General features: G+C 42.0%; 1 protein-coding gene across 4 annotated transcripts; it reads left to right on the top strand.

Annotated features, from left to right (window-relative positions):
• The first annotated feature begins 65,289 nt into the window (after nt 1-65,289).
• Nucleotides 65,290-266,309, top strand: GLCE (glucuronic acid epimerase). Of its 4 annotated transcripts, XM_059912899.1 has the most exons (5): nt 122,689-122,869; nt 184,066-184,246; nt 247,685-248,280; nt 251,528-251,773; nt 262,305-266,309. In XM_059912899.1, exons 3-5 carry the CDS (start codon nt 247,698-247,700, stop codon nt 263,327-263,329), a joined length of 1,854 nt encoding a protein of 617 aa, XP_059768882.1. In that variant the 5' UTR covers nt 122,689-122,869; nt 184,066-184,246; nt 247,685-247,697; the 3' UTR covers nt 263,330-266,309. The 4 variants fall into 4 exon arrangements, with proteins under 4 accessions (XP_059768885.1, XP_059768883.1, XP_059768882.1 ...); XM_059912902.1 differs by lacking the exons at nt 122,689-122,869; nt 184,066-184,246 and adding an exon at nt 65,290-65,295; XM_059912900.1 differs by lacking the exons at nt 122,689-122,869; nt 184,066-184,246 and adding an exon at nt 86,927-87,120.
• Nucleotides 266,310-288,358: the final 22,049 nt, after the last annotated feature.

Raw genomic sequence — 288,358 nt, 5'->3', positions numbered from 1 at the left:
CCAGGTTGGTCCAGAAAGGCTGCCTCGGGTGCACTGTCTCTGCTAAACAAATACTCATATTAACCAGTCTTCCTGACAGACTGATGCGTCTTTTTATGATCTGTCTTTACAATATGATGACTTTCTCCTTTTAAAAATAAGATTAATTCAGACAAGACATTTATTTTATGGGGAAATCCATCCCAGGGGGAAGAAGACTCCAGCTGAAAGGCAGAGATGGCTAGAGAAAGACTCGACTCTCCAGGAAGCTTCCCGCTCCCAACCTCAGCCACGTGGCAGTGGCCCCAAGGGAGCTGCCTTGATCCTACCCTGGGACAAATGGGGCCACCTGGAATCATCCCAGTTGTGTGAGTGTCACCTCCTGGAGAAAACAAAATAAAATAGGGAGGGAGTTTCAGTGTGGTGGAGGGGAAAGGGTGCATTATTCTTCTGGTAAAAGAAAAAAGTTCTGAGATTCCCCCAAACTTGGTTGGATGTCTGTGTATACAGATTAAGCTTGTCTTTAAAAAACCGTGAAGTACGTCCAAGGGACATGAATTATTTGTCTCTGTGTCTCTGTGCCTGGAATAGCGCTACCATCTAATAGGTGCTTGGCAGTTGTTCGTGAATGTTTCTGTGCTATGATCCCTGTTTCAGCTGGTGGCCTATGAGGTACCCTTGACTCCTCTATCTCCCCATCCTCAGCCTTCAGCCAGCCACCAAGCACTGTCAACATGTTTCTCAAATCCATTCCCTCCTGCATCGGCCCGGCCTTGGTTCAGTCCTTCAATCGCCTCTCGCCTGGACTGTTACATCCACCTCCTGGCTGTCTTCCTTTCTCCAGTCTCTCCGGGTCTGGTCCATCCTCTGCACTGTTGCAGATCTGATTACACCCCTTCCTGTTGGATAACTGTCCTATCGCAGTCATAGAACTCCTGAGACCGGCACACGGGCCTCCCCGCGTGAGCACTCGATTAAGATCTGCAGCCGGTATCGTTACTGGCCCTTCCTCCTGTGTCTTGCCAACATCCCTCTCACCTTCATACTCTAAAAACGCCATATAACTCAGGGTTTCCCCGACCACCGTGCAATTTCACACCTTTAAGCCTTCGCTTCTGCGGCGCCTAACATTTGGAGCCTGCTTCCCCGCCTTCAGATTGAGATCCCAGAACACTTTATCAGCTCATCTGTGAAGACTTCCTTGCTGGTCCCTCTCAGCGCAGAAGAATAGCCTCCTCTGTGTGATTGCATGGGACCTACTTCCACGAGAGCATCTGTCGCGGGCCTTGGCTTCACCTATGCATGTCTGTGAACTCCTTGAGAGCAGGAACAGGGTTTATGCATCTTTGCATCACACCCGTGCCTAGCACCTAGTAGGCGATCGAGCGTTGGTGTTGGTGAGCTGACATAACTCACTTGAACGAACCCCCGTGTCTCCTTCCTTTCCCTACCTGCTCTGCCTGTGCCCCCTCAAGGATGAGCAAACTGCAATATCCCTGCAGGCAGACTGGACCAGCCTTACATGTGGATAGAGTGGGCAGCTGCCTTCAAGGTGCAACTTCAGGGGCCCTAGAAAGATCCCTGCCTCCCCCACCTCCCATCCCTCCCACACTTGCTTCTCTTCTACAAGCGGAGGTCAGGATTAATATAGAAATCCTAACGGCAGAGGTGGGCTCCACCTCCAGCTCCCCCTGTAGAATGAGGAGGTGGGGCTCAGGGTCCCTTGTGCCTCTGGGACACGTCCTTCTCTTCCTCATTCTTCTTTCTTCCTCTAACTCAAAAGAGATGAATGACTTAGAGCCGATGAATCAGAAATAGGGAAAGAAAAAAAAAAAGAGAGAGAGAGAGAGAGAGAGAGAGAGTAATTTTGCCAAGTTATTATTCAAAGGAGCTCTCTGGGACCAGGAGCAGAGTAGCCCCATCAATCACCCCGCAGAGCTCTGGGGGCCGGCGGGGAGAGATGGCCGCGCTGCGTGTGGATGGCTCAGTGCATGAGTGAGTGGCCCAGCCGGGAGCCTGAGGCCCTCTGCCAGGCACCACGGGAGGGAGGGAGGGAGGCCAGAGGGACACTGAAAGGGGACAGTCAGCCCGAAGCCTGGGGACAAGTCTTACTGACCTGCTTTTCTCGACAGGCCACAGCCCTGGAGCCTGCACTCTGGGCTGGGCCAGCTCTGGGGAAAGCGCCCCTTGGAGCAGAGCAGAGATAGATGGAGGGGGCAGACCTCAAGCCTGGAGCCTGCTCTCCTCAGCTGCTCTCCCCAAGCCTTTGCTTCCCTGAGGGAGGCAGCCACGACCTCACCCACCAGAAGGGGGACCTACATCACATTCATCCCTGCATCCCAGGGCTTAGCTCAATGCATGCTCCTTGGATAAGTGAATGGATGGATGGATGGATGGATGGATGGATGGATGACAAACTTGTTACAGCACATTGTTTGCTTCTCTTTGTGTTTTTTATTACTTTACTGGAATTTTTCTGCGTAGGTTATTGCTGCTTATTACACTGTAATTATAACCCTCTTGGGGGCAGAAGGGAAATCTGATTCCTCTCTGTGCACATGTTCTACATATAGGAAGCCCTTGAAAAATAAGTTTAGAAGGAAAGAGGGCAGGAGGGAGGGGCAGAGCCTCTTGAATGGCATCAGAGCCTCCGTGCATCTCCAAGGTCCCACTACCTCATCATCTGGGAGATTGTTGGCCCCCAGGCTCCACATTAGAGCGCACTTTGGTGCTGTTTAGTGGATGAGTTTGTTGAATTCCTGCCGTTCTGGGTGCTGGAGTTGAACGGTGGACAAAAGAGTCAAAGTCCCTGCTCTCGGTTTCCTCATCTGTAAAATGGGAACACCAAGAATAATGGTACCTATTAGATAGAGAAATGGTAACATGATTAAATAAATAAATGTGCACGAGGTGCTTAAGACAGTGCTCGGCAGGTAGTAAGTTTTAACAGATGCTGGTTATTTCTGTCTTAGTCCGTTGGGACTACTATAGCATGATACCATAGAATGGGGGGCTCATAAACAACAGGATTTACTTCTCACAGTTCAGGAGGCTGCAGTCTGAGATCGGGGGGCCAGTGTGGTCGGGTCCTAGTGAGGACTCTCTTCCAAGTTGCCCCTCTGCCATCAGAAGGGGTCTGCAGCCCTTCGTCTTCAGGTCCTTTATGACCAGACATATGTGGGGGCCTGATAAATGCCCTCCCCTCCCAGGAAGGACCACCCGGCTCCCAGGAGTCCCCACACATCGCCCTGACACGTCCCCGGGGAAGCCCTGGCTAGCTGTGTAGACATCACTGCATCCTTTCCCAAACTGGCTAATCCTGGGCTGCAGGAGACACGGGAAAGATGGGAAGATCAAATCACAGGCGCTCCAGCTTGTTAGGGCTGCATTGTGAACTCAGGGGATAATGTAGGTTCTTTTCTCCCCTGATTGCTTCTGACATCTCCTGCCTGTTTCTCAGATCTGAGTGCTTCGTCGCACTCTGCTCTTGGGCTCTGTCTGTGTGCCTCTTCTCCAGAAGAGGAAAACAGAGAAGTGCTCCTGGGGAATTTCTGTTCAGTGTTGAGGTCAAGAAGGCCAGTTTCAGTGAGGCTGTCCCCGTATCACCAGGGGAGCAGGCAGGTGGGGTGGTCTTTAAGGGCAGGAGGCAGGAGGGCCTCAAGAAACAACCTGACTCCCTCGTCCAGGCTAGACCAAGGCTGATCTCCCAGGAAGGAAAGCCCCCTCCTCACACCCAAATCTCCCAACAAAATCCTATCAAGTCGGCTGAGGTTTATTATTAGAGAATCACTCACTCATTCATTCATTCATTCATTCATCCACCCCACAAGCACAGTGCCAGGTGACAAGGACACAAAGTGTGGTGCTAACACAATGAAGTAGATGCCTGCACAGGGTCTCATGAACTGCTGTCATGGCCAAAGGAGAGGGGAATCAAGGTCAGGGTGGGGGTGAGATGCCCCCTGACCTTGACCTTGGAGGAGACATGGGAAGCAGGGGTGGAGGGTTTATTTGTACGCACAAGTCTGGGCATGTGCAAAGGCACAGAGGTGTGACTGTCTAATCTCAGGGTGGCTGGAGGGCAGGTCAGGAACCTAGCCAGGGAGGGAGTGCCCGGTGGAGACAGGCCTGGAGGCTGAGCTATGAGGGGCCAAAGATGTAAAGCAAGGGCATGGCAGGGTCATGTTGGAAAGACCACTGTCCACAGTGTGGACAGTGAAATGAAGGGGAGAGCAAACGCAGGGGGAGCACCTGGTGGAAGGGCACCTGGACTAAGGCAGAGGCGGGGGATGGATTGGGGAACGGGTAAGAGGGGGAGGCAGGGATGAGGGGGTGAGGACAAAGCCTTCCCACACCGTACCATTCAAGCCGAGAAGCAAAACCTGTTCAAAGCAGCCCTAGTAAAAGGAATGTTGATGGTCAGGATGGACCCAAGTCAGGAGTGAGGCTGCCCTTTCCTTTTTTTTTTTTTTTAACTTTTTTTGACGTGAACCATTTTTTAAAAGTCTTTATTGAATTTGTTACAATATTGCTTCTGTTTTATGTTTTGGTCACGAGGCATGTGGGATCTTAGCTCCCCGACCAGGGATCAAACCCACACCCACTGCATTGGAAGGTGAAGTCTTTTTTTTTTTTTTTTAATTAATAGCTACTTTATTTATTTATTTATTTTTTTAGCTGTGTTGGGTCTTCGTTTCATGCGAGGGCTTTCTCTAGTTGCGGCAAGCGGGGGCCACTCTTCATGGCGGTGCGCGGGCCTCTCACTATCGCAGCCCCTCCTGTTGCGGGGCAGAGGCTCCAGACGCGCAGGCTCAGCAGTTGTGGCTCACGGGCCCAGTTGCTCCGCGGCATGTGGGATCTTCCCAGACCAGGGCTCGAACCCGTGTCCCCTGCATTGGCAGGCAGACTCTCAACCACTGCGCCACCAGGGAAGCCCCCGGAAGGTGAAGTCTTAACCACTGGACCACCAGGGAAGTCCCTGCCCTTCCCTTCTTGAGGTCCTTTGTGGTCTCTTGACACGTCCTGCTGGGTGTCAGGACTTCTCACCCTGGGCAGTAATCTCTGCATCTCTTACTTCAGATTCTCAAGAGGGAACATCTGAGTGGCTCAGCTCACATGTCCCTGCTGCCAGGCAGTGGATTGGCTGCCTTGGGCTCAGGGTCCACGTCTGGTCCCATCAGCCATGGCTGGGGTTGGGGAAGGGCCTGGACATCATAGGACTACACGATTAGGAGCTGTGACAGGTTCCCCAGAAGGGGTGTGGGCAGGGCAGGCAGTGATCGTGCTTCCTACCGTGACAGCATTTACTTGTGCCTCTATTCGGTACTGTGCATTCAGATCCAACCAAAGCCTTTTCACTCTCTTGTGGTCCCAGGTTGTTTCGTCTGTGTGGTTGTCATCTCCAGCTAGCCTGAAAGCTCCCTAAGGCTGGATCCTTTCTCTCCCACCCCTCCCATTTCCTACAGAGCACTTGGAAAAGAGCTTAGTAAACAGCAGTAAATAAAGACTTTTTGCCTGATCTTGGATTGCATCCAATGTCATTTTTAATGGTTTTACTATTTACTTAAGATTTGCAATAGGATATTTGTCCCTTTGTCAGGGCCTCGCCCTGTGGACAGCAAGGAACAAGACAACCTGACCCCGACATCCTTCCCTCTTCTCTGCAGACTGACCCCTGATGTTGTTCTGGGCAAGCCCAGGTGAAAATAATGACCAGATTAATTAGTCCTGAGGACTCATGTAGCCGTGTGCCTGTTCTCCCCACTGATGATGAGAATCTGCTGGGGGTTTGGGGAAAGTTTTCATTTTCCTGATAAAAGGAACAGGAGAGGCTGGTGCCCCCTCTCTCTCCTGCTTCCTGTCTTGGCCGAGGTTCCTGGACATCCGAGGGGTCCTATGACCGGAGGCAGAAAGCAATACACAGGGTGAATGGAGGACAAAGGTAGAGAGCCCTGGGCACTCCAAGCAGTGTCGAGCCTCTGCCCTCACCCACTGCCTTCTTGCTCTAGGACAGGAAGTTTGCTTTCCCCTGCTGTGTCCCCAACTCCTAGAACAGTGCTGGGCGTGAGGTCACCTCTCAATAGTTCTCTGTGGATTGAGGGAATGTCTTTATTTTTATAGGCCACTGTTAGGAGTTGTGTAACTTACAACTAAACATAGTCCTAACTGGTTCAGTATCTGTAAAAATCTGTGTATGCTAAGATTATCAATGGAGTAGGCTGGGTGGACCCACAATCTCAGGTGGCACCCTAAAATTTGAAAAAAGATGCTGTGATGAGCCAGCTGCCTCCCTGGCCCTCAACCTTTCTCTGCCTAGAGTGGGGACCACTTACCCCTCTCCCCCCCTGCAACCTGCACTTGCACCCCTCCTTTTCTTCAAGGGAAGGGCAGTCACTCATTTTTTTGTGAGTCAGTGTCTTGGTGCTACACATCACCTTCTGGCCTTGTCCTGACCCCCAGAGCTGAGGAGGCAGACAGGACCCAGCCCTTCCCAGGCAGGAGACCTCAAAGCCCCACCAAACATTAGAGTGGAGGGAAGCAAAGTGGGGGGAGACTTTAAAGTCATTTCCTGCCCCATGGCTCCAGCCTTGCATTATCCCCGATGTGAGCCATTAACCTGCTAATTACCAACCAATTAGCTCTGGTGACGTTGCTGCTTCCACAGTCTTTATACTCGCCTATGTGCCATCTTCTTGCCCAAACTAAGTTCCTGAGGGTGGTTTCTCCGTATCTCTCACAGTGAGACACCGTGGTGTAGTACAGAGTGAAGGTTCAAAAATATCGCTGATTGCTTCAATCATCTATTGCTGTGTGATTCACTGCTCCAAAAGTTAATGGCTTAGACAACCATTTTATTGTCTCATGAGTTTGTAGGTTGATTGGGATCGCAGGGTAGTTCCGTTGCCTATGATATCGGCTGGGACTGCAGCCATCTGGGGGCTGGACTGGGCTGGGGCATCCAAGATGGGTCACTCACGTGGCTGGTGCCTTGGAGGTGAGAAATGGAATGTTGCCTGCCACATCAGTAAAGAAAGGATGTTACAGTCATCAGAGATTGCATGAGCTTGTGAGCCCTGAGGGAACTCAGGAAGGAAACAAAGAATACCTGCCATCTAGCAGCCATCAAACTGCAGTCACTCCCCACGGTGAGCCTTGAGGAAACTCAGGATATGAAAACACAGGACACTGGCCCCAGATAGCTGAGGTGCATATCAAAGGAATGATTTCCACGAGCCCAGACTCTTGCATCTTCCCATGCATAGAAAAGTGCTAAATTTCTTACCTTGAGATATCTGGTTTTCTTTAATTAACAATAATCTTTTGATATTCAGACTACCTGCCTTTTGTTGCCAAACTCCTATATAACCTGGCTCCCCCCTCACCTCCTCGGAGCAGTTCTCTCAGGGTTATTTCAGATGCCGCCTATGTGGCTCGAAGTCCTAAAAATTTCCTCCAAGTAAAACATAACTCTCAACTTTTATGTTGTGCATATTTTTTCAGTTGACAGAGGGGTGGCTGGAAGGCTGGCCTCAGTTGGGACCGCTGGGCCTCTCTCTCTCTCTCTCTCTCTCTTCCTCTCTTTCTTTCTCTCCTCCCATAGATTCTCAGGGTCTCTCCTTTTCCACCAGCTCTCTCTATACTGTCTCTGTAATGGAGCAGGACCCAATGGGGCCTTCCCGGGACAGGCCTTCCCCCATATCCTCTGCTTTAGCTCCTCTCCAGGTACTTCAGTACCTAGATAACAGTATTGAATGTACATTTCCTGAGTTGTTTTACAGATGTGAAGAACGCCCACTAAATGGAAAATGTTAACTACTTGATGGCCCAGGCCTCCTGGAACCTAAGGATTGATAATGTTAACCCCTGTGACAGCGCCCTGTTACCTCACCATCAACCAATCAGAGAATTGTGCATGAGCTGATCACATACCTTGCAACGCCCCTCCCTCACCTGGCCTTTAAAAATGCTTTGCCGGAACCCCTTAGGGGAGCCTCTTTTGGGAGCTTGGGGTTTTTGGGGGCCTGAGCTGCCCGGAGCATGAGCCACCCATCTCCTTGCATGGCCCTGCAATAAACCTTTCTCTGCTCCAAATTGCAGCATTTTGGTTTGTTTGGCCTAACATCTCTACAGTAGAGAGAGACCAAATTTCTTATACATTGGCTCAAGGCCTCCTCCAGAGCACAAAGGTGGAAGCTTCCAGTGCTTCTTAAGGCTTAGGCCCAGTGTCACTTCCACCATATTTTATTGTTCAAAGCAAGTCACAGACCAGCCCAGATCCAATGTGGAAGGACACCACACAGGGCGTGACCATGGGGAGGCCTGGTTCACCGGGAGGTGTCTTCTACACTCTGCCTGCTGACGGAATGCCCAATGGCATTTCATCGAGGCGGGGTTCTGGTTTTCTAAAGCACCAAGATTGCTACAAAAGACTCAGCTCTCTCTCCCTCAGACTGTCTTTTTATCCAGAATAAGAAACACACGCACACACACAGAGCTCTGGGAACATTGCCATCCTAACCTGTAAAGATAAAAATCTCTAAGAGGGTGAAGTTGTATGTTATGAAGGAGAGATTAAACACTATCATTTTTAGCTGCCTATTTATGAGGTGTCTTAAATATATTATTTCATTCGATCCTGATCTTCATCCCCATTTTAGAGATGAAGAAACTGAGGCTCAGAAGTGTTAGGTCATCTGGTCACAGTGGTGGAGCTACGCCTGTCTAACCCCAAGACCCTTCCATCATACCAAACAGAATCATTAGAGAATGATGTAATGCTTCTAGTCTGCAGAAACAAGACCCTGAAAGGTGAAATTGGCCAGGGTCCCTCAACCAGGATCCTGATCCCCCCCTTGGAAGAAAACAGATGCAAAAGCAAGCACAGAGCCTGGTACATAGTAGTTGTCAAGTAAACGCAGGGGCTGGCACACAGTATGTTTTCAGTAACATGTGAGTGCCACCTCTCCACCCCAAACCTATTTCTTCCACAGCTCGCCATCATGGGTCCCCAGCAGCAGCCACGATGCTGAGTTGTTGGCATAATTGCAGGCATAACTGATTCACTCTCTGATTAGATGTGAAGTCGGATGGCCGGCTCGGAAGGGCTCTGTCCACTCCACCTCACTCCTTTCCCCGCTCGCATTTCACCCAACAGTCCTGTGCTTTTTGAGCAGTCTGTCCCTGGAAAGCAGAGAAAAGTAACAGATTGACTGTGTGTGGCCAAGTGATTTATTTTTAATGTGACTAAACAAGACCTCTGCGAGCCTCGGTCTCCCCATCCCTTAAATGGGGGCGATAATGTGTGCCCTGCTAACAGCAGGGTGGTTACACCAGGGCCCTGGGGATCACAGATATGAGTGAATGAGGTAGGCCCCCCTCTGAACTGGGCCCTTCTCCATAGGTGGACTTCATCTGGATAAACCGAGGCTAGCGGTCTTTCGAGTGGTTTGTGAGCCTGCTGACCAGACTGGAGATGGACCAGGCCGGGGAGACTCAGGAGGGTAGGAGAGGGGCGGGGCCTGAGGATGACGGAGGTGCGGCAGCGGGGTTCAGGGGCTCTTTAAGAAAGTGTTTAGATTATTCTATTTCTATCAAAAATGTGGGGGAGAGGGGGCTGCTTTTTTCCCCCAACAAAATGTAAAATTTTGTGAAACTTAAAAGAGAGAAGAGAAAAAAAATTCATAATCCCATCTAGGTATCCAGGCATTTTAAAGGATTTCCTTCTGATATTTTTTCTTATTCACATTTTATAAAAATGTATAGCCTCCCCCACCCCATTTCTCTTTTTTATGACATTTCTTCTTATTCAAAATGAGCACTTAAAAAGTTAGATTACCAGACCTCATTCCAGACCTTCCAAGTCAGATTATCTGGGAGTAGGGCCCGGGAAGGTACATTTTTTTTTTTTGATTTGTATGTGTGTGTGTTTTATTATATATTAGTCTCTTAAATCAAACAGAAAACAAAAAGTGGAGCTACAAACCAAAGTTACAATAGTACTAGCTTTTCTCATCGCCCGTCTATCTACTTTTACCAGAGGTCTTTATTTCTTCATAAGGCTTTGAGTTACTGCCTAGGGTCCTTGACTCCAACCTGAAGAACTCCCTGTGGCAGGCAGATCTGGTGGTTAAGCACTCTCTCAACTCTTGATTAACTGGGAATGTCTTCATTTCTCCCTCATTTTCGAAGGAAAGTTTTGCTAGATCTAGGATTCTTGGTTGACGGTTTCTTTCCTTCAACACTTCAAGTACATTGAGCCATGCCATCTGGCCTCTGAGGCTCCTGATGAGAAATCTGCTCATGACCTACCTTCCTGGGAAATCTTCTCTCAGCTTCATAGACTTTCATAATGTACCTTATCGTGTCTTACGCAACAGAACATTTTGTAGAGTATCATGAAGTCAGTTAAGTTGTAACATTATTTTGAGACCAGAATTTAAGGAAAAGGAATTGAATATTTCAAGTGTAGACATTATGAGGTCTTTAAAATTATTACACATTTTCAAACTAGAAATAAAAAGGCCGCTGAAGTATCCTATAGATTTTAATTTATAACAAAGTGAATACCAATATCTAATAACACACGTAAAGAAAAATTTCTTTGGGATCCTTTTTCCTAAGTGTAAAGGGGCCTTGAACTCAAAAAGTGAGAAAACCACTGTGGTTTATCCCCAGCTGTGATGGGTCCATTTCTTGCTCTGACCTCATAGTGCACCACTGTGATGTACTTCACAAAGCCCTATAAAAGAGAAAGCTGGGCCCAGGTTTTTGGTCCTTAGAGCCCAGGAAGCTGCTTTTGGTGACCTGACGGCCTTGGACCTACAGTTAGCTTGTTTTTTCCTTGTTTCTGCCATTTTGTTGATTTTGTTTTCTCTTTTCTCTACTCTTTTTTATTTGTCTCATTTTTCTCTCTACAGTTAGCATAGTCAGTATTGTTGGTATAGTTAGCACAGCTGGTAGAGTTAATAGTTTATTAGCATAGTTAGTGTAGTTAGTACTAGTTAGCGCTGTTGGCATAGTGAGTATTGTTGGTAGAGTTAATAGTTTATTAGCATAGTTAGTGTAGTTAGTACTAGTTAGCGCTGTTGGTACAGTTAGCATTGTTAGTTAGTGTTGCTAGGTAGTGCTGTCAGTCAGTGTAGTTAGCAGATCACCATGATGCCGGGCCTCACAGCCAACTCTGCTGACGAGCAGATTCATATTGATGACTTCGAGATCCTCCGCACCATTGGTGAAGGCACCTTCGGTAAAGTGAAGTTGGCCTGGCACATTCTGACCGGGACACAGGTGGCTCTCAAGGTCGTTAAAAAACGGTATCAGAGCTTCTCAAGTGCCCAGGCACTTTTCCGGGACGTGTACGGTATGAAGGCTCTCGATCACCCCAATATTGTCAAACTGCTGGGGGTGATTGACACAGAGAAGACATTTTTCGTGGTGATGGAGTACCTCAGGGGGGGGAACATGTACCGCTATTTGAAGACCCATGGCCGTATGACAGAGTTGGAGGCCCGAGGCCTGTTCCGGCAGCTGCTCTCCGCCCTGCAGCACTGCCACCAGAGGGGCATCGTGCACCGGGACCTGAAGCCAATGAACCTCCTCTTTGATTCCCACATGAATATCAAACTTACAGACTTTGGCCTCAGCAAAAAGTGTGATGACACTGGCCAACCGGACATGAGCTGCGGCACAGCCCCTTATGCTGCCCCGGAACTCTTGCTGGGGCAGAGGTACAGCGGCCCTGCGATGGACGTGTGGAGCCTGGGAGTAGTGCTCTACGCCATGGTAACTGGGTCCCAGCCCTTTGTGGGAAAAGACTTGCAGGAGCTGCTGAAGCAAATCCTACGAGGGCAATACCCCATCCCACCTTATCTGTCTTTGGAGATAAGGGATCTATTACAAAAAATGATTGTCCTCAACCCCAGTGACAGAGGCACCTTGCCTGACCTCATGAGGCATCCATGGGTCAACATGGGCCAGAAGGAGCCACTCCAGCCACCCTGTGCAGAGGAGCGGGAGGTGACAACGGTGAGGACTCCGGGCTTGACTTGCGACCAGATGATCCAGGACACTGGGACAGGCAGTGTGAGCTCCAAGAAACCCAAGGTGGAGGTCTCCATCATAACTCTGAAGCCCTTCTCTTGCGGGGACCTCTGTGGCAGTGAACGTGAGCCTTCTCCAGGCCCTGTGGTGTCCTCCCTGCAAACCAGGTGGCTCTACCACGGAAAAAATGTGCAGCTGCAGGAAGACCAGCAGGCAGGGCAGAAGACCGGTGAGTCTGCCTGTCCCCCACCCAGCCTGGAGTCGAGGACTGCCACCCCCAGCCCAGCCCCCCAGTGTGGCACTGGGACATCCACCTCCAGCAGCAGCAGGATTGGAGCCCCAGAGGGAACCAGCTGCCCCCTGGGTGTGTCCAACACTGGAAGGTCCTCCCACACTGGGCAGCCTGAGAGTGTGTCCTCATCCACTCTCTCTGGCCACAGCCAGAACAAGCAAGGGGTGGCTGGGAGAATCTGGAACTTTATTTTGAAACATCTTTGTTGCAAGCTGCCCAGCATGAGGCGTCATAATAAAGTGAGCCCATGTGAACCCCATGGATGACCGAGGCAGGAAGGTCAGGCCGCCGCGCTCCCTGGGGCCCAGTCCAGTGGAAGATGAGTGTGTTCTCTGCACGGCCTTCAGAAGCATCGTATCCAAGACCCTGGCCAGCTCAGAGGATGGTCCGGAGCAGCCCGGGCGACCGAAAGCGAGGCCACCGTGGCTGCAGGTCTGCCCCTCAACCCCCACCTGGGTGAAACTTCAGAGACTGGACTGTCATTCCCGGGGCACGTCTCCCCTCCCCTACTCTTCTGTCTTCCGTGTTGGTGGGGGAGGGGGATAGTTCTTGTTCCAAGGACTCCTTGGTTCTTCCAATTCTAGTTAATAAATTTGATGCTCCAGAAAGATGTATCACACTCTGCTTTGCGTCGTCCCTGCACAGAATTGGGGCTGTGCATTTTCCAGTTAGACAAGTGTGTAGCCATGTAGTGCCTGGAGTTAATCAGAACAACTGGTTCCCTGGTTCAATAAGCCCTTGAACACACGGGTGACTGTAGGGCCCGGGAAGGTACATTTTAACCTGATTCTAAGATGATTTGTAGTCACACTTTTTTTTTTTAAGTTTTTTTGAGGGATAATTTACATACAATAAAATTCATCAATTTAAGTGTCCAATAAATACAATGGCATTTTGACAAGTGTGTCCAGTTGTATAACCATCACCATAATCAAAACATGGGACATTTCTATTACCCCCAAAATCTCCCTCATCTCACTTTGCGTCAATACCCTCTCTCCACTTGCAGCTCCTGGCAACCACTGATCTGCTTTCGATCACTATAGTTTTTCCTTTTCTAGAATTTCATAAAAATGGAATCATATAATATGTATGTAGTCTTTTCTAACTTCTTTTACTAAACATAATACCTTTGAGATTTATCCATGCTGTTGCATGTTTCAGTTAAGTACTTAATTCCTTTTTGTTGCTGAGAAGTGTTCCATTTTCTGGATATACCAAATCTGTTTTTCCACTCAGTTGCTGATGGATGTTAGAGTTATTTCCACTTTTTAGCCGTTTTTGACTATGAAAGTCTCTGTGTGGACATATGTTTCCTCTTCTCTTGGGTAAAGACTTAGAATTGGGATTGCTGGGTAGTATGGTATGTGCTAAGTTTTATAAACTGTCGAATTATTTTTCCCAAATGACTGTACCACTTTGTATTTCCATCAGCAGTGGAGTTCCAGTTGCTCCACAACCTCATCAACGTTTTTTTCTTTACATCTTTATTGGAGTATAATTGCTTTACAATGTTGTATTCGTTTCTGCTGCATAACAAAGTGAATCAGCTATACATATACATATATCCCCATATTCCCTCCCTCTTGAGCCTCCCTCCCACCCTCCCTATCCCATCCCTCTGGGTGGTCACAAAGCACCAAGTCATCAACACTTGATGTTGGCAGTCTTTTTAATTTTAACCATTCTAGTGGGTGTATAGGGATATCTCAATATGCTCTTAATTTGCAGTTCCCTAATTAATTATGATGTTGAAGATATTTTCATGGTCTTATTTGCTGTTTGTATGTATGCCTTCTTTGTAAAGTGTCTGTTCACATATTTTGTCTGCTCTTTAAATCCAGATATTTTTCTTCTTTTTATTAAATTATAAGAGTTCTTCATATATTCTGGAAACAGGTCCATTACCAGGTGTACATTTTATAAATATATTCTCCCAGTCTGTGGTTTGTCTTTTCATTTACTTCACCTGTCTGTTGAAGAACAAAATTTTGAAATTTTAATGATGTCCAATTTATCAGATTTCTTTCTCTTATTCTTCATGCTTTTTGTGTCCTAACTAAAACCTTTGCCTCACCTAAAGTCATGAGTATTTACTCGTATGTTTTCTCCCGGAAGTTTTATAGTTCTAGCTCTTTATTTAGATCAGTCTCATGGTGAGTTCAACAAGGTCCAGGTTATAAGGTCAATATGCAAAAGTCAATTCTATTTCTATTTACAAACAACAAATAATTAGTATTTGAAAACCTTTAAATAGAATTTTAAGAACCATGAAATACTTAAGGATAAATTTAGCAAAATGTGGGCAAGATCTGTATACTAAAAACTACAAAACATTTCTGAGAAACAGTTTTTTTATATTTCTTGTACTTGAAGTTCATCAAACTTCTTGGACATCTGGGCTTATAGTTACCATCAAATTTGGATAAACTTCAGCCATTCTCTCTTTACATATTTTTTTTCTGTCTCCACTTCTCCTTCCTGTCACTTCAGTTACACAGATCTTGGACTGTTTGATATCTCACAGGTTATTGTGAGTATGGTTGTTGTTGGTTTTTCCTCTCAATCTGTGCCTCATTTCAGATAGTTTCTATTGCTATGTCTTCAAGTTCACTCATCTTTTCTTCTGCAGTAACTTATCTATCCTTCCCATCCTAATAAAAGTCCCAGCAGGTTTTTAAAAATAGATATCAAGAAGCTTATTCTAAAATGTGTAGGGAAAAACCAAAGGACCTAGAATAGCTATTAATCCTATCCATTGTATTTTTCATTTCTCTTATTGTGTTGTTCTTCTCTAGAAGTTCCATTTGGGTATCTTTTATGTCTTCCATTCCTCTTCTCATCATAGCTGCTTTGTTTTGTTTTTACATTCTCAAGCACATTTATAATGTTTGCTGTAACATCTTTGTCTAAGTCCATCATCTCTGTCATTTCTGGGTCTGTTTCTAATTACTAATTTTCTCCTAGGTATGAATCATATGTTCCTGTTTCTTTACATGCTTGATAATCTTTTACTGGGTGGCAGGTACTGTGAATTGCATGTTGTGTTCTGGATTTTGTGGTATTTCTTTAAATAGTACTGTACTTTGCTCTGGTGCACAGTGACATTGTTTAGGATGATTTGGATACTTGCAAGACTTGCTTTTAACTTCTGTTAGGGTGAGTCCAGAGCAGCCTTTATTGTGGGGCTAATTCAGCCCCAGGGCTAAGGTGCTGCACCTCTGAGGACTCATCCTACTGCCTTGTATATTAGAAGGTCTCTGCACTCTTGATGGTGGAACACAAACGATTGCCAGCTCTGTTTGAGCTCCAGGTACTGTGAAGCCTCATGTTTTCTGGTAATTTTCTTTCACATGTGTACAGATTAACACTCAGCCAAAGACTGAGGGGGAACTTTATGCAGATTTCCAGAGCTAGTGAGCCCTCATCCTCCCTTCCTCTTTCTCTTCTTCCTTCAGTCTCTCTTCCTCTCTGCAGTTGCCCTTTTTCTAGTTTTGTGCCTGGCACGTTCTAGCTGTCCTGGCTCCCTGATCTCCAATTCCCATCTCCTCAATTCAGTGAGGCTGACACCAGGCAATTGTAAGGCTCACATCAGTGTTTCCTCCCTCAGTAATGACAGTCCTACATGACCTGTTGACCAATGTCTGGAAACCATTGTTTGATATATCTTGCTTATATTTCTAGTTGTTCAAGGTGAGAGAGTAATATGGTTCCTTTTACTCAAGCATAGATTTTTAATAGACGTAATCTGTAAGTAGAAACGAACATGTGAACAAACATATATATTAATTGGGGGGGTGTGTGCTCAATATGTTTCCTGATGAGGCAGCAATCAAAAAGTTTAGAAAGTGGTCTAAGATAAAGATTATACAGCTTGGCATGTATGAATTCTTTTGCGGATGGTCCCTTCTTTTATGCGTTCATTAAATTGGAATGTTTAAACATCCTCCCCCCAGTCCCTGCAGTCTCCCCTCCCCACCCAGCAAGTGTTGTATCCTACATTTTTTACTAAGCATTGCATGATAACATGTTTCTCTGGGTTATTTACTAGTCCTCATGGGACATCTCTGTGGAATACTGAGGTTTTGTACTATGTTTAAAGTTAATCTGTTAGTCATTATTTTGTTTTGTTATGTTTTACTTGCGGAAGATCTTATATAAGGAGGAATACCTCTAGATATGTTTCTAACTTCAAGAGAATTGGTGAGGTTTTTTTATACTGTTGAGTTCACTGGAACTAGATCTTATTTGGCTGGTTAATTATCACAAGGTTGCCATGAGTAAATTCAAATTCCTATGCTAAACGTAGTTTATAAGTTCAAGTAATCAGACACAGTTTTCTACAAAAAACATTCAAACACATATAGTTTACTATAAGAAACATCCAAAGCCTTGAAGCACCAGTCAACAGTCTTTGGAAGAGAACAATTAAACCCTAGAATGTTGTAGTAAAGCTTCTTGCCCTTTCTTGTAAATAACAATTAAAGCAAATATTTATATAGCATTGACTTTGTTCTAAATGCTTTTAAGTATATTAATTCATAAGAAACTTGCTTTTATGATGACAGCCTAAGGGAAAAGTTTAGATTTAATTTAAAGTTTCCAGTTACTGGTATATAAATATTTGCTGTTTGCTTCTTCCTAATCTGTGTAAGCAAAGGGTAACAGCTAACCCACTGCTTTGCATTCTCAAAGCCACTTGAGTCAACAACTTTGTTACCTCAAATTTCTTCCAAGGTTTCTCATTGCAGCTGAAGCACACGGCCTCTGATTTCAACTTTAATCGTATACCGAGGTTTGAGTTAAAGAATTTGTGGTTTATACTTTTTAATTTCTATAGCTTAAGCTTCAATTGTGCTGTTTGAGTTGAGTCTTTTACTCTATCCCATAATAGCTATAGAACCTTGGGCACATTGCTTTGCTTCTATCTCCTCATCTGAAAAATATGGATACTACTAAGTGCCTACCTCATAGGATTGTTGTGAGGATTGGGTGAGAGATCATCTGTACAGCACTTAGAACAAGGGCTGGAGCTTAATAACTGCTCAGTAAATTTAGCAGTAGTAGAAGTCGTACTAATAGTAGTAGAGGTGGTAGTAGTGGTAGTAGTAGTAACTGCTCAATAAATTTAATAGTAGTAGCAGAAGTAGTAATAGTAGTAGTAGTAATTGCACCATAAATTGAATAGTAGTAGTAGTACCAGTACTAGTAGTATTTAATGGCTACGTAATGAATGATACAGTGGTTTGCCGTAAATTATTTAACCATGCCCCTACTACCGGACATTTTGTTTATTCCCAATTCTCCACTATCATAAGTAAAGCCGCAATTAATATGCATGAGCACATAGTTTTGTTTTCCCCTTCCTTTGGATGATTTCCTTAAGAGAGTGTCCCAGAAATGGGAGGACTGTCTGGAACACGCTGTCTTGGAGAGAGCGAAAACCTCCACAGTGCCTCCTTCTCCCTCCCACTCTGATGTCCCATTCTCTCCTTTCTTACCCCTGTGTGGGGGAAGGCGGGGGGGGCAGTGACTCTGAGGAAGAAGGGCCAGGGCTCTCTCAGGTGGGCATCCCTTACGGAACCTCTCCTTCCCTCCTGCACCACCACACTACTCAAGTTCAGTGATGTGTGAAATAAAATGTGGTGTCTCTCCTAGGGCCATTTGCATTTTAACAGTGGCTGAGATCTTGAGCCAAAGGAAAAGTGGGCTAATTGTGGCATATGAAACAATAGAGAACAAGCTGGGATGGCCTGAATCCTTTAGGGACAGAGAATCCTTTAAGGATAAAGGATTGTCAGCTCATGAATCCAACATGGTAGATCAGGCCCCGCCGTTTCTGGCCTGCATTGTGGCAGGGGTGTGGGGCAGAACTGGCCAGTCTTCTCCCCATCACGGCACACCGGGAAAATGACAACATTTTTTTGCCACCTCTGGGAGAATGGAGGAAACTTCTTGAGCACAGAGGTGCCCACCTGGATGTACCAATTGCCCTAGAGCTGGCGGGATCAGTATCTCACAAACCTGTCCCATTGCAGGCACAGAGCTGTGGACGCTCAGGCCTCATGGGTCTCCTAGATGCCAGTCTCTGCCCTGTCCCTTCAGTCCTCTGACTCCCCTCCCTGAAATGCTCTTTTCATCTCATCATGCCCTGCTCCAGTACCCTCTCCCTGCCCCCATTCCCTAGCTGGGCATTCCAGAGTCTTCACGTCCTGGCCTCAGTGCGTATCCAGTCCTACCCGCTGTTGCACCCATTCAAGGATGCTCTGCTCCAGCCGGGCAGTCACATCGTGCCCCACAAACTCCAGCCTCCCACCTTTGTCTCATGCTACTCCCTTCTTAGGGTGACTTCCTTCACCTCCCCTTTGAGTCTCACCCCTCTTCCAAGACCTCGCCCAAGCCCCACCGTCCCAGGAAGTGGCTCCGTGTGCTCCAGCCTTCCCTGTATATCAGTAGCATTTGCCATCTGATCCACTCACTCAACCCTTGACTCTTTGGTCTCAGTGGTCTTGCCATGTGTGCATGGCTTGTGTCCCCAACTAGGCTGAGCAGACACCGTGAGGCACAGAAGGGCGTGAGTTCAGAGACCAAGGACAGCCATGCTGCCCTGGGATTCATTGACCTTCTGTAAATATAAGGTCCAGCTCCTGGGGTGGTTGTGAGACTTCCATTAGACGATGGCTATACGATAACTCGTCTATGCCGTGCACAGGGCCTACCCAGCTCGAGCAGCTCAAGATAGCCATCTTTCCTGTCTACGGCGCTGGTCAGATGGAGGTACTGGGTGAATACGGCTGGCTGACAGTGTGAGTGCCCCTTCAAGCCCCAGGACAAGGTGGCTGGCACCCTGCCCTGTCCCCATCGTGGGCGCTGGCCCCTCAACCCTGCCCTCTCCTCTGCTCGAGTCTGGGATTGTAGATTGCACCTTTCTTTTCTGTGGGTTGGAAGTCCTTGGCGTAGAACAAGGTAAAGAAGCTGGTGACAACCATGATGGTGACACCCGTTATAAAGGGCTGGGCATCCAAGGGGGAGGGCGGCTGGGATGCAGCCGGTGAGGGGAGTGCAGAGGACGAGCAGAGAGGGCCCTTGGAGTCATCTTGCGGATGACAATGAAACAAAGTCGGTGGCAGAAGTTCTCTTCAAAAAGAAGCAGCAAGCAAAGGGGATGGTGGATGAGGATGTTGAAGTGCATCTTGGGGCAGAGGGTGCAACGCAGAGTGAGGACTGAGACAGAGAAAAGACGGGACACAGGACGTCGTATTCAAGATGTGGGAGGAGCAGGGGGAAGAATACAAGAGGAAGAGTGGGACCCAGCTGTCAGCTCTGGGGTGAAGGAGGCAACCACGTGCCGTATGGAGGGCAGGAGGACGGAGAACTGGGCTCAGGGAGCCTCTCCTGGGGCTGGGAGCCAGCATATCTGGGAGGCCTTGGGTTGGGGCACTTGTGCATGATCGCGTTTAATTTCCAACCAGCCTGGGATAGGCGCCCAACTCACGTGGAGAAACTCAGACCAAGAGAAGTTGTTCCCAGCTTAACTGGCAACACTCTTGGAACCCATTTCCTCCTGTTGAGTGTGTGTTTTCCCCTCGTAATCAGACTTGGGAAGGCTTGGAAAAACAAAAACAAGAACAAGAACAAAAAACAACTGTCACTCTATGGAGGGTAGAGAGAGGTAAGCTAAGGGGTCCTGATGGGCTGGGGTATCTAAAGAGGATATAGCAAAGTCACGGGGGGAGTTGGCAGGGCAGAGTCTGTTTAGCACAGGACTTCACACACACACACACACACACACACACACACACACGAGTCACCATTATTTCACATTTCGCCCCGTCTCTGTCCACACTGCCCTAAAACACTGGTGCCCCCGTCCTCAGTCCCTCGCTCTCTCTTTACAGGCTTCTACCGGTCTCCCACTCCTCTATACAAACAGCCAACTGTTCATTTAGAACCTTACCTTCCAAAGGGCATGCAAGCACGTGGAGGAACTTGAACCTCGATTCTAAAATGCCTGAAGGATCCACACGTGTGACTTGTAACCACGTGTGGCGAAGGCTTTCTCTCCAGACATATTCTGCTTGCCCACTGGAGGGCACTGCGGAACCAGCGATCTCGGGAGGTTTTGTTTTGCTGGGAGGGACACTGGTTGCTGAATGGTAGTGAATCAGGAAGAGCCAGGGAAGACCGTGCCCCACCCCAAAGCTCCCGGCCCCAGGCAACATCTCCAGCCCCAGACTCAAGCAGCACCGTGAAGTCCAGAGACTTCGTTTTCTAGATCAGAGTTTCTCTAGCCGCCAGCCCCTTACCCCAACACACAAATGCACGCACAACCCTTGCCTCCCAACCCCCTGCCCCTATACACACACACACACACACACACACACACACACCCCTCCCATCCCTGTACCCAGTGTCCGGGTTCTGGGCTTCCCTCTTTTCTGTCTGCAAGGTCAGAACAGGCCTGGCTTGGCTGGAGGGATGGAGTTTGTTGGTCCAGGCTCTGCCACCTCACATTATCATAGGTGGCAGGATCAAATATGTGGGTATACAGATTACGCAGGCCGTCCGTCTGGATCTTTCCTAGATGCCCAGATGGGGGCCATCCTGCCATCAACCAGAAACAAACGCATCCCGATGGCTGGCTGACTTTTCTCCTTCCACCCAGATGTTGGCAATGCTGTAGGCACATCTGGGCCCAAGATGGCCAAGGTCGACACACACACACACACACACACACACACACACACACACACACAGAACAGAGAGGGAACACAGGCGAACTGCAGATCAGCGGTGGGGCTATCAGCGGTGGGGCTATCAGGGTGTGTGCCGCCCTCCTCCACCAAGCTGTGAGCTCCTGGGGGTCAGGCCTGTGGCCCCATAGCCTCCTGTAGAGGGAGGGGCAAGAGTCCTAACCGGCTACCAGCTCCCACCAGGGCAAGGAGTTACTTAAATGGAATCATCCTCGGGAAGGGTCTTCTGCCTGTAACTGTCACTTGTAATCTGGGGAACAAAAGCGCAGGCACAAGCCCACTGAACGAATCGCTTTGCCAGGAGGCTCCACGACGCTGTTCTGCTGTGACGACAGCTCTGGCAGAGACAGCAGTGTTAGTGAAACAAACCGTTAGGCCCCGCCCCGGCCAAGCTGCACAAGTGCAGTCCCTTAATACACTGCGAGGCAGCAGCGCTGTGGGGACGGGGACGGGGCAGGGGGCGGGGGGGGGGAACGTGGGCGGGATGGAGAAGTGTCACCGCCTGGCAGACAAGGTGGAGGTTAGGGAGGGATTAGCCACACCGGCTGAGACTGGCTCTGGGCAAACTCCCTGGAGATGTGCCGTGGAAAGGCCTTTGCCCTCTGAAGGTGGGGCTCCCGGCTCTGCATTTGCTTCTGCCCCAGTCAGCTGTGTGACCTTGGATCTGCCCTGTGACCTCTCCGAGCTCTCACTTCCTCAATGAACAGATAAAGGATGTGTGTTTAAACGCCTGTACATGCAGAGTCATTTCCAGAAAGATACACAAAAATATATTTTATCTGTTTGCTCTGGGGAGTGGGAATGAAGAGAAAGGAAGGACAGGCTTTTCTTTTTTGGGTTTTAGGGTTCTTTCTTACTTTTTATTTTCTACTCCTCTATCGATTTTGAAGTTTCTATGATAAACATATATTAGTTTTATAGCTTTATTTTTAAAAAGAAACCCAAAGTAGAATGTTAGTTTAAAAAAAAATTCAAGTACCAAGTTTTGATATGTTTCTATTCCATCTAACAAAACCCAAACAGTGTATGTGTATCATGCGGGAGACAAATAGATAGAAATGTATTGGAAGACATTGAGAAGGATGGACACCAAACAGTTCACAGTGGTCAAGTGTGGAGAAGGCAAAAGCACTTTTGTGGTGTTCTCTGTTCTGTTTCATGTGTTTATGTGTTACCCATGTAATGTTTCACAGCATAGAATTTTTATACCATGCACTTCATATATTCCTCGTTTTTTATCTACATGCTTATGGCCTATGTCATTTTTTAAAGAATGAAACAAAATGGAGAGATTGTCTGAGGTGTCTTCTAAAGATCCCTCATATTGATTAGTTCTCGAATGGAAGTGTTTGGGGCATGGCTGGGACTGAGGGAGCCGTCCCTCCAGCCTGGGGGGGCCTCTCCCGGCCTCTTCTGCAGAGTGTGACTGCTACAGTGCCCGTATTCAGAATGCAAAGCTGCCGGCCCTAGATGCTCTAAGTATTCAAATAAAAGGCCCCTTCCAGGCCCCAGGTTGGTCCAGAAAGGCTGCCTCGGGTGCACTGTCTCTGCTAAACAAATACTCATATTAACCAGTCTTCCTGACAGACTGATGCGTCTTTTTATGATCTGTCTTTACAATATGATGACTTTCTCCTTTTAAAAATAAGATTAATTCAGACAAGACATTTATTTTATGGGGAAATCCATCCCAGGGGGAAGAAGACTCCAGCTGAAAGGCAGAGATGGCTAGAGAAAGACTCGACTCTCCAGGAAGCTTCCCGCTCCCAACCTCAGCCACGTGGCAGTGGCCCCAAGGGAGCTGCCCTGATCCTACCCCGGGACAAATGGGGCCACCTGGAATCATCCCAGTTGTGTGAGTGTCACCTCCTGGAGAAAACAAAATAAAATAGGGAGGGAGTTTCAGTGTGGTGGAGGGGAAAGGGTGCATTATTCTTCTGGTAAAAGAAAAAAGTTCTGAGATTCCCCCAAACTTGGTTGGATGTCTGTGTATACAGATTAAGCTTGTCTTTAAAAAACCGTGAAGTACGTCCAAGGGACATGAATTATTTGTCTCTGTGTCTCTGTGCCTGGAATAGCGCTACCATCTAATAGGTGCTTGGCAGTTGTTCGTGAATGTTTCTGTGCTATGATCCCTGTTTCAGCTGGTGGCCTATGAGGTACCCTTGACTCCTCTATCTCCCCATCCTCAGCCTTCAGCCAGCCACCAAGCACTGTCAACATGTTTCTCAAATCCATTCCCTCCTGCATCGGCCCGGCCTTGGTTCAGTCCTTCAATCGCCTCTCGCCTGGACTGTTACATCCACCTCCTGGCTGTCTTCCTTTCTCCAGTCTCTCCGGGTCTGGTCCATCCTCTGCACTGTTGCAGATCTGATTACACCCCTTCCTGTTGGATAACTGTCCTATCGCAGTCATAGAACTCCTGAGACCGGCACACGGGCCTCCCCGCGTGAGCACTCGATTAAGATCTGCAGCCGGTATCGTTACTGGCCCTTCCTCCTGTGTCTTGCCAACATCCCTCTCACCTTCATACTCTAAAAACGCCATATAACTCAGGGTTTCCCCGACCACCGTGCAATTTCACACCTTTAAGCCTTCGCTTCTGCGGCGCCTAACATTTGGAGCCTGCTTCCCCGCCTTCAGATTGAGATCCCAGAACACTTTATCAGCTCATCTGTGAAGACTTCCTTGCTGGTCCCTCTCAGCGCAGAAGAATAGCCTCCTCTGTGTGATTGCATGGGACCTACTTCCACGAGAGCATCTGTCGCGGGCCTTGGCTTCACCTATGCATGTCTGTGAACTCCTTGAGAGCAGGAACAGGGTTTATGCATCTTTGCATCACACCCGTGCCTAGCACCTAGTAGGCGATCGAGCGTTGGTGTTGGTGAGCTGACATAACTCACTTGAACGAACCCCCGTGTCTCCTTCCTTTCCCTACCTGCTCTGCCTGTGCCCCCTCAAGGATGAGCAAACTGCAATATCCCTGCAGGCAGACTGGACCAGCCTTACATGTGGATAGAGTGGGCAGCTGCCTTCAAGGTGCAACTTCAGGGGCCCTAGAAAGATCCCTGCCTCCCCCACCTCCCATCCCTCCCACACTTGCTTCTCTTCTACAAGCGGAGGTCAGGATTAATATAGAAATCCTAACGGCAGAGGTGGGCTCCACCTCCAGCTCCCCCTGTAGAATGAGGAGGTGGGGCTCAGGGTCCCTTGTGCCTCTGGGGCACGTCCTTCTCTTCCTCATTCTTCTTTCTTCCTCTAACTCAAAAGAGATGAATGACTTAGAGCCGATGAATCAGAAATAGGGAAAGAAAAAAAAAAAGAGAGAGAGAGAGAGAGAGAGAGAGAGTAATTTTGCCAAGTTATTATTCAAAGGAGCTCTCTGGGACCAGGAGCAGAGTAGCCCCATCAATCACCCCGCAGAGCTCTGGGGGCCGGCGGGGAGAGATGGCCGCGCTGCGTGTGGATGGCTCAGTGCATGAGTGAGTGGCCCAGCCGGGAGCCTGAGGCCCTCTGCCAGGCACCACGGGAGGGAGGGAGGGAGGCCAGAGGGACACTGAAAGGGGACAGTCAGCCCGAAGCCTGGGGACAAGTCTTACTGACCTGCTTTTCTCGACAGGCCACAGCCCTGGAGCCTGCACTCTGGGCTGGGCCAGCTCTGGGGAAAGCGCCCCTTGGAGCAGAGCAGAGATAGATGGAGGGGGCAGACCTCAAGCCTGGAGCCTGCTCTCCTCAGCTGCTCTCCCCAAGCCTTTGCTTCCCTGAGGGAGGCAGCCACGACCTCACCCACCAGAAGGGGGACCTACATCACATTCATCCCTGCATCCCAGGGCTTAGCTCAATGCATGCTCCTTGGATAAGTGAATGGATGGATGGATGGATGGATGGATGGATGGATGACAAACTTGTTACAGCACATTGTTTGCTTCTCTTTGTGTTTTTTATTACTTTACTGGAATTTTTCTGCGTAGGTTATTGCTGCTTATTACACTGTAATTATAACCCTCTTGGGGGCAGAAGGGAAATCTGATTCCTCTCTGTGCACATGTTCTACATATAGGAAGCCCTTGAAAAATAAGTTTAGAAGGAAAGAGGGCAGGAGGGAGGGGCAGAGCCTCTTGAATGGCATCAGAGCCTCCGTGCATCTCCAAGGTCCCACTACCTCATCATCTGGGAGATTGTTGGCCCCCAGGCTCCACATTAGAGCGCACTTTGGTGCTGTTTAGTGGATGAGTTTGTTGAATTCCTGCCGTTCTGGGTGCTGGAGTTGAACGGTGGACAAAAGAGTCAAAGTCCCTGCTCTCGGTTTCCTCATCTGTAAAATGGGAACACCAAGAATAATGGTACCTATTAGATAGAGAAATGGTAACATGATTAAATAAATAAATGTGCACGAGGTGCTTAAGACAGTGCTCGGCAGGTAGTAAGTTTTAACAGATGCTGGTTATTTCTGTCTTAGTCCGTTGGGACTACTATAGCATGATACCATAGAATGGGGGGCTCATAAACAACAGGATTTACTTCTCACAGTTCAGGAGGCTGCAGTCTGAGATCGGGGGGCCAGTGTGGTCGGGTCCTAGTGAGGACTCTCTTCCAAGTTGCCCCTCTGCCATCAGAAGGGGTCTGCAGCCCTTCGTCTTCAGGTCCTTTATGACCAGACATATGTGGGGGCCTGATAAATGCCCTCCCCTCCCAGGAAGGACCACCCGGCTCCCAGGAGTCCCCACACATCGCCCTGACACGTCCCCGGGGAAGCCCTGGCTAGCTGTGTAGACATCACTGCATCCTTTCCCAAACTGGCTAATCCTGGGCTGCAGGAGACACGGGAAAGATGGGAAGATCAAATCACAGGCGCTCCAGCTTGTTAGGGCTGCATTGTGAACTCAGGGGATAATGTAGGTTCTTTTCTCCCCTGATTGCTTCTGACATCTCCTGCCTGTTTCTCAGATCTGAGTGCTTCGTCGCACTCTGCTCTTGGGCTCTGTCTGTGTGCCTCTTCTCCAGAAGAGGAAAACAGAGAAGTGCTCCTGGGGAATTTCTGTTCAGTGTTGAGGTCAAGAAGGCCAGTTTCAGTGAGGCTGTCCCCGTATCACCAGGGGAGCAGGCAGGTGGGGTGGTCTTTAAGGGCAGGAGGCAGGAGGGCCTCAAGAAACAACCTGACTCCCTCGTCCAGGCTAGACCAAGGCTGATCTCCCAGGAAGGAAAGCCCCCTCCTCACACCCAAATCTCCCAACAAAATCCTATCAAGTCGGCTGAGGTTTATTATTAGAGAATCACTCACTCATTCATTCATTCATTCATTCATCCACCCCACAAGCACAGTGCCAGGTGACAAGGACACAAAGTGTGGTGCTAACACAATGAAGTAGATGCCTGCACAGGGTCTCATGAACTGCTGTCATGGCCAAAGGAGAGGGGAATCAAGGTCAGGGTGGGGGTGAGATGTCCCCTGACCTTGACCTTGGAGGAGACATGGGAAGCAGGGGTGGAGGGTTTATTTGTACGCACAAGTCTGGGCATGTGCAAAGGCACAGAGGTGTGACTGTCTAATCTCAGGGTGGCTGGAGGGCAGGTCAGGAACCTAGCCAGGGAGGGAGTGCCCGGTGGAGACAGGCCTGGAGGCTGAGCTATGAGGGGCCAAAGATGTAAAGCAAGGGCATGGCAGGGTCATGTTGGAAAGACCACTGTCCACAGTGTGGACAGTGAAATGAAGGGGAGAGCAAACGCAGGGGGAGCACCTGGTGGAAGGGCACCTGGACTAAGGCAGAGGCGGGGGATGGATTGGGGAACGGGTAAGAGGGGGAGGCAGGGATGAGGGGTGAGGACAAAGCCTTCCCACACCGTACCATTCAAGCCGAGACGCAAAACCTGTTCAAAGCAGCCCTAGTAAAAGGAATGTTGATGGTCAGGATGGACCCAAGTCAGGAGTGAGGCTGCCCTTTCCTTTTTTTTTTTTTTTAACTTTTTTTGACGTGAACCATTTTTTAAAAGTCTTTATTGAATTTGTTACAATATTGCTTCTGTTTTATGTTTTGGTCACGAGGCATGTGGGATCTTAGCTCCCCGACCAGGGATCAAACCCACACCCACTGCATTGGAAGGTGAAGTCTTTTTTTTTTTTTTTTTTTAATTAATAGCTACTTTATTTATTTATTTATTTTTTTAGCTGTGTTGGGTCTTCGTTTCATGCGAGGGCTTTCTCTAGTTGCGGCAAGCGGGGGCCACTCTTTATGGCGGTGCGCGGGCCTCTCACTATCGCAGCCCCTCCTGTTGCGGGGCAGAGGCTCCAGACGCGCAGGCTCAGCAGTTGTGGCTCACGGGCCCAGTTGCTCCGCGGCATGTGGGATCTTCCCAGACCAGGGCTCGAACCCGTGTCCCCTGCATTGGCAGGCAGACTCTCAACCACTGCGCCACCAGGGAAGCCCCCGGAAGGTGAAGTCTTAACCACTGGACCGCCAGGGAAGTCCCTGCCCTTCCCTTCTTGAGGTCCTTTGTGGTCTCTTGACACGTCCTGCTGGGTGTCAGGACTTCTCACCCTGGGCAGTAATCTCTGCATCTCTTACTTCAGATTCTCAAGAGGGAACATCTGAGTGGCTCAGCTCACATGTCCCTGCTGCCAGGCAGTGGATTGGCTGCCTTGGGCTCAGGGTCCACGTCTGGTCCCATCAGCCATGGCTGGGGTTGGGGAAGGGCCTGGACATCATAGGACTACACGATTAGGAGCTGTGACAGGTTCCCCAGAAGGGGTGTGGGCAGGGCAGGCAGTGATCGTGCTTCCTACCGTGACAGCATTTACTTGTGCCTCTATTCGGTACTGTGCATTCAGATCCAACCAAAGCCTTTTCACTCTCTTGTGGTCCCAGGTTGTTTCGTCTGTGTGGTTGTCATCTCCAGCTAGCCTGAAAGCTCCCTGAGGCTGGATCCTTTCTCTCCCACCCCTCCCATTTCCTACAGAGCACTTGGAAAAGAGCTTAGTAAACAGCAGTAAATAAAGACTTTTTGCCTGATCTTGGATTGCATCCAATGTCATTTTTAATGGTTTTACTATTTACTTAAGATTTGCAATAGGATATTTGTCCCTTTGTCAGGGCCTCGCCCTGTGGACAGCAAGGAACAAGACAACCTGACCCCGACATCCTTCCCTCTTCTCTGCAGACTGACCCCTGATGTTGTTCTGGGCAAGCCCAGGTGAAAATAATGACCAGATTAATTAGTCCTGAGGACTCATGTAGCCGTGTGCCTGTTCTCCCCACTGATGATGAGAATCTGCTGGGGGTTTGGGGAAAGTTTTCATTTTCCTGATAAAAGGAACAGGAGAGGCTGGTGCCCCCTCTCTCTCCTGCTTCCTGTCTTGGCCGAGGTTCCTGGACATCCGAGGGGTCCTATGACCGGAGGCAGAAAGCAATACACAGGGTGAATGGAGGACAAAGGTAGAGAGCCCTGGGCACTCCAAGCAGTGTCGAGCCTCTGCCCTCACCCACTGCCTTCTTGCTCTAGGACAGGAAGTTTGCTTTCCCCTGCTGTGTCCCCAACTCCTAGAACAGTGCTGGGCGTGAGGTCACCTCTCAATAGTTCTCTGTGGATTGAGGGAATGTCTTTATTTTTATAGGCCACTGTTAGGAGTTGTGTAACTTACAACTAAACATAGTCCTAACTGGTTCAGTATCTGTAAAAATCTGTGTATGCTAAGATTATCAATGGAGTAGGCTGGGTGGACCCACAATCTCAGGTGGCACCCTAAAATTTGAAAAAAGATGCTGTGATGAGCCAGCTGCCTCCCTGGCCCTCAACCTTTCTCTGCCTAGAGTGGGGACCACTTACCCCTCTCCCCCCCTGCAACCTGCACTTGCACCCCTCCTTTTCTTCAAGGGAAGGGCAGTCACTCATTTTTTTGTGAGTCAGTGTCTTGGTGCTACACATCACCTTCTGGCCTTGTCCTGACCCCCAGAGCTGAGGAGGCAGACAGGACCCAGCCCTTCCCAGGCAGGAGACCTCAAAGCCCCACCAAACATTAGAGTGGAGGGAAGCAAAGTGGGGGGAGACTTTAAAGTCATTTCCTGCCCCATGGCTCCAGCCTTGCATTATCCCCGATGTGAGCCATTAACCTGCTAATTACCAACCAATTAGCTCTGGTGACGTTGCTGCTTCCACAGTCTTTATACTCGCCTATGTGCCATCTTCTTGCCCAAACTAAGTTCCTGAGGGTGGTTTCTCCGTATCTCTCACAGTGAGACACCGTGGTGTAGTACAGAGTGAAGGTTCAAAAATATCGCTGATTGCTTCAATCATCTATTGCTGTGTGATTCACTGCTCCAAAAGTTAATGGCTTAGACAACCATTTTATTGTCTCATGAGTTTGTAGGTTGATTGGGATCGCAGGGTAGTTCCGTTGCCTATGATATCGGCTGGGACTGCAGCCATCTGGGGGCTGGACTGGGCTGGGGCATCCAAGATGGGTCACTCACGTGGCTGGTGCCTTGGAGGTGAGAAATGGAATGTTGCCTGCCACATCAGTAAAGAAAGGATGTTACAGTCATCAGAGATTGCATGAGCTTGTGAGCCCTGAGGGAACTCAGGAAGGAAACAAAGAATACCTGCCATCTAGCAGCCATCAAACTGCAGTCACTCCCCACGGTGAGCCTTGAGGAAACTCAGGATATGAAAACACAGGACACTGGCCCCAGATAGCTGAGGTGCATATCAAAGGAATGATTTCCACGAGCCCAGACTCTTGCATCTTCCCATGCATAGAAAAGTGCTAAATTTCTTACCTTGAGATATCTGGTTTTCTTTAATTAACAATAATCTTTTGATATTCAGACTACCTGCCTTTTGTTGCCAAACTCCTATATAACCTGGCTCCCCCCTCACCTCCTCGGAGCAGTTCTCTCAGGGTTATTTCAGATGCCGCCTATGTGGCTCGAAGTCCTAAAAATTTCCTCCAAGTAAAACATAACTCTCAACTTTTATGTTGTGCATATTTTTTCAGTTGACAGAGGGGTGGCTGGAAGGCTGGCCTCAGTTGGGACCGCTGGGCCTCTCTCTCTCTCTCTCTCTCTCTTCCTCTCTTTCTTTCTCTCCTCCCATAGATTCTCAGGGTCTCTCCTTTTCCACCAGCTCTCTCTATACTGTCTCTGTAATGGAGCAGGACCCAATGGGGCCTTCCCGGGACAGGCCTTCCCCCATATCCTCTGCTTTAGCTCCTCTCCAGGTACTTCAGTACCTAGATAACAGTATTGAATGTACATTTCCTGAGTTGTTTTACAGATGTGAAGAACGCCCACTAAATGGAAAATGTTAACTACTTGATGGCCCAGGCCTCCTGGAACCTAAGGATTGATAATGTTAACCCCTGTGACAGCGCCCTGTTACCTCACCATCAACCAATCAGAGAATTGTGCATGAGCTGATCACATACCTTGCAACGCCCCTCCCTCACCTGGCCTTTAAAAATGCTTTGCCGGAACCCCTTAGGGGAGCCTCTTTTGGGAGCTTGGGGTTTTTGGGGGCCTGAGCTGCCCGGAGCATGAGCCACCCATCTCCTTGCATGGCCCTGCAATAAACCTTTCTCTGCTCCAAATTGCAGCATTTTGGTTTGTTTGGCCTAACATCTCTACAGTAGAGAGAGACCAAATTTCTTATACATTGGCTCAAGGCCTCCCCCAGAGCACAAAGGTGGAAGCTTCCAGTGCTTCTTAAGGCTTAGGCCCAGTGTCACTTCCACCATATTTTATTGTTCAAAGCAAGTCACAGACCAGCCCAGATCCAATGTGGAAGGACACCACACAGGGCGTGACCATGGGGAGGCCTGGTTCACCGGGAGGTGTCTTCTACACTCTGCCTGCTGACGGAATGCCCAATGGCATTTCATCGAGGCGGGGTTCTGGTTTTCTAAAGCACCAAGATTGCTACAAAAGACTCAGCTCTCTCTCCCTCAGACTGTCTTTTTATCCAGAATAAGAAACACACGCACACACACAGAGCTCTGGGAACATTGCCATCCTAACCTGTAAAGATAAAAATCTCTAAGAGGGTGAAGTTGTATGTTATGAAGGAGAGATTAAACACTATCATTTTTAGCTGCCTATTTATGAGGTGTCTTAAATATATTATTTCATTCGATCCTGATCTTCATCCCCATTTTAGAGATGAAGAAACTGAGGCTCAGAAGTGTTAGGTCATCTGGTCACAGTGGTGGAGCTACGCCTGTCTAATCCCAAGACCTTTCCATCATACCAAACAGAATCATTAGAGAATGATGTAATGCTTCTAGTCTGCAGAAACAAGACCCTGAAAGGTGAAATTGGCCAGGGTCCCTCAACCAGGATCCTGATCCCCGCCTTGGAAGAAAACAGATGCAAAAGCAAGCACAGAGCCTGGTACATAGTAGTTGTCAAGTAAACGCAGGGGCTGGCACACAGTATGTTTTCAGTAACATGTGAGTGCCACCTCTCCACCCCAAACCTATTTCTTCCACAGCTCGCCATCATGGGTCCCCAGCAGCAGCCACGATGCTGAGTTGTTGGCATAATTGCAGGCATAACTGATTCACTCTCTGATTAGATGTGAAGTCGGATGGCCGGCTCGGAAGGGCTCTGTCCACTCCACCTCACTCCTTTCCCCGCTCGCATTTCACCCAACAGTCCTGTGCTTTTTGAGCAGTCTGTCCCTGGAAAGCAGAGAAAAGTAACAGATTGACTGTGTGTGGCCAAGTGATTTATTTTTAATGTGACTAAACAAGACACACACCTGCCTATGGAAACGCAATCACACTGAATCATCAGATTCTCAGATGGCCATTTAGGCAAGAAAAAGACAGGAGACAGAGGAGAGAAGGAGAGAGGGGAGCAGAAGAGAGAGGAGGGGAGGAGAGGAGAGGAGAGGAGGTCGGGGCCATCTCCTAAAAGTTATGATTTCAACAGCATCAGTGAAGCACGTCCAATTGGGCCAGGTGTCCCCATTAACTTGACTGATGCCAAAACTTTCATAATTAGACTTTCATTCCTCTGGTTTAATCAAACACAGGATGTCCCCCACTGAAGTGTAAATGTAACAGGATCAGTGCATAAAACCACACCAACTATTTCTCAGTGAGAAAGATCTTTTACGAAAGCAGGGCTGTTGTTTTTTTGGGTTTTTTTCCTAGGCGGGGATGGGCATTAATGCAAAGTTTACGGGAGTCACCAGTGAGGGAACGAAAGGTCACAGAGAGGAAATTTGGGGGTCCTGGAGACTTCATGGAAGGGTTCTCTCCTTCATGGCTTTTAAAAAAAATTGAAGTATAGTTGATTTACAATGTTGTGTTAGCTTCAGGGGTACAGCAAAGTGATTCAGATATATATATGTATAGATATACATATATATTCTTTTGCAGATTCTTTTCCCTTATAGGTTATTACAAAATATTGAGTATAGTTCCCTGTGCTATACAGTAGGTCCTTGCTGGTTATCTATTTTATATATAATAGTGTGTATATATTAACCCCAAACTCCTAATTTATCCCTCCCCCTGATTCCCCCTTTGGTAACCATAAGTTTGTTTGCTATGTCTGTGAGTCTATTTCTGTTTTGTAAATAAGTTCATTTGTATAATTTTTTTAGATTCGACATATAAGTGATATCATATGATCTTTCACGGCTTTTCTTAATTGTAGCAGCTGCCCGTACCGAGCCTTTGCTACGCAGGTGCCGTGGGCACAATCTCACACACGTGTTATTTCATTCAGTCTTCCCAGCAGCTCTCTCACTCTGCAGGCGAGGGATCCGTGGCCCAGCCTGGCTTGTCCATCTCAGCACTCTAAAGGTAAGCTCTGGATACGGCGGAGTTTCTCATGGGACTCCCAGCACCGCCGACAGTGCCTGGCTCTCAGGAGGCACTCAGTGCGTCCCTATCCACAGAGTGAAGGGCCAGGCATGGGACGTGATGCAGGCACTCTAAATCCAGAGCCCATGCTCTTCGCCATTTGCCGTAACTTTCCCCCAGGTAACCCACTCCCTCCTCCCCACTTCTGGCCAGAGTAGCATGAGAAATTCGTGAACCACGGCCCAGGGGAGGCTAATGTCCTCCATCATAGCTCCCTCCCCGAGGTCCCTGGGTCAGCCCCGGTAACTGGACAGCCAGACCCTTCCACTTGGCACAGCTAGTTGTCTCTTTCCGGGTGCTTCCTCTCCCCAGTTCGGCTGTAATGCCTTTGAGGGCAGGCACAGCATCTCCGCGGAGACTTTTTTGGTGATGGATGTGTACTTTTAGAGTTGTATGAGGAGAGCAACATTGTATCTTTGTGTTTTCTGTTAACCCAGATTGTGGTGGGTTGTCTGATCAGTACGCCTCCTCTTGTTTCTGGCATTGGGTCCAGCAGCAAAGGAGGGAGCTGATAAAGTCGTAAGAAAAGGGGGGGAGTCCATCAGATTGGTAAATTTTTAAAGATTGATAATACTGTGTGTGGGCAAGGATGGGGGAATGGATACTCATATACTGTTGGTGAGGCCTTTTTAGAAGGCAAATCATCAGTAAACAACAGTGGCTTAAACAAGACAGAAGTTTTATTTTTCTCTCAAAAATCTAAGCTGGTAGGAAGTCCTGAGAAGAAGGGTGGCTTCGCTGCATGGGGTTATCCAGACGCCCAGGTTCTTTCTATACATCACCCCACCATCCCCCAAAGTACTGTCTTCATCACCTGGTGGAAGCTGGTTCTCACTGCCACCACCTCTGATCTCCAAACAGCCTTCTCCATGGAGAAAGAGGAAGCAGGCCAGCAGCTTCTTTTAAGAGCGTGACCCAGAAATTTCACACAATACTTCCCATTGGCCAGAACTTAGTTACCTGTCCCCATGCAGCAAGGGAGCCTGGGAAATCCATTCTCAAGCTGTGCCCAGCTAAAACTCAGGAGATTCATTGCTAAAGGAAGAAGCGAGAAAATATTTACTGGGGGAAAATAAGCAGTTTTGACACATACAGGAATTACCCAAATTAAAAGTCTACGTATCACCTGATCTGGCAATTCTAGTTCAAAAAAATCTGTTCTAAGGAAATATTCACACAAGTACATAAAGATTATGTATAAGGATAGGACTGAGGGCTTTCAAATATGTTTGCAAACTCTTTGACACTCCTCCCTTCAAAAGGGCTGGACTTGGTGACTCACTTCTGATGAACAGAATGTGGCAGAGGTAACAGTGTGTGACTTCTGAGGCTAGGTCCTAAAGGGCATTGCTGCTTCTGCTTGCTCCCTCTTGAATAACTCACTCTGGGGGAAACCTGCCACCATGTTGTGAGGACACTCAATCAGCCTCATGGAGAGGGCTTCATGGGGAACTAGGAACTAGGGCTCTGCACCATCAGCTATCATCTGCTTGCCAGCCCTGGAGCGAGTACACCCTCCAGCCTAGTCAAACCTCAGTGACTGTAGCCCTAGCCAACCTTCTGACTGCAACCCAATGAAAAACACTGAGCCGGAAGCCATTCAGCCAAGCAGTGCCCAAATTCCTGTCTGGCAAAAACTGTGAGCCATATTAAATATTTATTATAGTTTTAACCCACAAAGTTTTGGGGTAATGTGTTAGGCAGCAGTAAATAACTAATACAATAGACATTGTTTCCTTGCTTGTAACAGCAAAAAAAAGTTAGAAATACCAGAAATGTCTATGATGAGAGGTCAGGGAGGGTGCTTGGAGGCCCCAGATGCACTCCCTGTGGTACACAGTTGTGTATATGTATTGTGTACCCAAAATTCCTTTGTGGAAACATAGTATGTACACAGTTGTGTATATGCATTGTGTACCCAAAGTGCCTTTTGTGGACACTTAGTATATACACAGTTGTATATATGTTGAGTACCCATAGTTCCTTTGTGGACACATATTATACACACAGTTGTGTACATAGGTGCTGTCCTCCTTGGGAGGGTGCCTGGGCTGATTCAATCAGCCCCTTGGATCATGTGACTCCTATTGTTAAATCAGTCCCCGTAAATCAGGTGACTCCCCATTGATTCAATCAGCATGCTTGTATCACGTGACACCCATATATTAAACTGGCCCCCTAAATCACATGACTCCCCTTGATTAAATCAGCCCTGTTAAATATCCTGACCCCCATTAAATCAATCATCCTTCTTAAATCTCCTGACACCCATTATACCAATCAAGCCCCTTACTTTTCCTGATCCCCATTAAATCAATCTGCCTTCTTAACTCTCCAGACACCCATTAAGTCATTCTACCTTCGTTTTTTTTTTTTTGGTTGCATTGGGTCTCTGTTGCTGCACGCGGGCTTTCTTCTGGTTGTGGCGGGGGGGGGGGCTACTCTTCCTCGTGGTACGCAGGCTTCTCATTGCAGTGGCTTCTCTTGTTGTGGAGCATGGGCTCTAGGCGCATAGGCTTCAGTAGTTGTGGCATGTGGGCTCAGTAGTTGTGGCTCGTGGGCTTAGTTGCTCCACGGCATGTGGGATCTTCCCAGACCAGGGCTCCAACCCGTGTCCCCTGCATTGGCAGGGAGATTCTTAACCACTGACCCACCAGGGAAGTCCCCATTCTGCCTTCTTAATTCTCCTGTACCCCATTAAATCAATGGTCCTTCTTAATCTCCTGACCACCCTTAAAACAATAAGCTCCCTTAAATCACATGATTGCCTTTGATTCAATCAGTCCCCTTAAATCAGCCCGGTAAGGGTGCCGTCCCCCGTCCCGGGTGCTTGGGTGGAGTATAGTTGATTAACAATGTCATGTTAGTTTCAGCTGTACAGCAAAGTGATTCAGTGATACATATACATGTATCTGTTCTTTTTCAAATTCTTTTCCCATTTAGGTTATTACAGAATAGTGAGCAGAGTTCCCTGTGCTGTACAGTAGGTCCTTGTTGGTAATCTGTTTTAAATATTGTAGTGTGTATATGTCAATCCCAAACTCCCAATTTATCTTTCCCTTTGGTTAACCTTTGGTAACCATATGTTTGTTTTTGGAGTCTGTGGGTCTGAGTCTGTTTCTGTTTTGTAAATAGGTTCACTTGTATCATTTTTTTTTTGATTTCCCATGTAAGTGCTATCATATGATATTTGTCTTTCTCTGTCTGACTTACTTCACTTAGTATGCCAATTTCTAGGTCCATCCATGTTGCTGCAAATGGCATTATTTCATTCTTTTTAATGGCTGAGTAATATTCCATTTTATGTATGTACCACATCTTCTTTATCCATTCACCTGTCAATGGACATTTAGGTTGCTTCCATGTCTTGGCTATTGTAAACAGCACTGCAATGAACATTGGGTGCATGTATCCTATCAAACCATGGTTTTCTCTGGATATATGCCCAGGCATGGGATTGCTGCATCCTATGGTAGCTCTATTTTTAGTTTTTTTTAAGGAACCTCCATACTGTTCTCCATAGTGGCTGTACCAATTAACATTCCCACCAACAGTGTAGGAGGGTTCCCTTTTCTCCACACCCTCTCCAGCATTTACTGTTTGTAGACTGAGGGCTATTCTGACCAGTGCAAGGTGATATCTCATTGTAATTTTGATTTGCATTTCTCTAATAACTAGCAATGTTAAGAATCTTTTCACGTGCCTCTTGGCCATTTGTATGCCTTCTTTGGAGACGTATTTATGCCTTCTGCCCATTTTTTTTAAAAATAAATTTATTTATTTTATTTATTTATTTTTGGCTGCACTGGGTCTTCATTGCTGCTCGCGGGCTTTCTCTAATTGCAGCAAGCGGGAGCTACTCTTTGTTGTGGTGCGTGGGCTTCTCATTGCGGTGGCTTCTCTTGTTGCAGAGCACGGGCTCTAGGCACGCGGGCTTCTGTAGTTGTGGCACGTGGGCTCAGTAGTTGTGGCTCGCAGGCTTCAGAGTGCAGGCTCAGCAGCTGTGGTGCACGGGCCCAGCTTCTCCGCAGCATGTGGGATCTTCCCGGACCAGGGCTCAAACCCACGTCCCCTGCATTGGCAGGCGGGCTCTCAATCACTGCGCCACCAGGGAAGTGGTGGTGCAGTGATTGAGAGCCCGCCTGCCAATCACCCTAACCCTAACCCTAATTTCCACCAGGAAATGCGCCCTGCCCATTTTTTGATTGGTTTGTTTTTTGTTGTTGAGTTGTATGAGCTGTTTTTATATTTTGGAAATTAAGCCCTTGTTGGTCGCATCATTTGCAAATATTTCCCCCCATTCTGTGGGTTGTCTTTTCATTTTGTTTATGGTTTCCTTTGATGTGCAAAAGCTTTTCAGTTTAATTAGGCCGCATTTGTTTATTTTTGTTGTTTTTTCCATTACTCTAGGAGAGTAAAGATATTGCTGCAATTTATGTCAAAATGTGTTCTGCTTATGTTTTCCTCTAAGAGTTTTATAGTATCAGGTCTTACATGTAGGTCTTTAATCCATTTTGAGTTTGTTTTTGTGAGTGGTGTAAGATAGGAATCCAATTTCATTCCTCTACACGTGTTTATCCAGTTTTTCCCAACACCATTTATTGAAGAAACTATCTTTTCCACATTGAGTGCTCTTGGCTCTCTTGTTGAATATAAGTTGACAGTATAAGCTGGGGTTAATTCTGGGCTCTTTATTCTGTTCTTGGTCTATGCGTCTATTTTTGTGCCAGTACCGTACTGTTTTTATTACTGTAGCTTTGTAGTACAGTTTGAAATCAGGAAGTGTGTGACACCTCCAGCTTTGTTCTTTTTCCTCAGGATTACTTTGGCTATTTGGGGGGTCTTCTGTGGTTCCATATAAATTTTAGGATTTTTTTTTCTATTTCTGTGAAGAATACTATTGATGTTTTGATGGTGATTGCATTGAATCTATAGATGGTCTTGAGTATTACAGACATTTTAGCAATATTAATTCTTCTGATCCATGAGCACAGATATTTTTCCATTTGTTTTGTCTTGTTTGATTTCTTTCAGAAGTCTTATAGTTTTTGTTGTACAGATCTTTCACTTCCTTGGTTAAATTTATTCCTAAGCATTTTATTGTTTTGATGCTGTTGTGAATGGGATATTTTTATTTCTTTTTCATATGTTTTTTCCTTAGTGTATAGAAATGCAACTAATTTCTGTATGTTGATATTGTATCCTGCAACTTTACTGACATCACTGATTAGTTCCAACAGTTTTTTGGTAGAGTCTTTGGGATGTTCTATATACAGGATCATATCACCTGCATTTCTATATACAGGAAGAATAAGTTTTACTTACTCTTCCCCAATTTGGATGCCTATTATTTCTTTGTCTTGCCTAATTACTCTAACTAGGGCTTCCAATACTATATTGAATAAAAATGGTGAGAGTGGAAATCCTTGTCTTATTTCTGATCTTAAAAGAAAAGCTTTCAATCTTTCTCCATTGAGTATAATGTTAGCTGTGCATTTGTTATACATGACGTTTATCATGTTTAGGTATGTTCCTTCTATACCCAATCTGCTAAGGGTTTTTATCATGAAACGATGTTGTATGTTGTCAAATGGTTTTTCTGCATCTATTGAGATGATCATGTGATTTTTATCTTTCATTTTGTTAATATGTACTGCATTTATTGATTTGCATATGTTGAACCATCCTTGCATACAAGGTATAAATCCCACTTGGTCGTGGTGTATAATCCTTCTTAAGTGTTCTTGAATTCAGTTTGCTGCTACTTTGTTGAGACTTTTTGTTCCTATATTCATCAGGGATATTGATCTATAGTTTTCATTTCTTGTGGTGTCCTTACGTGGCTTTGGTTTCAGGGTAACCCTGGCCTCATAGAATGAGTTTGGAAGTATTCCCTTCTCCTCAAATTTTTGTAAGAGTTTGAGGAGGATTGATGTTGAGACATCAGAGAACTCTCTCTTTTGCACACATTGAGGAAAGGCCATAGCGAGGAGGACATAGCGACAAGGCAGCCATCTGCAAGCCAGGAAGAGAGTGCTCACTAGAAACCAAATTGGCTGAACCTTGATCTTGGACTTTCAGCTTCCATAACTATGGGAAAATAAGTGTCTGTTGTTCAACTTGCCCAGTCTATGGTATTTTGTTATGGCAGCCCCAGAAGACTATTATAGGTAATACTCGCATTTCTTCTCTGTCACCCTCTCTGCACTGAGAGGTCTCAGAAGGCAGAGAGACTTGGTTTTGCTTTAAGTTATGTCCCCAGAACCTAGGGCAGGGCCTGACACACCACTGTGCCCAAATAAATATATAAACATTTGAAATTAGCTATTCATACCTAGCAAAACATACAGTACAAAGTAAAACTGCATAGTTTATTCTGGCCTGTGCAATTAATTCATTTATTGCTTCACATTATTCAGCTTGTCAATGTTTACTGAACTCCTCCCATGTGCCAGACAGATAACGGTCAATATATGTTAAGTTTCCTCATGCTAAAATGGACTTGGTGTCCACCTAACTTTGCTGGAACCCTAAAGGAAACCAATTATCCTGCCCTCTGCCCAGGTGTCTGATTGAACTCAGCGTGTCCGTCATAGCCATAGAAATATCACTAGCAGGCAATGCCAGCAGGATTAGATCTGCAAAGTGTTTAAAGTTTAGCAAGAAAGCTTTCCGCAAATGTCAACACTACCACTCTGTTCCCAGCAAACCGGCCTCCCAATCAGCAGGGCCGCCATTTCCGGCTCATTGAGCAATGCTGTAGAAAAGTCCCAACACAATCAAGTTCTCTAGACAAGAAACACCAGAAGGCAGAAGGGAGGGAAGAGCCATCACAGCTGCCTACTATGTGCAATGTGCGGGACGTGTGGCTTCAGTTATGTCGCCTCCGATCCTCACGATGATACTGACGGATGGAGAGCTGAGGCTCACAGGGGTCACACAGCTCCAGCTGAGGCAGTTGGGGGTCTTCCCTTCAACTTCTTTGAGCAGGAGGGGGTTCAGAGGCCAGTCACAGGAAAAGAGGAGAGCCGTGCTCCTCGTGCCCAGGTGTCCTAGGACCCTAATCTTCTCTTCTCCCTCTTCAATTCTCCTGAGTCCACATGTAGGGATGTAACGATTTGGGAAATTTTGAGCTGAAGGAGGACAATCTTTTCTTTTCTTTTAAAGGGGGAGCCGTTAGGGTGTTTGCCTATTGGGATGCTGGGATAGCACCTGGTAACTTGATGGGATTTCAAAATGAAGTTACTAATAGAAATTACACACTGGGAATGACACAATTTCCAGAGAAATTGCTAATAGAGAGTGGCTTGTGCTGGGAGATTGGAAATGTTGTTCCAGATTGTCACAGCTGTGTGCAGAAGGTATTGAGGCCAGGCACGGCGAAATGGTACAGGAGGGGTCCCCTTGCAGACTTGGCTCTGCACAGGAAGTAGAGGCAAGGAGAAGCCAAAGTAAAAGTATAAAACCAGATGCAAAAGACACCGTCCCCGCGCTAGCTATCAGACTGTCCCTGGGTGGAGATCCGAAGACATTTCATCTTGGACACAGGCAGGCAGCCGTACGCTAGAGCCCAATTCCTGATTCCTGGGCAGGGGGGGATAGCCTGAGGGCAGCAAGTTCCTAATTTTGATCTCCACACATCCCTCCCTGAGACAGTGTGGAGGATTGCAGGAGAGACACTACCGCAGAGGGAGCGGCATGTGCGGGGAGGTCTGGAGTATGGCTGGGGTGAGAGCCCACGTGCTGGAAGGTGGGAGGTGAGGCTAGAGCGGGCAGCAAGCGCCACATTGTGACCCGCCTTCTAAGTGACCTTAGTCTCGGGTTACATCTGTCCCACCTCCTTTCAACCTCAGAAGTGCCCTGTTGGGCAGTAGGTTCTATTGTTGCCCTATTAATAAGCCATTTTGAGACGCTCTTTATCCTGACAGCGGTGAGAATGATGGCAGGGTTTTAAATGAGGAGAGTAACACAATCAGATTTGTGAATGTGTGCGTGTGTGTGTTGGGGGGTTGTGAGGATTGCTTAATGATAATTTTTTTGAAGAGCTGACATGTTCATACAGGTCAAAATGTTAAAAGACTGAGAATTCTCCCTTCCACCCCTGCCCTCCTCCCATCCACCCACCCACTGGCCCCTACGACCTAATTTCCCTCCCTAGAAGCAAACCATGTTACCAATTTCTTGTGTGTCTTTTCAGAGATATTTAATGCACATACAAATAGATCTTCTTTGTCTTTTGTTTCTATCATTTTCTCTCTAATCTTTTTTTTATTTTCATTTAATTTTCTGACTTCCCTTATTTCTCTTGCTTTCTCCTTCTGAATTTCTATTTCTTCTCCTTCAGATTTTAGACTTCATTTTAAGAATGAAGGTTAAACAGTTCTCTTTTTTTCTTCCACTTCTTCCCTGAGCCCTGCCAACTCAGGATTCATTTCCTCCTATTATTTCACGACCTCTTCCCTGAGGTCTCTTCACTATGTTTTCTTAATTTTCTGGTTAGAATTTTCATATGTTCCGTGGCAACGTTTTTTTGATGCGCCTTTGCCTGCTGTTGCTTTTTTTTTTCCCCTCCTTTTTTCTTGTCAAACCTCTGTATAGATGATTCATCATTGAAGCTGGTGATTTATTTTTTTCCTTGCCCATGAACCTCCTGTATGAGAGTGGCCAAGGTTGCCTTCCAGGTGGTCTAAATTTTCCTTATGACCCAGGGTTAATAAAAGCTCACTTAGCCTTGAATTGTCTCCAGCCATTGGTGATGCTTTTTCCAGTGCAAAGTCTCTCCTCCCCTGTTGCCACAGAGACAGACCACTTCCTACAAATACGGCTTGTCTGGGTGATGCCTCATTTAGTCCTGGTCCAGCAGAACTCATGCCACCAGCATGTGTGCCTGCTTCCTGCTGTTGTAAACAAGGGCTTTCTGTATTGCACCTCCAGGTGTGCCCCTCACCCTGTGGTGAGCGTTTTGCAGGTTGTCCCTGAGACTCTACAGTAAATTGTCCTCACTCCACCTTCCTCCTATGAGTGCCTCTGCTTTTTTTTTTTTTTTCTCCCTGCGGTGCTTGGCTTGTAGGATCCCAGTTCCCCAACCAGGGATTGAATCCACTGAAAGCATAGAGTCCTAACCACTGGACTGCCAGGGAATTCCCTGAGTGCCTCTGCTTTGGAGGCAACTCTTCTACCTATTTTGTGTTTTAAGCATCTCCTACTTTCACTAAAAATGGAGTTTTTAATGACTCAATTCCTTTTCAGTTTTAGATTATTTCCAGTAAAAGAAAAGGGGATTGCTAACTTTACGCCATCTTCAAATGAGAAGTTCTCAGCTTAGAAAGACCATGTTGGCTGTGGCAATGAGACAGACTGAGCCAGAAAGATGGCAGGCTGGTAGACCAGAGAGGAGATTGCTCCTGCATTGGGAGTTGATGTTGGGGAGGAAGAGAAAGTGGACCCAAGACAGACTTCGGAGGTGCGTTGATAACTTTGACTGGCTGATTAGATGTTTGAGTGAGGGTAGGGGGTGTGTATCAGGAGGAGGTGGACTATTTTAGGGCAGGCTGCTGGAAGCTGCTTGTGATGTAACATGGAGCTGGGCTTCCTCTTCTGCAGCTTCCTGCCGAGTTCCAAGCCAACTCTGTTTAGGCTGGGCCCTCTGGGAAGAGAGTAGGAGAGTCCTAATGGGACAATGAGCTTCCCACCCGTTCCCTGGAAGGTCCCCTGCAGATATCTGTATGAAACTCTGATGGAGACCTCCGAGAAGACCTGAGGCAATCAGAAGCAGAGTTCCTTGCCATTCCAAAATTTCTGTCCTATTAACCCAGTCTCCCTGATGATGAGACCTGAAAATAGGGTTTGCAAGATTTTAAAAATACCTGGGCATAAAATGCTCTGTAAAATTATTGATATCCCAGTGTTTCCGGCCAAGCTCTGACTAAGGAATATAGGTTCCTAACTTCCGGTGGGTGAGGGTGGGAGCCAATTAGAGGTCCTATAGCCCACCCCGTCTCCTGCCTCCAGAAATGCTTTCTCGGTTATCGAAACTGGAAAACATGAACAGAGAGCATTGTCTTTCTCTAGGATTCTCCAGAGCAAAAAGATCAGATTTTTTTCTTTAATCAGAATGTGATAAGTCCTGAGAATTTCCTTTGTTTTTTTCCCTTCATGTGGTCAGGGTTGAGAACCAAGAGCTACACAGTCTCAGAGATGGTCAGAGTTCATTCAAAGTTAGGAATTTGCTGGCCCCAGGCCTGTCCACTCCTATCCAGTAACACAGCTTTCTGCCTGTGTCCGAGATGAAATGTCTCCAGTTCTACTCCCTGGGGACAGATTGATGGCTGTTGACACAATCACCCAGGTAATGTGTCTTTTGTATCTGTTTTTGTTTTTGTGTTTTAGGCTTTTACCTTGGCTCCACCTAGGGTATGTTTCTTGACCTGGCTCACGTGTTACAGCAGGGCTGGCGTCAACACTTTCTGCACACAGTTCAATAACTTAGAGCCTCATTCCCAACCTAAAAAGGCTGTTGCCTGTTAGCAATTTCTTTGGAAAGTCTTCAGCAGTTCCTAAGCTAGTTATTAAGCCTCATAAGGATTTACTTTAGCAAGAATAATCCTGGAACATTGACTTTCTGCCCCTAAAAATCCCAGGCTGTGCTCTGCTCTACAATGGAATGTTATACAATTATTTAAAATGGGGCTTATATAAGACAAGGTGTTTAGGGAGGGTTTTAAAACTTGAGAGAATGCTTACCATATTGTGAAAAAAAGCAGGCTACAAAATTGTATAATTTCAAGTACATTAAAAACTATGTGTGATAGGGTGAAAAGAGGCTTCTCACCCTGCCCTCCCCGCTACCCCACACCCACCCCTATTTCCTTTCCAAGCAATTAAAGCCATATGCTTTTTTGTCGAGTTAATGAAGGATATCTTGTCATCTAACCTTGATAGAGAGGGGGTAAATGTTCTTTCCACCAATAAGGTCAGGGTGTTTGCTCACAGGAAATAGAGTTACAAGTACAGTAGTAGGAAGAATATTAATTTCTTATGTGGGTCAAATATTATTTGTATGGTTGTGGGGTTTTTTTTCCCCCTGGAAGAAATTACTCTTGGGGTAGCAAGGTAGGTTCTGTTTTAGATGCGCTGTTGGGTGAAGCAGCTGCCATTTACGTGGAAGACACCCCCCATTCCCCGCCTCCCACATCTGTACCCCAGAGCACAGTGCTTCCCCTTCCTCCCCTGCACCCCACCTCCGCAGAAAAGCTGCTTCTCCTCCGCTGGAGCAGGGGCAGCCGGCAGCATAGGAAAAAGACATGGCCATTCAAAGCCAGAGACTGGGAGTGCAGGAGGTATAGGAGTCGTTTCAAGAATTCCTCATTTAAAGTGAGAGAGTGGCATGGACATATATACACTACCAAACGTAAACTAGATAGCTAGTGGGAAGCAACCGCGTAGCACAGGGAGATCAGCTTGGTGCTTTGTGACCACCTAGAGGGGTGGGATAGGGAGGGAGACGCAAGAGGGAAGAGATATGGGGACATATGTATATGTATAACTGATTCACTTGTTATAAAGCAGAAACTAACACACCATTGTAAAACAATTATACTCCAATAAAGATGTTAAAAAAAAAAAAAAAAAAAGAATTCCTCATCTGTTTGAGGGAGAGAGGTCGTTCCCAGAAGGGGGTGAGCTGGATTTCTGAGCAGAAAGAGGTGAAGAGTCAGAGGGGCAACTGGAAGAGAGGAGACGGGGCAAGAGATCCCAGTAGGAGACCTTGGGGAAGTTCACGCAACAGCCTACTCCACCTTCCCTCCCATCCCCGCCAAATAGGACCACAGATCTGTTCTCCTTCAGTGCAGAACTGAAATCTTTCTTCAGGTCCCAGGGGCACCTCGGAGAAAGGTTGTCCAAGCCCCTGCCAGGTCGGGGGGCTGAAGCAGCATGGGTAATGCACAGCATACGCCCACTGGGGACACGCAGAGGTAGCAAGTCGGTCTCTTGACACCCTCTCCCCAGAAGACCCCAGAAAGAAGGCTTTCACAGGAGTCACAATTACACAAAAGGAAATAGGCTTAAATGCTAACCATGGTTCCCTCTGAATATCTGGATTATGGCTAGCATATCTTCCTGTTTATTTAAGCTTTTCTGAATTTGTCTTTTTTTTTTTTTTGGTAATAAGAGATAAATGCTATTTTTACAATCAGGAGGGAAAAAATGTCATGGCCATTTGCCCAGGGAGGTCTCAAGGCTGGAAGTTTCAGAGTAAGAGGCCTGAGGCAGCTTTGCAGGGGTGGGGATATGGCGGTTATGACCATGTTAGACTGGAAAGAATATTGAGAAGTCATCCAGTCCATTCCCCTGCCTCTGAAATGAAGTTCCTGAACAAGACACAATAGCTGAACCTCTTCCCCATGTCAGAAACTGCCCCTTGCCCCCCTCATCCTTCCGCTCCAGCAGAACACCCAAAGAGGTTCAACTTCATGGTAAATGTCTTTATCACTCTCACGTTTCCAGCGTTCTCCTAGATAGAAAATAGGGCATGATCTTCCTGCAGAGTCTTTGCTCCCACGTGGCTCTAGGACCTGCCTGTGGGCAGTGTCCTCTGAGAAGACCCAGTCACCTGAGGGGCAAGTGGAGTCAAGCTGGGCCCCAGGGCAGGGGGAGCTCAGGTGAGGAGGGAGGGAGCACGGTTTGCCCAGGACTCAGCAAGGAGAGCTGCTGGGCCTGGGCGAAGCAGCTGCTTCCCTCTCTTCCTTTTTTACTTCCTTCCTTCCTTTTCTCTGCAATCGCATGAGGTGCTGTGCCAGGCATGTTGAATGGACTCCAACAACAACGGAAGCCTGGGTCTTGGCCCCTGGCTTCCAGGAGGTTATAACCTGGTTAGGAGGGAAGACCCACGTGGGAGTGTTAATTTCCTAGCACAGGTGCCTGATTTCCATAAGCTGTTCCTGGGCCCTATGGCGGGGAGGCGAATACGAAACACACATGGCGATGTGACAGGCCTTGAAGAGCAAGGATGTCGCCTTTTAGGTGGGGTTGCAAGAAGAGGTCTGTGATGAGGCTTAGGTCACACGAAGTGTAGAGCGTTCCAGAGTTCCAGAGATGGAGGGATGGCTATGCTTTTTCTTTGGAGCCATACTATTGCCCCTCCCTCCCACCCCCTCCTCCGATTCTTCCCTGAATAATGCACCCCTCACACACACCCCACACACACACACAGATTCCCTGTCCTAATGCCTGGAATTTGTGAATATGTGATTAAATTAAAGATTTTGAGATGGGGAGATTATCCTGGATGATCTGGATAGGCCCAATGCAAGGATAGGGATCCTTATAAGAGGGAATCAGGAGGCTCAGACAGAGAAAAGATGTGAGGGTGGAAGCAGAGGCCAGAGAGGGAAGAAGATGCTGCACTGCTGTGTTTGAAGGTGGAGGAAGGGACCATGAGCCAAGGTGATCCCTGGAAGCTGGAAGAGGTGAGGGAGTGGATTCTCCGCACCACCCCCAAAGCCTCAGGGAGGAATGCAGCCCCGCCAACCCGCCTTAGACGACCAACCTCCTGAACTGTAAGATAGTACATTTGATTTGTTTTAAGCCACTAAGTTTGTTTGTTTAAGCCACTAAGTGGAGGTTTGTTACTGCAGCAATAGAAAACCAACACAGCCCCTGCAGTCCCTGTGAGGCAATCGTTTGACCTACCTCTAGAAACAAGAAATGCCAGCATATATTTGAAATTAAACAGTAAAAAACAAGGAAAACATATTTGGAACCCATAAAGTTGACCAAGAACTGATTAATATATAAGGAGTTTGATAAGAAAAAGATCCTAAACCAGATTTCTCAAAGAGCAAAGAATATGATGAATGCTATGTGTTCAAGGAAAAGGAAGGTAGATGGCTTTGTGCTGAAATGGAAAGATTCTCTCAAATGTGTTATTGGGTGAAAAAGAATAAGCTGCAGGACTATCATACGACCCCATTTGTGTGAAAAACAAAACTGAGTCATCCATATCATATTACATATGTTCTTTTTTACTGGAAGGAATCCCAAGGAAATGTTAGAAAGATTGCCTTTAGGAGAGGAATAGAGGAGAGTGGCACTTAATTTTTTAAATTTCCTGCTGTTTGAATTTTCTAAATTTAAATTATTTTCCAGTTTTATTGAGATATAATTTACATATAACATTGTATTCATTTTAGGTATATAACATGATGATTTGATACATGTATATATTATAAAATGATGAAATAAGTATAGTTAATAATTTTTTTTAATGTCAACAAAGGCTAATTTGACCAAGGAGATTATAACTCATGTTTGGTTTGTTTCTTGGTACCTCTTTGCACTTAAAAAAAAAAATCCAGCATAGGAGAGGGTGTGGAGAAAAGGGAACCCTCTTGCACTGTTGGTGGGAATGTAAATTTATACAGCCACTATGGAGAACAGTATGGAGGTTCCTTAAAAAACTAAAAATAGAACTACCATACCACCCAGCAATCCCACTAGTGGGCATATACCCTGAGAAAACCATAATTCAAAAAGTGTCATGTACCACAATGTTCATTGAAACACTATTTACAATAGCCAGGACATGGAAGCAACCTAAGTGTCCATCAACAGATGACTGGATAAAGAAGATGTGGCACATATATACAATGGAATATTACTCAGCCATAAAAAGAAATGAAATTGAATTTTTTGTAGTGAGGTGGATGGACCTAGAGTCTGTCATACAGAGTGAAGTAAGTCAGAAAGAGAAAAACAAATACCGTATGCTAACACATATATATGGAATCTAAAAAAATAAAATGGTTCTGAAGAACCTAGGAGCAGGACAGGAATAAAGATGCAGACGTAGAGAATAGACTTGAGGACATGGGGAGGGGGAAGGGTAAACTGGGACGAAGTGAGAGAGTGGCATGGGCATATATACACTACCAAATGTAAAATAGATAGCTAGTGGGAAGCAGCCGCATAGCACAGGGAGATCAGCTTGGTGCTGTGTGACCACCTAGAGGGGTGGGATGGGGAGGGTGGGAGGCAGACGCAAGAGGGAGGGGATATAGGGATATATGTATACGTATAGTTGCTTCACTTTGTTATACAGCAGAAACTAACAGAACATTGTAAAGCAATTAAACCCCAATAAAGATGTTAAAAAAAAAAACAAACCCAGCACAATAAAAGGTGGACCACATAGGGAGAAATCTGACAGAGAATCTAGTATGGTATATACTGGGTTGGCCAAAATGTTCGTTTGGGTTTTTCCATAACAGCTTACAGAAAAACCCAAACGAACTTTTTGTTTTTGGCCAACCCAATATGTATTACTTTCTTACAAACAGGAAGCACTGGGCTGTTCTATAAGGTTTGCTACTCAGGCTTTTCCTTGTGGGACAGTCAAAAGAAGTGTGATAAATCCCCAGGACCTGGGTTACCAAGGCCCTCAGATCTAAACATGATTGTGTTGTCAGCCTGGTGCCTCTAGAGCTGTGGGGAAAACAGATTTGCATTCATGTCCCGGTGTTGCCACTCCCTAATCCTTCAACCTCTGGGTAAGTCAGAGGTCTTCTCTGGGCCTTTGTCTCTTCATCTGTAAAATCAGGATGACGAGGATGTTCATTTTCGGGGTTTCTATGAGGCTTAAATAAGACAATGTTTGGGAGAGCCCAGCACAGCGACCAGCCCAGGCAGGAACAGAAGAAAACCAAGTTTTCTTCTCCTTCCTTACCTTTCTTTCCAAGCCTGTCGAGGGCTGAAGGACGCCTTGTTTAACAAGAGAGGTAAGAGCAAGTCTCTGCCTATAAAAGTACAGCAACCTCATAGAGAAAACCAAGTCACGAAGCCACATACCTATTTCCACATTTGTGTGTCCGCCACCAGCTCGCCGTCTTTGCCAAGTCTCAGAAGGTTAATAAACTTTGTGAGTTGTTTAGAGCCAAGCAGGCACATTTTGCCTCCTCCCTGACACAACTTTAACGTTGCTGCAGCAGCTGAAATCCCAGGTGTCGTTGGCCCACATGCCCACCACCCGTGACTAGGGTGGGACCGAAACAAGCACACTTAGTTCCCAGGGCCCCTGTAGAGATGCTAGTTTTCTGGTGAATTTGAACAAGAAATGGAGAAATTCAACTTACAGCTGCTCCAAGAGGTAACTGGGACCAACTGTACTGAGCTGATGGGAAAAGCTGAACTCTTGGAATCCCAGGATCTGGAGATTTGAAGGGTCTTCAGGAATCCTCTGCTTGGGTGGCCACCTCTCACCAGAGGCCTCTCTGCAACGCCCTGCCCATGGGGGGCAACCCTCCGCATGATGAGCATGGGTAAGGGGTGTCCAAACGCTGGAGGCTGCACAGCTTGTCGGTCAGAATCCCCTCCTGTTGTCCAGGCCTACAGGGAGGTTGATTCTTTCTCCTAAGAAGAGTTCCCTCACCTTTTTCTCTATCATTCATCCATTTATTTGTTCTATCCACACATTTTGGTGGAAATCTTTAAGTCCTGGGCTCTGGTCAGTTCAGCAGTGACCATGACACAGACCCTGCCCTCAGGACAAAGTCACAAGGTGTCAACTGAAAGAAAAATGCACAACGTAAGAGTTGAGGGTTATGTTTTATTCAGTAGACAAAACTGAGGACTTAAGCCTGGGACACAGCATCTCAGATAATTCTGAGGGACGGCTCTGAAGAGGCAAGCAGCGAGCCAGGATACATAGGGGTTTTTGCAACAGGGACCAAGTAGTCAGAACATCAAAGAATGACTGTTAATTAAGAGAAACCAGATATCTCAAGTTAAGGAATTTAGCGCTTTTCTATGTACGGGAAGATGCAAGAGTCTGGGCTCACTGACATCATTCCTCTAATGTGCACCTCAGCTATCTGGGGCCAGTATCCTGTGCTTTCTCATCCTGAGTCTCCTCAGGGTGCACCGTCAGGGCAGCTGTAATGTGATGGCTTGATGGCTGCAACATCCTTTGTTTACTGATATGGTAGACAATATTTTTCATTCACAAAGGGGACGGAGGGAGCAGTGAGAAGGTCCTGCAGCATGGGGGATGGCGCCTTGGCTAAAATAGAGACCAGTGGTCACCCAGGACTTCCTGAGCACCAAACATGAGCAAGGCGGTAGGGCTAGAAAGAAGGAGGTGGAGTCCAGAGAGATTTATGGCCGGGCGCTTGATTAAATTTGGGGCGTGAGGGAGGGAAGGAGTCAGGGATGATCCAGCTCAGTGGAGATGGTGAGAACGAGGCAGGAGATAGATGGGCCCCAGGCTGAACAGCTGGAGTCTGTCCCCTGTGGACAGATACTCCAAGATGAAGAGGAGGAAGAGCTAAGCCCTGCCCAGATAAGAGACCACATATTTCTCATTCTCAAGGTCAAGGAGACCCTCCCGACTACACATGCACAGAAAGGCTCCTTGGAGGTCAAAAGGGAGGGGGCATCACCTCACAGTAAGTGATGTCAACCTACCCATAGGCCTCTTCGCTGGAATCCATCTTGGCTAAGATTTGCGTGTGCAAACATGGGAGGACCCCGAGATATACCAAATACAGACTCAGAACCAGGCAAAGCAAGATGATTGGCCAAAGGAAACCCAGAAGAAATGCCCCGTATAAATGATTCAAACTACCATGAGGCCAAGACTCTCTCTGAGCCGCCCCCCCCTTGTGTCTATCCACACGTACTCTTTTTCCTCCTAATAAACACTGTGCTTGTTTCACTACTTTCCATCTTTGTGGGAATTCATTTCTGCAAAGCTGACGGGCCAGGGCCTTGTCACCGGCCACTGGTCTAGTGACCAGGACTCAGTGCTCTCATTGCTGCAGCCTGACTTCAGTCTCTGGCTGGGAACAGAAATCCTGCTTCAAACCGCTGTAGGCAGAGGCCACCCGAGATGAAGCACACAAACAGGGAATCAGGTTGGGGGCCGCGGGGCTGGGGGAAGTGAGAATGAGTTGGGTTTTAGACATGTGGGGTTCTGGGCCACCTCCAAGTGGACAGGCCCAGAAGCAGCTGGAGCTACGGTTTCATGGCACAGGAGTGACATCTGGACTGGCCATGGGGATTCAGTAGTCATCAATAAATGGTTGGTCAGGGAAGGCGGAAGAGACAGCTTGGGAGAGAGAAGACCTAAGACAGCACTGTGAGGCCCCTATCCTTGAAGGATGGGAGCCCCAGAGTCTGAGAGGAGGGGGCATGGAAAGTAAGGAGGACACACGGAGGAGGTGATATCATGGTGGCCCCATGTCCATACCCCACTTCTTGAGGGCAGTTTCCTTTGAGAAGCTGCCCTTCCTCCTTTGTCTTTCATGTGGTTTGAGTGATTGGGGTGGAAGGGGCTTGGTCCTTAGGCAACTGTGTATCCCAGCCCCGCCCCCTTTGATTGGTTTAGGGATGGTGTATAAGCTCTCAGTGCCAACAGCAAGGAGGCATGGGGGAAAGGCAGGCTTTGGGGGAAAGAGGAATTCTTCTACCAGAAGAGAGACTCCTCCTTGGCTTGGAAAGAGTAGGGTAAGGATGTGAAGTCAGGCCCCAATGCAGCCATTTAAAATTGTGAGGGGAAAGCCTGGAGCTGCTGGAGGACCTCTAAGTGAGGCCTGAGTTTGAAGCCTAAATTGTAGGTGGCAGGACAGAGAAAGACCAGGTCTTAGATGACATTTTTTGAGCCACTAGATCAAGCTTCATCTGAAGCTAGCCTACTTCTAGGCTTTTCAGTTATGCAAGTCAATCACTTCCCTTTACTGTTTAAGTCAGTTTGAGCAGAGTTTTGTTTCTTTTGCTGCTTGCAAAGCAGAGTCCTAATTAATACACAAGCTGAGGAATAGACCTCCTCAGGTCAGCGGGTGGATCATGGGATGGGAGGGGAGGTGTCAGGATTTCAGAAATTTTGACACTTCTGTGTCCTTGAATCAGTATCACCTACAGAGCCACATCAGTGGATTTTCTATTTTGCAATCTCTTTACGGTTTTTTTCCCCTCTCCTGCTGTATCACCTCCCTGACAGTACAATTAACATGATTCTAAAGTTGCTTACTCACTAAAATGAGGTGTTGTTGGAAAATAGGTTAGACTCCCCTTCTCTGTATGTTGCCTGCCCAGATACTGAAGTGCCATCCTCATCAACCAGGGTCAATGGTGTGCAATGGCACGTCCTTGAGTCTCTCCCCAGTCACATCCATCCTCCACACTGTGGCCGAGTGGGCTCTCTAAAATACACATCCCTGCCTAAAAGACACCAGTACCTCCCATGGCCTGCTGGAATAAATTGCAAACCCCTTAGCATGGTGCATGTGGTCATGTACATGGTCTAGATGGTAGGTCCCTTCCTTCTTTGGCTACCTTCACGTGATTCCAGCACTGCACCCACTGTTTGTCATCAAACTGTTTGAACATGCCATGCCTTTCCACGCCTGTGCGCCTGCATGCCCGTTTCCCTCTGCCTGGAGAGATCGTTAATAACACTAGTTCACGTTTGGGGGGCACTTTCCATGGACCAGGCACAGCACGAAATGCTGCACATGGATTGTCTCATTGAATCCTCACAACTTCCCAACGTATAGTGCTATTATCACACCCCCATCGCTCCCAGAGTGTCACCCCTGTCTCCGTGATTCAGACATGGGGGAAGATGCTGGAAAAGCAGACATGGATTCTGGACTGAGGTCAACCCTGGAGTTAGGGAATGGGTGGAGGGTCAATGAGGAAGGTTAGACAAAATATGACTGTCCAGAGGCCAGGTAAGAGTTTGAACATGAAGTGGGGAGAAACAGGTGAGGAGCCAGGGGTGATCTCGGGTGCGAGAAACTCCATCTCATTGGACACTGGGGCTCCTCCCCACTCAAGCAAGTGTCTCAAGGGACCTAGAGAATCTATATTGGTCAGGCTAGGTCCTCTGGTCTATGTTCTACCCTGGAAGCCACAGGTAATGGCTGTGTCCAGATTTCCTAGACCCTGAAGACTGGAATCTCTAGGATGTCCCTGCCAAGCATGTGTGTGTCTGTGTGTGTGTGTGTGTGTGTGTGTGTGTGTGTGTGTGTGTGTGTGTAGGGGACTATTTGCATCTTTGCGAAGGTTGGGAGCCTGCGTGACAAGTAGGGTGCCCGAAGGCCACTCCTGTCCAAGGTCCCCCCAAGGCACAGTCCCCACCTCCCAAACCTGCCCCCTTTTCTGGTTGGGAGAAGCTCCCCAATTCTCTACTCCAGCTGCTTCCATCTTGCCCCCTCCCAGCCCTCCCTCTCTCAGACAATGCAGCATAATTCCTCCGAAAATGTGTTTTCACAAAACAAAAGCCAGGAAGGGGAGGGGTGTCTTCTGGGTGCTTGGCAACAGCAGCCTGCAGCTCAGGTTCACCCAGCAACACAAAGGCCTCTGGGAACAGAACTCGCCAACGCTGGGCTTCCTCCTGTGCTGGGGGCAGTGTCTGCCGCGGGGAGAGCAAGCTCGTGTGAATATCTCCACCATCCCTTCCATTCCTGATTACGTAGTCACTTGATTAATGACCGTCTCCCGTGTTCACCACTTGAGCCTAACCTGCGTGAAGGCAGGATTTTTGTGTCTATTGTGTTCACTTTGGTCCTAGCGCAGGGCCTGGCACACAGTAGGTGCTCAGTAAGTGTGGCAGAAAGGGAGGGAGGGAGGGAGGAAGGTGCTGATGTAGAGCCTGAGGGAGGTCATAGGCAGGATAAGAGGAATAGTGCCTGTGATTTCACCTTTATCCCCCCCTTTACTCAGAGCCCCTCTGATTTGGTGTCTGTAATCCGTCACCTGGAAGGGAGAGCGTGGGTTTCCTGCATGTGGAAGACCTTGGACAGCTGCCCTCTCTGGCTCCCCTAATGAGAAGCTGCCTGGCTTAGGGGGAAAGTGCACGGGGCAGTCCGGCAGGCTGGCTGTGGATTCCAGCTTAGTGACCTTGGGCAAGTTAAGTAACCGGAAACTACTTACTGTATTAAATGAGCTGCTAGTATGTAAATGTGCCTGACTCCTGCTAGAGGCTCAAGAAATGGAGCTATTATTATTTACATGGCATTTTGAACTTCATTCATTCAACTCATTCTAATGAGCACCTACAGGCCCTCCTCTCACAGAGCTTACTTTCAGGAAGTTCTACATGTCTCTTACTTTCTGCTGGGCAAATCTGGGGCACTTCCTTTGCTAAGGGCCAGGGATGTGGGAATGAAGAAGATGGAGTCCTGGCCACTGAGGGGATCACATCGTCCCCCAAGACATTCTGGCCCCTGGTTTTTCCTTCTCATCTCCTTCTCCAGTGCCCCCCTGGGCGCAGTACACTGTCCCTCTGGAAAGAAAAGTGCTTCAGTCTCCCCCAGTCCCCTGCCAGGTGTCCTGAGCCTGGAAGCTCCTGCTGTCCTCCCACATCTCCTCACTCAGAGGCAGATGCTCACCACTTTTGTTGTTTGTTTGTTTTGTTTTGTTTGTTTCTTTGGCCGTGTGTGGCAAGAGATGCCCCCTGCTGTGCCCCCTGCTGTGGAAGCGCAGAGTCTTAACCACTGGACCTCTAGGGAAGTCCCTCTTTTGTTTGTTTGGTTTTTGTTTTTTGATGCTCACCACATATTAGTACCCAGAAGGCGGAGGGAGAGGTCAAACTCTTCCCCGGGGTTCCTCTCCCCTGCTGTGGAAACTCCAGATCCTCGCTCCTGACTCCTCTCTGTGTACCCTCTTTTGTATTTCAGTTTCTCCCAGCTGAGAGAAGGCTGAGAAGAGCAAGGGAAATGCAGCCTCACTGAGGAGGCCTCTTTCTGGAAGGGCTTCCCAAACCCAGACAGGAGAAAGCAATTTGGTACCACACAGGTATTGGTGATGCTGGGCCCCATCCCTCCTCACCCCCACCTTTCCCCCACCCCTCCTTTGAGGGTATTTGAATCTCAAAAAAAAAAAAAAGGAGCAATGGGATCTGACAAAAGACTTGTATACAGAATATATAAAGAGCTCCTACAAATCAATAAGGCAAAAAAACCCAGTAAATATATAGGTAAAAAACTTAGAGTAGCCACTTCACAAAGGAGGATCTCCAAATGGTTAATAAGCATGAAAAGACACTCAGCCTCATTAGCCATCAGGGAAATTCCAATTAGAACTGCACCCAAATGGCGAAAATTAAAAAGAATGATAATGTCAGGTGTTGGTAAGGATGTGGAGCAACTGGAACTCTCCTATGCTGCTGGTGAAAGGGTAAATTAGTACAGCCCGTTTGGAAAACAGTTCAGAAGTGTCACTAAAGATGGACATATTCATAGTTACCCCAGAAATCCAGAGCCTAGATATGTATCTAACAGAAATTTGTTTATAAATCACCAAAAGTCATGCACAAGAATGTTTATTGTAGAGCTATTTGTGACAGTCGCAAACTTGAAACTACCCAAACTACCCTTAGCAGTGAATGGATAAATTAAATGTAGTAATGTAGACAGTGGACGTGTATGGAACAATGAGAATGAATGAACTCCTGTTACCTGTAACAACGTATGTGAATCTCACAAACACAAGGTTGAGTGAAAGAAGCCAGACACATAAGAGTATGTACTATATGATTCCATTAATTTAAAGTTCAGAAACAAGCAAGCCTTAAGTCTATGGTGTCAGAAGTCAGGACAGTGGTTCCCTTTGGGAAGGAGTGGAAGACAAAGGGAGTCTGGGGGTGCTGGTAAAATTGTTTCCTGATCTGGGTGACAGTTATAAGCTAGGTGCACTTTGCAAAGATTTGAGTTGTACATACTTCATCAAGTTTTGCACCTTTTGGCAAAAGAGTTTACTCGAAAAAAAGGTGGGAGTGAGGGAAGAGAAGTATGGAAAGACAACATGCCGCCCAAGGTGGTGAGCAGTGGACGCTGAGATGGAGTTGAGTGGTGTTGGTGAGCAGAGCCTTCCCTGGGGAGGGTCCTTGGGCTCCACGCCAGTGGGAGGGAGTGAAGGAAGGGGACAGGGGAAAGGTCAGGCTGAGGTTCAGCCCACGACGGCCTCAGCTGACCCCTCGGAGAAGCCCTGGAGCTTTGATCCACCCCTCAGCGTTTTCCTGACTTGGACTGCAATGGCCAGATCTTTACACTCTGTCAGTAGCTGGATGTGGGCCATGGGGGGAAAGGAGGGATCTTGGGCAGGTTTCCCTCTGCAGCTGAGGCTCTCCTGAAGGGGCTGAGCGCTGGGGCTGCTACAACCCTCCCGGCAGGTCCCTCACCGAAGGGGTATCTGGGCAGCCTCCACAGGCGGCCTGCTGCCTGGGTCGAAAGGATCTTTCGGCCTAGAAAGATTTTCTGAGGCTCTTCAGCTCCAGCACGCCCAGTTTGGTTGAATTCTTCCAGGGCTGCTGCTCGCTCACAGGACGTGCCTGGCACTGCAGCCCGAGGCAGGCTTCCCACACAAGCCCCGAGGCCTGGAGGCACTGCAGGGTCTTTGCAGTTCCCCTCTCACACCTCTGTAAAATCCTCTCCTTGGCCTGGATGCCCTCACCCCGGACTCACTTGGTGAAATTCAGCTGTCCTTTAAGACGCAGGAGTCACCTCTTCCAGGAAGCTCTCTGGGATCCCACCCCTTTTCTAGGAAGAGTGGGCCCTTGCCCTTCTGAGCCCCCTCCAAGCATCCTGCCTTTTGTAAACCTCTGATGTGGAGGAAGGTGTTTGAGATGGGGAGATGCCTTATTGATGGCTGTACAGCGGTGACAGTAGTTCTGATGGCTGCCGTTGGCCAGTTCCTCTGATGGGCCTGGCATGGCGCTGTGCTCTCACACAGCTGGATTTACTTCATCCAAACAACCCTGTGAGGGAAGAGTAGCTGCCCTGTAAAACAGAGGCCACCATGCCCACAATCACATAATTGCTAAAAATCAGAGTTGGTACACAGACGGGAGTCAGTTTCAAGCCTTGGAGTCCTCTGGAAATGGCAGTTAGGGAAGGAGAAGGGAAGGGAAGGGTGGAGGAAGGAGAGAAGAGGAGAGATAGGAAGGGAGGGAGGGAAGGAAGGAAAGGAGGGGGGTCCTCTGTCTATGCCCCTGGGGGCAGGCCCACTGGCTGCCTGCTTCCCCGAGCTGTGGAGTCCCCACCCACTCCCGCAAGCCCTTCCCAGAACGCTCTCAGCCCCCGGGATCCCGGCCTGGGGAAAATGCAGTCGGCGGAGTTCACTGGGCCAGGGCTGGAGCAGGAGCGGAGTGAGTGCACAGGTTTCATCCTGATGTTTACTTTCTTGCTGTCCATGCCCAGTTGCTTCCTTTGAAGAACTGCCTTGGGGTTCGTGTTGCAGCATCAAACAGGGATGGAAGATGCAGCTCGCATTAGCAGTTGGGAGCCTCTAAAGCAGCTTAAGTCCCTGGGGGTGCCTGGCACACAGAATCCTGCACTAAGCCTGGAGCACAACAAGGGGAGAGGGGAGGCACTCACAGCCAGACTGGGAGCAGCAGACAGACAGACAGACCACAGGCACAGACACACAGGCCACAGGCACAGACACACAGATACGGTCGTGCAGATGTGCCTGAGCGCACACCGCTGCTCACACACACGGGCGCGTACATGGCCCCCAAAGTGCATCCAGACAGCATCCTCACATGCAGGCGTGCATGTATGTGACAGACATGTCGATAGACACACACGTGCACATGCAATCACTACAGAGACACACTCGGAGGTTTCTGGCAAGGAACATAATTTTGTCCTTAGCCTCCTGCCAATGAGAGTCTACTGATTCCATCTCCGAAATGTCTCTCCTAATTGTCCCTCTTTCCCACCCTGCCACAGCCCTAGTCCTTTTAACCCCATCCTGGCTGGATCCCTGCCCCTATTCTGGTCCAGCCTTCAGTCCATCCTACACACAAGAGCAGGGGTGGCCTGGGTATCAGGCAAATCTGTCCACATCACTCCCTGCTTAAAACCCTTCAGAGGGCTCCCCTTTCCTACCAGATATAATTCAAATCATTTGGCATCTCATATAAGGCCCTTTGCAATCTAGCTTCAGCTCTTGGCTTGGTGTCCCAGGCACTCAGGCTCCAGCCAGGGAACTCCTGGGAGAAGCTGCCCGTGCCGGCTCTCCACGTGAGAGCTACAGTATGCACTGTAGCTTCTCTGAGCTCAGCCTCCATGGGGGTGAAAGGACCCACGAACGCCTCTGGGCAGAGCTGACAGTATTGGCTGCAGAGATGCGTGGAGAGAACTTTGCAGAGTGGCTAATACGCGGTGGGTGCTCCACAAATGATAACTGTGGCTGCCGTTTTTAATTTCTATTTTTATTTTCACTGACGTCCTTCCACTAGTGTTTTCTGATTTTCCATCCCTCTCACTGCCTACCCAGTTTGGTGCTGGGCTCCCAGAAGTGACTCACTGAAGGTTTGTCGTTGGATTGATCGACTACATGGCTTCTGAAGGCTTGTTTCCAGTCTGAGAATTCAGAGCTGAGGGACGGTCTTCCTCCCTGCCAGCCTTCCCTGAGCCCGGAAACCAAGAGCTGTACAAAGTAGGTTCCTCTGCCTGTCTTCCCAAGCTGCACAGATGCTCTGTTTGCAGTTCTGTGAATTGAGCTGAGTCGGGACCTGGTGGGAGGGGAAGAGCTGGGCCTTTCTGCTCCAAAAGGCAGAATCATTGCAGCCAACCCCTCAGCATCTGCAGGCACCCCCAGGATATTGCACAAGTAGCTGGACTTCCCATAGCAACCTCTGTGGGGGCCTGCTGTCCCTACTTCACCACAGGTCCTCCTGGACTTGTGGGAGAGGTTAGGAAGAGGATGGGGGATGAGGGCCAGACTGCCAGGGAGGTGGCATCACTTTGACATGCAAACACTTCAAGTCCTTTAATCCTCAAAATAACCCTGAGAGGAGCATGCTATTATTGTTCTCATTTTACTGACATGGAAGTAGAGGTCCAGGTTCACCCACCAACAAACAAGAGAACTGGTCTGCAGTTGTATCAGTTTGTACTGATGCACTCAGCATGGGTCAGCACAAGTCAGGATCTCTGGCTGCAAGCAACAGAAACTTTTGTAAACAGAAAAGAATGTATGGAGGGACTGTGGTGCGGTGTCAGAAAAAAGGAAAAGTGAGACACGTGATTGGAAAGAACAGGAAGCAGGGCAGCTTCAAGGGTCTGGGTGGGGGGAATGAACAGTCATTTCATCAGAATGAATAAACTTCTGTTTTTAAATCTTTTTGGCTCTCCATTTAGGACTCAGGTTCAGAAGGCCCTGGGTCCAGTGCCACCTGTTGACTGGGAGAGGGCAGGGGCTGTGATTGACAGGCCTACCAAGCCTATATCCAGTGGGGTAGGGAGAGGTCCCCCAAAAAACTTGGGATGCTGTTTCCAGAAGAAAGGGTAATGAATGATGCCAGGCAGGCCAAAACCCAAACTCACCTGACTGTACTACACCATGCTGGGGCAAACAATGTTATCCACGCTGTTAAGTGACCTTCCACACCCAATACACACACACACACACACACCCCACACACTCCTATTCTCCTTAGCTTTTAGCCTTGGTTGTTAGAAAGAGCCCTAGTAAACTTCTAACATTCTATATGATTTCCTTATTATGTTTTTATGTTAGTTGTTTATTGCCTGCCTCTCCTGTCCCCTCTAGTGTATAAGACCCAGGAGAGCAGCAATTTTCTCCTATTTGTTCACTGCTGTGTCCTCAGTGCATAAAAGAGTGCCTGGCACATAGTAGGTGCTCAGTAAATGCTGAATGAGTGTGGAAGTACCAAGCATTCCAATAGGCACTCGGGGTGCAGTAGTGAACTGAAAGCAGGATCCTGACCTCACAGAGCTTTAGTCTAGTAACACAGAAACAACAATGCAAATATATAGCAAAAGAATAAAACTAAACTAATGAAAAATTGTAATACATGCTTTAGAGTAAACACATAGTGTTAAAAAAAAAAGAAGGTGGAAAATTACTTAAGATATGGCAGTCATGGAAGGACAGAAGGCCTCTCTCAAGCAACATTTAAACAGAAGGCTTCCCTGGTGGCACAGTGCTTGAGAATCTTCCTGCCAATACAGGGGACACGGGTTCGAGCCCTGGTCCAGGAAGACCCCACATGCCGTGGAGCAACTAAGCCCATGTGCCATGACTACTGAGCCTGAGCTCTAGAGCCTGCAAGCCACAACTACTGAGCCCACATACCACAACTACTGGAGCCCGTGCACCTGGAGCCCGTGCTCCGCAACAGGAGAAGCCACCGCAATGAGAGGCCCGTGCACCGCAACGAAGAGTAGCCCCCACTCGCCGCAACTAGAGAAAGCCCATGCACAGCAATGAAGAGCCAATGCAGCCAAAAAAAACAAAAAAAAAACCCATTTAAACAGAGACCTGAAGGGTGAGAAGGGGCTGATGGTGAAAAGTGTGAAGGCAAATTCTTCCAAGCAATGGAAAGAGCACATGCAAAGGCCCTGAGGCTGGAAAGAATTTGGTATGTTTGGGGCACTGGAATGATAAGACCAGTGTGGCTGGAGCTTAGTAAGCAAGGGCTAGGGGGGATACAGTTTGATGCCGGGGTATGTGCCAGGCACCAGGCCCCCTGGGGCCTCGTGGGACATGACAAGGATTACCCATTGCATTCTGGGGAATCAGTGCTTGACCCCATTTATGATTCAAAGTGATCCCTCTGGCTGCCGGGTGAAGAACACACTAAATCAGGGAGCAACGGACCCGTCAGTAGGCGATGTGGTGGTCCAGACTGGGGCTGAATACAGGTGGCCAAGGACAGAGGACGGTGGGACAGCTTTAAGCCACCTCGCAGTTAAATTGGGTGCTACAGTCAGTCTATATGTCACCCTCCGGGACCCATGCAGTCACCACCCACCCACAGTTCACTCCCAGTCTGTGGGCGATGGATGGTTCCACTGACGATCTGGCTGGGTCCCATGCCTAAGTGACGGGTGACGGATGGGGTTGGAACTGAGTGTTCTGAGCCATGTGGCCAAAGCACTGTGCCAAGGAGGGCTTCGGAGCCAGGAGTTAATTTAAAGAAAGGAGTGGGGGAGCTCAATAACGCTTCCTCCACTGCTCAATTAACGGAGAGGGCTGTAGGGAGCTGGAGTTTTCAAGATCCCCTTAATCATCTTCTTTCTGCCTGGCAGTGTGCAGGAGTGTGGCAGGGATAATTGCACCTACCCATTAACAAATGCAATTAAGGCTCTGGGGACTCTAGCACCCCCTTCTCCAATTAAACAGCAGATGAGGGGTCCATGGGGGTGGCCTTTGAGATGAATCACTTGCAGCTGAAAACTTAAGAGGCTGGAAGTCTGGACAGAGAGGTGATTAGAGTCGATAAAATGATGATGGGGAAGGAGAGACCCTTGTCCAGTCCCCGCCTGCCCCCGCTTGAAGCCCTCCCTGCAGTTGGATGGATAGACTTTAGGACAAATTAGAAGTTCTGCTTTACCCATAGGAGAGTCCATATTTGGAACCCACCGACCACCACCTCCAGCCAGCTGCTTCCTCTTTGCCAAAGACATACCCACAGAGTGTTTAGATTCTGGTGAATTCCTGGATAATTAATTTTGTGGGAAACAAGGCTGTCTGGCATGTCATTGGCTGTGGAGGCGACGGGGTGGGGAGGGGGCGGCGTGCTTCGGGGGCGGGGTGCTGGAAGGGCGTGCTGCTATCCTGTGAAGGGGGTGGGGTGGAGGGAAGGGAACTTCCTTTCCCGGCCTCTGCAATATGCCAGGTCTTGTGCTCCCTCCTGTCCTGTAGGCCATCTCCTTTAATTTAATCCAAATCCCACAGCCTCAGAGGGAGGCCATGTTCTCTCTGTTACAGAAGATGGAACAGAAGCTCGGGGAGTTCAAGTGCTTTGTCTAAGATCACAGAACTCGTAGGCGCTGGAGCTGGGATTTGAACCCTGGCCTACCTGACTTCCAAGTCTTCGCTCCTGCGACTATGCCAGGCCACTTTGAAATCTCGACCGCCAAGATCTTGCCCCTGTGTCCCTTCGTGCCCCATGGGATGGACTCAGGGGGACATTTCAGATGTTATTCCCAACTCTCTCCCCCTTCCCCCACCCCGGTGAATCCGCTGAGCCTCTGTGGTTCCTGACGGGGCCGAGGTAGGACTTGACAGGTGATGAGTCCTGAGGCTGACCACCAAGCTCATTTCAAGCTGAAAAAAAACAAAAGAAATCCCCCCCCACCCCCCGCCTGAACTGCCTCTCCCAATTCTCTTTATGTGCCTCACCAATTACAACTGCTCTGAATCGTTATGCATGTGCCGATGGCCATTTTCATTTAGCGTCTCCACTGAAGCTCTGGGGCCGAGGGCATAATTGAAAAGCTCCACATTTGAGTTTGCACAGAGGAGGCTCTGCTCCGCTTGACCATCCTGGTGTAAGGGTCCCCTCTGCAGGGGCCCAGATGAAGGCCAGGAGGGGACAGCCTGCATCTGCCCAGGGAGCCAGCCGCCCCAGGTGAGTGCTGCCATAGTTCTGCTTCTGCCCAGGGGAGCTCAGGGGGTGAGTGATGTTTCCTAATCCCCAACTGCCCCATCTTATTTCCCTGGGAACTTTCCTTTAGTTTCTGGTTTGCTTTGGATTTTCTCTGTGGCTTCGGTGAGGAGCTGATTCTAGACAGCAACCAAAGTCACTGGGTTGAAATAGTCACCAGGCTGTGTCAACAGGGAAGCCACCTGCCAGTCGCCCTTCCTTTGAGAACTTCCCGAATAACGCCAAGACACCTGCTGCTTTCTGGGGCCTCGAGTCTTCCTGAGCTTAGCACTCTCCCAGGTCTGCCTCATTCACTCCTGACTCAAGGGCAGGGGCCCCAGCTGCAGCCTGGCCCACGTGAGCAGCCCGTTGCCCTTTTCAGCAGCATCCGGGCACGGGCTGACTGCTCTGCAGAGGGAGGGCTTTTGCAGCTCTCGCCCCGCCTAGGACATTGCTGCGGGTTTAGAAGGGCAACCCGATCCTCTCCCCTCCCCTCCCTTTACCTTCCCAAACGTCTACCAAATGTCCACCATGAGTCTGGCCGAGTTCCAGGAGCTGAGGACCAAGTGATAAATAAGCCAGTTCTTTGTCCCACTGGAGGGACACGCAGGTAAGCAACATATAATAAGAAGTAGAGTGTAAGCAGAAGCAGGGGGCAAAGGCCTCCCTCTGAGAGCAGAGGCAGGGATAATTGATTCCGCTGGGGGAGGTTGGCATTTGCATTCAGTCTTTTTTTTTTTTTTTAACATCTTTATTGGAGTATAATTGCTTTACAATGGTGTGTTAGTTTCTGCTTTATAACAAAGTGAATCAGTTATACATACACATGTGTCCCCATATCTCTTCCCTCTTGCATCTCCCTCCCTATCCCACCGCTCTAGGTGGTCACAATGCACCGAGCTGATCTCCCTGTGCTATGTGGCTGCTTCCCACTAGCTATCTCTTTTACATTTGGTAGTGTATATATGTCCATGCCACTCTCACTTTGTCACAAGGCTGACTAGGGCAGGGTAGCACAGGTTTTCCAGAAAGAGGGGAAGCCTGCGCCAAGGCAAGAAAGACACAAAAGATGGCCTGTTGCTGCCATTCTGACTCCTGCTGCCTCCAAGGCCCCGGAATCATCCGGGTTTCACAGAGCCAGCCCCAAAGTGGAGGAATGGCCAGGCCTCTCAGACGGCAGCCCCCAAGCCAGGTGGGCCCGGTGTGTTGTGCCCCCACCTCCTCTCCATAAATTGGAGCTGGGTGGGGAGGTCCCAGACACCTGTGCTGGGTCCAGACTCCAGATTCAGGGAGAGCCCTCAGTCCACACACCTTGGGTAGGAATAGTCTGGCCAAGATTTCTCTAAGCCAGAGGGAGCACACACATGCATGCACAAACACACACACACACACACAATGCTGCGTGGGCCTGGCTCCCTGGATCCTCTCACTGCTCACCCTCCTCCCCTTCCATGAGCAGATTCCCCTTCACACCAAGCTGAGCATCACCAATCGCCTGATGCCAAACAGATGGCGGGAAAGAGCGCTTGTTTCAAGGGGGGATGGGCAGCAAGGTCACTGCTGACAGTGAGGGCTGGGCTACAGGGCAGTGGAAAGATACCGAGTGGCTTCCCTGTCATCCTGGTGGCTCAGGGCCCTCCTGCCCTGCCACATATGTTCAGCTGGGAAGCAGAACCCACACGGTTTAGTCTCCCCACACCCACCTTCACAGTTTCCTTCTCTTTCCTCTTTTCACTTTCTTAAATTTGAACCTTCTGCATGCTTCCTTCTCCCCGCTACTCTGTCTTCTTTTTCCTTTGCGGGTGGTGGTGGAGGAGGATGGGGGATGGGGAGTGGCAAGAAGGCACGGGCAACGAGAAAGGAAAAACCCGGCAGCCCTGACATTTCAGAAGCTGGCCTGATGCTCACAGCTAAGCCGGGTTTTACTCCTGTTAGGTTTAAATGATTTCACAGAACGCCAACCTCAGACAAGCTTACTCTGAGACCAAGATAAAATGACGTGAAGCAAGGCCACTTCACAATGTTGTCTAAGACAAAAACAGTCGCTCAGCCACCCACCAGATACCTCCTGTCTTGGCCAAAATGAGTGACTGCTACTTCTTTCCCAAGTTCAACTTTCTTTATTCTAGTCTCCCCTCCCCATAGGTGAGATTTACTGAAATAGTCATAGACGTGCCCCACTTTCTGAAGCCATCCGATCTAGAGCAACCTCATTTCCTGAGACCCTCCGCCAAGTCACCCCATCAAAGCTCAGTGCCGTGATGGGTTCTTTCTAAGACCCTCTAGTCGGCAGAACACCCCCAGGATTCCCCACGGGGACGCTCTCCCTCTCCACAGTGAAGAACGAATTCAGCTGGTTTAACTATAGATGTCTTCCTGGTGGTCTTTGGCTGAAGGGCATCGACAGAATTGGAGGTTCCACCAAGATCCAGTTGAGACCCTCACCACCTTAGACCAGGACCGTCACTCAATGCAGTAACAGTGCACAAATCTTTAGGGGGGTGGGAGGGCCTCCAGGTCCTGGTATTTTTTAAAGCTCCCCAGGTGATTATAATGTGCGTCCTGGATTTTGAGCAACTGGGTGACAAGTCACTTCAGGGGGCCATAGTGGGCTCAGAAAAGCAATGTCTGTAAAGCAGTGAGCTCAGGCCTTGCACTTGGTACTCAGTTCCCGTGAGCTTCATGTGTTTGCTTCTGTGCCTTATTCATTTTGCTGTCCCTCTCAAGCTTTTTAACTTCCCTGAGCCTCAATTTCTTCCCGTGCATAATGGGGATAATCTCATAGAGTTATGGTGAGGATGAAATGAGATCGTCACACATGTAGAATGCCTCACACAGGACCTGGCAGAAACAATTGATATTATCTTTGTAATAACAACTGTTTTTATTACTAGGTCGAAATCTCCCAGAGCAGGCGTCTCAATTGCAGTGTGCACGCAGCTCACCTGGGCATCTTGTTAAAATCCAGGTATGATTCAGGAGGTCTGGGGGTGGGGGGCTGAGAGCCTGCATTTCTGACAAGCTCCCAGATGGTACGTTGCTGCTGGTCCTGGGACCACACTTGGAATAGCAACGTTCTAGAGGGCAGGGCTTGTGTCTTGGATAACAATATCTCTCTCGCAGAATCTGGCATGGTTTCCTGCACAGCATAGGGGCCTCATCACTTTTTAAAATGAATGCATCCTCAAGGTGGTGGTAGAAAAGATACTGCGCATAACAGCCTTCCTTGCTCAGAAGATTACACACACACCCACCCCACGCCAGTGAACCTAACCTGGCGTAGGACTGAGATTTCCCAGGGGCCCAGCTGCTGTGTTTCAGAAATCAGTGCTCTGAGATGGAACGGCTGTGTGCTAACCTTATAGCCCTGATTAATTCCCTCCCTTTGTTTGCCTCATTATCGTGATTAGGTTCTGCCCGTAGCATAGCAACAGCTAATTGTAGGCTGGTTGCAGAGTGCATAATTCCCCGCTATTAAAATTTTATCGAGGCTTAATTGTGCTCCTTTTTGCCGCAGCGAAGCTTCAAAATTTCAGAAAAGAGGGGATGTGGTTAGTGGGAGCTGATGATTTTTTAATCTTAGCAAGCTCTGTGAAGCCCTGCTCTGAACTAGCATTGACCTTGAGATGGTTTCCCGTGGCCAGAAAGAAGCCCATCATTTATTTATTAACCCTCCAGAAGGTCTGCAAACAATCCCCTGTGGCCAGGCAGAAAGCATATTATGGGTCAAATGCCATTACAGAAAGCCCCAAAGTGTGGGCCGACCGAATGGTTTGGCCACGTCGGCAGTTGGGTGGGAGAGCAGAAGTTTGCATGTGCAAGTGGTACAACGTGTCGCTCTGCAAATGCTGCGCGACCACCCAGCGGCCTTCCAAAGCCAGCGGCAGAACCGAGAGGCTCTGAAAGCAGTTTTTCCAGGAATTCAAGTGCCAAACTGCCCCAGCCTGTGTGTAGTGGGAGGTGGAAAGAGGTGACCCCGTTAGCAGGTACTTTCTACAAAGGGTTTTCAAACCCACGTGGTCACCAGCATCACCGGGAGCTCCTTAGAGCTGCACACTTCTGGGCTCCAGCCCAGATGTATTGATTGGGAATGGGGAGGCGGGCTGGAAATCACTCCACAGGTAGTGCCCATGCTGAGTCACTTTGGGAATCACTTGCCTGCAGCTACAAGGGACTTTGGAAAATGTAAAAAAAAAAGCAGCAGAACCAGCTGCCACTTGCGTGGGGGGGTGGGTCCACTTACTCTACTTAGCTCAGACTGGAACCATGAAGTCTAATGGTGTGGCATGGCTCTAAGTCAGCGGTTCTGCGACTACAGCATGTATCAGAGCTACCTGGAAGGCTGTTTAAAACACAGATTGCTGGGCCCTGCATCCTAGAGTGTATGATCCGTCAGGTCAGGGGTGGGACCGAGCCTTTGCATTTTTAACAAGCTTGGTGGTGAAGCTGCTCTAAGGACTGCACTTTGAGAACCACTAGCCTCAGTGATTCTCCAAGTTTGGACCCAATGGGTCTCTGAAAAGGACTCAGTTGTGTTTCTTGGTCCTAATGTTATAGACTGTAGCTTTACATGATGACCGTGCTTGTGTCTTGGACATCTATCTATAACCCAGAAACAGTGGTATTTGTAATCAAGCTTTGGCCTGAGGCATTATGAAGGAGGAGTTGAATCCAGGGTCCTGGATTTAAACACGTGGAATCCAGATGAATCCATACTGTTCTACCATTATTAAGTCAAGCAAGGCTTTTAAAAGGAGGTGAGATTTTTGACACTGCTTAAACGGAAGGCAAGGAATTATTTGATGAGCTGACTTCAATCTGGGAAAGGCTTTCCATAGGGTGCAAGAATGGAATTGTGGTGAATGAGTGAAAAATAACAATGTGCACGTTTTACAGAGGGGAGATAAATGGGGGGAGGGGCAGTGGTAATGGTAAAAAAGAGTAGGTTTAAAGCAGGGGTTGTGGGACTTCCCTGGTGGTCCAGTGGTATAGAATCCGCCTTCCAGTGCAGGGGATGCAGGTTCGATCCTTGGTCAGGGAACTAAGATCCCACGTGTCGTGGGGCAACTAAGCCCGTGTGCCACAACTACTGAGCTCGTGTGCCTCAACAAGAGAGCCCATGTGCTGCAATGAAAGATCCCGCATGCCACAACTAAGACACGATGCAGCCAAAAATAAATAAAATAAATAAATAATAAAGCAGGGGTTGCAACTCAAAAACCTTCAGAGGCCAGACGGATAACAGAAATGAGTGAGGCAGACAAGTCAAATTAGAATCTGTGATTCCGATTTGAATAAGAACATGGAGTGGCAGGGGGACATGGTGAACTGGGAAGACCTGGCCCTTCTAGAAGGGGAGCCTGTTGTTCCCCTTCAGCTCTGCTCTTGCTGTTGTTGCCAGGGAAGAATGTAGGCCCAGGAATGGTTTGCTGTTTTGAATTTCAAGAGAAGCTGGGAGTCTGAATTCTAATACGAAATTTCCCAACTTTAAAAAACTGAGCCCCAGTCAAAACACGTCTGTGGGCTATCAATTTATAACACTAGTTTAAAGAGTTCAGATTCTACTTCCTAGATCCCAATTCATTGGAATGCTTCTGCAGGAACTTGGCACATTTTTTGCTTTTTTAGGGTGAGGGTTAGCTATAAGAAGAGGAAAAGGAAAAGAGTAAGAAGGGGAAGAAAGATGAAAATCAGGGAAAACATTGTAAAAAGAAGGAATCTACTATTAGAAGTGACCTGGGGGTTTATATGGTCCTATCCTCTACATAAAGAATATATCACTTCTACAACATCCCTGGTGTGGTAGACTGTTAATTTGGTGGCCCTTGTGGAGTCCCCTCCCATAGTGACTCTGGGCTTGGCCAATGGGTCATTAGCGAGCATGACGCCGCAAAGCCTTGATAAGTCCTTGCACAGTGGAATGATTATTCTTGGGATCCAGCTGCCATGTGAAGGCTAGCCATATGGAAAGACCATGTAGGGAGAAAAAGAGGTCCCCACCCTTCAGCCGTCCCTGCCAAGGTGCCAGGCATGTGAATGAAGCCATCTTGGACTGTCTGACTGCAACCACATGAGACCCCAAGAGAGACCAACAGATGGGCTCAACCATCCAGCTGAGCCCCAGGCAACCCAGAGTCATGAGAAATAATAAAATGGTGGTTGTTCTAAGCCACTAAGTTTATGAGTAAAGATCTTCCTTGACTTACGATGGATTAAGCATCCTGATAAACCCATCATAAATTGAGAAGATCATAAATTGAAAATGTGTTTTAAATATATCTAACCTACAAACATCATAGCTTAACCTAGCCTACCTTAAAATTGCTCCGAACACTCACATTAGCCAACAGTTGGGCAAAATCATCTAACACAAAGCCTATTTATAAGAGTGTTGAATATCTCATGTAGTTCGTTGAATACTGTTCTGAGAGTGAAAAACGGAATGGTTGTCTGGGTACAGAATGGTTGTAAGTGTACTGGTTGTTTACCCTCGGGATCTTGGGGCTCACTGGGAGCTGTGGCTCACTGCCACTGCCCAGCTTCACCAGAGAATATCCTACCGTATATCACTAGCCCTGAAAATGATCAGAATTCAAAATGCTAATTAGGTTTCTACTGAATGCGTATCACTCTCCCACCATGGTAAAAGTCGAACCATCATAAGTCAGGGACCATCTGTACTTTGTTATTCAGTGAAAATTAATGGAGACACCTAGTGAGTAGTTGGCCTATGAATCAGATATGATTCTGTGGTAGAATAAAAAATAAATATTTAGTTTTTGTCCCTGGTTCATAGTATAGAACTCCTAAAACCCTTGGAATCCCCTGAATGATAATGTCTTTTGTATGCTAATGAGATGACTGGTAGCTGGGGTCTCAGCATAGCTTCAGGTTGGAAGCTGCTCACCAGGAAGACCAAGGCATGATTAGAAGGTTGGAACTTAGAACCCTAACCCACCCAGCCTCCAAGGAAGGGAGAGGGGCTGGAGACTGAGTTTAATCACCAATGGCCAATGATTTTAGTCAGTTGTGTCTACACACACACCCATACCTAACCCCACGCATCTCTTCCACTTGGCAGTTCCTGAATTCTGTCTTTTCTGATAAACCGGTAAGCATTAAGTAAAGTGTTTTCCTGAGTTCTGTGAGGTGTTCTAGCAAATCATCAAAGCTGAGGAGGGGGTCGTGAGAACCCCCAGTAGCTCATTGGTCAGAAGTACAGGTGGCCCAGGACTCATGATTGGCATCTAAAGTGGGCACAGTCACGTGGGACTGAGCCCTTAACTCGTGGGGTCTGACGCTAACTCCAAGTAAGAGTGTCAGACTTGAACTGTTGGACACCCAGTTGAGGATTTGAGAATTGTAGAGATTCCGTTTGGCTGGAAGTAGCAGAACATCTGATAAACAGTGGCCTAAGCAAGTAAGAGATTTATCATGCTCATGTCAGGAGAAATAACCTGTTAATCATTGGTCAGAATCAGCTGCACCAAGGGGGACTAGGGAAGTGCAATTAGCTAGGCGCATTCACATCCCCAGTGAAATGGGGTTTCGACTAGTAAGGAGGAAGGAGGAACGGGTATATATTTTGCAGTGTTGGCCGCAGCCAGCTTCTGCTGGAAAAAGAAATGTGTATTTCACGATTTTCCCCTTCTCTACCAAATGTAGCCATTAAACCAGCCCAGCAGCCTGTACACCCACCACACATCTATCCCATGCTCCAAGGATGAGGTCTCTATTAATTTAATGGCTCAGCATTTCATATTTGTCTGTCTGTGTTTTGTTTGGGGAGTGGCAAATTAAGCTTAGGGACTGGTTTGTCTTTCCCGGCAATTTATTTAACACAGGTTCACTGTGGGAATTATAGTAATTTCACAAGCCGATAGCATCCAGGATAATGTCTCTTAATAAGCCAACAAAGAAATAACACATTCCGGGCTTCCCTGGTGGCACAGTGGTTGAGAATCTGCCTGCCAATGCAGGGCACACGGGTTCGAGCCCTGGTCTGGGAAGATCCCACATGCCGTGGAGCAACTGGGCCCGTGAGCCACAACTACTGAGCCTGCGCGTCTGGAGCCTGTGCTCCGCAACAAGAGAGGCCGCGATAGTGAGAGGCCCGCGCACCGCGATGAAGAGTGGCCCCCGCTCGCCGCAACAAGAGAAAGCCCTCGCACAGAAACGAAGACCCAACACAGCCAAAAATAAATAAATAAATTTATAAAAAAAAAAAAAAAAAGAAATAACACATTCCAAACAAATGACAGATTAATCACACTATTGTTCCAGGCAAGGGGAGATGACAGAAAGAAAGTCCAAGTTTAGTTCAAGGTGTACCTTTTCTATGAGCTGTGGTTTCTAGGGAGAGCTGGCTCTGTCAGCTGAGAGCTGACATCCAGCTACCAGGGCAAAAATAAGAGTCTCTTGCTGCTAGAGCACGTTACTAGGGAACGGAGGTGCACCAGCGTTGACGGGCAGGCTAGGCTGCTCCAAGGGTTATCACTCCAGGGACTGTGGCAGGGTTTGCACCACTGCTTAGAAGGAGTACCTCCCTGAGGCAGGAACGGATGTCCCTTCTCTTCCTGAGACTGCCACACGGTTTAACACCTCTGCCGACCAAGAGCAGCCTGGCCACGCAGGAATGAGTGTCTCAAGATCTTTGGAGAGCTAGGTCAGCAAATGGTGGCTTTGCCCAGACTTAAACTCCCCAATACAACACTTGCTATTTATATTCTAAATGTCCCCTTGCCATAGCTGCTTCTCCACTTGTTCTTACTGATAAGCCCCCAGCAGGGCCCCTCAGCAGCTGAGCTACTAAGTGCTTTATCCACTGACAACAGATGAGATGATGACATCCTGATACAGCTTACTTCATTCTTACATCAAAACCATTTTACTTCTAAAACCAACTTTTTTTTGTCTTTGTCATAAATGGATTAAAACAATTTCACTTAAGTCGTAAACAAGTGGATTGGAAATGATATCAAACCAATACACAACAGTCTGGTTCCAGGTTCGTTTGGTAAGAAGCTGATTGATCTTGAACTTGATTCAGTCCATTGACAACATCATTCCTGATAAAAGATCTCAGGGCAGTCAACTTTAGATTTGAAGCAATGGCCATGAGCAGACATTTTCAAATGGGCATACCTTCTGCAAACCTTAGCTGACTTTCAGGATGTGTGGCACAAAAGAAGAGGCCATAGAAGGAGCTAAAAATAAAGTCTGTAGTTCACAAAGTTAGCCTGTGGCCATTTCGTGAGTTAGAAGTGGCTTGGTGGGAGTGGGAGAAAAGCAATAAAAGAAAATGAGATTGGAACTCACTCATTTTCTTTCTTTTCAGCAACTTCTTGGAGGGAGGAAATGGAGATGAATAAGACATAAAAGTCACGGAACTTAGACTTGGCAATGCTCTTAGAAATAAATTATCTAACCTTTCACCCAATTGCAAATAGTAATAGCTAACATTTATTTACTACATGCCAAATGTTATACAAAATAATTTACTTGATTTTTATTTATTACTTTAGTTTTACCCTTACCACGTCTCTAAAAGGTGGCATGATTTTAATGTCTGTCTTCCAGGCATCAAGTTAAGCAACTTATTCAAGGCCACAGTGAATAAATGGCTGGACCAGAATTCCTGAATATGTACTGCCTTCTCCTTAGTTCTTTCTATCCCATCCCCTGACAACTCCAGGCTCTTTTAGCTCTCCACTCCTCCAGAGACTGGTTTGTCTTTGCCGGCATTTCTCCTCATTCCTACTTGGAAAGTTTGGTTTCTCAAACATTCCTCCACATATTAAGCTGACATCTGCTTTTCTGGAACTTGCGTCATCTGTCTGCCCACCAAAGTAACACATAAGCCAGTCTCTCTGTCCTCTGACAGTCCTTCCAATATCTGCAGTTCCAGAATCATGCATCCTCTGAGCCTTTTCTTCTCCAGGCTAAATATCTACAGCTACTGTAACCCTGCCCTGTAAGACCTTCCTACATGCTGTGCTTCTTCCTCTGCGTGTACTGCACTCAGACTGCAAATTCAAACTTCTACAGACACCAGACTAGTAATGAAAATAAATAGAGCAGGCCAGGTACAGTAAAATCACATGGGCTTCTCCTTCTTTTATTTTCCCACTTTTCATAGAGACACGGATCCTGAAAAGTTTGTCTCTGCAAATTCAACCATCAAAGGCAACTAGCCCTCAGTCTCGCTATTTGGGGACGACAGGGGGTGGTGAGCACTGTGGCAAACTGCGAAGCGAGTGCATGACCGAAAGAAAGCAGACAGTGTTCACTTCTAGCTGGTGCCATCATAAAGGTGGTGCCAGAGTTTCTGAACTCTTCAAAAGCTGCCAGAAACCTGGGTTTCTACTGGAAAACTTTTGATTTTTATCAGATCAGTTTTCTCTTTCTTTTTTGTTTTTCCTGCAGCGTGCTATAAGCCAAACAAAGTGTGTCTGCAGGCTGGATCCAGCCCCTGGGCTGCTGGTCTACGACTGCTCTTGAGGACAATGGGACCCTCACTTCGCTTGACCTAAACACCATGCTTCTGGGAATGCAGACTAAATTTGCAGGAGCTTTCCTAGCAGCTGTATCACATTATACTTCATGTACAGGGTTGTCCAGCCTGCCTCTCCAGCCATCTTGTGCAGATTTTTTTTTTTTAATTTATTTATTTTATTTATTTATTTTGGCCGTTTCTGTGCGGGGGCTTTCTCTAGTTGTGGCAAGCGGAGGCCACTCTTCATCGCGGTGCGCGGGCCTCTCACTATCGCGGCCTCTCTTGTTGCGGAGCACAGGCTCCAGACGCGCAGGCTCAGTAGTTGTGGCTCACGGGCTTAGTTGCCCCGCGGCAGGTGGGATCTTCCCAGACCAGGGCTCGAACCCGCGTCCCCTGCATTGGCAGGCAGACTCTCAACCACTGCGCCACCAGGGAAGCCCTGCAATGATATTTTGAACCTCACTGTCTGACTTTGCGTTCCTCCCTGTTGGTCCCCATTCTGTCTTGGAGAGTTTTGTCTATTTCTCCCTGCCTTTGTATGCAGCTTTGACCAATGCTCCTTCCACGAAATCACCAGCTGGACCCAATACCCGGATGAATTCTGACCCATCTTAAGGGCATTAATTAAAATGTCGGCTAGAAATATGGAGCTCCAAGGCACCCCAAGTGTCGCCAATGCGCTAATAACACCCCTTAGCTTCAGAATGGAAGGAAACTAGCCTGTGTTTGGCACCTACTCTGAGCTCAAGCCGGCCAGCTCCCTCCATCCTCACTTCCCACCCACTGTAGAGACCCCTTCTGCAGCTCTGCCCCTGTGGCCAAGGAAGAACCCCCAGGCTTCACCCCATATCACTGAGTCTGAACTCTCAGCTCTGGTCTACAATTCCCAGATTGGTTCCTGATCGAACTGTGTATTTGGCTCTGGGTCTCAGTCTCAGCTCCGGATGTCAGCCCTCGCCTGGCAGCCCAAGGATCAGTGTGGCCCCTGCTCAGCACCCACCCCAGGCACCCAGCCCTTTGCCTGTGCCTGAGACTGAACTCCTGCTTGGCCAGGGGGACACACACTGTGCCAGGCACTGTCCTTGGCACGGCAGCATGCATGATCTCACTTAATGGTGAATCCGCATGCTCCCACTGCCATCTGGCCCACATTTTTCAGTTGGCCCTTTTTGATTATCAGGGAATTTGTATTATTCATGCTCTTCCTGCCTCCTCATTATTGTGAGTAATTGCGAGCAGGGCACCGAGCTGTTCACCAGCCTGCCCAAAGCCAGCAGTACATGCTCCCTCGGATTCCTTCTCTTTTTGTGAAATAGCTCACTATTCTCATCTATAACATGGGGGTGTTTTTGAGGGATCTATTAATTGACGTTAAGCATTTATAACAGAGCCAGGCATGTCGTGGGCACTCATGAATGTTAGCTTGAAGTAGCAGCAGTTGGAGAACTCATGCTGGTCACCTCCTGATCTAGCCCCCAGGCGCCAAAGAGGGGGCACCCCCTTCCCTAAGGAAATGTCACTAATTCCCTTCCGCCACCAAGCTCAGCAGCAGGCACCCCAAGCTGGTTTTCTGATGAAAGGAAAGGATTGGTTCAAGCCATCCACGTGGCCCAGGGGACGGCCTCTGGAAGGCACAGGCCTAACTCCTGCCTCTGCCACTTACTTGTTGGGTAACTCGGGACCAGTAGTTTACTCTCTCTGAGCACAGGTACTCTATCTGTAAAAAGTGGGCACTAATATGTAGCTTACAGCATTATGGCGGGCGATCAAATGAGATTTGTAGTGAAATACTAGGCACATAGTAGGCACTTGATATGGTGATGATGACACAGATACTGAGGCAGACATTGTCTTTGGCCCTTCCCAGCAAGAAAGAGCAGCCTTCCTTTTTTCCTGCCAGGTTTGCAAAAACTGAATTACAAACTTATTGCTTGGTTGTGGTAAAAAAAAAAAAAAAAAAAAAAAAAATCAAACTAACAATACAGGCATTTATAAAATAAAAAGTTGGCGTCTTCTGCACTCCAATTCTACTCTCCTGAGAGAGCCACTGTTAACTGTTTAGGGTATGTCTCTGCTGACATTTTTCTATACACACACACACACACACACACACACGCACATACATTATTTTTAAAGCAACGTCAGGATCATACCATACATGCTCTTCTGCAACCTACTTCTTTCTCTAAGCAGAATTTCATGGCCACTTTTCCAAGTCAGAGTACATGGAGCTAGTCCAGTGTTACAGACTTAATTATATCTCCCAAAATTCATATATTGAAGCCTTAGCCCTCAGTGCCTCAAGATGTGACTGTATTTGGAGATAAGGCCTTTAACGATGTAGTTAAGTTAAAATGGGTCATTAGTGTGGGCCCTAATCCAATACGACTAGTGTCCTTTTAAGAAGAGGAGATTAGGACACAGACAGAGGCATCAGGCACCTGTACACGTAGGGAGAAGGCAGCCGTCTGCAAGCCAAGGAGAGAAGCTTCAGAAGAAACCACCCTGCTGACACCTTAATCTTGGACTGCTAGTCTCCAGAACTTTGAGAAAATAAATTTCTGTGGTTTAAGCCACCCATTCTGTGGCATTTGTTATGGCAGCACTAGCAAACTTATACATCCAGGCTTTCATAAAATACATAGTATTCCATTTTATAGATGGTACAAAAAATGTGTTTGTTGATGGACTTTCAGGTTGTTTACAGTTTTATGGTATTACTAAGAGTGCTTCAGTTAATATCCTAGCAATATGCTTTGTGCACATACGTGAGGATATTTGTAGGCTCTGTTCCCATACGAGGAATGACCAGGTTGGAGAATATGCACATCTCAAGCAACGTACGAATCAGTTGTACCAACTGAAACTCCAATACGTAGGCAAATTACTGCCTTCCTTTTTACCCCCAAAGCATAATTTCAAGGACTTACATTCTGTGGCCATAAAACATAACTAAACTGACAGTCAATAAAATATGACAACTTTGACCTTGGCTTTGCTCGTGCTGACCACTTCTGCCTATGCCAGGACCTTGGCCCCATCAACCACCTGCAGAAACACACAATTTTCCTGAATGGACAAAGTTCTCACCAGACTTTATAGTCTCTTCATTGTGAAGTCAAACTCACTAAGAACAAATGGCCATACTGGAAACAGAAGCATTGATTTTAATTTTTTAAGAGTATAATTAGATTTGAATCACACATGGTATATTGGATTTAGGGAGAAAATATTTCATGACAAGCTGCCAATGTATTTGTTTCTCATCTTTCACCAAATAGAACTGGGGGTTGAAGGCTGCAGAAATAGACACAGGTTGGCTAATGCCATTCCGATAGGCAGTAATTTCGATCTGAGTTGATGTGTCTGACTGGCCTTTTGTTTGGAAAAAAATAAAAAATGGGAACCATCTTCTGTAGTGAAGATGAACTTGGAGGTGTGACGGTCCAGGTCCTTTTTGGAGAGTGTATTGGAATTTACTCAAATTGCAGGGGGTTTGCCTTCCCTCTTTTTGCTCTTACTTTTCCATACAAGCGGATGTGCAAAAGAACTGAGCATTAAAAGAACATTTGTTTTGTGAATGAGTAAATAAATAGCTGTTAGTATACTTTTTCTATTTCTAATTATTATTAATTTTCTCAATATGTCATGCATACATATTGTTCAAAATTCTGGGCTGGCCATCTCGTTGTCCGTGCTCCCTGCTTCTTTTGGTCTCGTTCTGGGCAGGGCTTGTGTTCAGAGCCAACTAAGAGTAACAGCTGCAGTTCACTGGATGCTTACTGGGCACTAGGCATTATATCTAGTACCTAATCCCACTTAATCCTCTTTTGGGGGGGGATTAATAGTGCATTTACAGTTGAAGAAACTGAGGTCAGAGTGGTTAAGTAATTTACTTGCCCAAGGTTACACAGTAAGAATCAAAAGCAAGATTCTTTTCCTGGTCTGTTACCAGAATCTGGACTTTTAATCACTGTACACTTAACCTCTCTGTGCCTCAGTTTCCTCAATCATAGCCTAGAGATAATAATAGGGATTATTTCATAAAGTTGTTTTGAGGGTGGGAGGGGAGGCAGTAAGGAGTAGAATGGATCCAAAACCGTTGGGAAAAGAATTTGAGGCAGGTCACGGTGAATGTTTAGGGATGAATAGTGTTTCTCAAAGTGTCATCAAGAGCCACCCAGATTAGCATCACTTCAGGTGCTTATTTCACATGCAGATTTTAGGGCCCCTTCCTAGATGTCTTCAAGAGTAGAGTCTGGGAATCTACATTTTTAAACTAGTATCCAGATTATTCTGATGCACATTGAGATTTGAGAATTTCAGGCCCTAGGCTGTGTGTGTGTGTGTGTGTGTGTGTGTGTTGTTACTTGTAGCTCCATCCAGATAGCACTATTGTAGCTCTATACTAAACCCCTCCTCACCTTGCCTCTGTACTCCCCATGTACAAGTCATGTTTTTCTCATCACCAGCATAGTCAGTAATCCATCCAAAAGAGATTCTGAGATTCCAAACCCAGAAATCTGTGTGTGTTTCTGACTTCTTTTTGCTGTAAAAAAAAAAAAAAAAAAAAAAATTTGTGATAGATGGCCCATGAATGATGTGAATCTGTGGTCGGGTGTCTTAAATGTATAGGAACCCATCTAGCCCCTGGTGTGAAGATCACTCCAATGCCCTGTGTTCCTACAGTCATTCTGGTCCCCTGAATTTTGGGGCTAGCTCTGATGAGCCAATACCTTCTACAGACTAAGTTAGGTGATGAAAATTTAAGTAAACAATACTCATTAACGTTATGATCATGTGTGGCATCTTCTATTACTAAATGATCCCGGTACACAGATATTATTCACTTAAATAGTCAATCACTGTCAACAAATTGCAAGATGCAGAGAATGAAATTAGCAAAATGAACTATGGATGTAAAGTTCATTTGAAATTCAATTTAGTGACAGCATTAGCTTTCAACAAGTCTGCCCAACTGTTTGAACACCTTCCTTTCGCACAGAGTTTTTTAGTAATAAATGCAATTAACCTTTTTACTGTTCAATTGCTGTTGGCCGCAACAATATTATTACATGGCACCTACGGTCTGGGAGTGAAATAATTAAACGATGATGTGGGATGAGGACATCAGGGCAGTTCTAGGGCTTTTTCTGGAGCTTCTACTCATGACTTAGGGGTGGGGCAAAAAGAGGGGTCCAGGAGGCGGGGATGGGTGTGCATTTGCACTGAGCCTTCCCCAGGGAGCATCTGATATTGATGCATTGTGTCTGGAGTCGAAGAGAAACCTTCTCAAGACCCATCTCACCCATCTCCAGATTCCTCATTCCCTATTCCACACACAGCAGTGTGCATTCTGCATTTCCGGCCAATTGCCCTGAAAAGCCAGCCCCTCCCCCACTACCTCATTGCCTTTCATGATTCTATGACTCCTTTTATCCAGTCACTCTAGCTGGAGAGTAGGAGTCACCTCGGACTCCTGTCTCCCCCTCCGCTCCCACAGGGCAGTGAGTCACGTCACCCCTTCAAGCCTTCTTCCCTTGGAAGCTGCCTCTATCTACTGCTGTCTGTGCCTGCGGCTGCCACAAGCAATCTGGGTCCCCATCTCCACTCGGTTCTCACCTCTGCATGGCTACATCCTGGCCGCCACCCCACAGTCCACCTTGCATGCCTCTCTCTGCCAAGGTGAACAGACAAGCCCCGACTCAAGATCCTGCAACCACTTCCCACTGCCCCCATGATCAAGCCCGAGCCTCCCGTCCGTCAGTCCTCGGCCGCCCTCACCACCCGCGATGGCCTGGTGGGCACGGCTTCCCCTACTTCCCCTGCGTCTGCTCCCCGCCGGTACCCAGATTGCCCTTCAAATTGCCTCTTCCTCACCTCCTAACATGCTCTGCGCTTTCCTGCCCTCACACCTTGCTCCTACCAGCCACTCCATCCGAAAGAAAACAAAAACCTTTTCCATTTCTCTCTCTCAGTAAAATCCTTCTTTCCCAAGGCCCAGCCCAAACCCCACATCTGCCATTAAGCCTTCCCATCTGCACCCCACCCTCCAGAGATCAGTCTCCTTCAAACAGCTCAAGTGCTTATTGTATGGGGCGCGCCTTTTGATCCTTAATAACTTGCTTTGTGATGTCTCTCCACGCTCTCAGCTGTGTAGTACATTCCCTTGAAAGCAAGGACATGCCTTGTGGTCCCTGCTTCTTGCTTAATGAATGAAGCCATTTCTAAGCCTTCCCTGAAAAAGGATGACACCTGTTTCTTTTGTGTCCTGTTTTCAGGGCTGTCTTGAGGTGGACAATTCAGGTGTGCTGAGAGCAGGAAGCCCTGCCCTGGAGCGGCGTGTGGTAGGCAGGCTAATGGGATTTCGGGGATGCAGGCAGAGGACGTGCCCATCTGTGGGGACGGTGCTTGGCCTGGAAAGCTGTCTCTTGTCAACTGTGCCTGAGATATTCTTAGTTCTGAACCACATCCCTGGCTGTTCCAGATCACCTCGTTATTACTCCAGAGCTGCCCCACTGCTGGGGTAGGTGAGGTGTGGGCAGTGGCTCCTCCCATCCTCCCTTCACAAGGAGCTGCGGGGAAATAAGTCACATTTAGACATTAGGAAACCTCTGTCCTCTAGCAACTGAGAGCAAAATTCTGCAGGAATCTATGGAGAATCTCCATGAATTCTTAGGATTCTTCTCCAAGAATCCTGAAGGAGGTGGCCCAGATGCTGAGCTTGTCCTTTCTCAGGTCTGAGGGTAGAAAGAAACAGTCTCACTTATCTCTGAGCTATGGCTTTCCTCCCCTTGCTTCCAAAAGCCAAACCGATTGTCTCTCTATTAGCTGGCTGCCACTCATGAAGTTACCATTTATGTGCCCAGCGCTCCGCAGTTTACCCCACCAAAGTCTCATGGCAAATCGCTGAAGAAAGTTTGTTCCCATTTTAGAGATGGTAAGTCTGAGGCTGGGAGAAGTTAGCCAACACAGCTGGTAAGCAGAGCCAGGTTAGAAACCAAGCTGAGTCCAAATCCCCCTTTCCAAGCACTACCCTGACCTGACTCCCAACCCAGCATTTCTGAAACCCTTTTTCCTCTGGGAAGCCCCCCCGCCCCCAGCCAAGCTGCCTAAATCATGAGATTGCCCCAATTATCCCTCACTTGTCTCTTTACAGCCTGTTTGAAATGATGGCATCTGGGGCTCCTCCTGACATGTATGGTTATGAATTGTGTGGATTTGGTGATCACAGAGCCATGTTCCCTGTGAGCTGGCCCAGCATCTGGGCTGGAGTCAGGTTGTTTACCTCCCAAGGATGAGGCATGAAATGACAGTCTAAGTGGGTTTCAGGTCACTTTGGCCACTGAGCTACCTTCTCCCCCAGCCCGCAAATTTTGGGGGATACTCTTTGAGATAAAGCCAGCAAGGCAGGTTCCTCCTGGGCCCTTTCTTGGTTTGAAGTTTTAGCTTAACACGTGCTGGGTGCCTCGGTCAAGGAGTTTAATCTCTCATGCCTTGGTTTCCTCCTCTGTAAAATGAAGACATCCTTCCCTACGACATTGTTTGATGCGTAAATGAAATCAAGTATGTTCAACACTTAGCAAAGTATCTAGGACATTGCAGGGTTTCTGCAAATGTTGGTTTCCTTCAGATCCCAAAGAAATAACCTGGGAGCCTCAGACTTCCCATCTCTAAAATGGGAACAAACTTTCTTCAGCGATTTGCCGTGGGAGTTAGTTGAGTTATAACTGTGCTTGGGAGAATATGGTCTGAATAATGACCACATCTCAGGCAGCTCTGGCCTGACCTCTGATGAGCAGGATCTCGGCTCTGATCTCAGCTCTTAGCCTCCGTTCCCTACTGCCCCCACCCTGTCTGACCATCCGCACCCCTCATCTGCCCCAGCCTCGACACAGCTTTTCCTGGGAGGCAGAGAGAGAAATGGGAAAAGGAAGCCAGGATTAGCCTCCCCAACAGCACCTTGAAGGACACAAAGCCCCCCAGTCCAGAGGATGCCCCCAAACCTCCCTTCCCAGCTCATCTCGCACACTTCTGCTCACACCGATGCAAACAACTTTGTGCTTTGCAGAGAAATGGAGCAGTAATCGGGGAGGCGGGGGCAGTGGGGTCAAGGGAGGGCTTTTTACAAGATGGGAGGTACGATTTTACATTCACTGATGGAAATGGTCAAATAGAGAAAAATTGATGGAGGAGAGTCTTCCACTGAGTCTGGTTTCGCAGTATTATCTGGTTTCCTTCACTCCCCTTCAATTTTAGATTAAAGTTCCCTTTTTCATGTCAGTGACTCCCTTATACTCAATAGAGATGACATGGTCCAGTGGGAAGAGCTTTGGAATTTGGGTTCAAATCTCACTTCTACCACTTATTGGCTGGGTGGCCTCTCTAGGCCTCCACTTCCTCCTTTCTAAAATGGGAAGAAGAATAATACTTACCTCTCGAATTTGGTGTAAGGATTAAAGGAATAGTGTTTGGCCTGGAGCAGTGTTTAGTAAGAACTCAAAAATGGCCATTGCTGTTGTTACCATTCTCTTACCAAAAAGGCTCTTCCATGTCTTCCTGAGATGCACTGAGTCCCTTGCTATGAGGTAACCATTTCTTTGGCATCAGTCATGGGTCAAAGTACCAGATCCCGAGATCTGACTGTGTAATTGGAGAGAGAGCTAAAGATAAATCTAGATCTGGAGTTACATTCTCACTCTACGTATTTATCCAGCGGTTCCCTTCTCACAACCACTTTTCTGAAGTTTCAACCTTCAGCTGGAAGAAGTCACAAAAGCATAACTGGTGTTCCCAGGCCTTTAGATCACCTCTGCTTGAAACTCCAGACTCACCAAGGGCCCACTTTAGTTTTCCTTGAACCCTGGCTCATTTGATGGGCAACAGGAGCAAGCAATGGGTGAACGCCTGCAAAGCTCTATCGGAGCGCCCATGGTCCATCTAGAACAGTGGCTCTCAAACTCTGCTACATACTGGCACCACCTGGGGAGTCCCTACCCCAGAATTCTGATTGACTGGCAGGGGCCAGGGCATAGGGACTTTTAGAACCTCTCCAGATGATTCCATTGTGCAACAGAGTTGAGAACCACTGGACTAGGAAGCTCACAAGCCTCCTAAATGGGATGATCTGCCGTCACCTGTGCCACATCCAGACTAAGCCAGCCCTTCACTGGGGGTCAGGAGACTGGCTTCTTCATTCATTTATTCAAGTATTACCACCTCTGACGATGCATCCAGGGCTCTGTCCCTGCCCACGTGGGTGAGCTGCCCTCATCTAACACCCCTAGTCCTTGCACTCTTGTACTTGCCCTTCATGGCATTTATCCCTCTGTGAATCACTTGTTTTTCTTCTCCACATCTGTGAATTTCTTGAGTGTAAAGACTAGGTCTTCCTTTCTTACTCCCAGTGCCTAAAATGTTTAAGTGAAGGAATGCATGTAGGAATGAATGAATGAGTGAATGAATAAATGAACAATGGGAATCCAACCTTAGTAGGGAGGCATTATAAGAGAGAGCATGGCATCTGGAGAAGATAGATTTCAACTCAGATCCCAGCTCTGCTACTTAGTAGCTGTGCTGCTTTAGGCAGTTTCCTCAATCTCTCTGAACCCCACTTTCCTTATCAGGGGATAAGGATAGTAAATGAGGATAGTAAATTTCTGATAGCGCTGTTGTAAGGAGTAAATTATGTAATCCATCTAATGTGCTTTGCCTGGAACATAGTAAAAGCCCAATAAATGTGAGCTCTTATTAGAATGGGGGCACGGGGCTGCTATTTGCACCTTCATGGGCATTTGGATGCTGCCTTCATTACCTAATTTCTCTTGATCCTGGGTTTCCTACCCCGTTAAGGAGAGTGTTCCTGGGACAGCCTGGGTGAGCAGGAAGCTCCTTCCTCCGCCCTCTGTGTGTCAGCTTCCCCAGCCTTGGGTGGGGAGCCCCGAGGGGAGCAGTTGCTCTGCCTTTTAACCTCCTTGCTGCTTTGTGTTGATTACAGGGCAGGTGGAAGCAGCTGCTGTGCCCAGACAGCATCTGCTGTGGCCTGTCAGCCCCCCCGTCAGACTCACCCTGAGGGCAAATAGGGCTCCAGCTGATGAAAAGCTTAGTTGCAGCCTCCGAAGCAGCCCCGCAGCTGCGGTCCTGGCCTTTCCTCTTTTTTCCCATGTGCTTCGGCAGTTCCAGCCCTCCGCACGACCAGGACTAGAGTCCCGGCACTGAGGTGCCCTTCTCCAAAGATCAAGTGACTGGGCACACGCTACGGCTCCACCTTGAAGCACATCAAAGGCTTGAGCAAAAGCAGGCTGCCCAGGGATGCGGAGGCAGCTGTCTACTTGATATGATTCCAGGGTCGCTGGAAAAAATCCCTGGAGCCCCACATATTTTCCTGCTAGAAAGTTGAAACTCCACCATTAGATACCCAATCTTATGATTTAAAGCAGCGGTTCTCAAAGTGTGGTTCCCCCTCTACCCCAGCAGCAGCAGCACCTGAGAGCTCATTAGAAATGCAAATTCTGGGGCTTCCCTGATGGTCCAATGGGTAAGAGTCTTCACTCCCAATGCAGGGGGCCCGGGGTTCGATCCCTGTTCAGGGAACTAGATCCCACATGCCACAACTAAAAGATCCTGCATGCCACAACTAAGACCTGGCATAGCCAAATAAATAAATATTTTTAAAAAGGCAAATTCTTAGGTTCCACCCCAGACTCCGAAATCAGGATCTGGGGGAGGGACTATCTGTGTTTAGACTCGGGACAGACTCTTAGCACTGCCTTCAAGCTCTGTGGGCAAATTACTCAATCTCTTCAGCTTTCGTTTGCACCATTATAAAATTCAGATTGTACAGCCAATTCAAAGGGCCGAAGACGAAATAAGATACATGAAGTACTTGCACATACTAAGTGCTTAATGAGTGCTCATATCCTCTCCTCACCCCACCTCACCTCATTTCTCGTAGAGGAGTCTAGGTCAAGTGCCACGGTAGGGTAGAGGATCACACAGATGGGGATTTGTGAATCGCAATGGCGTGGACCAGGAGAGAAAGCCTATAGAGGTGGATGGGATGCTGAGACAGGGAAGGAGGAACAGAAGGCAGAATAAGGAGCTCTCCTCAGACTTCACCCTTCTGGTGCCCTCTGTTTTGCAGGGGCTGGCCCTTCGGGGCAGGGTCCACCTCCAGTGGCCCAGTCTCACCACCATCCTTCCCAGATGCTGGGTGGGGAGGATTCTTTGCTCACCTTTCCCCTACTTGATTCTAACCTCTTTCAGGCACATGACTTACAGATCTAAAGGTTTCCTGCAGGGAGATGACTGGTGGAAATATAAAAATGGGGAACTTTCCTATAACTCTGGGTCATCGGGGTTAAGCAGAGAGCCAGCAGTTGATACAGAGGCCACCCTGGGGACCTGACTCTTGCACAGACACTGCCAGGGTCTCCCAAGGAGCCAAAAGGCAAGCAGCTGAGAGCATCTGAAGAGAGGCAGATGTGGCCCTGGAGAAACAGATGCATGTGTCCCAGAGCAGCCTGCTTCCCTTTCTTTTACAGTCTTCCCATTGCCTCTTGAGCCTTTGATGGGAGGACAAATTAAGATCTCAGTCTCACTAGGCAGGCTCACCTGACGTGGTTCTGGGGTAATGATACCCCAATTTCCCTAGCTTCCCATTGCCAGGAATTCCAGAGCCAATGTTTCATCATTAATTTAAGGCATCCCTATTAGAACTTGCATCTCCATTAAGCTATGTTCTGGCTTGGGTGAGTCAGCCTCTATTCAAACCCCAGCTCTACCATTTGTCAGTAATTATGTTCTGGGTTAAATATTTAACCTCGTCAAGCCTCACTTTCTGCCTTTGTGAAATGGGAACAGTGATTATATGTATATAAGTGTATGCATATACTTATAATAATTTCAAAGGTTAAAAATATGCAGTGCTGTTTGGGTTTCTCATGCATGTATTTCTTTAAAGTTTCAAAAAGAGTGTAGGGAGTAAGGACCAAAGAGAATGGTTGAGACCGGGAATGGCTAGCAGGTCTCACATGGGTGAACTTGCAGGTGCCAGCAGAACACTGTTCTATCAGGGCTGTGAAGGATTCCAAGGTGACCCCAGTCTCTGCAGACAGAGTGCGTGACTGAGTGGAAGTATCTGCTCCAATCTGGGCAGGGGACCCAGTCGCACGTGCAACCCACATTTGCCATCTCTGCTCTAGTTGCCCCCTCCCTGAAGGCAAAAAGACAGGCTGTGACTCTTGCAGATACCTGCAGTAGAATTATAGAAGCCATGACCTGAGATCTTCAAAGGCTCACACAGAAAGAGTAACTCAGCCTCTTAATTGAACACCGTCCCCCGGTATCATTTTGGAATGGTGGAGCTGTCCCCAGTCACAGCACACCTCCTCTTGATCTTTGTGATAAAAGTCCTTGATGTCAACTCGCCAGGAAAGAAAGAGGAGTGCTCTCTCTGTAGTGGCGTTAGGCAGATGTTTGGTGAAGCTGGTTTTGTCAGGGTGGGGTGGGAAGGTGGAGACTAAGAGGTGGGTGAGCATCCCAGGGGAACTCAAACTCCAGCCCCTTGGCTATTTGTCAGATCAACTGTGGCTTTTGTGTGTTTCACAGCTGGCGGTCTGTAAGGCGCACAGGTGTTTTACATTATTAATCAGCTAGATCTTTTTTTCCTTCCTAATAATCTCATCTCCCTCCAAAGCTGTGGAAGCACTTTGAAAAGCTGGACTGCGGTGTATCCGTGCACAGTGTTTAAGGCAAGGCAGCAGGGTGGGCCCATGGTCCCTTGGGACAGCAGGCACTGTGCCTGGGGCCCATGGGAATTTGAGGGGCCATAAAAAGGTTTTGATTTTAAAATCAGAAGAAAAAATAAATATAATAATAATGAATATAGAATAATGAATCCCACCAGGATTATATTTGTCTTTATACCAATGCAATCACAAAGTATCATTTTTAATATTTTTTATGGGAGAAGAAGTCCACAAAAACATAAGTGCCTAGGGTCCAGGGGGATCATAAAATGCAGCCCGGAGTGTGGGGTATGGAAGAGGTTTGAATGGGGTTTGGAGACAAAGCTGTGGTCCCACCTCAGACCTGCTGACTCCATGACCTTGAGCAAATCATTCACCTGGGGTTGCAGTTTTCTCCTGGTTCAGTGCCTATAAGTGCAGGAGAGGACTGAGGGCCCCTCTTCTCCCCTTCCTTTCAGTCCCAGCTCTAGGAGATAACTGTGAACTGTGTGAACACGTGTAAACAGGCACTGGGTATATAAAAGATCAGAATTCTCATTACCTAGAAGGAAGGTGGGCATCCCCTGCACGCTCCGGGGATGAACAGCTCCAGAGGACAGGTGAGTGTTTTCATGACACCCTGACGTCCTACCATCCACCAGGCGTCACCATCTGTCCCGTTCCTGAGAAAAAGCAAGTTAGGGAGACGCTGGCGGAGTAAGCTGGGTCTTGCAGTGGTCGTGGGGACTCAGGGAGACAGAAGCCTTCAGGGAACCACACAACTCTGGGCAGAGTGCTGAGCTGGCTTCTGGAATAACCCGGGGAGCAGCGGGGGATGGAGAGGGAGGCAGGAGGGCCTCCAGGTGTGAGGGGCTCGGCCAACCTGCAGACCAGGGGTCGTCCTGCTCGTGCTCTGCGGGGTACCTAAGCTGAGATGAAGATCCGAAGCATCTGGAAATCGAAGGGATTTTTCAAAGATAGACTTTGGGAGAGTTAGGCGAGAGGAAAATGGGAAAGTTTGATTAGGGCCTGCTGTTCTGAGGTGTGACACAACCCGTTCCTTCTCCCCAGGGAATCACCATAAAATCCGCATGGCTCACCCCAGTGCTGGGGGTTGAGTTGTGTGTTTTGACGGTATCACTAACTGCCAGACAGACCCGGCCTGGGTTCCCATAATCCGTCTGCCTCATTGCTTTTGCTCTTTTCTCCTTCCTTCCTCTCTCCCCCATATCTTTCTTCGCTTTTTCTCCCCTCCCCCCTCCCTTCCCTCTCTCCCTCCCTCCCCTCCCTCTCTCCCTCCCTCCCCTCTGGCCTGATACTCCTCCCCCTTCTCCCCTTTCCCTCTGCTTTCTCCTCACACTCCAGAAAGTGGAGAGAAGCATGCCCACTGGAGAGCTCCCAGCTGTGGGAACCCCAAGCAGGAGGGTCAGGAAGCCTCCCTGAGAACAGTGGAACCCATCTTCTTTCTGAGGAGTGGACCTCTAAATGGCTTAGTCTGACTGCAAAGTTAACCTGACTCCTGCCGGTGGCATTACTAATTTAAATACCGTTTCTTTCCTTCTCCTTACAGGTAAGTGTTTTTTCCTTATCTGTGAGAACAGGCCTCTCCCCAGTGAACGGTGGAGAGGACAGACAGCTGGACGCTAGCCCGCCAGCCCGCAGGACAGGGTTGGCAGGCTGGGGGGCCTAGCAATGCCAGAGCTTTCATCCGCAGGGGCAAACCAAGCCTGGCCTCGAGAAGGAAACCCCTTATTCCTCCTCTGCCCATGCCCCGGGGAGAGAAGAAGAAGGGGATGGCTTAGAAACAGAGGAAGTCCAGGCCTCCCCCAGGGCTGTGTGGGGAGGGGATGGTGGGCTGGGCAAAGGAGGAGGCTGGCAGAGCCCTCTCCACCTCTGAGACCTCCTCACCCAGGGCTGCTCATATACATAGTTTCAAAGCTGCTGTAATTAAGAATCAAAGAGATGGATGTTCAAATCATCAAAGGCCATTTTGAAAGCCTATCTGATGGGCAAAATAGTAAAAGTTTTTTGAAGAGTTTGCCTACTACACAGATGCTCTCAGATCCTCCTGGAAGGAAACGTGCAAGCTTTCTGGAGACACAATTTGGAAATGTGTCACCCAAAATATACCCTTTGATCCAGGCATTTCACTTCTAAATGTATCCTAAGAAACCCATAAATGTCATCAAGAATTACTCACAAAAATGGCCATTGCAGTTTTTATTATAGTAGTGAAAAATTTGAGACTTAGAAGAGTGATTAGCTAATTTGTGGTACATTTATTCAATGAAATTCTGAATATCTATTAAAAATGAATATAGATATGGATTTAATGACATGGAAGATATTCATGATATACTATTTAAATGAAAAAGTTGTTTTCTAAGCTGTATGTATATTATGATCTTATCTTTTAACGAAAAAATATAGCATTTACAAGTGTATTAATTATTTATTGATGCATAACAAATTACTCCCAAAACTTTGTGCCTTAAAATAATAAGCACGTGTTGCCTCACAGTTTCTGTGAGTCAGGAATTCAGAAGTGGCTTCTGGTTCATAGTCCCTCATGAGGTTATAGTCAAAATGTCAGCTGGGGCTACGGTCACCTGAAGTCTTTATGCAGATAGAGGATGCTTCCAGGATGGCTCATTCACATGGCTGTTGCCAGGAGGCCTCAGTTTCTCGCCCCATGGATCTCTCCATAGGACAGCTTGAGTATCCTCATGGAATAGGAGCTGGCTTCCCCCAGAGCAGGGGATCCTAGAGAATAGGACAAAGTTCACAATGTCTTTCATACGTACCTCAGTAGTCCCACCTTGTCACTTCTGCAATATTCTATTGATTATGGAAATTAGCCCTATGCAATGTGGGAAGGGACTACACAACAGCATGAATACTAGGAGGCAGGGATCATTGGGTCATCTTGGAGGGCCATCTACTGCAATGTTTGTACTCATTCAATAAATAGTTTTTCCAGGACATGGAAGCAACCTAAGTGTCCATCAACAGATGAATGGATAAAGAAGATGTGGCACATATATACAATGGAATATTACTCAGCCATAAAAGAAAAGAAACTGAGTTATTTGGAGTGAGGTGGATGGACCTAGAGTCTGTCATACAGAGTGAAGTAAGTCAGAAAGAGAAAAACAAATACTGTATGCTAACACATATATATGGAATCTAAAAAAAAAAAGAAAGGTCATGAAGAACCTTGGGGCAAGACGGGAATAAAGATTCAGACCTACTAGAGAAGGGACTTGAGGATAAGGGGAGGGGGAAGAGCTGGGACAAAGTGAGAGAGTGGCATGGACATATATACACTACCAAATGTAAAATAGATAGCTAGTGGGAAGCAACCACATAGCACAGGGAGATCAGCTCGGTGCTTTGTGACCACCTAGAGGGGTGGGATAGGGAGGATGGGAGGGAGACGCAAGAGGGAAGAGATATGGAGATATATGTATATGTATAACTGATTCACTTTGTTGTGAAGCAGAAACTAACACACCATTGTAAAGCAATTATACTCCAATAAAGATGTTAAAAAAATAAAATAAAATAACATCTACCTAAATAAATAAATAAATAGTTTTTGAGTACCTGCTGAGCATCAGACCCTACTGCCTCTGCACTGAGGGTGCACACACAAAAAGAGAGACAAGGTGTCTGTTTCCCTGGAGATCACATTCTAGGGGAGGGGGAGGGAAGAGATCATAAAGAAGTAAGCAAGGTCATTATAAACAGTGATGAGTGAGCAAAGAGGAGTGTGGAGGAGGGGATGTCAGAGAAGCAGGCAGGGGCAGATAAAGAAGAACCTTGTAGGTCATGTACAAATTTAGCTTTCATTCTAAGTTTGATGTAAAGGATGGTTTTAACCAGAGCAATGACATGATCTGATTTATATTTAAGAATATCCCTCTGGCTTAGTGCAGAGAATGAATTGAGGGGCAAAAGTGGAAGCAGAGAGACCAGTTAAGAGTCTGTAAGAGTACTCTGGTGATGGTTGCTTGGATGATGACACAAGTAATCTCCATGGTACAGTGGGCTTGTGGAGGGTTGGAGAGTAAGACAGGGAGGTACAGAGGTAAAGATAGTGAGATGGAACTGCTTTGGAGAAGTATCATGGGGGAGAGAAATGGAGATGGAGTAGACGCAGGAGGGCTGTAGAGGTTGTGTGGGTTGAATTGTGTCCCCTCTGGAAGTTATGTTGAAGTCCTAACCCCTAGTACCTGTGACTGTTATTTTGAAATTTACATCCTAAGGTGTAAATTAAGATGAGGTCATGCTGGAGTAGGGTGGGCCCTTAATAGAAAACGATTGGTGTCCTTATAAGAGAGGAGAAGAGACTCAGAAACACCCAGGGAGAATGCCACATGAGGACAGAGGTAGAAACTGGAGAGGCAGCTGCAAGCCAAGGAACGTAAAAGATTGCTAGCCACTACCAGGAGCTAGGAAGAGGCAAGGAAGGATTCTCACCTACAGATTTCAGAGGGAACGTGGCCCTGCCAACACCTTGATTTTGGACTTCTAGGCTCCAAAATTATGAGACAATACATTTCTGTTGTTTTAAGCCACCCAGTCTCTGGTACTTTGTTACAGCAGCCATAGGAAACGAATGCAGTGGTCTGGGAGGAGATATTTATCTATTTATTTATTATTGAAGTAGAGTTGATTTACAATGTTGTGTTAGTTTCTGGTGTACAGCAAAGTGATTCAGTCTATATATATACATATATATATATTCTTTTTCAGATTCTTTCTGTTATGGTTTATTACAAGATATTGAATATAGTTCCCTGTGCTATACAGTAGGACCTTGTTTTTTATCTGTTTTATATATAGTAGTTTGTATCTGCTAATCTCAAACTCCTAATTTATCCTTTCCCCTTTCCCCTTTGGTAACCATAAGTTTGTTTTCTATGTCTGTGAGTATGTTTCTGTTTTGCAAATGAGTTCATTTGTATTATTTTTTAGATTTCACATAGAAGTGATATCATATGATATTTGTCTTTGTCTGACTTCACTTAGTATGATAATCTCTAGGTCCATCCATGTTGCTGCCAATGGCATTATTTTGTTCTTTTTTAAGGCTGAGTAGTACTCCGTTGTATAATATGTATGTACCACATCTTCTTTATCCATTCATCTGTAAATGGACACTTAGGTTGCTTCCATATCCTGGCTATTGTGAATAGTGCTGCTGTGAACATTGGGGTGCATGTATCTTTTTGAATTAGAGTTTTCTCCAGATATATGCCCAAGAGTGGGATTGCTGGATCATATAGTAGTTCTATTTTTAGTTTTTTAAGGAACCTCCATATTGTTTTCCATAGTGGCCGTGCCAATTTACATTCCATGAGGGGATTTTTAAACAGGGGAGAGGTTGTATGCTACTGGGAATGATGAAGAGAATGAGACCCTGAGGATGCAGGAGTGCTGGGTAATGGCCAGAGTGGAGTCACCAGGAGGAGAGAGAGGATGGCATCCAGTGCCTCAGTGGCTGGAGGGATTGGTTTTTGACAAGAGCAAGTCCACTTCCTCTGAAATAGGAGGGAAGGTGAGGGTGTGTGTACAGATGGAGAGGAAGTTCACAGGCCTGGTGGTGAGAGGATAAGAGAGTTTATGTCTGAGGGAGGGCTTCTATTTGCTCAAAGAAACATGAGGTGAGAAATGCGGGAAAGTGAATTTGCTAAAGAAATAAGGTAGGATTTCATTTGGATAGAAAAATGTTTGGAAGAATATCTCATTAAAATGAGATTTGGGGTGATTTTTCCTCTTTCTTTATTTCTAATATATAATTCCTAATTTTCTTCCAGTGAGCCTAGATTAAATATCCAGTAAAAATAATTTTTCAGTTTGCAAAAATTAATGTCCTGGTGCTGAGTTTAAAGCATCAGTCGGCTGTTAATGGGTATATATGCACTTTGGAGATGGGAGATGGGGTGAAAGGGACAAGCTGTCTCCTCACTGGCTGTGTGACTTGACACCAGTGGAAGGCCTCTCAGCTGACCCCTTACACCTGCTAATGCTCCACATGCCAAGTGTTTCCTAAATGCTCATGATCGGCCAGTTGGTTTGACTTCTGCCAGCCTTTCCTGCAGCCACGTTGAGATGTTCTGTTCCATGGCTCTCAGCCCGGCAATATCTGGACATTCCATTCTATTCTGTTCCTTGCACACAGGGCTGGCCAGCTGAGCAGCTGGAATGTTGTGCTGTCCCTCGCGGGGTGGGAGGCCTCAGCGTCTGGTCACGGCTGATGAGCTTTCATCGTATTTACCATGAGACTCGGGGCTCCCTGGGGAGGAAGAAGTTGCCTTGAGATCCTCCCTTGTAAGCTCTTCGATGAGTAGCTGCTTTTCTCTAAGCTCCTCGGATGAGAACTGTCAGGGGAGATTTCCTAGCTGAAATCTTTCACTCGCTCTGAAGCACAGCCCAGACACTCCCACACCCGCCTAGCAACTCTGACATCCTTTCCTTCCCAGCCAAGCATTTCACTTACTAGCCATGGGCCCTCAGGGAAATCTCCTCACCCCTTGAGCCTTGGTACCTTCATCTATGAAACTGGGGTAGCAACATCTGAGTTGCAGGTTGCTGTTCAGCTGGTACACACCAGTGGAGGTGTTCTGCTTATTAGAACATTCAGATGCATCTGTAGCAGTTGGTGAAAAATCACTGCCCTAAGCCCCTGGATTTCCCTCACTCCCAAACACTCCAGCCACCCGCTTCTGGGACCCTCAGACGTCCATAGCATCAGTAGCCTGAAGGCCATGTCCGACACAACAGGAGCTTCGGACCCGGTTCCTGAGCTGTGGGCAGGGTCAGTTCTGAGAGTTTGGTGTCTGCGCCTTCCTGACTGTTAAATATTTTACTTATACTCTTGGCTGTGGTGATGCAAGGTAATGCACGTGTAGCACCCAGCACATTGTTTCCTGGGGCACCAGAGAAATGGTTATTTTTATAATCCTCATACTTCGCAACAGTGGGCCTCCCAAGTTTGTGTTCCTCAGTCAAATCCCAGCCAAAATTTATCCTCTTTCATGCTTTCACACCACCTTTTTGTCTTCTGTTTCTTTCCCCCATTGCCTTAAAAAAGAAAAAAACACATGTATCTGAAAGAGAGAAACTTCCACTCTGTCCTTTTCCACAAATGTCAGCAAACTAGAAATTAAAGATCCAGGGGGAAGGTGACTTAAGTTGTGGGGTTCCTTGGGTCTTCCAGTCATTGGAATTTCCTCTACCCGTCCAACTGCAGTAAGGCATCGACTGACTCTAATCCCAAATAACCATGCTTTGGGTTCCAGGAAACTCATGCCATTTGTCTACCTTAGCCATGGCTCTGTCACTAACTCATTGCATAACCTTGGACTGGTCACCTAACCCCACTAATCCTTACCTTCCCCAATTGTTAAATGAGGAAGTTCATTTTGTGTTTCTTAGCATTGACGATGGAAACTCCAGACATTTAGATAGCAGGCCACAAAGGGGCATCAGTGACCTGCTACCTGGTGACAGCATACCTAGATTACAGATATATTACCCAGGAAGGATGAAATAGCCTGACGAACCCAATCTACAAATACAAGTGAGGAACCCCAATTAAAAGAAAACAGAATTATCAGGAGGGTTTGCTTAGCATTTAATTTGTCCCTATCCTAATGATTTCAGAAAACCAGGTGAAAAAAAGGCAAGACTTGGCCAACAAGCTCAAGGGCCATATGCTTAGATAGCTGTGGCCCACTCATCCATCCATCCATCCATTTATTGTATACCTCATCTTCTTCCAAAAATTATTTGAGGCAGATGTAACAAAACTAAAAGCTATGACTTTGTTACCGTAAGACATACAATACCTTTTACTGTGTTGGAGAGAGGGGAGGGCAGAGGAGGGTAAAAAGAAGAGGAAAGAGAAGATAAAATGACTGACAAGTAGCTAAGAGGAAAAAAAAAATACCATCCCCATCCAGCAAAGGTCCATTTACTAAGCAAACAACGCTTTCTATTTCTCTTTGGCTCTGTTCTAAAAAGGCCTCTGCTGAGCAGTATCGATTGGGCAACTAGGTCCCAGTCCCCCTGCCAGGCAGAATCCATCAAGGCTGCACCAGTACTCACTACTCAGGGAGCAGAGTACTGCCCTGATAGAACAGGAGCCCAGCAGGATCTTTGCTGGAGCCAGTTTGAGCCTAAGTGTGTCCCTAAGGAGAGGGGAAACCAAAGTAAGATCAAAGGAACTAGGGTGGAGTTGACATTCGCTTCCTTTGGATGCTGTGGCCCAGGATCAGGCCCCCCTCCCTTGTGAGCTGGCCCCGGGGCCTTGCGCCAGGCTCACTGGAAGGACTGTCAGTCAGCCAGCCAATCACCCAACCAATAGCTCTGTCTGTGTTGAGCACTTCTCAAGGTGTTCTGGGGAACACAATCCAACTGAGGTGCTTGATCACTGCCTTGAGGCCTTTGTTAGAGAGAAAATGTTGTCACGTGTTCTAAAAAGTGAGCCACTCTTGAAAGCTGCCCAGTGACTTTAAATATTAAAGGAAGGAAAGAGGAACAGGGTATGAGTGTCTACACTGACAGACCTTGTTAGCAGAGCTGACTCAGTGGTAGGAAGTAAAATTCAAGGGTTCTGAAACAAAAATTTTGGAAAGCAAACTCTTCTTCTTCATGAAAAACAGAAGAAAACCAACAGTGCAAGGCCATGCCCGAGAGTGGCCCCTGAGGAAGGCAGAATTGGTGTGCTTAAGATTTCTGAGAAAGGAAAGCCTTCTATCAACAGGGGTCAACAGGGGCCACTCAAAGGGGAGGTGGGATGGAGAAGACGACGGAGGCTCTGGCATATGTGAGGGCAGAGCCGGAAGTATAAAGCATGCTTGGGGCACAGAGTTGTGGCCCACTCTGACTGGAGCCAAGCCTGCTCCACGTTTTGGGCCTGGGAAAAGTTAAGAGTGGGGGCTGTAGGCATGGAACGCTATTAGCTCACGTTTGTATGGTGCTGAATATGTGTATATAGTGTATTAACTGGTGAATTCTCACAATAGTCCTATAAGGGAGGTACCATTCTTCTTCCCTTTTTACAGATAGGGAAGCCAAGGTACAGAGAGGTTAACTAGCCCAAGGTCACCCGGCAAATAAATGGTAGAACTGACATGTGAACCCAGCATCCTGGGTCCCAGACCCTGAGATCTCATACACTATGTGATCCTGGCTCCATCAGTATGATCAAGAAAGGGAGCCAGTGTATGAGAAGGTTGATGCTTCCAGGTTGGGACCTGTTGCTTTGAGGTGGAAGCATCCACCTGGCAATTGATGATGCCTCTTGGGGCTTCTGAGAGTGAGGGCTACTGCAGAGAGGGGGGCACCTGAGAAGGCGTTCTGGGCTATCTGCCCACCCTCTCCCTATTCTGGGGGAGGGAAGAGTAGACAGTGGAAAGTGACTGTTTTGTTTGATTGGTTGGTTTCTAAGCAGGTCTCCAGGACAAGGTTAAATATATGTATATATGAAAACAAGATGGGAGATAGAGATAGAAGACAGATATGGATGGAGGATGGAGATATATACCTACAGTCAGCAGCATATAATCCCTCCTCTCTTGGCTAATACAAAGGCAGAAGTCTTTATGCTGAGCCGATCAATGACCAGTTAGGCCATTCTTTTCATCCACGAAAAAAATCAATTAGTCAGTCTGAACCAACAAAGAGGAGCAACAGGACAGCCCAAGTGATGAAATCCAGTTCTGGGAAAGCTTATACTGTGTAGTTATTCGTTTAACCTTCAAAACAACCCCGTGATGTAGCTACTACTGTCATATCCATTTCGATAGGCTGACACATTTCCCATGGTCAAAAGCCTTTTAGGTAAGAGAAGAGTCAGGACACCGGGCTTATACATCCCACTTTGCTGCTGATGAGTGTGTGATGTCGAGTCTCAGTCTTTTCCCCTGTAAAATGGGAGTGGGGGTTGAAGTGCGGCATTGCTAAAGCTCCTTGTGCTAAGGCTCTGTGATTCCGGTACTGCCCTCAGGGCCTTGTCTTTCCACTGGCTTCCTGGGCCCAGGCTGGCTGCACAGCTCCTGCCCTCAGCTGCCCTTCTCTCAGCAGGCACAGGGTTGTGGCTTCTACCCAAGCTGTGCCCTCTCACCCCATGCCAGGGCCTTCGGTGTGCATCTGTCATTGCTTTCTGCTTCTTGGCGTGAAGTTGGGAGGGGCTGGCACCCTGTGGTGCCTGGCCAAAAGGCAGGCCTCTTCCCGAGCTGGCTGAGGAGCGGGAAGGAGCATGGCAGATGGCGAGCAGAGCTGCCCCTGCCCCCGGGCCCTGGGTGGCTGTCATCTGCCACCCTCACTCTGGCTGCGGTCTGGGCTGACAACACCCACCCTGCAGCCCGGCGAGTGGGCCAAGAGCACTGAGACTTGGTTTTCTACTTCGCATCGCTTTTGATTTTTGAGTTGGCATTTTTCATCTTGTTGAATGAGGAAATTCAGATTCTCTTCTGCTTCCGACGCTCCCTGGCACTGAATCAGGATCCAAAGAGGCTCACTGTCTCTCTGCTCTGCTCCCAGGTGTTGGAAGGCCTGTGTGGCAGGGCGGAGTCCACTCCAGGGAGGAGGGGAGACTTGCCACCCGACACGGGTATTGACAGGGCCAGAGGCCTGCCCTTTGGACCTGGGTCAGCCTTTTCCTGCCCCTCTCGGAGATCAGAATGTGAAATGGGGGTGAGACGAAGTAGGTGACCTCAGGAGCTCTTTCCAGGTCTCAAACCTGTTCCTCTACATCCGAGTTGGCATATCACAGCCCATGGGCCAAACCCAACCAGCTGTCTGTTTTTTGCAAATAAAGTTTTATTGGAACACAACCATGCCCATTTGTGGTAGCTGCTTTCATGCTACAGAGTTGAACAGTTACAACAGAGACCATATGTGTCCTACCAGGACTAAAATATTCACTATCTGGCCCTTTAGAGAAAAAAGTCTGCCGAGCCTTGCTCTACATAGCAATTGTCGCAGTCATAGGGGTTAGTCGTTGGAAATGCCTGCTGCTCTCCCTTTAGACAAGGCTGTATAATAATACAGGTGTAATAATAGAGGTCTCTTGTGGCCAGAGGCGTTTCAGACCTCAGAACTGTTCAGAGTTTGGTATATGAATACATACTCTGTAGTGTATTATATATCACCCTGTGGGGTCTGAGGCAGCATGCCATAATCAAACCCATTAATGTTTTTTCTGTAGTGAAATATATGACTATTCCCACTACGTGGGATAAATAAGATCATCCACAGGTTCCCATCAATTCAGGCTAGGTTCTACCACTCAGTACATCAAGTCAGGTCAGATGTAGCTGCCAAATGACTTACAAAAATCACTTTGGGTTCTCAGAGCCTTAGGGATATCAGAATTGCTGCTAAGGGATTGTGCTGTAATTCTGACACTTTACTGGGCACATGTTGGGGGACAGGGAGTGGCCAGGACCACCGTCCTAGGAGGGCATATGATTATCCTATTTGGTAGATTAGGAGACTGAGACACAGAGAAGGCATGTGGTCAAGGTTACCCAGTTAGTGAGGGACAGAGCCCAGCCCCCCCAGCCCAGATTTGTCTCTGAATTCTAATCCTAGCCTCTTTTAAGACCCAGATTTAATCCTCCCACCCCCTGCCACCTTTCATGAGGCCTTCCCTGACAAGGCGGGTTTATATTTACCTCTGACTTTACAAATCTTTTCTTTTCTTTTTTTTTTTTTTTGTTTGCCTCAAAATCCAGCACGTTATTCTCTGCTGCGTGGTGTGGTTGTGCCTGGTGATGAGATGAGACTCGCCTCATCTCTCGGAGGGCAGAGTCTGTGAATTCTATCTTTTCTTGTCTTCTCCACGGTGATCAGCCCTGGGCTGAGCGCTCAGTACATCTGTGATGATCCACTGTTATTGAAGAAAGTAGCCGACCTGGGCTGTAACTCCACTTCCTGCCCCCAGAGCAGCGTGGAATAGGGGAAGGGGGGATTTGCTGCTGTGTGTCACGGAGCAGGGCAAACACGAGAGCATACCCTATTGCCTCTTGTGGAACCTTAACACTCCTTAATTGAAGTGGCTAGACTTGGAGATACATAAATGTCGAATTGAAGCATGTGTGTGTCGTGCTTTGTTAACCTGGAAACTGTCACAGGAAAGCTTCAGGCAGAAAATCCAGCTACTGCACACAGACACCTTGATGGTCAAGAACAGCAGGGAGTCAAAGGTGACCGGCCACCGTGGTCGGAGTCAGCAAGGAGGACAAAGACAGAGTCTGCATTTAGGAAAAGCATTTGGGTGAATCTCCTGGCAGACTGCTCCTGTGGGTCTTGGATAATGCTGATGAATATGTGCGTTTTGAAACGATCAGGAGTTAGTCTGATAATCTATCACATATAAAGATGCCTTTGGGGGCAACTAACCCTTTCTCTACTCCTGTGAAGTCCATCCCTTTATGAGGAGGGGGACCTGGTCCATATCCCCACAGTCTTTATCATTGCCAGCCATCATCGTTGCCAGGGTGAGTTACTGAAATGCCTGCTGACGTGTGGAGCTTGGATAAAACTCTGTCTGGGATAAGACCCAAATCCTCATCACCGCCTTCAATGGTCTTGTGGTCCATCCCATTTCAACCTAAGCACTAAGAGACATGGTGGACAAAGCATGGCTTCTGGTGTCTAGTAAACCTGTGCGTGGATCCTGACTATGCCCTTGGTAGCTGTCTGGCTTTAAACAAATCACTTACCTTTTCTGAGTTTTAGATTCTCATCTGTAAAAGGGATTATTAGTAGTATCTCTTTCTCAGGGTTGTTGTGAGATATAATGAGATATTCACTGTGAAAATATTTTGTATAATCAAATCTCAAGTCCCTTCCCTTCCTGTCCACTCATTACCCTCCTAAGGCAAATAGTAACCTAGATCAGGGAGGGCCTACATTTGGCACATGTGATGCCCCTGCCCTTCCAGTGCATGTGGCAGGCATCAATAATCAATCACTGCACTGGGCTCTGTAGGCCTTGAATCCTCAACCCACCATTCCAGTCTGCATAACGAGTTAGGACCTAGACCACTTCCTGTACAACTAATATGGTTCATTCCTTGATGGTGGGGCAGTCCCAGTTTTGTGAGTATTGGGAGACCCACTAGGGCTCTATTTACATGAGGAACCAAGGAGTCTCCTGGAAAAGAGTTTATCCTAAGAGAAGAGAGAAGGGAGACACAGAAGTTAGATTTAAGAGTAATGGCCCAGGGTGTGGGGAGTGGGGATGTGGATTCTGCCACTCAGAATGACTTATACCCAGGTCCACTGGTCTAATGTCTGAGCCCTTTTCTGTAGGAAGAGCTACCAAAAAATTATAAAAGAACAGCCTTATAATGACAGTCATAGGTGCTAATGGTCTCAGATAGCTGCTGCTTTGGGGCCAGCAACTGCTGCCGCAGTGGGAAGAGAAGGAGTGTCTCCAGCCTGGTCACCTATGCTGGGTGTTGGATATAGGCAAGTGTGGAGCATGGGCAGGTTTGGGACATGAGTGGCTTCAATACAAGTACCAGAGAGCGCCAGCAACAGCAGCAGGGCCCTTGGTGGTGCCCCCGGTGCGCCAGGTTTTGGCAGGCACCCTCTGTGGCTGCTGCACAAGGTGACTGAAGGTTTCGGCTCAGCAAGGCAGGGCCGATGATCAGGCTGGTGTCAGGTGCCCTGAGACCCCCATAAACATAGTGTGTCACCCATTGATAACCCTCAGAACTACATGGGAAGAAATTTGAGGTGCCTGAGAATACGCAGGCAGCCAGACAAACATTTTAAAAATAGTATTCCTAGAGCTTGCCTCCAATCCGGCCCCTGGTGATTTAGCAAACTACAGAGCTGGTGTGTGATCTTGAGCCATCATGCATCTTATATTATTTTCTAGCAGTATTCTTTTTATGAGCCTCTGATATAGACACTAGAAACAGTAGCTGGATTTTATGCCTCGTGGTGTCTCAGGTAGTCTCAAGAACAAGCTGGAGTGATAGGAGGCCCTTTAAAAAGGCTGCTCAAGGGAATGAATAAAGGAATCATGGAATGAATTGATGGATGGATAGATAGATGGATGGATGGATGGGGCGCCTGGAAGCCAGTATTGGTGGTCCCCTATTACTGATCTTTATTTGCAATTTTTTCCTCCCCACCTCTCTCTCCTTTCCTTCTGCCAATATGTTTCTTACTTTCTTAGTTTTCATCTCCTCCATCTTTGTTTCCATTGTGAGCTTCCTTTCTTATAGTTTCACCCTCCTGAGAGCAGAATGAAAGGCCGGGTCAATTTCCCATCAATTAATTAATTAATTAATTGAGTCAATAGCTGTATACTGAGCTCCAGCTGTTCCTTCGTCCATTCATGCAGGCACTTGACAAGATGTTTATTGAGCACCAGTGGTGTGTGTGAAGTGGAGCCAGGAGCTAACTGGTGGGGGAGCAGGAAGATCTAAATAAGATCCCTGCTCTCTGGGGATCAACAAACTAAAGACAAAACCAACAGAAACCGGAAGCCACTGAGCTCTGCTGTCCCATCACTCCCACCCTAACTAGTTCCCCACACTCAGGTTGTGAGGGGCAGTCCACTGGTCATGCTGCTTTGCTTCTTGCCCACTTGCTAGTTGGTCTAACAGCGCTGCCTGCAGTGGCCACGGGATGAATGAGGCATTTACAGAGGCAGCCAGGCCCTCTCTGCTCATTACCCCCTTCACCCTGCTCCTCTCATTTTCCCAGCGGTCTTGTCTTCAGTCCCTCCTGCTCCTTCCTTGATTTGAATCCTCAGATCTCAGAATTAAAAGAGATCTCGGATGCATGTGTTTTCCCCTTGCGCCTCCCGAGGCCGTTCCCTCTGAGTGATGGGCCTCCTGTCCCAGCTCCACTGTGGCAGATTCATATGTTGAGCGCAAGCTGACCCACTTTGTCTGGACTGCAGAAGTTAGAGCTCAGGATAATCCTGATTCACCTTTTGAGCTGCAGCCCGTCAGATATTGGAATTATAGCTATTCCGTGCCTTTTCCGGGTTTTCTTCCTGAGAGTAAATATTTCCAGTTTTCTCAACTTTTCCAAATTCAAATATGAGCTCTCACAATCCTGAAGAGCTTTCTCTGGGCAGACTCTAGCTTTCCTATAGACCCCTCAAAATGTGCCCTTTCCCCTCAAATTGACTGCTATAAAGAGGTCTGCCCAGCAACTGAGGTCAGCTGGGCTACTGCCTTGTCTTAAGTGACCACTATATTTCTACTGTCAACTACTATTTGCATCCTACTGGCTCTTATTGAACTTACAGCCAATTAAAACTACCAAGTCTTCTTCTTTTTTTTGTTTTTTAAATTTTATTTATTTATTTATTTATGGCTGCATTGTGTCTTCGTTGCTGCACGCAGGCTTTCTCTAGTTGTGGTGAGCGGGGGCTATTCTTCGTTGCAGTGCATGGGCTTCTCATTGCAGTGGCTTCTCTTGTAGTGGAGCACGGGCTCTAGGTGGGCGGGCTCAGTAGTTGTGGCTCACGGGCTCTAGAGCTCAGGCCCAGTAGTTGCAGCACATGGGCTTAGTTGCTCCATGGCATGTGGGATCTTCCCGGACCAGGGCTCGAACCCATGTCCCCTGCATTGGCAGGCATATTCTTAACCACTGCGCCACCAGGGAAGCCCTACCAAGTCTTCCTGACTTGATAAAATGAGAGAGTTATACGTTAAAGTTAATATAAACCATAAGAATTATCTAGTAGTCCAAGCCACTAATTTTATAGGAAAGGAAACTGAGGTCCAGAGAGGTTAAGTGACTCACAGCTTATGTAGAGTGAGGACAGAATAGGGACTGCTACTGGTCAGGTACTCTTTCTCTTACGTGAGGCCGCCTTCTGATTGCTTGACATTTCAAAAAGGAAGTGGAAAGCATCTTCTGCTTTTAAGTCAGTTTTTCTCATTCAATATTTTGTGCCCTTCGGTTTTTGAACTCAGTGCATGACCTTGCGTTTAGTTCTTTTGGATTTCATCCTACTCATTTCATTCGATCTGTAAAGATAATTTCCGGCCTTGATTTGGTGTTGCATTGCTGTGGCAGGTCTTCCCAGCCTGGTGCTGGAACTTCCCATAGCTCTGGATGCCCTTTGTTCTGTACCTTCTGCCAGCCTGTTCTATTGGAAGCTTGGCAGAAAGACGCATTGCCTGAAGCCAGACTCACCATGAGCTTCCTTCTCCCCTCACCCATCTGCTTGGCTGTTGCCTTCCACAGTGAGTCTCTCTCCTCCTACTTGCCTGTCATTCTGCTATTAGGAGCCCCACAAACCCATTTCAGATTCTACTTCCAGTATGGAATTTGGGGGGAAAGCCACAAGCAGCATTTGTTGTATTTTGGGAACTAGCCTTTCCTGAGAGTCTATATGCTGTAGTGAGAAAAATCCCTGGGCCAGGCACTGGTTCCAACACGTTATGGGCTCAAATTATTTCTCTCTCCTCAGTTGGCACATCTATATAACGAGAGACAAAGGAAACTCACAGCTAGTGAGCATCTGCTCTGTGCCATCAGCTACGCTAGGGACTTTGTTTACAATTTGCATTTCATTTAATTGTTACCACAAGCCCGCTCACAGCAGGCAATATCCCCACTTCGAAGAAGAGAAAGCTGAGGTCAGAGAAGTTAATCTGACAAGGCACATCCAGTTAGTAAGTGGCAGAACTTCTTCACCCCTGTTCTCTCTCTTGCTCAGTAATTGTAAAAATCAAATAATTTAGTAATGAATGTAAAGCTGCTTTGAAAAGTATAAAGCAGCTCCCAGGAGCTGTTAAATGTAAATGTTAGGGGTATTGTTAAAATGCTACTTTTCCTCACTTGCTCTCTCTCCTTCCCCTTTTCTGTCACTTCCCTAAAGTATAAGCAGCTGCCTTTGGTCCAGACCTATCAAAGAAATGTCATAAAACCATTTTTCAGAATGTCAAAGGCTTGTGTACTTTAGCCCACAGTAATTAAACCTTTTTATTTTCTCCAAGTCACAATGTAGAACCCTGGGAGCTTCTAGAATGTGCCCTTTCTCCTCCATCCTGAACTGATGGAAATCAAGGCTGAAGGCTGAGCTTTCAGGGGAGTCCACGAGAGCCCTTCAGTGCCACAGAGGCCTGGCCTGACTTTGGCGGGTCTCCAGCCTTGACTACAGAATGCTAAATAATAACAAGGTTGAATTATTTATCCAGGGGCCAAAGACTCATGATGGTGTGGTCCACTGCCAGCAGAGTGCCAGGGGCCCAAGGTCACAGGTGAGTGGATGCCAGAGGCAGGACTGCAATCCTGGTCTCTAGACCACCACCCCCAGCCCCACCCTCACCCCCACGTCCACCCGTACACACCTCCTCATCAACCCACCTTGTGCACAGCAGGTAGAGCAAGAGCTCAGTGCCCGGAGGGCAACTAACATGTCAATGACATTATAGGGTGTTTACACTGAGCTAGATATTTGTGCGTACATTTTCCCATTTCATCTCCACAGCAATGCTTATTTTCTCTATTTTTCCTAATAAAGACATTGACGCTCATTCTCCAGGTCACACAGTTGACCAGGGGTAGAGCCAGAATGAGAGCCCAGGTCTGATATTTCTAGGATACCATGTGGACTTCCTCTTAGAATTCCTCTTACCTGACAATTAGCTTTATTATTTTTTATTTTTTTTAATTTTTAATTTTTTGGCTGTGCCATGCAGCATGCGAGATCTTAGTTCCCCGGCCAGGGATCGAACCCACGCCCCCTGCAGTGGAAGCGTGGAGTCCCAGTCACTGGACCACCAGGGTAGTCCTGACAATTCGTTTTAAAAGCACAATCTAAGATGCTCGGGTGGTTCCAAGCAGTCTTGGGGAGCAATAGATTTTTAGCATGGATTTTAAAGTCCTCCATGACCTAGTCTCATTCTAGCTGCTTCTTATTGTAGACACAGTGCTTTCCATCATAAGAATCACCTGAAAGCTTTAAAATACGGATTCTTTGATCCCATGTCTGGTTTACTGTCATCATAATATTTGTTGCTGGGACCCAGGAATCTGTTTTTAAGCCTCCCAATTGATTATGATGATAAGTTGGGAATCATCATCTTACAAAAGACTTCTCTTTAGTCCCTTTCCAAATTACCACCTATACTCCCATTTCTGTGACTTGGCTCATTGCCGTGAACCTCACTTAGGCATGCTATTCTCTATTTCTACCCATCATTCTTTTTTTAAAAAATTAATTAATTAATTAATTAATTTTTGGCTGTGTTGAGTCTTCGTTTCTGTGCATGGGCTTTCTCTAGTTGCAGCGAGCGGGGGCCATTCTTCATCGCGGTGCGCAGGCTTCTCACTGTCACGGCCTCTCTTGTTGCGGAGCAGAAGCTCCAGACGCGCAGGCTCAGTAATTGTGGCTCATGGGCCTAGTTGCTCCGCGGCATGTGGGATCCTCCCAGACCAGGGCTCGAACCCGTGTCCCCTGCATGGGCAGGCAGATTCTCAACCACTGCGCCACCAGGGAAGCCCTACCCATCATTCTTTTAGCCCAGCTCACGCTCCATCTATAAGGATCTTGACCATCACGGCTTCCAGGAATGGCCCTCTCATCTGTATTCCATGAACACCTTTGGCCCTCAGCTGGCAAATATATTAGGATGTGAGTTTAGAAGCTGTAACAGAGACCCAAAATAACAGTTTTGCCTCATTTAACACCTAGAAATATGCTTGTATTCTGTAACAGTGCAAGAATAATCAGTCCAGTGGTGTCTCCAGGGCACCAGGACCCAGACTTCTGCTATCATCTTGCTCATCCCTGGGATAGTGCCTTTGTTCACACGGTCCAAGATGGCTCAGCACCACGTCCACATCCCAGTCAGTGGGAAAATGAGTTAAGGGAGAGCAGTGAGCTAGGAGTTGCACAGAACAATTCTGAGAACATTGCCCTGTCCACAACTTGATCCCATGGCCACACTTAGCTGCAACAAAGGTTGAGAGATTCAACTTCATTCTGCATGAATACATGCTCAGTTAAAACTGGGGATTCTATGAACTGTGTGAGTGAAAGGGGAGAATAGATGTTGGGGAAGAACCTAGCTGGTTGGTAATTTTCTGTTTGTGTCTGTGTTCCCAGCTAGACTATGAACTCCATAAAAACTGGGCCCCTGACTTATCCCTGCTTGTGATCCTTCTGGATGTCTAGCACATGGAAGGCACTAGATGAGTGCCTGTGATTGGCAAGTTAGACTAGAGGGATAGGCAAAGAGCTGGAATTTAAGTCAGATTTTTATTCTAGTCTGTGTTCTCCATAATTTAGGGACAGTTTCTTAACCTTTCTGGGCTTCAGTTTCATAGAATCATAAAATTTAGTTGGAAGGCACTTAAGATATTATCTAGTCCAACTGTCTCATTTTATAGATGAAAAAGCTGAAAACCAGAAAGGGTAGTGACTTGTCGAGGACACAAAGATTTGTAAATAGAAGAACCAGAGCTCAGGTCTCCTAGCACTCAACCCAGGCACAGCACTAAGGTATCTCCCCATATTTGGAAAATGGGTGCAAGTGACAAGGAGACCTCTAAGTGTCCTTCCAACTCAGAAACTCTGATGCACATACGCACTCACATTTCTACTCCTCAATCAAATTAAATACAAAACTAGCCCTGAACCACCGCATCCTGCTGAATCTCGCTATGTGCTCCAGCAGCATATACAGTCATTTAAGAGGCAGAAAAGTTCAGAGCTTTGGGTTCTGAGGTCATCTAAGAAGCAAAACTAACTGAGGAAAGCAAGGGAGAGGGACTTGGATGGCCCTACCACTTGGGCAATATTCCCTGTGCTCTTCTTCCGCGAGGACACTGCTCTGGGTTCCAGGGAGCCGCTGGCCTCAGGGAATTCGGAATCCAGGTTACACACAGTTAAATAGCAGTGGAAGAGGATGTATGTAACATTCCACAGAAGAAATGTCACAAGGCCAACCGGCCATAATAACAATAACAGCTTCCATTTATTGCTCAACTGCAGCATGTGCCCCGCTCTGTGATAGGTATTTATTTTATAGGCTTGATCTCATTAAATTCTCACGACAAGCTTCTGGGATTACTGAAGGTCAGGCAGCTGGTAAGTGGTGATTATCAGGGGAGTGGTATGAAGACAGTAAAATATGGAGCAGTTCAGGAGAGAAGCCTGTGGATAGAGGGTACTGGGAAGGCTCTGCGGGGGAGGAGAGAGTTAAACTGGACCCTGAAGATGGGTGTGATTTGTGGAAGAAGAGAAAAGGGGGAAAGTGAGTGCCGGTGGCAAGGCAACATAAACACAAAGAACACTGAGTAAACAAGTTCCTAGGGAAGGTGTGGGAATAAGTAAACACAAGGGCAAACAACTGAACCGTGGAACCTTGGGGCTAGGAGTCATGGGGCAGAATGACACACCCAGTGATCATTCTTGGAGAAGGGGTACAAAGTCAGGCTGAAGTCCCATAGCTCACACATGGCCCACTGCGTAAGAAAAGAGAAAATAAGGTGACTGGAAGAGTGTAAAGGCAATTTGTGTTGAGTGCCTTATAAAAAAGTATAGATCTTTTCCTCCACAAATCTCACTTCTAGGACTAAACATAAAGAAAATTTCAGAGACAGTGTGAAAGCTGGAAACAACTAGACAGATGTCTAATAATAGGGGAACTGTTGAATATACTATGGTACACGTATATGACTAAATGTGGTGTGGCTTCTACAAAACATACTTTTGAAGGATGTGAAATGATCTCACATAATGTCAAATAAAAAAGCAGAATGCAAAGCTGTAATGCAAAACTCTTAATTTAAAATTATATATATATATACCTATAACATAAAATCGTGTGTGTGTGTGAATGTGTGTGTACACATACTCACAGAAAAAAAGACTGGAAGGAAAGACACCCAGCATGTTTACTGTGATTATCATTGCTGAGTGAGAGTATGGGTGATTTAATTTTTCTTTAGACTTTCTATATTTACTGAGTTTTATTCAGTGAACATGCACTTTTATAGTAATAAAAATGCTTGTTTCTAATCTTTTTAAAATTTAAAATCCCAGTACTCTGCCATGAAACACTATAATAAACATCTTGCTTTGTCTTTAAAGATAATTCATTATCTCTTCTTCGAGTATGCTGACACTAATATTCCAACCAAATGATTGTTCAGTAATTACTACATCCATAGATTTTTTTGAAAGTTCATTGAAACCTGATATTCCCTGGTTCCCATGTAAAGCTTCCAGCTCCATGGCTCCCACTGGGTCAGAAACACTAAAGTTTTCCATTAATGTTCTCTGTAGTCATTTAGATAAATAGCCTTCCTCGGAGCCATAAATCCTAAATGAATGACACCCTTATTTCAGGGGACAGGCACAAAAGCCTTTTTCAGACTCAATGATTTATGAATCTGTGGCTTTCAGAATGTCAGGGGTCCTTCATCAATACCTCTAGGGCCTTCCCAGGTAGAGGAACATATCACATCAGATGGAAAGACATTACTGTACTTGGGTCAATAGTTTTCACCTTTATCCTTTCTGCTTGGTTTGGTTTGGGGGTTTGTTTTTTGTTTTTTTTTTTCCTTCCGTTGAAATAGTTGGGATATTTGCTGAGTAAGAGAGGCAGTGCATTAAGTATAACTTGATCAGAGTCCCAGCCTGCCTTTGCCCTCACTGCTACTGGGGCAACATAAAGGTTAATAACCGAGAGAGGCTCCCATGCACTCAACCACAGAGCAGCACCCCATCACCAAGTGACAATGAGGAACTCTCCCTGAATGCCAATGACGGGTGATCAGAGCTTCACCCAAACCAGGCAGACCTCTGCATGAGTTCAGATCTCCACTCATCACCAAGCTGACAGCCTGCAGAGCTCTGCGTGGAACATGCAGCTTGGTCTTTCTGTTTTACCCAACGGAATGATCTATGCTACCAGGACTGAGTGGGAGAGGAGCAGGGAGGGGATAAGGGGAATAAAGTAGGCTTGTCTTTGGCATGTTTGGGCAACAGCTCAAAGTGTCTGTTGGAGACTTGTAAAGAAATATCACGCAATGATCTTGCTTGTCCCTGCTTGCAACTTTCTGGCTCTCAGACACGGATGGTCCTACCTGAAATAGTTTTCTTTTTGGAGGCGGCGTGACAAATTGGAGCAAGCACATAACCAGTGTGTGACTTTGGACGAGTCACTCTAGGCCTGTTTTCTCATCCATAGAATGAATGGGTTGGATGAGAAGGGTGGTTTTCAAACTGGGTTCCTCAAGGTCTTATTGTTCCATAGTGGTGTTTCTGAACCTACAAGGGCAGGGAGATGGGGAGGTTAGTGAGGCCAGGCACAGCTGCTTCACATCAGGTTATTGAATTTTATTTTATTTTATTTTTAAATTTTATTTATTTTTGGCCGCGTTGTGTCTTCTTTGCTGCGCGCGGGCTTTCTCTAGTTGAGCAGGGGCTACTCTTCCTTGTGGTGCATGGGCTTCTCATTGCGGTGGCTTCCCTTGTTGCGGAGCATGGGATCTAGGCGCATGGGCTTCAGTAGTTGTGGCACGCGGGCTCAGTAGTTGTAGCTCGCGGGCTCTAGAGCACAGGCTCAGTAGTTGTGGTCCACGGGCTTAGTTGCTCCACGGCATGTGGGATCTTCCCAGACCAGGGATCGAACCCATGCCCCCTGCATCCGCAGGCAGGTTCTTAACCACTGAGCCACCAGGAAAGTCCCACTTATTGAATTTTATTGTAGGCTATTTTTAACTGTGCAGAGCATGGTCTTACATACTAATCTCACTTGATCTTCGCAACGTTGTAAGGTAGTCAGGAGAGACATTACCATCTCTTCCAGTTCCTATTGCTGTATAACAAGCCACCCCAAAATTGGATGGCATAAGACAACCATTTTATTATGTTCAGGGATTCTTTGGGTCAGAATTTCAGACAGGCACAGCAGGAAATGCTTTCTCAATTCCATGAGGTCCAGGACCTCAGCTGGGAAGACTCAAAGGCTGGAGATGACTGAATGGCCAAGGGCTAGACTCCCCTGGATGTGTCTCCACTCACAGGTCTGTCTGTTGACTGGGACACCTATATATGACCTTTCTCTGTGGTCTTGTCACATGGTCTAGTTTGTGCTTCCTCATATAATGGCAGCTGAGTTCAAAGAGCTGCTGTTCCACAAGCAAGGCAGAACTGCATTGCTTTTTTATAATTCAGACTCAGAAGTCACACAGTGCTGCTTCTGCTATATTCTATTGGTTGAAGCAGTCCCATGATCAAGGGAAAGAACAAGATGGGACAAGAATCATTATCACACTGTAAGAAGAGATTGTGGAATGAGAGCTAGTGTTGTGGCCATGATTAGAGAATATAGTCTGTCAAGCCCTTTTCATTTGAGAGGTGAAGAGATAGACAAAGAATCGGTACCCTTCTACTAAGGGCAGAGCTGGAACTAGAACCAAGTCCTTCAGATTTGAGCTCCTTCTACTTTCCCATGATGCTTTTGGATCTGGGTTTTATCTTTCTGAATTAACAGGTCATTAATTTAGTGAATAGACTGATTCAAACATGAATCCTCATCATGATGGTGCATGACCAGCCAAGGAGAACAATATATTTTAGTGGATGGAACATTTTGGTCTTGTCTCTTCTGAGAAAATTGAAGTGTTATTGTGGTGATCATTCTGCAACATATAGAAATATTGACTCATTTTGTTGTACACCTGAGACTAATATAATGTTGTCATCAATTACACCTCAAAAAAAAAAAGAAAATTGGAATGGAAAATGTATATAAATTCCATTAAAATTGAGGTAAAAGGCTGTTTTCCAGTCCAGCATCAGGACCATAATCGGTACTTAGAAAAGGGTTGTTTGGTTGTTTTTTCTGAAAAGAATCAGCATTTTGTTTTAAATCCTTTCCAGAGTCAAGACCATATAAACAATTCTTTTAGGTTGCTTTGATGCTTTGATTGTTCCTACTTGGAGTCTACTTCTCTCTTCATCCATTCTCACAACACCTAAGTATATTTACTTCCAATTCACCAATGAGAAAAATGAGAGCTGAGAGACCAAGGGAGAGCTTAGGACACAGGGTAGAGGCTGAGGAAAGAGTTGGACTTTGGGAGAAGTTGTGAAGTAGAAAACTTTTTACCGATCAAGTAACCATTGATTGGGAAGTGGCAATGCCTGGTCCTGTGTTGGACACAGGATCCAGAAACAAGTTAACAACAGTCCCTGCCATTGAGGGCTTCACAGCCCAGAGGAGAAGATATCTAACATAACTAGTGCTAAAGGACCAAAGTGCTGAGAGAACACAGAGGAAGCAGCAACAGGCACTGCCTGAGAGATTGGCTGGCTTCTCAGGGGAGATAACATTTAACCTGGACTTGGAGAGTAAGAGCTGTCCAGGCAGAGACTGCGTGGTGGAAGAAGTCCCAAGCATGCGGAATACACATGGGAGGCAGAGAAGAAAGGTTACGATGTGTCTTGAGAAAGGCAGACACCTGTCAGTGTTGGAGGATAGGTGTGAAAGGTGAGTAGACAAGCAGGGGAGGAGACTGGAGCAGTAAGTTGAGGTCACCTTGTAAAGGAGTACCAGTAGCATCCCTAGCTATACCCTGTCTGTGAGCTTCCCCTTCCTTATAGTCCCACTTTGCTCCCACTTCTTTGACCCTGTTCTCTGCCTCTCCACAATTAAAATCTACTCTGGAAAGTGTCTGATATCAGTCATTTACACCATAGTGTAAATGAGATTATTCATAGCCTATAAGAAGTGAGTTCTTTCTTGGAGAGTTTTATGATTATTAGAAATTTGATTTCAGCTTATAAAATAAAAGGCTGTGTCCCTCTTGTTTGAAAGAATGTTGTGGAGATCCTTCCTGTGACCAATGAACTCTCAGCCCACAGTGAGTGTCTTGTGGGGAAACATCTACCACTCTTCACCAGAGTCAGAATCCTGTGTTCAACTAGCCATTGGTCCAACTCAATGTGCCTGTACCATTCCTGGTCATTTTGAGCTCCCCTGTTCTCTGGATGAGAGCTTAATTATCCCAAGAGAAGCTAACCACGTCTCCCAATAAAATACAGTCCAACTCATAACGATCAACCTGCAGAACCTGTATCCTTCACATACAGCAAGCCAAACTCCTAGGCATGGGGCAGAATGTAAATGTTAACAGTCTCATAGCTCATTGCCTAACAAAACTCTTGTATGAGTGTCTAACAGGCGATTGTCCAGTGCCTGCAGTTAGAGTGATAATTCCACCTCCTACCAGCTGAATGAGATGAGTGCTGATTCTTTGTGTGAGAACATGTGGGTTATAGTGATGTTTGGGGAAAGCCAGACCTTACCAGTGCATTGACACAGTTCGTTCACAGTGCTGCAAGGGAGGAATGAGGATGCTTCCTTGCGATGACTGGTTTCCTTTCCTTGTTGATTGGTGTCAGGTACAGCCTGACTTCCTGGCTCATCAGTGCCCCTTCTCATAGCCCACCTGTTGCCATCCTTGAAGTCTACTTGACCTGGCATTAGAAGGCAATTGACTGATCATTAAGCTCCATTCTTGCTGCTTTTTCTTGGATTACTCTTTTAACCTCTTATTGTCACCATCTCTCAGCTCCTGACTCCATACATGGTCTCCTGACTCTTGTCTGACTTCCTGAGCTCTGATTTCCTGATTGCCCACTGTGTGATGGGTTTTTCTCCATGCTCTGCTGTCCTCTGTTGTTGCCAAGGCCACTTTGTACGCTCCTATAAGTACAACTCGACCAGATCGCTCCCTGAGTATTATTAACCCAGGAGACTGACATTGAGTCAGCCATGCTGTAGCTGCCACTTTTGTTCCTCTGACATGTCCCTGGGCCTGGGAAGAAGTTCTTATCTTGTTCTCCCGTGTCCAGCCCTCTGCATTGTGCTGCAATCCCAGTCACCAGGTCTGTGTCTTATCCTTTTGCTCAAACCCCTGCCCTGCCTGATTCCTTCCTAAATGCTTCACTTCATTCCTTTGAAATGTAGGCCCTGTCTTACCCTTACTGTGCAAACTGTGCCCTCAAGGGCTGAAGTCCAGTGGGAGCCCCAGTCCTTGGATCCCAAGACTCTCTCTTGTCATGCTCAGCTAATGTCAAGCTATGGCTGCTAATACCACCTTGAAGACCATGATCTGGACTCTGACCATTTTCCTGTCCATTTCACCTCTGGTCACTGCACTTTGTTTCCCTACACAGAGTTTCTGCTGCCATCTGTTGCTGGTTCTGCCCAGAAACCTGCCATATCTCATCCATTAGGCCAGCTGCTGTGACAACCCCAAATGTCAGTAGCTTAACACATAACAGGGTTATTCCTCACTCACATCAGTTCAAGTGTATGAGAGTTTACCACACAGTGATTCAGGACCCTCTCCTTCCATCCAGTGGTCCCTCCATCTTCTAGGACCTTGGAATCCTTCACTGGTTCCTCCGTATCCAGCCAGCCAGTAGATGAGGGAGGAGAGATAGCAAAGGATATCTCAGGACATTTTAGGGCCCGGCCAAGAAGTAGTATTCATTGCTTCTGCTCTGATGAGGCAGCAATGATGAGTTCATTGCTTCTGCTAGAACTAGTGCTTGGCCGTACCTAGAAAATGAAATCTTCCTGTGTGCTGGGAGAAAATAGAATTGTTTGGTGTACAAGTAGCATTGTCTCTGCTACACAGTAGACGCATCTGTCTTCTAAGAGCCCATCGCTCCCACCCCACCCCCAGTTTATCATTCTGTTCAAAGCCTAGAAAGGACTGGACTCCTGAGAAGACATCTCAGCAGTGACAGATATGTAGATCAGGGCTTTTTTGCCTTCCCATCACCTGAGTAGAAGGTGGATCCCAGTGGGAGGCGGTGGGGCGGTCTACAGAGAACCTCAGGCCCTACATAATCTCACAAATTGGGCTCTTCTAGACAAGTGTCAGCCTTTCATTTCTTCCAAGAAATATTCTCTTTTCCCTCCTGGGGACTTGTTCAGAGAAGAGATACTCAAGTGATAGGTGCTTTACAAATACCTAGATGGAGAGAAAAAAATGGCATGAAGAATAATTTAGACAAAACAATGTAGATTGCCATGGAAACAATCTTTAGAACACACTAGGGAGAAGGAATCATTGTTAACATGGTTCATATTTTACAGAGATACCCAATCACCGAACTCAATTCCAGACCCTTCAATCATGCTACTTTCAAAATGCTGGGGTTGTTATAACCACAGAGCACATGCTGGTTTTCAGGGATCCCTTTTCCTATTTATCTAATAATCTTTAATGAAGATAATGCTTTAATTAAGGCAACTTACTGTTTCCCCGTTGGTTAATTTAAAAGCAGTGAAAGGTCAAGTTACCAAGTAACACGGTGAGTTTACTGAGCTATTCCAGAAGTATTTTAATTCTGACAGTAGAGGCTTATATGGCGAAAATACATATTTAATTGAAATGTGCGCAAGGAAAATGGAATGTGTATATTTTGTATTGCGTGGAAAGAAAAAGAGAAACTGTCCTTAACTACTCAAAAGCAGTTTTTCTTAGATTTTTCTGTCCCAACTAAAGCCCATAGGTGTGGATGACTCTTGGTCAGTAATAATGATTCAATACGTCTGTTTAAACAAAACCTCTGGGGGTTGCTAACGAACAGTTTGTTCCAGGTGCTACTAAAGAAATGTCAGAAGAAGGGCAGTGGTTTTTGAGAGCAAGGCCTCAGAGATGTAGCGTCCCACAGGCCAGATGCTGGGTCTCAACCTTGCAGGCACAGAAATGCAGTGTCTGCCATGGTTTTCTGCCCACTATTCTCACAGGGCTCCATCCCTGCCCATTTCCCAGGCTCCTCACCTTCCTGGGGAAAGTTTGGATGTCTTCCTCATTGGAAGACAAACCCATTGTCTTACCTTGTGGTCCCAGGAACCAACTGAATCACAACTCATGCTCCATGTACCCCGAGGACTTCCGGAGGATGTATTTGTGCTCTCTCCTCTCCTTTCCTTGCCCCTGGTCTTCCTAATACATGACATGTGTGGGATCAGGGAGAAAAGAGCCAATTTGCTTGCCCAAAATAGATGCCAAGTCTTGATAAAACTATGAGATTTCTTTCTTCCTTTCCTCCATTTCTGCCTACAAGTATTTGTTGAGCACGTACTACGTGCTAGGTATTCTCTCTGGTGCCTCCAGTGTTTCTTTCGTGTATCCCTTTCCCCTCTCTGTGACTGCTTTCTGTATCAGATTTCCTCCTTTCCTCCACCTCTCTGTGACCTCAAAACCTGTTCTCAGGGCAGTTGAGCTATCAGTCGTTTGCACCTTAGTGCTCCTCTTGCTGGAGAAATCAGCATTTGACATTTGATTTTCCATTTGTTGTATCAAATATTCCATGTTCAATAAATTTTAGACATCAGTTTGCAAGCAGGAGAGAGAGTTTCAAAGTAGAGGAACTTCTCCAAAACCTTAGGTCCCACCAACTGGTGACCACCCACTTAGAATATGCACGAGGTTGGTGCCTTCATTGGCTCCTTTTTGTGATCACATCAGAGAATGGAATTGACCAATCTCAGAAAAACATGCTAACATTGCTCTTAGGATAAAGCTCCAAATCCTTTTCCTAGCACATAAGACCTTGCCTAATCCAGCCTCCTACTTAACTCTTTAGACTCTTTCTGCACCATTGGAGGAAAGCCACATTGGAATTTTGTCAGATCTTTGTTAGAAATACCATCTAATCTTAGCATGCTTCTGCTTGGAGTGTACTGCTCATCAACCCCTTTCACCATAATAACTCCTATTCCTGCTTCAGGTCTCATTTTTTAAAAAAATAAATTTATTTATTTATTTATTATTTTTGGCTGTGTTGGGTCTTTGTTGCTGCATGCGGGCTTTCTCTAGTTGCAGTGAGCAGGGGCTACTCTTCGTTGTGGTGCGTGGCCTTCTCATCGCAGTGGCTTCTCTTGTTGCGGAGCACGGGCTCTAGGCATGCAGGCTTCAGTAGTTGTGGCATGCGGGCTCAGTAGTTGTGGCTCACAGGCTCTAGAGTGCAGGCTCAGTAGTTGTGGTGCACAGGCTTAGTTGCTCCGCGTCATGTGGGATCTTCCCAGACCAGGGATTGAACCCATGTCCCCGGCATCGGCAGGCAGATTCTTAACCACTGCACCACCAGGGAAGTCCCCAGGTCTCATTTTAAATGTTTCTTCTTCTGGGGGGGGGGGCCTTCCCTGACTCCTAGTGAGGCTGGGATTAGGTTCCCTGATACATGATCTCATAGTACCCAATAATTTTCAGAGCACTTATCATGGTTGTGTTCAGTTATTTGTTTCATGGATGTATACCTCATCAACATGACTTCACAGCTGTCGTGTTTATTATTATGTACGAAGCATCTGGCAGAGTGCTGGGCTCATAGTAAATATCTGTAGAACGTACCCACGACCAATCATAAGTACTGTACAGGTACTAATCGTAAGTACTTATTAATCTTAAGTACTGTGTCTCTAAGTCAAAACTTCATCAAGAGTTTGCTTACTATTTGGTAATTTAAAAACTGGTTAGGGACTTCCCTGTTGGTCCAGTGGTAAAGAATCCACCTTCCAATGCAAGGGACGCAGGTTGGATCCCTGGTCGGGAACAAAGATTCCACATGCCGCAGGGCAACTAGGCCCTTGCACCACAACTACTGAGCTCGTGGGCCTCAACTAGAGAGAGAAAACCCGCACGCCACAACTAGAGAGAAGCCTGGCACCACAATGAAGAGCCCGCATGCCACAACTAAGACCCAACACAGCCAAAAAAAACCCAAAAAAACAAAACAGAAAAAGTGATTAGCTCTGCCCTGCTGAGTGGTTACCTACTGTTTAGGTCCTCTTGTCTTGGGCAGACTCTGTACTTGGATTCTGCCCTCATTGTCTCACACTTGAGCTTTCCCCATTTCAGTCCACCCTGTGAGATCCTACTGGATTAACATTTCCCAAACACTGATTTGACCAGGTGACTCTTCTGCTTAAAAGAGTTGGCTACTGAATAAACTCAGATTTCACCTGACCTTCAAGTCCATCTTTAATCTGATTCTGACCTAAATTTCTGTACTTACTTACTCTCTAAGGTAAATTGTTTGTTCCACCAGATATTTTTATCCACTGACTGTAAGCTTTTGCTTATATTATTTACTCCCCCCAGAAGTGCCACCTTCTCTTCTGTTACCAAACTTCTATCCGACCTAAGAGTACAGCTTATATCCCATGTTCTCTGTAAAACAGTCCCTAGCCACCTGTGTTAGAACCTTTCAGCTGTAAATGATGAGGCCAATCTCAAATTGGTTTAGGTAAAAAACAGAATTTATTGGTTCATGTAATTGATAAGTTCAGAGATAGAGTTTAAATACGACTTTAGGTAAAATATCATCAGTAATCCTTCTCTCCCTTCTGATTCTGCTGATTCTTTTGATCTGCTGATTTCATTCTGAGTTAGTTTTACCAGGGAGTGGGTGACAATATGTTTCACGCGGTAGCCCCATACACTCAAGGCTAAAATCCTGCCTGCTTAGCAATCTCAGGAAAAGTGAACTTCTCTTTCTTTAAATTTCCAGCAAAAGTCATAGAGAAGGATGGGTCACATGCCCATCCTGAACCCATTGCTATGGTGCTCTGATTAACCAGATGTGGGTCATATGTCCACTCCTGGAAACTATGGGTGGAGTAAATCTCTCAAAACTGCTTTAATGGACAGTGGGAGTTGGGTGGCTCCCCAAAGGAAAATTTAGATTCTTTTACCAGAAGGGGAACTGGATGGACACCAGGCAGGCAAAAACAACATATATCCATTCTACCACTCCAGATGTAATTGGGCTCTCCTGGCTCTGAATTCCTGTTGCTCTTTTTTGTCTACACTATTTATTTATCACTTAACATCATGGCCTTATTTCCCCATAGTCACTAGACCGTAACCACAGCCTCAAACACCAGTATTCCAAGCAGAAAGAAGAAGGGAGCAGGTGGAGAGAGGACTTTCCTACAAAAAGGAAAGCTTCCCTAGAGACCATTCAGGAAACTTGGATCACCTGGTGAGGAGGCAGGGAAAGCGAGTATCTGGCAAAGGGGAATGGAAGAGCTGAGATTGGATTAGCTCAAACGAGGTTCATTCCTGGAGCTGAGAACAAAAGCAGGGCTCTGTTAGAAAAACGGAAGGGGTGGTGTTCTTGCTGTTGCCTAGGTAGCCAAGAGTAACTGCCCAGGATGCTTTTTCATCAACTTACCTGCTAGCAATTGAGTACTACATGCAAGGCACAGCATGTTTTAGATTCTCATCTCGTTCATATGATTTTTTTTTTTTTAATGACAGGAACAGTGGCTTATACTCTGCATTATCACAATGCCTTGCACTTAGTAGCTATTCAATAAGTATTTGCTGATTAAAAAAATTTGATGGTGAGGGATCGAGAGAAAGGTATAGAATTCAGAGTCTTTCTAGGGCCTTGTTGTTCAAAGACTTAATTTTTGCCCTCACTGCTGCAGGAAATGAAAGATCCCACATCTGTGTTGCTGTCGTTTGAATCATGGACCTGCAAATGAACCTCAAGTATATCTTCTTAGTTCTAAGTTATTTTCTGGTTAACTTGTAAAGTATTTGACTCTTTGTATATATGGCCCATCTAGATGGTTCTTACAGATGTAAGATGAATTTAGACAGGCAATGTATGTAACTCAGTTAACTGGTCTCCTTTTTATGTCTTTTCCTCATTTTTTACTTAATAGGGAAATTGCTCTCCCACTGAATCCTAATTCACAATGTTAAGACTTCAGAAATATAGTTTTATATGCAAGAAAGAATTTCAATATTCTTGCTGTCAAACATACTCTGCTCTCACATGGGCACTAATGGTGTCAGGATGTCAATTTCATTTTGACAGGATCCCTATAGATGGAATCTTCAACTTTTTATTCTTGGTTAATATGGATGGATAAGAGGATGTTTGAGGTTTTTTCCACCTTTCTTTTCATGGAAATATATACTTTCCCATAAACTTGGATGACAGTAGTATGTTTGTGAAGCACTCTAAGCTTTTGAGGGTGAAAAGTTTCCTACTGCTCAAGACCTACTATTAACTGCCTCCAAATGGCTCCACGATTGTTGCAATCTCCAATTTGCTCTGATGCTCTTAATAGTCTGAAGGCCTTGGAATCTTTGTTCCCACCAAGAAATGATTTCTTCTACATTCTTTCGGTGCAGCATCGCTTGAATTTTAGATGTAGCCATTATAGCTACAAATCTGTTGTTCCTTGCTCTTTAGGTAATGTTAGTGCCTGATGTGAGTTTTTAGATATCTGCCCAGGAGTAGGAGTAGACTAAACTACTCTCAACACTTTTGTATTAGCTATCTATTGCTGCATAACAAGTGATGCCAAAAGGAAATGGCTTAAAACAATAGACGAGTAACCTTAAACTAACACAACATTGTATATCAACTATACTTCAATAAAAGAAAAAAAAAAACCAGACAGGTATTATCTCACACAGTTTCTGTGTGGAATTTGGGAGAGGCTTAGCTGGGTGGTCCCGGCTCATGAAGTTATGTCAAGGTGTTGGCCTGGGGCTGTAGGCATCTGAAGGCTTAACTGGAGCTGGACTGAGGTTTCCAAGATGGCTCACTCACACAACTGTTAGCTGGAGGCCTAAGTTTCTTGCCATGTGGGCCTCTGCTTGAACGTCCTTAAGGCATGGCAGCTGGCTTTGTCCAGAGTAAGTGATCAAAGAGAGAAACTAAGGAGGAAGCTGCAATACCTCTTACGACCTAGTCTTAGAAGTCATACACTGTCACTTCTGCCATATTCTCTTTGCTAGAAGTGAATCACTCACTAGGTCAATCCCATACTCAAGGGGAAGAGAATTAAGCTCCACCTCTTGAAGGGAGATGTATCAAAAGTTTTGTGGACATATTTATAAACCACTACAACCCTCTTGATTTCCCCCTTTTGTAACTGGGTATCTTCAAAATAAACGAAACTCAGAGGTTTAGCGTGTGGTCAGCAAATGGACAGATGAATACTGTTCCCTCAATCTTGGGGTAATTCATGCAGAATTTCAGCCTTCTAACCTAACCAAATAGGTGCTCCTCCAAAACTTGAAAAGGGTGGAGTGGAGGTTGGGTCTGAGAGAGCCAGATTTCTTCTTGCAGATTCTCCAACGATACTGTTTTCTATGCCCCTCATGAATATGCAGCGGCCAGGAGGAAGCTTTCCCCAGCACATGCTCAGAGAGGGGGACACCAGTAAGGATGGAAGGGCTAGAAAGGAACAGGGATAGAAGCGTTGGATTGTACTTACCTGGACTAACAGGTTAGACACAGGCAGCAGATGGTAAGACCTGAATAAGAAGTTAGCTGGTTCTGTTCTGCTGCTGGTTGGCGAAGACCAGCCACAGATGCTGAGTGAGAGTGTGGCTATGTGTAGATGTCGGTCCTGGGATTAAGGAAGCGTCAGAGCCTCCTGCTGAAATCATCTGCAGCACCACTGAGAGATGTACAGGATCCACGGGTAGAATTCTAGGCTTGGATCCTGAAAACAGAAACCATGGTAGTTCTGGCTCCTTGGCAGCTCTTAACATACAATGTGCTGAAGGGTGTACTTGGTACCAGATGGAGAGGTTGCGAGGACAGAGCATGACTGTCAGGCCACAGAGTGAAGCGTCGTGCCATAAAGACAGATGGTGAGAGGGGTGCCCCCGTCTGTGGTGGCTTACTGCCTTTTTGGTATTCTTCCTGCCTGTGTACTCTTCACATTGGGCCTCTTCAGGAGCTTCTATTTCCAAAGCATTTTAATTTAGAAGTCAAATGTGAGTGTTCCAACCTCCAGTCCAGGCTAAGAGTGCTTCATAGCTTTTCTGTTTTCTCACATTTAGAGACACCCAGGTTTCTAATACACTGATTAATAAGGGAGTCATAGAATAGTATAATTTGTGAAACCGGGCATTGGAGAGGAGTTGCCACATAAGGAGAGAGTGGAGTCAAGAATAGAGTTTTCTTTCCAGTACATTCCTGCCATTAAGATACCAGTGCAAGAGGAGAGGAGGTGGGAAACAGAAAATACACAGATTTATATTTCAAGCTATAGATCTACTATATATGTCATTACCCTACTAAAGACATTCAGGGGCTCTGCTGCTACCTGGTACCACCTTAGATGCAGGTGAGAGGGGCCTACCTTTAAGGGGCTCTGCTCTGGCCCTTCTCCAGCTGCACTCCTACGTGGGACGGGAATCCATCAAACCAAAGGAATATGCCCACCTGAAGCTGACTTCACCCCTTCAGACCTTGCTCCAGGTACTGGAAGCCAAAATTCTTTACCCCAATGACCATGAGCCCACTTCCAGGGCCTCTGTGGGCTTCCCCCCTAGAGCCTGAAATATAAACTCCTGGACTTGTGGAGTGGCTAAGAAATTATAGTTTTGTAGAGGGAAAAGTGGGAATGGAGCTTGGACATGTGGGCTGGGGTACCCATAGAGTGGGGGGTGAACTGGCTGTGGGAAGAAAAGGGCAGAAGACTGCTCTGTGTGTGGGCCAGCTCTCTCTGTTCCAAGCAGGGAACTCTGAAAAGTCCCAGAACCCTAAGTTTGAACCTGGCCTTCCAAGTTGTTAGGAAAATTTGTCAAAGTGAAAGGATATATTTTTTAACTTCACAGTTTGTTAGCTTGTTTTATAACTTTTACATAATATTTAGACATTTGATATGTGGAACTCCATGTGTAGCCTTTTGTGGGCCCTACAAATGCTAGGGTTGGCTCTGGCTTCCCATTTGATACAGAATCAAGTTGAATCAACTTGGCCTGGTTTTTTTTTTTTTTTTTTTTTTTATTATTTATTTATTTATTTATTTATCTTTTGGCTTGTGTTGGGTCTTCGTTTCTGTGCGAGGGCTTCCTCTAGCTGCGGCAAGTGGGGGCCACTCTTCATCGCGGTGCGCAGGCCTCACTATCGTGGCCTTTCGCTGCGGAGCACAGGCTCCAGACGCGCAGGCTCAGTAGTTGTGGCTCACGGGCCTAGTTGCACTGCGGCATGTGGGATCTTCCCAGACCAGGGCTCGAACCCGTGTTCCCTGCATTAGCAGGCAGATTCTCAACCACTGCGCCACCGGGGAAGCCCCTGGCCTGGTTTTTAAGGCCTTTAACTATGGGTTCTTCTCTAAACTTACCTTTTACTGCTCTTCTGCAGGAATCCTCTGTAGACCAATCTGGTGAATCCATAGCCAGGCTCGGCCTACATCCTTTCCTCTGTGCTCAGGTTCACTCTATTTTTTTCTCTGAAAAGCCTCTGTTTCTGCTCTGCATTTGTATGGGCCAACTACTGTTTTAAGACCCAGCCTCATAATCATGTCTCCTCCCTCTGGATTCTTCTAACAGCTTTGTCTGAGCAACTTATTGACACTCAAAGTGTGGAACCATGTGTGGAAACCATTTTTCTTATTACGCACAAGGCATGGCTATAAGATAAGGAGATGCCAATATGCAACAGTTTTCGAATGAGGAAAGAGGATTAAAAAAACAAAAAAATCAGAAGAGTAGCTAGAGAATCTGGAGAAAGTAGTTAGGCAGGTACCAAAGGAGGAGATGGCTGGCATTGTCAGAAGGCTGCAATATGGTCATTGGGAAAGATCCCCCAAAATAGAAAGAGGAAAGAGGTCTTTTGTGGTCACTGAGAGATCAGCCCGTTGTGTGGGTGTAAGCAGCATTGCAGTGGGGAAAATAAGAGATGAGAAAGTAAAGACAGCAAATACAGTTTCATGTCTCTTAAGCACTGATTCTGAGAAGAAAGGAGGTAGAGTAGTTTGAAAGGGTGGAGGAGGTTAGTTGTTTTGTTCTGTTCAAAGCATGGAGGAGACTGTGTTTGTGAGAGAAAAGAGCTAGATTAGAGGGGAAAATTGATAACAAGGAAACGATAGTTGATTCATCAAAATCTGGGAATGGCTGTGATCCAGTGCACAGGTGCAGGGATTAACCTTGATGAGGAGAAAGGACACTTCTTGCAGTGGGACAAGGAACGAATGAAGGCTATAGGATAGGCATAATAATGAAGAGACTGGGCTTAAGGGTGAAAAAAGTTGGCTGTCATTGTACAGGAAAGGCTAGGAAAGCCCGAATTTTCTGGAGTGGGTTCAGATTTCATACATAGTTGGCCACCATATCTGTGGATTCAACCAATCATGGTATTCAGGAAAAAAAGTTCCAGAAAGTTCTAAAAAGTTGCACCAGCAACTATTTACATAGTATTTACATTGTATTAGGTATTATAAATAATCCAGAGATGATTTAAAGGATATGGGAGGTAGGTTATATGCAAATACTACAGCCATTTTACATAAGGGAATTGAGCATCCACTATTTTAGTATCTGCAGGGGTCCTGGAACCAATACCCCAGGATACTGAGAGAGGACTGTATTTAAATATCACATTCTTCAGTCATTCCTTTTACATTTATTCAGTGCCCTGCGTGTGCCAGACACTGGGGTCCACAGAGATACAACTTTTCATTTAATTTCGGAACTTGTTATAATGGTGACTGAGATTTACTTTTTACTCTTCTAGAAGGCTTTCAGTAGAAATAAACACGAGTCAGAAGGGTGTCCTTTGTCAGACCAGACGTCCCTAGTAGGGGTTGGGAAAACACCGGCATCTCAACAATGGCGCCCTGTTTGAGGTGGAGAGGGAGGAGAGGCCCCGATGGGGGTAAAACCGGTTTAGACCTGGGTAACCCGAGGAGGGTGCGCCTTCAACCAGGAAGAGGTGAACCTCTTGAGCACTTCAGGCCGCGCGGTAACCGAGGGTAACAGCGCCCCAGTCCACGGCGGTGTGAAAACCACCTTCTTCCCTAACCAGGTATATCTACGGAGGCTGACCAGGACCAGACACAAGCCAAAACTCTCCATCCAAGATACCTTCCCTCTGCCCCTGACTACTTAACGTCACTGCTCCTTTTGCCTAGTTTATTGATGAGGGGCGACGGAAAAGAGAAGCGGTAGGCGAATCACCTTTCCTATTTTACGATTGGTAATATTAGGCTCCAAGTCCCGCCTCCTGCCCCGCCGCAGACAGGCTCTCGCGGTTGTCACTCGATCCTCTGCCACCGCCCCTCGCCGTGGCCCCGCCCCTCGCTGTGGCTAGAATCTCGCGGGAAGAGCGGTGGGCACGGCTGTGGCTCCGTCTCCCGGCTGCGCGCGGAGCGGGAGGGCTCTCCTCACAGAAGCGCTTCCTCGCGGAGGGGTTGGAGCTGCGGCAGACGCAGGCCTGGGCAGCCCCTTCTCTGCCGCCTCCTTCTCTTCCTGAGGGCTCCCCGGTCCTCTTGCCCTCCGACGCTACCCAGGTGAGGAAGCCCGGAGCTCGTCTTCGCTGAGGAGCGGTCGGGGAGCGGGGACACGGAGCAGCCGGGGCAGGCGGGCTCCCGACGGGGGCGGCTCCGCGGGCAGCGCGGCGCTGCCTGGTGGGCGCGAGGCTTGGAGGGGTTCGTGAGTGCGGGGGTCGAGGAGGCGGCGGGATGGGATCCGGGTGCGGGCGCCCAAGGGCGGTGTAGCGGGTGCCAGGGCTCCTCGGGGTGAGGAGGCGGTTTAATGGGGGTCCGGGGTTTTTTCCGGCTTGGGGGGGGGGTTGGTGGCTGGCAGCGTATTGGGTCCCGGGTCTTCGGGGTCGAAGGAGATTTATCAGGATCTTTCGGTTCCTTGAGGTGGTATAGCGCGGTTCCGGGACAAGGGGTCCTTTTATCGCGGTGTCAGGCTCTTTGGGGGCAGAGGATTCAGTTTAGCAAGGTCCTAGGTCTCTGAAGGGGCAGATCCATGGGGTCTTGGGGGTCCTTTGAGCGAGAGTGGGCGTCTCGTTTCGCCTTCCTGGGATAAAGAAGCAGTGTATTGGGGATCCGTCTGTTTATCGGGGTCTCCGGGCGAGAGGGCGATGTATCTGCGTCCTGCAGGGGCCAGGACCGCCTTGGTGGGCTGCTGGGGGTGGAAGGGTTTACAGCGGAGACCAGCGTCTTTATTGGGGTTTCTGCTTTGCCCAGAGGGGGGCGGTAACTTGGCAGGGCCTCCAGTCTTTTCGGGGGCGACTGGGCGAGTTAGCGGGTCCCCGGGAGATCTCGAAGGGAGGGCGCGGCTCTGCAGGCGCTGGGTCGGCTCGGGGCGGGAAGGGGACTCTGGTGACATCCCGAGCCAGCCTAGTACACAGTCTGTGGCTGGTCAGCATCCTGGAACAAATGTCTTTCTAAATGAGATTTACTCAATGCTCAGTTGAAGGATTGATCCGTGTTGTTGCCTAGTTGGAGAAATAGTGGGTTTGTTCTGCAGTTTTCTTCTCTCTGTCCCGGGATCCCTGTGGAGGCGTGCTGGGCTCCCTGCTCTGGGAGCGGGAGAGTGGCAGGCAGCACCTTAAGTGGGCATGTAGACTGTAGATTCTTAAGGAGGCGAGTGTCCTCCGCGTCAGCGTGGAAGCCGCTGAGGATAGGGAAGGCTGTGAGGTTTTGGCTTCCTTTCCTAGGTGGTCTGCTTTGCTGATCCTGCATTATTAGGTCTGTCCTGAAGTCTTGCCCGAGTGTTAGGCAGTCAAGCAGTGCTGGGAAGTGTGTTCTGGCTTCTCTCTGCCCTTTGAAAAGCATTTGTGGAGAGAGGTAACTTCAAGTTCAGCTTCCAAATAACGCATTGGAATTCGAAGTTCCAAAGCTAGAGCTCTGCAGAAGCGTCATTTGAGACCTGTAAGCATGGCTAACAGCTCTTTTAGAGAATCCTGCTTAACAGTTTTATTGTAAAGGTACAGTTAGTCTTGACTCCTATGCAGAGTCGTTGGTAACTAGCCCAGACGTAGGTGGAATTCAAATAAAATGACCTGTGTATATGTGTATGTGGGGGTTTTTTTGTTTTTGTTTTTTTATGTTTAAGTCAGAAAGTCTGTTCCTTTGCTTGACAGTTCTCCTGGTTAGATAGCTCCTTTATCATAGAGGCCTGTAAATGAAGTCTGATGTGGCAGGCAGTGGAACCTGTACTCACAGTAATCTGTAATTTGGGATAAACAGACAAATTTGAGTGTGCCGAAGCAGAGAACTTTGCCTGCCTCATTCTTTTTCTTAGTGACAGTTTTTTTTTTTTAATGACATTTCTTTTGATCTTAGAACCAGAAACATTAGTGATAATCTACTTAATACTTGACTTTTGTAATCATTTTAAAAAACAAGGGAATTTTGCATAGCAATGCATAACTCTCTGAAAAGCTTAAGTTTTTTTGGTTTTTGTTTTGGTTATAAATTCCTGATCAAACCAAAATGCCTGATTGACTTTTATAAGATAGTTTTGACTATCAAAACTGATCAGTTGAGCAGACATTTGATTGGAACCACAGCCAAAAAAACTCTAAGCAGATCTTTTTTCCTTATTATTTTTGAAAGCCAATGAAAAATTAAGCAGATGTCAGTAACTTTTTAAAAAGCAGCTTTCATAATTTCTAAGTAAACATACTGATCAGTCAAAAAATATTTGATTGTCTGCTAAGTGTCACAGCATGGAGGCACAATGATTCCAGCTCTCATGAAACCTATATCAAGAGAGAGAGAAAGACAACAAGTAAATAAAATAAATACATAAAATAATTGAGATGCTGATAAGGAAGAAATAAACAGGATAGTTGGGGTTTTGCTCACTTAAAAAAAAATAACCTCTGAATGATAATATAATTGATGTCTGTCATGTTAACCAGAAACCAGGCAAGATAACGATCTACCTTCTGAATTAATAAAGATTAAATTATGATCAGTAGAGTTTGAGTGTTAAATATATTTTGACTCTGAGGATTAGCACCTTCTGTAATATAAGCATAAAAAAAGTCTGTAAGGATAAATATCAGACTTTTAAGTGTTCGGGGGATTCTTCAGGAGAGAGTTGCAAAGGCATGGAAGAGAGTTATTAATTATTAATATATGCTTTTATACTATTTGAATTTATTTCGGTGAGCAGACATTACTTAAGGGTAAATTAGAGAAGTCTAAAAATTAAAATTTTGGTCACTATGCAAATTTGTGAAATGTACTGTATTTATAAGGCATTTTGTCAGTGTTGCCACTTCTACTGTGTGTACTAGTGAAGGAAAAATGTATTTCAAGTATGTAAAATTATAGGAATGGGATGGGGAGAGGAGCACAACAGAATAAGTAAAAGACTGAGGCCCAAGTTAAATCTTAGAACATGGTAAAGATGTTGGATCTTTAATTATACAAAGGTAAATTAATCTTAGGCCTTTCTTATTTCAAATTTGTTTCCCGAGTTTGAAAAAGGAAGTTTTTAGACTCCCTAGAGAAGAATAGGTTGTGTTTTTGTGGCGGGGCAGGAGGTGTTTTTATTGTGGCACAGATTTCAGGATGGGATTTCTTTTTGTCAGACATATGGACACCTAATAGTTGTTTTTCTTGTGAGGCATATGAAACAAAAATAGTTTTATAGTTCATTATTACACTGCTGAAAATGACAATACCAGTGTCTTTTGGATTATCATTCAAAATTCTGAAATTATAAATGTGACGTACTAAGCCAGTTTCTAGAAAGGAAATCATAAGACATGAATTCCAGTCTTAACTGTGCTGCTAACCATCTGACCTTGGATGATTCCTTAGTCTCTCAGGGCCTCAGTTTCCGTATATATAAAATTAAAGAAAGAGAAGTCCCTGTCAGTAATCAATATAAACTCCAATTCCAAGGTTTTTATTACATAGGTTTTTATGTTGCAGATCTACAGTATTATATGTACAAAAAGGGATAGATGCCCTAAGAGTAGCTAGTTCTCAGGGTACAACTAGTTCCATGTAATTTTTATATATCATACCTAATTGTAGAGCCTCTTCTATTTTAAGATATATAGGAAATATTTAATTCAAGAATATACATTCATGAAGGTAAATGATTTCCTTTTGGCAATTTAGCTTTATCTGTTAAAGCATTATTATTTTTGCTTCTGATCCCTGGTTCTGTAATAGAGTATTTATATGATAATGTAATGTCCTTATTTAACTCTGTGTGTAGAATGAGGTCTCTAGTGGTTGACCCCCTTTAATCTATCCTTTACACTGCTGCCAATGTGATTTTTCTAAAATGCAAATATGTTCAGTGCTTTTTTCTTAAAACCCATACTTCTCCCTTACCTACAGTATTTAGTTCTATGGTTACAAGGCCCTTCATCATCGGGCTCATCTCCTGCATTTCTCCCACCATACGTCTCAAGCTCCAACTGTACTAGTAACATCAGTTTACTGAAAGAGCCATACTTTTTCCTGACTCAGAGCCTTCTTATATATTCTCCCTGCTGCTTAGAATGCCTTTCCTTCTCCTGTCTTACTGACAGAGTCTAGTGATTTTTCAAGATACAACTTAAGCGCTATCTGCTTTTTGAATCTTCTGTGTGCTCTGGTCCTCGCTCTTCCAGCCCCACTAGGTTATTCACTCTCTGTATCTTGTTCATTCATTCTCTTATGTTCGTTAGTATGCTGTAATTATGTATGTCTCTCTCTTCCTGGACTCAAAAGCCGATGTATATTTGTCTTATTACTTATTGAATATCTATTGCTTATACAGTTGGCTCTCATTACAGATTTGAACTCTCAGTGCCAAGATTAATATCTTCATAATGTCTCAGTTAAGCCCAAATCTCAGTCTTGTCCTATTTTTCTAAAACGCTGGGCTTTCTAAATTATCTTATTCTCTTGCCCCTATGACCACAAACTGACATTAGATCTGTAGTTCTTATCCTCATGTTTAAGAAAAGAGACTATGAGCACTGTAGGAGTTAGGGGTTACTCTGTTAAACTTGCAGAAAAGTCATGCAGAATTTTGAGGCAACCACTAATCCCTGTATCTAAAGTTGTTAGCAGAGTTATGAACTAGTTTGAGTATTTCAGATCTTAGACATCAGTGATTTGGTAGATATTTTACCTTGGCTGCTTTCTGTATGGGAAATGATTGTTGCCAGTGTGTATGGGATTTTATATTGGCTTAATAGTTGCTTTACATACATTACCTTTAATTCTCGAAACAAATCCTGCAAATATAGTAACTTTCTCAGGGTTATTTATCTACTAAGAAGCAGGCTATGTAGATCCAGGTCTGTCTTACTCCAGATTCTATGCTTTTTCAAAATACTACACTGCTTTCTGAATGTGAGTTCTTATTAGTGTATTTAAAATTATTAATAGATATTTTATTCATTTTATAAATTGAAGAAGTAGATTGTGAGGTTTATCCATTCAGCTTTTTCAAAAAAAGCTAAAGTAGAGGATTTGAGATTGATTGGACTTTAGAAACCACTTAATCCAACTCCTACATTTAGCATATGAGGGAACTGACATACACAAGAATAGTTACATGACTTGCTCAAGATCATACAGCTTTGTAGTTGGTTAAGATTTGTTGTTGTTATTAAGCTAGTTATGACCATTGGTGTTGTAAAACCATTATTTGAAAGGAAACCAGGTGCCTGATGTTCCCCCCAGGAAAAAAGCCTAGAGTGGCTTTTAGAAAAGTGATGTTGAGGATCTCAGAGTCTTAAGGACATGGCTCAGAGAAAATCCAGACTCTGGATCATGACACATGGAGACGCCTCAGTGCCTCTTCACTCACGTAGCTCCCTAGTCTTGGTTTCTTTCCTTCCTCTTTTTTCTTTTTAAAAATCTATTCACAGTTTACTAATCTTCTGCCTGCTAAAGTTATTAGCAGCAGCCTGACCAGTAACCATTTACATGCCAGCCATGGACTAACTAACAGTGATACAAAAAAGCATAAAATCTAGTCACTGCCTGAAGAGGCTCAGTTTATTGGGAGTGGGAGGCAGTAAGTATTTAATTGCAAGGCAGTATATAAAGATGCCATGAGTGATTCAGCTCCAGGAGCTCAGAAGATAAAGGTGAATGTGGACTGGGCTAGTGGCTGCAGAATTTTCTATGTAGAAAAGATTTGATTTAAGTTAGTCTTTAAATGAGGAATTGGAAGGAAAGACTGGGGAAAAGAATATCTGGCTGTGTGTGTGTGTGTGTGTATTTTTTTTTAATCTAACCCTTGTTCACTTCCCTTTAGCCGCAGTGGCCTCCTTGCTGTTTTAGAAGGCCTGGAACATGTTCTTCCAGATATCTGTATGTCTCCCTCCCGTCCTTCTTTCAGTTCTGAATTAAAGTATCACCCCTTTCTGAAAGGCCTTTACTGATACCTTGTTTAAAATTACAGCATCCCTCCTATACATACTCTTCCTATCCCTCTTCCCTGCTTTGTTTCTTTTTTTGTGCTTTTCTGCAGTCCAACACACTGCTTTTATTATCTTTCTAACCCTACTATAATGTAAGATCCATGAGAGCAGGGATTTTTACCCATTTTATTCAGTGCTATATCCCCAGCACCCAGGGGATACAAAGTAGATGCTCACATTTTACCTTTTACAAAGTAGGTACTCACATTTTTGTTACATGAATAAGACAATCGAACTTTAAAACACAAACTTGAAGATTGTTTGATCTAACCTCTCTCCTTCCTTCCTTCCTTGCTGGCTGGCGTGGAGGACGAGGAACTTTCTCTTCTATTTAAAAAAAATTTTGTTTCTAGGACTTAAATTGTATACAGTGCAGAAATCATAAACAGCTCAATGAATTTCTACATATGTAAGCATGTGATCACCAACCACGCCAAGATATAGAACACTTCTAGGACCTCAGCATCCTTCCTTACTCTCTGCTAGTCAGTACTTCCCAAAGGTAACCACTATTCTGACCGCCATCACAGTAGATTAGTTTTGCTTTTTCTTAAACTTCATATATTGGGTTGGCCAAAAGTTTCGTTCAGTTTTTTCCGTAAGATGGCTCTAGTAGCACTTAGCTGTCTTTAACTTCATTTGAAACAATTTTGTTAGATTTTATGTGACAGCTGTATATCAGCATGCCTTTAAAGACATCAGGATTGGTGAATTTTTGTGTAACCATTTTAATACTGAAGATGGAAGAAAAAAAAGCCAACATTTTTGGCCTATTATGCTTTATTATTTCAAGAAAGGTAAAAACACAACTGAAACACACAAAAAAAGATTTGTGCAGTGTATGTAGAAGGTGCTGTGACTGATCGAACATGTCAGAAGTGGTTTGTGAAGTTTCGTGCTGGAGATTTCTCACTGGACGATGCTCCACGATCAGGTAGACCAGTTGAAGTTGATAGCGATCAAATTGAGACATTAATTGAGAACAGTCAACGTTATCCCACGCGGGAGATAGCCAACGTACTCAAAATATCCAAATCAAGTATTGAAAATCACTGCACCAGCTTGGTTATGTTCATCGCTTTGATGTTTGGGTTCCACATAAGTTAAGCAAAGAAAACCTTCTTGACTGTATTTCCACATACGGTTCTCTACTTAATGAAAACGTTCCGTTTTTAAAACAAATTGTGATGGGCAATGAAAAGTGGATACTGTACAATAATGTGGAATGGAAGAGATAGTGGGACAAGCGAAATGAACCACCACCAACCACACCAAAGGCCGGTTTTCATCCAAAGAAGGTGATGTTGTATATTTGGTGGGATTGGAAGGGAGTCCTCTATTATGAGCTCCTTCCGGAAAACCAAACGATTAATTCCAACAAGTACGGCTCCCAGTTAGACCAACTGAAAGCAGCACTCGATGAAAAGCGTCCAGAATTAGTCAACAGAAAAGGCATAATCTTCCATCAGCATAATACAAGACTGCATGTTTCTTTGATGACCAGGCAAAAACTGTTACAGCTTGGCTGGGAGGTTCTGATTTATCCGCCGTATTCACCAGACATTGCACCTTCGGATTTCCATTTATTTCAGTCTTTACAAAATTCTCTTAATGGAAAAAATTTCAATTCCCTGGAAGACTGTAAAAGGCACCTGGCACAGTTCTTTGCTCAAAAAGCTGGAAAGTTTTGGGAAGATGGAATTATGAAGTTGCCTGAAAAATGGCAGAAGGTAGTGGAACAAAAGGGTGAATAGGTTGTTCTATAAAGTTCTTGGTGAAAATGTAAAATGTGTCTTTTAGTTTTACTTAAAAACTGAAGGCACTTTTTGGCCAACCCAATAAATGGAATCAAATCAATTTTTAAGTTAGCAGAAGTTCATTTTTTCATTGCTGTATAGTATTCCATTGTGTGAGGATATATTTTTTATTGTACTATTTATAGACATTTGGGCCATTTCCAGGCTTTAGCTCTTAGGAACAAAGCTGCTAAGAACAATTTTGTACCTGTCTTTTCGTGGGCATAAAGATTCATTTCTTGGCTAAAAAACTAGAAGTTAACCTCATCTTCATATAGATATAGATATATAGATACATATACATAATTCTTAATTCCATGTGGTCCTTAGCACATGATAGATGATCATTAAATGATTGAAGATAAATTATTAACTAATCATGTACTGTGAGATTATCTCAAACTTATTAAAAATATTGGAGAACAGCTTCTGGTCCGTGCTTTTGTTCATATATCTGACTTAAAACATGTAGCACTTAACTTTATCCAGGCTATACACATTTCTCTTTCCTCTTGATTAGCCTCTTTTTTTAAAATCATGTTCTTTATTAGTTGGTGCCCCTTCTCCAGAAGATGGGAGAAATATGTCCAGAAAAGAGGAAATTCAAATTAATTCATTTTAAGGTGTGAATTTCAGAACTGGTTGGCTCTTTTTCTATATTTTCCCAACTTAAAAAAGTCATTTCTTTTTGACAGTTTGGTTCTACTGTACATTATATATATTTGTTACTATTCTGTACAGTTTGAAATCATTTATACCAATGCATAAGTTATGTTTTGGGATATGTCAAGCAAAGGCTTTCTTTGATGGTCTTAAGAAATTTTAGAAATGGCTTTACTTGGTGAAGAATGCAAATGAGAACCCCTACAATGATAGAAGAAATCATGAGAAATATTTTTCTAATTCTGGAAAAGTTTTCAGTTCCCTTTTGAAGTGATTTCTAAGCTAAGACTTGAAAGATGAGTAGGAAACAAGGTGGATGAGATGCCCGGTAAAAGCACTGTAGGTGGGGAGCTGTCTTTGCAGAGAGAGAGCAGGGCAGATTTGGGAATCTGCAGGCAATTCAGGAGGGCTAGAGCAGTGGTTTTCAAGCTGTAATGTGAATATGAATCTCCTGGTAGGAGTGGGGCTCATGAGTTTGGAGTTCTAACATGTTCACAGGTGGTAGAGATGTCGCTGGTTCAAGGATCACACTTTGCAAACCACTGGGCCAGAGCATAGGAAGCAAGTGAGAGGAAGGAGTGGGGAGTGAAAGCAAGGACCATATCATGGAGGATCTTACAACCAATGTAAGGAATTTGGATTTAAGGCAGTGGTAACCCACTGAAGGGTGCTAAGCAGAATAGTGACCTTGTGAGATTTGTGATTTTCGAGGGGGCAGTAGTGGTGGAAATAATCTTTAGGGGTAAACTCCATCTACATTTGAAACTGTACCGATTAATGTCTGAGCAATGATAGTTTACCCATTCATTAATAATGTTTTTCCCAGTGGCAGATTCAGTTCATTTAAAGGAAAAGTTTGGTTATGTTTATTAATTTAGATGTTATATGTTAGTTTAATCTTTTTTTTCTTCCAGGGATATTATTGCTCATTATATAATAAGTATTATTACAATTTAACTCATAATTACATTTTTAAAAAATTTTTTATTTTTGGCTGTGTTGGGTCTTCGTTTCCGTGTGAGGGCTTTTTTCTCTAGTTGTGGCGAGCGGGGGCCACTCTTCATCGCGGTGCGCGGGCCTCTCACTGTCGCGGCCTCTCTTGTTGCGGAGCACAAGCTCCAGACGCGCAGGCTTAGTAGTTGTGGCTCACGGGCCTAGTTGCTCCGCGGCATGTGGGATCTTCCCAGACCAGGGCTCGAACCCGTGTCCCCTGCATTGGCAGGCAGATTCTCAACCACTGCGCCACCAGAGAAGCCCCCATAATTACATTTTTAACCCTGTTTGATGGGATTTAATTTTTGTCCATGTTGTACCATATGATAGTTCAAAGTCTTCTTTTTTATTGTATTGATTAAAAAATAAGCTAGCTGGTAGTGCTTATTATACAGTAGGAATGATCTTAATGATACATAATAATTTGAGTTAGTTTGTCACCAGCTTTTGTAAATGTTATTAATTAGAAGGCTTTAATTTATTTCAGCTGTTTAAATATCACATCAGTTTTCCAATATTATAAACTTAGGAATGTGTGTGTAGCTTGTTTTTCCCCCTTATTTTATAAGTTCTAGGAACTCATTTTAAATACGTGGAGAAATACTAAAGACAAAGATCTAATGCCTCAGCTCAAATATAAGCATTGCTAACATTATGGTACACATTCTTCCTCCTTCCATGAATATATTTATTCATTTGTATACTGCTTATTCTCCCACCATGAATTTATATCATAAAGATTTTCGTACTTTGTCAAAATTGTTTCAAAACCGAATTTTTAATAGCAGCATAATATTCTGTTGAATGGATGTGTAATGATTTAACCATTTCCAATTACTGAATATTGTTTTCCTCTGCAGGTAACACTTGAAGAAAATCTTTGTGCATAAATATTTCTCCATACTTGATTATTTTCTTAGGATAGGAATAAAAATGTTGAGTCAAAAGGTAAGATCTTAAAAAAGTTAGGTATTGCCACATTACTTTCTAGAAAGGTTATGCCCCTTTACATGCCAATATCAGTATTAGTTTTAAAAACCTTTTCTAGGGAATTCCCTGGTTATCCAGTGGTTAAGCCTCCACTCTTCCACTGCAGTGGGCACGGGTTTGATCCCTGGTCGGGGAACTAAGATCCTGCATGCTGTGCGGCACAACCAAAAAAATTAATTAAAAAATTTAAAAAAGAACCCTTTTCTAATTTAATAAGCAAAAATGATCTGACTTTAATTTGTATTTCTTTGATTATAACTGAAGAGCATTGCAAAAATTTTTTTAAAAGTTACATATTAAAAGAAAAGATTTTTAAAAGAATACCATATGCATTATGTTATAAGGTAAAATGTTTTAACTGGAACTAATGTTTTGTTATTGTAGTTTTTTCTTTTAATAAATTAATTTCTTGAATAGTTATTAAAAAAACTGACAAAATTCAAAGACCCAAACAGTTGCCCTAGAGGCAACTACTGTTACCAGTTTCTTATATGTACTTCCAAAGATATTGTAAATCATGTGTGTGTGTGCCAAAACATTAGACGAATTATGGAGAACATTCATTAAAATACTGTCTAGTTCAGTTGTGGCATTGTGTACTAAACTGTGTACTAAAAATTGGAAAGGGTCTAAAAATGATTAGTATCTGGCTACTGGCCCAGAAGGAAGAAAAGCAGGGTCTGGCAGCATTTGGCAGTAATTTTCTATAAGACAAGTGGCCTTAGCTCTTTTTATTATTGGATCGATTCTTTGACAATAGCACTTCTGTTTATAGTACCGATTCTGTAGTTCTATTCCAAAAAGGAAAGCCAAGTTTTTGAAAATTAGTTGATGCCTGAAAGAAACTCTTTAAAGTACAAAAGCTATTTGGAGGTGTTTAGGAACAAGATACTTTCTTCTTAGGTATTTTAGGATTTCTTTGGCAAGTACAGTTGTATCAGAATTTTCATGACTTTGTTGCTTAACAGAGAAAGTTTGAGCTTGAATAATTATAAATGAAATTCATCATTTCCCTAAACTCTTGTTTACCTAATTCAAAAACCAATCAGCCATGATATAAAATATTTTAAAACATTTTTAAAAGATTTTCATGCTAATAATATAGTAGTAACTTGTCTCATACAATCAAAGATCTTTTTGAGCTTGACTTGGAGGCCACTGCTAAATAAGTAATTTGAACAGTAAGAGTCAGAGGTTTTAATTGGATTCTACAGAGCTTTAATGCTTTAGGGAAAAGATATTTGCTTTGGGGATAGATTTTTCTTTTTAAGCCCATGTTTCCAAAGATAAAATTTGGGGATGACTATTGTTTACTGAATACTAACTCTGTGTGGCCCAGGATAAGTTAGGGGTATTATGAGAGTTCCTATTTGCTGGAATTCATGTCTCCTATTCCAGATTAATTATAGGGCTGTAAAGGCTGCTAAAGAATTTGCACCTAATAGTGGTTGGTAATCTATGAGTAGTTTTAAGAAAGAATTTACCAGAGGTGGGAAAAGATCCTCTTGACTTTAAAAAAACATTTAATTTTGAAATAGGTATATATTTATAGGAGAATTGCAAAGTACAAAGAATTCCCATATGCCTTTCACCCAGCTTCCCCTAATGTTAACATCTTATATAACCATGGCAAATTTATCAAAACTAAGAAATTAATCCTGATTTTTTTAAAGGGGAATTCAGCAAACTTTTTTTTTTTGAACACATATTATGTGTAACAGAGTGTTTTAGCTGCTGATACACAATGTTGGAAAAGAAGTAAAGGTTGCAGATAATAATAATAAAATGGTGAACTTGGTGTTATTCCTGAACAAATGGTCAGATTATTGAACACATATATTTTTGGTACCCGAAAAAGAAGACAGTAATCACTAGGAGCCAGCATGGGTTCACAGAGGACAAGTCATGCCACACTAGCCTCACTTTTTTTCTTATAGGGTATGTAAACTGGTAGGTACATCAGGAGATGCTCTGGCCATAATATATCTAGAATTATAGCTACATTTATTGGATTTTACATTTTGTGCTGGGTACTGGGTTAAACACTTTACATAGATTGCCTCATTTAGTCCTGTTTTACAAATGAAGAAAGGGGCCCCAAAGATTATACAGGTAGCATTTGATAGCCTTTTATTATATCTTTGTAGAAAAGATATAGAAATGTAGTTAATAATTGCATAGGCAGGTGGATTTGTAATTGATTAATGAATGGGCTGATGTTAAAATTGAACTGCAGTCCATTCTTAGTGGTGAGCCTCAAGATGCTATCTTCCCCCATGTCCTTTTAAGACCTTTTAAGATGTTTATCATAAGTTATTCTCAAAATTGTAAGGGAGTGCTAGTATGTTATGTGACAGAATCAGGATCCTCCCCAGCCCACTTTATTTTTAATAATTAGAACGGTGGACTGTATCTAAGAAAATATTTGTTATAATAATTTTATTTATTTATTTATTTATTTATTTTTACACTTTAAAAAATTAATTTTTTTAATTAATTTATTTTTAGCTGTGTTGGGTCTTTGTTGCTGCGCACAGGCCCTCTCTAGTTGTGGTGAGTGGGGGCTACTCTTTGTTGTGGTGCACAGGCTTCTCATTGCGGTGGCCTCTCTTGTTGTGGAGCATGGGCTCTAGGCACGCGGGCTTCAGTAGTTGTGGCTTGTGGGCTCTAGAGCGCAGGCTCAGTAGTTGTGGTGCATGGGCTTAGTTGCTCCACGGCATGTGGGATCTTCCCGGACCAGGGCTCGAACCCGTGTCCCCTGCATTGGCAGGTGGATTCCTAACCACTGTGCCGCCAGGGAAGCCCCAGTGGTAACATTTTAAATAACTATAGTACAATATCAAAACCAGGAAATCGACTTTAGTACAATCCACAGATCTTATTCCTTTTTCACCAGTTTTACATGTGTTCCTTTGTGTGTGTAGTTCTTTGCAGTTTTATCAAGTGTAGATTTGTGTAATCACCATCACAATTGAGATACAGTACTATTCCATCACTAGAAAGATCCCCTAACCTCTGGCAACCACTAATCTGTTCTCCATTACTGCTTTGTCATTTCCAGATATTATATAAATGGAATCATACAGTATGTAACCTTTGAGACTGGCTTTTTAAAAACTCTGCATAATTCCCTTGAAATCCATCCAAGTTGTTACATGTATCAATAGTTCCTTTTTATTGCTGAACAGTATCCCATGGTATAAATGTATGAGAGTTTGTTTAATCTTCACCCACTGACGGATAGTTGAGCAGTTTCATTTTTGGCTATTACAAATACAGCTGCTATCAACATTTGTATACAAGTTTTTGTGTGCACATGAGTTTTCATTTCTCTGGAATGAGTGTCTCGGAGTGTAAATTCCAGGGTAGTATGGTAAATATATTTAGGAAAGTGTTAAGTGTATTTTAAGAAACTATCAAACCATTTTCCAGAGTGGTGTACCAATTTATGTTCCTATCAGCATTGTATTAGAGGTCTAGTTTTTCTGTCTTCGTTATTAGCATTTGGTATTGTCACTGTTTTTTATTTTAGGTGTTCTAATAGATATGTAGTGGTATCTCATTATGGTTTTAATTTTCATTTCCTGTTGACTAATGATGTTGAACTTATCATATTTGCCATCTGTATATCCATTTTGGTGAAATGTCTCTTCATGTTTTCTGCTCATTTTTACTTGAATCTTTGGTTTTTTACTCTTGAATTTTGAGTTATTTATATATTCTAGATATGAGTTCTTTGTCATATAGGTGGTTTGCAAATATTTGTCTATTTTATCTAAGTTGTCAGATTTATTGGCATAAAGTTGTTTATCATGGTTTGTTATCCTTTTAGTATCTGTAGAATCTGTAATGATGTCTCTTTTTTCATTCCTGATATTGGTTATTTGTGTATTTCTCTTTTTCCTGATCATTCTGGTTAGAGGCTTACTAATTTTATTACTCTTCTCAAGAACCAGCTGTCGAGTTCATTGATTTTCTCTATTATTTCTATTTTCTGTTTTGTTGATTTCAGCTCTGATCTTTATTATTTCCTTTCTTCTGTTTACTTTGGGTTTACTTTGCTATTATTTTTCTAGTTTCTAAAAGGTAGAAGCAAGCATTCATTGCTGTCAGTTTCTCCTTAAATACCTTTTTAGCACAATCCCACAAATTCTGATGTGTTTTGCTTTTCTTTTCATTCAGTTAATAATTCCTTTTAGTCCCCCCCCTTTTTTTTAAACCCATGAATTATTTAGAAGGGTATTCTTTAATTTCCAGATATTTGAGGATTTGCCTATAATCTTTTTGCTATTGTTATCTAATTTGATTACACTGTGATCAGAGAACATACTTTGTACGACTTGAATCATTTTTTAATTTATTTAGCCTTGTTTTATTTCTTAGAATATGGTCTCTCTTCATAAGGTCTCTGTGTACTCTTGAGAAATATGTGTATTCTTCTGCTATTGGGTAGTAGTGTGTTTTAGAAATGTCAATCAGATAAAGTTCATTGATAGTGTTGTCAAATCTACTATATCCATGCTTTCATTTCTAGTTTTTGTCTTTTTGCCTATTTGTTACATAAGTTTTTGAGAGAGAAGTATGGGATAATTGTGGATTTTTCTATTTTCTTATGCAGGTCTATCAGTTTTTGCTTCATGTATTTTGAAGCTCTGTTATTAGGGGCATAAACATTTAGGATTATTATGTTTTTATGATGAAATGACTCACCTATCATTATGAAATGACTGTCTTTATTCCTGATTACAGTCTTTACTCTAAGAATTTGTCTTACATTTATATAGCCACTACAGCTTTTTTCTGGTATATCTTTTCCCATCCTTTTATTTTTAACCTACTTGTGTCTTTATATTTAAAGAGTTTCTTGTAGGCAGCTTCTAGTTGGGTCATGCTTTTAATCCAGTTTGATAATATCTATCTTTTAAATGGAGTGTATAGACCATTTACATTTAATATGATCATTGATGTGATTGAGTCTGTCATCTTGCTATTTGTTTTTTATTTGTCCTATTTGTTCTTTGTTCCTTCATTCCTCTTTTTCCTGTTCTCTTTTGTATTAGTTGAGTATTTTCTATGATTCTGTTTGATCACATCAGTTACCTTATTAGCTATAACTACTTATTTGGTTATTTTAGTGTTTGCTTAGGGTTTATAGTACATAAATGTTTATAGTATACATCTTTATCTGCTTTCAAAGAATATTATACCACTTCATATATAGTATTGAACCTTAGAAAAGTATACTTCCATTTCTCTTTTGTTAGTCTTTATGCTATTGTTATGATACATTTTACTTTTAAATATGTTATAAACCCTCAGTACATTGTTATTTAAGCAGTTACTTTTAAAGAGATTTAAATATTAATATATATTTATCTTTGAAATCACCATATCTAGTGTTCTTCATTCCTCTATGTAGATCCATATTTGTATCAAGATTTTTCTTCTGTCTGAAGGATTTCATTTAACATTTTTGGTAATGTGGGTCTGCTTGTGATGAATTCTTTTCGTTTTTGAATGTCTGAAAATGTCTTTATTTTGCCTTCATTTTTGTTTGTTTGTTTTTCTCTTTTTTTTTAAATTAATTGTTATTGGTGTATGGTTGCTTTACTTTTGCCTTCATTTTTGAAAGATAATTTTTCTGGGTATAGAATTCTATGTTGATTTTTTTTTTCTTTTAGTACAGTACTTTAAAGATGTTGCTCCAGTGTCTTCTCACTTACATTGTTTCTGTGAATCTGGTGTTGTCCTTATTCTTATGCCTCTGTACATAACATGTCTTTTTTCCTCTAGCTACTTTTAAGATTTTCTCTTTATTAGTAGTTTTGGGCAATTTGATTATGATGTATGTTGATGCAGTTTTGTTGATTTGTGTGTGTGTGTGGTTGGGTTTTGTTGAGCTTGTTTATAAGGCCCTTCTTGGCCTTTATGCTATTGTTATTATGAATTTTACTTTTATATATGCTATAAAACCCCAGCTAGCTTTATAATTTTCATTAAGTTTGAGAAGTTTTGCCATTATTTCTGCAAATTTAAAATATATTTTCCTCCTCCCTTTTGGGGACTCCAGTTACCCATATATTTGGCCACTTGAAGTTCAGTGGTTTACCTATGTTCTTTTTTTTTTTTAATTCCTTTTTTTCTCTTTCTTTCTTTTAGATAGTTTCTGTTCCTGTGCCTTCAAGTTCACTAATCTTTTCTTCTGTATTGTCTATTCTGTGCTAATCTCATCTAGTGTATTATTATCTTAATCACTGTACTTTTCATTTCTAAAATTTCTATTTAAAAAATATCTTCCATGTCTCTGCTAAACTTTTTGTACACATGGAGTGTGGTTATAACGACGATTTTAGTGTCCTTCTATCTTAATTCTAATGTCTGTGGCAGTTTTGGGTCTTTCAAAAAATCATTGTGGTAAAATACACATAACATAAAATTTACAATTTTAATAATTTTAAATGTACAAATCAGTGAAAGTTAATACACTAACAGTGTTGTGCAGCCATCACCATTATCTAGTCCCAGTCATTTTATAACTTCAAAAAGAAGCTTTGTACCCTTTAAACAATCATTCCCCATTCCCCCTATCCCCTCAGCCCCTGTCAACCATTAATCTACTTTCTGTCTCCATGGATTTGCCAATTCTGGATACTTCATATAATAGAATAATGCAACATGTGTCCTTTTATGTCTTCTTTTGCTTATCACATTGTTTTCGAGGTTTATCCATTTTATACCACGTATCACCATGTCATTCCTTTATATGGCTGAACAATACTTCCATGTATGGATATAACACATTTTGTTTATCTGTTTGTTCATTGATGGATATTTGAGTTATTTCCACCTTTTGGGTATGGTGAATACTGCTGTTAAAAACTTTTTTTGTAAATTTTTTTGTTTAAACACCTATTTTCAATTTTTGGATGTATTTAGTTAGGAATGAAACTGCTGTGTAATATGAAATTATGATTACCTTATTGAGGAATTACTACACCGTTTTCCATAGCAACTATAACATTTTATCTTCTCACCAGTAATGTATGAAGATTTCACTTTCTCTACATCCTAGCTGTTATTTTTGTTTTTGAAATTATAGCCATCCTAGTGGGTATAAAGTTCGGGCTTACTGGTGGGCAGAGGCAGGGTCCTGAAGACTCCGGAGCTGTTGTGCACCCACTGGCAGGTGAAGCCAGGTCCTGGGGTTAGTGCTGGAGTCTGGCTGCAGAGCCCAGGAATCCCAGAGTTCATTTCAGATTGTTGGGGCAGGGGTCCTGACACAGTTGAGTTTGGGGTCTGGGGTGTCCCGAAGCTTGAGTTGGCCTGCAAGTGGACAGGGCCCAACTGGTTCCAGGGTAGAGTCTGGCCTGCTGTGGGTGGGCTGGGTCCATAGGCTGTGGGATCTTAGTTTTCTTGCATCTGTTGTCTGCCCCCTGGTGGGTGAGGTGGGTCTAGAGGTGGGTGAGGTGGGTCTAGAGGTTGGTGCAGGCTTCCTGGAGGGAAGGGACAGTGTCTGCCCACTGATGGGTGGAGCTCGGTCTTGGTCCTCTGGTGGGCAGGGCTGTGTCTAGGGGCATTTCTAGAGGTGGCTGTGAGCTCAGGAAGTCTTTAGGCAGCCTGTCTGCTGATGGGTGGGGCTGGGTCCCTGCCCAGTTACTTGTTTGGCCTGAAGCATCCCAGCACTGGCACCTATAGGCTGTTGGGTGGGGCGAGGTCTTAGCAATAATGAGCCAAGATGGCAGCGTTCATGTGGTAGAATGTTCCGAAGTATGACTGCCACCAGTGTCTATGTCCCCAGGGTGAGCCACAGCCATCTCCCACTTCTCCAGGAGATTCACCAAGACCCGGAGGTAGGTCTGGCTCAGGCTCCTATTAAATAACTGCTTTTGCCCTGGGTCCTGGTGCATATGAGATTTTGTGTAGGCCCTTTAAAAGTGAAGTCTCTTATTTCCCCTAGTCCTGTGGGGCTCCTGAAATTAAAGCCCTGCTGGACTTCAAAGCCAAATATTCTGGGGGCTCGTCTTCCCAGTGCAGGACCCCTGGGCTGGGGAGCCTGTTGTGGGGCTCAGAACTCTCCTGTGGGAGAACCTCTGCAATAGAATTATCCTCCAGTTTGTGTGTTGCCCACCTGGGGGGTATGGGAATTGATTATATTGTGAGTTCACCCCTCCTACCCACCTGTCTCATTGTGGTTCCTTCTTTATGTCTTAAGTTGTAGAAGACCTTTTCTGGTAGGTTCCATTCTTTTTCATCAATGGTTGTTTTGCAGATAGTTGTGATTTTGGTGTGCTTGTGAGAGAGGAGGTGAGCTCAGGGTCTTTCTACTCAGCCATCTTTGCCACTCTCCTGTTGGGAGGTCTTTGGTTACTGATTCAATCTCTTATTATAGTTCTGTTCAGGTTTTCTGTTTCTTTTTGAGTAAATTTTGGTAGATCATGTCTTTCTAGGAATCCATCCATTTCATCTAGGTTGTCTAATTTGTTCACAATCAGTTGTTCACAGTATTCTCTTATAATCCTGTTTATTTCTTTTAGGTCAGTAGTAATGCCCCATAATAATTTCTAAATTTCATAGTTTAAGTCTTCTCTCTTATTTTCTTAGTCTAGCTAAAAGTTTGTCGATTTTGTTGATCTTTTCAAGAACCAACTTTTGGTTTTGTTGATTCGCTCTGTTGTGTTTCTATCCTGGAAAATGTTCCCCATGGATTTGAGAAGAGTATTCCAGAATGCACTATTCTGCTGTTGTTGAGTGTTCTGTATGTGTCTGTTAGGTCTAGTTGGTTTATTGTGTTGTTCAACAAGTCTTCTATTTTCTTATTGGTTATCTGCCTGGTTTTTCTTTTTGAAAGTGGGATATTTTTTAAAGTTTCCAGCTATTATTATAGAACATTTCTCTCATCTATTTTGTTAATTTTTGCTTCATATATTTTGGAGATATATTGTTAGGTTCATACGTTTATGTTTGACATATTTTCATGTTGGATTTACCCTTTTATCAATGTATGATGTCCTTATTTGTCTCATAACTATTTTTGACTTAAAGTTTATTATGTCAGATATGAGTGTAGCTACCCCAGCTCTCTTCTGGTTACTGTTTGCATGGACTGTCTTTTTCCATCTTTTCACTATCAACCTGTTTGTGTCTTTGGATCCAGAGTGAGTCCCTTGTAGACAGTATATAATTGGATCACTTTTTAAAATCTATTCTACCAATCTCTGCTTTTTGATTGAAGAATTAAAATTAAATAAAATAGTTATTTAAAATAACTATTCATAGGTAAGGTCTTCTTTTTAATAAAAAAAATCTTATAATCTTTTTGTTCTTCATTTCCTCCATTACTGCCCTCTTTTGTGTTTAGTTTATTTTTTCTAGTGTCCTATTTTGATTCCCTCTCGTTTTATTTTTTGTATATTTTTTAGTTCTTTTCCTTAACCCTGAGGATTAAGGCTATATTGATCTCAAACTTACAAGAAACTAGTTTGGATTCATAACAACATAGCTTCAGTAGTATTCAAAAACTAGTCCTATATAGCTCCAACCTCCCTCTTATTGTTATTGTCAAAAATTACTTATTTATACATTGTGTGTCCATTGACCTAGAGTTATAATTATTTTATACATTTGTCTTTTAAATTATATAGGGAAAAAAGGAGTTGAAAATCACAAATACAACAATGCTGGCTTTTTTATTTATCTATGTAGTTATTTTTACTAGAGTTCTTTTTTGTATGGCTTTGAGTTACTGTCTAGTGTCCTTTCATTTCAGCCCGAAGGACTCTGTTTAACATTTCTCATAAGGCAGGTCTACTGGTGATGCTTTTATTTACCTGAGTATGTGTTAGTTTCTTCTTCTTTTTTTTTTTTTTGGCTGCACCACGTGGCTTGTGGGATTTAAGTTCCCCAACCAGGGATCGAACCTGGGCCCCAGCAGTGAAAGTGCTGAGTCGTAACCACTGGACTGCCAGGGAATTCCCAGTTTCTTCATTTTTTGAAGGAGAGCTTTGCTGAATATAAAATTTTTCATTGATAGAGTTTTTTGAAAAGCACTTTATATCATCCCACCATGGGTTCTGATGAGAAATTTACTGTTATCTTATTGAGGATCCCTTGTATGCGACATGTTGCGTCTCTCTTACTGCTTTCAAGATTGTCTTTTTGTCTTTAACTTTGGACAGATTATATTGGGTTGGCAGTATGAGGATCTTTTTGAGTTTATCCTGCTTGGAGTTCTTTAAGCTTCTTGAATATGTAGATTTACAGCTTTTATAAAATTTGGGAAGTTTTTGGCTGGTATTTTTTCCTGTATTCTTACTGACCCTTTGCCTTTTTTTTCCCCCCCCAGAACTCCCTTTATGTATACATTGGTATGTAAGATGATATCCCACTGGTTCTGTTCATTTTTCTTCAAAGTTATTGTACTTTTCAGCTCCAGAATTTTTATTTGGTTCTTTTTTATAATTTATATCTCCTTATTAGTTTTCTCTAGTTGATGAGATCTCATTCCCTTGGTTTCCTTTAGTTCCTTGTCTGTGATTTCCTTTCATTCTTTGAGCATATTTGAGACAGTTGATTTAAAGTCAGTTAGTCTTAAGGCAATGTACAGATTCAAGGCAATCCCTATCAGAATACCAATGGCATTTTTCACAGAACTAGAACCAAAAATTTTAAAATTTGTATGGAAGCACAAAACACCTTGAATAACTAAAACAATCTGGAGAAAGAAGAACAGAGCTGGAGGAATCATGCTCCCTGACTTCAGGCTATACTCCACAGCTACAGTAAGTGTGGTACTGGCATAAAATCAGACACATAGATGAGTGTAACAGGATAGAGAGCCCAGAAATAAACCCACACACTTATGGTTAATTAATCCACAACAAAGGAGGCAAGAATATACAATGGAGAAAAGACAGTCTCTTCAGTAAGTGGTGCTGGGAAAACTGGACAGCTACATGTAGAAGAATGAAATTAAAACATTCTGTAACACTACATACAAAAATGAACTCAAAGTGGATTAAAGACCTAAATGTAAGACTAGATACTATAAAACTCCTTGAGGAAAACATAGGTAGAACAAATTACAAATTACAGCAATATTTTTTTGGATTTGTCTCCTAAAGTAAATGAAATAACAGGAAAAATAAACAAATGGGACCTAATTAAACTTAGAAGCTTTTGCACAGAAAAGGAAACCATTGACAAAATGAAAAGACAACCTACTGAATGGGAAAAAAATATTTACAAATTATATGACTGATAAGAGATTAATATCCAACATATATAAGCAGCTCAATACAACTCAACATAAAAAAACAAACAACCCGATTTAAAAATGGGCAGAAGAAGAGGAAATGTAGATGGGTGACAGGCATTTGAAGACTCTCAACATTGCTAATCATCAGGGAGATGCAAATCAAAACCACAATGATATATCACCACACACCTGTCAGAATGGCTGTCAACAAATGTTGGCAAGGATGTGGAGAAAAGGGAACCCTCATACACTGTTGGTGGGAATGTCAATTGGTGCAGCCACTGTGGGAAAACAGTATGGAGGATGCTCGAAAAACTAAAAATAGAACTACCATATGACTCAGTAATTCCACTCCTGGGTTTATATCTGAAGAAAACAGCAACAGTAATTCAAAAAGATACATGCACCCCATTGTTCATAGCAGCATTATTTACAATTGCCAAGATATGGCAACAACCTAAGTGTCTATCAACTGATGAATGGATAAAGAAGACGTGGTGTATATGTACAGTGGAATACTACTCAGCCATAAGAAAGAAAGAAGTTTTGCCATTTGCAGCAACATGGATGGACTGGGAGGGTGTTATGTGAGGTGAAATTAAGTCAGACAGAGAAAGATAAATACTGTATGATACCACTTATATGTGGAATCTAAAAAATACAACAAACTAGTGAATATAACAAAAAAGAAGCAGACTCACAGATATAGAGAACAAACTAATGGTTACCAGGGAAAGAGGGAGAGGCAATATAGGGGTGGAGGAGTGGGAGGTACAAACTATTGGGTGTAATATAGGCTCAAGGATATATTGCACAAGATGGGGAATATAGCCAATATTTTGTAATAACTGTAAATGGAAAGTAACCTTTAAAAAATTAAAAATTAAAAAAAAGTCAGTTAGTCTAATATGTCTGTCTAATGTTAGCCTTCCTTAAGGACAGTTTCTATTTTTTCCTTTCCTGTGAGTAGACCATACTTTCTTGTTACTTTGCATGCCTCATAATTTTTTGTTGAAAACTGGATATTTTTAATATATGGACATTTTTAATAATGTGGTAATTTTAGAGAACAAAGTCTCCCACCACCCCAGTATTTATTATTGCTGTTTGTTATGGGTTGTAGATTTTTGTTTTTTAGTTATTTTTCTAAACTATTTTTGCAAAGAGTATTCTTTGTTGTGTATGGTCATTGACATCTCTGTTCCATTAGCTTAGTGGTCAGCTAGTGATTTGACAGATTTCTCTAAACACCTGGAGCCAAAAAGAAAACAAAAACAATATCCAAACAAACAAAAACTTTTCTTCTGGACTTTGTAGACTGACTTTGAGTTGGGGGTGCTCCTTCAGTGCTTAGTGAGGCTGTTTACAGTTCCTCACTTTTTGCTTACATGGAGCCTAAAAATGAGCAAGAGGTGAAAGCTTAGGATCTTTTTAGCTATATTCTGACATGCATCTAGCCCTGGACATGTGTGTGGCCTTCTAGATTCCCCAGTTCATAGGAGAGCTTTTCACAGCTCTGTCTCCTTCCCTGCCATCTTCCTAGGCTTCTTGCTCTGTTGGCTGCTTAACCCCTCTGTTGCCCCAGGTAACCACGGATACGCCTTTAAATGTTTTCAACAGATGCTGTATGGGAGGCCACCTCAGCTCTGAGAGAGTTCCAAGGGTGTGCAAAACACAGACAAGCCCCTGAGCCATTCCTTCAGGAAGCCACCAGACACGTTAAAACCCACAACTATACTTTTTGAGAACAAGGTTTTATTGCCCCATCTGGCACCAGCAAGTCGCACCAGTAATGTGGGCTGCTATCCACAAGTCTACCTCTGAGCTGGAGAATGGGGGATGGTAGGCTGCTAAACCAAAATGCCACAATGCTTTTGAACTTTTGAATGTCTTATTGAACTATGTAAACTTTTTTCTTCATAAGCACTCCTGTGGTTGTTGTACATTTTTTTTTTTTTTTAGTTGTACATTTTTTGATTAATTTCCAGAGTTTAAAAAAGTTGATTCTAACAGTTTTTGCCAGTTTACTTGTTGCCTTAGAGGAGGGATGGATCCTTGAGCTGTCTACTTGTCCATTTTCAGTAATACCACTCCTTCTGGGTCAGTTTTGATTATTCTTCTAATGACAGGTCATCTTTTTCGATCTTATTTTATGCCTGCTAGTCTTTGGATGGCAGAAAGTGTGAATTTTTCTTTTTTGATGCTGGATAGTTTCATGTTAACATATTTTTGTTAGGTTACTTTCTGTCAAGTAACTTGAAAACAGTTTGAGGCTTTCAGTTCTTGCCTTTGTGATTTGTCAGATGGGCCTGGAGCAGTGCTCAAACAAGAGGCAGTATTCTCCACTGCTGAGTCAAGACTTTCATGAGTAGTCCACCCAATCCATGACTTAGGAGTTTTTCCAGTCTGGCTGGTGGGTACAGACACTGTTCGTGACCCCATGTGTGTGCTGGGACTGTTTTGTCTAATCCTTTCAGATGGTTCTTTCCTCATCTTCCAGTAGTTTCCTCACATGCAAGCACTGCTTAGTACTCTGCTGAATGCTTGAGAAGAATCCTTTGCAGATACCTGATGTTCTCTCTGTACTCGCTGTGTACTTCTCTAGTACTCTATTCTGTTAACTCTAGTTGCCTTGGTCTTTTAGACTTTCAGCTCCATCTTAACTCAAAGAGTGTGCTGTGCTCTGCCTCAGTTCTCCCTCCCTGCACCATGGGTTGGAAACTCTCTCAAGGCAGGAAGGGAAGATGGGGCTAATAATAGGGCTCATCCTTAATTGTTTCTCACTTCAGGGATCACTGCCCTACATAGCCTGATAGCCAATGTCTTGAAACTATTTAATGTATTTTTTTTTTCTATTTTCAGACTAGAGAGTAAATTTGGTCCCTGTTACTCTATTTTGGTTAGAAATGGTAGATTTTAGTTGTTATTTTTTTAACTGTGTCAATACATTTTGACAAGGCAATGAGCCTGACCCCATGTGAACTGAAAATGTGTTTGTACATATATGTTGTTTACTTGTTTGCTGGTAATGAATTCTATTTCAGGGGCTATACATGGACCTGGATTAAATAAAACAGTAGTTCAGAGTTGCAGTTTTGCTAAATAATGACACATTTACAAAAAAGCCTACTATATATAAAAAAAGTTGTTCTGAAATTTGCTCAAAATGAGTTACTCTGCTATGTTTATAATATGTTAATTGTATCCCTTGGGTGTAACACGTTTGAGTATGTTTTTAAAATTATAGCTAAAATAAAGAAGTGAAATTCAAAGTAGATCTTTGCAAAACACCTGAAGTACTTCCATAGAATAGTTTAGAAACCACTGATAATCTAGTTTGAACTTTTTATTTTGCACGTGGAGAAAACAATACCTAGGGAGACTGTTGAGTTGCACAAAGTCATACAACTGTAACAAGAACCCAGTTTTCCCAAATACTTTGTTACTGTTTTTCTGATAAACTATAAGAAAGTTCAGTAACAGTTTTCAGTAATGAATGTCCTGATCAAAGGAGTGGGTATGCTAAATTATTCTATCTTAAAAATCCAACATGTTTCAACAGTGATTAAAATCTAACAGTTTATCTTTTATTTTTGAAAAACCTCAGTGAAAATTCCTTTTATTAAAGAAACAGATTATTTTTTGCCTATGAATTTTGGAGATCGAAAAGACTGAACTTTACAACCTATGTAATGATGTATCTGCAGTAAATGTGAATGAAGTAAAAGTGCTCCTTTTGAGGAACTTGTTAAAGGACTGATTTTGAGACCAGTGTGTTTTACTTTATTGAGGAGCCCTAAATTTCTTAATTGAATAAATCTATGCAGCTAAAGTAAATTGCTTTGATTCATGAGAGAATGCTACTATATCACTGCTCTATTTTTAAAATCTGTCTTTAGATCTTTGAATAACATTGGTCTTGCAGAAGCTTTGAATCTTTTTCCTGCTGTTGGTTCTTCTGCTCCTACCTTTCATAAATACACCTCTGTAACAAAAGGATAACTTCAAAACATTTTATACCTGGTATTAGTTCTTACTTTATAGTACTGATTAATAAGTCTATTACATTGAATAGTTGCTAGATGCATTGATACACTCATGCCGTGGAATTTTTTTTAGGTGTATTAGGAAGCATGAAATTCTCTTAAGAATGTTGTAATAGAGTATGTATGTATATGCTTCTCTTATGAATGGGAATGTTATCATTTATTAGTGATAATAGGCAAAACATACCAAAAAAAGACTAGGAACAAAATTAAAACAAAAGAAAAGAATTTTGTCATTTAAGGGGAAGGAAAAGATTTTTTTTTCAAAATTAGTTTTTAGAATGTAGAAGCATTTGTGTGAATACTAACTATATAACATTTAAGTAACCACACAACATCTGCATGCAATTGAATTAAAGTATTTACATTTTTTTTTTTGTTAATTTTTTATTTATTTATTTATTTTTGGCTGTGTTGGGTCTTCGTTTCTGTGCGAGGGCTTTCTCTAGTTGCGGCAAGCGGGGGCCACTCTTCATCGCGGTGCGCGGGCCTCACTATCGCGGCCTCTCTTGTTGCGGAGCACAGGCTCCAGACGCGCAGGCTCAGTAATTGTGGCTCACGGGCCTAGTTGCTCCGCGGCATGTGGGATCTTCCCAGACCAGGGCTCGAACCCGCGTCCCCTGCATTGGCAGGCAGATTCTCAACCACTGCACCAACAGGGAAGCCCAAGTATTTACATTTTGCCTACTATAACCTCACTTGTTTTTTGCAGTATTAATCTTACTATCAGTTTACTAGAATATATTTGTAGGACACAAAAATCAGCTGGGGACTTCCCTGGTGGCGCAGTGGTTAAGAATCCGCCTGCCAATGCAGGGGACACGGGTTCGAGCCCTGGTCTGGGAAGATCCCACATGCCGTGGAGCAAACAAGCCCGTGTGCCACAACTACTGAGCCTGCGCTCTAGAGCCTGCAAGCCACAACTACTGAGCCCACGTGCCACAACTACTGAAGCCCGCGCGCCTATAGCCCGTGCTCCGCAACAAGAGAAGCCACCGCAATGAGAAGCCTGCACACCACAACAAAGAGCAGCCCCCGCTCACTGCAACTAGAGAAAGCCCACGTGCAGCAATGAAGACCCAATGCAGCCAAAACTAAATAAATAAAATAAACAATTAAAAAAAAAATCAGCTGTATTTCCTGCCTCCAAAACCAACCACTGTTTACTCTTGGGTTTGTTTTCTTCTATTATTTTTCCTGTGCACTGTTTTCCACTGTTTACTCTTGGGTTTGTTTTCTTCTATTATTTTTCCTGTGCACTGTTTTTTATCTGTGCATTTAAACAAACAAAAGTATTATTATGCATGTATAATTTTTTATCCTGCTTTTTACCAGTATTCATGAACATTTTTCCATGTGATAAAACATTTTTGAAAACAAGTTTTTTTTGATGTTTGTCCAATATTCCATTGTCTAAATTTATAGTAAATAAGCCATTTCCCTGCTGTTGAACGAGCAATCTCACCAGTGACCAAGGACTGAAAATAAAATATAGCTGTGCTTCCATGGGGGACATTCAACTAAAGTGAACGATTGTAACTTCTTTCTTTTCTCCTGGTTCCATATGCTCTCTGTCTTTGCTTCTTTCTGCATGCCTGCTTCATTCTTTTTTTCTGCAATGTAGGTCCCTCTGTATACTCATAGTATCTGTTACCTCATAACTTTGGGTTGTACATGGTTTGATTTGCCATGGCATTAACTCCATATCTGAATATATTTCATCTTACTTCCAAGATCACTGTATTTAACTTAGTCATTCTCTTTGTGTCATTTTCCAAATTATAGGGAGAGAGACTGTAGCTCATTGGTTTAGGTGAACCAGGTGACTTGGCACATAGGGTTCTACCATCCAGGAGTTGAGCAGGGTGGGTTCTCTAATATGGGAGTGTAAGCTAAGGGGCAATTATTGGTATATTAACTATAGTCTTTTAAGAAAGGCTGACTATATGCTCCTTGAGGGTAGATTCAGTACCTTGCACTTAGTAAGATCTCTGTAAAAAGATTTAAGGGGGCATTTTTGCTTTGTATCTGGTGGTGTAGGGATTTTGCATAGTACTTTATTAATATGGAACTTTAGGTGTATAAGAAGTTACTCTTTAAACTGATTATTAAGTTTGTTTCATATAGCTATCTGTGAAAGTTGTGACAGGTATATTAGTTACTACTGTTATAGCCATATAGTTCTGCTTGCTATTGTGACCTTTGGTGTCTGTGTCAATTGACAAGTAAAGTGAACAATGGGAAATGGCTTATTTACTATAAATTTAGACAATGGAATAAGCAGAACCACCAGGCGATATATTTGAGTACATATAGTATATTAACGTGTGTGTATAGTATATGTAGTAGGTATACCAGATTGTGTGTGTGTGTGTGTGTGTGTGTGTAGTGTAGTGTAGTGTAGTGTAGTGTATATGTATTGTATATGCTTATTTTATGAATTTTTTGTGTCAGAGATATATGTACTAGGTATCATTTTATGTTGTGGACACCTATGGTACTTTATATTCCTTTTACTGCATACTACAGACTGAATGTTTGTGTCTCCCCAAAATTCATATGTTGAAACCTAATCCCCAGGGTGAGGATATTTGGAGGTGGGGCATTTCAGAGGTGATTGGGTCATGAGGGCAGAACCCTCATGAATGGCATTAGTGTCCTTATAGAAGAGACCTCTGAGAGATCCCTCACCCCTGTCTGTCATGTGATGGCAAAAGACCATCAGTGAACCAGGAATCAGACCCTCACCAGACATAGAATCTGCTGGTGCCTTAATCTTGGTCTTCCCACCCTCCTGAACTGTGAGAAATAAATATTTGCTGTTTAAGCCACCCAGTCTATGGTAGTTTGTTATAGCAACCCGAACAGACCAAGACACTGAATTTAACATATGATTTGTATTTTAAGATGTATGAAACCACTAATTGTTATCCCTCCATTTAAGCTTCATCATGGTAGGGACTATGATTTATTCATTAAAAAAAATCCTCCCATTTCTTTAGGTACATTTAGGAATTTGTCGGATGAATATTCAAAGATTATTTTGTTGGGTCGTTGGTATCCTTTGTATCTAAATCAAAACAAAACAAATTTAAAAACCTTTATTTTCCCTTGTAGGAAACCTAAGGCTTATAATCTGTTTTGTAAAGTTTTTTTAAAAGGTAAAATGCAAACTTGTGTGAACTTCATTTTGCTTTTATTTCTGTTGTTAAATTGCCTTGAATGCATTTTACTAAACATTTACTGTTCTCAGTCCAAACCACCTTCCTGGGAGCAAATCTTTTCTTAAGGAAAAATGTCAGGCTAGGGTCAGATAATAATTGTCTTTCCTTTTCTAAACAGCATTAATATCTGTGATGCCATATGTTGTAGTCTGGAAAATGTGGTATTGATGTTGAACTATGATTTTAAATGATATAATTACATATTATAGAATTTACTATTTTAGAAACAAGGTAAATCAATGTGGCAGTTCTTAGGTGGAGTGCTATAGTTAGCCATCTGATTAGTCATGGGATTATGAAGAACTATAAAATTTAAATTGTAGTGAAATGTGTTCTGGAGTCATTCATTAAATTTTTTAAAAGTGCTGATTCGATCAGTACTACATTAGAAAATAATAGAAAGTGTAACTTTAGAATGGTTTCCTTAAAAAGTTTGCTTGCAATCACTTTCTTCATAGACTTCTTTGAGAATATTTTAAAAGTTGCAACCCAGAAGGAAATTTTATGTATAATATCAGGGAGTTCACATATTCCCCAAATCCTTTACTTGGACCCCAAGTTAAACACTCATATTGTAGGTTTTAGGTCTATAACTTGTCTATGAATATAATCTGCTAAATCAGTCACGGTCTCTGGTTCTTGGGCCTCAGTATTGTCATAAGCAAAACAGAATAGTTTGCTTCCTAGCACTTGTTTCTGTTTGACTTTCTTACATATTCATTTCAACAAATATTTTGAGACTCTACTGAGAATAAATTACTGTGTTAAATGCTAAAGGTATTAAGATGGAGAAGATGGAGTCCTTGGATGCAAAGAGTATATAGGCTGATGGGGAGATAATAAAGATATACAAACAATCCTGAACAAAGAACAGAACTTGGCAAATACCAAAAGGCAGAACATATTTATTGCTTTGAGAGCTCAGGGTGATCAAAGATTAGAAAAGAGGGATCAGAAAAATCTTTATGGAAACAGTATTAGTATAGTTATTAGTTGAACTAGCTATAGTTCTAATCCTGCATAAACCAGCTGCTAACTAACTAGATATGTTTAAAATAAGGAAGTTGGGAGAGAGATTTTCATTGGCCCCTTTCAATATAATCTTGATACTGTGGATAATTCGATATCATCCTTGAAGGAGGGAAATGATTTCATTCACTTAGCAAATGTTTGTATGACCACTTTATGCCAGGCACTCCTGTAGGCCCTGGAAATACATCAGTGAACGAAACAGATAAAATTCCCTACCCTCATAAAACTTACATTTTAGATGGGATGATAAAGAAAGATAAGTAAATATACAGCATGTCAGATGATAAATAATAAAGAGAAAAAATAAAGCAGGGAAGGTGGAGTAGAGCATGGGAGGAGTTGCACTTCAAAGTATGGCTAGGAAAATTCACTGCTGAAGGTGACATTTAAATGACAACATGAAGGCAGTCTGTGAATGAGGTATGCAGACCAATGCAAAGATTCTAGGTCCAGGGAAATAGCAAATGCCAAGTCCTTGAGGCTGGGGCATGCCTGAGGTAGTTACATTCCAAGAAGTCTGTTTGGTGTGGAGTAAAGGAGTAAATGGAGGATGAAGTCAGAGGGTGGTGGTGGTGGGTGGATGGTGGTTAGACCAAGCAGGGTCTTATATTTTAAGGACCTATGCTTTTAGTCTAAGTGGTATGTGATATAGAAGGACAGTGGGTGGATTTGAACAGAATAGTGATGTGATTAGACTTTCCTTTTAAAGAATCATTCTGGCTACTGTCTTGAGAATAGACTGAAGAAGGACAAGGGCAGAAACTGTAAAGCCACTTAAGAGGCTTTTGCAATAATCTAGGTGAGAGATGGCAACTTAGACCAAAATGGTAGCAGTGGAAATGGTAAGTAATTGGTATTTTGAAGGTAGAGTCAACAGGAGTTGTTGCGAGGGGGAGAAAGAGGGAGACAGAGTGAAGGAAGGAAGGAGGTTAAGGATGGTACAGAGTGCTTGGCTTGAGCACCTAGAAGAACAGAATTAACCATTTGCTGTGATGGGTAAAACTGGAGAAAAAGATTTGGGGGGAGAAAAGTTTGATTTTGGACAAGGTAAATGTGAGATATCCAGTAGGTATCTAAGTGGAGAGACTGCTGAATGTATGAGTCTAGAGTTCAAGGGAGATGTATGGGCTAAAGATTTAAGTTTGGAGATTATGTCTAGATGGTGTTTAAAGAAATCAGACCAGATGGCTTCACCAAAGGAGTAAGGATAAATAGGCAAAGGTCCCAGGACAGGTATTTGGGGCACTACAATGTTTAGCCGGTTGAGCTGGTGAAGATCATCCCAAATAGAGGCATAGAAGGTACTAATTTTGGAGAACAGCAAAAATTATAGTGCAGTTTTGGAATTTGAGTTTTACCCCTGTTTGATGTCTTTGTAGCCTTATCCCTTTTCGTAGTACTTAGAATTTACAAGCATTCTCTGTATTTCAGCATCCAGAAAATTTCAGCCCCAAGACTGAAATCAGCAGGGCCTTGGTTTAATATTTCCTAGGACTCATCCTGAACCATTAACAACGATTTTTGTTGAAGCTTCCCAACCACCTCCTCAATTTAGTCATAGCTCTGGGCATGCAGTGCAGAATAATGACACCTCCTTGGTGAACCCTGCATCCCTCCAAGTTTTTCAGGACTATCCAAATCAGAGAAAAATTATAATTATAAAAAATAAGCATAAAGTTTCCACTTCTTTTCCAGTTCTATAATTTGTTTTATCTATTTTATATTACTACATCGAAATTACCTACTAATAACAGTGTTCTTAAAATCTTTTTAAAAATTCAAGAGCTCATCTTGGTTCTTAGGTATCTTTTGTAGTCCATCAGCTAGGTGTATTAATTTCAATGTCTGTTTCAGTCAGGCTTCTTTCAGCTCTAAGTATCAGAAAGCCCAGTTCAAACAGCTTCACACAATAAGGAAATTTATAGGTTAATGTTAACTGGAAGTCCAGAAGCACAGTTGGCTTCAGAATTAGTTGGTCAGTACCTTAATGAAGACACCAAAGATTCAGATTCTTTCCATTGTTCCACTCTGCACTCCTTAATGCTGGCTTTATACCAAGCAGGATTCTCTTTGTAGTTGTCTTATGGTTGCCAGGAAGGAACCATATGTTCTACAAATAAGAAACAATCTGGCCTCCTCTTATCAGAAAGGACAAACTTAACCAGAAGCTGCCAGAAAACTTCTTTTCATATCTCATTGGCACAATTTCTCCTCACGTCTGAATCAGTTTCTGGCAGTGGGATAGGCCCATCTTTGAGCTGAAGTCAATTCTCCAGGTTGCTGCCACTTAGAGTCGAATGGCATTGGAATGGATATTGGAGCAGTCACAGTGTCTGCTTTGGTTGTGTCCTAGTGCTCTGAGATTTTTTAATCCTTTCTTTTTCTGTTGTACTCCTATAATGAGTCAAAATATGCTAAGTCATCTTTATGGGTATAATTGCCCATGTTAGAGCTTGCTATCACATAAAGCAATATGGCAGTATTAAGCATTTCTGTCTGTAAAAAGAGAAAAAAAAGAGTAGTGAAAAGACTGAAGATAGTTGGCAAATTTGAATCTGTATCTCCTTGTAACCCATAATATTTAACCTCTTTTACTTCCAGGTAATTGACATAGTTACTATTTACATAGAGACTTTAGTGATTTGATTTGTATCTCCTTTCTCTCTTCAAAAGTTGCCTGGAGCATTGTGTTAAAGTAGAAAGTGAACTGGGTCATGATTAAGGTTCTATTTAATTCTAGCTTCACAACTTTCCAGTTATGTGATTATGGACAAATCACTTCATCTCTCAGACCTTCAACTGCCTTCTCTATAAGCTGAGATAATAGTACGTATCTTCTCACCAAGTTGTTCTTATGGGAGTTAAATAAAGTGATGTGATTTTCAGTTCAAGGAATTGAAAAGTATAGAGTAGCATACAATTTTAAATGTCTTAATTATTACATTAATGAAGAAGGGTTAAGGGGAGGAGAACTAAATAACACAGGAGATTCTGGTCCTAAAAAGTAAATAATTGATCTTAGATTCTGCGTATTCAAGACGTATCAGTAGATGATAAGGGATGTGTGTAGCTTTTTTCACATTAGATGCTTAGTGAATAAAATAGGTTTATCATAGAACAGGTATTTGGATACTTGATTCTAGCTAGTGTATCCTACCAGCTACTTTTCAGGTAAGTGTTCCCCAGAATTGTTTACTTCAAATATTTGCTGTGGTTTTTTTTTGGTTAAAGATGTTTTTGAAGATATCAACTATGGAGTAAATTGTAAACTAAAGTGCTTTATGTGGCTTGGAGGGTATGATGGATACATTCATTTATTCCAGTTATCGGCTGTTTCCTCATATGCACTTTGTTGTCTTCCTTTTTGGAACATTATTCTTTATAAGAACCCTGAGGTTTCACACAGAAATGTGGGTGGAGTTTTGTTGTTATTACTAAACTGAGAACTCTAAAAAGCAAAACTTTGTATTTAGAGTTGAATGAAATTAAGATGATGATAAGGAATTTGACTTGTAAAATACTAATTATTTATCATGTCTTAGGTTAATGTACATACTGAACCTGAATGTGTTAATAAACTATAGAGTATTACATAGTTTCTCTTTGTATCTTACTACTATTGGTGAAACAGCATTTGTGCTTCTTCAGTTGATAGCATTCAACTTTTTGTTTTGAGGTAGTTGCTGTTATCATATTAAATTTGGGGCAGTACCCTTTTCTAAACGAGAAGACCAACCTTACAGTATGTCTTCTTTTACATGGGAGATAATGTGTATTGGCTTACACACATAAGAAGGGAACTAACAAATGTTGACCTTGTTACTATGCACAAGCATACTAAGTACATAACATTTATGTCTCCCAATTTTGTGGATGTTTTTTAGAATTGGTATTATTTTGTCCTTAAATTTATGGTAGAATTCACCAATGAAGCCAGTTGGGCCTTGATTTCCTTTATGAGAAGATTTAAAACTATAATTTCAAATTCTTTAATAGATAAAGCATTATTTACTTATCTTTTTCTACCTAAGTGAGCTTTGGTAGTTTGTCTTCAAGGACTTTGTCTATTTCATCCGAGTTATTAAACTTATTGACATAAAGTTGTTCATGACAGTCCCTCTTTTTATGTCTGTGATTTCTCTCTCTCTCATTTCTGATACTGATATTTTGTCCTGCCCGCCCACACCCCACCCACCCCTCACCAGCTGCAGGTTTATCAATTTTACTGATCTTAAAGAACCAGCTTTTGGTTTCATTGACTTTTTTTTTTAATTTTTAATTTAATTTTTTTTTATATAACAGGTTCTTATTAGTCATCCACTTTATACACTTCAGTGTATACATGTCAATCCCAATCTCCCAATTCATCACACCACCACCCCAACCCCCCGCCGCTTTCCCCCCTTGGTGTCCGTATGTTTTTTCTCTACTTCTGTGTCTCAATTTCTGCCCTGCAAACCGGTTTATCTGTACCATTTTCTAGGTTCCACATATATGCGTTAATATACGATATTTGTTTTTCTCTTTCTGACTTACTTCACTCTGTATGACAGTCTCTAGATACATCCACGTCTCTACAAATGACCCAGTTTCGTTCCTTTCTATGGCTGAATAATATTCCATTGTATATATGTACCGCATCTTCTTTATCCATTCATCTGTCGATGGGCATTTAGGTTGCTTCCATGACCTGGCTATTGTAAATAGTGCTGCAGTGAACATTGGGGTGCATGTGTCTTTTTGAATTATGGTTTTCTCTGGGTATATGCACAGTAGTGGGATTGCTGAATCATATGGTAATTCTATTTTTAGTTTTTTAAGGAACCTCCATACTGTTCCCCATAGTGGCTGTATCAATTTACATTCCCACCAACAGTGCAAGAGAGAGCACCCACCCTCTCCAGCATTTGTTGTTTGTAGATTTTCTGATGATGCCCATTCTAACTGGTGTGAGGTGATACCTCATTGTAGTTTTGATTTACATTTCTCTAATAATCAGTGATGTTGAGCAGCTTTTCATGTGCTTCATGGCCATCTGTATGTCTTCTTTGGAGAAATGTCTATTTAGGTCTTCTGCCCATTTTTGGATTGGGTTGTTTCTTTTTTTCAAATTGAGCTGCATGAGCTGTTTATATATTTTGGAGGTAATCCTTTGTCCGTTGATTCGTTTGCAAATAATTTCTCCCATTCTGAGGGTTGTCTTTTCGTCTTGTTTATGGTTTCCTTTGCTGTGCAAAAGCTTTTAAGTTTCATTTGGTCCCATTTGTTTATTTTTGTTTTTATTCCCAGTACTCTAGGAGGTGGATCAGAAAAGATCTTGCTGTGATTTATGTCAAAGAGTGTTCTTCCTATGTTTTCTTCTGAGAGTTTTATAGTGTCCGGTCTTACATTTAGGTCTCGAATCCATTTTGAGTTTATTTTTGTGTATGGTGTTAGGGAGTGTTCTAATTTCATTTTTTCACATGTAGCTGTCCGGTTTTCCCAGCACCACTTATTGAAGACACTGTCTTTTCTCCATTGTATATCCTTGCCTCCTTTGTCATAGGTTAGTTGACCATAGGTGTGTGGGTTTATCTCTGGGCTTTCTATCCTGTTCCATTGATCTATATTTCTGCTTTTGTGCCAGTACCATATTGTCTTGATGACTGTAGATTTGTAGTATAGTCTGAAGTCAGGGAGTTTGATTCCTCCAGCTCTTTTTTTTTTTCCCTCAAGACTGCATTGGCTATTCGGGGTCTTTTATGTCTCCATACAAATTTTAAGATTTTTTGTTCTAGTTCTGTAAAAAATGCCATTGGTAATTTGATAGGGATTGCATTGAATCTGTAGACTGCTTTGGAGAGTATAGTCATTTTCACAATATTGATTCTTCCAATCCAAGAATATGGTATATCTCTCCATCTGTTGGTATCATCTTTAATTTCTTTCAGCATTGTCTTATAGTTTTCTGCATATAGGTCTTTTGTCTCCCTAGGTAGGTTTATTCCTAGGTATTTTATTCTTTTTGTTGCAGTGGTAAATGGGAGTGTTTCCTTAATTTCTCTTTCAGATTTTTCATCATTAGTGTATAGGAATGCAAGAGATTTCTATGCATTAATTTTGTATCCTGTAACTTTACCAAATTCATTGATTAGCTGTAGTAGTTTTCTGGTGGCATCTTTAGGATTCTCTATGTATAGTATCATGTCATCTGCAAACAGTGACAGTTTTACTTCTTCTTTTCCAATTTGTGTTCCTTTTATTTCTTTTTCTTCTCTGGTTGCCGTGGCTAGGACTTTCAAAACTATGTTGAATAATAGTGGTGAGAGTGGACATCCTTGTCTTGTTCCTGATCTTAGAGGAAATGCTTTCAGTTTTTCACCATTGAGAATGATGTTTGCTGTGGGTTTGTCGTATATGGCCTTTAATATGTTGAGGTAGGTTCCCTCTATGCCCACTATGTGGAGAGTTTTTATCATAAATGGATGTTGAATTTTGTCAAAAGCTTTTTCTGCATCTGTTGAGATGATCACATGGTTTTTATTCTTCAATTTGTTAATATGATGTATCACATTGATTGATTTGCGTATATTGAAGAATCCTTGCATCTCTGGGATAAATGCCACTTGATCATGGTGTATGATCCTTTTAATATGTTGTTGGATTCTGTGTGCTAGTATTTTGTTGAGGATTTTTGCATCTATATTCATCAGTGATATTGGTCTGTAATTTTCTTTTTCTGTAGTATCTTTGTCTGGTTTTGGTATCAGGGTGATGGTGGCCTCATAGAATGAGTTTGGGAGTTTTCCTTCCTCTGCAATTTTTTGTAAGAGTTTGAGAAGGATGGGTGTTAGCTCTTCTCTGAATGTTTGGTAGAATTCACCTGTGAAGCCATCTGGTCCTGGACTTTTGTTTGTTGCAAGATTTTTAATCACAGTTTCAATTTCATTCCTTGTGATTGGTCTGTTCATATTTTCTGTTTCTTCCTGGTTCAGTCTTGGAAGGTTATACCTTTCTAAGAATTTGTCCATTTCTTCCAGGTTGTCCATTTTATTGGCATAGAGTTGCTTATAGTAGTCTCTTAGGATGCTTTGTATTTCTGCAGTGTCCGTTGTAACTTCTTTTTCATTTCTAATTTTATTGATTTGAATTCTCTCCCTCTTTTTCTTGATGAGTCTGGCTAATGGTTTATCAATTTTGTTTATCTTCTCAAAGAACCAGCTTGTAGTTTTATTGATCTTTGCTATTGTTTTCTTTGTTTCTATTTCATTTATTTCTGCTTTGATGTTTATGATTTCTTTCCTTCTGCTAACTTTGGGTTTTGTTTGTTCTTTTTTCCTAGTTTCTTTAGGTGTAAGGTTAGATTGTTTTTTTGAGATGTTTGTTGTTTCCTGAGGTAGGATTGTATAGCTATAAACTTTCCTCTTAGAAGTGCTTTTGCTGCATCCCACAGGTTTTGGATCGTTGTGTTTTCATTGTCATTTGTCTCTAGGTATTTTTTGATTTCTTCAATAATCTCTTGGTTATTTAGTAATGTATTGTTTAGCCTCCATGTGTTTGTGTTTTTTACGTTTTTTTCTCTGTAATTGATTTCTAATCTCATCGCATTGTGGTCAGAAAAGATACTTGATATGATTTCAATTTTCTTAAATTAATGAGGCTTGATTTGTGACCCAAGATGTGATCTATCCTGGAGAATGTTCCTTGCGCACTTGAGGAGAAAGTGTAATCTGCTGTTTTTGGATGGAATGTCCTATAAATATCAATTAAATCTATCTGGACTATTGTGTCATTTAAAGCTTCTGTTTCCTTATTTGTTTTCATTTTGGATGATCTGTCCATTGGTGTAAGTGAGGTGTTAAAGTCCCCTTCTATTATTGTGTTACTGTCGATTTCCTCTTTTATAGCTGTTAGCAGTTGCCTTATGTATTGAGGTGCTCCTATGTTTGGTGTATATATATTTATAATTGTTATATCTTCTTGGATTGATCCCTTGATCATTATGTACTGTCCTTCCTTGTCTCTTGTAATATTCTTCATTTTAAAGTTTATTTTATCTGGTATGAGTATTGCTATTCCAGCTTTCTTTTGATTTCCATTTGCATGGAATATCTTGTTCCCGCCCCTCACTTTCAGTCTGTATGTGTCCCTAGGTCTGAAGTGGGTCTCTTGTAGACAGCATATATATGGGTCTTGTTTTTGTATCCATTCAGCAAGCCTGTGTCTTTTGCTTGGAGCATTTAATCCATTCACGTCTAAGGTAATTATCGATTTGTATGTTCCTATTACCATTTTCTTAATTGTTTTGGGTTTGTTTTTGTAGGTCCGTTTCTTCTCTTGTGTTTCCCACTTAGAGAAGTTCCTTTAGCATTTGTTGTAGAGCTGGTTTGGTGGTGCTGAATTCTCTTAGCTTTTGCTTGTCTGTAAAGCTTTTGATTTCTCCATTGAATCTGAATGACATCCTTGCCAGGTAGAGTAATCTTGGTTGTAGGTTCTTCCCTTTCATCACTTTAAGTATATCATGCCACTCCCTTCTGGCTTGTAGAGTTTCTGCTGAGAAATCAGCTGTTAACCTTATGGGAGTTCCCTTGTATGTTATTTGTCGTTTTTCCTTTGCTGCTTTCAATAATTTTTCTTTGTCTTTAATTTTTGCCAATTTGATTACTATGTGTCTCGGCATGTTTCTCCTTGTGTTTATTCTGTATGGGACTCGCTGCACTTCCTGGACTTGGGTGGCTATTTCCTCTCCCATGTTAGGGAAGTTTTCGACTACAGTCTCTTCAAATATTTTCTCAGGTCCTTTCTCTCTCTCTTCTCCTTCTGGGACCCCTATAATGCGAATGTTGTTGCATTTAATGTTGTCTCTTGAGGTCTCTTAGGCTGTCTTCATTTCTTTTCATTCTTTTTTCTTTATTCTGTTCTGCAGCTGTGAATTCCACCATTCTGTCTTCCAGGTCACCTATCCGTTCCTCTGCCTCAGTTATTCTGCTATTGATTCCTTCTAGTGTAGTTTTCATTTCAGTTATTGTATTGTTCATCTCTGTTTGTTTGTTCTTTAATTCTTCTAGATCTTTGTTAAACATTTCTTGCATCTTCTCGATCTTTGCCTCCATTCTTTTTCCGAGGTCCTGGATCATCTTCACTATCATTATTCTGAATTCTTTTTCTGGAAGATTGCCTATCTCCACTTCATTTAGTTGTTTTTCTGGGGTTTTATCTTGTTCCTTCCTCTGGTACATAGCCCTCTGCCTTTTCATCTTGTCTATCTTTCTGTGAATGTGGTTTTCATTCCACAGGCTGCAGGATTGTAGTTCTTCTTGCTTCTGCTGTGTGCCCTCTGGTGGATGAGGCTATCTAAGAGGATTGTGGAAGTTTCCTGATGGGAGGGACTGGTGGTCTCATTGACTTCTTAAAACTTTTTTTAAATAGACTTTATTTTTTTAGAGCTTTTTAGTTTTAAGTTCACAGCAAAGTTGAATGTAAAGTACAGAGTTCACATATACATACCTCCTGCTCCCACACATGCACAGCTTCCCCCACTACCAGCATTCCTCACCAGAGTGCTATATCTATTACAATCAACGAAACTACATAATGTGACACATCGTGATAAAACTACACTGGCATATCATTATCAGTCAAAGTCCATAGTTTACAGTAGGGTTCACTCTTGGTGTTGTACATTCTGTGGGTTTGGACAAATGTGTAATGACATGTACTTACCATCATACAGAGTAGCTTCACTGCCTTAAAAATCCTGTGCTCTGCCTATTCATCTCTCTCTCCCCGCTAAGCCCTGGCAACCACTGATCTTTACTGTCTTCATAGTTTTGCCTTTTCCACAATGTCATAGAGCTGGAATCACAATACGTAGCCTTTGCACTTTGGCTTCCTTTACTTAGTAATATGCATTTAAGGTTCCTCCATGTCTTTTCATAGCTTGATAGCTCATTTCTTTTTAGCGATGGATAATATTCCATTGTATGGATGTACTACAGCTTATCCATTCACCTACTGAAGGACATCTTGGTTGTTTTCAAGTTTTGACAATTATGAATAAGGCTGCTATAAACATCTATGTGCAGGTTTTTGTGTAGACATAAATTTTCAACTCATTTGGGTCAATACCAGGTAGCATGATTGCTGGATTACATGGTAAGAATATGTTTAATTTTATAAAGAAACTGCCAAACTGTCTTCTAGAATGTCTTTACCATTTTGCATTTTACTGATCTTGAAGAACTAGCTTTTGGTCCTAATGACATTTTTCTGTTTTCTAGTTTGTTGTCCTTATGTCTTTATTTTTCCTCCTCCTCCCCAGCTCTTTTTTTTTTTTTTCCTCTCTTTTTTTTCTTCTGCTTACTTTTCTTACAGAAAAGGAGGGAACACTTTACTTACTTCTTAGGTTTAATTTGTTCTCTTTCTAGTTTCTGAAGGTAGAAGTTTAGGTCATTGATTTCAGACTTTTCTTCTTATCTAAGATTTAGAAGTGTATCATTTAGTTTCCAGATGTTTGGGGATTTTTTAGATGTTGTTCTTATTTTAATTTCTAATTTAATTCCATTGGGGTCAGAGAATATACTTTGTATGACTTGAAATCTTTAAAATGTATTGAGAATGGTTTTATGGCTCAGACTATAGTCTATCTTGAGTAATAGTTCTTTGTATAGTTGAAAAGAATGTGTATTCTGCTGTTGTTGGGTGAAATGTTCTATAAATGTCAGATAGATCAAGTTGGTTGGTAGTATTATTCAAGTCTGCTATATCCTTACTAATTTTCTGTTCTGTCAGTTATTGAGAGAGGAATGTTGAAATCTTTGACAATAATTGTGGATTTGTCTATTCTTCCTTGCAATTCTGTTAGTTTTTTCTTTATGTATTTTGAAGCTGTTATTAGTTTCAGATTCTTTTATTCACTTGATGAATTGATTCCTTTTTCATGAAATGACCCTATTTATGCTTGGTAGTAGACTTTGCTGTGAAATATGCTTTATCTGATATTAATATAATTACCCTGCTCTCTTTTTTTTTTTTGATGTGAACCATTTTTAAAGTCTTTATTGAATTTGTTACAATATTGCTTCTGTTTTGGTTTTTTGGCCGCGAGGCATGTGAGATCTTAGCTCCCTGACCGGGGATCAAACCCGCACCCCCTGTGTTGGAAGGTGAAGTCTTAACCACTGGACCGCCAGGGAAGTCCCATTCTGATCTCTTTTGATTAGTATTAGCCTACAGGATTAGTTACAATCCTTTAATTTTAACCTTTTTATATTTAAGGTGGGTTTCTTGTAGACAGCATTTTATCCAATCTGACAATCTCTCTCTTTCAAACAGGGGTTCAGACCGCTTACATTTAATGTGATTACTGATGTGATTGGGCTTATGTCTGCTATATTGCTATTTGTTTTCTATTTGTCCCATCTGTTCTTTGCATTTTTTTCTCTTTTCCTGCCTTCTTTTGGATTGAGTACATTTTGGTATTCCATTTTACCTCCATTATTGCTTTATTAACTGTACCTTTTTTTCTTTCTTTTTTTAGTGATTGCTGTAGGGTTATAATATGCATCTTTAATTCATCATAGTGTTCCCACAAATAATATTATACCACTTCATGTGTAATGTGTGAGTTTAAGCACAGTATATTTTCATTTCCCTTATCCCATCCTTTGTCCAAATGTTGTCATACATTTTACTTCTGTATATGTTACAAACTCCTAATAGATGATTATTATTTTTACTTTAAATAGTTTTCTTTCAAAAGCCTTTAAAAATAAGAAAATGTACATTATTCCACAAATTTTCTCATTTAAGTGCTCTTCATTCTTTTGTATAGATTCACATTTTTGTCTAGTATCATTTTTCTTCTGCAAAAATTCTTCCACAACATTTTTTATTGTGTAGGTCTGCTGGTGACACATTCTCTCAGCTTTTATTTGTTTGAAAAAGTATTTCATCAACCTTTCAGAAAGATGTTTTTGCTAGGTACTGAATTTTAGCGTGTCAAGAGTCTCCGGGACTGCCTTCAGATTTGGTCATTCACTAGGAGGACTCTCAGGACTGAGCATATAGTTGTACTCAAGATTTATTACAGCAAAAGGATGCAAAGCCAAATTAGCAAAGGAAAAAAGTGCATGGTTAAAGTCTGGAGGAAACAAAGCACAAGCTTCCAGGAGAGTTCTCCCAGTAGAGTCACAGGGAACATGTTTAATTCCTCCAGCAATGAATTGTGACAGCACTTGTGAAATGTTGTCTAACAGGGAAACTCATTAGAGACTCAGTGCCCAAGGTTTTTATTGAGGACTAGTCACACAGGCATCCTCTCTCTTGCAAGTACCAAAATTCCAGAATCCAGAAGCAAAACTGGTATTTAGCATAAATCATATTGTTATTGTTTGCACAAACACTTTAGGCACAGAAAATGACCCTTATTAGTTAGAGAATGTTAGGAATCTTCCCAAAATCCCAGTTCACAGGCACCAGCCAGGGGCTAACCTTGCAGGCAGCCTTGAGACTGCTGTGTTGACTCTTTTCTGCATCCTAGGTTGCCTTTTTGTTGTTTGTTTGTTTGTTTGCACTTTAGAGATTTTATTTTGTTGTCTTCTGGCTTGCAGACCTTCTGGGGGAAATCTGTGATGATTCTTATCTCTATTCCATTGTATGTGAAGTACCATTTTTCCTCTGACTGCTTTTAAGATTTTTCTTTATCACTGTTTTCAGTAATTTGTTTATGATGTGCCTTACCTGCATGTATGAATGTATGTTTATGTTTATCCTGCTTTGGATTCCTTGAACTTCTTGGAAATGTGAGTTTGTAGTTTTCACAAATTGAAATTTTCTCAGCCATTTTTTTTTCCAGCACTGCCCCACCTCTTTTGTTTTCACACTTCAGTTAAACATGTTAGATTGCTTACGGTCACACAGGTTACTGAGACTGTTCATTTGAGGGAAGGGGACATCTTTTTTTACCCTTTATCTCCTCTTTTGAATAGTTTTTTTCCTGAGTCTTTGGGTTTACTAATCTTTTGCAGTAGCTAATCTGCTATAAATCCTATCCAGTGATATTTTTATTTCAGATAGTGTATTTTTCATCTCTAGAAGTTCCATTTAATTCTTTCTGTATATGGTTCCTTGTCTCATTATGTTCAGGTTTTCTGTTATGTCACTGAGCAAACATATTTATTATAGCTGTTTTAACATCTTCATTTTCTAATTTGATCATCTCTTTCATTTCTGGTTCCGTTAATGTTGACTGTTTTTCTAGTTCCTGGGTCACATTTCATTACTAATTCATAGGTCTAATAATTTTTGATTGTATGCTCATGATTGTGAATTTTGTGGTGTTTGCTGGATTTTGTTGTATTATCTTTAAAGAATGTTGAGTTTTTTTCTGGTAAGCTGCTTAGTTACTTGGAGGTAAATTTGATCCTTTTGTGGTTTATTTTTAAGAGGTTTAGGGCAAACCTATAGTAGTCTTTAGGGCTAATTTAACCTCACTTCTAAGGCATGGCCTTTCTGGGGTCACTGTTGGCTTCTGTATTCAGCAAGATTTTTCTGCTTTGGATAGTGGGAACTTTAACAGTTCCTGGCCTTTTGTGAGCTCTGACAATTGTTTATCTTATAGTCTCCTGGTACAGTTGTCCCTTGGTATCTGTGTGGAATTGGTTTCTTGATCCCCGCCAATGCCAATACCATGGATGCTCAAGTTCCTTGTATAAAATAGTATAATTGAAGGAGAGAAACCATATGATCATCTCAATAGATGCAGAGAAAGCTTTTGACAAAATTCAACACCCATTTATGATAAAAGCCCTGCAGAAAGTAGGCATAGAGGGAACTTTCCTCAACATAATAAAGGCCATATATGACAAACTCACAGCCAACATCGTCCTCAATGGTGAAAAACTGAAACCATTTCCACTAAGATCAGGAGCAAGACAAGGTTGCCCACTCTCACCACTATTATTCAACATAGTTTTGGAAGTTTTAGCCACAGCAATCAGAGAAGAAAAAGAAATAAAAGGAATCCAAATCGGAAAAGAAGAAGTAAAGCTGTCACTGTTTGCAGATGACATGATACTATACATAGAGAATCCTAAAGATGCTACCAGAAAACTACTAGAACTAATCAATGAATTTGGTAAAGTAGCAGGATACAAAATTAATGCACAGAAATCTCTTGCATTCCTATACACTAATGATGACAAATCTGAAAGTGAAATTAAGAAAACACTCCCATTTACCACTGCAACAAAAAGAATAAAATACCTAGGAATAAACCTACCTAAGGAGACAAAAGACCTGTATGCAGAAAATTATAAGACACTGATGAAAGAAATTAAAGATGATACAAATAGATGGAGAGATATACCATGTTCTTGGATTGGAAGAATCAATATTGTGAAAATGACTCTACTACCCAAAGCAATCTACAGATTCAGTGCAATCCCTATCAAACTATCACCGGCATTTTTCACAGAACTAGAACAAAAAAATTTCACAATTTGTATGGAAACACAGAAGACCCCGAATAGCCAAAGCAATCTTGAGAAAGAAAAACGGAGCTGGAGGAATCAGGCTCCCTGACTTCAGACTATACTACAAAGCTACAGTAATCAAGACAGTATGGTACTGGCACAAAAACAGAAACATAGATCAATGGAACAGGATAGAAAGCCCAGAGATAAACCCACGCACATATGGTCACCTTATCTTTGATAAAGGAGGCAAGCATATACAGTGGAGAAAAGACAGCCTCTTCAATAAGTGATGCTGGGAAAACTGGACAGGTACATGTAAAAGTATGAAATTAGAACACTCCCTAACACCATACACAAAAATAAACTCAAAATGGATTAAAGACCTAAGTGTAAAGCCAGACACTATCAAACTCTTAGAGGAAAACATAGGCAGAACACTCTATGACATAAATCACAGCAAGATCCTTTTTGACCCAGCTCCTAGAGAAATGGAAATAAAAACACAAATAAACAAATGGGACCTAATGAAACTTAAAAGCTTTTGCACAGCAAAGGAAACCATAAAGAAGACCAAAAGGCAACCCTCAGAATGGGAGAAAGTATTTGCAAATGAAGCAACTGACAAAGGATTAATCTCCAAAATTTACAAGCAGCTCATGCAGCTCAATAACAAAAAAACAAACAACCCAATCCAAAAATGGGCCAAAGACCTAAATAGACATTTCTCCAAAGAAGATATACAGATTGCCAACAAACACATGAAAGAGTGCTCAACATCATTAATCATTAGAGCAATGCAAATCAAAACTACAATGAGATATCATCTCACACCGGTCAGAATGGCCATCATCAAAAAATCTAGAAACAATAAATGCTGGAGAGGGTGTGGAGAAAAGGGAACCCTCTTGCACTGTTGGTGGGAATGTAAATGGATACAGCCACTATGGAGAACAGTATGGAAGTTCCTTAAAAAACTAAAAATAGAACTACCATACAACCCAGCAATCCCACTACTGGGCATATACCCTGAGAAAACCATAATTCAAAAAGAGTCATGGGGGCTTCCCTGGTGGCGCAGTGGTTGGGAGTCTGCCTGCCAGTGCAGGGGACACGGGTTCGGGCCCTGGTCTGGGAGGATCCCACATGCCGTGGAGCAACTAAGGCCGTGAGCCACAACTACTGAGCCTGCGCGTCTGGAACCTGCACGTCTGGAGCCTGTGCTCCACAACAAAAGAGGCCACGATAGTGAGAGGCCCGCGCACCGCAATGAAGAGTGGCCCCCGCTTGCCGCAACTAGAGAAAGCCCTCGCACAGAAACGAAGACCCAACACAGCCGAAAATAAATAAAAAAAAAAAAAAAAAAAAAAAGAGTCATGTACCAAAATGTTCATTGCAGCTCTATTTACAATAGCCAGGACATGGAAACAACCTAAGTGTCCATCATCGGATGAATGGATAAAGAAGATGTCGCACATATATACAATGGAATATTACTCAGCCATAAAAAGAAACGAAATTGAGTTATTTGTAGTAAGGTGGATGGAGTTAGAGTCTGTCATACAGAGTGAAGTAAGTCAGAAAGAGAAAAACAAATATAGTATGCTAACATATATATATGGAATCTAAGGGAAAAAAAAAAAAGGTCATGAAGAACCTAGTGGCAAGACGGGAATAAAGACACAGACCTACTAGAGAATGGACTTGAGGGTATGGGGAGGGGGAAGGGTAAGATGTGACAAAGTGAGAGAGTGGCATGGACATATATACACTACCAAACGTAAAATAGCCAGTGGGAAGCAACCGTATAGCACAGGGAGATCAGCTCTGTGCTTTGTGACCACCTACAGGGATGGGATAGGGAGGGAGGGTGGGAGGGAAGGAGATGCAAGAGGGAAGAGATATGGGAACATATGTATATGTATAACTGATTCACTTTGTTATAAAGCAGAAACTAACACACCATTGTAAAGCAATTATACTCCAATAAAGATGTTAAAAAAATAAAATAAAATAAAATAAAATTTTAAAATAAATAAATAAATTTAAAAAAATAGCATAGAGCTTGCATATAACCTATGCATTTCTTCCCATATACCTTATAAATCATCTCGAGATTACTTGTAATACCTAATACAATATAAATAGTAGTAAGTACAATAGAAATGCTATGTAAATAGTTACCAGTGCAGGAAATTCAAGTTTTGCTTTTTGGAACTTTCTGGAATTTTTTCCCCCACATATTTTTGATCTGCAGTTCATTGAATTCATGGATGCAGGACCCACAGATACAGAGGGCCGACGGTAATTTTCTTTCCCTAGAGGTTGATTTTGATTTTGCCCTGCCTCTTGGGGTTTCATTCTCCACGTGCGAAAGTTGTTTTGCATCTCTTTCTTTGTGTAGATCTCTCCTCTCAGCTATTCTGCCCCCCCCCAGTTCTACTCACCTTGGCCTCCCCAAACTCTGATATGTGTCTTTTCCACTCAGAAAGGTTAGTGGGTTCTTTGGAGGTTACCCTTCTCTGTACTGTTGTCTGGAAATTACCTCTAGGCATAAAGCTGGAGGGCTGTCTCATATATTGCACTTTTAGGGCAATAATCTGGGATCACAGTATTGTGCTGCCTTTGTTCAGCATCAGAAAATAGTTGTTCCCTATATTTTTTCTAATTTTTAGTTGTTTACACAGAAGGGTAATTCCAGACCCTCTTTGTTCTTCACATTCAAAGTGGAAATCTCCCTATAAGCACTATACTTCCATTTTCACTATAAACTTCCTTTTTCTAAGGCAACTTTATTTCAGAATATATGCAAAAATGTCAAGCCTCTCCTATTCTTTTCTTAACTGTGTTCAGAAGATAGCCATGATGAATGTGGTCAGGATCCTAGACTTCAAATTCTGCTCAGGTTCTTGCTGTAGCCATAAAATCTGCTATGCCTTTGAGGAATATATATATCTCGTAGTGGATCAGGGCTCTAAATAGGGTGAGGCAAGTGGGGCATTTAGGGTACAAAATTTAAGGAGGTGCTCACTCTCAGGTGCCAGTCTTGCACTTGATCAGCCTTTGGAGTCAGTGCCTCCTTAAATTTTTTTCTCCTACGTACTACCTTGCTTGCCTCACTTTATTTTAGGCTTTGCAGGGGATATTCTAGACAAAGATCATTTTCACTACCTAGGACATTGGTTCCAAATCACTATTAACTCTAGATCATGTATTTCCTTTAGCATAGGTTTAAGTCTTTTTTTTTTTTTTAACCTTCATAGTTAAATTACTTTAACTTCTCTCCAACCACTTATTTTCTTGAAGGAACTGTAATAAAATCTGATGTAACATGTCAGTCCCTTGGTATTGGCTGAGAAATGGAAGAAAGAAAAGAGTATCTGAGGTGGCAAATACTGTTCCACAGAGCCAAACCATGTGTACTGAAGCCTTATCTATTTTTAGGTTAGTCTGTCCTGGCCCTAGAAATGAATGGCTCTCCCTACCTGGGCTAGATTCTATTAATTCCATGTGTGCTATTACCTACTGGGCTTGCAGCCTTATTTGCAGTTTGAGAGTCCCAAGTAAGCCTGACTTGGCTTCAGAAATGAGTCTTGATTTCTACTAGGAGAAATTTTAATATGGGTCAGAGCCACAGTTATGCTCTGATGATGAGAAAATTGAAGCTTTTGATCTCACATGGAATGTACTCTTTTTGAGTTCTTTTGACTCTTGACCCACAGTTGGATTGCTTTAGGGTGCAGCTGGAATGAAAAAGAAATCCCTCTTTCTTCATCTTAGAATATTAGAGAAGACCAGGAAGAAATACAGATGAAATGAGTCATGGAGCCATTTGTTTATCTGAAACTGAGCTAAGCCTTGGAGAGAAGGGCAGAAAACATTCATTCTTATATTTTCAGTCCAGATTTCCAGGGTTATTCAGATAGGAATCTAGTGTGAGTTCTAGTGGTAATAAGTGATTTTACCTGGAATGCTTCTGTTAAATGTCTTCCTCTGTCTGGGTGCAGTGGTATTAGGCATCTGTTTGACAGTTCAGAGGTTCTAAAACATTGATCTTGTATGCAGAGAATAAACATTAATCTCATGTTACTACTGCTTTGGATCCTAAATTTTCTTTACTTGATTTTTATTGACTTCTTGGGCTTTTTTTCCCTTTTTTTTCCTCTAAGAATATTAGCACATTTGTACCATCTTCAAAGCATTTTTATAATAGATTGGAATGTAAAAATCCCCAGTGTTGAAGGAAGATGCTTTTACAGTCAAGTCTTTGTAGACTTATGCAATGGTACCTTTCTTTAATCACTGAGTGAGATAATAGGTCATTATGATAGAAAACAGTGGACTTAGGTTTGAAAGAACTCAGTTATAGTCAAGGTTGAACCACTTACAGCTTTGTGACCTTGAGCAAGTCAGTTAATCTCTTCGAGACTGAAAATTTTTTCCATCTGTAAAGTGTAAGTATGTGGGAGGTAGGGGAGGTTGTGATAATATCTGTCTGCTTATTGTACTTGTCAGTATGAAGATCATAAATAAAGATGTGAAAGCACTTTGGAAAATGTATATAACACTGAATAAAAATGTAAAACTATATTTATAAAATTTCTTTATCTCAGTTCAATTAAGTCCTCTTCTTTGAGAGACTGTGTAAATATAGTTTCATCTAAATAGTTTATTTCTTTTATCACTGATAGTTTAGAAAAAGGAAAATGAAGAAGATGTAGGTTAAAAAATGGGTGGAAATATATGATGGTGTCTTAGGCAAAGGTTATAAGTTACCTATGAGAAAATTTGTAAAATCTCCTTAAAAGGTTTTTGGTTTTTTGGTACTAATAAAATTTTATTGAAATTTTTACTTATCCTCTTTTCTAGTCCTATGTTTTGTAAATCCTTAACAGTTAGATTCTGTGGAATGTTGCGTGTGGATTTTCCAACTTTGGATTATCTATGGAAAGTTATTTTTTTAAATCAGTCTAATTGTTCCTTTTGTCTAGGATGATTCTGGACTACTCTTCCCTTCCTAATTAATATGTAGTGAGGGCAACTCATACTAATTTAATATAAGCCCAGTGTGAGTATAATTAGAGAGTTAAATTCTGTCAGAACGTAATCACAATCAATGTAATATTTTGGTACCTTTGAAATTATTCAAATTACTCCCCTGTATTAGAATGGATCAGTGAGAGAATCCCCTTGGTTGGTTTAGTCTTTCATTAAACAAATAGGAATACAGTGCCTATTATTGCCAGGTACTGTTCTACAACACTATCCAACAGTAAACAAAATAGACAGAAATTCCTGCCCTTATCGAGCTTACATTCTAGTGAAGGGAGACAGATAATAGCAGATTAAATACATAGTATGTCAGATAGCAATAAGTACTGTAGAGAAAAATAAAGCCGGGGTAGGGAATAGGGAGTGTTGGGAGGCGTGGGGATCAGAGGAGCACAGGCCATAGAAAGATGATAACATTTGACCCTAGGCCTGAAGGAGCAATCTATACAGATGAATATCTCAAGGAGGAGCATTCCTGTTTTGAGGTGAAGCAAGTGTGTGGCCCTAAGTGTGTGCCTAGTGTGCTCATGGGCCAAGGAGGAGGCCAGTGTGACTAAAGTGGAGTGAGCTTAGGGGAGAGTAATAGATGAAGTCAGAGGGGTAATGGCATCTAGTTAATGGAACTTTATGAGGACTTTAACTTTTAATCTGAAAAGGGAAGCCATTGGAGACTTTCGAGCAGAGCGATCACATAGCCTATCTTATTTATTTATTTTTTTAAAGATTACCATTGGTGGGCAAATGGGGGTTTGAGGCAGAAATAGATCATTTAGGAGACTAAATGTGAGCTTGGTAGCAGTGGCGATGGTAATAAATGGTTGGATTCTATATTAAAAGTAAAGCCAACAGGTGTTGCTGATAGATGAGGGATAAGAGGGAGAAGGAGGGAGGAAACAGGGCTAACAGATAATTTTTGGTCTGAGCGACTAGCAGCTTAGAGTTGTCATTCGCTAAGATGGGAAAGACTGTGGGAGAGGAGCAGGTTTGTGGGTGGCGTTGTGGTGAGGTTAATTGGGAGTTCGGTTTTGAAAAGAAATGTTAAGAAATGTCCAAGTAAAAAATGTTGAGTAGGTAGTTGGTTGTACTAGAGGACGATTATGGAGCGAGGAACTGTTTATCTATCTATAAATAATTTTGGGAGTCATCAGTTTGTAGGTGGTACTTAAAGACCTCAGACTGGAGGAGACCACATAAGGAGTAAGTGTAAATGGAAGTACTTTCTGCACCCAATTTCATACTGTGGCTTTTTCCCCACACCAAGCAATTCTTGGACACCAGCTGGGGGTCCTACAGTTCAGCTCAGGTTTTACTGTCTATCTGGAGATTGTATCAGATTCCGCAGGTTAAGGGCTCAGTTCTACAGGACTACCCTTGCTCCCACTTTAGATGCCAGTCGCAAGCCCAGGTAGTCACCTGTGTTTCTGACCCACCAGCTATAGATCAGGGGTTCCAACACCCTCCTCCTTGGGTTTGGTTAATTTGCTAGTGTGGCTCACAGAATTCAGAGAAACTTTTCACTTACTAGATTACTGGTTTATTACAAAAGGATAGAACTCAGGAACAGCCAGATGGAAGTGATGCATAGAGCAAGGTACAGGGAAAGGGCACGGAGCTTCCATGTCCCCTCAGAGCATGCCAGTTTCCCCAAATCTCCACGTGTTCACCAATCCGGAAGTTCTCTGAAACACTTCCTGTTGGGTTTTTATAGAGGCTTCATTACATAGGCACAATCGATTAAATTATTGACGGCTGGCAATTGGTTCAACCTCCAGTGCCTCTTCTCTCCCTGGAGGTCAGGGAATAGGACTGAAGATTCTAACCCTCTAATCACATGGTTTGTTCTCCTGGCAACTAGCCCCCATCTTTAGTGCTTTCCAAGTCACCTTACCTCATTAACATAACAAAAGACACCTTTTATAGCTCTCATCTGTTAGGAAATTCCAAAATTCCAAGAGTTTTAGGAGCTCTGTGTCAGAAACAGGGACCAATACCAAATACAAATATATATAATATTATTATAAGTCAGAGTATCACAAAAGAGACAGGAGGTCCAAGGACTGAGATCTAGAACACTCTAGAGGGTAGAGAAATTGAGGAATCAGCAAAAGAAAATGAATGAGAAAGATGAACACCAGGAGAATGTGGTGTTCTGGGAGCCGTGTATTTCAAGGCAGGAGTTATTGTTTGTGTCAGCTGCTGGTCATAGGTAAAGTAAGAGGAAGACCGAAAATCGGTCATTGTATTTAGCAATGTGGAAGTCAATTGGTGACTTTAATAAGGGCGAGTTTGGCAGATAGGTAGAGGAAAAAAGCCTGGTTGTTGTGGATACAAGAGAAAATGGGAGGAGATGTGGAGATGGTGAGTACTGACAACACTTCTGAGTTTTATTATAAAGGGGAAGCTATGCATACATGGCATATAGAGTTAAGGTAGGGGCTTTTTTGCTTGTTTAAAATATGAGATGGGAATGACCCAGTAGAGAGGGGATATTTGACAGTGCAGTAGAGAGAAGAGATAATTGCTGGAGCAGTTTCCTTGAATAGGTGGGAGAGAATCGGGATCTAGTATACGGGTAGAAGGGTTGGCCCTGGTCAGATCCTATGTTGGAGCATGGACCAGTTTATTCATAATCAGTGATACAATTTCATAATAAAATGATGATCTGTAATCTAGTGTAGGTTAGGAGTCTACTATACTGATAAAACTAAAATTATACTATACACAGTGCTAGAGACCTCTTTGACTCTTATGCTACCTGTAAATGTTTGTACACTTTTGAAGTTGGAAGATGAATAATCATCTCTTCCCTCTATGTTCCAGTCTTACTGGATTACCTATAATTTCCCAAGCTGACCATTATATTTCCTACTTTTATGCTTATAACTCACATTCCTCTCTTTTAAAGAACTTCAGTGCCTGTGCCCTTCCCGACACAAACCCTTTCTTATGTCCCCACGTACCCTCACGTGTGTACTTCTGTCAAACAGCCTAAAACACTTTATTACATTTATTTACATGTCTCTCACCCATTACTAGATTATTGTTACCTTGAACCTACTTATTACTCAACTCTTGGTTTCTTCAGTACAGTGTTTTTATTCATTGCTACGTGCCTATCTTAGTTACCTATTGCTGCATAATAAATTACATCAAAACTTAGCACAAAATGACATTTATTATCTCACAGTGGGCCAGGAATGCAGGAATGGCCTAGGTGGGTCTCTTACAAGGCAAAAATCAATGTGTTGGCTGAGCTTGCATTATTCTAAAAGCTTGCTGTGGAAGGATCCACTTCCCAGCTCACTTACATGGTTGTTGGCAGAATTCATTTCCCCGATGGGCTGTTGGCCAGAGGCTTCCTGTGGTTCCTTGCCACATGGACCTCTCCATAGAGCATCTCCCTCCAAGCAAGTACACAAGAGGGCAAAAAAGAGTGCCAGTAAAAAAGAATGCTAGCAAGAAGGACATCACAATTTTATAACCTAATCGCAGACATGACATCCCATCACTTTTGCCATATTCTATTCTTTAGAAGGAAATCACTAGACCGATCCCACACTCAAAGGAATAGGGAATTACACAAGCGTATGAATAGCAGGACGCAGGGATCACTGGAGGTGCATCTTACAAGTCTGCCACTCAGTCCTCAGCTCCTGGTACTATAAAATGCTTAATGTGTTGAGTGAATTAACCTTTTCCCAAGCACCCTCATAACAGGTAGCATACATTTGTAAGAGGGCTGGCCAAGGGTGAGAATTCAGTTTGAGACTATCAAACAATAACTTGCTACTCAGGGATTCTTTTATCCCATGTTCCTGGTGTCATTAATGATGTACTTTTATGAAATAAATTAATATTTAGTGAAAAGGTAAAATCATTTTATATTTATGAAACCAGAAATTCTATTTAAGAAAATCAGAATATGTGCAGTATATAATTTAATGGGAATTCAAGAAATAGTCTAATAGCAAGCTACATTTGGAGATAATTCAAGCTTCTCAGTCATTGCCAACACACATGTCATTTTATGACCTGGATAGACATAATGATATATCAAAGTCTGTGGGATTAAAGTATAGTTAAATTTGAAACCTACTATAAAATAATCTTTCCTTACAAAAATAAGCTCCTAATAGATTGGAATAAATATCAGATCATGGGTTTTGATTGTTTTTTTTGCATAGTTTAAATGTTGAAGCAATTTAATCTTTAGAAGAGAACTAAAGAACCTCATCCGAGATTCATAACATGTTAGATATTAGAAATGAATTTTCCTACCTTAACTTTTTACAGATGAAGAAATGGGTACCCAGTGATGTGCCCAAGTTTGCTGGTAGCAGAGCCAATGCCAGATCCCAGGCCTACTGATTCCATTCAGTGCATTGTACCATGCCACATTGCCAATAATAAATCATACTGGAACCACTTAGGGAATCTTTAAAAATACTTATGCCTGTCCCATCACCAGACATTTTGAGTTAATTGGTATGAGGTGGAACTTGATCCACCTCATTTTTTAAAAGCTCCAAGTTTGGGAGCTGTTCCATAAGGAATTAGTGTGCTTAAGCACTTGAAACCAGAGTGAAATCAATAGTATAGACTTCCGTCCATTCTGATTCCTTAATTATATATTTGGCTAGGTTTTATCTGGGCAGTAAGAGAAGTCTTTACATTGAGAAATAGCCAAGAGTTCTGCTAAACAAAGGCTTTCTTAATAAAGCTGTTTTTTTTCACTCACTAGTGTATATTTTGTAAATGAGGTAGCCTGTGATAAAATTATTCTTAATCATGAATAGGAGAACAGTTTTTTGACACTGATCAGGCAAGGAGAAAGTCTTCTGCCATCTGTGTTGTGGCATGCTCTGCTGTTGTTTTAACTAGATAAAATTCTAATTACTGCTAAACAGATTGTTTATGAGGTTGTCTTTAATATTTTAGAGCAAGTGTATAAATATCAAGAGGCAAAGAAATGGTTCCAGATTTAAAACACAAAAGACTTCCTTTGAAGTAAGTTAGTCAGGATTTGACACACTGCGTAGTTTAATAATACATTTCTGTGTATGTCCTTCGTATTGCATGTTGTAAGGAATGTGAAATTTGCAGTCTGGTTATAATCATTCCGTGGGGCTATCATGTACTCTTTGGTACAATGCTGACCAAACGTAACTAGAAAATACTAATTCATGCTGGATAAATGACATTTGTTTCAAAATATCCCTTTTTTTAAACAAGAGCTTTCCTTCATAATGACAGGTATGAGAATATGGAGTAGAAGAGTTAAGAATAGGAGATTGTGATCAGATTGAAGCATTTAAGAATTTTAGATCTTTTATTGAAGTTGTGTCAGGGTGATGGCAAGAGGCTGTATATTTGGGTTGCTAGAGTAGAGGTTAAAGGGGATATATTAGCTTTCTATCGCTACCATAGTGAATCACTACAAATTTAGTGGTTTAAACAACAGAAATGTATTATCTTACAGTTCTGTAGGTCGGTAGGACAACACCGGGATCCCACTGGGCTAAAATCAAGATTTCAGCAGGGTGGTGCTCCTTTCTGGAGGCTGTAGGGCAGGTTTCTTTTCCTTGCAGTGGGGGTTTACATGCTAGTTGCCTTGCTGGCTGTTAGATGAGCGCCCTTCCCAGCTCCTAGAGACCACCCTCATTCCTTGGCTTGTGGCCTTCCTTCCTCCACTTTCAAAGCCAGCAACAGCAGGTCAGGTCTCTTTCACACTTCCACTATCTCCTCCTCTTTCTTCAGTCTCATCTCTCTGACCCACCTTCTGTCTTTCTCTTCAACTTCAAAGGACTCATGTGATTAGATTAGACCCACTTGGATAATTCAGGATAATCTCCCCATCTCAATGTCCTTAACCTTAATTATAACTGGAAGTCCTTTTTGCCAAGTAAGGAAAGCTTGGCTGAGGGTGGGAGAGGAAAGGGCAAAGACATCTTTGGAGGACCACTATTCTGCCTGTCAGAAGGGACTAGGTCACTGAAATCAAGGAAGCTAAGTAACAGTATTGACATAGCTGTTGAAAGTCTTCATTTATCCAAAAAATAATTTTTGAATTATTTGTGCTAGGCATCGCAATAGGCACTGGGCTTATTGTGGTGAATGGACAAGACATGACACAGTCCCTGCCCTTATGTATATAGTAGTATACTTACAAAAACAAGCAAAACAGATATAGCAGTGTTTTATAAAGGATTCTTCACATATTTCATAGTTACATGAAGTCTTTGAAAGCAGGTACTAGTGTTCTTTGTTTTGGCCCTTTCCTCACCCTACCACTACAATAGTGTTTTACATGTTCAACAGGTGTTTTTCACAGAGGCTTTCTTTGTTTTTCCTTTGCATTGTTAGGAACTTGACTTGTCTCTCTTTTCTACTATTTTCTACTCCAAAAGAAGAGAGGAGTTTTGAGTTCAGCAATCCAGACTCAGATGATAATGTAAGATTTAATCAGATACCTACTGAAGAATTTTTAAAAAGGCATTAAGTATTATCTTGTACTCCATTTTCCTTTTCTTAGTAAAAACACTAAAGTGCTAAAGGCAGCTTTACAAATGTTATCATTGTATTAAGTGGCAAACTTTTGCCTCCCGCCCCCACCCTCCGATTCAACAGCCAGAAAGTAGTTATCTACCTAATTTTTAAAAAAATCAGCAGTTGCTCTAAACCAGTATTCATCAATAAATAGTGAAGAATTGACAACCCAGAAGCACATTAAAGTAAACTTTTCAATATGGCTTTTTTGTGGATGGATAGACTTTTAAAATAACAAAAAAGATGTACTGTCTGTTATTTACTACTCTTAGAGCTCTCTTCCTCATATACAGTTCCCTGTTATGCTCCCACTATGTGCTGGGTGTCAGTTTACTCTTTATGGAAAACCACAGGATTCTTATCAGTTGTTCAGAGACTTCTGAGGACAGTTATTTTTAATTTTTTCAGTGATGGTCAAGGTTACAATTCTGTGTAATGTAGTTTCCGGAAGCAGCAGTGGGGAGCTTTAGTAATAGTGACGGGTTGGAGTAAGTGTATGTGAGATTTATGGATAATATACCCAGGCAGTAATTTCAAAGGAGACCATCACAGAACTTTTTTATCAGAACTATTGGTAAGTGGCTAAATATATTTGTTACCCAAGTCTGAGCTACAGAGTGTAAATATCACATGGGGTCTTAGGATACTTTCTAAATTGCAATACATACCAAGCTCTCTATCCAAAATTCCTTCATGATTCTTTGGCAGATTAACATTATTTATGGATAATTTCTTATCAATATGACTATCCAAACAAATAGCCTAAATATATTTATATAAGATTTCATTCCTGGTCAAAGAAATTTTGGAGTGGTAGATGGAAAATTCATTTGACTTGCCTATATAAAGATGGCTATTATATTACATTTGGGTGATATTAACTTGAGTAAAGGAAGGTGATAGCTAGTTTTATTTTATTGAGGTGGTTTAATGTACTGTAATCTTTAAAAGTTTAATGTACTAGATAATGTTGATTTCTGTGGACTTTTTTTTTTTTGATGCCTCAGTGTCTAGGAATGTGTATCCTGTTGGATTTAGTTCATATGTAAAACTTTTTATTAAATAGAAACTTTTGAAGAAAGCTGGAAGTATAACAGTGAATCGTGCAATAATAAAAATGACTGGCGTTCTCTTGATTATTTTACAAAGAGAGGGAAAAAATCCTCCATGGTTTTCAACATTTAAGTATAAGAGTGACTTAAATGTATGCAATGCCATGATAGACAGATGAAATTTACTGGCTTTCTGAAAGCTTTTGACAGGTCCATTGCATCTTTAGAAGTCAGGTTTGAATGATTAAAGTAGCCTTTGTTTAGTACATTGAACAGCTACTGAGAAGATTACATGGAGGAATAAGCATACAGATTTACAGTAGGCATTGTTTTAATGGATGTCAAAACTTAAATGGCCTCACTGAACCATTATAGTGACTGCACACAAATGGCTTCAGTTAGAAAGGGTATGATTCTAGGTGTAAATCATATATTTTTCCAAATGTGTTTCCGGGGAAAATAAAGCTAAATTCTTAAAGCAGGTCATTTCACTTCTAGTTAAATGTAATACTAGAAAAACAAAGGCCTTAAGGCAGAAACTGTTCCTCATAGAGGGTTTTTGTTTTCAATTTGAAATTAGCGTGATTGCAGATTGACTTTTTTAAAAAATCCCTGTTTCTTTTCAATAAAGTATAACAATGTGAAATTGTTGCTAAATTTACTAGCATAACTGAGAACAATTATATCCCTAAAAACAAGTAATCATTGTTTCATTTAAATACAAGTAGTTGGCTAAATATGATTTTTTAAAATAACACCTAAGATAAACTTAGGAATCAAATAGATAATATGATAAAGATGTTCAAGAGAGGCAGTACCTTTGTACTCAGATTTTTAAAATTCCTGTATTATGTAGGTTTGAATGCTTTGTGCCATCTGTATGTATAATATAATGGAAGCTTATAGTACTACTATATTAGTTGATGTCAGACAAACTCTTGCAGATGAGTAGAATTAATTCTGAAATATTATGTTATCTGATTTATATCATTGCTTCGCTTTATCCTACTTATTCAAATAAAACAATTTTTTCCCTGATAATAAAGGTGGGAACAAATGATTGACCTTTTCATTTTTAAGAATGCTGTCTTTGCAATTGAAGTGGAACTAATCACATTTTTTCTCTCCCTGGAATTCTCTGACTATAAATCTTAAAAAAAAAAAAACTTTAATGAAAGTTTTTTATGATGCCATTAAGTAGATGTTAGGATTTACTCTTCAATTAGGTGGGATTATGATTGTTAGCTGATTAGACTCCTTTGCAGGTGATGCACTGCCTAGAGTAACTGACGTTTAGGCTATTGCTTCCCCAGTGATTCTACATGTCAGGACTGAGCCGAGAAATTTGTCACTTGCTATCTTAAAAGTAGCCAAAATAAACAAGAGGATTTTTACAGACTATAAAAAGCCAAACTAAATATCCTGGAAAAACTTTGATGACTTGAAGTTTATTTGTTTAAGTATCAGAAATTTATGTTTTTAAATAAACATGCAGTAAAATTGACTTTTTTCTGTGTACAGTTGATGAATTTTAACATGTGTGTGGATTCATGTAACCATCATCACAGTCAGTATCCAGACACTTCCATTAGTTCATAAAACTCCCTTGTGCTATCCCTTTGTAGTTGTACCATCCCACACACATTACCCGTGGCAACCACCCTGTCATTTTAGTTTTGTCTTCTGAAAAATAGCTATTAAATGGGATCATACAGAATGTAGCCATTTGAGACTATCACACATGCATATATTCAGCATAATGCCTTAAGATTTATCTAAGTTATTTTGTGTAACAGTATTTCCTTCTTTTTCGTTGCTGAGTGGTATTCAGTTGTGTGGTTGTAACACAGTTTGTTTATCCATTCATTTATTGAGGACTTTGAGTTGTTTCGAGTTTTTAGCTATTTTGCATAGAGATGTTATAAACATTGGTGTACAGGCTTTTGTGTGAATGTGAGTTTTCATTTCTCTTGGGTAAATATATAGTGGTGGGACTGTTGGATCATATGGTAAATATATAATTTAACTTTGTAAGAAATTGCCAAACTTAGCTAAGGTGGCTGTACCATTTTGTATTTTCATCAGCAATGTATGTTAGTTCTAGTTGTTCTGTCTACTTGTCGGCACTTGGTATGGTCAGTCTTTTTAATTTTAGCCATTCTAATACGTTTAGAATGATATCTGATAATAGTTTTAATTTATATTTTCCTAATAGCTAATGATTTTGAATATCTTGCCATGTGCTTTTTTGCTATACACATATTCTCTTTGGTTCAAGTCTTTTGTCCATTTTTTAAAATAATAGAAACTTTATTTGGAATAACTAGATTTACAGAAAAGTTGCAAAGATAATACAGATAGTTCCTGTATATCTCTCATCCAGCTTCCCATGATAACATTTTACAAAACTAAAACCAAGTGCATTTATCAAAACCAAGAAACCAGCATTGGTACATTAGTCAAATTCTAAATTCTAAACTCATATTTGGCAGATTTTCCACTAGTCTCCTTTTTCTGTTCAGGATCCAGTCCAGGATTCCACATTGCAACTTCCATGTCTGTTTAGTCTCCTATGGGCTGTGGCAGTTTCTCAGTCTTTCCTTGTTTTTCATGACCTTGATAGTTTTGAGTACTAGTACTAGGCAGGTAGGATGTCCCTCAATTTGTGTTTGTCTGATTTTTTTCTTATGATTAGACTGAAGTTAAGGGTTTTAAGGAAGAATATCAGAGGTGACAGTGACGTGAAATGCCCTTCCCATCACATTATATCAGGGAGTACATGATTACATAGTGTTTGCTAGGTTTCTCCACTGTAAAGTTATTTTTTTTGCCGTTCCATCTTCTGTTCTTTGGAAGTGAGTCACTAATTCCAAACTGCATTCAAGGGGTTGGGGTGATTAAGCTTCATTTTATGGATGGGAGTGTATTTACATGTATTATTAGGAATTCTTCTGTAAGGAAGTTTGTCCTTTCTCTTCCATTCATTCAGTCATTCATTGAATCATTTATTTCAATATGTGTACTTATTTTATACATTGACTTATAATCCAATACCATGTTATTTATTTTGTTGCTAAAATTTTTCCAGAGTTAACCCTCATGTCTCTTAAACTGTCCCCATCCTTTTTCTTTTTTGAGTACTTTCTTGATTTCTGGTACTGCAGGATGTTCCAGGCTCATCCTGTATTTTCTGTGCCCTGCTCCTAGAGTCAGTCATTTCTCTGAGCTCTGGTTTCTTCTACTAGAGAACTCCATTTAGAGACTGATGTTTGGGTTATGAGTTTACTCCTTGCTATTGGGTCATCACTGTTTCTAGGGCTTCTCAGAGGACAGAGCTAGGAATTATTCATCTGTATACTAATCCATGTATCTGTACATATCTGTAGTTGTTTCTGTGTTTATCCATCTGTATTACGTAATAAGCAGTATATATGTTTAAGTTCATAACAATGTCTGTGACTAATCCACTACCACAGGGTTTACTCTAGCCTTCTCCCCTTTGTTTATCTGTAACTTCTCTGACAGTGAGAAACCTGGCTCCAGTCATCCATTTACTTATTTGTTCGACCCCAATATACATGTAGTGCAAGTTCAGAATTGTTGACCAGTACCCCCATGAGAAATAAATTTACCAACTAGAGTACGGTGTTAATATACAGGTTCTTTTGTAGTTAGCCTTAAAGTTTCCATTCAAAACACTGTTTCCCAAGGTTACTTAACGTCAGCTCATTTTTCCCCTACCTTGGAAGCATTTATGGGAACCAAGGACAAGAGCCCAAATATTATAACAAAGGATGCTCCCATTGCTCTTATTGCTCAGGAAATTCCAAGAGTTTTACCACAGATGAAGACCGAATATATATGAGAAATATATTTTAGTCATCTGAATAACCAAATGTGTATATTTCTTATCAATCACAATATTGCACATGTGCCTCCACTTTGTAGTCAGCCATTCCCGAATTCCCCAATCCCTGACAATCCCTAATCTCTTTTCATATAGTTTTGCCTTTTCCAGTGTGTCATATGAATGCAGGCATATAATATGTAGCATTTGGATCTGACTTCTTTCAGTTAGCAAAATGCATTAAGATTTATCCATGTCACTGCATGAATCAAATAGTTAATTTATGCAGAGTATTCCATTGTATGGGTGTACCCAGTTGGTTTATCCATTCACCTTGTTGAAATAACTTTCTAGGCCCAAGATGGAGCTGCTCCTGCCCCGGGTGCCACATCAGCAAACTGAAACTTCTCAAGTCCCCTATAAATGCTCCACTTGACCAGAAGGGGTATATCCAGTCAGCCAATCCCCAAACACCAAGCCAACTCTGGGCCTTCTCACCCCAAACAAACTTGACTTTGTGGCCCAAGCCAATCAGGTATTTTCTACTTTTCTCTTCCTTGTTCTTTATTCTTTTTTTGAAATTTCATGTAATGTCTGAAACATTTATATTAACATATTTCCATACATATTTCCATACAAATACAAATATAAGATTTTTAGAAATTTCATGTAATGTCTGAAACATTTATATTAACATATTTCCATACATATTTCCATACAAATACAAATATAAGATTTTTAGAAATTTCATGTAATGTCTGAAACAATTATATTAACATATTTCCATACAAATAACCCAATGAAAGTTTAGTATTAGTTGTTTTGTTTGTTTTTTTATGCTGCAGGTTCTTATTAGGCATCAATTTTATACACATCAGTGTATACATGTCAATCCCAATTGCCCAATTCAGCACACCACCATCCCCACCTCACCGCAGTTTTCCCCCCTTGGTGTCCATATGTCCATTCTCTACATCTGTGTCTCAACTTCTGCCCTGCACACTGGCCCATATGTACCATTTTTCTAGGTTCCACATACATGCATTAATATACGATATTTGTTTTTCTCTTTCTGACTTACTTCACTCTGTATGACAGTCTCTAGATCCATCCACGTCTCAACAAATGACTCAATTTCGTTCCTTTTTATGGCTGAGTAATATTCCATTGTATATATGTACCACAACTTCTTTATCCATTCGTCTGTTGATGGGCATTTAGGTTGCTTCCATGACCTGGCTATTGTAAATAGTGCTGCAATGAACATTCGGGTGCATGTGTCTTTTTGAATTACGGTTTTCTCTGGGTATATGCCCAGTAGTGGGATTGCTGGGTCATATGGTAATTCTATTTTTAGTTTTTTAAGGAACCTCCATATTGTTCTCCATAGTGGCTGTATCAATTTACATTCCCACCAACAGTGCAAGAGGTTTCCCTTTTCTCCACATCCTCTCCAGCATTTGTTGTTTGTAGATTTTCTGATGATGCCCATTCTAACAGGAGTGAGGTGATACCTCATTGTACTTTTGATTTGCATTTCTCTAATAATTAGTGATGTTGAGCATCTTTTCATGTGCTTCGTGGCCGTCTGTATGTCTTCTTTGGAGAAATGTCTATTTAGGTCTTATGCCCATTTTTGGATTGGGGTGTTTGTTTCTTTGATATTGAGCTGAATGAGCTGTTTATATATTTTGGAGATTAATCCTTTGTCCGTGGATTCGTTTGCAAATATTTTCTCCCATTCTGAGGGTTGTCTTTTGGTCTTGTTTATGGTTTCCTTTGCTGTGCAAAAGCTTTGAAGTTTCATTAGGTCCCACTTGTTTATTTTTGTTTTTATTTCCATTACTCTAGGAGGTGGATCAAAAAATATCTTGCTGTGGTTTATGTCAAAGAGTGTTCTTCCTATGTTTTCCTCTAAGAGTTTTATAGTGTCCAGTCTTATATTTAGGTCTCTAATCCATTTTGAGTTTATTTTTGTGTATGGTGTTAGGGAGTATTCTAATTTCATTCTTTTACATGTAGCTGTCCAGTTTTCCCAGCACCACTTATTGAAGAGACTGTCTTTTCTCCATTGTATATCTTTGCCTCCTTTGTCATAGATTAGTTGACCATAGGTGCGTGGGTTAATCTCTGGGCTTTCTATCTTGTTCCATTGATCTATGTTTCTGTTTTTGTGCCAGTACCATATTGTCTTGATTACTGTAGCTTTGTAGTATAGTCTGAAGTCAGGGAGTCTGATTCCTCCAGCTCCATTTTTTTGCCTCAAGACTGCTTTGGCTATTCGGGGTCTTTTGTGTCTCCATACAAATTTTAAGATGATTTGTTCTAGCTCCGTAAAAAATGCCATTGGTAATTTGCTAGGGATTGCATTGAATCTGTAGATTGCTTTGGGTAGTATACTCATTTTCACAATGTTGATTCTTCCATTCCAAGAACATGGTATATCTCTCCATCTGTTGGTATCATCTTTAATTTCTTTCATCAGAGTCTTATAGTTTTCTGCATACAGGTCTTTTGTCTCCCTAGGTAGGTTTATTCCTAGGTATTTTATTCTTTTTGTTGCAATGGTAAATGGGAGTGTTTCCATAATTTCTCTTTCAGATTTTTCATCATTAGTGTATAGGAATGCAAGAGATTTCTGTGCATTAATTTTGTATCCTGCAACTTTACCATATTCATTAATTAGCTCTAGCAGTTTTCTGGTGGCAGTTTTAGGATTCTCTATGTATAGTATCATGTCATCTGCAAACAGTGACAGTTTTACTTCTTCTTTTCCAATATTTATTCCTTTTATTTCTTTTTCTTCTCTGATTGCCGTGGCTAGGACTTCCAGAACTATGTTGAATAATAGTGGTGAGAGTGGACATCCTTGTCTTGTTCCTGATCTTAGAGGAAATGCTTTCAGTTTTTCACCATTGAGAATGATGTTTGCTGTGGGTTTGACATATATGGCCTTTATTATGTTGAGGTAGGTTCCCTCTATGCCCACTTTCTGGAGAGTTTTTATCAGAAATGGGTGTTGAATTTTGTCAAAAGCTTTTTCTGCATCTATTGAGATGATCATATGGTTTTTATTCTTCAATTTGTTAATATGGTGTATCACATTGATTGATTTGCGTATATTGAAGAATCCTTGCATCCCTGGGATAAATCCCACTTGATCGTGGTGTATGATCCTTTTAATGTGTTGTTGAATTCTGTTTGCTAGTATTTTGTGGAGGATTTTTGCATCTATATTCATCAGTGATATTGGTCTGTAATTTTCTTTTTTTGTAGTGTCTTTGTCTGGTTTTGGTATCAGGGTGATGGTGGCCTCATAGAATGAGTTTGGGAGTGTTCCTTCCTCTGCAATTTTTTGGAAGAGTTTGAGAAGGATAGGTGTTAGCTCTTCTCTAAATGTTTGATAGAATTCACCTGTGAAGCCATCTGGTCCTGGACTTTTGTTTGTTGGAAGATTTTTAATCACAGTTTCAATTTCATTACTTGTGATTGGTCTGTTCATATTTTCTGTTTCTTCCTGGTTCAGTCTTGGAAGGTTATACCTTTCTAAAAATTTGTCCCTTTCTTCCAGGTTGTCCATTTTATTGGCATAAAGTTGCTTGTAGTAGTCTCTTAGGATGCTTTGTATTTCTGTGGTGTCTGTTGTAACTTCTCCTTTTTCATTTCTGATTTTATTGATTTGAGTCCTCTCCCTCTTTTTCTTGATGAGTCTGGCTAATGGCTTATCAATTTTGTTTATCTTCTCAAAGAACCAGCTTTTAGTTTTATTGATCTTTGCTATTGTTTTCTTTGTTTGTATTTCATTTATTTCTGCTCTGATCTTTATGATTTCTTTCCTTCTGCTAACTTTGGGTTTTGTTTGTTCTTCTTTCTCTAGTTTCTTTAGGTGTAAGGTTAGATTGTTTACTTGAGATTTTTCTTGTTTCTTTAGGTAGGCTTGTATAGCTATAAACTTCCCTCTTAGAACCGCTTTTGCTGCATCCCATAGGTTTTGGGTCGTCGTGTTTTCATTGTCATTTGTCTCTAGGTATTTTTTTATTTCCTCTTTGATTTCTTCAGTGATCTCTTGGTTATTTAGTAACGTATTGTTTAGCCTCCATGAGTTTGTCTTTTTTACGTTTTTTTCCCTGTAATTCATTTCTAATCTCATAGCGTTGTGGTCAGAAAAGATGCTTGATATGATTTCGATTTTCTTAAATTTACTGAGGCTTGATTTGTGACCCAAGATGTGATCTATCCTGGAGAATGTTCCGTGCGCACTTGAGAAGAACGTGTAATCTGCTGTTTTTGGATGGAATGTCCGATATATATCAATTAAATCTATCTGGTCTATTGTGTCATTTAAAGCTTCTGTTTCCTTATTTATTTTCATTTTGGATGATCTGTCCATTGGTGTAAGTGAGGTGTTAAAGTCCCCCACTATTATTGTGTTACTGTCGATTTCCTCTTTCATAGCTGTTAGCAGTTGTCTTATGTATTGAGGTGCTCCTATGTTGGGTGCATATATATTTATAATTGTTATATCTTCTTCTTGGATTGATCCCTGGATCATTATGTAGTGTCCTTCCTTGTCTCTTGTAACATTCTTTATTTTAAAGTCTATTTTATCTGATATGAGTATAGCTACTCCAGCTTTCTTTTGATTTCCATTTGCATGGAATATCTTTTTCCATCCCCTCACTTTCAGTCTGTATGTGTCCCTAGGTCTAAAGTGGGTCTCTTGTAGACAGCATATATATGGGTCTTGTTTTTGTATCCATTCAGCCAGTCTATGTCTTTTGGTTGGGGCATTTAATCCATTCACGTTTAAGGTAATTATCGATATGTATGTTCCTATGACCATTTTCTTAATTGTTTTGGGTTTGTTTTTGTAGGTCCTTTTCTTCTCTTGTGTTTCCCACTTAGAGAAGTTCCTTTAGCATTTGTTGTAGAGCTGGTTTGGTGGTGCTGAATTCTCTTAGCTTTTGCTTGTCTGTAAAGCTTTTGATTTCTCCATCAAATCTAAATGAGATCCTTGCCGGGTAGAGTAATCTTGGTTGTAGGTTCTTCCCTTTCATCACTTTAAGTATATCATGCCACTCCCTTCTGGCTTGCAGAGTTTCTGCTGAGAAATCAGCTGTTAACCTTATGGGAGTTCCCTTGTATGTTATTTGTCGTTTTTCCCTTGCTGCTTTCAATAATTTTTCTTTGTCTTTAATTTTTGCCACTTTGATTACTATGTGTCTCGGCGTGTTTCTCCTTGGGTTTATTCTGTATGGGACTCTCTGCGCTTCCTGGACTTGGGTGGCTATTTCCTTTCCCATGTTAGGGAAGTTTTCGACTATAATCTCTTCAAATATTTTCTCTGGTCCTTTCTCTCTCTCTTCTCCTTCTGGGACCCCTATAATGCGAATGTTGTTGCGTTTAATGTTGTCCCAGAGGTCTCTTAGGCTGTCTTCATTTCTTTTCATTCTTTTTTCTTTAGTCTGTTCTGCAGCAGTGAATTCCACCATTCTGTCTTCCAGGTCACTTATCCGTTCTTCTGCCTCAGTTATTCTGCTATTGATTCCTTCTAGTGTAGTTTTCATTTCAGTTATTGTATTGGTCATCTCTGTTTGTTTGTTCTTTAATTCTTCTAGGTCTTTGTTAATCATTTCTTGCATCTTCTCAATCTTTGCCTCCATTCTTTTTTTTTTTTTTTTTTTTTTTATTTATTTATTTATTTATTTATTTTTGGCTGTGTTGGGTCTTCGGTTCGTGCGAGGGCTTTCTCCAGTTGCGGCAAGCGGGGGCCACTCTTCATCGCGGTGCGGGGACCGCTCTTCATCGCGGTGCGCGGGCCTTTCACTATCGCGGCCCCTCCCGTTGCGGGGCACAGGCTCCAGACGCGCAGGCTCAGCAGTTGTGGCTCACGGGCCCAGCCACTCCGTGGCATGTGGGATCTTCCCAGACCAGGGCTCGAACCCGTGTCCCCTGCATTAGCAGGCAGATTCTCAACCACTGCGCCACCAGGGAAGCCCCTTTGCCTCCATTCTTATTCCGAGGCCCTGGATCATCTTCACTATCATTATTCTGAATTCTTTTTCTGGAAGGTTGCCTATCTCCACTTCATTTAGTTGTTTTTCTGGGGTTTTTTCTTGTTCCTTCATCTGGTACATAGCCCTCTGCCTTTTCATCTTCTCTATCTTTCTGTAATTTGAGATCACTTCAGGTCTCTTGTTTCTACACAGAAGAATCTTCAGGTATTGCTAGGGAAACATCCTGGTATAGCCTTTTCCATGGGGCTCTGAGACAGTCTCCTTTGTGCACTACTCCTTTGGCAGGTGGCTGATGAAAGAGCCTTCAGGCAGAAATCAGAATAAACTACCTTAAGGTTCAAGACATCGCACCCCTGCACAGCCTTTGGGCCAGAGCTCCATTCCCCGACCTGGCCAGGCCTCTGGAGCCAGGTGCCGCTTCACTGTGACTCTGAGCAAGGAAGGTGGAGGGAACGGTGTTGCACTGAGGAGGTTTGAGGTTTGCTTGATAGGTGACGTGAGCCACACTCTTCACGGAGAACTCTGAGACGCCACGAGGCGGGAAGCCACGGCAGCCGTGACTTCCTGTTTCCAGGATTCCCTTGCCGGTTCTTGTTCTTTATTCTTTATCCTATAAAAGCTTCCTGCCTTCCACCCCAGTTTGCAGTTCTAGGGGTAGAGACTGTCTACCTCATGAAGTGTTAAATGTTTGTTTGTATCACCTAAATTGTTTTCTTTAATCATTTTTTCTAACAACCTTTGGATTTCATTAGTGAAACCATCTGGGCCTGGGGAATTCCTTTTTTTTGAAAGTCTTTCACTACAGATTCAATTTATTTGATAGTTATGGGACTATGCGGCTTATCCATATCGTTGTAGGTAAGTGTTGGCAGTTTGTGTTTTCAAGGAATTGGTCCATTTAATCTAAGTTGTTGAATTTATGTGCATAGAGTTGTTCACAGTGTTTCCTTATTATTCTTTAAATGCATGTAGGGTCTATTTTGAAATCTCGTTTATACTGATATTGAGAATTTGTGTCTTGTCCCTTTTTGTCCTTGTCAGTTGCTTGTATTGCTTTTTTCAAAGAACCAGTTTTGGGTTTATTGCTTTTCTATATTACTTTGTTCTTATCAATTTCATTGATTTTCTGCTCTTTATTATTTCCTTTCTCCTACTTGCTTTTTAATTTGCTTTTCTTTTTCTAGTCTTTTAAAATGAAAGTTTAGATTATTAATTTTAGACTTTTTTCTAATATAAGCATTTTAGTGCTATAACTTATCCTCTAAGTACTGCTTTAGATGCATCCCACAAATTTTGCTAAGTTGTCTTATTTTTTTTGTTCAGTTCAAAATATTTTCTGTTTCCCCCTGAGACTTCCTCTTTGACCCATGGATTACTTATAAGTGTGTTTTAAAATTTCACGCTGCTTAGAGATTATCCTATTATCTTTCTGTTATTAATATCTAGTTTAATTTTATTATGGTCCAATAACATCCTTTGTATGATTTAAGTTTGTGAAGGTTTGTTTTATGATCCAGTGTATTTGTTTTCTATCAGTGCTGTAACAAATTACCATGAACAGTGGCTTAAACAAATGTATTATCTTACTGTTTGGAGGTCAGAAGTTTGAGTCCAGTTTCACTGAGCTAGATTGCAGGTGTCAGCAAGACCACATTCCTTTCTGGATGCTCTATGGGAGAATTTGTTTCCTTGTTCTTCCCACTTTTTAGAGGTACTCATTTTCCTTGGTTCATGGTTCCTTTCAGCAATGGCCTCACTACCTATGGTATTATATTTAAAGAATGTTTCTTTCTACTATTCTTTTTTGACTTTTAATTGGTGTGTTTAGATCTTTTACATTGAATGTAATTATTGATATATTTGGATGTATGTCATCATTTTCTTTTTTTCTTTTTTTCCATTTGTTGCCTGTTTTTTTGTTTCTGTTTTCCCTTTCCTGCCTTCTTTTGGATTATTTGAATTTGTTTGTTTTTTGGTTCAGTATTTCATTATAATTTATTGATTGTGTTTTTTACTGTATCTTTGTATAGTTTTGTGTGTGTGTGTGTGGGGGGCTTTGTTTTTTTGTTTTTTTGTTTTTTAGTGGTTGCTCTAGGGATTACAGTGTACTTAACTTTTCACAGTCTACTTCTAATCACTATTTTACTGCTTCAGTTGGCACATAGAAACTGTGCCACCATACAAGTCCTTTTACTCCTCCTTTATGTAGTAGTTGTTTTATATATATTGTATATAAATTACATATATGTTACAGTATACATATTGTATATGTATAAAGCTCCATCAGATAGTGGTTATACATTTTGCTTTCAATTATCAAAAATTTTCAAAGAACTCAAGAGGATAAGAATAGTCTATTATATTTTCTCAGATGTTTAACAGTTGTGTTGCTCTCTCTTCATTTCTGATGTTTCAGAGTTTCCTTATGGTGTCTTTACCATCTTTTGGAAGAACTTCCTTTAGCAATGCTTTCAAAGCACTTATACTGTCAACACAGTTCTCTTAGTTTTCCTTTATGTCTTTATTTCATCTTCATCTCTGAAGAATATTTTTGCTGGATATAGAATTCTGGGTTGACGGTTTTTTTTCTTTCAGAACTTTAAAAATGTTTCACTTAAGAGAAATCCATAGTCATTTGAGCAATTTTATAGGGGTATAGGTCATGTTAAATTTTTCTGGTTGCTTTCAGAATTTTATCTTCAGTTTTCTAAAGTTTTATTAGTGTGTATCTGGTCATGGATTTCTTTGTATTTATTCTGTTTGGGGGTTTGCTTCTAGAATCTGTAAGTTTATGTCTAAAATTCGGAAACTATTTTCTTAAAATGTTTTATTACACCAAACTCTTCTCTCTTGTTGGGATTCTAGTGTCACAAATGCTGGACCTGAGGTACTCTTCATTTTTTGTTTTCAATCTTTTTCTCTCTGCTGTTCACATTGGATAATTTCTATTCATGTATATTAAGTTCACTTTTTCTTTTGTCATCTCCAATCTACTATTGAGCTCATCTAGTGAGCTTTTAATTTTGGTTGTTATTTTTTTCACTTCTGAGATTTACATTTGGTTCTTTTTTTATATCTTCTATTTCTTTTGCAAGCCTTTCTATTTTTCCATTTGCTTCAAGAATGTTTGCTCTTACTTGGTGAAGCATTCTATAATAGTTGCTTTAATATTTTCCTCAGATAATTCCAGCATCTGTGTTTTCTTGGTGTAGGCATCTTTTCCAATGCAAGTTGAGATTTTCCTGGGTCTTCAAATGCCAAGTAGTTTTCAGTTATACCCTGAACATTTTGACTATTATGTTATGAGACTTTAGGTCTTGTTTAAATCCTATGCAGAATGTTGATATATTTGTTTTAGTGAGCAATCAACCCAGTTAGGTTCAGATTGCAAGTTCCTGTGGGTCGTGATTACAACACTGGTTCAATTTTCAAAGCCTTTGCTGTGCTATTTGGATATGTCCCAAATGTGCACCATTGGCCAGTCGGAACTTGGGTAGTGGTCTATCCCATAGTTCAAGTCTCAAAGTCTGTGTATGCTTTTTTGGGTCAAATCTACACATGTGCTGCTGAAGGGTGAGCCCAGGAGTTCATAAACAACTTTGAAACATTGTTTTCGGATTTCCTGGGGCTCCCCTTTACATTCTCTGACCAGAAAGGTAGGGCTTTATTTATCCCTTTCTAATGTGCATTCACTACAACTGTGCCCATAGCCAGGGCCAAGTAGCAGGAGGAAAGATAAAAGAAAAAAAAAAAGCATCAGGGATTCACCACATCCTCTTGGGAACACAGCTCCTCTTATCAAAGAGGAAGGTGTTCCCCTGCCTCAGACATTTAGGTTCATGATGGCCTCCATTGCCACAGGAGGGTAAGCTTGAGAGAATCGAGAAAAAAGGGGGAGAGGGATTTCCATACTTTCTTATAAGTGTTGGAAGATCCCTTTCCTTCTGCTAGTACCAGAACTATAGAGCTTCTCCTGAATAAGAATTCTTTTTTAAATAATGGATGATATAAGTGGGTATTGCTAAAGCTTTTTACCTCTAGCAAGATCATATCTTAAGACATTTTTTTTTTTAAGCTTCCCTAATTTATGTTTCAGTGTGGTACTTAAAAGTAGAAGAAGGAGAAATAAGCTTATAGAAAAGTTCACATTTTGATATTTTTCTTCCATATAATTTTCTATACAAATTTAGATTATTTAGATTTTTCTAGGTCAACATAAAACATTTCATGTTAAAAATCAAATACTGAGTCATTGCTGGTTTGACAGTATCATTGAAATTAGATATGTGTGTGTTGAAGACGGGCAGAATTTCTTCAAGTTGACTATGCATGTCTTTTAGAGTATATATGGCTGGATAAGAAAGGGCTTAGATGGTTTTGTTTTGGAATTTTTTCTGTTCATATCTTCGAAGGTATTCAGACTAAAAAAGAATGTTAATGTCTTATTCCATTTGGGCTGCTATAACAACATAAACTGGGTAGCTTATAAACAATAGAAATTTAGTTCTCACAGTTCTGGAGGCTGGGAAGTTTAAGATGAAGGTGCTGGCAGATTTAGGGTCTAGTGAGGACTTGCTTTCTGGTTCATAGATGACTGTCTTTTTGCTGTGTTCTTACATGAAGGGGTAGGGGAGCTCTCTGGGGCCTCTTTTATAAGGGCACTAATCCCATTCATGAGGGCTCTGCAGTGATGACCTAATCACCTCCCAAAGGCCCTACCTTCAAATACCATCACATTGGCGGTTAGGATTTCAACATGAATTTTGAGGTGACACAAACATTCAGTCTATAGCAATCAACTTTTTAATTTTGTAGACCCTGATCAAAGTTATTATATAGCCTTTAGGGCAATAAAGAAACTAGTTTGGAAATGAACCTCCAAAGTTTATACTCACAAGAGATAATGTAAAAATATCTTATTTTAGTTGACCGTTATGGGATTTTTCTTAAAGAAACTTTAAGTAATGTATTTTATAAGGCTTTTTTTCAACACAGTCATTTTATTTTCTACCAAATATGTTTTAGAGGGAAAAAACAATTTTATTCATAGAATTTGCTGTCAAGAAAGGTATATACACATTTGAAAGAGAGGAATCAAGGCTATTTTTCTTTTAAAGCTTCCTTTTTTTTTATAATTAATAGAAGTTGTATTTTATTTTATTTATTTTATTTATTTATTTTTAACCCCACGTTTGTTTATTTTCATTTACTTATTTTTTTGGCTGTGTTGGGTCTTCATTTCTGTGCGAGGGCTTTCTCTAGTTGTGGCAAGCGGGGGCCACTCTTCATCGCGGTGCGCGGGACTCTCACTATCGCGGCCTCTCTTGTTGCGGAGCACAGGCTCCAGACGCGCAGGCTCAGCAGTTGTGGCTCACGGGCCTAGTTGCTCCGCGGCATGTGGGATCCTCCCAGACCAGGGCTCGAACCCGTGTCCCTTGCATTAGCAGGCAGATTCTCAACCACCGCGCCACCAGGGAAGCCCTAAAGCTTCCTTTTTTTAACAACTTGTTATTTTGGAATAATTTTAATAATACAGGTAAGTTCTAAAGATAACACAGAGTTTTTGTATATTCTTCACTCAGCTTTCCCTAGTATTAACATCTTATATAACCTTGGTACAATGATCAAAACGAAAGAATCAGCATTGACTACTAAATTATAGACTATTAGAATTTCACTGATTTTTTCTACTAATGTCCTTTTCTGGGATCCCACATTACATTTCTATCCTTCGTCTCCTCTAATTTCTGACAGTCCCCCAGTCTTTCCTTGTCTTTCATCACCTTCACACTTTGGAAAGACAGTTGGTCAGGTATTTTGTAGAATATCATTCAGTTTGGTCTTCTCATAGTTAGACTGAACTTACAGCTTTTGGGAAAGAATACCAGAGAGGTAATATGTCCTTCTCAGTGCATCGTATCAGGGATTATATGATGTCAATATGTCTCATTACTGGTGATGTTATTAACCATGATCACTTGATTATGGTGGTGTCTGCCAGATTTCTCCACTGTAAAGTTACTATTTTTCCCTTAATTATTTTTCCCTTAATTTGAGGGAAAATACTTTGAGGTTACACGAATATTCTATTTCTCCTTAAATTTTTGGCCACTAATTTTAGCATTAATTGGTGGATCTTGCCTACAGCAATTAATACTCTGATGTTCTGATGGTGATTTTCTATTCCAGTCCTTCCTTCTACATTTATTAATTATAATTCTTCTGTAAGAAAGAGTTTTCCCCCTTCATATTTATTTATTTAATCATTTATATCAGTGTACACTCTTGGATTTTTATTTCATTCTCTGGATTGGAATCAGTACTGTTGTTATTTATTTTGTTGCTCAAATTGTTCCCCTGGGAGCCTTTGAAGTTTGCTTCTGTGTCCTTTCAACACGTCTTCTCTCTTTTTTTTAAAGCAATTTCTTACTTTCTGGCTCCACAAGATACTCCAGGCTCATCTTGTTTTCCCTGACCCAGGCCTGGAATCACCCACTTCTCCAAGGAGCCCAGGTCCATCTTATTGGAGAAAAGTATTTAGAGACCAACATCTGGGCGCTAGATTGCTACTGAAGGGTCACTACTTCTACGCCTTTCAGAGGTCAGAGCTAGGAAGTGTATGCATGTATACACACATCTATGTTTTTTTCTGTATATACTATCTATCTGTATATACATGAAACAAATTAGTTCATATTGATACCTCCAATTCCAGTCTAACATTGTAGGGACTATTCTAGCATTCTGCTTTTGCTTATTTGTAATTTCTTTCCCTCACAGCGAGAAACCTGACTCTTATTATCTACAACATATTTATGTATTTGCTATACAAGTATAATAGTTTCAGAATTGCTAACCCATACTCCTGTGAGAAACAAATTTATCAAATAGAATACAGTATTTGTATACATATCTTTTAATCTTTATTCTCACACTACCTAGCTCTTTTCCAAAGTTAGTTAAGTCAGGTCTTTTCTTCCATATCTCCTTCAGTCTGCTATGTCATTCATTTGTAATGCAGTTAGATTCATTTGTCACAGTTTGTATTCCATTTTTGGTTCCCTGACACCCTTGTTTTGTTTGTTTTTTTTTTAATGTATATCCAGTAAAATTCACTCTTTGTGTTATACAGTTCTCTGGGTTTTGAGAAATGCATAGAGTCATGTATCTACCAACAACAGTTCATCACTTCACAGATTCCCTTGTGTTGTGAGTCCCTTTGTAGTCAACTCCTCTTACTACCCCAAACCCTGGCAACCACTGATGTGTTTCCTGTGCCTTCAGTTAGCCTTAATATGTAGCTTCTTAGGACTGGCTTTTTTCACTTAAAAATGCATTTAATATTCATCCATCTGTTGCATAAATCATTGGTTTGTTCTCTTTTTATTGCCAAGTAGCATTCTTTTATATTACCACAATTTGTTTATCCATTTACCTATTGAGGGACATCTGGTTGTTTTCAGCTTTGGGCAGTTGTGAGTAAAGGTACTACAGACATTTACATAAAGGTTTTTTTGTGTTTGATTTTTTTTGTCATTGTTGTTTTTTCACTTGGGTAAATATCTAGGAGTGGGCTTATGGACCTTATTTTAAATATGTACTTAACTTTATAAGCCACTTGCCAACCTTTTTTCCAAGTGGCTGTACAGTTTTGCATTCTACCACCAGTGTATGAAAGTTTCTACTCTGCATCTTTGTCATCACTTTGGTATTGTCAGTTTGTTTTTGTCTGTTCTAATATTGTGTTGTGGTATCTCGTGGTTTTAATTTTCATTTCCCCAGTGACTAATGATGTTGATATGCCATCCATATGTTTGTGGATGGGCAGCTGGTCTCTCTTATTTCTCTTGATTTTCTCCTTTTATGATCAACTGGGTGGATAGTATCTTTTCCAATATATTTTTTTAAATTAATTTATTTATTTTTGGTCCAATATATTTTTTATTGTACTGGTTGCCATCATCTCTGAATATTTGGTTATATTTTATAATATGTACATTTCCATATACGAGTTTTGGTTTTCTGTACTTATTACAATGGAATGAATGTATAGTTTTTGTATAGCTGAATACTTGAATGATAATTTCATTGTTGTCCAAAGCTAGATTACTTTATAAGAATGCATTCATAGATTACATCTGTGGCTAAAAAGACTTGTAGGGCGAGGTAAAGTGCAATAAACTCTGCTAGTGCTAATGATTGGCTTTGGATTGACAAATGTCACTTTAGAAAAAGAAATATTAGAGTATTAGGTGAGATCTTTTCCCCTTTGACTATCAAATAAACAAACAAACCTGATATTTTCTTGGACTGTCTGTCAATATGTGAAACTTTTGGTATATTCTCAAAACTAATCAGTTAGTGTTAGGTGAAAGAGATTAGAAATGCAGGTTTTACAGAAATATAGATCAGTGGAACAGGATAGAAAGCCCAGAGATGAACCCACGCACCTATGGTCAACTAATCTATGACAAAGGAGGCAAAAATATACAATGGAGAAAAGACAGTCTCTTCAGTAAGTGGTGCTGGGAAAACTGGACAGCTACATGTAAAAGAATGAAGTTGGAACACTCCCTAACACCATACACAAAAATAAACTCAAAATGTATTAAAGACCTAAATGTAAGGCCAGACACTATAAAACTCTTAGAGGAAAACATAGACAGAACACTCTTTGACATAAATCATAGCAACATCTTTTTTGACCCACCTCCTAGGGTAATGAAAATAAAAACAAAAATAAACAAATGGGACCTAATTAAACTTAAAAGCTTTTGCACAGCAAGGGAAACCATAAATAAGACCCCTCAGAATGGGAGAAGATATTTACAAACGAAGCAACTGACAAAGGATTAATTTCCAAAATATACAAGCAGCTGGTATAGCTTAATATCAGAAAAACAAACAACCCAGTCAAAAAATGGGCAGAAGATCTAAGTAGACATTTCTCCAAAGAAGACATACAGATGGCCAACAAACACATGAAAATATGCTCAACATCACTAATTATTAGAGAATTGCAAATCAAAACTACAATGAGGTATCACCTCACACCAGTTAGAATGGGCATCATCAGAAAATCTACAAACAACAAATGCTGGAGACGGTGTGGAGAAAAGGGAACCCTATACTGTTGATGGGAATGTAAATTGATTCAGCCACTATGGAAAACAGTATGGAGGTTCTTCAAAAAACTAAAAATAGAACTACCATATGACCCAACAATCCCACTACTGGGCATATACCCAGAGAAAACCATAATTCAAAAAAACCATGGACCCCCAATGTTCATAGCAGCACTATTTACAATAGCCAGGACATGGAAGCAACCTAAATGTCCATCAACAGAGGAATGGATAAAGAAGATGTGGTACATGTATACAGTGGAATATTACTCAGCCATAAAAATGAATGAAATTGGGTCATTTGTAGAGATGTGGATGGACCTAGAGAGTGTCATACAGAGTGAATTAAGTCAGAAAGAGAAAAGCAAATATCATATAATAACGCATTTATGTGGAATCTAGAAAAATGGTACAGATGATCTTATTTGCAAAGCAGAAATAGAGACACAGACATAGAGAACAAATGTTTGGATACCAAGGGGGAATGAGGTGGGGTGGGAGGAATTGGGAGACTGGGATTGACACATATACATTATTGATACTATTTATAAAGTAGACAACTGATGGAAACATACTGTATAGCACAGGGACCTCTACCTAATGCACTGTGGTAACCTAAATGGGAGGGAAGTCCAAAAGGGAGGGGATATCTGTATGTGTATGGCTGATTCATTTTGTTGAGCAGTGGAGGCTAACACAACATTGTAAGGCAACCATACTCCAATAAAAATTAATTTTAAAAAGATGCATGTTTTAAACTTGGGCCACTTTACATAAACATTTATATTGACTGACAGCTTCAAAATATATTAATATATTGCTTCATTGATCTGAATTAATAAAAATATGTGGAATACTCATAACCTACTTTCTGTCATTTCAAAGACTACTGCTGAAAAACCTGAAATTCAGTAACTGAGTTCTTGGCTTACATTTAGCTTTTATCAGAATGGAATAAAGTCATATCAAGTCTTAATTTTTAAACTTGAGTGAGTGATTTTTTAGCTTTAGTGAGTGATTTTTACCCTATTTGAGTTTTATATTTACTCTTTCTGTTTTGCAAAGACCTATACTTGATCTTTTAGAATATGTGCAGGGACACCATATTGTTTAAATAGATTTTTCTGTTTGCTGTTTAAACTCCTCTTAAGAACCTAATATATTGCATAAAATATATGCTTAAATTTGGAAAATGCTATATGCCTTAAAGGATAGCATTTCTGTCACATTGTTTGGGTAATTATGATTGATTCTCTTGATACAGATTCTAGTTAACTGAGTAAGTTATCCCATATTCCAGTAGGAGAAAGCCAGCCAAGCAGTATTTTATTTACATAGATTCTGAAAATGATGTTAGGATTAGAAGTTATTACAAATGAGAGGATGACTTCCTTGTATGCTTTAGAATGAGCACATCTCTTTAAATATGGTATTTGACAGTATGATTACATCACTGATATTTCTAGTGGCTAAACCAGGGTGGTTGTTGTTCCTATGATGATGACAGTCCTTGAATTTAAACCTGCAAGTTTTAAATTGGAAAGTGCAGATCTTTTTATGGTGGCTGCTCTGATCACTGTACATAACCTATATTCTTGTATCTTCAAGGCTCTCTTTGTAAATAAGATACAAATAAGACAAACAGTGTTTTCCTAGCCCTGTGAAAGGGGAAAAAAGTACTATTGTGATTTGTAGGAAAATTTCTCACCACAATTCCTGGCTCACAGCTCCCAAAACCCTTGGAATTTCCTGAGCAATAAGAGCGGGATAATATTTGGTCTCCTGTCCTCAGTTCCTGAAAACACTTCAGGGAAGGTAACTTTTGGTTCTCACCCAAGGATGAAGACTGGTTGCCAGTAGAACCAACCATGTGATTAGAGGGTTGGAACTTTCAGTCTCACCCCTGACCTCCAGGGAGAGGGGCTGGAGGTTGAATCAGTCACCAATGGCCAATGATTTAATCAAGCATGCCTATGTAATGAAGCCTCCATAAAAACCCAAAAGGAGAGAGTTCAGAGAGCTTCCAAGTTGGTGAACATGTGGAGATTTAGAGGGAGTGGTGAGCTCAGAGAGAGCATGGAAGCTCTACTCCCTTTCCCCATACCTTGCACTACTCATCCTTTCCATCTGAATGTTTATCTGTATCCTTCATCATATCCTTTTGTAATAAACTGGCAATCCAGGAAGTAAAGTGTTTCTTTGAGTTCAGTGAGCCATCTTAGCAAATTAATCAAACCTGAGGAAGGGGTTGTGTGAACCTCTGATTTATACCCAGTCAGTCAGAAGTACAGGTAACAACCTGGACTTGATTGGCCTCTGAAGTAGAGGGCCATCTTGTGGGACTGAGCCCATCTGTGGAATTTTATTCTGTCTCCAGGTAGATAGTCGGAATTGAGTTGAATTCTTGGATGCCCTGCTGGTCCTGAGAATTGCCTGGTTGTATGTGGGGGAACCCCCTCCTCTCTCTCTCTCTCTCTCTCTCTCTCTCTCTCTCTCTCTCTCTCTGTGTCTCTCTGTCTCTCTCTCTCTCTCACACACACACACACACACACACACACACACACACACACACACTGGAATTGGTCTCAGAACACCAGAAGAGTTTATATATATATATATATATACATATATATTTTTTTTTAGGGGTTTGATGGCAGCCTACTTCCTTATTATATTTAGAAGGCTAGGAAGGTGAACTTTGTGACTTCAGTTGAGTATACTTTAGAGTCTGAGACTATTAAGTAGCAACTACAAGTAGTTGTGCTTGTGTGTCAGTTGACAATATCAGTTTTACCTTCCAGTGTTGAAATCAGCATTCCAAAATTGCAAGATTGAGGAAGGATGGAGTTTAGCTTCTTCTGAGCAGCTGTTCTTTGGTTGACTCCAAGTCAGGCACTTGTTTTCCATATTATTTAATTTAATCCTCACAGTTAGCCTACATGGTATGTCCACATTTCACAAATAGAGAAAATTTATCCAAGGTAACACAGCTAGTAGTGGCACAGTTAGAATCTGAACTTTTGTTTTCTGGCCTAAAAATCTACACGCTTGTCCACTACACTATACTGCTTCTTCTAAGATTAGAAAAGTAATGCAAATTATTAGAAAATCTTTCTAAACTTTTAAGCTTCTGGGAGGGAAACTAATAATTAGATAAGACTGAGATTATCTCAACCTTATATAGTGTTTTCTTCAACCTCAAGGGGCTTCACTTTTGGAAAGCCTATTTTACACATGTTATATGAAAGAACCGCCAGCATAATACTCATTAATGCTAATCATATGACTGCGTCGCCAATTGATGTCTCAGGAAGGATTCTCTAATGATATTAATGATAATAGCTTTCTTGAAAATAAAAATCATCTATAAATCAAACAACACATGCCTGCAGTGGTGTTAGCAGTAAAAATATTCATCTCAAAAATTCAACACTGGGCTTCCCTGGTGGCGCAGTGGTTAAGAATCCTCCTGCCAATGCAGGGGACACGGGTTCGAGCCCTGGTCTGGGAAGATCCCACGTGCCGCAGAGCAACTAAGCCCGTGAGGCACAACTACTGAGCCTGCGCGTCTAGAGCCCGTGATCCGCAACAAGAGAGGCCGCAATAGTGAGAGGCCCATGCACCGCGATGAAGAGTAGCCCCCGCTCACCGCAACTAGAGAAAGCCCATGCACAGAAACGAAAACCCAACACAACCAAAAATAAATACATAAATAAATTAATTTATTTAAAAAAAAAATTCAAGACATTTGCAGGAACTTTTTCTTTTTTTAATTAATTAATTTATTTATGTATTTATTTTTGGCTCTGTTGGGTCTTTGCTGCTGCGCACGGGCTTTCTCTAGCTGCGGTGAGTGGGGGCTACTCTTCGTTGTGGTGTGCGGGCTTCTCATTGCAGTGACCTCTCTTGTTGCAGAGCACGGGCTCTAGGCGTGCAGGCTTCAGTAGTTGTGGCACATGGACTTAAGTAGTTGTGGCTCGCAGGCTCTAAAGCACAGGCTCAGTAGTTGCGGCGTGCAGGCTTAGTTGCTCCACGGCATGTGGGATCTTCCTGGACCAGGGCGCGAACCCGTGTCCCCTGCATTGGCAGGCGGATTCTTAACCACCGCGCCACCAGGGAAGTCCCTGCAGTAACTTTTTAATAGTCTAATTAAACTCTTAGAAAAATGATTCGTAGTATAACATTTGCAATCAAAGTGTTGTATAGCTGCAAATAATGCTTTAAACTATTTTGTCAATAAGCTCATTTTATGGTAGATCAATAAATTCCATTTGCACATTGATTAAACTGTCTTTATCTTAATGGTATTTTACCCTTGTAGTAATGTCATGCTGTCAGAATTAACAACTATATGTAGAATTGCTGTAAGAGTTTTCCTTAACATTTTTGTTACGTTAGTGGTCTTATTGTACACTTAATGTAAATTTATATATAGGCAAGTCACTAGTTATTTAGTATTTATTTCTAGCATATTAAAATTCTCAATAAATATAGAAAACATTTCAAGTATGATAAAACTGCATGGAAAATTGTTTCAATATATATATTCTCAGCTCTAGGATTCTTACATCAGAAATTATGTCAGTACTAAACCTAACTTAAAAGGTATAGTTGGTCTACTTTTCTTTTCTGGCTCTTAACTGATAAATACTGATTTTCATTTCGTATTTTGTTTTTAGAATGGGCAGCCCAACACAACTATGCTGATGAAGTTAGGTGCTTAAAGTACTATATATACCTATAGTAGTACACCATATGTAAAAAGTATGATTCTTACCACTAGAAGTAAAAGACTACATTAGTCAAATATATTTTAAGCTTTTTTTTTTGCAGGATGGTAGGGAAGGGTTAGACTATTTAGTTCTCTCTAGGACTTGGCATAATGCAGAGTAAACCCTGAGTTATGGGAATGCCTGCAGTACACTAGGCATCCCTACATCAGCTCTCATGGAATTCCCTGTCTTCTTAGTCAGGATTTATGTTCTTTACCACAGAGTTTAGCACTTAATTATATATGGTCTTATATTCTAAATAATTTGTTTGTTAATGCTGATTATAAGGTTTTAAGGGGCAGTTGTTATGCCTCTTGTTTTTACATCCCAGTGCCTAATAAATGTTCAATAAATATTTATTGATCAGGTCATCATATATAAAGCATAATATTATTTTGTGGAGTAGTGAAGGTTTTGAAACTTGGGTAGACATTAGGTTGAAAGTGTGTGGCTTCCTGTGAAGTATGTTTAAATTTTGAACTTTGACTTACGTTTTTTATTATTAAAGACTCTTTCTCTCACTTTTTAAAAATTTAGTATGATTATTTTGTATGTGCCTGGCATTGATCGAAACACTTTACATACATTAACTCATTTAATCCTACCCTATGAAGTACTTATTCTTTAAATCCATATGGTATATGAGGAAACTGAGATGTAAGCAAGTTAAATAACTTTCTTAGAGACACAGTAAGTGATAGAGCTGAGACTCAAACTGAGAAAGAACAGTTAAAAGCCTACATCCTTAACTATGCTATACAGCTTCCCAGTATTATATATGTGAATTTTCAGATTTTGTCTAACTTAAGGCTCTAAATTCATCAAACTTCAGCCTCCTGCAAACACATACACACACACACCCTATTTCAATTCCTTGTTATTAGGGAGAGTAATAGACTATCTTGTGGTCATGGCATTTTCTATCACTAACATGCTTATCGTTAGTTGAGTTGGATAAAGATGTGTCTTTTGTTCCAAACTATTGACATTTTAGAACCATTCCACGAGTAATAAACATGATTTTGGCAAAGTTCCAAACACTGCTGTTGTTGGAAGTGTCATGCTAGATAGAATTATGAGTACTGTATTAAGGTAGACATTGCAAATAGAGTATTTTTGCAAATATCTCATAAACCTCCTGGTCTGTATAAGCCTTGCCTGTCTCACAAATGTACAGTTGCAGAAGTTGGGAAAATCTGAGGCAATAATATAGTCAATCGGTCACTGTTTAAATGTAGCATTTTTACTTTTTTGTCCATAGTGTTTATTGCAAAACAGCATAGGAACAATGGGTCTTCAGGGTAAAGCTAAATTGCCAGCAGGAAAGTTTATACTAAAATAAATCCCAACTCCTTAGTGAAAATCAAAATATGGCTATATAGAAACATTATAAGGACTTCATGTTCATGCATGTTCCTAATCTGTAAATCAGGACTCTTAATATAGATTTCTGTCTATGGCCAGAGTAAGCCTGCTAAGTAATTAGTATTTTCTTGAGTAGATTTCAGTAGACAAATATATATATATATATAAAATTTTTATTTTATAAATACATAAATATATATACATATATATCAATACATACATACACATACATGTATACAATTATTGCCTACTTAAGTCAGTGGTGACTAATTGTTTAAATACAATTTGAGTCATTGGACCCTATGTGAGCAAGAAATAAATTTGTTTTGCTAAGTCACTAAGAGTGTAGGGAATATTTGTTACTGTCCCAGGCCTTGAATATCCTGACTAAGCTAATTCATATGTTCTATACTAAGGGTATCCAATTAATCATTAGAGACCCCTATTTATATAAAATGATACTTTGGAGAGAGAACACAGAATTAGTGAAGCCCTATAACACACCAAGTCACTAGTCATTGACTGCTCATTGTAGAGTTGATGCTAGAGTAGGTATGTCAGTGGAAGCTTCTGAAAACACAACATTCCCTAGAATGAACTCTTAGATAATCAAATCAGGGGAGTCATCAACTTATTTTTTCATGACAGTAAAAAAAAAAACCAGTGTAATCTTTTTTAAGCAAAAGCTTTGGGCCAAACATAAGCCCTGCAAGAAGCATTCTTCTACAAAGAATGTAGAAGGCAGAAAATAAAAGTTAGAGACAAAATTAACAAAGTAAAAACAAAAGTACAAAAGAGAGTATCAACAAAATCAGTACTTCTAATAAAAGTGATAACCCTCTGGAGGACTAATGAAGAAAAAAAGAAAAAGGCATAAATTTCCAATTTCAAGAATGAGAAAGGGACATCTTAGCAGGTCCTACAGACATTAAAAAAGATAATAAGAGAATTTAAAAAGTAACTTTATGCTAGAAGATGTGAAAATTTAGATGAAATGGACAAATTCTTAGAAATGGACAAAATTTAGATGAAATGGGCAAATTAACAGTTTGCTAAAACTTTACAGAAAATTAAAAATTTGAATAGTTCCATATTTATTAGTGAAATTGAGTCTGTAATTTGGAACTTTCCCACAAAGAAATTTTTAGGTCCAGGTGGCTTCACAAATACATTTTTCCAAGAAATTTTCAGAAAAAAATAACATCAATATTACTAAAACTCAGAGAATAAGAAGAAAATATTTCCCAACCCGTTTTGAGGCTTACATAACCTTAATATCAACACCTGATAAAGACATCATAAGAAAGGAAAATTTCAAGTCCACTTCTCTTGGGAACATGGGTGAACAAATTCTAAAAATATTAGCAAATCAAATCTAGATAGATAGATAAAGAAATAGATGTCATGACCAAGTTGAATTTACTATAGGAGCGTTAAGTTTGTTATAAGATTCAGAACTCAATGAATGTAACTGACTAAATTAATAGAAAAAGAGAGAGAGAATTACATCATCTCAATTGGTTTTGTCAAATAGTATTTGATAAAATTTACCCACTTATGATTTTTTTAAATGCTTATAGCAAACTACTCCTTCCTTAATCTGATAGGGTGTTTTATTCGCCTCCCCTGCAAACCTCCAGCAAGTATCACATATAGTGGCAAAACGTTTAAGGCATTTATATTGCAATCAGGAATAAAACAAAGATCCCTGCCATAACCACGTGTATCACCATTATATTGGAGATGCTAGACCTGGGCTATCCAGTACCATATTTGGCAATTTAAATTTTAATTAGTTAAAATTATAGATCATCAGTCACACTGGCCACCTGTCAGGTTCTCAGTAGGCACATGTGACTAGTGGCTACTATATACCACAAATATAGAACACTTCCATTATCACAGAAAGTTCTATTGGATAGTGCTTACCTAGGCAGTACAGTAAGGGAGGAAGCATAATGATTAGAAAGAGAGAAATAAAACTGCAATTATTTACAGATGACATGATTGTTACAAAGAAAATTTGAAAGAATCTACAAACTGATAGAATTAAAAAGTGAATTTTAATATTTCAAGGTTGCCAGATACATGATTGGTATACAAAATCAATTTTAGGCCTGTATACTAACAATAAACAAAAAGTAAAAAATTTTAAATAATACCATATTAGTATACAAAAACATCAAATACACAAAATTAATCAAACAAAAGACCTCTATACTGAAAAATTTAAGACATTATTAGGAAAAATTAAGACAAAAAAATAGAAGAAGATATCAGTTCATGGATTGAAAGAGTTAGTGTTGTGTGATTTCAGTTCTCCTCACATAGATTCAGTGTAGTCTCAAGCAAAATCCCTGAAGATTTGTTTGTTAGGTTTTGAAATTGACAAGCTGATTCTTAAATTATAAAAATGCAAAGGGCCAAGAATAGCCAAGATAGTCTTGAAGAATAACAAAACTGGAGGATTTTTACTACAGGATATCAAGACCTTTTATAAAGCTACAATAGTAAAGACAGCATGGTTCTGGCACGAGAAAAGACAAATAAGCCAATGAAACAAAATGGAGCCAACGGATGCACAGATATATAGTGACTTGATTTATATCAAAGATAACATTGCAGTGCAGAGAGAAAGGGACATTCTTTTCAATAAATTGTACTAGGTCAATTAGATACCCATGTGGGGGAAAAAAAGATGAATCTTGACCTCAAATCATATAAAGAATCAAAAGATAAATTATAGATATGCAAAGTAAAACAATAAAGCTTCTGGAAGAAAACCTTATCTTTGTGACCCTGTAGTAGGCAAAGAATCTTAAACTGAATACATATAGCGTTAACAATAAAAGGAAAAAATGATACATTGAACTGCATTAAAATTAAGAAAGTCTGTTCATTAAAAGACACCATTAAGAATGAAAAGGCAAGCCACAGAGTGGGAAAGGGTATTTGCAATTTGCATTACATATACCTGATTAAAAGACTGACGATACCAAATGTTGGTGAGATTATGTTGCATCTGCAACACATTTTCCAGAATTGGTGGGAATATAAATTGCTTTAACCACTCTGGTTAATACCTTTAAAAATTGTTTTTTTACTAAAGCTTAACTTACTCATACTCAAAACCACATGACCTTACAATTTCACTCGTAGGTGTATACCCAGTAGAAATGCTAATATATGTTCACTAAAACACATGTATAAGAGTGTTCATAGAACAGTAGTCACGTAGCCAAAAACTGGAAATAGTCTAGGTGTTCAACAACAACAAACTGGATAACTAAATAGTGGTACATTTGTACAATGGAATACTATACAACAATGAGAAGAAATGAAGTATTGCAGTATACAACTATGTGGATGAATCTCAGGGACCTAATGATCCGTGGAAAAACCCAGTCACAAGAGTATACATTTTATATCATTCCAGTTATATAAAGTTTAAAAACAGGAAAAAATGATTTATTGTGTTAGAAGACAGGAGAGTTGTTACTTTAGGAAGAAGGGTTTTGACAGGGGAATAACACGAGGCAATCTTCTCTGTAGCTGGTTAAGGAAGTTCTGTTCTACTGATAGTTTGCTATAAATATTTAATAAATTCATCACTGGATAAATCTTATTAAATGCTTCTATTTGATAAAATCTATTGAGATGATATGGTTTTTCTCTCTTTTTTCTGTTAATTTGAATTCCGAGTATTAAACCAACCTTGTGTTCTTATAGTATATTTCTTGATCTGGATATGGTTACATGGGTGCATTCACTTTATGAAAATTAATCAATGTGTATTACATTGTATGTATTACATTGTGATTAAAAGCTTATTTTAAAAGTTTAATATTTAAAAAATTAAAAGTATATTTGGAGTGATGGCCAAAGTTTTCATGTTGTTTATAGCACAAGAAGAGACAAAGAAAAATTTACATTTCCATGGAAGATTATCCTTTTCAGTCATGCTTGAGTTAAATGTACTCTTTAGAAGAACTATATTTTATGAGGTAGTTGAGTAATTAACACTTGCCCCTGTGAAGTCAGCTACAAATGAAGTGAAGCTTTTTAAGTTGCAGCAAAACAATGGCATAATAATTAAATGAAACTTATTAGTGGTAAGAACTGACTTCTCAATTTTACTTCTCCTTTCCTAGTTGTTGTTTTTCAGATATTAGGTAAAAGTCAATCCAGGATAATGATCTCTGAGAGAAGAGAAATGAGGTGATCCTACAGTGTTTCCAAGCCACAGTGCAGAGAGAGGGAACCTTAACAGCCCAGGAGTCTCATAGGATTGAGTTTGGGGTTCAGCTATGTGGCAAGAAAGTTAAAGGAGAGGCCTGCAGAAATGTAGAGTTCCAGAGACCTATAGAGGGCCCCTTCAAGTCTTTGGCTAAATATCAATCTGTGCATACATGTGAAATAACTACGAAACACCAGGAAAAGAACCACTGGAAAGAGTAGGAAGAAGAATCCTCAGAGATTACAGAGAGTAAGGTGGCCCTACCAGCCAGAGTGGAAAGACCTCCTAATAGACAGGCATTGGGTAAAGTTGTAAGGGTATTGCCCTAGACTAGAAGCTACTCTGGCCCTACCTAACAAAGTTTAAAAGTAAGCCTTGAAATGATCAAACCATATCCAAGTAACTTAACTACACACAGGACAAAGCTCAAAAACACTTAAAAGAATGCAAAAAAATCCATACCGTGTAATGCAATCCCATTTCTGGGTATTTATCCAAAATCATTGAAATCAGGATCTTGAAGAGATGTTTACACTTCTATGTTAATTGAAGCATTATTCAATAGCCAAGAGGTGGAAGCAACCCAAATGTTCATCAGTAGATGAATGAATAAAGAAAATGGTGGTATATACGTACAGTGGGATATTACTTAGCCTCAAAAAAGAAGGAATTCTGTCATGCAACAACATGGGAGAACCTTGAGGACGTTATGCTAAGTGAAATAAGCCAGTCACAGAAGGACAAATACTGCATGATTCCACTTGTGTGAGGTATCTAAAATAGTCAAACTCGTAGAAGCAGAAAGTAGAATAGTGGTTGCCAGGGGCAGGAGGGAAGAGGAAATAGGGAGTTGCTGTTCAATGAGTATAAATTTCAGTTATGAAAGATGAAAAAGTTCTAGAGATCACCTGTACAACATTAAGCTTGTAGTTAACAGTGCTGTACACTTAAAAATTTGTTGAGGGTAAATAAATAATTAAATAAATTGCACAGATTCATTGGTTCATTCATTTTTGCTATAAATACTGTTTTCTGCTTTTTAAAAATATGCTACATATCCATATAGTGAAGCACAAAAGATAAATATATCCATAACAAATCTGAAAAAAGTATCCAATACCCAACAATACAAAATAATGTCTTTATCCTAAAAAATTTACCAGACATGCAAAGAAGCAGGAAAGTATGACCCATAACTGGGACAAAATCAACCAATAAGAAGAGAGAAAGAAATGACACATATGATTGAATTAGCAGGCAAGGATATTAAAGCAGCAATTATAAGTATACTCCATATGTTCAGGAAGGTAGAGGGAAACATGAACATGCCAAGAAGAGACATGGAAGTTATTTTTAAAAAGAGAAACCCAAATAGAACTTCTAGAGATGAAAAATACAATATCTGAAATGAAAAATACAGCAGACTGCAGGAGAACAGGATTAGTTAAAACCCAAAGACATAGCAATAGCAATTATCTAAAATGAAACACCAAGAGAAAAAAATACTTGGGGGAAAAAGAAAAGAAGAAAACTGACAGTACCAATGAGCTATGGGACAGTATCAAGCAGTTTAACGTAAGTGTAACAAGTTTCAGAAGGAGATAGGGAGACAGAAAGACTATTTCAAGAAGTAATGGGCAAATATTTACCAAGTTTGTTGAAAACTATAAACCCAAAGATTGTAGAAGTTCACAAATCTCTAAGCAGAAGAACCAGGCACAAAAATTGTTGAAACTAATGACAAAAATCTTGAAAAAATCCTTAAAAACAGTCAGGGGTGGGGGGTGGGGAATCACCTTAAATAACAGACAAGCAAATATATAAAAATTACTGCAGGCTTCTTGTCAGAAACGAAACATGCCAGAAGTGGCATCCTTAACGTGCTGGAAATAAAAATTTCAAAAACAAACAAAAAACCCCACTCATCCTAGAACTCTGTATCTGACAAAAAAGATTTTCCCAAAATGAAGGCAAAATAAAGACTTTGGGGATAAACAAAGCTTAGAGAATTTGTCACCAACACACCTGCACCGTAAGAAATGTTAAAAGTAGTTCTTCAGGAAGAAAGAAAATGATATCAAATGGAAATTTACATCTATGAAAAGAAATGAGGAGCCCTGTAAAGAGTAAACATGTAGGTGGATGTAAAAGCCTCTTCCCCCTCATTTAAGAAATTTTTTTCTTAAAGATAATTGTTTAAATCAAGAATAACAATATATTGTGGTATTTACAATGTAAGTGGAAGAAAAAAAGAGGTATGGCTGATAAGTCAGTGGTAGAGAAAATGGAATCATAAAAAATACTCAGAAAATGGCAGGAAAAAAAGAAAAGCAAGGCCCACTGGCCTTCAAAGCCAAATGGTCTGAGGGCTCATCTTCCTGGTACAGGACCCCAGGCCTGGGGATCCCAACATGGACCTCTCAGGAGACCCAGAGGGCTGTGGGAAGTAGAGACTCCACTCTTAAAGAGTGTACACAAAGATCTCACACACTCCCGGACCCAAGGCAGAAGTAATTTTAAAGGAGCCTGGGTCAGACCCACGTGCTGATCTTGGAGAGTTTCCCACAGAGGCAGGAGGCAGCTGGAGCTCATCCTAAGGACATAGACACTGGTGGCTGCCATTTTTGGAAGCTTGTTCTACCATAGGGACACTGGTGCTAATGAGCACCATTTTGTAATCCTCTCTCTAACTTATTAGGCTCAAGACCTAGCCCCATCCCTGCTCACCAGCCTGTAGGTACCAGTACTGGGACACCTCAAGCCAAGCAACTAGCTGAGCACAGCCACGCCCACCAGCAGGCAGGCTGCCTTAAGATCCCCTGAGCCCAGAGCTGCCCCTGACATGGCCCTGTACACCAGAGGGCCCAGGACCTGGCCCCACAGACCAGTGCACAGGCAGTAGACCCAGAACCCCCAAAGCCCTGCAGCCAGAGACCCCAGGACCCAGCTCTGCCCACCAGTGGACAGGCATAGCCCCAGAACCCCCTTGGCCTTGGCCCTGCCCACCAGTGGGTAGATACCAGCCCCAGGACCACTGAAGCCTGCTGTGGCAGGACCCAGCCTATCTACCAGTAGGCCAACACCAGCTCTGAGATACTTTGGCCCCCTCAGCCAGCTGCTCCAGGATCCAGCCCCCCTCACTAGCAGGCCAACACAAGCTTCAGGACACCCCGGACCCCATAGCCAGCTGTGTCAGGAACTGGCCCCATCCACCAGCAGTCCAGCACCAGCTTTGGGACCCCTGGGCCCTGCAGCCAGAGACCCTAGGACCCAGCTCTGCTGACCAGTGGGCCAGCACTATCCCCAAGACCCAGGTTCACCCACTGGTGGGCAGGCACCAGCCCTGGGATCTCCTGGACCCCAGCTCTGCCCACCAGCAGGCTGACACTGGCCCCGGGACCACTGCCCTATAGTCTGCCTTGTCAGAACCCTGCCAACACATCAGGAGGCCGGCACCAACTCTGAGAGACCTCCTAGGTCCCAGCCCTGCCCACCAGCAGGCCAACTCCAGCTTTGGGACACCTTGGGCCCCTTAGCCAGCAGCTCAAGGATACAGCTCCACCCACAAGCAAACTGACACCAGTGTTGGGAACCCTAGGGCCCTGCTCCACTCACCACCGAGCTGTCAGTAGCCCAGGAACACCCAGGCCGCAGCCCTGCCTACCAGTAGTCAGACACCAGCTCTGAGATACCTTGGACCAACCGGCCCAAGATCCAGCCTCACTCACCAGCAGGCCAGCATGAGCTTTGAGACACCCTGGAATCTGCAACCACCCACCCAGGGACCTGGCTCTGCCTACCAGTGAGCCAGCACTGACCCTCGGGCACCCTGGAAAACAGCCTCCTTGTGACCCAGCCCTGCCAACCAACAGCCAGCAGCCTCTGTTCAAGGCAGGACCTGGCAGCCAACCAGACCAGGGGCCAGCCATGCATACCAGAGTGCCCACAGTAGTCAGCCCATTACAACAGAAGGACCCACGTAGCCCACGTAGGGGGCACGCCTAGAGCATATAGCCCTGGTGACCAGAGGGGAGTATGCTGCTGGGATGCATAGGACATCTCCTAAAAAGACCACTTCTCCGAGATTGGGAAACATAACCAACCTACCAGATACAGAGAAATAAAAACAGAAAATTAGGCAAAATGAGGCAACAGAGGAACATGTTCCAAATGAAGGAACAAGATAAAACCCCAGAAGAACTGAGTGAAGTGGAGATAGGCAGTGTACCCAATGAAGAATTCAAGGTAATGATCATAAAGATGACCAATAAACACAGGAGAAGAATGTACGAACAGAGTGAGGAGTTAGAAGTTTTTAACAAAGAGTTAGAAGATATAAAGAGGAGGATGAAGAACACAATAACTGAAATAAAAATTACATTAGAAGGAATCAACAGTAGATTAAATGATGCAGAGGAACAGGTCAGCAAACTGGAAGAAGGAGTAGTGGAAATCACTGAAGCTGAACAGAAAAAGAGTAAAAAGAAATGAGGAGAGTTTAAGAGACCTCTGAAATAACATCAAATGTACTAACATTTGCATTAGAGGGGTCCCACAAGAAGAGAGAGAAAAAGGGACAGAGAATATAAAGACATAATAGCTGAAAACTTCCCTAACCTGGGAAAGGAAACAGACATCCATGCCTAGGAAGCACAGAGTTGATCCAAACAGGATCAACCTAAAGAGGACCACACCAAGACACATTATAATTTAAATGGTAAAAATTAAAGAGAGAATATTAAAAGCAGCAAGGAAAAAACAAGTCTTGTACAAGGGAACTCCTATAAGGCTATCAGCTGACTTTTCAGCAGAAACTCTACAGACCAGAAGGAGTGGCACAATATATTTAAAGTGATGAAAGGGAAAATCCTACAGCCAAGAATACTCTACCCAAGGAGGCTTTCATTCAGATTTACTGGAGAGATCAGAAATTTTACAGACAAAGCAAAAGCTAAAAGAGTTCAGCACCACCAAACCAACTTTACAAGAAATGTTAAAGGGGCTTCTCTAAGCAAAAAAGAAAAGGCCACAACTAGAAAGTTGAAAGGTAAAAGCTCATCAGTAAAAGCAAATACATGGTGAAGATAATAAATCAACCACATACAAAGCTAGTAGGAAGGTTAAAAGACAAAAGTAGTAAATGTATATCTGCAATAAGTAGTTAAGGATACACAAAACAAAGAGATGTAAAATATGTCAAAAATAATAATTGGGCGGGGAGGGGAGTAAAAATGCAGAGTTGTCTAAATACCTTTGAATTTAAGAGATTAGCAACTAAAATAATCACATAGATAGCTATATATAAACCTCATGGTAACCAAACACCAAAAATCTGTGATAGATACACACACACAAAAAAAAAAATAGAAAAGAATCCAAATATAATACTAAAGAGAGTCATCAAATAACAAGGGAAGAGAACAAAAGAAGAAGAAAAGAACAAAAAGAACTACAGAAACAACCCCAAAACAATTTACAAAATGGCAATAAGTACATATATATCTATCAGTAATTACTTTAAATTTAAATGAACTTAAATGCTCCAATCAAAAGACCTAGACTGGCTGAATGGATTCAAAAACAAGGTCCAACTAGATGCTGCCTCCAGGAGACTCATCTCAGTTCTAAATACAAACACAGGTTCAAAGTGAAGGGATGGAAGGTGATACTGTAAGTAAATGGCAGGCAAAAGAAAGTGAATGTAGCCATACTCATATCAGACACCATAGACTTCAAGCCATAAAAGGTAACAGGAGACAAAGATGGGCATAATATAATGATAAAGGGAACAATCCATAAAGAAGGCACCTAACATAGGAGCACCAAAATATATAAAGCAATTATTAACAAACCAAAAGGGAGAAATTGACAGTAAGGCAATAGTAGGGGACTATAACACCCCACTTACATCAGTAGATAGCTCATCCAGACAGAACGTCAATAAGGAAACACTGGCCTAAATGACACATTAACAAAGTAGAGGACAAAAATCATATCATCTCAGTAGATGCAGAAAAAGCATTTGACAGAATTCAACACCCATTTATGATATATATCTTTATATATGCTTATGAGCTTTTCCCGTTTAGGATATATATGTGTTTCATTTTTTCATATACACCTTTGGATGGAGTAAAACAGAATATTGTCTGAGTGATCATAGTTTCCTTTTATTTGCAGGAAAATAATGTATTTCTAATTATTTAAGCTAGAGGACAACTTCCTGTATGTAGCTAGTATGTTGATGGGTCAAGACAATAGTTTCAGTCTGGTAGAATATGGTTGAATATAGTCATTAGCAGCTCTGGACTGATCCAGCTGTAATATTATATTCTAAATAATCAGTGATACTTCTAGGTAACAGCACCTTAAATGAAATACATAATATGTTATATTACAAAATGTTTTTCCAGGAAAACAGATCTTGATTTGTCACTTGGTACAATGGGATTTGTGTAACTACATAAATCCTCTTTGTGTGTGTGTGTATATGTGTACACTCATGTGCCCATTTTCCTTCCTTCCTCCTAGGTTTATTTGTAGTGAAAATAGAAATTGCTGTACTTGTATCTTATTCTGCCATTTGTCTTAAAGATTTCAAATACTTAACAAAAAAAAATTGAAGCATTGCTCTCTAAATGTTTTTAATTGTTGCAGAGCTTGGGATCCTTTGCACTTCCCAAACTAGCTACTTCTCCTTACAGGGAAAAAATAACTCCATGTTTAGGCTAGCAAAGTAGAATTTGGGGTGGGAATTATATCCATAGAAATGTATTCAAATGTATTCCAAGAATAATTAGACCATTATATGGAAAGAAAAAAACCAAAAAACAAAAACCCAGTATTGTCCTAGGCACTTCAGGAGGGGGAAAAAAATCCATTTACACATGGTTTCTCTCCTTAAGGAGTTTATTTTCTGATATAAACGCAACAGCGAGGGCATATAAAATTCATCCCGAGAGAGTTAAAAGCTTTAGGTTAGTCTAAAATCATAGACTAATTGTTAGTGTTTCTGTTTGAGTAGAGGATGTACTATTTGGGGAGGCAGAGCAGACAGTAAGGAATGAGGCAGAGAATATACAAATGAGTAATAATTTCTTAATAATGTAAAGAAATAATTTATTTGGCATTATTAAATATTGTAGAATATCCATATTTAGGTATTTTAGGGTAATTTCTCATTTTCCTGGAAAGGCTGAAGGAAGTTATACTGGCTTAGAATTTGATGAGTCACCTTAAGGGGTTCCTTATAGAAAAGGAGTTCCCTATGTTCAAGTTGGGCATATTTAACTTTAGGGTACTCTATAACCTCCAAGAGTTTTAGTTTCTAAAATATATGAAAAACATGTAAAAGATTCCATATGACCCCCAAAAATCTTGAAACCACCAAATTCCTATGACCTCTGTAGTTACTTCTTATGACTAAAGTGGAGAATGAGAAATAAAAGTTTCACGGACTTTATGTTTGTTTTTAGTTTATAAACAAAGTCCCTTTGTTTGATTTTTGCATTCAGACTGTAAATTTACACCAAGAAACTGCTAGAAGAATTTAGTTTTCAGTCAAGAAATAGACATCAGTAACTTGCTTGAACACCCTTCCCCTTCCTTTCTCCAGGCAATAGTAAAGAGGTAGAAAACATTGGTGCCATGTCTTCAAATTTAGTGTATAATGTTAAGCTTCTTTTTAAATTCACTCTGCTTCCTAGAGATGGAGTTTTAGCACTAACAAAAAAGAATGCTCTCTATCCTTATTATAAATGTGCGTCACAGAGAAGCTCGATTTATAACCCAGATTCCTATTGGATTGTTTGGAGGCCATAGCTGCTTTGTTTTCGACTTTATAGAGACGGGAAGATTTGTGTGTCATCTTAATTTCTTATTCCTTAATCAATACTTGCCACATTTTGAAACCTAAAGCTTATGAGATGTGGGATAATATTTTAAATTCTGTTTTAAAGGAGCAATTTTTTAAAAATATGAAGCAGTGTATGGGCTATATGATGGGGCTTGTTGCAGGAACACTGTATGTATATATATATGAAGTATACATGATATACACCTACATATGTGGAGGAAAAGATTTTGATTTGGGAAGAAAAACAGAAGATACAATTTTATCTTTGCCAAATATTTATAATTCAAGTTTCACCTTTGTAAATAATTCTAGTGCCAAGATCTGAGACTGTTTATTTAAATGTCACTGAAAACTTAGTTTCAACCCTTAGTAAATGTATAGAAATGTATTTCTACACATTAAAAAATTCTATTTTCTATACATTTTATTTCTACTTCAGTCACCTTATTTATTTAGGTAAGTGGAATTTCTGTGTAATTCACATTCATCTCAAATTTTAAAACCCACAATGTATCTATACCCCTTGCCTAGCATGCAGAAAGGTCTTAAGTACGAGTTAAATGAAAGTTCCTACGGTGCTGAAGTTAATTTAATTTGGTAACCTTCCTATTTGCTTAGAAAATTGTATATCTGGGAAATCTTAGCTTAAATCTTATTTAATTCACATTTATTGCTGATAAAATTTATGTTCCTTACCAATGTATCATTCTGTGGAAAGGCAGATTGTATTGTTTCATTCATTCATTCATTCTTTCATTTATAGCTGCACTGGGTCTTCGTTGCTGCGCGCGTGGGCCTTCTCCAGTTTTGGAGAACAGGGGCCACTCCTCGTTGCAGTGCGTGGGTTTCTCGTTGCGGTGGCTTCTCTAGTTGCAGAGCGCGGGCTCTAGGCGCGTGGGCTTCAGTAGTTGTGGTACGTGGGCTTCAGTAGTTGTGGCTCGCGGGCTCTAGAGCGCAGGCTCAGTAGTTGTGGCGCACGGGCTTAGTTGCTCTGCAGCATGTGGGATCTTCCCGGACCAGGGCTCGAACCCATGTCCCCTGCATTGGCAGGCGGATTCACAGCCACTGCGCCAACAGGGTAGCCCTGTACTGTTTCTTGATTGCTGTTCTTATCAACTTTTCTGAGATGATAAAAATTACAGAAGCTTAGAGAAAGTTGTTCTTTTCAGGGGACACATGTACTTCTCTGTTTTTGAGATTGCTTATTTGAGAAAATGTTAATATACCATATAATAGATATTTAACAAATATGTGTTGATTAAATGGACTGATACAGATAGATGAAGATTACTCTTTATTGACTTAAAAAGAGAAATACCACTTCATCCATAGACATTTTCCGTTGTTTGCCTACTATGTGGTAGGAACCAAATTGTTCAATTAATCTTACAACTACTTTATGAAGTAGAAGGTATTATCTCAGCTTTACAGATGAGAAAATTGAGATTTGGAAAGCTTACCTAACTAGTCCAGCATTGTCTAGCTTACCAGTATTCAAATTTAGGCCTATCAGGCTCAAAATTTCAGAATTTTTCCAAAATATACTATCTCTTTTTGCTTATTTGACCTATTTTATTAGTTTCTTCTATATTTTCATAACATTTATTGCTCAAAAGACCAATGGCAATGCATTTATTCTTTTTTATTTATTTATTTATTTGTTTATTTATGGCTGTGTTGGGTCTTCGTTTCTGTGCGAGGGCTTTCTCCAGTTGCGGCAAGCGGGGGCCACTCTTCATCGCGGTGCGCGGGCCTTTCATTATTGCGGCCTCTCTTGTTGCGGAGCACAGGCTCCAGACGCGCAGGCTCAGTAGTTGTGGCTCACGGGCCTAGTTGCTCAGCGGCATGTGGGATCTTCCCAGACCAGGGCTCGAACCCGTGTCCCCTGCATTGGCAGGCAGATTCTCAACCACTGCGCCACCAGGGAAGCCCAATGCATTTATTCTTGACTAATTTTACAAGTTGTTTTTTTTTTTTTTTTTTTTAAACATCTTTATTGAAGTATAATTGCCTTACAATAGTGTGTTAGCTTCTGCTTTATAGCAAAGTGAATCAGTTATACATATACAATATGTTCCCATTTCTCTTCCCTCTTGCATCTCCCTCCCTCCCACCCTCCCCATCCCACCCCTCTAGATGGTCACAAAGCACCGAGCTGATCTCCCTGTGCTATGCGGCTGCTTCCCACTAGCTATCTATTTTACATTTGGTAGTGTATATATGTCCATGACACTCTCTTACCCTGTCACATCTCACCCCACCCCCTCCCCATATCCTCAAGTCCATTCTCTAGTAGGTCTGTGTCTTTATTCCCGTCTTGCCACTAGGTTCTTCATGGCCTTTTTTTTTTTTTTTTTCCTTAGATTCCGTATATATGTGTTAGCATACTGTATTTGTTTTTCTCTTTCTGACTTACTTCACTCTGTATGACAGACTCTAACTCCATCCACCTCATTACAAATACCTCCATTTCATTTCTTTTTATGGCTGAGTAATATTCCATTGTATATATGTGCCACATCTTCTTTATCCATTCGTCTGTCGATGGACATTTAGGTTGCTTCCAGGTCCTGGCTATTGTAAATAGAGCTGCAATGAACATTGTGGTACATGACACTTTTTGACCTATGGTTTTCTCAGGGTATATGCCCAGTAGTGGGATTGCTGGGTCGTATGGTAGTTCTATTTGTAGTTTTTTAAGGAACCTCCATACTGTTCTCCATAGTGGCTGTATCAATTTACATTCCCACCAACAGTGCAAGAGTGTTCCCTTTCCTCCACACCCTCTCCAGCATTTATTGTTTCTAGATTTTTTGATGATGGCCATTCTGACCGGTGTGAGATGATATCTCATTGTAGTTTTGATTTGCATTTCTCTAATGATTAATGATGTTGAGCATTCTTTCATGTGTCTGTAGGCCATCTGTATATCTTCTTTGGAGAAATGTCTATTTAGGTCTTCTGCCCATTTTTGGATTGGGTTGTTCGTTTTTTTGTTATTGAGCTGCATGAGCTGCTTGTAAATCTTGGAGATTAATCCTTTGTCAGTTGCTTCATTTGCAAATATTTTCTCCCATTCTAAGGGTTGTCTTTTGGTCTTGTTTATGGTTTCCTTTGCTGTGCAAAAGCTTTTAAGTTTCATTAGGTCCCATTTGTTTATTTGTGTTCTTATTTCCATTTCTCTGGGAGCTGGGTCAAAAAGAATCTTGCTGTGATGTATGTCATAGAGTGTTCTGCCTATGTTTTCCTCTAAGAGTTTGATAGTGTCTGGCCTTACACTTAGGTCTTTAATCCATTTGGAGTTTATTTTTGTGCATGGTGTCAGGGAGTGTTCTAATTTCATACTTTTACATGTACCTGTCCAATTTTCCCAGCACCACTTATTGAAGAGGCTGTCTTTTCTCCACTGTATATGCTTGCCTCCTTTATCAAAGATAAGGTGACCATATGTGTGTGGGTTTATCTCTGGGCTTTCTATCCTGTTCCATTGATCTATATTTCTGTTTTTGTGCCAGTACCAAACTGTCTTGATTACTGAAGCTTTGTAGTATAGTCTGAAGTCAGGGAGCCTGATTCCCCCAGCTCCATTTTTCGTTCTCAAGATTGCTTTGGCTATTCGGGGTCTTTTGTGTTTCCATACAAATTGTGAAATTTTTTGTTCTAGTTCTGTGAAAAATGCCAGTGGTAGTTTGATAGGGATTGCATTGAATCTGTAGATTGCTTTGGGTAGTAGAGTCATTTTCACAATGTTGATTCTTCCAATCCAGGAACATGGTATATCTCTCCATCTATTTGTATCATCTTTAATTTCTTTCATCAGTGTCTTATAATTTTCTGCATACAGGTCTTTTGTCTCCTTAGGTAGGTTTATTCCTAGATATCTTATTCTTTTTGTTGCAATGGTAAACGGGAGTGTTTTCTTAATTTCCCTTTCAGATTTTTCGTCATTAGTGTATAGAAATGCAAGCGATTTCTGTGCATTAATTTTGTATCCTGCTACTTTACCAAATTCATTGATTAGCTCTAGGAGTTTTCTGGTAGCCTCTTTAGGATTCTCTATGTATAGTATCATGTCATCTGCAAATAGTGACAGCTTTACTTCTTCTTTTCCGATTTGGATTCCTTTTATTTCTTTGTCTTCTCTGATTGCTGTGGCTAACACTTCCAAAACTATGTTGAATAATAGTGGTGAGAGTGGGCAACCTTGTCTTGTTCCTGATCTTAGTGGAAATGGTTTCAGTTTTTCACCATTGAGGACAATGTTGGCTGTGGGTTTGTCATATATGGCCTTTATTATGTTGAGGAAAGTTCCCTCTATGCCTACTTTCTGCAGGGCTTTTATCATAAATGGGTGTTGAATTTTGTCGAAAGCTTTCTCTGCATCTATTGAGATGATCATATGGTTTTTCTCCTTCAATTTGTTAATATGGTGTATCACATTGATTGATTTGCGTATATTGAAGAATCCTTGCATTCCTGGGATAAACCCCACTTGATCATGGTGTATGATCCTTTTAATGTGCTGTTGGATTCTGTTTGCGAGTATTTTGTTGAGGATTTTTGCATCTATGTTCATCAGTGATATTGGCCTGTAGTTTTCTTTGTTTGTGACATCTTTGTCTGGTTTTGGTATCAGGGTGATGGTGGCCTCGTAGAATGAGTTTGGGAGTGTTCCTCCCTCTGCAATATTTTGGAAGAGTTTGAGAAGGATAGGTGTTAGCTCTTCTCTAAATATTTGATAGAATTCACCTGTGAAGCCATCTGGTCCTGGGCTTTTGTTTGTTGGAAGGTTTTTAATCACAGTTTCAATTTCAGTGCTTGTGATTGGTCTGTTCATATTTTCTATTTCTTCCTGGTTCAGTCTCGGCAGGTTGTGCATTTCTAAGAATCTGTCCATTTCTTCCAGGTTGTCCATTTTATTGGCATAGAGTTGCTTGTAGTAATCTCTCATGATCTTTTGTATTTCTGCAGTGTCAGTGGTTATTTCTCCTTTTTCATTTCTAATTCTATTGATCTGAGTCTTCTCCCTTTTTCTCTTGATGAGTCTGGCTAATGGTTTATCAATTTTGTTTATCTTCTCAAAGAACCAGCTTTTAGTTTCATTGATTTTTGCTATTGTTTCCTTCATTTCTTTTTCATTTATTTCTGACCTGATCTTTATAATTTCTTTCCTTCTGCTGGCTTTGGGGTTTTTTTGTTCTTCTTTCTCTAATTGCTTTAGGTGCAAGTTTAGGTTGTTTATTCGAGATGTTTCCTGTTTCTTGAGGTAGGCTTGTATTGCTATAAACTTCCCTCTTAGCACTGCTTTTGCTGCGTCCCATAGGTTTTGGGTCGTCGTATCTCCATTGTCATTTATTTCTAGGTATTTTTTTATTTCCCCTTTGATTTCTTCAGTAATCACTTCATTATTAAGTAATGTATTGTGTAGCCTCCATGTGTTTGTATTTTTTACAGATCTTTTCCTGTAATTGATATCTAGTCTCATAGCGTTGTGGTCGGAAAAGATACTTGATACGATTTCAATTTTCTTAAATTTACCAAGGTTTGATTTGTGACCCAAGATATGATCTATCCTGGAGAATGTTCCATGAGCACTTGAGAAAAATGTGTATTCTGTTGTGTTTGGGTGGAATGTCCTATAAATATCAATTAAGTCCATCTTGTTTAATGTATCATTTAAAGCTTGTGTTTCCTTATTTATTTTCATTTTGGATGATCTGTCCATTGGTGAAAGTGGGGTGTTAAAGTCCCCTATTATGATTGTGTTGCTGTCGATTTCCCCTTTTATGGCTGTTAGTACTTGCCTTATATATTGAGGTGCTCCTATGTTGGGTGCATAAATATTTACAATTGTTATACCTTCCTCTTGGATCGATCCCTTGATCATTATATAGTGTCCTTCTTTGTGTCTTGTAATAGTCTTTATTTTAAAGTCTATTTTGTCTGATATGAGAATTGCTACTCCAGCTTTCTTTTGATTTCCATTTGCATGGAATATCTTTTTCCATCCCCTCACTTTCAGTCTGTATGTGTCTCTAGGTCTGAAGTGGGTCTCTTGTAGACAGCATATATATGGGTCTTGTTTTTGTATCCATTCAGCCAGCCTGTGTCTTTTGGTGGGAGCATTTAATCCATTTACATTCAAGGTAATTATCGATATGTATGTTCCTATTCCCATTTTCTTAAATGTTTTGGGTTTGTTATTGTAGGTGTTTTCCTTCTCTTGTGTTTCTTGCCTAGAGAAGTTCCTTTAGCATTTGTTGTAAAGCTGGTTTGGTAGTGCTGAACTCTCTCAGCTTTTGCTTGTCTGTAAAGGTTTTAATTTCTCCATCACATTTGAATGAGATCCTTGCTGGGTAGAGTAATCTTGGTTGTAGGTTCTTCTCCTTCATCACTTTAAGTATATCCTGCCACTCCCTTCTGGCTTGCAGAGTTTCTGCTGAAAGATCAGATGTTAACCTTATGGGGATTCCCTTGTGTGTTATTTGTTTTTTTTCCCTTGCTGCTTTTAATATGTTTTCCTTATATTTAATTTTTGACAGTTTGATTAATATGTGTCTTGGCGTGTTTCTCCTTGGGTTTATCCTGTATGGGACTCTCTGTGCTTCCAGGACTTGATTAACTATTTCCTTTCCCATATTAGGGAAGTTTTCAACTATAATCTCTTCAAATATTTTCTCAGTCCCTTTCTTTTTCTCTTCTTCTTCTGGGACCCCTATAATTCGAATGTTGGTGCGTTTAATGCTGTCCCAGAGGTCTCTGAGACTGTCCTCAGTTCTTTTCATTCTTTTTTCTTTATCCTGCTCTGCAGTAGTTATTTCCACCATTTTATCTTCCAGGTCACTTATCCGTTCTTCTGCCTCAGTTATTCTGCTATTGATCCCATCTAGAGTATTTTTAATTTCATTTATTGTGTTTTTCATCATTGCTTGATTCCTCTTTAGTTCTTCTACGTCCTTGTTAAATGCTTCTTGCATTTTGTCTATTCTATTTCCAAGATTTTGGATCATCCTTACTATCATTATTCTGAATTCTTTTTCAGGTAGACTACCTATTTCCTCTTCATTTGTTAAGTCTAGTGTGTTTTGACCCTGCTCCTTCATCTGCTGTGTGTTTTTCTGTCGTCTCATTTTGCTTATCTTACTGTGTTTGGGGTCTCCTTATCACAGGTTGCAGGTTTGTAGTTCCCGTTGTTTTTGGTATCTGTCCCCAGTGGCTAAGGTTGGTTCAGTGGGTTGTGTAGGCTTCCTGGTGGAGGGAACTAGTACCTGAGCTCTGGTGGATGAGGCTGGATCTTGTCTTTCTGGTGGGCACGTCCACGTCTGGTGGTGTATTTTGGGGTGTCTGTGGCCTTATTATGATTTTAGGCAGCCTCTCTGCTAATGGATGAGGCTGTGTTCCTGTCTTGCTAGTTGTTTGGCATAGGGTGTTCAGCACTGTAGCTTGCTGGTCATTGAGTGATGCTGGGTCTTGATGTTGAGATGGAGATCTCTGAGAGATTTTTGCCGTTTGGTATTACGTGGAGCTGGGAGGTCTCTTGTGGACCAGTGTCCTGAAGTTGGCTCTCCCACCTCCGAGGTACGGCCCTGATGCCTGGCTGCAGCACCAAGAGCCTTTCGTCCACACGGCTCAGAGTAAAAGGGAGAAAAAATAGAAAGAAAGAAAGAGAGGAAGGAAGGAAGGAAGGAAGAAGGAAGGAAGGAAGGAAGGAAGGAAAGAAAGAAAAAGAAAGAAAGAAAGGAAAGAAAGAAAGAAGCTATAATATAGTGAAGTAAAATAAAGCTATTGTAAAGCAAAGCTATACAGACAAAATCTCCCCCAGAAGCATATACATATACACTCACAAAAAAAAAAGGAAAAGGGGAAAAATTAATATATCCTGCTCCCAAAGTCCACCTCCTGAATTTGGGATGATTCGTTGTCTATTCAGGTATTCAACAGATGCAGGCACATCAAGTTGTTTGTGGAGTTTTAATCCGCTTCTTCTGAGGCTGCTGGGACAGATTTCCCCTCCTCTTCTCTGTTCGCACAGCTCCTGGGGATCAGCTTTGGATTTGGACCCGCCTCTGCGTGTAGGTCGCCTGAGGGCGTCTGTTCCCCGCCCAGACAGGATGGGGTTAAAGGAGCAGCTGCTTCGGGGACTCTGGCTCACTCAGGCCGGGGGTGGGGAGGGGTACAGAGGAGGCGGGGCGAGCCTGCGGCGTCAGAGGCCGGCGTGACGTTGCAGCAGCCTGAGGCGCGCAGTGCGTTCTCCCGGGGGATGTTGTCCCTGGATCACGGGGCCCTGGCAGTGGCGGGCTGCACGGGCTCCCGGGAGGGGCGGTGTGGAGAGTGACCTGTGCTCGCACACAGGCTTCTTGGAGGCGGCAGCAGCAGCCCCAGCGTCTCACGCCCGTCTCTGGGGTCCGCGCTGATAGCCGCGGCTCGCGCCAGTTTCTGGAGTTCGTTTAGGCGGCGCTCTGAATCCCCTCTCCTTGCGCGCCGCGAAACAAAGAAGCAAGAAAAAGTCTCTTGCCTCTTCGGCAGCTGCAGACTTTTTCCCGGACTCCCTCCCGGCTAGCTGTGGTGCGCTAACCCCTTCAGGCTGTGTTCTCGCCGCCAACCCCAGTCCTCTCCCTGCGACCGAAGCCCGAGCCTCAGCTCCCAGCCCCGCCCGCCCCGGCGGCTGAGCAGACAAGCCTCTTGGGCTGGTGAGTGCTGGTCAGCACCGAGCCTCCGTGCGGGAAGTGCGGGAATCTCTCCGCTTTGCCCTCCGCACCTCTGTGGCTGCGCTCTCCTCCGTGGCTCCGAAGCTTCCCCCCTCTGCCACCCGCAGTCTCTGCCCGCGAAGGGGCTCCTAGTGCGTGGAAATCTTTCCTCCTTCACAGCTCCCTCCCACTGGTGCAGGTGCCGTCCCTATTCTTTTGTCTCTGTTATTTCTTTTTTCTTTTGCCCTACCCAAGTATGGGGGGAGTTTCTTGACTTTTGGGAGGTTCCACGTGTAGATGTATTTCTACTGTATCTGTGGGAAGGAAGGTGATCTCCGCGTCTTACTCTTCCGCCATCTTCTCTCCCTACAAGTTGTTTTAAAAGTCAGATTTATTGAGGTATAATTTACATACAATAAAATGCACCCCTTTAAAATATTTATTTATTTATTTATTTATTTATTTATTTATCTATCTGTGGCTGCTCCACATGCTTCTTAGTTGCAGCATGCGGTGTGTGGACTCTCAGTTGCAGCATGCATCTGGGATCTCGTTCCCTGACCAGGGGTCAAACCCGGGCCCCCTGCATTGGGAGCGCAGAGTCTTACCCACTGGACCACCAGGGAAGTCCCTAAAATGCACCCCTTTTTTTTTTTTAGTTTTTATTTATTTATTTATGACTGTGTTGGGTCTTCGTTTCTGTGCGAGGGCTTTCTCCAGTTGCGGCAAGCGGGGGCCACTCTTCATCGCGGTGCACGGGCCTCTCACTATCGCGGCCTCTCTTGTTGCGGAGCACAGCCTCCAGACGCGCAGGCTCAGTAATTGTGGTTCACGGGCCTAGCTGCTCCGCGGCATGTGGGATCTTCCCAGACCAGGGGTCGAACCTGGGCTCCCTGCATTGGGAGCGCAGAGTCTTACCCACTGGACCACCAGAGAAGTCCCTAAAATGCACCCCTTTTAAAGTGTACAATTAGATGAGTTGACAGATGTATATACTCATGTATATATAGCAATCAAAATCAAAATGGAATTTAAACATTTCCATTACCCCCCAAAAGTCCCTCATGCCCCTTTATAGTCATTCCCTTTCTGCCACTACTGATCTTTTATCCCTATAACTTTTTTTTCCAGAACGTCATATAAATTGAATCATATTAAGTAACCTTTTGTGTCTGGCTTCTTACTCTTAGCAAATGCTTTTAAGGTTCATCCATGTTGCTGCCGATATCAGGTTTCATTTTATTGCTGAGTTGTATTCCATTGTATAGATGAACCACAGTTTATTTGCCCAGTCATCAGTTGATGAACATTTGGTTTGTTTCCAGTTTGGGATTATTGTGAATAAACTGCTATACATTCATGTTTATAACCTGTTTAGTTTTAGAATATCTGGGTTAATATGGCATTATCTTGAGGACATGGCATTCTGTTCAGTGACTAGTTCATGGATTCCTTAGTCTTAAATAATCTAAAATATGAGCCCTCCATTAGAAATTAGGAATGAAGAAACTTGTTGACTATTTTCAATGAAAATTTGGAGGGTAGTATGTGACATTTGGGACATACTTTTTTTGTTGTTTAATTTAGCATGCTGTAGTAGTAGAAAGATAAATAATACAAAGTGGAGTACAATGAAAATTAGTGTAATGGCAAACACTGGACTAAGAGTTTAAAAATTGGGTTCTAGTCATTTAATCTGGTTTCAATCTCCAGTTTTCTCTCTTATTAGACTTCTAACACTTTGTGACTTTGAGCAAATTAGTAACATCTCTGCAAGAAAAATGGGGCTAACATTTCCACATTTTTAAGTATATACTTTATCTCATTTAGTCCTAAAGATCACCATATGAGGTACCTATGAGGTATATAGTACTAGTGGTATTTTACTGGTGAGTAAACTGTGATTCACAGAAGTGAAGCAACTGGCAATGGTGGTTGAGTCAACATTTGACTCCTTACGGTTTCCTTCTGGAAAATGGAGATAATACTCACTTTGTAGTTAATGAGAATCAAATGTGATTATATTAATAAGGCTCAAAACTGCTAGTCTCTTGCTTTCCCTGCCCCCCCCCCCTTTTAAATTGAAGTATAGTTGATTTACAGTGTTGTGTTTCTGGTGTACAGCAAGGTGATTCACTTATACATATGTATAGATTCTTTTCCATTATGGTTTATTACAGGATATTGAATATATTTCCCTGTGCTGTACAGAAGGACTTTGTTGTTTATTTATTTTATATATAGTAGTTTGTATGTTCTCCTTGCCTTTTTATAAAGGTCCCCCTTTCCTTGTCTCCTGCCCAGCTATTCTGTTATTTATTACGAGAATTTAAAACGTGGGAGCTAACCTTACCATGTTTTTTCTTTTAATTGCAAAAGATTATACAATGTCAGCGGGCTGGTATATTAGATTTTTCTTTTTATCATAAACGTTAGAAAAACATTAAGTTGACTAGCAAATAGAATTTCACCATATAGTCTAACAACCTGACAGATTGTTCTCACATGATTCCGGTTAGCACGTTCTCCAATCATTTTTTCCAATGTGATGCTTTCTGCATTGCTTTGTGCAGTAGCTCAAAACTGCATTCTACTACTTCTGTGTCAACCGTCAGCCCAGTAATTACTCATATTTGAAAATCAGCTTGGGCACTGATTTCTTCCACATACAGCTTCTTCTGCATGGCCAAGGCTCTTATCTTTATGCCCTATGATTGTTTAAAATTACTGTAAGCAAGCAACTTGATGAACCTTTCCCCTTCTGTCATTCCTGTTTTGCAGGATTGCACCAATCTTGATAAAAACTTATTATCAGCAGCTATTCTGTAGAACCTCTTAGGATAGTTCTACCAATTTGTGCTGTAAAGTCCTCCTATGCATGAGCCATGAAGAGTAAACACATCATTAGGTTTTCTTTCTCTTGGCTTTCTTAATGAGGGGAGAAATCTTACACAGCTGAAGAAGCCTGGGATTCCTTTCTGAACTGATATATTTACATAGCATATGCTTAGTTTGACACTTGCTTAGAAGAAGCAGAGAGCTTTTTTAGTTAAGTACTGTATAATACTTGAAAGAACATTTTAGCTACGCTGTAGCTGTTCAGCTTTTCTGGATACAAAGCTGCTCTCTGCTCTTTAAAAAACATTCCTATCCTAGTTCTTTATATTATTGCTTTCAGTGCTAGAGAGAATTAAGCTGAATACATTTGGGAGCTCTTTTCAGAAACAAATTTTAGTTTCAGAAGCTGCTGCATAATGCTAGTAGTTTGAAATGTCTGCACAAACCAAGGGCAACTCATTCTGCTCTTATCTAGTTGGTGAGAAAATAAATAGTGATTTGGAGCCAGATAATATGCTGTTGTGGTCTGATATAAAGAACCTACACTTGGAAGCCAGATAAATCTAGGTTTAAATCCCATTATGTGGTTGCTAACAATTTTTCTTCAGCAGAGTTAAATTTTCTTCGGCACTGTTTCCTCAACTGTATGGTAGTGATAAGAAGAGCTCCTTAGCTCCTTCTTAGGGTTTGATTTCAGTAACTGAAAGTATGTATAGCACCTGGCAGATGGTAAGACACTCTAAATATTTCCTTTCCCTGTAATCTTTCCCCTACACCCTCAAAAAAAGAATAACTTCCTTTATCACTCAAATGTGACTTGTTGTTGCTAACCTAAATATGTCTCCTGAAGGTTTGAGATAGATGAAGATAGCAGAGTTGACCTACTCATGGAGTGCTGGTAATGATTTTCAGCACAAACTCCGGACTATGGGAAGACTAGGTTAGTTTGAAAATGTACATGGCTATAAACACTGTGACTAGATACAGACCTCCCGCGTGACTAACGCACATTCCAATTTAATATTTATGGAGTACCTACTACAGTGGATCTGGATAAGACATTCTACTGAGAGATGTGCTCGTTTGCCCTTCTGTCTTTCCTCTTCTTTCTGGACTACAACACAGACATGACGGCTGAAGCTTCAGTAACTTTCTTGGGCCATAGTGTGATGTAGAAAGATAGAAAGTGCCTAGGTCCTTGACCATGTAGCTGTATATTAGCTCTAGACTGCCTAATTCTGGGTTTCTTTTGCATAAGTGAAAAATATCAATGGGTGGAACATATAAGGGTTTGTTTCTGGTATCTGTTACTAGCAGCAGAACCTAATCCAAACTGATTCAGATAGCAGTCTGGATATAGGCATCTGACTCCTTCTAAACCCACCTCTAGTCACCACTAAAATATCTAAAAATAGTACACCAGCACTTAAACATAGAAGAGGCACGTTCATATACCTGAAATATAGAAATGTCAAGAAATTTCTATTAGAAATAACCTAGATATTCCCACTGAAAGCAACTAGAGCTCTTTGAAGAATGGCTGTTTCAGGTCTTTGGTAGAAAGTGTGCGTGATGAACCTGGGATACCTTTTCATAGAAGGAAGCTCTCAGAAACTACTTGGGTTGTGTCAAAAGGACTTAGGAATCAACTTGAAGAGATTTGCACTGGCTAAAGATGGGATAATTTGAGCATCAAGAAGTAGTAACTGTGGGGGGCTTCCCTGGTGGCACAGTGGTTGAGAGTCTGCCTGCCAATGCAGGGGACGCGGGTTCGAGCCCTGGTCTGGGAGGATCCCACATGCCGCGGAGCAACTCTGCCCGTGAGCCACAATTGCTGAGCCTGTGCGTCTGGAGCCTGTGCTCGGCAGCGAGAGGCCGCGATGGTGAGAGGCCCGCGCACCGCGATGAAGAGTGGCCCCCGCACCGCGATGAAGAGTGGCCCCCGCTTGCCACAACTAGAGAAAGCCCTCGCACAGAAACGAGGACCCAACAAAGCCATACATACATACATACATACATAAATAAAAAGAATGTAAGCAGACAAGAATAGCATTAAAAAAAAAAAAGTAGTAGTAACTGTGGTGGATTGAAACATATCAAGTATGTTTAAAATTAATGAATTCAGATGTTACCTTTAAAAAGTCATTGTTTATTTTTGGAGGTTATTAGGGAGTCAATTCATTATTTCAAAAATTGGTAAAGGAAAGATTCAAGCATTAATTCTGGCTTTCCTGTACAAACTGTATAGGGATAACCAAATAGCTGCTAAGGGCAAGATTTTCTTTAACAGAAATATTTCAGCTACTACATTAAGAAAGGCCGATAGAATTATAATATCACCATTTTGCAGCCCCCCTAATGAAAGAATTTTCAGTGGTTGCTAAAACCATTTGATGGATTGCTAATGCAGAACTTTATAATGACTAGATCAGGCTGACAACACCTGAACATACAGATTAATCCTAACAGAAAAAAAAAAAAAGAGACTACCAGACATATATTTCCTGATGAAAGTTCACACCTCTACCATAAAGTATTCTTGCTGAAAAATCAAACCCTACTTTTGTCAAGCTGTGGAATCAGCTACTGGTTTATACGAAGTACCCAGGGATGGAATCAGAGTAACACATTGCAGCCACTAAAAGAGAGGAAGGTAGCACTCAATACGAGGCAAAAGCATACTCTTGATATCACAGGTTATTTCAAAAACAAGGAAATTTTAGAAATTGGTTTTTATGCTTGGAAATTTAAAAAATTGTGGAGTCTTTGGATTAAGACATGGAAAATGAGTTTACAAGACAGTAGACTGCTGAGGTGAATAGGAGAAAATATTTGCAAATCATGTATCTGATAAGGGATTAAAATCCAGAATATATAGAGAACTACTAAAACTCAACAATAAAAAAAAAAAATCGAAAATGGGGGACTTCCCTGGTGGTCCCTGGTGGCTAAGGCTCTGCGCTGGCTTCCACTGCAGGGGGTGTGGGTCTGATCCCTGGTCGGGGAATTAGAATCTTGCATGCCGGCGCAGCCCGGATTAAAAAGAAAAAGCCAAAGATGGGCAAGGGACTTGAAAAAACATTTCTTCAAAGAAGATATACAAATAGCCAATAAGCACATGAAAAGATGCCCAACATCACTAATCATTAGGGAAATGCAAATCAAAACTACAATGAGATACTCACACACATTAGGATGGTTTTATTTAAAAAAATAAAATAAAAAATAACAAGTGTTGGCGAGGATGTGGAGAAATTGGAACCCTGTGCACTTTTGGTGAGGATGTTAATATGTTACAATCTCTGTGGAAAACAGTATGGAGATTCCTGAAAAACTTAAAAATGGACTTTCCATATGATCCAGCAATTCCATTTTGGGATTTATGTCCAAAAGAATTGAAAACAGGGTCTCAAAAAGATATTTGTACACCCATGTTCATAGTAGCATTATTCACAGCAGCAACCCAAGTACCCATCAACTGATGAATGAATAAGCGAAATGTGGTATATACCTATAATGAAATATTATTTGGCCTTAAAAAGGAAGGAAATTTGACATATGCTACAACATGGATGAAACTTGGGTTCATTATGCTAAGTGAAATAGGTCAGTCACAAAAAGACAAATACTATATGATTCCACTTATATGAGATACTTAGACTAGTCAAAATCATAGATGCAGAAAGTGTGGTTGCCAGGGGCTGGTGGGGAGAGAGGAATAGGGAAATGTTATTGTTTAATGGATATGAGTTTCAGTTTTACAAGATGGGAAGAGTTATGGTGATGAATGGTAGTGATGGCCACACAACATTGTGAATGTATTTAATACCATGTAACTGTACACTTAAAAATGGTTAAGGTAGTAAATTTTATGTTACTTGCATTTTACCACCCAAGAAAAAAAATTGGAAAAAAAATGTGCACTTCTACACTCTGGGCTAATAGAAGACACCAGGTGGTCTCAGGTCTCCTTGCAAATAGAGCACAGACAGAACCACAAGTATACCTTCCCCTAACTCCTGAGTTCTATTTTGAGTTTTTATTTATACAATTAACATATTCTTCATTAGATGGTTCTCCTTTTAAAAAATTTTTTTATTGAAGTATAGTTGATTTATAATGTGTTAATTGCTGCTGTATACATGGTTCTCCTTTATCTCTATAGTTTGAAGTTTTTCGTTTTTGTTTTGTTTTTTCCTTTCATGACAATGGAAATGTTTATAAGAGAATGGAAAGCAGAAGTATTGGTTTAAGTTGCTTCTAAGCAGATTTGTGTTGAGTAACCAAGCAGATAAATTTGAGCTTTGATGTCTTGGGTAATTTTCATTCTGAGAGTTATTACAAATAATCTATATCAAAGATTCTATGTTCTTATCAGAAATTAAGCTAAGTAGAAAAAAAAAGTTAAAGCATTTATATTCCGGGTTTTTCTTTGTTTCTCTTTTCTTCCCTCCCCCCGCCCCCCCCCACCACAGCTAATAAAAATGCAATCATGGAATAAAAAATTTTTATCTTAAGATTTCTACTTTCTTATACCTGAATTAATGTTAGTTACTAATTTTAGTTTAGTAATTAATCCTTATACTAATGTTAGTTACTCTTATAAATACTGCCACTGTGGGGTTTTTAGGACACCAGTACATTATTTTCAAAGCCTCAAATTAACATGGACTGATGAAACTGTTATTAAGCTCCATTTTTATCTCTGGAGAAAGGTTTTGCTTCAACAAGCTATCCCAGAACATCATTATGATTATTGGCAAAATGAAGTGTTGTAATGAATTTGTAAGCTGTTGCTAGATTTGTAGGGCCAATGGGAATCCTATTTTCAAGAGCTTAATTATTCTAATCCACCTGCAGACCAGGTAGCTTTGCTGGGCTATGTATACATAAATATCATAATTATGACTTCCCTTTCTATTCTTTTCTGATAGTAACATGGTTTGTAATTATACTGTTAGATTTGAAGAAAATTCAAAAATAACAGTAGCTTCATTTAGAAATGCTAATACGCTGTTAAAATAACTAGATAATGTTTTCTAAAATTGTACTCTACCTATGTAAACTGTTGATTCAAGGTCACAATTCAGCTTTATCTAGAATAAGATCTGTTAATGTCTGAGTTCAATTCACAATCTGGTAACCTGCTATAAATTAGAGTATCTCCTGGGAAAGGGTGGTATTCAGCTTCTGAAATAAAATATATATCAGCTCAAAGATACCCTGTGAACGTCAGAGCACAGGGTTTGGAGTTCAAATCTCTAGTGAACCATCAAATAATCACATGACCTAGGGTAAATTACTTAACATCACAGAGCCTCAGTTTCATCATCTGTAAAATAGAAATATAATTTTTAATCTTAAATTCTCAGCTATCTTGGCTTTGTCCTTGTCCTCTGTTTTAATGAATCCCTTGTGGGCTATTATACCTTAGTCTCTTCATCTGTAAAATGTGAATAATATAATATACTATAAACCCCCTGCTCAGTTTCTTTGGGATGTTTGCCTAGGAATATAATCTCATTTGAAGCATTGTGAGCCACTTGTATCAAAGATTATTTTAACTTTGTTTTTTTTTTTTAATGGACTAGCAGAATTACCTTTTCATTTTGTCCTTTATTTTCAGTAGTTGCTAGGGAATACTACTTGCTTGCATTACTGGAAGAATCCTGACCACCAAAAGTATTAGGCAGTTCTCCTTTGAGTTGGAGCTATCACAGAATACTTAAACATTTGACTGTGTAATTTAAATCTTGGTCTATCAAGCAGTAAACAGATGGAACATTACTAACAGCAGTACTTAAATTATAAATCCGTTTTAAAGAGTTGGCCAATATACAGCATCACAATCCATATTCTGTTATGTCAGTTATGTTCATTTTTATTTGGATTATGATTTCAGAATACCCAAGTATGGGGAAGGAAACAAAATTGTCTATTTCAAATGTCTGTTATTTTTTAAAATTGCATGCTTAACAGTGTTCATTCATTAAATATTTATTGAATGCCTACTTGAACCAGGCACATTTCTAGGCATTGGGGATGCCACAATGACCAGGAGAAGCAAAATCGCAACCCTTGTGGAACTTACATTCTAGTGGATTGGAGAGGGCTTATAATCCGAATATGTATAATATCAAGTAGTGATAAATGCTATGAAGAAAAATAAAGCCAAGTAAGGACCTAGAGAATGATGGGGTGAGAGCTGCTATTTAGGATAGGGTGGTCAGAGAGGGCCTCTCTAATAAACTGACCCTTAAGCAGTGACCTGAAGAAGTAAGGGAGCAAGCCAAGTGGATACTGGGGAAACAGGTTGCCAAGCAGAGGGAATGGCAAATGCAAACACCCTGATTTCGGAGCATGCTTGACTGTAAGTCTACTCATTCCACCTGGAAGCTTTCACTTAAAACGTTACTGTGTTTCATAACACATTCTACATAATTTTTTTTTTTTTTTTTTTTTACAGTTTGTGTATCATTGCGTTATTGTTTCTTATGCCCATGTTTCCTACCAATCTGGCCTTTAGGGACAGGGATTGTGCCTTACCTGCCACATGTTAGCTGCCGAATAGATACTGATTGAACCAGTCAGTTTGATTTTCTATTGAGCAACTACTATTCCTTCTATTTAGTTGCTACCAAAGGATTATAAGAATATAAATTGTTAGATACATAAATAAAAAAGAGAAAATAATGGGCAAGCAGGCATTGGTCTACATTATTCAGAGGAAAGAAAAAGCCAATAATTTATTTCACTGAAATCTATTACAAATTTATTTGAAGGTTGTTCTTAACTGAAATATGACCTTCATATTTTAAAAACTCATGGTGATATCCACAGTTTTAACGTTTACTGAATTACTCAGGAAAATGAATTTGAAAAGTAAGGTATCAGGAAAAGTTTTCTTTGAATTGCACATCATTTTAGAAGAGAACAGTTTGCTCTCCCAAAGGAAAACTAAGTTATATTTTGCTTTACTTAATTTTTAACTGTTTGTGCAAAGAACTTATTCCACAGTTTCTTTATGATGTTTACTGAATGTTATTTCTGTTGTAGATCTCTAAAGTTACTAAAACTAAATTTTATTGGATTATGTTTCTAATGAAATAAATCTTTAGGATCAGCAATACATGAGCTTTCAAGGTTTTTGAATTTATTTATTTACTTTTTTTTTTTTTTTACTTTAACTTGAAAAGTTAATCTAGTTCATGGATGTAGCAAAAGATTTAAAATGAGTAGGAAGCTTATCACCACTCAGCAGAAAACCCTGGTTTTAGCTTTTAAAGTTACTATCATTTATACTTAGCAAAATGTCAATGTAATTTACTTTTTGAAATTTGAAAGTTTCTATAGTCAGTTTGTATAATATGAGAAACATAATAAAATTAATGTACTTACCTTTAGATAAGCCTGTTTGGTAGTTTGTACTGCATGTCAATACTCAGAGTTTTCTTTCTCTCCATCCTCCCCTCCAAAAAATGTCAGTGCCTATTTTGAAAACTAAGAATTTTAACTAAAAATTTATATTTCTTTCTTTAAATATTTTAACAAAAGTGACTTTGACCTTCTTAATTTTCTTTTTTTATGGTCTAAAAACACATTAAACATATTCATGGAAAATTAGAAAATCATACTATATGTGCTGTTCTGTAACCTCCTTTTTTCAGTTAACAACCTCCATATGTCCTTCCATCTTTCCTTCTTACCAAGTCCATAGTCAGATTCCCCAGCTTAGGACCAAGTCTCACATCTGGTTGTTATATTTCTTAAGCCTCTTTTCAAAAAGTCTAACCGAGTCTCCTTTTTGTTTTCATACCACTAATTTATTAAGGAGATGGGGCCAACTCTCCTGCAGGATGTCTCACCTTCTTGATGTACTGGTTGCATCTGCACTTAACTTGTTCCTCTTTCCCTTGTATTTCCTGTTAACTAGAAATTAAATCGTAGGGCCAGAGAGATCCAAGTTAAACATCTTTGGCTGGGATATACAATAGGTTATGTACTTTTTATTTTAACTCATCAAGAGACACAACATCTGCATGAGTCATCATTAATGAGACTGAATTTGACCACTGAATTAGGGTGCTGACTGATCCCTTCATTGTAGAGTTTCACCTTTTTCTCCTTGTGACTAGGAAATAATGTATTTGGTGTTACTTTGCACAGTATGAATCACTAAATCCCTATCAAACATATGCCTGAATATAACACTTGCTTAAATTAGTAATTTCATGAGGAATTGCATAATACTAATTTTCTGATTTTAATTTTTTTCTTCCACATTATTAGCCACCTTTTTTCTGTAAAATAGAATTCTTTGTCATCTGGGGCTATTGGTGTGTTCTCCGGCAAAGATAGATAAATAAATTCTTTCATTTAGTTACCAATTTTCGTCAGAAGATGATTTAAGTATTTTTTCTGGCTATCTCCTTTTTTGAATATCATTATAGACTCATGGATCTTTATTGATTCAGTGTGTTTCAGTCAACGTCAGTCATAATTCTCACAGCTTTGACTTAATGGGGAAAGGGACCTTTCAGGCTGATTTCTCTAAGAAGCCCTGATTGCTTTTATTATTTTTTTTTCCGATTGCTTTTAGTAAGGAATGGTATCAGATAACAAAATCTGGACATAAAGGTTATTGAAAGTTTTTAATTTTGACTTTTTTTTATTTTCCCATCACATGCCTCATCATAATGGTAGCCTACTAGTTCCATAAGCAGGTTTACTCTCTTTTGGGTCATGGAGGAAGGGCACGTCTCAAAGGGGGGACAAAAGCTTTATATTTCTGTTTTAACTGGTCTAAATGTTAGTATAGCTGATGGATGATTCAAATGTTGGCACATAAATGTTTTTAACGGAGGGCTTTATTTGTTTGTTTAAACATCACTTAGGGGCTTCCTTGGTGGCGCAGTGGTTAAGAATCCTCCTGCCAATGCAGGGAACACGGGTTCGAGCCCTGGTCCGGGAAGATCCCACATGCCGCGGAGCAACTAAGCCCGTGCGCCACAACTACTGAGCCTACGCTCTAGAGCCCGTGAGCCACAACTACTGAGCCCGAGCGCCACAAGTACTGAAGCCTGCACGCCTAGAGCCCATGCTCTGCAACAAGAGAAGCCACCCAATGAGAAGCCCGCGCACCGCAATGAAGAGTAGCCTCTGCTCACCGCAACTAGAGAAAAGCCCGCGCGCAGCAGCAAAGACCCAACGCAGCCAAAAATAAAAATAAATAAATAAAATTAAAACAAAGAACATCACTTAGTATTATCAATTTGCCCATGCCACTATATAAGGAAATCCTCAACTTATAAATATATGACTTCTGAAGGTTTGCTTTTACCACACTTTTTTTTTTTTTAGTGTTCAGCACATTTTCTCATAGTAATAATGCAGATGATAAAATATATTATTGGATTCCAGCTCTTACAATCTGTGTATGATTTCCAAGTTGTACCAGACCCATATCTTTGCCTACCTTCCCTCCTGATGCCCCACTGAAATAAAATATATAGAAATAAGAAATGAAGAAGCCAATAACAATAAATAGGAAGATTACCATAGGGTGATAATTAAACAGATTTCCGGATCTCTGTTCCTGTACTAGAAGGCATGGGTGTACCCTCTCCTTCCTTCCCCTTATCTCTCTCACCCCTGCACTTGAACTATAGATAGCTGGCGTGAACCCCAGCCAGAACACCAGCCAGATTTTCTTTAGAGAAATTGGGAAAAGCGAAGGCTTCTAGAGTACGAGTTATGTCCCCAGGACAAAAGAAAAAGTCATCTTCATTCTGGTATTTAGAGGGCCTGCTGGCTACCCACCCACACACCCTAAAGGAACACTGTCACTCTGCCTGTACCCAACCCACACAGAGCCCCTCTCAGGAGAACAATCTAGCCAAAAATCAGGCCATCTTCACAATAACAGAGGAAATCTGTGTTGGCTAATGAGTCATTCAAGCCTAAAGATGAATGAGTAAACAAAGATCACAGGCGTGTGAAGAAAGCTAACACCATGAAAGAGACTAATATAACCAGAAAAATGACCACTAAAGAAAACAGAGATAATCAGAGAGAACTTTACAAAAACAGAACTCTAACATACTCAGAGCTGCAAGAAGATACTACATCCATTAAACAAGAATAAGAGAACACAAGGTTTCAGGTTGAAAGGGCACACCAAGTGCTGAGGTAGTGAATCACATATCATACTGTAACACATTCTCGCGAAACTGCAGAATTCCTAGGGTAAACACAAGATCCAGAGGGAAGTCATGTACAAAATGGCAAGTATCAGACTGAAGTCAAACCTCTCATCAGTAGCCCATAATGCTTTAAGAAAGTAAAACATTGCCTACAGCATTTAGAAAGAAAATAATATGCAGTCCAAGGATTCTATATCCTGCCAAACTATTAATCAAAGGTGAGAGCAGAATAAAGTTGCTTTCAGACATGCAAGGACTCAGGGTTTACCTCCTCTTGGAATTAAAAGAAATGAGCTTTTAATTGAAAAACACCATCAGCTTTCTTGAAAAACAGAAAATCATTGTGTAATTTTTCATTAAACGTTTTCGTTTTACGGTTTAATTTTTTTTAATCTCATTGCTGCCAGAAGGGTTTATTGAGAGGAAAAGGAGGAAGAAGGATTACAACCATAAAATAAGTAGTTTTGGATTTACACCATAAAATAAATTACAGAGCTACTGTAGCAAACAGCAGTAAGCCTACTCTCTTTACTCTCAGTGGGCAGAGATATTCCATACGTTGCACATATAACTAACCCATAATTTTCCATGTTTCCCACCCCAGCAGCAAGCATTCCAGGACTACCTACAGTACAATCACAACTGGTTGGTACACCACATGGCCAGTAGGGACAACAGCATCAAATTCTTCTCCCATCATGACTGGAAAGACAGGATCTGGCTTATATTTAAAAGCATCATTCTGACTGCTATGTTGAGAATAGACTTTGGGGTAGAATAGTAGAGCAAGGGTAAAAGCAGGGAGAGCAGGTTAGACATCACTGTAATATTCCAGGTGAAATATGGCAGTGGCTCTGATGTGTTGGTAACTTGTGTAGTTGGTGAAAAGTGATTAGATTCTGGGTATAATTTGAAGGTAGGGACAACAGGATTTCCTGACTGGTTGGATATGGGGTGAACAAGAAAGGAGTCAATATTTCTGGTCTGAGCGGTAAAGGAGGAACAGATTGAAGGGAAGGATTAGGGATTAAATTTTGAATGTTATGTTTCAGAAGTTCATTTGACCTTCAAATAAAGATGTCAGTTATTGATTCTTGGATTGGCACATAGGTATATGTGCCTGCAGTTCTGAAGAAAGGTCTGGCCTGGAGATAGAATTTTGGGAAAAGTCAACATATAAATTGTATTTAAAGCCATGAGATTGGGTGAGATCACCTGGGAGTGAATAGAGATATGGAAGAGGTCTGAGGACTGGGACCCTAAGGCATTTCAACGTTAAGGTTCAGAGAGATGAGAAGGAATGATCAAAGATGACTAGGAGGAGCATCCAGTTGGGGTATAAGGAGAACCAAGAAAGAATGGTGCCCTGGAAGTCCTGGGAAGAAAGTGTTTCAGGAAGGAAAGAATCGTTTACTATTTTATGCTGCTGAGAAGTAACATAGGATGAGCACTAAAAATTCATTGTTGGATTTGGCAACATGGATGTCAGTGTTGACCTTGACATGACCTGTTATATTTTTTTCAAACAGCTACTCAGTTGTTAGGACAAAAATATGTATTAAGTTGTTTGAGCCCAACTACTTCACAAATGGAAGTAATAGGTTTTTTTTTTTGACCTAGGGGCTTCATGTAAAAATTATTAAGAATCCAAGGGAGCGACAAACAGAGAAAGATTGGGAATCTTTGCTTTAGAGGATCGTGCTAACTGAGCATTTTAAGAGGGGGAAGCACCTCTTGCCTTTTCTTTGTCTCTGCTGAAAAGTTTGAGTTAGCAATTTTAAATCTGATCAGATTACATGCAGTTAATAAAATTGCCCTAATGTGGTGGTTCAGTATAAAAAAGTAAATCTTACCCTATAAAATGTCAGTAAGTACATCTTTTTTTTTTTTTTTTTTTTTTTTTTTTAAGCATTTTGTTGCAATTTAATCCATAATTATGTAGAATTAAGAAATTAGAGAAGAGATGTACAGGAAAATAGAGGGGAAGAGTTGAAACACACACAGTAATTTAAATGGGAAAAAAAAAAGCTTCTCTTGTTATCAAATTAAAGAAAAGCATCTGGGTTAGATCTTTTTTTTTTTTTTGACATTCAGTCCAGTAATCCTCCACTGTAACAGCTCCTTTACTTTGCAGTGAAAATTGATTTGTATAATCTTTGCCTCTGAGTCCTTGTGGAATTTTTTTTTTTTTTTTTTTAAATTCAGACAGAAAGTCACAAAAATTATACTCATCCTCATCAGTTCACTCAGTCCCATGTAATTAATTTTTTTTTTTCATCTTGATCTTTTGTTAGCACTTTTATGAGTTCATCAGTTTTTCATTAGAGTTCTGAAAATGCTTATTCATTCAGTTCAGCAGTACAGTCCGTTACCAGAAACCTGTACTTGTCAGAGTCTTTTCCATGTATTTCTTGAAGATGAAACCCTTTTATAGGAACATATTTGCAAAATCACCAGAGTACACCCAGAACTGTCTGTAAATGACAAAAGACTTAAAAATGACCACGGTTAAAGATTTGATGACAGTTCATAATAATGCAGTTGACAAGAAAATTAGTTATTTCTGAGATATACATTTTAAAGTAATAACTAGGATTATTACTTATAACATTATACCAGAACATCTAAGATTTTTAGAAATTTCATGTAATGTCTGAAACATTTATATTAACATATTTCCATACATATTTCCATACAAGTACAAATATAAGATTTTTAGAAATTTCATGTAATGTCTGAAACATTTATATTAACATATTTCCATACATATTTCCATACAAATACAAATATGATTTTTAGAAATTTCATGTAATGTCTGAAACATTTATATTAACATATTTCCATACATATTTCCATACAAATACAAATATAAGATTTTTAGAAATTTCATGTAATGTCTGAAACATTTATATTAACATGTTTCCATACAAATAACCCAATGAAAGTTTAGTATTAGTTGTTTGTTTTTTTATACTGCAGGTTCTTATTAGGCATCAGTTTTATACACATCAGTGTATACATGTCAATCCCAATCGCCCAATTCAGCACACCACCATCCCCACCCCACCGCAGTTTTCCCCCCTTGGTGTCCATATGTCCATTCTCTACATCTGTGTCTCAACTTCTGCCCTGCAAACTGGCTCATCTGTACCATTTTTCTAGGTTCCGCATACATGCATTAATATACGATATTTGTTTTTCTCTTTCTGACTTACTTCACTCTGTATGACAGTCTCTAGATCCATCCACGTCTCAACAAATGACTCAATTTCGTTCCTTTTTATGGCTGAGTAATATTCCATTGTATATATGTACCACATCTTCTTTATCCATTCATCTGTTGATGGGCATTTAGGTTGCTTCCATGACCTGGCTATTGTAAATAGTGCTGCAATGAACATTCGGGTGCATGTGTCTTTTTGAATTACGGTTTTCTCTGGGTATATGCCCAGTAGTGGGATTGCTGGGTCATATGGTAATTCTATTTTTAGTTTTTTAAGGAACCTCCATATTGTTCTCCATAGCGGCTGTATCAATTTACATTCCCACCAACAGTGCAAGAGGGTTCCCTTTTCACCACACCCTCTCCAGCATTTGTTTGTAGATTTTCTGATGATGCCCATTCTAACAGGAGTGAGGTGATACCTCATTGTACTTTTGATTTGCATTTCTCTAATAATTAGTGATGTTGAGCATCTTTTCATGTGCTTCGTGGCTATCTGTATGTCTTCTTTGGAGAAATGTCTATTTAGGTCTTCTGCCCATTTTTGGATTGGGGTGTTTGTTTCTTTGATATTGAGCTGAATGAGCTGTTTATATATTTTGGAGATTAATCCTTTGTCCGTTGATTCATTTGCAAATATTTTCTCCCATTCTGAGGGTTGTCTTTTCGTCTTGTTTATGGTTTCCTTTGCTGTGCAAAAGCTTTGAAGTTTCATTAGGTCCCATTTGTTTATTTTTGTTTTTATTTCCATTACTCTAGGAGGTGGATCAAAAAAGATCTTGCTGTGATTTATGTCAAAGAGTGTTCTTCCTATGTTTTCCTCTAAGAGTTTTATAGTGTCCAGTCTTATATTTAGGTCTCTAATCCATTTTGAGTTTATTTTTGTGTATGGTGTTAGGGAGTATTCTAATTTCATTCTTTTACATGTAGCTGTCCAGTTTTCCCAGCACCACTTATTGAAGAGACTGTCTTTTCTCCATTGTATATCTTTGCCTCCTTTGTCATAGATTAGTTGACCATAGGTGCGTGGGTTAATCTCTGGGCTTTCTATCTTGTTCCATTGATCTATGTTTCTGTTTTTGTGCCAGTACCATATTGTCTTGATTACTGTAGCTTTGTAGTATAGTCTGAAGTCAGGGAGTCTGATTCCTCCAGCTCCATTTTTTTGCCTCAAGACTGCTTTGGCTATTCGGGGTCTTTTGTGTCTCCATACAAATTTTAAGATGATTTGTTCTAGCTCTGTAAAAAATGCCATTGGTAATTTGATAGGGATTGCATTGAATCTGTAGATTGCTTTGGGTAGTATACTCATTTTCACAATGTTGATTCTTCCAATCCAAGAACATGGTATATCTCTCCATCTGTTGGTATCATCTTTAATTTCTTTCATCAGTGTCTTATAGTTTTCTGCATACAGGTCTTTTGTCTCCCTAGGTAGGTTTATTCCTAGGTATTTTATTCTTTTTGTTGCAATGGTAAATGGGAGTGTTTCCATAATTTCTCTTTCAGATTTTTCATCATTAGTGTATAGGAATGCAAGAGATTTCTGTGCATTAATTTTGTATCCTGCAACTTTACCATATTCATTAATTAGCTCTAGCAGTTTTCTGGTGGCAGTTTTAGGATTCTCTATGTATAGTATCATGTCATCCGCAAACAGTGACAGTTTTACTTCTTCTTTTCCAATTTGTATTCCTTTTATTTCTTTTTCTTCTCTGATTGCCGTGGCTAGGACTTCCAAAACTATGTTGAATAATAGTGGTGAGAGTGGACATCCTTGTCTCGTTCCTGATCTTAGAGGAAATGCTTTCAGTTTTTCACCATTGAGAATGATGTTTGCTGTGGGTTTGTCATATATGGCCTTTATTATGTTGAGGTAGGTTCCCTCTATGCCCACTTTCTGGAGAGTTTTTATCAGAAATGGGTGTTGAATTTTGTCAAAAGCTTTTTCTGCATCTATTGAGATGATCATATGGTTTTTATTCTTCAATTTGTTAATATGGTGTATCACATTGATTGATTTGCGTATATTGAAGAATCCTTGCATCCCTGGGATAAATCCCACTTGATCGTGGTGTATGATCCTTTTAATGTGTTGTTGGATTCTGTTTGCTAGTATTTTGTTGAGGATTTTTGCATCTATATTCATCAGTGATATTGGTCTGTAATTTTCTTTTTTTGTAGTGTCTTTGTCTGGTTTTGGTATCAGGGTGATGGTGGCCTCATAGAATGAGTTTGGGAGTGTTCCTTCCTCTGCAATTTTTTGGAAGAGTTTGAGAAGGATGGGTGTTAGCTCTTCTCTAAATGTTTGATAGAATTCACCTGTGAAGCCATCTGGTCCTGGACTTTTGTTTGTTGGAAGATTTTTAATCACAGTTTCAATTTCATTACTTGTGATTGTTCTGTTCATATTTTCTATTTCTTCCTGGTTCAGTCTTGGAAGGTTATACCTTTCTAAGAATTTGTCCATTTCTTCCAGGTTGTCCATTTTATTGGCATAAAGTTGCTTGTAGTAGTCTCTTAGGATGCTTTGTATTTCTGCAGTGTCTGTTGTAACTTCTCCTTTTTCATTTCTGATTTTATTGATTTGAGTCCTCTCCCTCTTTTTCTTGATGAGTCTGGCTAATGGCTTATCAATTTTGTTTATCTTCTCAAAGAACCAACTTTTAGTTTTATTGATCTTTGCTATTGTTTTCTTTGTTTCTATTTCATTTATTTCTGCTCTGATCTTTATGATTTCTTTCCTTCTGCTAACTTTGGGTTTTGTTTGTTCTTCTTTCTCTAGTTTCTTTAAGTGTAAGGTTAGATTGTTTACTTGAGCTTTTTCTTGTTTCTTTAGGTAGGCTTGTATAGCTATAAACTTCCCTCTTAGAACTGCTTTTGCTGCATCCCATAGGTTTTGGGTCGTTGTGTTTTCATTGTCATTTGTCTCTAGGTATTTTTTGATTTCCTCTTTGATTTCTTCAGTGATCTCTTGGTTATTTAGTAACATATTGTTTAGCCTCCATGTGTTTGTCCTTTTTACGTTTTTTTCCCTGTAATTCATTTCTAATCTCATAGCGTTGTGGTCAGAAAAGATGCTTGATATGATTTCAATTTTCTTAAATTTACTGAGGCTTGATTTGTGACCCAAGATGTGATCTATCTTGGAGAATGTTCCGTGCGCACTTGAGAAGAACGTGTAATCTGCTGTTTTTGGATGGAATGTCCGATATATATCAATTAAATCTATCTGGTCTATTGTGTCATTTAAAGCTTCTGTTTCCTTATTTATTTTCATTTTGGATGATCTGTCCATTGGTGTAAGTGAGGTGTTAAAGTCCCCCACTATTACTGTGTTACTGTCGATTTCCTCTTTTATAGCTGTTAGCAGTTGCCTTATGTATTGAGGTGCTCCTATGTTGGGTGCATATATATTTATAATTGTTATATCTTCTTCTTGGATTGATCCCTGGATCATTATGTAGTGTCCTTCCTTGTCTCTTGTAACATTCTTTAATTTAAAGTCTATTTTATCTGATATGAGTATAGCTACTCCAGCTTTCTTTTGATTTCCATTTGCATGGAATATCTTTTTCCATCCCCTCACTTTCAGTCTGTATGTGTCCCTAGGTCTAAAGTGGGTCTCTTGTAGACAGCATATATATGGGTCTTGTTTTTGTATCCATTCAGCCAGTCTATGTCTTTTGGTTGGGGCATTTAATCCATTCACGTTTAAGGTAATTATCGATATGTATGTTCCTATGACCATTTTCTTAATTGTTTTGGGTTTGTTTTTGTAGGTCCTTTTCTTCTCTTGTGTTTCCCACTTAGAGAAGTTCCTTTAGCATTTGTTGTAGAGCTGGTTTGGTGGTGCTGAATTCTCTTAGCTTTTGCTTGTCTGTAAAGCTTTTGATTTCTCCATCAAATCTAAATGAGATCCTTGCCGGGTAGAGTAATCTTGGTTGTAGGTTCTTCCCTTTCATCACTTTAAGTATATCATGCCACTCCCTTCTGGCTTGCAGAGTTTCTGCTGAGAAATCAGCTGTTAACCTTATGGGAGTTCCCTTGTATGTTATTTGTCGTTTTTCCCTTGCTGCTTTCAATAATTTTTCTTTGTCTTTAATTTTTGCCACTTTGATTACTATGTGTCTCGGCGTGTTTCTCCTTGGGTTTATCCTGTATGGGACTCTCTGCGCTTCCTGGACTTGGGTGGCTATTTCCTTTCCCATGTTAGGGAAGTTTTCGACTATAATCTCTTCAAATATTTTCTCTGGTCCTTTCTCTCTCTCTTCTCCTTCTGGGACCCCTATAATGCGAATGTTGTTGCGTTTAATGTTGTCCCAGAGGTCTCTTAGGCTGTCTTCATTTCTTTTCATTCTTTTTTCTTTAGTCTGTTCCGCAGCAGTGAATTCCATCATTCTGTCTTCCAGGTCACTTATCCGTTCTTCTGCCTCAGTTATTCTGCTATTGATTCCTTCTAGTGTAGTTTTCATTTCAGTTATTGTATTGGTCATCTCTGTTTGTTTGTTCTTTAATTCTTCTAGGTCTTTGTTAATCATTTCTTGCATCTTCTCAATCTTTGCCTCCATTCTTATTCCAAGGTCCTGGATCATCTTCACTATCATTATTCTGAATTCTTTTTCTGGAAGGTTGCCTATCTCCACTTCATTTAGTTGTTTTTCTGGGGTTTTTTCTTGTTCCTTCATCTGGTACATAGCCCTCTGCCTTTTCATCTTCTCTATCTTTCTGTAACTGTGGTTTTTGGTCCACAGGCTGCAGGATTATAGTTTTTCTTGCTTCTGTTGTCTGCCCTCTGGTGGTTGAGGCTATCTAAGAGGCTTGATGGGAGGCTCTGGTGGTGGGTAGAGCTGACTGTTGCTGTGGCGGTCAGAGCTCAGTAAAACCTTAATCCACTTGACTGTTGATGGGTGGGGCTGGGTTCCCTCCCTGTTGGCTGTTTTGCCTGAGGCAACCCAACACTGGAGCCTACCCGTGCTCTTTGGTGGGGTTAATGGCAGACTCTGGGAGGGCTCACGCCAAGGAGAACTTCCCAGAACCTCTGCTGCCAGTGTCCTTATCCCCACGGTGAAACAGAGCCACCACTCGCCTCTGCAGGAGACCCCCCAACACCAGCAGGTAGGTCTAGTTCAGTCTCCCCCAGGCTCACTGCTCCTTCCCCTGGGTCCTGATGCACACATTACTTTGTGTGTGCCCTCCAAGAGTGGGGTCTCTGTTTCCCCCAGTCCCGTCAAAGTCCTGCAATCCAATTCCCACTAGGCTTCAAAGTCTGATTCTCTAGGAATTCCTCCTCCCGTTGCCTGACCCCCAGGTTGGGAAGCCTGACGTGGGGCTCAGAACCTTTACTCCAGTGGGTGGACTTCTGTGGTATAAGTGTTCGCCAGTCTGTGAGTCACCCACCCAGCAGTTACGGGGTTTGATTTTACTCTGCTTGCGCCCCTCCTACCGTCTCACTGTGGCTTCTCCTCTGTCCTTGGACGTGGGGTATCCTCCTTGGTGAAGTCCAGGGTCTTCCTGTCAATGATGGTCCAGCAGTCAGTTGTGATTCTGGTGCTCTCGCAAGAGGGAGTGACAGCACGTCCTTCTACTCCGCCATCTTGGTTAATCTCAGTAAGTACATCTTTGTGTGAATTTTTCTTCTTGCCTCCATAGGTATGGTCTGAATATGCGTTGCTTGGCAGCTCGGGTCAGCTATAAGACTTTGATTGTCATCTGCGCACTCTTCACTTTGGTCACAGTACTTTTGTGGAATAAGTGTTCCAGCGACAAAGCGATCCAGTTTCCACGGCACTCGAGTAGTGGCTTCAGAGTGGATGCGTTAGAAAAAAGAGCAGCAGCGTCTGAGAGCAACAACGATGTGAACCACATGGCCAAGCACTCTGAGGAGGCATTCCCTCAGGAACAGCAGAAAGCGCCCCCTGTTGTTGGGGGCTTCAATAGCAATGGGGGAAGCAAGGTGTTAGGGCTCAAATATGAAGAAATTGACTGTCTCATAAATGATGAACACACAATTAAAGGGAGACGAGAGGGGAATGAAGTCTTTCTTCCATTCACCTGGGTAGAGAAATATTTTGACGTTTACGGAAAGGTGGTTCAGTACGATGGCTATGATCGGTTTGAATTCTCTCATAGCTATTCCAAAGTCTATGCACAGAGAGCCCCTTATCACCCTGATGGTGTATTTATGTCCTTTGAAGGCTACAATGTGGAAGTCCGAGACAGAGTCAAGTGCATAAGTGGGGTTGAAGGTTGGTATCCATCTACTCCACTGCGTTTTTCTGTCCTGATTGTGTTGAGGAATAAGAGACTGTGTTAATTATATAGCAAGTACTTACATAGCTTACTATCAAGAGACCTTTCATCACTCTGACTTAGCAGGGAGGAACAGGTTAAACCTGAACTTTCTAGATGGTGTGATTTAAGGGCTACAGTAAGATCATACCTGATTAAATAGGATTATGCCATTAACCTGCCCCAGAAACTAAAATTATCATCAGTAAAGTCAAGGCACAGCATCTCCAGAAATTTTGCATTAAAATATACAGTTATTATCCTGTACGGTTATTATCATATCCTATGAGAGGAGATGAGAAAGGGAGACAGACTATCCAGTGGACCCATCAATGTACCAAGTCTTATTACCAGATTAGCCAGGTATCATCCCTGGATGGAGGTTTACAGTTCTCAGAACAAGATAATACATAATACCATTTTCTCTGAACTTCATGAACTCCTATAGTCTATTACATATTGTCTTTCATTGTCTTTAAAACCTGGGGGTTCCTTATGGGTATAATTAATACATTTTGGAATTTGTATTTCAAACCTAGGATTGATCAGAAAGCCATACTGAATTTGACTTTAAAGTATATCATTTAATCAGAGGAAAGAACTTAGTGTGTTTTAAGATTGCTTAGTTTGGGTTTTATTTCATTTTTCTCATTTTGTTATAGAAAGTGATTTTAATATCTTAATATTTTAATTTTTGTAATATCTTTACTGAATGTTTAGAAGAAGGAAGGGGGCAAATTCACTTATATTCTTACCATTCAAGATAATTATTACCATTTTTGTATATTCTCAGAAGGTCTTTATACCTAGGTATATGTTTTAACATAGTTATAATGATATTTATTATGCAGTGTTCAGGAGGGTAATAGTTTTTTAGAGGCTTGAAAGATATCCATCGCCAAACCTTTTTTTTTTCCAGTAATTTTTAGAAGTGTATAAGCTTAATAGGTGCTTAGATGCTAAAGAAAAAGTAAAAAGCAACCATAACCACTGTTAATGTTTTGATGTCTTTTCCAATCTTTTTGTTGTTTTTGTAGGTATACATTTTTAAACAAATTAGAATCAGGCTGTATAGTCAATTTTGTATTCTTTTTTCGTTCAACATATTATGATTATTTCCTCTTGTTATTGAATATTTTAATCACTAATATTCATAATAAGGACATGCCATAATAATGTATGGAACCTTTCTCTTTAGTTGGACATTTAGGTCATTTCCACTTTTTTGCCATTATACATAATGGTATAGATATTCATAGTTAATCATTTGCTGTTTTAATTGTATTCTCAGAGTAGTTCCCTAGGAAATAAATTACCATGTCAAATAGTATCAGTTGATCTATTTTACCAAACTACTTTCCAAGAAGGTTGACCCTAATCACGCTTCCAATAGCAGAGTATAAGGGTGCTTCTGTCACCCAACTCCTGCCATCGTGAACGTTTATTTTTTAATCTATTGTTTACAAGGGGATCTCATAATTTGCTTTCTGTAGCAATTAGTGAGGTCAGATATCTTTTTCATATGCTTTTAACCGTTATAGAATGGGCTTGATGTTCTTTCCCCCTTTTTCAATGTGATTAATGTTGTTTTTTAGAAAAATATATTTGTGAGACCTTTTATATATATAGCAAGGGTGGTAGCACCTTGTTGCATTTGTTAAAGATATTTTCTTTAATTTGGCTGTCTCCATTTTATTTATGATTTGTTAGTTTTAGAAATTTTTAGTTCTGTTTACTAAACTTAGGGTTTTTTTTTTTAATTCTTCCTTTTATGCTTAGAAAATCATTTGCCATGCCATGATCAGCTGTTCATCTGTATTTTCTCTAATAGTTTTATGGGGTTTTTTAAATATTTAACTTTTTAGTCCAGCTAAACTGATTTATATTTTGACGAATGGTACAAGGTCAGGGCCTAATTTTAGATTTTTTTTCCCTTAACGTTTATTGAATAATCTCTTTTCCCCGCTGATCAATGATTCAATCTTTATCGTTATACTAAAATATTTTGAAACTAGAGTATGTTTCTAAATCTTTACCAGAGTATGTTTCTGGCCTACTATTCTGTTCCATCGATCAGTCTATCACTTCTTAGGCCAATTGCACATTACTGTAGTTATTACCCATCAAATGAGATAGTGTAAACCTTCCTTTTATTAAGTGAAAATAATTCTGTTTGAATTTTGGAAAAAAAAAATCTACCCTTGGAGAAAGAATATTGAAGTTAAAAAGCTTATCTGTAGCCTAGGTTTCTTAGCCTATATGGTCTCTAATTCCTTAAACTATTTTGAAACTACATCAAATACATATAGTTTTGTAGGTTCCCAGTTTCTGCCATGCCCATCTGTTGCTTGTTAATTTATTTTAGGACTACAAATAGGAGTTTATCTCTCAACACATACACCATGATGCAATAATACAGTATTCTGTACAGTGTGGTATTATTGTATTTCCCATGTAGGAAATTACTAAAATAAACACTAATGCCAAACATTTAAAAGTTTTGCTTAGAACTTTACAAGAGGTAATCCATTAATGAATTTATCAAGAATCTATGGTTAAATATACAACTTTAATTCATTCTTTAAAAAAAGCACTCTTTGTTCTCAAGAGTTACATTTTGATGTGAAGGATATGAAAAAGAATTGCAAACTGTGTTTATACTTTAAGTTACCTAGTCATAGCTGGCTTCTTAAGCAAATACTTTTAACCATCAGATGATAAAGTTACTAGACCACATCTTGACACCGGAGGGAAAGATTAGTATGTAATTAACTTGACTGTTAAGTACAGATGTTAAGAAAATTTCAGGTTTAATATTCTAGAATAAAGCTGGTAACATTAACTATATGTATTTAAATTGTGTAAAACTTGAATGTATGAAACAGAATTATGAAATATGACATCTGTAGCTATGAGCAAAAGTAGCACACATTAACAATTAGTCCTTAAAAAGATGATCTACAACATTGCATTGCTGTCTGTCAACAAATAATGAATGAGAGTGAATGAGCATTTAGTTCTGTTTTTCATTTCTGGTTAATTTGGTATTCGTTTTTAGTAATTATGAAAACAGTGTAATAAGGAAGCTTAAAAGTTGCTGATAACCCTATAACTCCCCCAGAAGTAAAACAGTGAGGAGTGGTATTCAGAATAGGATTATGAATGTCTGCAGATAGTTATTTATTTTGTTTCTCTGTTTTATAGGTGTACCTCTATCTACACAATGGGGACCTCAAGGCTATTTCTACCCAATCCAGATTGCACAGTATGGGTTAAGTCATTACAGCAAGAATCTAACTGAGAAACCCCCTCACATAGAGGTATATGAAACAGCAGAAGACAGGGGCAAAAATAGCAAGCCCAATGACTGGACCGTGCCAAAGGGCTGCTTTATGGCCAGTGTGGCTGATAAGTCTAGATTCACCAATGTTAAACAGTTCACTGCTCCAGGTGAGTGATGTGTTTTTATATGTGTTTGCTAATTTTATGTCGATTTATGGCACCTGATACTCCCTTAAAACTGTTTTTATGGTTTTTAAAAAACACATTAGCAGACGCTTGATATTTACATATATGAAGAAACAAATAGTGTCATCCAAGTGAGATCTAAAAAAGGATCAGCTAAAAATTTAAGGTTATATAAGGAATATTTACTGCATGAAGAGCCAAGCCACAAGAACCAGGTTACTGCATGATGTCTTTCTCCTTCCAGGGAACCAGATCCCACAGGAATAAAGTTTCTCAGTTTATTTTAATGTTTCAGCACAGTACTCATCCTTTAATTTTTAAACTATTTTGCATTAAGGTAGAAATTTTTCTTTATAGCGAGAGCCATCCTTTCCTTTGCCTATTTTTTACCAGTAGCTTTTTATTTTTTCAAAGTAATATAGCATTACCAACCAGGCCTGCTTTCTATATTGAATTTTGTTAATGTACTAGATTGTTTCGAACTTCATATAAAGGCATTTCATTAATAAAATCTTTTATAAAATCAAATTAACTTTATGCAACATTTCCCCTTTTACTAAGACGGTCCCATTAATTGGGATGTAATGTATTTCTCTCCACTAATCAATATCCATGAGAATTAATGAGATCATTACTTAAAAAGACAATAGAATAATTTTAGTTAGCACCTCAGGCTTAATTTTCGGCCGGGGGGGGGGGGGGGGGGGGGGGGGGGAATGTTGTCAAGAACAGAACTCATCCTCCCTCCCACCAACCTTGCCAGTTGGTAAATAAAAAGAAAAGGTTATAAGACCTTTTCTGTATTCTGTCCTTGTCCTTTACTGATAACTGTGTAATTCACAGACCTTGAAAACAGCAGTACAAATCTACTCATTCTAGATGGCCTTAAGTAATGGATTTATGAGGGCTTAATGCAATGCAAATAATGGGTGGTGACCTTTACTTTTTATTCTGTGACTAAAACTTCTTTTATCCTATGGCATTCTGTGATATTCCAGTACATAGAGCATCTTTGCTTATTGTAAAACAACAGGCTTGGCTGGGTGAGAAAGTACATAGAGATGTTTAAGAATATTTAGCTTATGATTTATAGTGGGAAATTATTAGACTAAAAAGGACATTTGATTTTGGTTGCATCTAGAGGGCTTATCTTCACACTGATTAATAATGTAGTCTGGATTAGGGTGGAAAACAGCAGCCCTCATCTCGATCTCCTCAAGTGCTGGGAGGTTTTCTAGAACCATCTCTTGAACTCTGCCCTATTCAGAGCAATAGATTTCATTGTGCACTTTTGGGTACCCTGGTTAATACAAACAATAGGTCTCCTCATACTAAGTGAAGGGCCTTCACTTTAACCCTTCATTCTGCAGCCAGCAACCGGAGATGAAACTACTTCCCAAGGTGGGTTTAAGCATATGGAGGAGAGAACTGTCTGTGACAGACATTCAGCCAGTGGCACACTAGCTACTCACAATTGGAACTCTCTGTTGGTAGGAGTGTGCTACCTAAGAATGTGGTGCTTGTTTTGATATCTTGGATGTGTCTGGAGTTGCATTTGATACAAGTATATGAGGGAGAGTTAGTTGGAGTTGTTGCTCAGAGCAGGAGAAGGAAATCAAAAAGGTGAGACGTTTATTGAAACGTAGGAATGGGAAATGAGGCTTTTTAGATGATATAGTCTTCTTGGGAGATAAATTCAGAGAATCATTGATGAGAAGAAATTGGAACTTGTGCATAAAAGCATAGGCCTAAGTGAAGTGAGGCTCTGGAAGACCAGAGGCTACATGCTGTTGGTCTTTTTCCTTTTTGGCCTTGAATTTTTTTCCCTGAAAGGAAATAAGATTATCTAGAGGGAAAAACCATAACATGGGTCTGCAGCATATTTTTTATTGTTTTGTTTGTTGAAGAATGTTTTTTTTCCTTCTACCTAATTTTAAAATTGAATGAATTGAAACTTTATACCTGTCCTGCTTTATTAAATTAGCTTTCCCTTTCCCAAGCACTCTCTTCACTTCATTTCCATGACCTCACTTTCCCCTCTCTGTGTAGCCATTCCTTCTGAGGCTTCTTATGAACTTTTCTTCTGCCTGATCCTTGTCTCTCTGTTCCTTGAGGTTCTGAGTAAGGCCTCTTCTCACTCCACATAGTAAACCTGTTGATTAATAACAGTTCATGTTATGTGTGGAAACATTAATTTAAAGACTATTCTTAAGTGTTTATCATCCTTTGTTGCCTAAAATACATTTATATGTACCACATATACCAAAAATAGACACTTATAGTGACTCCTGCGAATAACTGGTCAGAGAGAGGAGTCATGGATTTCAAGCGACAGGAAGCTCGAAACTTTCTATTAGTAGATTTAAAGCACAGGTCTCCAGATAGCTTAGGACTCTCCAGTAGAGCTCAGAATTTTGCCTGGTATATTTCCAAAGTGGTTGCCACAACCACAGTCATGTCCCAGTTGCTACCATTCAGACCCTTCTGAGTGACGTAGACAGGATATTTAACCTCTCTGTACATCTATAAAATAGGAATTAAAAGACCTGTCTCATATGATTGTGGATTGATTTAAATTGGGGATTGTGACATCTTTGTCACTTCTCCTCTGTGGCTCAGTAACCCCCTCTGGTGGTGTTAAATGACATCATTCATTACTGAGTTCTTTGAACTACGTAATCTGTTACATTGAAACATAAGGTGATTGATCGAACTATATCATTTCATTAGATTTGTATACATAAAGTAAAAATTAGAATGGAATTCTGAGAAGAAAATATAATTCTTCAACTTTCTCCCATTTGGACTTCTGAAGATGGTGGTGAGAATGGATGCCATAGTTAACAGTGTTGTCTGATTAATGAGGCATTACCATAAGAATAAAAAAATAAGTAGCACTCAAGATAGCCTCTGCTGAATATAATTTAATCTTGAGTAATTCATAAGTCAATTCAGAATCCTGCGAAACATCCTGAAACATCAAGTACGTTGTACTGAGCATCAGATTCCATTTACTATAGATACAGGAAAATGCCAGCTAAGAGAGAGGTTGCATGTTGACATTTCTCCAGATAAAATGGATTTTTACTGTGTTAGAAATATACTTCTGAAATCACTTTTTAAAAAGTCACTGAAAGCATCATACATCTAGCAAGATGTTCTCATTCTCAGTACAACTTCCGTAATTGTCTATTCCATCAAATGAAGTAATTAAGAGCCTTGGGTCAGTTATATCCACACTGGTAGAGTCCAGTGTTGGAAGAGTTAAATAATCAGCTCAACATGGTGATAATACTGTCCAAGCTAATCACACTGTATACACTATCATCAGTTCACATTCCCAATCATTGCTCCAATAAGGAGCACCCAAGATTTCCTCAAGGACGCCTTAAAGTAGATCTGATTCTATAGCTATGTTTAAGAGAAATAATTCTTCCACTGGTTATTCTCATGAGGATGGTATTTCCAATATCATGTCTTTCTCACAATCTTTGAGCTTAGACCCAGGAACCCTGGTTTCTAGTCCCTGCTCTACCACTAGTTAGCATTCGGCTTTGGGCAAACCTTTTACCCTTGCAAAGCCTCCATATCTTCATCTCTAAAATGGAAGCAGTAATTCCTGCTCTACCAGCCTCAGAAGATTATTGTAAGGAACAAATGAGATAATGCATGTGAATGTGTTTTTAAGATTTAAGCTCTGATGGTGCAATGGTTAAGAATCCGCCTGCCAATGCAGGGGACACGGGTTCGAGCCCTGTTCCGGGAAGATCCCACATACCACTGAGCAACTAAGCCCGTGTGCCACAGCTACTGAGCGCATGTGCCGCAACTACTGAAGCCCACGTGCCTAGAGCCCGTGCTCCACAACAAGAGAAGCCACTGCAATGGAAAAAAAAGCCCGTGCACCACAACGAAGAGTAGCCCCCGCTCATCGCAACTAGAGAAAGCCCACGTGCAGCAATGAAGGCCAATGCAGCCCAAATAAATTAATTAATTAAATAAATTTTAAAAAGATTTAAATAACTACTGCAGAGCAGAATAAAGAAAAAAGAATGAAAAGAACTGAGGACAGTCTCAGAGACCTCTGGGACAACATTAAACGCACCAACATTCGAATTATAGGGGTCCCAGAAGAAGAAGAGAAAAAGAAAGGGACTGAGAAAATATTTGAAGAGATTATAGTTGAAAACTTCCCTAATATGGGAAAGGAAATAGTTAATCAAGTCCTGGAAGCACAGAGAGTCCCATACAGGATAAATCCAAGGAGAAACACGCCAAGACACATATTAATCAAACTATCAAAAATTAAATATAAAGAAAACATATTAAAAGCAGCAAGGGAAAAACAACAAATAACACACAAGGGAATCCCCGTAAGGTTAACAGCTGATCTTTCGGCAGAAACTCTGCAAGCCAGAAAGGAGTGGCAGGATATACTTAAAGTCATGAAGGAGAAAAACCTACAACCAAGGTTACTCTACCCAGCAAGGATTTCATTCAGATTTGATGGAGAAATTAAAACCTTTACAGAAAAGCAAAAGCTGAGAGAGTTCAGCACCACCAAAGCAGCTTTACAACAAATGCTAAAGGAACTTCTCTAGGCAAGAAACACAAGAGAAGGAAAACATCTACAATAACAAACACAAAATATTTAAGAAAATGGGAATAGGAATATACATATCGAAAATTACCTTAAATATAAATGGATTAAATGCTCCCACCAAAAGACACAGACTGGGTGAATGGATACAAAAGCAAGACCCATATATATGCTGTCTACAAGAGACCCACTTCAGACCTAGAGACACATACAGACTGAAAGTGAGGGGATGGAAAAAGATATTCCATGCAAATGGAAATCAAAAGAAAGCTGGAGTAGCAATTCTCATATCAGACAAAATAGACTTTAAAATAAAGACTATTACAAGACACAAAGAAGGACACTATATAATGATCAAGGGATCGATCCAAGAGGAAGGTATAACAATTGTAAATATTTATGCACCTAACATAGGAGCACCTCAATACATAAGGCAGATACTAACAGCCATAAAAGGGGAAATCGACAGCAACACAATCATAATAGGGGACTTTAACACCCCACTTTCACCAATGGACAGATCATCCAAAATGAAAATAAATAAGGAAACACAAGCTTTAAATGATACATTAAACAAGATGGACTTAATTGATATTTATAGGACATTCCACCCAAACACAACAGAATACACATTTTTCTCAAGTGCTCATGGAACATTCTCCAGGATAGATCATATTTTGGGTCACAAATCAAGCCTTGGTAAATTTAAGAAAATTGAAGTTGTATCAAGTATCTTTTCCAACCACAACACTATGAGACTAGATATCAATTACAGGAAAAGATCTGTAAAAAATACAAACACATGGAGGCTACACAATACACTACTTAATAACGAAGTGATCACTGAAGAAATCAAAGGGGAAATCAAAAAATACCTAGAAATAAATGACAATGGAGACACGACGACCCAAAACCTATGGGATGCAGCAAAAGCAGTGCTAAGAGGGAAGTTTATAGCAATACAAGCCTACATCAAGAAACAGGAAACATCTCGAATAAACAACCTAACCTTGCACCTAAAGCAATTAGAGAAAGAAGAGCAAAAAAACCCCAAAGCTAGCAGAAGGAAAGAAATCATAAAGATCAGATCAGAAATAAATGAAAAAGAAATGAAGGAAACAATAGCAAAAATCAATGAAACTAAAAGCTGGTTCTTTGAGAAGATAAACAAAATTGATAAACCATTAGCCAGACTCATCAAGAGAAAAAGGGAGAAGACTCAAATCAATAGAATTAGAACTGAAAAAGGAGAAGTAACCACTGACACTGCAGAAATACAAACGATCATGAGAGATTACTACAAGCAACTCTATGCCAATAAAATGGACAACCTGGAAGAAATGGACAGATTCTTAGAAATGCACAACCTACCGAGACTGAACCAGGAAGAAATAGAAAATATGAACAGACCAATCACAAGCACTGAAATTGAAACTGTGATTAAAAATCTTCCAACAAACAAAAGCCCAGGACCAGATGTCTTCACAGGCGAATTCTATCAAACATTTAGAGAAGAGCTAACACCTATCCTTCTCAAACTCTTCCAAAATATTGCAGAGGGAGGAACACTCCCCAACTCATTCTACGAGGCCACCATCACCCTGATACCAAAACCAGACAAAGATGTCACAAACAAAGAAAACTACAGGCCAATATCACTGATGAACATAGATGCAAAAATCCTCAACAAAATACTAGCAAACAGAATCCAACAGCACATTAAAAGGATTATACACCATGATCAAGTGGGGTTTATTCCAGGAATGCAAGGATTCTTCAATATACGCAAATCAATCAACGTGATACATCATATTAACAAATTGAAGGAGAAAAACCATATGATCATCTCAATAGATGCAGAGAAAGCTTTCGACAAAATTCAACACCCATTTATGATAAAAGCCCTGCAGAAAGTAGGCATAGAGGGAACTTTCCTCAACATAATAAAGGCCATATATGACAAACCCACAGCCAACATTGTCCTCAATGGTGAAAAACTGAAACCATTTCCACTAAGATCAGGAACAAGACAAGGTTGCCCACTCTCACCACTATTATTCAACACAGTTTTGGAAGTTTTAGCCACAGCAATCAGAGAAGAAAAAGAAATAAAAGGAATCCAAATCGGAAAAGAAGAAGTAAAGCTGTCACTGTTTGCAGATGACATGATACTATACATAGAGAATCCTAAAACTGCCACCAGAAAACTACTAGAGCTAATCAATGAATTTGGTAAAGTAGCAGGATACAAAATTAATGCACAGAAATCTCTTGCATTCCTATATACTAATGATGAAAAATCTGAAAGTGAAATTAAAAAAACACTCCCGTTTACCATTGCAACAAAAAGAATAAAATATCTAGGAATAAACCTACCTAAGGAGACAAAAGACCTGTATGCAGAAAATTATAGGACACTGATGAAAGAAATTAAAGATGATACAAATAGATGGAGAGATATACCATGTTCTTGGATTGGAAGAATCAACATTGTGAAAATGACTCTACTACCCAAAGCAATCTACAGATTCAGTGCAATCCCTATCAAACTACCAATGGCATTTGTCACAGAACTAGAACAAAAAATTTCACAATTTGTATGGAGACACAAAAGACCCCGAATAGCCAAAGCAATCTTGAGAACGAAAAATGGAGCTGGAGGAATCAGGCTCCCTGACTTCAGACTATATTACAAAGCTACAGTAATCAAGACAGTTTGGTACTGGCACAAAAACAGAAATATAGATCAATGGAACAGGATAGAAAGCCCAGAGATAAACCCACGCACATATGGTCACCTTATCTTTGATAAAGGAGGCAAGCATATACAGTGGAGAAAAGACAGCCTCTTCAATAAGTGGTGCTGGGAAAATTGGACAGGTACATGTAAAAGTATGAAATTAGAACACTCCCTGACACCATACACAAAAATAAACTCAAAATGGATTAAAGACCTAAGTGTAAAGCCAGACACTATCAAACTCTTAGAGGAAAACATAGGCAGAACACTCTATGACATAAATCACAGCAAGATCCTTTTTGACCCAGCTCCTAGAGAAATGGAAATAAGAACACAAACAAATGGGACCTAATGAAACTTAAAAGCTTTTGCACAGCAAAGGAAACCATAAACAAGACCAAAAGACAACCCTCAGAATGCGAGAAACTATTTGCAAATGAAGCAACTGACAAAGGATTAATCTCCAAGATTTACAAGCAGCTCATGCAGCTCAATAACAAAAAGACAAACAACCCAATCCAAAAATGGGCAGAAGACCTAAATAGACATTTCTCCAAAGAAGATATACAGATGGACAACAGACACATGAAAGAATGCTCAACATCATTAATCATTAGAGCAATGCAAATCAAAACTACAATGAGATATCATCTCACACCGGTCAGAATGGCCATCATCAAAAAACCTACAAACAATAAATGCTGGAGAAGGTGTGGAGAAAAGGGAACACTCTTGCACTGTTGGTGGGAATGTAAATTGATACAGCCACTATGGAGAACAGTATGGAAGTTCCTTAAAAAACTAAAAATAGAACTACCATACAACCCAGCAATCCCACTACTGGGCATATACCCTGAGAAAACCATAGTTCAAAAAGAGTCATGTACCAAAATGTTCATTGCAGCTCTGTTGACAATAGCCAGGACATGGAAGCAACCTAAGTGTCCATCATCGGATGAATGGATAAAGAAGATGTGGCACATATACACAATGGAATATTACTCAGCCATAAAAAGAAATGAAATGGAGGTATTTGTAATGAGGTGGATGGAGTTAGAGTCTGTCATACAGAGTGAAGTAAGTCAGAAAGAGAAAAACAAATACAGTATGCTAACACATATATATGGAATCTAAGGAAAAAAAAAAAATAGGTCATGAAGAACCTAATGGCAAGATGGGAATAAAGACACAGACCTACTAAAGAATGGACTTGAGGATATGGGGAGGGGGAGGGGTGAGATGTGACAGGGTGAGAGAGTGTCATGGACATATATACACTACCAAATGTAAAATAGATAGCTAGTGGGAAGCAGCGGCATAGCACAGGGAGATCAGCTCAGTGCTTTGTGACCGCCTGGGGGGGTGGGATGGGGAGGGTGGGAGGGAGGGAGATGCGGGAGGGAGGAAAAAAAAAAAAAGATTTAAGCTCTGTATAGACCAAGATATTCACATTTACCTTTAATGTTATAAAATTTGTGCTACATATATTTTTGTTGTTTTTCTTTCTCTTTTTCTTCTTCTTCCTCTTCCTCTTCATCTTCCTGCTGCTGCTACTGTTTGGTTTTAATATGCTCAGTTTCTTTTCTTGGTAGAAGTCAACTTTCTGAGAGTCAGCCATCATTGTACTGTAGACATGCAAGAGAAATTTCCTATTTGATGATCTGTCAAATAAAACAGCTCTGCTATTTTATCAGCCTCTGAAATCACTGGCTTCAGAATCATCATCATCATCATCATCATCATCATTTTATACTATGTTCCAAGCCACTATCCTTTTTTTTTAATCCTCACAGTTACCTTGCAAAGTAATATTATTTCTACTTAACACGTGAAGAAACTGAGGCTCAAATAGGTGTATCTTGTTGAACATCTCAAAGCTAGTAAGTGATGAAGTGAGAATCCAAACAAAGTTTGTTTGTTTTAACTCCAGAGCCTCCCCCAGTATTCCTCACTTTTTGTTGGCTACATGAGCCGATTGCTTAATTTCCAGAATTTATTCACAATTCCAATGAATATCTGAAAACAAACCTATCATTTTCAACATCAATTGGTGATTCAGAGCATGTATCATACAGCCAGACTAGACAACCTGTGTTCAACTCTTTGTACCTTAGGCAAGTTACTTAACTTCTGTGTCTCTGTTCATCATTCATAAAGTAAGAGTAATAATAGCACTACTCTTGTAAGTGTTATAATGACTAAATGAGTTAATATGTGTAAAGCACTTAGAACATAGTAAATACTTACTAAATATTAAGTAAATAAAAAATTTTTAGGGAATTCCCTGGTGGTCCAGTGGTTAGGACTCCATGCTTCCACAGCTGGTGGCCCAGGTTCTATTCCTGGTTGGTGAACTAAGATCCCGCAAGCCACGCAGCACAGCCAAAAAAAAAAAAAAAAAAAATTTTTTTTTAATTCATGTCTAACTGTTCTTTTCTTCTAGGCTCTTTCTTGTAATATTATGTGCTGAGCCAGCTTTTGGCTATATTTCTTCTTTTTGTAGAATGGGTATACTAGACAGTCATTGATTATTGGTCAGCCAGTATTTGATCTAGAAAAGGCAGTTTGACCACAGTACCTTAGCTATCTGCTAAGGCCATTAACCCCTCTAATGTAAACTAGACAGGCCAAAAGGTAAGAGCTTTGCCCTGATGCTCACAAGCCATCACGGACTCAACAGTTGTCATCTGTTTATGGTTAACTTAGTAAAAATAAAAATTTTTTTAAAAATCTGACATATAATATATTGAAGTGGGCTTCCCTGGTGGTGCAGTGGTTGAGAATCTGCCTGCCAATGCAGGGGACACGGGTTCGAGCCCTGGTCTGGGAAGATCCCACATGCCACGGAGCAACTGGGCCCGTGAGCCACAATTACTGAGCCTGCGCGTCTGGGGCCTGTGCTCCGCAACAAGAGAGGCCGCGCTAGTGAGAGGCCCATGCACCGCGATGAAGAGTGGCCCCCGCTCGCCGCAACTAGAGAAAGCCCTCGCACAGAAACGAAGACCCAACACAGCCATAAATAAATAAATAAATAAAGCTAGGCTAAAAAAAAAAAAAAATTGAAGTATTAATTTTGTATGGTCAGTGATTGTCAAGGATGAATTGCAAGTAACTTTTAAATACAAAGAGCTTCTATTCTAACCAGTCTTTTTTGGTATATTTTCCCCCTACAGAAACCAGTGATGGTGTATCCTTGCAACTGGGGAACACAAAAGATTTTATTATTTCATTTGACCTCAAGTTCTTAACAAACGGAAGTGTGTCTGTGGTTCTGGAGACCACAGAAAAGAATCAGCTCTTCACTGTACATTATGTCTCAAATACCCAGCTAATTGCTTTTAAAGAAAGAGACATATACTATGGCATTGGGCCCAGAACTTCATGGAGCACGGTTACCAGGGACCTGGTCACTGACCTCCGGAAAGGAGTGGGTCTTTCCAATACAAAAGCTGTCAAGCCAACCAAAATAATGCCCAAGAAGGTAGTTAGGTTGATTGCAAAAGGGAAAGGCTTCCTCGACAACATTACCATCTCTACCACAGCCCACATGGCCGCATTCTTTGCTGCCAGTGATTGGTTGGTGAGGAACCAGGATGAGAAAGGTGGCTGGCCAATTATGGTGACCCGTAAGTTAGGGGAAGGGTTCAAGTCTTTAGAGCCAGGGTGGTACTCTGCCATGGCCCAAGGGCAAGCCATTTCTACATTAGTCAGGGCCTATCTCTTAACAAAAGACCATGTATTCCTCAATTCAGCTTTAAGGGCAACAGCCCCTTACAAATTTCTGTCAGAGCAGCATGGAGTTAAAGCTGTGTTTATGAATAAACATGACTGGTATGAAGAATATCCAACCACACCTAGCTCTTTTGTTTTAAATGGCTTTATGTATTCTTTAATTGGGCTGTATGACTTAAAAGAAACTGCAGGGGAAAAACTCGGGAAAGAAGCGAGGTCCTTGTATGAGCGTGGCATGGAATCCCTTAAAGCCATGCTCCCCTTGTACGACACTGGCTCAGGAACCATCTATGACCTCCGGCACTTCATGCTTGGCATTGCCCCCAACCTGGCCCGCTGGGACTATCACACCACCCACATCAATCAACTGCAGCTACTCAGCACCATTGATGAGTCCCCAATCTTCAAAGAATTTGTCAAGAGGTGGAAAAGCTACCTTAAAGGCAGCAGGGCAAAGCACAACTAGAGCTCAGAACCAAAATCATATTTCAGCCTCTGCTGTACACAAAAACTACGGGCTCTCTGTCAGCAGAGCATAGGCACATTTTAAAAGGTTGTATACTAGGTTTTTGTGGATTACATCAAAGTGATAAATGATCCTTAAAACCAGTCTTCTGAGATAATTGCATTCGATGAGTTGGGTGTTTAGAAATGGAGGTGGCATTTGGAGCAGAAAAGTGTTTAGTCAATGGGTGAATGAAAATGTTTAACTTGGCCTTGCTTATCACCCTATACAGATAGTTCCACAGATAGTCCAGTCCTCTCGGTTTGGGAAAGACAATGGTAAGTAGCTCTTACTGGCCAACTGTCCAGCACTTGCCTGCAAACTTAGTATGGGGCTCTTTTTAAATGTGATTATTTATGTTTATGTTGAAAGCAGACTTTAAAAATATAATGTGCTGTAATACAGTAAATATGTACTTGTAGCCTGAATAGTGGACTGTGCAACTTTAAAAATGATGTTTCTTTTCTATATATTAATTTTTTGGGAGTGAATGAACATTTGTTGGATTTGTTCAATTTGTTATATATGGAGAATATTTTGAATTTATGGTTTTCTTGAAACGTGTAAATTAAAAACACAACCAGTGTTCAGGCTTCACAGTTATATAATGTAAGCACAACTAAAATGAAACTTGTTGACTGCACAAGAAATTACAGAAATGTTATCTGTTTTATGAAACTTGATCTACAATCAGTAAAGGTTTGATAATCATTCTATCCCTCCTCTACCCCCATTGTGGTGGTTTCTTTTTGTCACTATCTAGAATTTTGTATTTCATTTCAGACTATGCTAGAGAGTTTTTTCTATGTTGGGGGGACATTTGGGAATTTTTATTATAAACTTAAATTTGGAGAGGAGGTAGTAATTTTGATAAGTCCACTACCACTGTCTTTTTAAGATTTTTTTTCCCCTTTAAAGGAAATTACTAGGTCAGATATTATAAGGTTTTGTAGCAGGTTTTTTTTTTTTTTCTACTTAGATCATTCTTGGTTGACAACTTTCCAAACTATTGCCTTTTGTGCATCAGTGTTTTTCCTTTGCAATTTTAACTTTAAATTATTTCAGCTATTGGATAAAAGTGATGCTACTGCATTAGCTGTACATGTGTAATCAGACCTTTATTTTAGTTTTATACCTCACATAAATAGGTATCATAGCCCTCTACCCTGGGTAGTGTCTGCTATAAGACTTCAGGCAGTAGGTCAGAACTGAAGGAGGCTGATTTTGCTGTCTTTGTTTTAGTGTATGACAATACACTAAATCAATACAATAACTTATACAGAATGGAAACATGAGACCCCATATTTTCAGGGGACTGAGTCTGACACACACCGTGCAGTTTGTGTGTGACCTGTATGAAATGCACATCAAGAGCCAGGTGGGCACCTGCCTGCACACTACATCTTGATTGAACTCAGCCTACCAACACCACTTAGAAACCAGAGAATACATACATATCTATGTACAAAATATATGTATCAGTGGCAAAGGGGGCAGGAACGAAGATCTACAACTGAAGACAATATTAAACTGGCCATGGAAAAGTAAGTTTAAACTCCCAATTTATGTGACCACAAGTCGATTTTGCCCACAACAAAACAGTTGTGGGTTATTAGGCTTCCCCCTAGCCGTTGACCTTTGTAGTTCTTACACATTAGATGTCTCAACAAGAATATCTGGACTCCTGCTTTTTTTATTTCAGGGCTCAAAAATAAACCTTCTCCAATCTGGAAATCGTTTTTACTCCATCGTATTTGTTATTATTTAGAGCAGTCCAGACTTCTGCCTTGTGTTTGCATACTGGTACTTCAGATTGAGGGAATCAGTGAAAACAGTATGGTACTGCTTCTGTGACAAATATCAGTGCCTTAACAATGTGGCTGTCTTTTTCCACTGAAAAAAGAAAGACATTTTGATCTAGAAATGGCATTGCTATTTCATTGCTGTTGGTTTCACACTGCCTTCCACGTTGCAACAGCAACTCGATTTTTCCTGTGATCCCAGAATTTTCAAAAAGGGTGAGTTGACCCTGTAGCAGCACTGGCTGTACAAACCAGTGGTTCTCAAACTAATGCCTCAGAATCACCTGGGAGCTTTACTGAAGTACCGATTCCAGATATTCAGTAAATCGGCCTGTGAAGCATGATAATCTGCATTTTTAAAAAAAGTGTTCAGGTAATTCTGATGCAAGTGAACCGGGGGATATATGTGGAGAAACACTGCCCAAGACCATCCATCACACTTTTCTTCCTAAACACCTGTGGAGTTTTCTAGGATTTTAAATCATGCAAAATGTTTATTTAGTCTGAGCTTTGCGAGAATGGGGAAGGTATTTTAAAGTTTTGTTTTATTTCTTTAAATTTTTCTTTGTTCCAAGAATATGGGTATTAGTTGTTTACACTTACCTTGAGTTAGCTTTGATATTAAATTAAACCTATTGCCACTTCAGTTATAAAACCAGCCAAAAGTTTCCAGATGAAGGTCAGGTTTGACCCTTTCAGAGTTATTGTACATAAAGGCTTCATCCAAAAACCATCCAGTGTATGTGAGCAAGTACAAAAATGACACACAAGCACAACTCTACAGATGTGGCAGACCTTTTTCTTTGTCGGTGTGCAAACTTTCACTGAAAGCTGCTATTTTCATCCTCCTTTTAATTGTTTTTCTTGTTTCTCTTCCATTGTACATGTGGGTTATAGACCATGTGTTAAATATGCAATAAAGTGTTTACTGGATGCCCTTCTGAAGGGTAGTCCTTTGTAAAGCTGTACAGACTTTGCAGTTTAAGCACAATGTGCACATGTTAGTTTTATATACAGCAAAACTTGATTTTTTGCAGATGAAAAGGTATTTTGTTTCTATACAAAGTAAATCGATTGTTTGTGCTTAATGTAAAGCAGCTTTATATAATTGTAAAATAAAGTTTTTATCTTAAAAGGAACATACCTGGATGTTTCTCTTTCTTCTCTGATTATTCTAAGATTACTTGAGCCCAGCAAGCATATTTCTGACCATTTTCTGTTCAGCTGGTGACAACTAGTCAGGCAACAAATGTTCATTAAAGGTGTGTCAGGCCCTTTAAGAGAAAGTGGGGAATATCATATGGGCCTTCATCCTAAGGAGGTTTAGTCTATAGGGGGAACACAATGTCCACAAAACAGTTTCAGAAAAATAAAATGCCAAATTGTGTGGTCAGTCAGGGTAGGTGTTACAGAGGAGATAGCCTAAGCAGGGGCTTCAGGCCTGGGTACCAGGTGGAAGAAGAAGGGGTAACGTGAGCAAAAGCAAGGTGCTGTGACAGTTGTGAGGATGCCCTTTCCCATGCTAATTCAGGCTGGTAACCACTTTTGTCTGATTCCGATTTATTTGAAAGTTTGTTTTTGCTGTATTTCCCATACATAAACTCTTCTCCAGAACAAAAAGCATTATTTAATCTCTGCCCCCTCTTCCTCTCAGAAAGTAATGATTTTACTTTCCCTAATATGTATGAAACCAGAGACTAGTCTGGCTTCCTGTTATGTTTCATTGCACATTATTTTTTAGATTATAAACATTCTGCACCATTTCTATAATGGAATTCCAATTGATCACCAATCAACTTTTTCTACCTGATGAGTGCACATACTTTGACAGGCTGCTAATCAACATTGTTGTCATCTCTTCTTTCTCTCATCCTCAGTTGGGAAACAGCCATAAGACTGCAAGCAGTCCTTGGTCTGAATGAGGTCTTGCACTGCTCTTGCCTTAATTTTGCTATCTGTAGCCAAACTGTTAATACATCGGCCATTCTGCTTTAGCACACTGAGCATCACATATTTGCCTCCCCATTGCCCTTGAGAGGAGACAGACCCTCCATGCTGCACAGGACTTATTCCATAGTCTGGTGAGCTCCTTTCCTGAGAACGCCTCCTTTGTCTCCACAGGGCTTTTTTATTTTTATTTTTATTTATTTTTGGCTGCGTTGGGTCTTTGTTGCTGCACGCAGGCTTTCTCTAGTTGCGGCGAGCGGGGGCTACTCTTCGTTGTAGTGCATGGGCTTCTCGTTGCAGTGGCTTCTCTTGTTGCGGATCACGGGCTCTAGGCCTGTGGGCTTCAGCAGTTGTGGCTTGCGGGCTCTAGAGCGCAGACTCAGTAGTTGTGGCGCACGGGCTTAGTTGCTCCGCGGCATGTGGAATCTTCCCGGACCAGGGCTCGAACCCGTGTGCCCTGCATTGGCAGGTGGGTTCTTAACCACTGTGCCACCAGGGAAGCCCTCCACAGGGCTGTGAGGGCCATGGTGTGCCATGTGACTCTGCCTCCCTCTAACAGTCATTTCTAACATGACTCTTAGACCAGGGGTGAGTCCCTCACTCAAGCTGGGCCAATCATTCTCTCCCCCAGGAATTGGAAATTGGGATGGATTTAAAAACAAAACAAAACAAAACTGAAGCAGATACACAATGAAAAGCAGAGATGAAAACAGAATCTTGACAATGCTCCAGGCCCTGGGTCCAATGCATTTCTTTTTTTTTTTTTTTTTAATAAATTTATTTATTTATTTATTTTTGACTGCATTGGGTCTTTGTTGCGGTGCGCGGGCTTCTCATTGTGCTGGCTTCTGTTGTTGCGGAGCACGGGCTCTAGGTGCACAGGTTTCAGTAGTTGTGGCATGCGGGCTCAGTAGTTGTGGCTCGTGGGCTGTAGAGCTCAGGCTCAGTAGTTGTGGCGCATGGGCTTAGTTGCTCCGCGGCATGTGAGATCTTCCCGGACCAGGGCTCAAACCCGTGTCCCGTGCATTGGCAGGTGGATTCTTAACCACTGCGCCACCAGGGAAGTCCCTCCAATGCATTTCTGAGGCCATCAGCATTCCACTCTGGTTCCATGAGATTCCACTGTATCCTTAGGATAAATGAGCCCTACTTAATAACATAGTGTCTCTATTATAAAGAAAAGTATAATGTGAGTTCTACATTTTCCTTCAGTCTGGACCACTGTATTTGCTAGGGTTGCCATTTAAAAAAAAAAAAAAAAAGCCACAGACTGTGTGGCTTAAATAGTGGAAATTTATTTTCTCGCAATTCTGGAAGGTAAAAGTCCAAAATCAAGGTGTCACCAGGGACGGTTTCTTCTGCGGCCTCTTTCCTTGGCATGCAGAATGCTGCCTTCTTGCTGTGTCCTCACATATGGTCATCCCTCTGTGTGTTGTCTGTGTCCTAGCCAGTCATATTGAATCAGGGCCCATTAATTCAGAAACCTCATTTTACCTTAATTACCTCTTTAAAGGTCTTCTCTCCAAACACAGTCACAATCTGAGGTCCTAGTGGTTAGGACTGAAACATGGATTTTGGGTGGGACACAATTCAGCCCATTAGCAACCATTCTTCACTCATTCAGTGCACAGAAACCAAACTAGCCAGGCTTGCCATTTAATTTATTGACAACCAGCTAAGGCCAAAACTCAGAGATCTTTGGGGAGTGTTAGGTGGACTGAAATCTAGACCGGGGACTCGGGAGGCAAGGCTCTCTGGCTCTGCTGTTATCACATCAGGAACTTACTCCACCCCCGTGGGCTTCAGTTGCCTCCTAACACAAGTCCAATAAGAGAGAACTAGTTGATCTTAAAGTTTTTTTAGGGAAATAGTTGATCAAAAAGTAACCACTAAGCTTAAGCACTGGTGCTAAAAAAGTATATAGACACCATCATCAGCTGCAAGATTTTTATTCTTCCTGCCATGTGCCATTTCCATTAGCCCATTCTGAATATAGAACTCTGAAGTATTGAAAAAATATATTTAGGTACAGAGTATATCAGAATTGTAGGTTGTGGTGAGATTTTGTTTCATGACAATTTAAAAAATATCAAGTCTGCATTATTGTAGCATTATTGTTACAAATAGTTAACAATATAGGGATAAAATACTGATTTTCATTATACCAACTCATTAAGGATGTCACATTGAAAATGGATGTGAATTTAAATGTGTTGGTGATGAGTTTCAATGTTTGCGGCTCACTTTCTAGTGAAAAGATACAGTTACCATCTGGTAAGTATGATTGGTAACTTGTGTGTGGATGCTGCATTTCCTGAATGTTAAGTAGCAGCAACACTGTGTAACTTTTCTAATCCTTTTCCAGAAGTAAGATTTTGTGAAATGACAGGACTGCAAAGCAAACCATCGAGCCGTAGCCAAGAGAACAGCGAAAGAGGAAGAAAAAAGTCCTGGGAAGGATCAGAAATAGAGCAGCCCACGAACTGCTGGTAAACACATGGTTTAGGGAGGATATTATTAGGCAACCCCACCCACATTGCCTCTAGTGCACCTGGAAGAGCCAGTGCCTTCCTGGGATTTTGCTCAGTTCTCATCAGCACCTAGTGAAATCCCCGAGATAAGAATGGCTGTTCCATTTCAGTTTAGAAAAACTAGTAGAGTAGTAATCTCTTTGGGCATTAGAGAAGGAAGTAAATCCCTGAGGTCTGGTGGGGGTGGAGGGTTCTTGGCAAAAGCGCAGGAGCTTAATTTAATGCCTGTTACTCTGTCTTTTCTTTTTTAACACCGGTGAGATTAAATCTCTGCAATTCAATGAATACAGAGTGGGAGGCCCCAAACTAATTCCCAAATCCCATCAATGGTGTGGCAAGGTAATCAGGAGGAGGAGAGTGCATCTTCTCAACTCCTGCAGGCAACAAAGAGGGTACTGTCTCCATCTGGAAATACCCACCAGGAGGTGTCACCCAGGCAGCTTCTTGTCAGCTTGAGTAAACATTCAGAGCTCTGAGTATCAGGATACAGCAAAGTACAGCCAACAATGGCTCTGGATTGGTGTTTCTTTTTCTTTTTTTTAAAGTAGAATGATAGAAAGGTTTTTTTTTAAGATTTATTTATTATTTATTTTATTTTATTTTATTTTATTTATTTTTGGCTGCGTCGGGTCTTAGTTGCAGCAAGCGGGATCTTTCACTGGGGCACACGAGCTCTTCATTGCAGAGCGCAGGCTTCTCTCCAGTTGTGGCACGCAGGCTCCAGGGTGCGTGGGCTCTGTAGTTTGTGGCACGCGGGCTCTAGTTGAGGTGCTCAAGCTCAGTAGTTGTGGCACGCGGGCTTAGTTGCCCTGCGGCATGTGGGATCTCAGTTCCCCAGCCAGGGATTGAACCCGCATCCCTTGTGCTGCAAGGTGGATTCTTTACCACTGGACCACCAGGGAAGTCCCTGGATTGGTGTTTCTTGTTCTTTGTTTAGGAATAAGGAGAGGGAATAAGCACCATTGTAGGTGCCCCCCAAGCTCAACCTCATTTACCACTCAGCCCGACTCGGGTGGTAGATGAGAAAACAAAACGCTGTTTAAGCAGCTTGCTCAAGGTCATGCAGTTCCTTTCATGTGCTAGCTGCCAGGACAGCAAAGGTAAGAAGATGCCGTGCCTGCCCTGAGCCACAGCCAGGAGCGCTCTTCCAAGGGTAGGCTTTGGGTAACCTCCCCCACCCAAATCAAAGCCAAGTAGTAGTGGGAATATGGGCAGCTCAAGTGTCTGCGTGCACACAGTCGGGCTCTGGCAAAAGGACTCCACATGTACCACTAATTCTTTTGACAGTCTTGGGAGGAAGTACTATGTGAACTTCACAGATGAAAAAACAAACTTGGAGAAGTCAAACAACTCGCCAGAAGTCAGTAATTTGACAGCCAAGGTCTGGAAGCCAGGTATGTCCGCCCCCAGATTCCATGTTCCCAGCCATCATCCCCAAGCAATAACCATGACCCGCTAGCTCCTGACTCCACCCCAGGGGGCTCAAGTAAGGGTGCAGATCTCAGCCCCAGTGCTGGCCCACAGATGGGAAAATGAGCCCATTTCCTCTGTGGACTCTATGAGATCTGCTGAAATTGATACTTGCTCCACTAAATGATTAGAAGAGCCTGGAAACAGGAGGTTGTTTCAGCGATCAAGTCTCCTTGGTATGTGCCCCGTTTCTTCTGCATCCCTGGACCATCTGTATACATTAGATCTTGGATGACCCAGCATCACAGCCCCTCCGGCACCCTCCTGCTGTTTACCGTCTTCCGTAATGGACTTTCAAAAGCTCTGTATGTTACAGAGTAAGATGTAAGGAGAGTGTGTTTGTGTGTGCAAATGCACACACACGTATGTAAATGCACAAGAAACATCTGGAAGGATTCAGCGGGCGGTTACCAGGCAGCCTGCCAGCAGCTGGAGAGGCAGTGATGAGTAAGAATGGGTCCCTGCCGTCTATAATCTGCAAAAGTAACAGATTCAGGAGGCATACGTTTTTTATTCTTTGCTATGAAAACAAAACATTTAAAAATATTACAAATTCCAAATTTGAGTTGGAAATAATGAGATTCTAAAGAACTTTCCTACATTAAACTTTTTAGCATCCTTCCATTAGTTTAGTTTATCCTCAGGGTGGTCCTAGGGGACCAATGGAGTGGGCATCCACTTTAATGGCAGAGTGCAGGCCTCCCTACAGCTGCTCATTTTCTCCATCCCCCAGAACAAACCGGTTCCCCAGAGTTCTCAGCACAGAGTTCTCTGGGAGATGGGTCAGGGTCACGGTAAGCCCCAGACCCATGTGTGTGAGCACGCTCACACACACACACACACACACAGTGCAGCCTGCCCACCCCCTTGGGAAATTCAGAACTCAGCCCAGGCCTGGTGGGCCCAGCAGATCCTGAGAGCAAAAACTACAGAGAGGTAGGATTAACAGAAAACCCAGAGAAGTCAGGGAAATCACACACAGCTGCTGTCTTTTCAGTGGGAAGGAGAGTCTTTGCCCACACTGGAACCACCCAGACGAAATGCCCCAGCTGTCCTTGCAGCTCAAAGAACAATTCCAATTCTCAGTTGAGGAAAAGGGCTTCGAGTCTGAGGACGGGACCCCTGCCCCTTCCCCCAATCCCCACCTCACGGACCCCTCCCCAAAGTTATCCTCCACCCTTATCTCGCCCCCAGCAAGCTACCCGTGAAATCAGAGACTCTTGGGCTAAAACATGATTACAGTCAAAATGCGAACCTAATTGTAAGCTGCTTCATCATGTACACCTTGGTGTAAATGGAGTGACCAGATCCTTTGTGAGAGTGGTTTTCTGGGAGGTGGCACAGCCTGCGGGCCCTGGGGCCAGGGGGATGAGGAGGGTGAGGGAGACCACTCGTGGACCACACCACCGTTGCCCGTGTCCTCCCTGGCTGACTGGCACCTCCAAGCTGCGATTCTTGTCTTGCCTCTGGCTCTGTGTCCTCCAAAGGGGCCTCTTAATTGGTGGAAGAAATCTTTAACTGAAGGCTTTCTCTCTGGTTCACAAAGTTTGCCCAGACATCTTAAATCAATGCGCCCAGGCCTCTGGTGACTGCCGCAACGCCTGCCCGTGCTCTAAGCAGATCCCACAGTGCATTCATATTTTTAATTACTAACTGAATTAAACTAGGCTAAGAGGAAAAGGTGAACGGAAGTCAGCCCTGAGTCTCTCCTTTGCTTATTGCACAAAATGTCTCCAGGGACCTGCAAAGACCTCTGCCCCACCTAGCTAGGCCTTTTTCAGGAGAGAAGGGCAGACCCTTTGGAGAGTTCTATGAAAGCCAGAGACTCTCTCACCAGAAAAATGCCCAGAAAAGTTTAGATACATTTTTGGGCCCCATGGTCTCAGCCGATTATTGAGCCTCCTGATGCCCTGAATTTTACCCAAAGATCTGGAAAGTATCTATGAACTCCCAAGTGAAAAGTCACTATATTGTTTATATTTAAAGATGTAAACTTACAAGCCTTCAGAAACGTGGCAAGTGAAATAACTGTAAAAGAATAATTGGGTCAGTGAGTGATAAAGAATAGTGGGGACTGTGGCTAAAACAAAGCATTTAAAATCATGTCAAAAATTAAATTATTACTAGATGAACCAAACAAAATGCATTTTGAGACTAGATTTAACTCATGGGTAACCTAAGTATTGTCTAAGGATTTCCTAGGTATTTACACATTCCCCGCCCTCCAGTTGATAATGAATAGATAACCCATTATCTAACCCCCATCATTCCTACTGGAGCATAAGCGTTTCTCCTCAATCGTATGTCATAAGAGTTCTCTCAATTCTTCTCCTCCATGTTGTTGACAGTTCTTGCAGGGCTCTGCTCAGCTCCAAGGCCCAAATTAAAACAGCACTTCAGCCATGAAGCATCCCTGACAGCCAGACCTGCATCCCTGCATCTCTCTCCCCTCCAGCTCCTATGGGCGTTCTGGGGTGCCCACGATGAGCTACACTGTGATCCCTGAGCCCTTTGACTCAGTTGTCAACACCCATTGCCTAAACCAGTGGTTCTCACTAGGGCAATGTCTGCCGCCTAGGAGACATTTGGCAGTGCCTGGAGATATTTTGATGGTTATGATCTGGGGGAGGCACCTAGTGAGTGGAGGCCAGGGGTGTTGCTGAACATCCTACAATGCACAGGACAGCTGCCCACACAAAAAATTATCTAGCCCAAATGTCAATAGTGCTGAGGTTGAGAAACCCTGTCCTGGGCTGGCCCTGAATGAGTTCCTTGAGGGCGGGCTGTGTCTTGTTTAATGCTGTGCCCCAGGCTCTATGACCTAGGGGCTGGCACACAGGAGGTACTCAAATGTTGATGAGGTGGAATGGTTAGGGGGTGGGTCTAAAGAGAAAGCCAATCTTGGCCCCAGTAGTGCACAGCTGAGTCAGGGAGGGGACCACATGCACACCGGCTCTCCTCCACACAGACAACTCAACCGAGACAGGACGACCGACCATGAGGTGGATTGCTGAGAGGGGCTTCACGAGTGTGGGTAGAGGCCCTTAGAATTGTTTGTTTACTTGGGCTCTTAAGGTAGCAAGAACAGAAACCCAGGGCTCCTTGCGAGATGGAACGTTCACTGTAAAGAGATATGTGAATGGAAACCAGGCCTTAGGAAAAGCAGAGCAGCTGAAGGAAGGCTGGGCTGGGAGCTGTCACCCTGGCAACTTCCATTAAGAAGGTGAAGGTAAAGCCCTGTCTCTTCCTTCCATCCGGCCCCACCCTACCCCCAGGTTCATTCAGACTTTCCTGCTTACCCTTGGCCTGGGCCCCTTCCAGGGCCAACTTATCCATTAGTCACAGCACCTAAGGCCCTCAATGCTTTTTAGGAGCCCACAAAAGTGTTTTAATTTTAATTTCTTTTAAAATCAGAAGAAAAAGACGAATATAATAATGGCGAATAGAAAACAATGAATCCAGCCTGGATTATATTTGTCGTAATACCAATGCAGTCATATAATTCTAGTACATTTTTAAGGAGAGAGGAGCCCACCTACAAAGACCCTGCCCACACCCTCCCCAGCCCCTCTACACCGTGACCTTTCAGGTGCAACCACCATGAACCACCTCTTGTTTCTTAATGAAAATTCCACAGAGAATCCACTGGAGACATTTTGAATATAAAGATATAACTAGGAAGTGTGCTGACTCTGATGAATTTTCCTTGGGAAAGGGCTTTCCAGAATGGACTCCATTAAGTCAATTTAATTCCTTGATCAATTTTCTATAAAGCCCAGTTAAGCCATTTCCAATTTTTTCACTTTTTCATTTCGAGTTGACTAAAACTATTTTCATGGGGACCAATTCTCTTTCACTTAAGTTTTAGGTTAGAAATTTGGTTCATAGATCACATTTTGGTCAGTCCCAGATTTCACTGATGATAGTTTCTGTCATGGCAAGTTCTCTTTTGTGAGCTTTATTTCTACCAAGTCCATTTTCTAGGGTCAAATTTTGTTCTAAATTTGGTCAGGATCGTTTGATTCTTTCATACTTGTAGTAGATAACAGCCCGTCTAATTTAGCCATCTCAGTTTTTCTCTGCATTAGATAAAAGACGAGTCTGTAACAATTTCCTAGCTCATACCACAAGAAAATTGAGACTACATTTATGAGCTAGAGAGATGGGGTGGGGCAGGAGGGCCCACAGAGTAGACAGAAGTTTAGCAGCACTCCTGAGTTGCTGAGTACACACAGGATGTCCTGGGGAAAGGGGTGGGGTCGATGGGAAGGTGGAAATATTCTCCGTTCCAGCTCATCTTTGTCTACTCTTATGTCATAGGTCACTTGACCACCCTTTGGTCAACCAGGGGGAAGAGGACGGCTGTGGTATAAAATATGATGGCCTAGAACTGCCAGTGAGTCAACAGCTGGGGCAAGCCAGTGTCCTTTACAAAGGAGGTAAGGCATGAAACCAGGGGTCTTGGGCCAGACAACCTGGAGAGTTGTCTCCGTGTCAGGAAGCACTTCCACATGTACTATGTCCTGGGAATTCTAAATGGTGCTGGGAGGCAGGCCGTGTCACCTTGGATTCATGGACGAGGAAGGAAAATAAGTCCAGTAAGGTGGGTCTTCTTGTTCCATACTCACTGATTCTCCATTATGCCTCACAGCCTCTCTGAAGAAGGGTCTTCGGGTGGTCTCCTAACATTTCTGGGGCCTGGAACAAGAGTACAAATGGAGACCCACCAACCACATGACTAAATATTTCAAAGTTCTTAATCAGGCTCACAAGCCCTTTAAAGAAAGTTGTTTTCTCCTCCTACCTTAACAGATATACCTTAATAATGACAAAATTGAAAATAGTGTTTTTCATGTGACTGAAAACTGGCTTTTATATGGCTGAAAGTTAGTAAAATATCAAAGATGGCTGAATTTAATCATTACTATGTATGTCTGAGTGTTCTGTTGGTGGGCTAGTGATGTTTGAAAGACTAATAAAATAAAAACAGGTAAGTTATACATTATTCATTTAGTGTATCTCTTCCTTTATTTCAACAAAATCACATTGTTGTTAAGTAATTGGTAACAAAACTTTGTTCTACTGCCAGAAATGCCAAGTTAGACAACCTTTCTTGAGTTCTTAGTTTTTCTTTAAATTCTGTATGGAAAAACTTCAATATTCTGAGACAGTAGCAACTGGAATTAGTCATATATTCCTTAAAGTGGACCGTAGGTTCAGAAGTGAATCATAAGTTTTACATGTTCAAATAGTGTAATAAGCTTATATAGAATAACTCATCATTATCACAGGAAGCGTTACATAATATTCTAATTGTCCCCTAGGAATTTCTCTCATTATAGATTTCAACATCTCGTGAAGCAGTATCTAGCTTGGTGGTACCCCAAATGCCAAACCATAAAATATTTGTTGCAGGTCTGTGATGAGGCAGGGTGGCTGTGATAGACTGTACCCCCGCAAGCACACTCTTTAATTCAGCTGGTATTTTTTCATAGCAGGACTTTCCAGATAAAGGAAGCAGTGTGTTAATTTATATTCCTTGATTAGCATGAAGAATCCATGTAGCATTTCTTAAGTTCTTTCACACCTTTCAACTTTGGGACATTATAAAGAAAACCCCAAATACCAGTATTTTGCTCATTTGTTCAAATCTCTCAATTGAGATTCTGCCTTAATCTAGGCAGAAATGGCTAGAAAATAGTCTCTATGAACTGGACTATGTGAATGTGAATCTTCTCCTTTACGGTCATATCAGTGTTTTATTTCTCCTTTCTAGTTTCCTTATATTTTATTGGAATATTACTTTTACTGCATATTATATATGAAGGTTCTTTCTACTTATAAAAACTTTTTTCTCTAAACATTTAAAAATATTTTTAGTCCTTTAAAAAATGACACAGCCAATTTAGATTTGTTTGTTTTTTAAAAATAACACTGCTAACATTATTAGTGGCAAGCAAATAATTAACACACTTTTTTTTTTAAAATTTATTTTATTTACTTATTTGGCTGTGTTGGGTCTTCATTTCTGTGCGAGGGCTTTCTCTAGTTGCAGCGAGCGGGGGCCACTCTTCATCGCGGTGCGCGGGCCTCTTACTGTCGCGGCCTCTCTTGTTGGGGAGCACAGGCTCCAGATGCGCAGGCTCAGTAGTTGTGGCTCACGGGCCCAGTTGCTCCGCGGCATGTGGGATCTTCCCAGACCAGGGCTCGAACCCGTGTCCCCTGCATTGGCAGGCAGATTCTCAACCACTGCGCCACCAGGGAAGCCCAATTGACAGACTTTTAAAGATACTTTCATTTTCTGCCAAAGTCCATGGTTTGCTCTTTGAGGATCATCTGCTGTTTCATTGAACTCTTCTAGTGCTACTGTATCTTGTCCAAATTATCTCTGATCCCTTTAAGACCATTCTGTTGGGGACTTCCCTGGTGGTCCAGTGGGTAAGACTCCGCGCTCCCAGTGCAGGGGGCCCAGGTTCGATCCCTGGTCGGATCCGGCATGCGTGCTGCAACTAAGAAACCTGCCTGCTGCAACTAAAAAGCCCCCCATGCCACAGTGAAGATCCTGCTTGCCACAACTAAGACCTGGCTTGGCCAAAATAAATAAATAAATAAAAATAAAATCTTAAAAAAAAAAAACATCTCATCAACGTTCCCTATTATCTTTATTGAAGACTATCCACTGTTGGCGGTTTATTCAGCTCCTTTTTCATTTCTAGTAATCGTATAAGTGGGGTTTTTGACGGGGAGGGGTACAGTGAAAGCTGCTCACTTGTTGTTGGCAATTTTTAAAATTTTAAGCAGACTGTCTCTTTCAAGATTTTCTGTTTCTTTGTGCCTTTTTTTGTCTGAGTTCCACTTCCATAATTGCTCTTTCTATCATCATGTCTATTTGCACTCATTCTCAATGATCCAAGGGATTAAAAATAAAATGAATTACATCCAGAGTATAAAATTTGAATACATTTTCATCATAGAAATGTAAATTAAATCAGTTATAAAAATTAACTTTTTTGAAAAGTGATATATGTGAAAAAAGTTTTATTTTTTCTAAAATATTAAAACATATCTATTAAACTTTAAAGGCCAAATACAAATGATAAATAATGGATATCAAAACGTAAAATCAAAATTTTACTTAAACCTGGAATTCTCAATTTAATTTTTTGAAATTATAATTAAATCTTCTTAAATATTTTCTGAAAATAAAACCACTTGTGATTCTAGCATTCAATATCCATCTAGTTGGCAATACAATCTTTCTTGACGCTTTGACACATCGCGTTTGCTGAATAACAATAATTGCTAACATTTATTAAGTGCTTATTAGGTGTTCTGACGGCCCTATGAAGGAGGACGGATCATTCACTTTTTTGGGTGGGAAAACGGAGAAACTAAGGACATGCCTGGGTGTCATCAGGCAGTGAGGGGAAGAACTAAGATCTGTACCAGGTTTTTCTGAGTCTCCACACACTGAGCGCCACCCTTGGAAAGGCCCACAGGGCGGGGCACCTGAACTGTTTTGGGCAGGTGGGCGGCCCCCAAACCCAGAGTTTTTCTCCGTCTTCACATTGATGCCACAGCAGCTACTTCTGGCTCACTCAGGCCTGAGGCCTGGGGTCCTGCAACCCCTAGCCTGAGGCCCTGCGGGCACAGGGTGGGAACCAGACTCTGGCCGCCCGTTCGAGCAGCTGCAGTGCTGGGTGAAGTCCGAGCCACCTCCTGGGCTGGCTCAAGGGCACCACCTGCAGGGCAGCGAGGCCCTTCTCCAGCAAATTGCCTGCATCAAAGTCAGACCCCAGCCTGGAGAGGCCCAGCTGGGTCCCTCAGGGAAGGAAGGAAGTCTGGACAGGCACAACCAGGAAAGACCCACGCTACTCCCTGCACCATGAACTCAGTTATCCCTTTTCACTTCTTCCTCTGTCAGAGGGAAAGTTATTCCCAATGTCTAACCTCAGTCCCTCAGACTGCAATGGAAGCCCTTTTCACCGAAGGGAAACAGAGAATAGGACAAACCCCAGGCAGTCTTTGTAGCTGCTTCCCAGGGTTTGCAGAGATACAGCTCCCTGGAAATCCATCAAGAATTCCTGTCCCACACAGTTGGTGGGAATGTAAATTGGTGCAGCCACTATGGAAAACAGTATGGAGGTTCCTTAAAAAACTAAAACTAGAGCTACCACATGCTCCAGCAATCCCACTCCTGGGCATGTATCTAGAGAAAACTCTAATTTGAAAAGAGACGTGCACCCCAGTGTTCATTGCAGCACTATTTACAATAGCCAATATATGGAAGCAACCTAAGTGTCCATTGACGGATGGATAAAGAAGATGTGGTACATATATACAATGGAATGTTACTCAGCCATAAAAAAGAACAAAATAGTGCCATTTGCCGCAACATGGATGGGCCTAGAGATTATCATACTAAATGAAGCAAGTCAGAGAAAGACAAAGATCATATGATATCATTTATATGTGAAACTTTAAAAAATGATACAAATGAACTTATTTACAAAACAGAAATAGACTCACAGAAAACAAACTGTGTTACCAAAGGGGATGGGGTGAGGGGAGAGATAAATTAGGAGTTTAGGATTAACATACATGCACTACTATCGATATATATAAAATAGGTAAACAACAAGGACCTATTGTATAGCACAGGGAACTATACTCAATATCTTGTAAACCAACACATGTAAATTAACTATACTTCCATTTTTAAATACATAAAAAATGCATTAAAAAAAGAATTCCTCTCCCATTCAAGCCAACCCCATCCCTCCACCCAAAACTGTCGCTCAGACCCATCTCCTTGCCTTACAGAACTCCTCAGTTTGTTCGTGTGTGTGTCTAGAATCCTGCTACCAAGTTACACCTCCGCAGCCTCACAACAACCCAGTGAGGTCAGGGTTGTTACTGCCATTTTCAGATGTTGAAACTGAGGCCCAGGGAGATGGTGTAACTTCTTCCTGAGAGTCAGGGGCAGGCTGGAAACAGAGTAGAGATCTGATCCCGAGCCTAGGGCGCTCCTTGCCAAGCATGGTCTCCCCTTGTGTGGGAGTGTGGTGCAAAGGCAAATTCCTGTGTCCTTGCTGTGTGTAAATGGGGATGTGCCGGGCCCCAGGGTGCACACTCACGCGCTTTGTACGAGTGCATGAATGATTAGGACCATTCAACATGTATTTGCAAGACAAAAAAAAGCAAAAAGACCACGTACTCCACATCTTATACAAAATTTACTCCACATCTTATACAAAAATTAACTCCAAAAAGGATCATAGTTCTAAATGTAAAATGCAAACCTATAGAACTTCTAGAAGATACAAGAGAAAATATTCGTGACTTTGGGTTAGGCAAAGAGCTCTTAGATATCAAAAGCATAATCTTTAAAAGAAAAAAATTAATAATAAATTGGACTTCATTGATATTAAAAACTTTTGCTCTGCGAAGGACACTGGAAATGAAAACCCAGACTGGGAGAAAATATTTACAAATCACATCTCTGACAAAGGACTTATACTCAGAATATATAAAGGACTCAAAAATAGGAAAAGAAATAACCCAATCCAAAAATAAGCAAAAGATTTCAACAGACACTTTGCAAAAGAAGAAATAAGGCAAATAAACACATGAAAGACGCTGAGCATCATTTGCCTTAAGGTAATTCGAATTAAAACCACAATGCAACAGCTTAAATACTCAAAAACAAGGGTACAGTTAAATTACAGTGCATTTGTGCAAAAGTGTATTATCTACCCTTCAAAATTATATTTTACTCTTCAAAATAACATGAAAAATACTTATGGAAGAATGTATTAAGTAAAAGAAACAGGATATAAACATATAAACAGTCTTATCCCAATCTGAAGGAAAATTTTATGTATTACATACATGTATTCAATAAAGATGGAAATGCATATAAATGTAAATAGGGCTCATTTCTGGGTATGACGATGATAAAAGATTTCAGTTTTCTTACTTATACTTCTCAGAATTCTCCAAAATATTTCCCAACATACACATATTGCTTTTACAAATTGTCTACGTCAAGAGAGAAGAAAAATGGATGCATAGTGGGTGAGCCCTTAAGTCCCCCCTAATCATTCAGTCCTTCACCTAGGAGATGCCACCCCAGCTCCCAATAGCAGGAGCTATGTGCTGAAGTTTTCCCTCCCTATAGCCTCATCCGGAAGCCCCTTCTGGCCCTCTGCGCTCTTGGCACTGCAGACCTTCCTTCCTGAATACCCTCTCCCCTGGCTGTCTCCTCGCTCTCCCCTCTCCTCCAGCTGCTCCTCCTCCATTGTGGATACTCCTGCGGCCCTCTCCTATGATGGGGTCCTCCGGGACCCCTTCCAGCCCCTTTTCCTTCCTGATCTTCATTCTGTCCCCCTGGGATTTCATTCACTCTGTGGCATCAGCAAGGGCACCCGGGACACCCACATTACGATGTCTGGCCTAAACTGTTCCTGCAAGCTCCAAACCCTTGCTCATTCACCCGTCCTAACAGCAGATGTTTATCGAGTATCTATTGCCAGGCCCTGTTCTAACAGCAACGGCAGAGGTGCTGCTTTCACAGACCTGACATTCTAAAGAGAGTTCAGGCAATTAACATGGCAACAAACAAATGAACAAATTAACTTCAGAACCAGCATGTTAACAAGGTCCCCAGGACAGTTGAATGCACATTAGAACTTGAGAACCGCTGTTGTACATCAGCGGCAAAGTGTGGTTCCCCAGCCGGCGCCTCAGCATCTCCTGGGAGCTTGTCAGAGTGCAAACTCTCACCACGCCCCAGGTCTACTGAAACAGGAACTCTGTGGGTAGGGCCCAGAATCTGTGTTTTAACAAGCTCTCAGGGGATTCTGCACGGGCCTCATAAGGGGCTCCTCAAGGTTAGGAACCACATCTCATTTATCTTCATATCTGTATTAGTTTCCTAGTACAGCTATAACAAATTGTCACAAACACAGTGGCTTAAAACAATACAAATTTATTATCTTATGGTTCTGGAGATCAGAAGTCCAAAATCAGTTTCCCTGGGCTAAAATCAAGGTGTTAGTACAGATGTGTTCCTTCTGGAGACTCTGGGGAGAATCCATTTCCTTGGCTTTTCCAGCTTCCAGAAGCTGCTCACATTCTCTGGCTCGTGGCTGCATTCCTCTGACCTCTAGTTCCATCATCACACTCTTTCTCTGACCTCTGACCCTCCCGCCTCCCTCTCGTAAGAACCCTTGTGATTACAAGGGGCCCACTCTGATAATCCAGGACAATCTTCCCATCTTGAGCTCCTTAACTTAATCACATCTGCAAAATCCTTTTCACCATGTATGGTAACATATTCACAGGATCTGGGATCAAGACGTGAACATCTTTGAGGGGCCATTATTCAGCTTCTGTCACAGAGCAGATTCTCAGCAAGGAGCTGAAGAAAGAATGAATGAGTGAGTGAATGAAGAAAGAAATCAGAGACAGAGGAAGCTTCACCCTCCCTACCCTGTGAGCCCTAGCCCACCTGTGAGCATCTGACCTGGTCCCCGGGGTGATGGGATCCTGCAGTGCTTCTCAGCACATCGATCCTTCAATGCAAGTGACTAGGTGCAGTGTATGTTGGGCAGGTGAGGCTCAAAACTGAGGCTCTACCAGCCAGGACGGAGCCCGGCAGGCGGCCCTCACCAAGCGCTGGGGCAGGCAGACCCGCCATCGGAAGTTGGGCTGTGAGGGGAAGACTGGGGTGCCAGATGGAGAGCTTGGTGTCTGGAGAACACACATTTTGGGGTCAAGTCCTTACTCAGCCATTTGCCAAGTGCACGAGCTTGCACAAGCCACCTCACCACTCTGCACCTCCCCAGTGACTTCGTCTGCAATGTGGGATGGCAACGCCAGCCTCACCAGGTTGTCAGGTTGTCGTGAGAACCAGAGATAAGGCATGAAGTACCTGGCCCTGGAGGGATGAATGAGGGCAGGGATGGAGGGTGCAAAATGGGGAGCTGCAGCCAGGGCCTGGGCTGCGGTGGTGGGGCGGGTGCTGACTCTGCCTGGTCGCCTGGCAATTACCCAGAGGCCCCTGGCCCCCAGCCCTGGCAGTCCTGGGCGAGAGTGAGGCAGTCCATGGCCCTTTCTCTCTGTGCAATTGCTGACTCGCTTTACTCATTCATTACAGAGAACGGAACTCAGAGCGGGGAGGAGCCATAGGGGCCCCAGTGGTCCAGAGGGCCTCCCTGTGGGCCCCAAGGTAGGGCAGAAAATACTCAGGATCTGGGTGAGGACACCTGGGCTCGGTCAGCTTTGCTGACCCTTTAAGCCTCAGTTTCCCCATCTGTGAGCAGAGATGATGCAATCCATCCCACCCCTCCCTTGGCCCTGGGTGGTGAGGACGTGCCAGGGAGGTGAAGGGTAACACGGGAGTGGACTGGGAGGACAGAGGGAACAGAGCGTGCAAGTAATAGAAAGAGGCTCTGCCTGGAGTCTTCTGACCCGGGGTTTGAAGTGAGCTTGAGAAAGGGCTGTTTGTCGTTAGTTAGACTGGGGAATATTATGATAAAGACATCAATGTTCTGTAATTAAGGATACTAGCTTGGGGCTAAATTAAATATTTACACAACCCTCAATTATCTTCTCCCTCTCTTTAGCAGCTCCCTCCCCACGCTAAAATATTTAGCAGGGATTTCAGGAGTATTCTCAAACCCAGCTGTGGTGCAGAAAGTTACTTGAGAGTGAGGGCGGTGGTGACCACTTGCTTTTAGCAGATTCCCAGATCTGTGTGTTAGAAGAGAGACATCGCACTTGAATCTTTAAAGGGCAAGAAAAACAAATCATGTAGGCTAGGTCTGACACAGGCTGGACCCAAAGGGACTTTCTAGTATTCATTCAGAAACCACCTCGAAAATAGCTGCACAACAACTTTTGAGGAGGGAGAAACTCCAGCAGGGCAGATGGCAATCTAATGCAGATTCAGCCTTTAATTCGTGGAAGTCACTTGCCCTTGTAGGAGTTCGCTGTTCCTACAATACCTAATAGATCTCTACATCCCTGTATTCTAATGTAAGAAATTGACTACAAGCATGCCCTATTTCCCATAAGTGGACCATTTCTCAAAGGCTCGATCCTGTGAAAGCCTCAAGATTGGCTGGCTAATGTGAATAGGAGTCATATTTTCAATGTTACCTGTAGGATATATGCTGTGGTGAACCTCAGAGCAGATGTGCTCCAGGGAAAATTGTATATATATTTAATTTTTGGAAATTGAAATGTACCCTCTGGTTCCCAAGGAAGACTGTAGCACAGCAATTGATGGCACAAACTCTGGACCAGTCCTGAGTCCTGGCTGTGTGACCTTGTATAAGTCACTACCTCAACTTTCCAATCTATGAAATGGGGATAAAGATAGACATGCCTCTTGATGAGTGTCAAATGAGATTCCGTGTCTACAGAGCTCTGGGCACCTGGCCTGTAGTAAGAGCTTGGTAAACAGTGGTTATGACTATCACTTGAAATCCTCCTGTCAAAGTGAAGCCTTTTCGCTCTGCTAAATGTTTTGTGTAAATCTGGACTTCCGCGCCTTAAGCAGCCGGGTACGTCACAGGGCTCATCAGCTGACCCGAGCTGCCCTGCCCAGCCGGTCAGCCCCCAGGAGAGCACAGGGGAGCACTTCTGCCTCCACCTCTCACAGCTCCTGAGCTGGGTGGAGACAGAGATCACAGCAAGGCTTCTCCGGCCTTTCCTGAGAACAAACTTCAAAAGGTCCACACCCAGACTTTAAGAAAGCCTCAGGCGCAGTGCCAACCCCCCTCCTCCCTGGGGTCAGCACTCTGTCCCAGCCCTATTTCTAGAAGTGTCCTTGCCCATCCAGGCTGCCACTGAGGTGGCTGTGGATAGCACTGGGTCACCTCCCCACCTCAGGGGGAAGACCCCAAAACAGAGGGGAGGAGGCCCTTGCCTTTGGCTGAGACCCACCTGGGTTCAGCTCTCTGCCCTGCCTTTTACTAGCTATGAACCTAGTCAGGTGTTCCTGTTTGACCCCGCAGATATTTTTTTTTTTTTATAAATTATTTATTTGTTTATTTATTTTTTGGCTGTGTTGGTTCTTTGTTGCTGCACGCGGGCTTTCTCTAGTTGCGGCGAGCGGGGGCTACTCTTCCTTGTGGTGCACAGGCTTTTTTTTTCATTGCAGTGGCTTCTCTTGTTGTGGAGCACAGTCTCTAGGCGCGCGGGCTTCAGTAGTTGTGGCACATGGGCTCAGTAGCTGTGGCTTGCGGGCTGTAGAGCGCAGGCTCAGTAGTTGTGGCGCACGGGCTTAGTTGCTCTGCGGCCTGTGGGATCTTCCCGGACCGGGGCGCGAACCCGTGTCCCCTGCATTGGCAGGCGGATTCTTAACCATTGCACCACCAGGGAAGTCCCCCCACAGATATTCTTATCATTGGATAAAATAATGTGTGGAGGAGGTGAGGCTCAGAGGCTGAGTAACCTGTAAGCTCTCCCTTCCTCCGTTGCCCCATAAAGTGGGCACACTGAGTTAAAGAAGGCTGCTGGGAGTGGGTGTGCAGAGACAGGCGCTCATCCACAGGTGGGGACTGCAGGACCTTACCCTGCCTGTAAAATAGCTCTACCGCCCCAGCCCGAAGGCCACTGTTTGTCTGAAACTTTAGCTTCTTTCAAATGCAAATACTTCACGGAGGCAGCCCGCATTAGGACCTGTGCTCATTTACACCTGCTTTGAATAGGTGCCTTCAGGAGCCTTTCCTGATCGCAAGACTAATAATAATTACTATTATTATATGCTCATACAAATATTTATTGCACAAACATATTACAACAATACCAGAAGTTAGAAAAAGAATCACCCACAATCCCAAACCTAGTAAATGGGCGTTTCGGTTTTCTTTCTTTTCCCCCCAGTTCCCCTCCAGCCCTTGTACGTGCACATATACAACTTTTTCACAGCTGGCCTCCGGCCCAGTGCAGTTTTACACTCAACACAGTATCATCGGCGCTCTCCCATGGTGCAATGGTCTTCACAATTAGCTTTTAAAATGGGTGCGCTGTTGCTTACCAGCGCTCTAGAGCTGCACACGTAGGTTCCTTCATTTCCTGCTGTTAGAACGCTGAAACTTTGTTCAAAGAGCGTTTTCATTCTTTGAGGATTATTCCCTTAGGATGCGTTCTCAGGCATGGGATTGCGGGGTTAAAGGTGATGGATATTTGTGTGGCTCTTGAAATAGAGCTGAGTCCAGGTTTTGCCCAGAGCTTGCAGAGAGCGGGTGCTTGGGGGCTGAGAGAGAGCCGGGGGTCAGGGAGGGGGATCTCTGGGTTCACTGGGGGCAGTCAACACTTTTCGGGGGGGGGGGCAATCCTTATAGGTCGTTAGCCATGCAGGAAAGGCAGCAGCCTCAGGCTGAGAGCAGAAGCCAGAGGCTGCCCAGGGGAGCTCCCGTCTTCCCACCCCTTCTGGAGTGCTTGACTGCCCACCAGCTCTGCAGCATCCACCCCCAGTGCCCCGCAGGCTCAGGGGGCTGGGAGAGGGAGAAACACAGGGAAGTGGTGAGCAATGAGCGGCCCAGAAATCAGGCAAGAAGTGCAAGTGCCATCGCTGCTGGGAAAATCCACCGCCATCACTGGGTGCTGGAGCCGTCGGGGTGGGCTCCCCCTGCCCCCTCACACACTTATTTGTATTTATATTTGCTGCGTGCTGGGCCAACCCAGGGCACCTCGGGGCAGGACGATGACGCAGACGTGGCCTTGGCTCGCTAGTCACTCCAGAGTCAGGCAGCCAAAGGAATTGCACTACCTGGGGGTCTGCACCCCGGTTGCACATCAGAATCACCTGGGGAGCTTTACAGAAGACCTCGGCCCACCGCCAGAGATTCCCATTGAATTGGTGGCTGATGCTGACATCTGGCCAGGATTGAGAACCACTGGACCAGGTGTTACATTTTCCTGTTAGGGCATCTTTGGATGCAGGGACAGAGACCTTCTGAGGCTAGTAGGGGAAAACGAAGGTACCTTGTGGGGTAACAATGGTGCTTGCAAGGGAGGGTGGGCTAAGCCCCCTTCATAATCTCTGTGAGTGCCCTCCCCCCAAGCCACCCCAAATAAAGCCCCCACCCAACAAAAACAGCACACTTGGGACTCCCCTGAAAAGGTGAGACCACGCCCTAACCTCCAGTCCCTGTGACTGTGACTTTATTTGAAAAAGGGGTCTTTGCAGATGTAACTAAGGATCCCGAGGTGAGATCATCCTGAATGTAATGACTGGTGTCCTTACACAAAGAGGAGAGGACACAGTGACAGAGGAGAAGGCCATGGGAAGACGGAAGCAGAGACTGACTGGAGTGATGCTGCCACAACCCCGGAACTCCCGCAGCCACCAGAAGCTGGAAGGGGCGTGGACACACCCTCCTGTGGAAGCTTCAGAGGGAGTGTGGTTCTGCTGACGCCTACATTCGGGGCTTCCAGCCTCCCGGGCTGTGGGAGATTAAGCTTCTGTTGTTTGTGGTAATTTGTTACGGCAGCCCTAGGAAACTAATACCAGCACTGCCCACTTGTGTGAACACAGTGGCTGAAAGGAATGCTCTTCTAGAAGTTCCCATCAACCACACGCTCTCCCTGAGTGGCCATTTCTGCCTCTGTGAAAGGAGGTGAATGCTTCCAGCCCTGATGAGATGATGCCTAGGAAAGGGCCTCGTCAGCAGGGCAGCTCCGACAGTGTGTGGGAGGTGCCGTGCCAGATCCGCCACTGCTGGGTGAGTCCTGGCACCTTTCCCGGCCTCAGTTTTCTCAAAGTGGAGCTGTAAGCCCTGACCTGATGACGCCATCACAGGCGAGATAAGAGTGGGGAGGGGCTCTGATGGCTTAAGTTAGGGTTGGGTGCAAGGGACCTGAGAACGCACAAGGGACCCACCTTCTGCTATTAAGAGGGGGTGAGGGTCTCTTTGGCACTGTTCTGCCTTCAGACAGCCTTTTGAACGAAGAGGACAGTCTGGGCCCACCCAGGAGGAGCTGGCTGGCCCCCTGAGGAGTAGGCGCCTGGTTGGGAAAAGTAACTTCCTATACCTGCACCCTAAAAGCGCAGGTGCCAGGGAGGGGCAGAGGGAGAGATGGGAGACTCCAAGTCATATGGATGCACGGGGCTAATCTCCCAAAAGGATTATATGAGTTACATTTTATAAGGTGTCTGGGGCTTCCCTGGTGGTGCAGTGGTTAAGAATCCGCCTGCCAACGCAGGGGGACACGGGTTCGAGCCC

Source organism: Balaenoptera ricei, chromosome 2 (assembly GCF_028023285.1).
Source record: "Balaenoptera ricei isolate mBalRic1 chromosome 2, mBalRic1.hap2, whole genome shotgun sequence".
NCBI lineage: Eukaryota > Metazoa > Chordata > Mammalia > Artiodactyla > Balaenopteridae > Balaenoptera > Balaenoptera ricei.
The sequence above is the reverse complement of the archived record's forward strand: the minus strand, read 5'-3'. Positions and strand labels throughout refer to the sequence as shown.

Bases quoted from the DNA above. Each gene is read 5' to 3' on its own strand.
- GLCE (XM_059912902.1), top strand. From the start codon at position 247,698: ATGCGTTGCTTGGCAGCTCGGGTCAGCTATAAGACTTTGATTGTCATC. The intron at 248,281-251,527 runs GTTGGTATCCAT...TCTGTTTTATAG, and splicing joins GTGCATAAGTGGGGTTGAAG to GTGTACCTCTATCTACACAA. The intron at 251,774-262,304 runs GTGAGTGATGTG...TTCCCCCTACAG, and splicing joins TAAACAGTTCACTGCTCCAG to AAACCAGTGATGGTGTATCC.